Source organism: Triturus cristatus, chromosome 10 (genome assembly GCF_964204655.1).
Source record: "Triturus cristatus chromosome 10, aTriCri1.1, whole genome shotgun sequence".
Classification (NCBI taxonomy): domain Eukaryota; kingdom Metazoa; phylum Chordata; class Amphibia; order Caudata; family Salamandridae; genus Triturus; species Triturus cristatus.
The window spans coordinates 147,792,068-148,080,425 of NC_140593.1; positions in this window are offsets into that span (position 1 = coordinate 147,792,068).

Sequence of the window (288,358 nt, forward strand, 5' to 3'; positions counted from 1 at the left end):
AGAAAGAGGCACTTTCTCACAGGCAGTCAGTGCAGAGTGTCCGGTGGATCCCAAGGCCGGGATCAAGAAGGAAGGGTACCTGCAAGCAGAAGGGACAGAGTCGAGGTCACTAGCCAGTGACCACGTGGAACCAGGAAGGAACCAGGCGATGTCGTGAAGATTGCAGGTGAAGAGGTGAAGCTTGTCGCAGCAGCCACGGGTACCAGGAGACGTCGAGGACGACCAGGACCAGGAGGCGAGCTGTTCCACGAAGGCCCTTGCTGTCGGCGGCGTCGAAGTCGAACTAGGACTCACCAAGCCTTGGCAAGCGGAACCCACGAAGAATGGAGGACTTGCTTCTGGTGCAGACCAGGAAGGTCTGGGGTGCTTCTCTTTTGCAGAGGAGCGGGAGCCAGTCTGGAGGAGCCAAACCAGCAGTGAAGATTCAAAGGTGTGTCGTCGCAAAGGCCGCTAGCCAACGGGCAAGCAACCGGACAGACGCGGCAAGCAGGAAAATGCAGAAGGGCCCCACGCAGGACTCATGGAGTGTGGGGGGCTGATCTTCGGTGCAGATGGTGCTTGGGGTTGGGGCTTCCCAATCCCCGGTGCACAACTTCGAGGGTACCTCAGAAGCTGCGCTGGAAGATACTCGCCACTTTTCCCAGGTAGCCGGTCCCACGTCTCTCGCGCCTCCACGGATCTCAGCTCGGCTGTGGATGTAGATCAGGGTCAGAGAAGTCTGGAAGTCAAGGCTCTGGTCGGGCTCTGCAGTCGGTCCCTCGTAGAACTTCAGCAAAGCAAAGGGTAAGTCTCTTGATGGTGCCTGTTTACACAGGGTAGCCACTCCTTGGCCAGTTTCTGTTCAAGTTCCAGGTTCAGGATAATCTAATTTAGCAGGGCCCAACTAGCTACTAATATACTGGGCTAGTGGGCTGGGCTACCTGCAAGGTCCCTCCTATGGGTGGGACCAGGAAGGGGAGTGGCTACACCCCCTTTCCTTTGTCCAGTTTCGCGCCAGAGCTGGGGCTGGAGTGCCCCAGCACCGGTTTGAACTGGACTATGCATGGAGCACCTTGTGTGCCCCAGGCGTGTCTCATTCCTTTCAGCCCTCCCTGCCCCAATACACTAAAGTCTGTCTGGGGAGGTGCTAGCACCTCCCCAAGCAGGAAACCTATTGTCCAGGCCTCCCTGGCTGGGAGGGCTCCCAGCAGCAGGAGGTCAGACTCGTGTCTGTGGCAGCAGCATCCATTTTGTGATGCTGAGGCTTTGGTTAGAGTTAAACAGCAAAGTAGGATTTTAACATGTCTCTCCCTCTAGAAGGGAGGAATAATATCCTCATTGCCAGAAATGGTATGGGGGTATTATTCCAAAGTGTTAGGCACCTTACACGACATGTTTCGATAAAGCCAAACCATAGTTACCATAACCGTTTAAGATTATAAGGCACTTTAAGAGTATATGGTAGGCTATATCATAGAACAGCTATAAGGACATGGTTCCGAAAGCTGCAGACAGGCTCAGCTCATGCTAGAGCACCATCTCACATGTTACCAAGCACTCTGCCTCCAGGATTGTTAAGGCCTGCCATAGGAGTGGCTGATAGGTACACATGTGTCTATATATAAGGTAGGTATAGGAATACTACACCTAAGCAAGGGGTGATTACACGACCTTGCCCCAGCTGAGTGATCAGCCAGTTGCGTCATAATGGAAGGCCAGGCCAGGGGTGGCATAATACATGCTGCAGCCCCTGGTAGGCCTAGGGTACACCTATGCCCTGGGTACCTAGGGTACACTGTACAGGGTCCAATAAGGTGGTCCTTACCAATTGTGTATGTACCTAGGGTACATGGAGTCCATTTTAAAGGGAGAGCAGACAGCCTGAGACCCTCAATGGCAGGATCTCAGGCCAACTAAGTCGAAAAACCAGCTAGACACTAGGCAAAATGTTGGGGGTAACCATAGTCAGATATCCACCTTCCTACACAACCCCTCCCCCCCCCAAACAAAAGGAGATAAGGCTGTCCTTGACCAGGTAAGCCTATATTGCCTAAGTGGCCATATAAGGAAGAACCAGCACTGGCATGGTTACCCCCTGTCTCATGGTCCACTAAGCAATCCCTCATCCTAAAGGTATCATAGGGTCTCCACCATAGGGAATCTCTACCTTGGGTGTGTCTTTGCAAAGTAAAAGGCTGGTGTTGAGATGGAGTACTGAAGTGAGTGTCCTCAAAGTGAGGCCTCAGCTTCCTCCAATCATCCTCCACCATGGGTGCCTTTCTTTCTTTAACTGAGTTGCACTGTGCTCTCAGGGTCAGCCTCTGGCTACCTAAAGCTGGAGGCTGGGTCCCTTTGGTGGGCTTACTGGAGGGACAGGTCAGATCTGGGGCCCTAAGGTCCCATGTTTGCCTGTGCCCTACAGAATCCCTCTGGGGGAGGTCCCTAACTACCTGTAAAGGAGATCCCTCAGGACTGTTTTTAACCATCACCTGGCTAGGGCTACTAGCCAGGCAATCCTCATTCTTTTGATGGGGGGGTTCTTGTGGGCAGGGGCCCTCTTGGGGTCCACTGGCCTCCCTGACCTCTACAGCCCTGGGCTGACTGAGGCAGGGTAGAGAGAGGCAGGCTACCTGCACCAGACTGGGTCCCACCTTGGAAGGGGCCACTGACATCAGAGGCTCTGCCAGGCCAGGCCTGGCTACCTCTGGGGCAGTTCCTTCACAAGGGGTGAGGTCAGATCCCTGAGGAGGCTGATCTTTTCCTAATGTCTGGGGAGAGGGAGACTTTTCTTCCTCCCCACTACTCTCTGTTTGTGTGGAGTGATCCATAGTTTCAGGCTTCACTACACCTATGTCAGTCTGAGTATAGGCTGAGACCATTACAGCCTTGCCAACCTTTCCAGGGAGGCACTCAGTTTGGGTTTGAGCTGTGACTGTCACAGCTCTGCCAATCTCTACAGGGAAGTCTGTCTTTGCCTGTGCTGTGGCTACCACTGCCCTTCCAACCTTTTCAGGGAGGAAATCTACTTGGACAGGGGTTGTGGCTGGCACAACCCCACTACCCTTTTGTGAAAGGCCTACCATTTTAGAATGGGTGTCTTGTTCAACTCCAGCCCAAGCTGAGAGTTCCAAGTCATTCCCCAGTAAGCAGTCTACAGGCAAGGTTGGGGACACTGCCACCCTCTTAGGGCCAGTGACACCTCCCCAGCTGAGACATACCTCTGCCATGGGATGACTGTTCGGTCTGCCATCAATGTTAGTTACCTGGTATGAGAAACCAGGCAAAAACTGCTCAGAGGGAACTAGCCTATGGGCCACCATAGTGAAGCTAGCTCCAGTGTCTCTGTAGGCCTCAGCTTTTCTACCATTGATGTAGGGCTCCTGTCTGTACCTACCCAAAGTGTTGGGACAGGCAGTGAAGTTGGCAAACCCCATGCCACCATCACAGACAAGAGTAGCTGCTGTAGGGGAATTGGCTAAGTCAGAGTCCCCCTGTGTTCCCCAAGAAAACCCAACCAAATTTTTGGGGGCACTCCCACCACCTGGGGGATTACTGCTGACAGTAATAGGTGGTGTGACAGGAGTAGTTGGAGGAACAGTTTTGGTTTTAGCCTTTGGGCAACTGCTGTCAGTTTTCCAATGCCCAGGAGTTTTACACTCATGGCAGTAAGGCTTTTTAACTGTGGTAGGGGAGGGAGCTTGGGACCCACCACCCTGTGTGGAGTTTTGGGGCCCTGAGGAAGATTTCTCTTTGGTTTTATCCCCACCCTTCTCTTGAGGCTTGGGGGTATCTTTCTTTTGGTCACCACCCTGATTTTTAGGCCTAATCCTGGTCCTGACCCATTTATCTGCCCTCTTTCCCAATTCTTGGGGAGAGGTCAAATCTGAGTCTACCAGGTGTTGATGGAGAAGCTGGTTCTGACAATTACTAAGGATCTGCTCCCTCATAATCAAGTTGTACAATCCTGTATAGTCCTGCACCTTGCTGCCAGTTAACCAACCTTCCAAAGCCTTAGTGGCACAATCCACAAAATCAGACCAGTCCTGTGTCTGTGTCTTCTGGGTGTCTCTGAACAACAACCTATATTGCTCAGTGGTTAAGCCAAACTCATCTATCAGAGCACTCTTCAGGACTTTGTAATTGTTAGCATCCTCATCACTGACTGTGAGGAGCTTGTCTTTACCTTTGTCAGAAAAGGAGAGCCACAAGATAGCTGCCCACTGACTCTGGGGTACCTGCTGTACTTTGCAGGCCCTCTCCAAAGCAGTCATCCACTTGTGGATGTCATCCCCATTCTGATATGGGGGGGACTATCTTGCTTAGGTTTCTATGGTCATAAGACCTATCCCTATCTATAGGAATGTTGCTGCCACCAGTGGGTTCTGACCCACACAATTTTTGCTCTCTGGCCAGAGCAAGCTTCTCTTTGGCAAGGGCAAGTTCTTCCCTTTCAATCCTCAGATTGGCTTCCCTCATTCTGGCCTGATGCTCTCTCCTCTGGGGGGAAGTCATCCCCCTGTGGGATGAAGCATTGGAGCTTCTTGAGTGATAGGAGTGGAGAGAGTCCCCTGAGGGAGATCTACCCCTTCTATCTCTCTTTTTAAGATTACTTGGGGGCCTGTAAGGGAAGCTCCCATGCAAGCTCCCATGCAAGCTTAACTTAGCCTGACTAAGTCTTCTGACTGGGGTCTGGCTACCTCCCTCTTCCTCTGAGGTCTCTTCTAACTCATCTGTATCAGTTAAGTCAGGGGTCTCTTCTGTGGAGGGGAGGCCTTTATCTACAGCTATGGCACCATACTTGGCAGCTCTTTCAGCATCATAGGCCTCCAGAAGCTCAACTAGCTGTCTAAGGGTAGGGTTGGAACCCTGTTTTAATCTCCTGGAGGTAAACAGTTGTCTCATCTCCTGGAAAGTGAATGCATCATATCTAGAGGGAATCTGTCTAGGATTCTCCTCTCCTGAGGGAGTATCAGTGTGATCTCCATTCAGGGACATGATTCTAGTGAGGGTGTGGTGTGTGCACCTACCTACACTAGTTGTATCTACTAAGCCTCTCTAGTAGTTGTAGTCAGGGTGTGCTAGGCCCTTCAACCTACAACAACTAAGTCCAGTAGGACTTAAGTATTTATAATCTATGTTATATGCACCTAAACAATATCTGTGTGATCTTTCAATTTAGTATCTCAAGATTGCAATGGTATTACAACAGCAAGCTCAGATCCCAACTGCTGCTCACCAATGTGAGGGTTGTTTGGACTGATATAAGGTGTACACTAGAACTAGAGACATCATACATCAGGCCAACTTCTCACAGCGACGTCGAAGATCAACGTCTAGGTGACGGACGTCGAGGCCTCGGGTGAGGTCGACGCCGAGGACATCCCAGTCAACGTTGGCACATCATCGCCGTCGATCTGGGTCGAAGAGAAGAAGGTCGACGTTGAGAGGTTCGACGTCGAGAAGTGGACGATCGACGTCGAGGAGGTACCATTGTACCTCGACGTCAAGAGACCAGTCACCCTCTGTGGTCAGCATCTCAACGTCTGCGAGTTCTAGATCACAACGACGTCGGCGCTCGCCGTCGAGGGGCACTACATCCAGGGCTCCCTCTTCAAGGCCAACCCGCAAACGGAGAAGGGAAGTAGCTACCTCGGACTCTGAGTATTCCAGGACCTATTCTCCAACTAGGATACTGGAACCTGCTCAGTCTGTGGCTCCCCGTCTGTCGCCTATGCGGCCCAGGACTCCTACTCCTCCGCCACCACCTAAAACTCCTCCGCCGCCTCCTCCTCCTCCGCCGCCTCCTGCAGCTCCACCTGTGCCCGTGATCCCTGAAGAACCGAGAAGGCCAAGATCATGGTCCCGGCCAAGACATCGCTCTCGCAGCAGGCACCATTCCTCTACAAGGTCTCGCCGGCGCAGTCGCCACGAGAGATCACGTTCTCGATATACTAGGGACACGGCGTCCTCTAGTGGGGGGAGATACTCGCCCACATTGTCGCACTCTCCACCTCCGAGAGTTTCACCTGTCAATGACTTTGCCACATTTCAGGAGGTTCTGGTGAGGGGAGCGGCGAAACTGGGCATTGCGCTGCCTACCTGTAGGAGAGTAGGGTCTGCTTTCTATGTTCACCCCCACTTTTTGCTTTTGCTCCACTGGTTTTCGACTTAGATGTGGCTGTGGGCCTGCTAATCAGACCCACAGCCCAGCTGTTCTCTCTCTAAACTAATACTATGTACTTTAGGTGCATAACCCAATTGGATAGGATCACCTTGTTGGCCCCTGTACAGTGTACCTTAGGTACCCAGGGCATAGGTGTACCCTAGGCCTGCCAGGGGCTGCAGCATGTATTATGCCACCCCTGGCCTGGCCTTCCATTATGACACAACTGGCTGATCACTCAGCTGGGGCAAGGTCGTGTAATCACCCCTTGCTTAGGTGTAGTATTCCTATACCTACCTTATATATAGACACATGTGTACCTATCAGCCACTCCTATGGCAGGCCTTAACAATCCTGGAGGCAGAGTGCTTGGTAACATGTGAGATGGTGCTCTAGCATGAGCTGAGCCTGTCTGCAGCTTTCAGAACCATGTCCTTATAGCTGTTCTATGATATAGCCTACCATATACTCTTAAAGTACCTTATAATCTTAAACGGTTATGGTAACTATGGTTTGGCTTTATCGAAACATGTCGTGTAAGGTGTCTAACACTTTGGAATAATACCCCCATACCATTTCTGGCGATGAGGATATTATTCCTCCCTTCTAGAGGGAGAAGACATGTTGAAACCTACTTACCCGGTTAACCAGAGCCCCAGCATCACAAAATGGATGCTGCTGCCACAGACACAAGTCTGACCTCCTGCTGCTGGGAGTCCTTCCAGCAAGGGAGGCTTGGACAATGGTTTCCTGCCTCGGGAGGTGCGAGCACCACCCTAGACAGGATTTAGTGTATTGGGGCAGGGAGGGTTGAATGAAACGAGACACTGCCTGGGGCACACAAGGTGTCCCATGCATAGTCCAGTTCAAACCGGTGCTGGGGCACTCCAGCCCCAGCTCTGGCGCGAAACTGGACAAAGGAAAGGGGGTTTAGCCACTCCCCTTCCTGGTCCCACCCATAGGAGGGACCTTGCAGGTAGCCCAGCCCACTAGCCCAGTATATTAGTAGCTAGTTGGGCCCTGCTAAATTAGATTAACCTGAATCTGCAACTTGAACAAAAACTCTAGAGCTTCGACATTCGACCTCAGGAAGAAGACTGAAGAAATCTCCCTTGTGGCCAAGGAGTGACCACCCTGGGCAACCAGGCACCATCCAGCGACCGCTGCTTGCTTTGCGACTGAATCCTACGAGGGACGACTGCAGAGACTGACCAGCGCTGAGACTTCCAGACACCTCTGAACCAGAGCCACATCTCCAGCGAAGCTGAGACCCGTGGAGGCGACGAGGGACGTGGGACCGGCGACTTGGGAAAAGTGGCTAGTAACTGACTAGCGCGACTTCTGAGGCTTCCTCGAGGCTGTGCTTGGGGAATTGAGAAGCCCCACTCCCAAGCACCATCTGCAAAGAAGATCAGCTCCCCACACTTCACGTGTTCCGCGTGGGGCCCTTCTGCACCTGTGTTGCTCGACGTGTTGTCCGGTTGCTGGCCCGTTGGCTAGTAACCTCTGCGACGACGAACCTTTACTTTCAACTTGCTGGTCCGGCTCCTCCAGACTGGCACCCGCTCCTCTGTGAAAGAGAAGCACCCCAGACCTTCCTGGTCTGCACCAGAAGCAAGTTCTCCATCCTGCGTGGGTTCCGCTTGACAAGGCTTGTTGGGTCCTGACTCGACTTCGACGCCGCCGACAGCAAGAGCCTTCGTGGGACAGCTCACCTCCTGGTCCTGGTCGTCCTCGACGTCTCCTGGTACCCGTGGCTGCCGCGACAAGCTTCACCTCTTCACCTGCATCTTCACGACATCGCCTGGTTCCTTCCTGGTTCCTTCCCGGCTCCTGGCTGGTGACCTAGACTCTGTCCCTTCTGCTTGCAGGTTCCTTCCTTCTTAATCCCCACCTTGGGATCCACCGGACACTCTTCACTGACTGCCTGTCAGCAACTTTCCTTCAGGCATCCATAGAAGTCCACAACGAAACCCGACGCAAGTTCACACCTATGCACCCGCAGCCCGTGGGCTAGGTAACTTGGGTACTTCGGTGCTCACAAGGGTATTGACTACCCTAGGGTCTAGTTTCCGAGTCTCGACTTTCTAGCTATACCAGAAGTGTCCTAAAACTGCTTATTTCTAACTGCTAGTGATTCTATCGACTTTTACGCATTACGCGTGAGTGTTTCCACTCTGCACCTGAATCCCGTGGGCCTCCCACTTCCTAACTGTTGGTAGTATAGTGTAGCCCCAGCGATTCCCTAGGCCTAGGCCTATCCTGTGTTCGTGACAGTGGTCCTTATACCACTTACTTAGTATATGGTTTGCGTGGCCCCTAGGGCCTAACTGTAGTACTTACCTGTGTGACTTAATGTATGCTTAAATACGCCTGTGTTGTACTTACCTCGAATCTCATAAAGAGTGCTGAGGGTTTGCCTAGAATAAATACATTCTATTTTGTATATATATCTGTTGTGGTTCATTTGGTATTCATTTGGTATTCAAGGGATTACATATGGTATAACAGCTGGCTTCACATGCCATTCAGAGTTTAGCCTAAGACTGCTCTTGTCCATGCTACCACTAGGATAGCTGGTCTATAAGGTTGACTTTACAACCAATCACCATTAGGGTTGTTTGGACTGATACAGGGTGTACACTAGAATTAGTGACATCATATATCAGGCCAACTTCTCACACTACCTACTACTACAGCGGTGATTTTTGAAACGCTACAACAGAGGCAAACCTCGCGTCCTCTGCTTCTTTTGGTGCCCGGGTTGGAGGAACCGGCGATGGAATTGTTCCTTACGCCTGCCTTGGTGAAATCTGCGCCTTCAAGGCACCAGAAGAAATACCGTCCCCCGGACTCTGACCCTGCATTCCTTTGGGCGGACCCCCTCCCAGATTCAGTCATCGTGGTGGTGGCGAAGAAGCAGCATGCTACGGCCCCTTCGACTACAGTCCTTCCGGACAAGGAAAGCCGTAAGCTGGACTCTGCGGGAGGCTCAGCAGCGCATCGCAAACCTCCCTTTCTCAGGTACCACCCTCTTTGGTTCCCATGCGGACGAGGAAATGGCCCGCATGAAGGCTGAGGTTGAGACTCTCAAAGCCGTTGGCTTGGAAAAGCCTAAGGAGCAGCATAGGAATTTCCGCCCTTTCCAATGGCGTTATTCCTCTCAACGATTCCAGCGCGGGCAGGGCCGTCAGTCTGGACAGCAACAACAGCAACAGTTTCAACGGTCATTTCAGCTGTTTCAGAGACGCCAGTCGAGAGGGAGGGCTAACCAGCAGTCGACATCAGGCAATAAGGCCCCAGCGGGTTCCAAGCTCTGAAAGGTTACTTCCCCCTCTTCTGTTGCCCACTCCGGTGGGGGGAAGCATTCAACATTATCTGGCAGAGTGGAAAAATTTACTCAGGACAATTGGGTGCTGAATATTGTTCGCAATGGATACTGTCTACATTTCACCACCCCTCCTCCATCGATACCACCAGTTAGCTCCCGATACCGGTTGCGCGAAGTTCAGGTGGAGGCCGAGACCCTGTTAAGAAAAAGGGTGATAGAACTGGTTCCTCCTGCCCAGAGGGGACAAGGTCTATATTCCAGGTTCTTTCTCGTACGCAAGAAGGACAAAAATGAATTCAGACCCATTCTCGATTTGCGACAAGCGAACAAATGGATCCGCAGAGAAAAGTTCTGCATGTTATCCCTGCACCAGATCTACCCTCAGCTGCATCAGGGAGACTGGCTATGCGCAAAAATCTGCAAGACGCATATTTTCATGTGCCCACAGAAAGGAAACATCGCAAGTTCCTACGGTTCCTGGTCGGCACCAATCACTATCAATATGCAGTGCTTCCCTTCGGCCTGAAGTCAGCGCCCAGGACTTTTTCAAAATGCATGGTGGTAGTCGCAGCACACCTCCGGAAGAACAAGGTGTTTGTCTATCCATACCTGGACGACTGGCTGATCAAGGTGGCCACGTTTCAGGAGGCACAACTGCATTTCAACAGGACGTCCATTCTGCTGAATCGCTTGGGTCTACGCAATCTTTCAAAGTCTGTCCCGGCTCCTGTACAGTGTCTGCAGTGTCTGGGAGCCTCCATCGATATACGCAAGGCAAGTGTGTGTCCTTCGGAGGAGAGACACTTATCAATCCTTCGGAAGGCTCAGGCTCTCGTGACCATTCCCTCGCAGACGGTGAGGACGGTATCTTCTCTCCTGGGTTCCATGGCGTCTTGCATCTTCCTCACTCCACATGCACCCTCTGCAGGAATGTCTGGAGGATCAGTGGGACCAGAGACGAGGGAATTGGGAGGACAGGATTCGGCTGTCGCCGCAAGCCCCCCAGTCCATCAAGTGGTGGTGCTCACCTCACAATCTCCTCCGAGGGCTTCCGTTCCACAAGGAGATACCGACTCAGACCATTGTGACAGATGCATCTTTCCATGGCTGGGGAGCGCATTCAGACCACCTTCAGATACAGGGCACGTGGTCCCAGAAGGAGGCCACGTATCACATCAAATTCCTGGAACTTCGAGCGGTTCAACTGGCGCTGAAAGCCTTCCAGCCGTCCTTTCGAACCTGTTCGCTCCTTGTCCAGACGCACAACATAACAACGATGTACTATCTCAACAAGCAGGGGGGGGAGGGGTCAAGATCGCGCACATTGTCTCGGGAAGCGCAGACGATCTGGAACTGAAATGAAATGAAATGAAAAGACGATTTATAGAGCGCTGTAGCTACCCTGAGGCGTCCTAGCGCTACAGACGGAGCAAGTAGGTGTAGAACTGGGTACTATACTGGTCTATTGAAAAGCAGGGTTTTCAGTTGCTTACGGAACCGAAGAAGGTTGGGCTCAGAACGAAGGGAGAGGGGAATGGAGTTCCACAGGATGGCCGCGTTGTAGGAGAAAGAGCGGCCTCCACTCCTGGTTCTTTTTATCCTAGGTACCGTGGCGAGGAAGGAGGAGGCTGATCTTTGCTGTCAGGAGGGTTTATAGGGGGTGATAAGAGTGGTTGATGGCCGCCCCGGTTTTCCAAAAGGCTCGATGGGCAATACATAGGGCCTTGACGTCGATCCTCTCCCTAACTGGGAGCCAATGGAGGTTCCTTAGGCCGGGTTTAATGGAAGTCTGCCGGGGTATCAGGAGCAGGGTTCGGGCTGCGCAGTTTTGAAGAGTTTGAAGCTTGCGCAGAGTGGCTTGGGGAGCCCCTAGATAGAGAGCATTCCCGAAATCCAACCGAGACAGAATGAGACCCTGAACCATTATCTGTCGAGGTTGGGGTGGCAGTAGGGGGAGAATCTTACGTAGGAGCCGTAGTAGGCCGAAGCAGGTGGCGGACAGTTTGACTGCTTGATCATTAAAGTTAAGGGACTTGTCCAGCCAGATGCCAAGGCTCTTTATTTTGTCTTTAGGGGTGGGGGCAGGGCCGATGGAGGTCGGCCAGGATAGGGTGATGGGGAGAGGAGAGGAGTTGCCTAAGAGCATCAATTCGGTTTTGTCCCCGTTAAGTTTGAGGCATGATGAGGACATCCATTTGGTAACCTCCTCGAGGCAGTCCCTGAGGTTATTTTGTGGGGTTGAGGATTGATTGAGAGCCACCACTAGCTGAGTATCATCGGCGTAGGTGACGATTTTTATTCCAAAAGGGCGGACAATCTCAGTTAGGGGGCTCATGTATATATTGAACAGGGTAGGTCTAAAGGAGGAACCCTGAGGTACTCCACATCCGAGGGATTTGTCCGGGGAGGTAAAATCTTCCTCAAAGACCTGGAAGTAGCGGTCGGAGAGAAAGGATTTGAACCAGTCCAGCGCAATCCCTGAAACTCCTAAGTTGGTGAGGCGATGTGGAAGGATGTTATGGCTAACCGTGTCGAAGGCTGCGCTTAGGTCGAGGAGAATGATTGATTGCCGCACATCCTCCCTGGCTGCTGGCCAGGGACCTGAACATAATGGCGACTCATCTGCCAGGTGTGCAGAATGCTCAGGCGGACGCTTTCAGCAGACTCGTTCAAGAAAATCACGAATGGGTCTTAAACGACGAAGTGGTAAGAGAAATCTTCGGAAGATGGGGCACTCCAGAGATCGATCTGTTTGCCACCGCAGAAAACAGCAAATGCTGAGACTTCGCCTCCAGGTTCTACCAACCAGGGACGCTGGGGAATGCACTGTGGATCAACTGGTCGAACAGCTTTCTCTACGCTTTTCCACCCATTCCCCTGATCCCGACAGTGTTGATCAAACTTTCTCAATCACGGGCCAAGATGATCCTCATTGCTCCGGAGTGGCCTCGTCAGTGGTGGTTCACCGATCTATTACACCGGTCTCTCTTGCCGCACCTTCGACTTCCGTGTCGGCCGGACCTTCTCACGAACTTCGGAGGGCAGATGGGGCATCCCAACCTCTCGGCGTTGAATTTGGCAGCATGGCTCCTAAGCTAGTGCAGTATGGACATTTAAATCTCCCTCAGAACTGCATGGAGATACTAAAAGAAGCGAAAATACCATCTACACGGACTTCCTATTCATATAAATGGAAGAGATTTTGCATCTGGTGTGCCTCTAAAGATGCAGATCCTACCTCCTGCAATGAGGATGTCATTCTCCCTTACTTGCTGCATTTAGCGCAATCTGGCCTTAATTTTCATTCCATTAAAGTTCACCTAGCAGCTTTAACTGCGTATAGGAAATGCCCTTCACAAACTTCCTTTTTCCAAATCCCAGCAATCAAAGAATTTCTGGAAGGTTTGAAGAAGGTGTTTCCTCCCATTAGGCGTCCTTCACCCCCATGGGAGCTTAATGTGGTGCTTTCTAGACTGACGAGGGAGCCTTTTGAGCCCATTCATAAAGCTTCTCTTCAGCATCTGTCCTGGAAGCCGGCTTTCCTTGTAGCCATAACATCGTCTCGCAGGGTGAGTGAAATCGAGGCTCTCTGTTGTCAAGAGACTTACACTGTGTTTCATTCTTCTAAGGTAGTCATGAGAACTCACCCTAAATTCCTTCCTAAAGTGGTGTCAGAGTTTCATGTGAATCAACGATTTCTTTACCCACGTTTTTTCAGCATCCTTCCTCTCCTGCTGAGAGGTCCCTTCATTCTCTCGAAGTTAGAAGGGTGTTGAAATTCTACTTAGACAAGACTAAGGAGATTCGTAGATCGCATCAGTTGTTTGTTAACTATGGCTCTGTCAGGACTGGTATTGCTACCTCTAAGCAATCCATCTCTAGGTGGATTGTGTCCTGTATTCAGTTGTGTTATCAGAAAGCCAACAAGACTCTAGGTAGTAAGCCTAAGGCTCACTCTACCAGAGGTAAAGCTGCTACAACGGCTTTACTAAGTAACGTCCCTATTGCAGAAATCTGTAAGGCTGCCACTTGGAAGTCAGTCCATACCTTTGCTAAACACTACTGCCTGGACTCTGATGCCAGGACAGATGCTCAGGTTGGGCAGGCTTCGCTGAGGAATCTATTTGCACAATAGTGGGTGTGTTTGTTTCTTCCACCGCTGGGGTTGTTTTTTGGGGATGGGCTGGCCATTCTATTCACATGATTGATTATACACAGAGTTTCCCTATTACAGAAGGAGTAGTTTCTTACCTGTAACTCCAGTTCTGTAGTAGGGTTATCTCTGTGATAGTTATAAGCAACCCGCCCTCCTCCCCGGTGGATGAAACTGTGATATCCTGGATGCAACAGGCCTTGCTTTATACACCTTCAAAATGAACTGAAAGTAACTGGCCGTGCATCAAGGGATACCGAGGGTCTCTGGAAGTATTCTTAAAGGCACGGTTTCCATTTACAGACATATAATGGCAGCCTATGGGGCTTGTCTGTCTAACCCTTCATCTCTATCATGAAAAGGTGATTTTTGTGAAGGGGAGTTTCTCTATGTGTGAAACTTAGTAAAATAGTTAAATTTAACTGTTACCTGGCTATCTTTTTCACTTCAGGATAAAGTAATGGCCAGAGTAGCCTAGTTGTTTTCAGGTTGCATTATTGTCTTTTATTATCTCTTACACATTATCTATGCACGACTGCAGAAGAAGACAACTTAAGAGACTATATCTATTGAAGTGCTCCGGGGTCCACGCACATGGGCGGGGCTATTCACATGATTATGACTATCACAGAGATACCCCTACTACAGAACTGCCAGCAGTTCTGCGCGTTGGACTTTCCAAGGCGGCACTCGCTCGGAGACGCTTTTCGTCGCGAGTGGAGTGGCGGTCTGTTGTACGCCTTTCCGCCTATACCACTTCTACCCAGAGTGCTGAAGATCAGACGTGACCGGGCCCAAGTTCTTCTTGTGGCACTGGACTGGGCTCGAAGAGTTTGGTATCCCGAGCTACTCCGTATGAGTGTGGATCCTCCGATCCGACTGCCTCTTCAGGAGGATCTTCTGTTGCAGCAACAGGGGACGGTCCTCCACCCGAACCTGTCCAGCCTCCACCTCCTTGCGTGGAGATTGAGCGGCGACAGTTGATTCCGTTTGATTTGCCACCTGAAGTTTGTTATATGATACTCGCAGCCAGGTGTCCCTTACCGAAACTGTATACACCTGCCAGTTGATCAAATTTGAGGCATGGTGCACAGCCAAAGCTGTCGACCCCCCCCCTTTCTGCCCCTCTTTCTGAGGTCCTATTGTTCCTTCTCTCTTTGGCCTAGCAGGGCTCTGCTCTGGGCTCTTTCAGTCTTTTTCAGGCTGTTGTCCACAGATTCCTCCTATTCCTTTTGTGATGCCTCACTGGGACTTGCACCTGGCTCTCACATACTTAATGTGTGCTCCCTTTGAGCCTTTTCATAACTGTCCTTTACGGTTATTGACTTTGACAACTGTCTTCCTGGTGGCTATAACCTCCGCTAGGCGCGTGAGTGAACTCCAGGCTCTTTCATGCAAACCTCCTTTCCTGGCGATTCATCCGGACAAGGTTGTGCTTCGGCTACGTCCCTCCTTTCTACCAAAAGGAGTCACTGCCTTTCATCTGGGGCTAACTGTCACTCTGCCCACTTTCTTTCCGCCTCCGCACCCTTCCAGAGAGGAACAGAGGCTCCACCGTCTGGACACAAAACGCGTGCTTTCATTCTACCTCAGCCGCACACAACCGTTCCTGGTAGATGACCAGCTCTTTGTTGGCTACATGGGCGCCACAAAAGGCCGGGCTGTGCACAAACGGACTATCTCCCGCTGGGTTGTCCTGTGCATTAATGCCTGTTACTCTCTGGCTAAAAAGGAACTTCCAAAAAGCTTCTCACATATTCTACCTGGGCGACGGCAGCTACTACTGCATTGGGACGCGGTGTCCCCCCTGCAGGACATCTGTCAGGCAGCCACTTGGGCCTTGCTGCATACTTTCATTAAGCACTATTGCCTTGACAGTCAAGTCCGGAGAGACGGCTTCTTTGGCCGTTCGGTTCTCCGTGACTTTCCGGTGTATTCTCACTTTGCAGGCCCACCACGGGGTTGGTATTGCTTGGGTATGTATTCTAAGGTAAGGAATCTATCACTAACGTATCTCTTTCAGATGCACAAGTTACTTACTTGTGTAACGATATATCGGTAAGAGACATTAGTTAGTGATAGATTCCTTACCGCCCCCCACATCCTCCCCATTCTGCGAACTGATTTCTAGGGTTCCAGTCATCCCTTTCTGATGGATACTTCTGCCTGTGGATTCCTCACCTTATGAATACCCCCTGTGCCAGCATTCCGCGGAAATTCTTTCCTAGCCCTCCCACATCGACGAGGACATCACAATAGCAAGGCTCCGCTCGCGACAACGTATGACATCATCGGAGCCATAAGAGGACCTCGTCGGCGTGCTGACGTCAGTTCCCTTTTTTCCGCGCCATCGACGCTTAACGGTTTTTCTAGGGGCTCTCCATTTTCTTCCGGTGCCTAGGGAGTCATCTCCAGGCCGGGCGGCTTCATCTGTGCGGGCGCGGTCCCCGGCTCCGCAGCCTCCGGTTCGACCTCAGGAAGGTACAGATCCTTTTCCTGCTCCTGGGTCAGATTCTTCACATTTCCTTAATGCGATGTTTTGCATGTTTGCCAGGGCCTCTGCTCCATCCGTTGCACCTTTGGGCCCCGTGGGTCCTTTGGCCTTTAACTTGGGTGTTCCTCAATTTTATCCTCAAGCACCCTTTATGCCTTTCTTGCCGTCTGTGAGAAGTTGGCCTGATATATGATGTCACTAATTCTAGTGTACACCTTGTATCAGTCCAAACAACCCTTATGGTGATTGGTTGTAAAGTCAACCTTATAGACCAGCTATCCTAGTGGTAGCATGGACAAGAGCAGTCTTAGGCTAAACTCTGTATGGCATGTGAAGCCAGCTGCTATACCATTTGTAATCCCTTGAATACAAAATGAAAGGACACCACAACAGATATATATAAAAATAGAATGTATTTATTCTAGTCAAACCCTCAGCACTCTTTATGAGATTTGAGGTAAGTACAACACAGTCTTATTTAAGCATACATTAAGTCACACAGGTAAGTAATACAGTTAGGCCCTAGGGGCTACGCAAACCATATACTAAGTAAGTGGTATAAGAACCACTGTCACGAACACAGGATAGGCCTAGGCCTAGGGAATCGCTGGGGCTACACTATACTACCAAAGGTTAGGAAGTGGGAGGCCCACGGGATTCAGGTGCAGAGTGGAAACACTCACGCGTAATGCGTAAAAGTCGATAGACATAGTAGTTATTAGAAATTAACAGTTTTAGGACACTTCTGGAGTAACTAGATAGTCGAGACTTGGAAACTAGACCCTAGGATAGTCAATACCCTTGTGAGCACCGGAGTACTCCAGTTACCTAGCCCACGGGCTGCGGGTGCATAGGTGTGAACTTGCGTCGGGTTCCGTCGTTGACTCCTATGGATGCCTGAAGGAAAGTTGCTGACAGGCAGTCAGTGAAGAGTGTCCGGTGGATCCCAAGGATGGAATCAAGAAGGAAGGATACCTGCAAGCAGAAGGGACAGAGTCTAGGTCACCAGCCAGGAGCCGGGAAGGAACCAGGAAGTGCAGATGCAGATGCAGGTTAAGAGGTGAAGCTTGTCACAGCAGCCACGGGTACCAGGAGACGTCGAGGACAACCAGGACCAGGAGACGAGCTGTCCCACAAAGGCTCTTGCTGTCGGCGGCGTCGATGTCGAGCTAGGACCCAACAAGCCTTGGCAAGCGGAACCAAAGCAGAATGGAGGACTTGCTTCTGGTGCAGACCAGGAAGGTCTGGGGTGCTTCTCTTTCACAGAGGAGCGAGTACCAGTCTGGAGGAGCCGGACCAGCAAGATGAAAACAAAGGTTCGTCGTCGCAGAGGCTACTAGCCAACGGGCCTGCAACCGGACAACACGTCGAGCAACTCGGGTGCAGAAGGGCCCCACGCAGAACACGTGAAGTGTGGGGAGCTGATCTTCTTTGCAGATGGTGCTCGGGATTGGGGCTTCTCAATTCCCCAAGCACAGCCTTGAGGAAGCCTCAGAAGTCGCGCTAGTCAGTTACTAGCCACCTTTCCCAAGTCGCCGGTCCCACGTCCCTCGTCGCCTCCACGGGTCTCAGCTTTGCTGTAGATGTGGATCTGGTTCAGAGGTGTCTGGAAGTCTCAGCGCTGGTCAGTCTCTGCAGTCGTCCCTCGTAGGATCAGTCGCAAAGCAAGCAGCGGTCGCTGGATGGTGCCTGGTTGCCCAGGGTGGTCACTCCTTGGCCACAAGGGAGATTCTTCAGTCTTCTTCCTGAGGTTGAATGTCGAAGGTCCAGAGTTTCTGTTCAAGTTGCAGATTCAGGATAATCTAATTCTGCAGGGCTCAGCTACCTACTGATATACTGGGCTAGTGGGCTGGGCTACCTGCAAGGTCCCTCCTATGGGTGGGGCCAGGAAGGGGGGTAGCTACACCCCCTTTCCTTTGTCCAGTTTCGTGCCAGAGCTGGGGCTGGAGTGCCCCAGCACCGGTTTGAACTGGACTATGCATGGGACACCTTGTGTGCCCCAGGCATGTCTCATTCCTTTCAGCCCTCCCTGCCCCAATACACGAAAGTCTGTCTGGGGAGGTGCTAGCACCTCCCCAAGCAGGAAACCTACTGTCCAGGCCTCCCTGGCTGGGAGGGCTCCCAGCTGCAGGAGGTCAGACTCGTGTCTGTGGCAGCAGCATCCATTTTGTGATGCTGAGGCTTTGGTGAGAGTTAAACAGCAAAGTAGGATTTTAACATGTCTCCCCCTCTAGAAGGGAGGAATAATATCCTCATCACCAGAAATGGTATGGGGGTATTATTCCAAAGTGTTAGACACCTTACACGACATGTTTTGATAAAGCCAAACCATAGTTACCATAACCGTTTAAGATTATAAGGTACTTTAAGAGTATATGGTAGGCTATATCATAGAACAGCTATAAGGACATGGTTCCGAAAGCTGCAGACAGGCTCAGCTCATGCTAGAGCACCATCTCACATGTTACCAAGCACTCTGCCTCCAGGATTGTTAAGGCCTGCCATAGGAGTGGCTGATAGGTACACATGTGTGTATATATAAGGTAGGTATAGGAATACTACACCTAAGCAAGGGGTGATTACACAACCTTGCCCCAGCTGAGTGATCAGCCAGTTGTGTCATAATGGAAGGCCAGGCCAGGGGTGGCATAATACATGCTGCAGCCCCTGGTTGGCCTAGGGTACACCTATGCCCTGGGTACCTAGGGTACACTGTACAGGGTCCAATAAGGTGATCCTTACCAATTGGGTATGTACCTAGGGTACATGGAGTCCATTTTAAAGAGAGAGCAGACAGCCTGAGACCCTGAATGGCAGGATCTCAGGCCAACTAAGTTGAAGAACCAGCTAGACACTAGGCAAAAAGTTGGGGGTAACCATAGTCAGATATTCACCTTCCTAAACCGTCGACTCCGGCTTGGCATTTCCTGGCGCCGAGGTCCTCCACTCCGGGTTCTCGGACTACTCCGGCTGTTGACTCGGCGCCGCCTCGAGTTCGATCGACGTCTAGGTTCGAAGCTGAGGCTCCTCCGTCGACGTCGTTGATGCCTTCACCGGCGTCGCGTGTGGCGCCGCCGATGTCGATTCCTAAACAACGCTCTCGGAGAGAGGCGCAGAGGCTCCTTGAAGAGGAGGAATAAGCACAGAATCAGGAGGAGGGAGAAATAGTTGATTCTATAGATGAGTTTGAGGGCCTTCATGAGGCTAGTGGCTTGGATACTTCTCCTGAGTATAATCTCCCATCTGCGAATGCTGGTGTTGTGCAAGATATTGCTCCTTATCATGTGGTCATAAGGAAGGCGGCTGATTTGCTTGGTCTACAGCTTCCTTCAGCTGAGGTGAAATCTAATATTCTTACGGAGGTTCTTAATACATCTTCTTTAACATCTGAACCGTTGCTTCCCTTTACGGATGCTTTGACGGAACCAATAATGGAGGTGTGGCAGAAGCCTTTATCTGCTCCTGCGGTTTCTCGTTCCATCTCTAGAAGGTACAGGCCCGCTCCTGTGGATCCGGCTTTTTTATCTTCACATCCTACGCCGGAAAGTTTGGTTTTCCAGGCTGTAGGAGAGTAGGGTCTGCAATCCTATGATCACCCAGATTTTTTGCTTTTGCTTCATTGGTTTACGACTTTCCCTGGCTGTGGGCCTGCCAATCAGACCCACAGCCTAGCTGTTCTCTCTCGAAATTAACACACATGTACATTAGGTGCATCCACTAATTGGAACTGGGCCGCCGTATCAGTCCCTGTATCAGCATACCCCAGGTATCCAGGGCATCGGTGTACTCAGGGCCTACCAGGGGCTGCAGCATGTATTATGCCACCCCTGGATGGCCACCCAAATCTGACACAACTGGCTGCACAACAGGTGGGGCAAGGTGGTGTAATCACCCGTTGCTGTAGGTGTAGTATTCCTATACCTAACCTTAAAATGGACGCATGGATTCCTGTCGGTCACTCCTATGGCAGGCCTTATCAATCCTGAAGGCAGAGTGCTGGGAATCATGTGGGATGGTGCTCTGGCGCGAGCCGAGCCCGTCGACGGCTTGCGGAACCAAGCCCTAATAGCCGTTCCATGGGGACGCGGGCCAACTACCTTTAAATGCATTATAATCCTCGCGGTTAATTGCTAACTTTGGCCTCGCATCACCCACACATGTCGAGTAAGGTGTCATACGAATTGGAATACGAACCCCTCGCCAATTCTGGCGACGGGGTTAGCATTCCCCCCTTTTAGAGGGGCACGACATGGAAGTAACCTTGAACCCCGGTTAAAAGTTGACTCAAGCCTCAGCATCACAAAATGGATGCTGCCACCAGACACAAGTCTGACCTCCTGCTGCTGGGAGACCTTCCAGCGAGGGGAGCTTGGACAAAGGGTTTCCTGTCGAGGGCGGTGTTAGCACCATCCCAGACAGGGTTTGTGTATCCCAGGTAGGCAGGGCTGAAAGGAAGGTGATTGCAAGTGGCACCCCGGTGCTCACTGTGCATAGCCCGGCTCAAACCAGTTTCGGGGGCAACCCTGCCCCTGAGCTGGGGCGAAGCCGGACAAAGGATAGGGGTGCAACCACCCCCCTCCTGGCCCCACCCATAGGTAGGATCTAGTCACGGGCCAGCCCCTTTTCTTAGAATAAAGGTAGGAGCGAGTCCCCTTCCCAAATTGGATAATTCTGAATCTTGAACTACTTTCCACGAAAGGAACTCTTGACTTTTTCTGAAGACTCTCCCTTGTGGCTAAGGAGTAGCCACCCTGCACCAGCAGGCACCACCTAAGCGCTTGCGGTTTGCTGTACGTCTCTCCTACGGATCAAGACTGCCCAGCTCGACGAGACCCGGGTCCCCTGCCATCTCTGACCTCTACCTACATCGTCAGCCCAGCTGAGATTCGTAGTTGTGACGAGACCTGCGGGACCGGCCATCTTCAGAACCTGCACGACGCTTATCTAGCACGCCCACCGAGGGATCCTCGAGTGAGTGTACCTAGGGTTTGAGAAGCCCTAACCCTGAGCAGCTCCAGCACCGAAGTCTGCCTCCCCAGCATCCACGAGATCTGCGTGGGGGCCCTTCCGCTCCTTGCTGTTCACCGCGTTATCCGGCCACTCGCCGACCGGCTTGTGGCCCACCTTCACGACGCACCACGATAGTTTTTCATCACTGGTCTGGTTGCTCCAGACTGGCTCTTGCTCCCCTTCAACAGAGGAGTACCACGGACCCTCCTGGTCCACTTCAGACGCCATCTTGACTCCACCGCGTGGGCTTGCCACTGCCAAGACCTGCTGCCCCACTCCTGGGCCCAGCATCATCGACAGCAGACACCTTCGTGGGACAGCTCGCCCTCCATCCTGGTCGCCGCCGCGCCTCCTGGTCCGAGGAACAGCCGAGTCCGACGTCATCCCCTCACCTGGTCGAGGTGACTTCATCCGGTACCCTCCTGGTGCCCACACGATCGCTGGCTAGCGGTTGAGAACTGAGTCCCCTCTGCTTTCAGGTTTCCTTCGTCACCGATCCAGGCTTGGATCTCGCTAAACATCGACACTGGTCGCCTGCCAGCAACTTCTTCTTTCAGGCTCCTGAGACTACAACGAGGACTCCCGACATCTTGCCGAACCTCACGCAGCCGCAGCCTCTGGGCTAGGTAACTCGAGCATTTCGGTGCTCCATCACAGGTTCGCTCTACAAGTGTCCAGCTCCTTTTTCGTTTAGTCCCACTGATCGGATCACTCCGGAATCAGTAACTCCAGACTCTAACCATTCGCATTCCACTGTTAGTGTAGATGGTTTCTCGAGCCCCTCGGGCATTTGTGTAAATTGTGCAACTTGAAGTGTTTTCATAAGAGTTTTGTAGTGTGCTTAGCTCCCTGACTCATAAAGAGCCAGGGTAGTCTTGTTATAAATAAATATCCTTTATTTTCATAACAACTTGTGTGGTGTCCTTTCACTTGGTGTTCAAGGGGTAAAAGTGGTGGTAAAACAGCTGGCTTGACACGCCCTCTAGAGTTTAGCCTAAAGACTGCTCTTGTCCATGCTACTAGGATAGCTGGTCTATAAGGTTGACTTACAACCAATCATCAATAAGGGTCGTTTGGTATGATACACAGTGATCACTAGAATAGTGAGCACTATATATCAGGCCAACTTCTCACACAGGCTTCTTGTTCGAAGCAGTCTTCTGGTTCTTTCCCTACCATTCTTGGTGATTCCAAAAAAAGGGAGCAGGTGGCAAAGAAGGTGTTCTCTTCTGCAAGAATGGCTCTTAAATCCACTAATGCAACCAGTCTTCTTGGAAGGTATATCCATGCTTTGATGGACTCAGTCATGCAGCTAGCTCCAAAGTTGCCTTCGGAGCTAGCTGGACCAGGAGGATCAGGCTAATTTCTTGGAAGTCCTTTCTGATTCGCAGGCTGCGGAACGTCAGGTGATTCAATCGGCCCTGGACACTGCTGACTCTGTGGCTCGTGTGATGGGGTCTTCTGTGGCTGCAAGGAGACAGGCTTGGCTTCGATCGCCTGGTTTCTCACCTGATGTTCAGGCAACTTTGCTGGATTTGCCCTTTGATGGGTCAAAACTCTTTGGTTCAAAGGCGGACTCAGCCTTAGAGCGTTTTAAGGACAGCAGGGCTACTGCAAAAGCTCTAGGCCTCCAGGTGCAGTCCAGAGGATACGGCTACAAGCGGCATCGTGGATTTGGGAGATCTGCTTCCTTTCGTGGCCGCCAGCAATCTCAACAGGGCCAGCAACAGCAGAGTCCCAATTTCTACAAGAATGGAGACTGATCATGCCAGATCTTTTGGGTCTTGAATCTTGTAGAGAATGGGTACGCCCTTCCCTTTTTGGAGTTTCCTCCTCCTTACCCTCCTCACCAGGGTTGGTGCTCAGAGGACCACTTACTGCTATTACAGCAGGAGGTTCTTACCTTGCTACAGAAAGGTGCGATAGAGGTGGTTCCGGAGCAGGAAAGGGGTCGGGGTCACTACTCCCGGTATTTCCTGATCCCCAAAAAGGACGGTCGCTTAAGGCCAATCCTGGACCTCAGGATTTTGAATCTTTACCTCAGACAGGAGAAGTTCAGGTTCTTCTTGCGCTGCAACAGGAAGACTGGATGGTGTCCATCGATCTACAGGATGCGTATTTTCATCTTCCCATCCTGAGGTCGCATCGGAAGTATCTCCAGTTCACGGTAGGGTCGCAACATTATCAGTTTGCGGTTCTTCCGTTCGGTCTTACTTCCGCACCTCGAGTCTTTACAAAGGTGATGGCGGTGGTAGCGGCTCATCTCAGAAGGTCAGGGGTTCCTGTTTTCCCCTACCTGGACAACTGGCTGTTGAAAGTGGAGTCTTCAGAGTTGGTTTTGTGCCACTTGCAGGTAACAACTCATCTGTTGTTCAAATTGGGTTTCTCGATAAATGTACCCAAATCTCTCCTGGTGCCTTCTCAGCGCAGCCTGTTCATAGTGGCAATACTGGACACTTCTGTGTGTCGAGCTTACCCTCCTCCGCAGAGGATTCTCGGCATTCAGGAAATGATTCCTTTATTTCACGATGGAGCGGTTGTTCCAGTCCTGAAGGTTCTTCGCCTGCTCGGTCTGTTCGCTTCCTGCATTCTTTTGGTCAACCATGCATGCTGGCACATGAGGGCACTCCAGTGGTGCCTCCTCAGGCAGTGGTATCAGCACAAAGGAGATCTCGGGGAAAAGGTCAGGATCTCCAGAGAAGCTGCAGCGGAGCTGATATGGTGGAGTGTGCAGGGCAACCTGTCTCAAGGAAAGCCCTCTCAGCCTCCTCCACCGGTGGCCACACTGATCACGGATGCCTCCATTCTAGGGTTGCGTGCTCATCTGGGGGATCTGGAGGTCAAAGGTCTTTGGTCTCCGGAGGAAAGGTTGCTTCATATCAACCTGCTGAAAGTGCGGGCGATTCGTTTGGCACTAAAGGCCTTCCTCCCTTCCCTTCGGGGTCAGTCTGTTCAGGTCCCGACGGACAACACTACCCCGAAGTGGTATTTCAACAAACAGGGAGGTGTAGGGTTGTATCGTCTCTGTCAAGAGGCTCTGCAGCTCTGGTCCTGGGCTCAGAACCATCGGATTTGTGTGTTTGCAAATCATCTGGCCGGTGTGCTGAATGTAGGTGCGGACAGTCTCAGTCGGCGTTACTCGGCCGATCACGAGTGGCGGCTTCATCCGGAGGTGGTCCATTGCATCTTTCAGATGTGGGGGTCTCCTCGGTTGGACCTGTTTGCCACTCACGAGAACGCGCACTGCCCGTCGTTCTGCAGTCTTCAGCATCCGATGCGGGGAGCGCTGGGGGACGCGTTTCATTTGGATTGGAGCTCACAGCTCCTTTACACGTTTCCTCCTTCCATACCCTTGATTCCTCGGGTTCTGAGGAAGATTCGCCAAGACCGGGCCCAAGTTATATTGATCGCACCGGATTGGCCAAGAAGGGTGTGGTACACAGATCTACTTCACCTCTCACCGCACCCTCCGCTCCGTCTCCCTCTCGGGGCAGACCTCCTCACGCAGTGGCAGGGGCAGGTTCTACACCCCCACCTCCAGAGCCTGCACCTTCATGCCTGGAGATTAAACAGGGCAACCTGAGTTCCTTCTTTCTCTCGCCGGATATAGTGAATGTTATTTTATCATCCAGGCGACACTCCAAGTCTGTTTACTCTTCCAGGTGGTCCAGATTTGTTAGGTGGTGCGGAGAGAGAGACATTGACCCTTTGAAGGCCCGTTTGTCTAATATTCTGGAGTTTTCACTTTCTTTGGTTCAGCAAGGTTGTACTGTAGCCACTGTTAAGGGCTATTTGTCGACCTTTCTATGTTTACCGGACCAGCCGTCATTATCTGAAAGAAACACGTTAGTTAGATTCCTCACCTTAGAATATCCCCAGGCATCAGGCTGGATCCGGAAAGATTTTTGTAGCAATACCCCTTGCGCGTCGCTAGGCGTCGTCTGCGGCTCCGCATCCGTCGTTAGCGTTGTGCGCCGGAATGACGTCGTCGGAGTACTTAGACGCCGCCCTCGTGCGCTGACGTCAGTTCTTCTTTTTTCCGCATCAGACAGCCCCGATCCGGGAAGAGCTTACCCCTTAGTCAATTTTTGACTAAACTTTTTTGACTCTTTTTGGTCTTCTGTCGACTTGACTCACGTGCCGGTAGGATGCCTGGGTTTAAAGCCTGTGACTCCTGTCATCGACTGGCCGATTGTCAGGCCTTGACCTCGAAGGCTAGGCGGGAGCGGTCCCGTAAGCTTCTCGAGCTTCTGCACTCGGCTCCGTGCCACTCACGGTCCCGGTCCAGGATCATCGCTCGTCGGGCACGAAGTCTTCGGGTAAGTCGAAGCGATCGAAGAAGTCCAAGAGGCGACACCGCTCTTCGGACTCCCCTCTCCGGTCGCGCGATTCGGCCGAGGGTCTGGGTGGTCCTACCCCCGTGGCTCCGTCGGAGCCGCGTCCGTCCCCATACCCGCCGGTCCCTGGGACTGACGTGACTCCGGCGGAGGTCAGTGCTTTCCTCTCGGCCATGAGGGGCCTGGCTCCGCCGTCGACGCCTGCTGGCGCGCCTTCGGGCCCGCGTGCTCGACTGGGCGACCTCGCGTGCCAGCGGCTCCGGCGCCGTCGACGACTTCGGTCCCGACGCCGCAGGTCCCCGAGGGATCTGGGCCTGGATCTCTGCCGGCGCGGGTCGACCTCACGACACCTCCGCTGGCGCCGACACCGGTACCGCCTCCGGCACCGTCTCCGGACGACGCCGTTCCCCGGTTTAGCCCCGGTCCGGGCCCGGCGCCGATGCGGCACCGCTCGACGCCGCTTCCCGCGCCGATGGATGAGCGTTTCATCTACCGCCCGGCTCCGATCATTCCTCCTGTTTATCAGGAATCGGATGACTGGGTGACTGGGAGGGGTCTGAGGACCCTATGGCCAGACAGGGCCAACTTTCACAGGACTAGGCAGACGAACTGGGGGATGCCAGTGGTCTGGACACCTCCCCGGATGCTGGTTTCATCTCTCCTCCGACTGTGGCCTCGGAGGAAGGTGCAGCTGTCTCAGTGGTACTGCGCAAGGCGGCCGAAGCCCTGGGGCTCGAGTTGCCTGCTGTGGTCGTGAGGACTAACATCCTCACAGAGGTGCTTCAACCGTCAGCAAGCTACACAGAGCCTCTGCTGCAGTTCAATGAGGCCCTCAAAGACGTTCTGCAGGGCACTTTGTCCAAGCCCTCCACAGTTCCTCCTGTGGATCGGAACGTGGCCCGGCGCCACCGCCCTGCTCCGGGGCGACCCCAGTTTCCTGTCCCAACACCCCACCCCTGAGAGTCTGGTTCTCCAGGTCTCAACTTCCCAATCCTCCTTCCCGTCCACTCCTCCGGATCGGAAATCCAAGAGGCTGGAACAGTTCGGAAAGAAGCTGTTCTTTTCCCTGAGTTTGGGCCTGCGGTCTTTGAACACCGCTTGCCTCTTGGACCGTTTCTCCCACTCTCTGTGGGATACGGTGGAGGACGTGCTGCCCCTGTGTCCGGAGGAGGCCCGGACACGCCTCTCCCAGGCGCTTGCTGACGGGCGAGATGCAGCACGACATGCCATACGGTGTGGACTAGACACCACGGACTCGCTGGGTAGGGTGATTTCCACCACGGTGGCGCTCCGGCGCCACGCTTGGCTGCGGTCCACGTCTTTCTCGAGGGATGTCCAGAGTACCCTCATGGATATGCCCTTTGATGGCACTCGCCTTTTTGGTGAGAAGGCGGATAGTGCGCTGGCTCGTTTTAAGGACTCCCGGGCTACGGCCAAGTCCTTGGGTCTCTCGGCCCCGCGGCCGCAAACTTCCACCTTTCGTGGCCAAGGAAAGGGCGCCTCCTCACGTCCGCCTAGCCACCGGCCGCAGAACCAACCTGCACGCGGTTGCGGACGTGGATTCCGCCGTGGCGGTACTGGAGGACAACGTGACGGTCAGTCCACATCCACCCCGGCAGCATCCGCCTCAAAGCCCTCCTAGACAGAGCTTTCAGGCCCATTCCACGCCAGTGGGCGGCAGAGTTCGCCATCACCTGCTCCACTGGCGATCCATCACATCAGACAGGTGGGTGATGCAAATCGTCCGAAGGGGCTACTCCCTCCCCTTCGAGACGACCCCTCCAGCCATACCACCGCAGTGCCACCGTATGTCGGAGGATCACTTGAATCTTCTGTGGGAGGAAGTTATGGCCCTCTTGGCCAAAGAGGCCGTCAAGCGCGTTCCTGGTCCAGAAGTAGGCCGTGGTTGCCATTCCCACTACTTTCTGGTTCCCAAGAAGGGCAAAGGGGGCCTACGCCCTATCTTGGACCTTAGGAGCGTCAACGCCTTCCTCCGGAAGGAACGGTTCAAGATGCTAACTTTAGCTCAGGGTCTGGCTGCCCTCGACCCTGGAGACTGGATGGTAGCGTTGGACTTGCAGGATGCCTATTTTCACATCCCCGTCCTGCCGGCCCACCGGCGTTACCCGCGGTTCACGGTGGGTCAGGAGCACTTTCAGTTCACCGTGCTCCCCTTCGGCCTCACCAGTGCCCCTCGGGTGTTCACGAAAGTGATGGCGGTAGTTGCAGCTCATCTGCGCAGATCGGGGGTTCCAGTCTTCCCCTATCTCGACGACTGGCTGTTGAAGGCGGGCTCACCCCAGCAAGTCGTCTCCCACCTCCAGACTACGGCCAACCTTCTGCATTTGCTGGGGTTCTCCATCAATGTGCCGAAGTCACACCTGAGACCCTTCCAGAAGCTCCTCTTCATCGGAGCGGTTCTCGATTCGGCGCAGTTCCGGGCCTATCCTCCGGAACAGCGGGTCCAGTATATTCAGGCTCTGATTCCCATCTTTCGGCCTCTATCCTGGGTTTCTGTCAGGTTGGTGCTGCGGCTTCTGGGGCTGATGGCCTCCTGCATCCTGTTGGTGCATTACGCCAGGTGGCGAATGCGGGCTCTGCAGTTGGACCTGAAGTTTCAGTGGGCCCAGCATTGAGGCAACCTGTCCGACCATGTCTTGATCTCAGAGGGCACTGCGAAACAGTTGCAGTGGTGGCTCACGGACCGCGATTGGGTCAGGGGCAGATGCCTCTCCCTACCCCAACCGGAGCACGTAGTAGTGACGGACGCTTCCCTCCTGGGATGGGGGGTCCATATGGGAGAGGCGGAGATCAGAGGCCTCTGGTCTCCGGCGGAGTCTCAACTCCATACCAACTTGTTGGAGCTGAGAGCGATCCGGCTTGCACTGAAAGCCTTCCTTCCCTCTGTCCGGGGAAGTGTCGTGCAGGTGTTCACGGACAACACCACCGCCATGTGGTATTGCAACAAACAGGACGGGGTGGGGTCGTGGACCCTTTGTCAAGAGGCTCTGCGCCTCTGGACATGGCTGGAACACCAGGGCATCATCCTGGTGGTTCAACATCTGGCGGGCTCTCTGAACGCCAGAGCAGACGGTACATGATGGATCACGAATGGCGTCTGAACTCGGACGTGGCGCAAGGTCTCTTTCTGCAGTAGGGAGAGCCTTGGTTAGATCTATTCGCCACGGAAGAGAATGCGCAATGTCAGCAGTTCTGCGCGTTGGAATTTCCAAAGCGGCACTCGCTCGGAGACGCTTTTCATCGCGAGTGGAGTTGTGGTCTGTTGTACGCCTTTCCGCCTATACCACTTCTGCCCAGAGTGCTGAAGAAGATCAGGCACGACCGGGCCCAAGTCATCTTAGTGGCTCCGGATTGGGCACGAAGGTACTGGTATCCCGAGCTACTCATTATGTCAATCGATCCTCCGGTACGACTGCCTCTTCGGGAGGACCTTCTGTCGCAGCAGCAGGGGACGGTCCTCCACCCGAACCTGCCCAGTCTCCACCTCCATGCGTGGAGATTGAGCTACGACAGTTGATGCCATTTGACTTGCCTCCTGAAGTCTGTGACGTCATTCTGGCAGCCAGGCGTCCCTCCACAAAATCGGTATACGCCTGCAGGTGGAACAAATTTGTGGCATGGTGCACAGCAAAGGCTGTGGATCCCCTTTCCGCCCCTCTTTCTGAGGTTCTACTCTTTCTTCTTTCTTTGGCCCAGCAGGGCTCTGCTCTGGGCACCTTGAAAGGTTATCTTTCTGCAATCTCTGCTTTCTTACGACTTCCTGATCAGCCTTCTCTTTTCAAGTCCCCTGTTGTTTCGCGTTTTCTTAAAGGCATTACTCACATGTTTCCTCCTGTCCCCTTCGTAATGCCTCAGTGGGATTTGAATCTTGTCTTGACCTTTCTGATGTGCGCTCCCTTTGAGCCTCTTCACAATTGTCCCCTTCGTCTTCTGACTCTTAAGACTGCTTTCCTGGTAGCTATCACCTCGGCTAGACGGGTGGGTGAGCTCCAGGCTCTGTCATCTAAGCCTCCCTTTCTTTCTGTTCATCTGGACAAGGTTGTCCTCCGGACTCGTCCTTCTTTTCTTCCAAAAGTGGTGATCCCCTTTCACATCGGGCAATCGGTCACATTGCCCACCTTCTTTCCGCCTCCGCATCCGTCAAAAGAGGAAGAGAGGCTCCACCGTCTTGACCCAAAACGGGCGCTGCCTTTTATTTGGACCGCACCAGGCAGTTCCGGGTGGACGACCAACTTTTTGTTGGATACGTAAGTGCTAAGAAAGGGAGGGCTGTACACAAGCGAACCATCTCACGGTGGGTCGTCTTGTGTATAAAGGTTTGTTACTCCTTGGCGAAAAAGGACCCTCCTTTTGGGCTGAGAGCCCATTCCACCCATGCCACAGCGGCGACTACCGCCCTGGGTCGGGGAGTTCCCTTGCAGGACATCTGTCAGGCGGCGACATGGGCCTCACTGCACACGTTCGCCAAGCACTATTGCCTGGACAGCCAAGTCCAGAGAGATGGCTTCTTTGGCCGTTCTGTTCTCCAGGACTTTCTGGTGTGATCTTGGTTCGCAGACCCTCCAGCGGGGTTGGTATTGCTGGGGTATCTATTCTAAGGTGAGGAATCTAACTAACGTGTTTCTTTCAGATGAACAAGTTACTTACCTTCGGTAACGATGTATCTGTAAGAAACATTAGTTAGTTAGATTCCTCACCGACCCACCCATCCTCCCCGCTCTGCGAACCGACATCTAGGGTTAAGGTCATCCTGTTTTTGGCACCAGTGTCGGTCTCTTGCATGGCTCTGCGTTCCTGGCACGGAAAGCTATGTACAAGAACTGACGTCAGCACGCGAGGGCGGCGTCTAAGTACTCCGACGTCATTCCGGCGCACGACGCCAACGACGGACGCGGAGCCGCAGATGACGCCTAGCGACGCGCAAGGGGTATTGCTACAAAAATCTTTCCGGATCCAGCCTGACGCCTGGGGATATTCTAAGGTGAGAAATCTAACTAACTAATGTTTCTTACAGATACATCGTTACCGAAGGTAAGTAACTTGTTCGTAATGAGGTTCGTTAAGGGTCTTAAAATAAGTTTCCTCCCACACCTTTCATTATGCCTCAGTGGGATTTGAATCTCGTTCTTACTTTTTTAATCGGTTCTCCGTTTCAGCCTCTTCATACTTGCCTGTTAAGGCTTCTTTCTTTTAAGACGGTTTTCTTGATTGCCATTACCTCGGCTAGGAGGGTAAGTGAGCGTCTGAAAGAAACACGTTAGTTAGATTCCTTACCTTAGAATATCCCCAGGTGTCAGGCTGGATCCAGAAAGATTTTTCATCAGCATTGCCCTTGCACGTCGGTAGGCATCGTCTTGCACTTCGCATCCGTCGTCGGCGTCGTAATCGCCGGGATGACGTCGGAGTACTTAGACGCCGCCCTCGCGCGCTGACGTTAGTTCTTTTTTCCACGCCAGTAAGCGCAGATCTGGGAAGAGAGTACCCTTTGTCATTTTTTGACTAACTTTTTGGATAGTTTTGTCTCTCTTTTCGAGTCGACTTCGACTCCTGGTGCCGGTAGGGATGCCTGGGATCAAGCCGTGTGACGTCTGTCACCGACTGATGTCGGTTACCGACCCCCACCATCGGTGTCTCCACTGTCTTGGGGCCGACCACGATGCCAAGTCGTGCCCCGACTGCCGGGCCTTGACCTCGAAGGCTAGGCGGGGGCGGTCCCGCAAGCTCCTCGAGATCCGGCAGTCGGCTCCGCACCGCTCGAGGTCCCGGTCGAGGAGGAGGTCGAGGGACCTGTCGCGGAGCCTGTAGGAGAGTAGGGTCTGCTTTCTATGTTCACCCCCACATTTTGCTTTTGCTTCACTGGTTTTCGACTTAGATGTGGCTGTGGGCCTGCTAATCAGACCCACAGTCCAGCTGTTCTCTCTCTAAATTCATACTATGTATATATAGACACATGGGTAACCTATCAGTCACTCCTATGGCAGGCCTTGACAATCCTGAAGGCAGAGTGCTTGGTAACATGTGAGATGGTGCTCTAGCATGAGCTGAGCCTGTCTGCAGCTTTCGGAACCATGTCCTTATAGCTGTTCTATGATACCGCCTACCATATACTCTTAAAGTGCCTTATAATCCTCGCGGATATGGTAACTATGGTTTGGCTTTATCAAAACATGTCGTGTAAGGTGTCTAACACTTTGGAATACTACCCCCACACCATTTCTGGCAATGAGGATAGTATTCCCCCCTTCTAGAGGGAGAAGACATGTTGAAGACCTACTACCCGGTTAAAGTTAACCAGAGCCCCAGCATCACAAAATGGATGCTGCCGCCACAGACACAAGTCTGACCTCCTGCTGCTGGGAGTCCTTCCAGCGAGGGAGGCTTGGACAATAGATTTCCTGCCTTGGGAGGTGCTAGCACCACCCTAGACAGGACTTAGTGTATTGGGGCAGGGAGGGATGAAAGAAACGAGACACTGCCTGGGGCACACAAGGTGTCCCATGCATAGTCCGGTTCAAACCGGTGCTGGGGTGTAGGAGAGTAGGGTCTGCTTTCTATGTTCACCCCCACTTTTTGCTTTTGCTTCACTGGTTTTCGACTTAGATGTGGCTGTGGGCCTGCTAATCAGACCCACAGCCCAGCTGTTCTCCCTCTAAATTCACTATGCACTTTAGGTGCATAACCCAATTGGTAAGGATCACCTTTTTGGACCCTGTACAGTGTACCTTAGGTACCCAGGGCATAGGTGTACCCTAGGCCTACCAGGGGCTGCTGCATGTATTATGCCACCCCTGGCTGGCCTCCCATTATGACACAACTGGCTGATCACTCAGCTGGGGCAAGGTTGTGTACTCACCCCTTGCTTAGGTGTAGTATTCCTATACCTACCTTATATATAGACACATGGGTAACCTATCAGTCACTCCTATGGCAGGCCTTAACAATCCTGAAGGCAGAGTGCTTGGTAACATGTGAGATGGTGCTCTAGCATGAGCTGAGCCTGTCTGCAGCTTTCGGAACCATGTCCTTATAGCTGTTCTATGATATCGCCTACCATATACTCTTAAAGTGCCTTATGATCCTCGCGGTTATGGTAACTATGGTTTGGCTTTATCAAAACATGTCGTGTAAGGTGTCTAACACTTTGGAATACTACCCCCACACCATTTCTGGTGGTGAGGATAGTATTCCTCCCTTCTAGAGGGAGAAGACATGTTGAAGATCTACTACCCGGTTAAAGTTAACCAGAGCCCCAGCGTCACAAAATGGACGCTGCTGCCACAGACACGAGTCTGACCTGCTGCTGCTGGGAGACCTTCCAGCGAGGGAGGCTTGGACAATAGGTTTCCTGCCTTGGGAGGTGCTAGCACCAACCTAGACAGGCCTTAGTGTATTGGGGCAGGGAGGGATGAATGAAACGAGACACTGCCTGGGGCACACAAGGTGTCCCATGCATAGTCCAGTTCAAACCGGTGGTGGGGCACTCCAGCCCCAGTCCTGGCGCGAAACTGGACAAAGGGAAGGGGGTGTAACCACCCCCCTCCCTGGTCCCACCCATAGGAGGGACCTAGCAGGTAACCCAGCCCCCCAGATTAGTATAAGAGTGGGAGCTGAGTCCCTAGGACTTTAGATTATCCTGAACCTGCATCTTGAACAGAAACTCTGGACCTACGACATTCTACTACGGAAGAAGACTGAAGAATCTCCCTTGTGGCCAAGGAGTGACCACCCTGGGCAACCAGGCACCATCCAGCGACCGCTGCTTGCTTTGCAACTGATCCTACGAGGGACGACTGCAGAGACTGACCAGCGCCGTGACTTCCAGACACCTCTGAACCAGATCCACATCTACAGCAAAGCTGAGACCCGTGGAGGCAACGAGGGACGTGGGACCGGTGACTTGGGAAAAGTGGCTAGTAACTGACTAGCGCATCTTCTGAGGCTTCCTCGAGGCTGTGCTTGGGGAATTGAGAAGCCCCAATCCCGAGCACCATCTGCAAAGAAGATCAGCTCCCCACACTTCACGTGTTCTGCGTGGGGCCCTTCTGCACCTGAGTTGCTTGACGTGTTGTCCGGTTGCTGGCCCGTTGGCTAGCGACCTCTGTGACGACGAACCTTCAATTTTGCCTTGCTGGTCCGACTCCTCCAGACTGGCACCCACTCCCCTGTGAAAGGGAAGCACCCCAGACCTTCCTGGTCTGCGACAGAAGCAAGTCCTCCATCCTGCGTGGGTTGCGCTTGCCAAGGCTTGTTGCGTCCTAACTCGACATCGACGCCGTCGACAGCAAGAGCCTTCGTGGGACAGCTCGCCTCCTGGTTCTGGTCATCCTCGACGCCTCCTGGTACCCGTGGCTGCTGCGACAAGCTTCACCTCTTCACCTGCATCTTCACGACATCGCCTGGTTCCTTCCTGGTTCCTTCCCGGCTCCTGGCTGGTGACCTAGACTCTGTCCCCTCTGCTTGCAGGTATCCTCCTTCCTGATTCCATCCTTGGAATCCACCGGACACTCTTCACTGACTGCCTGTCAGCAACTTTCTTCAGGCATCCATAGGAGTCGACGACGAAACCCGACGCAAGTTCACATCTATGCACCCGCAGCCCGTGGGCTAGGTAACTTGAGTACTCCGGTGCTCACAAGGGTATTGACTATCCAAGTGTCTAGTTTCCAAGTCTCTAACTCCTAGTTCCTTCCGAAGTGTCCTAAAACTCTTAATTTCTAAATACTACTATTCTATCGACTTTAATGCATTACGCATGAGTGTTTCCACTCTGCACCCGAGTCCCGTGGGCCTCCCACTGCCTAGCAACTGATAGGATAGTGTAGCCCCAGCGATTCCCTAGGCCTAGGCCTATCCTGTGTTCGTGACAGTGGTTCTTATACCACTTACTTAGTATATGGTTTGTGTGGGCCCTAGGGCCTAACTGTATTACTTACCTGTGTGACTTATGTATGCTTAAATAAGATTGTGTTGTACTTACCTCGAATCTCATAAAGAGTGCTGAGGGTGTTTTGACTAGAATAAATACATTCTATTTTTATAATATATCTGTTGTGGTGTCCTTTCATTTGGTATTCAAGGGGTTCCAAATGGTATAACAGCTGGCTTCACATGCCATACAGAGTTTAGCCTAAGACTGCTCTTGTCCATGCTACCACTAGGATAGCTGGTCTATAAGGTTGACTTTACAACCATTCACCATAAGAGTTGTTTGGACAGATACAAGGTGTACACTAGAACTAGTGACATCATATATCAGGCCAACTTCTCACATTGGTGAGCAGCGGTTGGGATCTGAGCTTGCTGTTGTAATACCATTGCAATCTTGAGATATCAAATTGAAAGATCACAAAGATATTTGTAAGGTACATATAACATAGCTTATAAATACTTAAGTTCTACTGAACTTAGTTGTTGCAGGTTGAAGGGCCTAGCACACCCTGACTACAACTACTAGAGAGGTTTTAGTAGGTACAACTAGTGTAGGTAGGTGCACACACCACACCCTCACTAGATCATGTCTCTGAGAGGAGATCAAGTTGATTCTCTCTCAGGAGGGGGATATATGCTAGAAAGATACCCTCTAGATATGATACCCTAACTTTTCAGGAGATGAGACAATTGTGTACCTCCAGAAAGTTAAAACAGGGTTCAAACCCTACCCTCATTTATCTAGTGGAGATCTTAGAAGAGTATGATGCTCAGAGAGCCTCCCAGGATGGTGCCTTAGGTACCAATGAGGGTCTGCCCTCTGCAGAAGATTCCCCTCACAATACTGATCAAGAAGAGTCAGCAGGGACTTCAGAAGATGAGGTAGACAGCCAGGTACCAGTTAGGAGACTTAGCCAGGCTAACTTAAGCCTACATGGGAGTCTGACTGGGGTCCCCCCATTCAGACCCTTAAGTGGACTTAACCAGAGAAGCAGGAGAGGAAGATCCCCTTCAAGGGAATCTATCCACTCCAATGTCTCTAATAGCTCCAATGCCTCTTCTCACAGGGGAATGACTTCTCCACAGAGAAAAGAGCATCAGGCCAGAATGAGGATTGAAAGGGAAGAACTTGCCCTTGCCAAAGAGAGACTTGCTCTGGCCAGAGAGCAAAAGTTAAGTGGGCTAGGACCCACTGGTGGCAGCAATATCCCTAAGGATAAAGACAGGGCCTATGATAATAGAAACCTGAGCAAGATTGTCCCTCCCTACAAGTGTGGGGGTGACATCCACAAATGGATAACTGCTTTGGAGAGAGCTTGCAGAGTACAGCAGGTACCCCAAAGTCAGTGGGCAGCTATCTTGTGGCTCTCCTTCTTTGAGAAAGGTAGAGACAAGCTCCTCACAGTTAGTGATGAGGATGCTGACAATTACACTGTCCTGAAGAGTGCTCTGATTGATGGGTTTGGCCTAACCACTGAACAATACAGGTTGTTGTTCAGGGATACCCAGAAGACACAGACTCAGGACTGGACTGACTTTGTAGATTGTGCCACTAAGGCTTTGGAAGGCTGGTTATTGGGTAGTAAGGTTAAGGCCTATACAGGATTGTATAATTTGATCATGAGAGAACAAATACTTAACAACTGTCAAAACCAGCTGCTGCATCAACACTTGATTGACTCTGACCTAACTTCTCCCCAGGAATTGGGAAAGAAGGCAGATAGGTGGGTCAGGACTAGAGTTAAGCAGAAAAACCAGAACCAGGGCGGTGATCAGAAAAAGGCAGACCAGAAGGGTAATGAGCAGAAATCAAAAGACCAGAAGTCTTCACCAGGCCCCCAAAAGGCTCAGGGGGAGCGTGGTCCCAAAAAGGATAAAAAGAAAGATGGCCAAAAGAAGCCTTGGTGTAACTATTGTAAATCTTATTCACATTGGTTTAGTGAGTGCACCAAAAAGGACAAGCCCCCAACCACCATTGCCCCAAAGGCAACTGTACCCCCTAGTCCAGCTGTAAGTGGTGGTTCCCAGCAAAAGGGTGTAATAGGGTTAACCCTGGGAACTGAAGTGGATTCTGGCCTAGTCAGAATACCCACTCAGGCTGTTCTGATCTGTGATGGGGACATAGCTTTGTCCTCTACTGTGGGTCCCAGTAACCTGGGCAAGTACAGACAGACTCCTTTGATCAACCAATGAATGGCTCTAGCCTACAGGGACACAGGAGCTAGTGTCACAATGGTGACACCTGCCTTTGTGGACCCTGGACTGATCATGCTAGGTGAGAACTACCTAGTGACCAACGCTAGCAATGCCACTACCTCCCATAGTGTGGCAATTGTTAACTTCTCCTGGGGAGGGGTAACTGGCCTCAAGAAAGTTGTGGTGAGTTCAGATCTCCCTGTAGAATGTCTGTTGGGAAATGACCTTGAAACTCCAGTGTGGGCTGAAGTGGAGTATAGGACCCATGCAGAAATGCTAGGGATAGATGCACATGTCCTTGCTGTGACCAGGTCACAGGCCAAAAAGTGCAATACTGAACAAGTGCTGGATCCTGGGACAACGGACCAGACACAACCCAAGAGAAAGAGCATTAGGGTTAAGGCTGTGCCTTCCCCCCTGCCTCAGGTAGAGAGTCAGCCCTCACAGGAGGATGATTCTGAGAGCCCTGAAGGAACTGTCCTAGAAGAACTGGAACCTGACCAGGTTGAGTTTCTTGGGACAGAGGGACCTTCAAGGGCAGATCTGAGGCAGGCACAATTAGACTGTCCTTCTCTTGAACCCCTCAGACAGCAGGCTGCTGCTGAGGCTGCAGGGAATGCTCAAGGTACCCATAGAGTGTATTGGGATGAAGGGCTACTGTACTCAGAGGCTAGAGACCCCAAGCCTGGTGCATCTAGGAGGTTGGTCATACCATTGAGTTTCAGAGGCTTCCTTCTTACCTTGGCCCATGAAATTCCCCTTGCAGGACACTTAGGCCAGAATAAGACCTGAGACAGACTTGTCCCTCACTTTCACTGGCCTCACATGTCAGAAGATACCAAGGAGTTTTGTCGCTCCTGTGTCACCTGCCAAGCCAGTGGCAAATCAGGTGGCACCACAAAGGCCCCCCTCATACCACTACCTGTGGTGGGGGTCCCCTTTGAGAGAGTGGGGATAGACATTGTAGGACCAATGGACCCCCAAACAGCATCTGGGCACAGATTCATACTGGTGATAGTGGGCCATGCCACCAGGTATCCAGAAGCTATACCCCTAAGGACCACAAATGCTCCTGTTGTGGCAAGGTCCCTACTTGGTGTATTCTCCAGAGTGGGCTTTCCATAGGAGGTTATTTCTGACAGAGGTGCCAACTTCATGTCAGGATATTTGACTGCAATGTGGAAGGAGTGTGGTGTGAACTGCAAATTCACTACACCCTATCACCCACAGTGCAATGGGCTTGTGGAGAGATTCAACAAGACCCTAAAAGGGATGATAAAAGGTTTACCAGACAAGCTTAGGCGAAGATGGGACATCCTTTTACCCTGCCTTCTGTTTGCTTACAGAGAGGTCCCACAAAAGGGGGTTGGCAACAGCCCTTTTGAGCTTTTGTTTTGGCATCCTGTAAGGGGACCCCTGTGTTTAGTAAGGGAAGGATGGGAGAGACCTCTCAGACAACCCAAACTGGACATAGTGGATTATGTACTTGGCCTCCGCTCCAGGATGGCAGAGTATATGAAGAAGGCTTCTAAAAACCTTGAGGCAAGCCAAGAACTCCAAAAAGCTTGGCATGACCAAAAGGCTGTGCTGACTGTGTACCAGCCAGGACAGAAAGTGTGGGTGTTGGAGCCAGTGGCCCCAGCAGCACTCCAGGACAATTTGTCTGGACCCCACACTATTGTTGAACAGAAGGGAGAAGTCACCTACTTGGTAGACCTTGGGACTCCCAGAAGCCCCCACAGGGTGCTTCATGTCAACAGCTTAAAGGCATATGTTGACAGGGCAGACATGGGCTTACTCATGGCTACAGATGAGGGGCAGGAGGAAGAGAGTGGCCCTCTCCCAGACCTGCTGACTCAGAACCCTGATGATGGTTCAGTTGATGGTGTGGTCTTTTCTGACAGCCTCACTGACCATCAGCAACAGGACTGCAGACAAGTTCTGCAGGCCTACAGACATATGTTCTCTCTGACCCCAAGTCAGACAAACGGGTGCACCCATGAGGTGGACACTGGTGACAGTCTGCCTGTGAAGAGTAAAATCTACAGGCAACCTGACCATGTCCGGGACTGCATAAAGATTGAGGTACAAAAGATGTTGGAGCTGGGAGTCATTGAACCTTCAGAGAGCCCTTGGGCTAGTCCTGTAGTTCTTGTGCCAAAACCTCACACCCAAGATGGTAAGAGAGAGATGAGGTTTTGCGTAGATTACAGAGGTCTCAATGCTGTCACTAGGACAGATGCCCACCCAATACCTAGGGCAGATGAGCTCATTGACAGATTGGCAGATGCCAAGTTTCTGAGTACATTTGACCTGACAGCAGGCTACTGGCAAATCAGACTAGCTGAGAGTGCAAAGGCCAAAACTGCTTTCTCAACCCCAGGAGGACATTATCAATTTGTGGTAATGCCCTTTGGCTTGAAGAATGCACCTGCCACTTTCCAAAGGTTGGTGAATCAAGTCCTTACAGGCCTGGATGACTACTGTGCAGCTTATCTTGATGATATTGCTATCTTTAGCTCCACCTGGGAGGATCACCTGGTCCACCTGAGGAATGTTTTAGAGGCCCTGCAAAAGGCAAGCCTCACTATCAAGGCCACTAAGTGCCAGATAGGGCAGAGCAAGGTTGTGTACCTGGGCCACCTAGTAGGTGGGGGTCAGGTTCAACCCCTGAAGAGCAAGATCCAGACCATAAAGGACTGGACTCCTCCAATTACCCAGACACAGGTTAGAGCTTTCTTGGGCCTGTCTGGGTACTACAGAAAGTTTGTTAAGAACTATGGGTCCATTGTGACACCACTTAATGACTTGACCTCCAAGAAAATGCCAAAGAAAGTTCAGTGGACAGTAAGCTGTCAGAAGGCATTTGATGACCTGAAGCAGGCCATGTGCACTGCACCTATTCTGAAAAGTCCAGATTACTCCGAAGAATTCATTGTCCAAACAGATGCTTCTGAGTTGGGTGTGGGAGCTGTTCTTTCACAACTGAATATAGAAGGTCAAGACCAGCCCATTGCTTTTATTAGTAGAAGGCTGACCCCTAGAGAGAAACGTTGGTCAGCTATTGAGAGGGAGGCCTTTGCTGTGGTTTGGTCCCTGAAGAAGCTGAGGCCATACCTGTTTGGCACTCACTTCAAGAGTCAGACAGACCATAAACCCCTCTTGTGGCTAAATCAGATGAAGGGTGAAAATCCCAAACTTCTTAGGTGGTCCATTTCCCTACAGGGGATGGACTTCACAGTGGAACATAGACCTGGGACTGACCATGCCAATGCAGATGGACTCTCCAGATATTTCCACTTAGAACATGAAGACTCAACTGGTCAAGGTTAGTTTAATGTCCCTAAGTTTGGGGGGGGGGGGTTGTGTAGGAGAGTAGGGTCTGCTTCCTATGGTCACCCCCACTTTTTGCTTTTGCTTCACTGGTTTTCGACTTGGATGTGGCTGTGGGCCTGCTAATCAGACCCACAGCTCAGCTGTTCTCTCTCTAAATTCATACTATGTACTTTAGGTACATAACCCAATTGGTAAGGATCCCCTTATAGGGCCCTGTACAGTGTTCCTTTGGTATTCAAGGGGTTGCAAATGGTATAACAGCTGGCTTTACATGCCATACAGAGTTTAGCCTAAGACTGCTCTTGTCCATGCTACCACTAGGATAGCTGGTCTATAAGGTTGACTTTACAACCAATCACCATAAGGGTTGTTTGGACTGATACAAGGTGTACACTAGAACTAGTGACATCATATATCAGGCCAACTTCTCACACCCTCTTCGTCTTCTGACTCTCAAGACTGCTTTCCTGTTTGCCATCACCTCTGCCAGAAGTGAGCTCCAGGCTCTTTCTTCTAAGCCTCCTTTCCTCTCTGTCCATCAGGACAAGATTGCTCTGCGGACTTGCCCTTCTTTTCTTCCTAAGGTGGTTACTGCCTTTCACATCGGGCAGTCTGTTACCTTGCCCACCTTCTTTCTGCCTCCGCCTTCCTCGAAGGAGGAAGATAGGCTCCACCGTCTGGACCCAAAACATGCGCTCTCCTTCTATCTGGACCGCACAAAACAGTTCCGGGTGGACGACCAACTCTTCGTTGGCTACGTGGGCACTAAGAAGGGGCGGGCAGAGCACAAGCGGACTATCTCTCGGTGGGTCGTTTGGGCATTAAGGTCTGTTATTCCTTGGCTAAGAAGGATCCTCCTGTGGGGCTGAGGGCCCATTCCACTCGGGCCCCAGCGCCTACTACTGCCTTGGGACGGGGTGTCCCTCTGCAGGACATTTGTCAGGCAGCAACGTGGGCCTCGCTGCACACGTTTGCCAAGCATTACTGCCTGGACAGCCAAGTCCGGAGAGACGGCTTCTTTGGCCGTTCCATTCTCCAGGACTGGTGTGATCTTGGGACGCAGACCCACCATCGGGGTTGGTATTGCTGGGGTATCTATTCTAAGTTAAGGAATCTAACTAACGTTTTTCTTTCAGATGAACAAGTTACTTACCTTCGGTAACAATATATCTGTAAGAAACATTAGTTAGTTAGATTCCTTACCGCCCCACCCATCCTCCCCGTTCTGCGAACTGATATCTAGGGTTAAGGTCATCCCTTTCAGGGACCTAGTTTCATGGCACCAGTGTCGGCTTCTTGCATGGCTCTGCGTTCCTGGCCGCGGAAAGCTATGGACAGAACTGACATCAGTGCGCGAGGGCAGCATCTAGGTATTCCAATGACGTCATCCCGACGATCACGACACCGACGACGGACGCGGAGTCACAGACGACGCCTACCGACGCGCAAGGGTACTGCTGACGAAAAATCTTTCCGGATCCAGCCTGACGCCTGGGGATATTCTAAGGTAAGGAATCTAACTAACTAATGTTTCTTACAGATATATCGTTACCGAAGGTAAGTAACTTGTTCTTCTGGCTCTTAGTGCGAAATCTCCTTACTTGTCCATTCATGCGGATAAGTTGGTTTTAAGGACCAGGGCTGCTTTCCTTCCCAAGGTGGTTACCCCTTTTCATATGGGACAGTCCATAACTTTTTTTTTTGATAAACTTCTTTTTATTGTGTTTTGCGGCATAAAGAACAATATCAGGAATAATATACAGCAGTGCAGTGAACAAGGCATCAGTATCTGCAATCAGGAAAGCATCAACAGGCAAGTGCAAAAACCCTCCCGCCCCCTCCCATCCCCCGTCCCCCCCCCTGTGCACCCACCCTTCAAAACAGGCCCCCCAACCATTTCCCCCATATCTTGCGAAATTTTTTTGGGCAGCCCCGTGCAGCGTATAGCGACCGCTCCTGAGCTGCACACCAATCCACCCCTCTACTCCAGGTAGCCACTCTGGGCGGGTCTGGCTGTGACCACACCGCCGCTATGTCTCTTTTAGCCACCATTAGGGCAGTGGTGAGGAAGTACTTCTCATTGCGGGACCCGTCCATCCCGTCCATGATGCCCAGCAGGGCCATTCTAGGCTCGTGGGGGACCTCCCAACCCAGGACCTCCGCTAGATCGGCCTCGATCGCTGCCCAGTAGTCCCCCAGACGAGGGCAAGACCACACCATGTGGAAAAAATCTGCCGGAACCTCCCCGCAGCGAGTGCAAGAGGCGTCCGCGCGGAGGCCCGCACGATACAGGCGGTCCGGGGTCAAATAGGCAGTGTGGAGGTAATAAAGTTGGATAAGCCGCAGCCTAGCGGAGGTGGTAAGCGATCGAGGGCCCATAAGGGCGTCCCTCCAGTCCACCTCATCCAGGGGTCCCACCCAAGCCTCCCATCGCTGCTTTAGCCCGCTCCAATCCACCGGTGTATTGTTAATTAGGGATTTATAAATGCGGGATATGCCCCCCCTCCCAAGATACCCCAACATCACCTGGGCCTCAGGCGGACTATGGGAAGGCAGTCTGGAATCTAGAGGGACGTGAGCCCGAACCGCGTGGCGCAATTGAAGGTAGCGGTAGAATTGAGAAGGCTGCAGCGAGAAGCGGGTCCGAAGCTCCTGGAAAGAACACATGCGGCTTCCACGCCATATATCGCCCAGACAGGAGATACCGAGAAGATCCCACTGCCGAAAGCCCGTTAGTCCCACCACCTCCCGCAGCCACGTCCCGTGCCAAAGCGGAGTAAGTTGCGTGGACGTCCCCGACCATCTGGTGTGTCGCAAGGCCGCGCGCCACGCGAGAAAGGGAGCCCGCACGACGCCGGGGAGCGACAGGGGGATCGTTGTGCCGTAGAGCATGTTTTGGATGGAGGGGAACCCGAGGCAGTTCACCTCGAGTCGATAAGCCGGGTCGCCCCAGCCCCCCGAGAACCAATCGTGGACCACCAGTAGTTGGGTGGCCAGATAGTAGAGGTAGAGGTTGGTCATGCTCAGGCCGCCGTCGTAGGAGGGGACCCTGCAGCGGTCCAAGGCCAGCCGAGGTCGACCACCGCCCCAAAGGAATTTGGTCACCATCTTATCCAGGTCCCGGAACCACGGGCGCAGAAAGGGGCATGGAGTGTTCTGCAGCATGTAAAGAAACTTGGGGAGGATCATCATCTTATATAAGGCGACTCTCCCTAGCGGATTCAAAGGGAGGGCCTGCCACCGGAGCATATCGGATCTGGCTTTGTTTACTACTGGAGCCACATTGAGTGCCCAGCAGAGTTCCGGGAGGAGGGTGACCCAGATCCCCAGGTACTTAAAGGAGAGTCTCCGGAGGGGAATATCTGATTGCCAGTCGAAACATTCCCGCGACGGGTGTAGCGGGACTAGAACAGATTTTTTGGGGTTCAGATGGAGACCCGACGCCTGGCCAAACCGATGGAGGAACCGGCGGACCCGGGGCCCCGAGGTCGCTGGGTCGGAAAGATAGAGGAGGACATCGTCCGCGTATAGGGCAATCTTATCGGGGGCCACAGCTGGCCATTCCCATCCGCGAAGAACGGGATCCACGCGAATCAGCATTGCCAGGGGTTCCATGGCAAACGCAAAAAGGAGGGGCGAGAGCGGACAACCCTGGCGCGTCCCCCGACCTATGGGAAACGGGCGAGAGAGAGCCCCGTTGACCAACACCCGGGCCCGCGGGTGCGCGTACAGGACCGCTACCATGGCACGGAACCGGGGGCCGAAACCCATGCGTTCCAGGACGTCGGCCAAGTACGCCCATCCCACGGAGTCGAAGGCCTTTTCAAAGTCAACCAGAAGGAGGGCCAGGTAGGGAGAAAGGCGGCCGCGGTGCGCCATCGCAAGATGCAAGCGCCGCAGGCAGTGTCTGGTCCCCCGCTCCGGCATAAAGCCGCATTGATCCGGGTGGACCAAGGAGGCAAGCGACGGGCGCAACCGCTGTGCTAGGACCGTAGCATAGATTTTGAGTTCGGTGTTGATAAGGGATATCGGCCGATAGTCAGAGCAGGACCGCGAGGGAGGCTGAGTCTTGGGGAGGGCAACTATGGTTGCCGTGTCCGTCTCGGGCCGGAACGAGCCCGTTTCCACCACGGCTGCAAAAAGGTCCCGAAGCCTCGGGGCCAGCATCTCACGATAGTGAGCGTAGTACTCCTGGGGGAACCCGTCGGGTCCCGGGGTCTTCCCAGGTGCCAAGCGGCCAATGGCCTCCTCGATCTCTTGCAGCTCGATCGGTGAATCAAGGGTCTCGGAAACCTCGGGCTGCAACCGCGTAAGTGTCACCGTGGTCGTCCCCAGCAATTCCTCAAGGGAGAGCGTGGACGGCCTGCGGCGGTATAGCTGGGAGTAATAGTCAGCGAACGCCTGGGCTATCGCCACCGAGGCTGTGTGAGTACCACCCGCTGGGTCCGCGATGGCCGGAATGATCCGTCCCGCCCGGGGATAGGTCGCCAGCCGGTGGAGAAGAGTGCCGTTTTTGTCTCCCCACCCGTAGACCCGGGCCACCGAGGAGCGCCATAGAATCTTCGCCGCCTCCAGGGAATGGAGGCGAATCTCTTCCCGCAGGAAGGCCAATCGACGAGATAGGGCGGCATCGTCCAACTCCCCCAGACCGCGCTCTAATTCCACGGCTTGGGCTTCGCATTCCGCGAGCTTCTGGGATTGGGCCCGCCGTTGGCGCTGCAGATGCCCCTTAGCGGCGCCCCGGACAGTCGCCTTGCCGGCCTCCCACAAGACGGCAGGGGAGGCGACAGAGCCCTCGTTATGGGAGTAGTAGTCGGCGATTTCGCCCCCGACCGCCTTCCGGAAAGCCTTGTCGTGGAGGAACCAGGCGTTCAGACGCCACATCGGACGGGCAGAGAGGGGTGGGGGACCAAGAGCGAGGAGCACAGGCGAGTGGTCCGAAAGGCCCCTCGGAAGAATGCGTACATCTCGCACCCCCGCGCAGTCGGTGGATGGTACGAAGATGAGGTCGATCCGGGCATGGGAGTGATGGGCCGCCGATGTGTGGGTGTATTGGCGTGCCTTTGGGTGCCAGATCCGCCAGACATCGCAGAGGCCCTGCGCTTCAGCCCAGGATGAGAGCTGTTTTGCGCGGGCGACGCGGGACAGGGAGACCGGGCCCGTCGAGTCCAGGGGAGGCGAGTAGACGGCATTGAAATCTCCGCCGAGAATGAGGGAGCCCGCCGGAAGTGTCGGGAGGAGACCCGCCGCGTGGGAGAGGGCCGACTGCAAGAGGGATGGCGCCGCATAAAGGGACATCAGGGTAAGGGGTCGCCCCTCCAGATTGCCAGAAACCACCACTACCATACCTTGGGGGTCCAAATGCACCCGGGACAGGACAAAGGGGAAGGACTTGTGGAGCAAAATGGCCACCCCTCGGGATCCCCATACAAAACCGGAATGCCATACCCTGTCATAACCGTAGCGGCCAAGGAAGGGGCAGTTGTTACCCAACAGGTGAGTCTCCTGGAGGAGGAGTACATCGATCTCAGCGCGTTGCGCGTATTTGAGGACCGCCATACGTTTAAAACGGTCCAGAAGACCATTGACGTTCCAGGATAGTATGCGCATGGCGGCCCTAGGGACAGGCGGGTCAGCCATGGTCTAGGACAGGAGAGGGGGCCAGTAGGGGCGCGGCTGAGCAGGCCCCCAGAGAGGAAGGACAACGGGACATCGGGCAGGAGAGCAAGCCAGACAGCACATGATGCCTTAGTACAACAATTAAGAGGGAGTCATCCCCCACCAACAAAGTCTTCCCAACGGGGAAGAAACAACCCCAAACCAACCCCAAACCCACCCCCCCCACCCTACACTTCGAAAACGGAAGCATCTGTCGCCCGAACCAAATGGAAGAACCACCAAGCTAAAACGCTTGGGCTTGAGCGCTAGTGGACCCCTGAGACCGATAAATTCAGACCTGAGTTACCTGCCCTGGCCAAGAGCAACACTGATAACGGGGCATCCCATCCCCGTCCAGGCATCCCCAGCCCCCCCTCCCCCCAAAGGAAGCAAAGAGAGTCAAATGTTGGGGCTGCGAGAGAGGTCCGAAGAGTCCACCAATTCGACCGGCTGAGTTGCAGGGCCCGTGGGCCGGGGCGGCACGGTCCGCCGTCCAGCCGCCCCGGGACTGGCATGTGCGGCCGAGGAGGCAGAGGAGGCTCTCGACCCTCGGCGTGACCCTCTCCCAGAGCGCGTGGTGATCACCTCCTCCGCTGTGCGCTCCCGGGGTAACGTGCGGTGCCGCCGACGGGTCTTCGATGTCCGGGGCCTTCCTCGTCCCCTCCGCATACCCATAGGCGAGCCGCGTCCAGAGCACTGCAGGGGGTGCTCCTCCGTCAACCAGGCCCAGGCCGCCCGCGGGGTATCGAAGAACAAAGTCTTGTGCTGGAAGACGACCCGGAGGCGGGCCGGGAACTGGAGCTGATACTGGAGTCCCAGAGAGCGCATCTTTTGTTTCACTTCCGTGTAGGAGCGGCGTTGCTCTTGGACTTCGCGGGTGTAGTCCGGAAATATCATGATTTTGTGGTTCTGGTAATGGAGGGCGCCCTGGCAGCGGGCCTCGCGGAGGATGGCGTCCCGGTCGCGGAAGTTCAAAAGTTTGAGGATGAACGGCCGGGGAGGCGCACCTGGGGGCCTGGGGGCCAGGGAGCGGTGGGCTCTCTCCACCACGAACGAGGGAGATAGGCTGTCCGCCGGCATCCAGGACCGGAACCATCGCTCCATGAAGTCGTCCGCTCGGCCCGATTCAACTCCCTCCGGAAATCCCACTAAGCGCAGGTTGTTGCGCCGGGCGCGATTTTCTGCATCCTCGACCCGGCGGTGTAGTTCCTTAGAGTGGGTGGTCAACTCCCGAACCTGGTCCTGTAGGTGGCGGATGTCGTCCTCGGCGGTGGAGATCCGGGATTCGGCCTCGGAAATGCGGGCGGTGGCATTCCGCAGATCCTGTCGGAGAAGAGCAACGTCCACTTTGACCTCTCCCACCATGCCCTCGAGGGAGGCGCGGGAGGAGTTGATGGCCTGCAGGATGGCAGCAAGGTCCGTGGCAGGGGCCGGGGCCGGCGCGGCCGTGGAGCCGGGCCCCTTGTCGGTAGTAGTAAATTTGTCCATCCTGGTTTGGGTGGCCCCGGACGCTGGCTTGCTGGCCCTGTCTTTGCCCATATCTGTGGCGGCCGTCCGTGAATCAGGGCAGCGAGCGAACGTCACACCCGCAGAGCGTCAGGGGGTGCTCGAGCGGACAGGGGCCCAGCACGGGGGCGGCGGGGGGAGCCCGCGGCCGGACAGGGCCCGACACGGCCGGCCCCAGTGGTCAGCCTCCGGCGGGGTCCCCAGCGGGGCAACGAGTCCGATCCCTCGCCTCGGCCGTGGCCGCGAGCCTCTCTCAGCGAAGCAGGGTCCAGCTGCACAGCCCACAGTCCCCGGGCGGCGGGTCGTTCCTCAAGGGCACCGCCGCCGGGAATCGCCAGGGCCAGCCCTCCGGGGCATAGCCCACCTCTCCAGGGGGGACACCTCGCCCGAGCGGTCCCTCCGCCACCCCCAGGGGGGGGGCACGGTGTCGCCTGTCGACTCGCTGGATCCGGGGCCCCAAACGACGATGAGGGGGGGAGGGGAGGGGGGGGGAAACAGCAGCGACACCCCCCGACCGCCGATGTGCGGCCCGAAGCAGCGAGGACCCCTCCACCCCCGGGACCGGAGGCCAGTCTCTGAGCCGCGGGGCCGGGGCAGCGCCGCAGCCAGGAGGAGAGGTTGTAGAGAGGGAGGGGGGGGAGCGGGGGTACGGGTCTCCCCGGCCGCCGACGCACGGCCCGATGGGGGGGTCTCCTCTCCGCCCCCGACCCCCGCAGCCGCCCCGGTGAAGCGATCCTCCGCCGCCGCACTCACCGCCTATTCCTGCTCTCAGGCTCCGTTCGGGGGGGGTCCCAGCACAGCACGCCAGGGGGCCTCGGGCTGCAGCCGCGAGGTAGGACAGCACCCAGCCGGTGCACCAGCTCTCCGCCGCAGGCCTCCGGACACCAGGGCAGGTCCAGCAGCGTTGGTGGGGGAGAGTGGGGGAGACTGGGCCCCGGCCGTCGACATCCGGCCCGAAGGGGAGGGCCCCCACCACCTCCAGCCCCACAGCAGCTCAGGTCGTCCCACCAGGGAGTGCCCCACTCACCGTCCGGCCTTCCGTCTGGCACCACAGCCCGGAATGGGCCCCACAGCACCTCGCCGCCGGCCACAGGATCCCAGGTCGGGGCCCCACCGAGGGGGGGGCCGCCACTGCCGCAGCGACGATCTCACCGGGCCTCCAGGATTCCCAGGCCCAGCACCCTCGTGGGCGCCGCGGTCTCGAGTAGCCGCGCGCCCGCACCCAGCGTCAGGGAGCAAAGCCGCCTCCCGCCGGGCGCCGACAGCAGGCAGCAATCACAGCTCCGGGGGGGCGGTCGCGCCCCAAACTCGCACCAGGAACAGCCAGGCGGGCCCGGGCCCCAAAACTGCTGAAATCGGCCGGCCAGGGCAGGATCAGGCGAGGAAGAAAGGATCGGCGGGGTCTTACGGCCGGAGCCTCACGGCAGAGCAGCCATGTCGGTCAGGCGCCACCTAGCGCTCCCAGTCCATAACTTTACCTACCTTCTATCCTCCCCCCTCACCCTTCCAAGGAGGAGGAGGGACTGCATCGTTTCGACCCCAAGAGAGCTGTCAGCTTTAACTTGGATCGGACAAGAGATCTGAGGCTGGACGATCAGCTCTTTGTGGGTTATGTTGGGAAGATGAAAGGTAAGGCTGTGCACAAGAGGACTCTCTCCACTTGGATTATCTTGTGCAGTGCATCAAGATTTGCTATGCCTTGGCCAAGAAGGACCCTACTGAAGGTATCAGAGCTCATTCCACCAGAGCTAAGTATACTTCTTCTGCTTTAGGTGTTCCTGTTGTTGACATTTGTAAAGGCAGCAACTTGGGCCTCCCTCTAAGCCTTTGTGAAGCATTACTGCTTGGACTCTGAGGTTAGGAGGGATGGCCATTTTGCTCGTTCTGTTTTGCAAGATTTTTTGGTCTAGTCAGGTGGACACCCTCCTCCAGGAGAAGTACGGCTTTGGGAGTCTATTCATAAGGTGAGGAATCCACAGACAGAAGTATCCATCAGAAGAACAAGTTACTTACCTTCGGTAACGCTTTTTCTGGTGGATACAGTATCTGCCTGTGGATTCCTCACTGTCCCGCCCTACTCCTCGTTGTCCACCTGTTTCTACCAAAAAAATTTTTCTTTTAATATGTCTTAATCATGTTTATATTTTAATAATGAGAAATGCTTATTCAGTTGCTATTTCTCTCTGTCTTTATTGATTATGCATTTGTGAATTTATTTATGTGTATATATTTGGTATGCTATGTTTACATTTAAAAATGTGTCGGTCCGCCCGTTTGCCTCGGTGGCACGGAAAAAATGGGTGGAACTGACGTCAGCACAGCGACGAGGTCCTCATGGCTCACTTTCTCGTGCCCACCAGAAGATTCCACATGCCCCTATGAACTGGGAATACACGAGCTTGTTTTTTGTCCAATTCACATACTGTGGATGTTAATTTTAAACCTAACTGGAAATTAATATGTATTATCGATGCATATATGTTTGTCTTGTCTTACTTATGAGTAAGATGTTTGATTGAGTCGTCTATGTGTGTTCTCTGTGTGGGATTTTTTGTTCAGGTGTAAAAATTGGATTGTATGTCATATTGTCTATTTTTTATGCAAATACTATCATCTTGATTATTGTCACTGAAATAAATTCTGATTTGTTATATCTCTTTGTTCTTTTCTCTTTCCGAGTCTGTTTTGGCCCAGTGTTTTTTCCTATAAATTTGATCCATTTGTGGGCGTACTGTAAATCAATTTAGTGTAGACAGTGGGTTTTGCTCTCTCCGTTTGACCTCATGGCTCCGATGACATCATGGGGTGTCGCGAGCGGAGCCTTGCTATTGTGACGTCCTCTTCGACGTGGGAGGGCTAGGAAAGAATTTCCACGGAATGCTGGTACAGGGGGTATTCATAAGGTGAGGAATCCACAGGCAGTTGCTGTATCCACCAGAAAAAGTGTTACCGAAGGTAAGTAACTTGTTCTTCAGGTCTATTGCACCAATAGTCTGTCTCTGGCATGGCCCTGCGTTCCTAGCGCAGAAAAGTCGTGTATAGAACTGACATCAGCGCGCGTGGGCGCGTCTAAGTAGCTCCGATGACGTCATCACGGCGGCTACGACGCCAGCGACGTACGCGAAGTCGCACGACGACTCCTACCGACGTGCAGGGGTACTGCTGACGAAAAACTTTCCGGATCCAGTCTGATGCCTGGGGCTATTCAAAGGGAAGGAATCTATCACTAACTAATGTCTCTTACAGATATATCGTTACACTTGAGGACAGGTCCCTCAGTTGCGGTGCGATGATGCATGTGGTTTTAGAACTAAGTCCACATGTTGGACTGAGAGCGTTCTGGGAGATAATGGCCATTCAGAAGTAGAAAAAGACAGTCACCAAACCGATCCAGAGTACCAGGAAAAGTAATCCAATTGTAACCCCGATATGTATCCAGGGAGCAACAGGGTATGTCTTTTTCACCCAAAGATAGAGAGAATAAACTCATAGCTTGAAAGGGAATGTCGTGTTGGCTGTTCAGTTGTCATAATGCATGAAGTAGCCAGACGCCATCCGGTCTAATTTTGTCAGCTCAGCAGGTTTTTGTAGAACCGGGAGATGACTATCTGTGGCATGTTGACATAGATGTCGTCAATTTTTTAAATTGAAATTTCTGTACTTGTTGACTTTATAGTTGTAGTTGTTTCAATAGGGAGAAGTATCATTTCATTGTTATGTACTGCTTCTCTTTGGAAAGTGGAATCTTCATTTGATATTAGAGCTTCCATCTGAACTTCCTGTACGGTAGCAAGAGGAGATCGGCGGCTACCCAGGAGCTCATGTGGCCTACTTTTGAGAAGTGGCCACATAGTGTGGTTTGATCAGATCGGTGGAGAAACACTTTCCGTCTCGATGACTGGCAAAAGGCGGAAGATGTACAGTTCTGGTACCTTCAACAGCCAGGACAGGTAAGATGGCCCAAATTCTTTCTTGTCCACTATTTTTTCTCTGACCAGGTCCCCAATCTTCGGGACCTAGGCAAGTTTTGCCGATACTGCTTTCACTTCCCCAATGGTGGTGCGTTTCACTTGGACTTTGCTCTGTAAAGCTCTGTACCAGTGATACCAGCACTCTCCCCAGCAGCTCCGCCTCACAGCCGCAGCCACGACTCCTCCGCTGCACAGGGTTCGCGCCAGCAGCCCGCCAGTGCTCCAGGTGATTTCTTTCTTTTCTTATTTTTTTTACAGGTTACAGGCTTCCGTTTTCACAGGATTGTTGATTAAATATATATTGTGTGCATCTTGACTGAGCCCAGTTCTCTGAGCAGTTTGCTTGCTTAATTGAATTGAGCCCGGTTCCTGCCGCTGTTGACCCTGCAGCCCCTCCCACCCCGTAACAGCCCCCGCTCCCGTCCCCACCTCTGGTCCCGCCTCTCTCCCCTACTAAATGGCGACCGCTGCCGGGGAGCGCGTGTGATCCCAGCAGCTCCGCCTCACCGCCGCACTCTCGAGTCCTCCGCTGCGCAGGGTGTGCGCCTGCAGCCCGCCAGTGCTCCGGGTGATTTTTCTTTTCTTTCTTTTACAGGTTACAGGCTTCCGTTTTCACAGGATTGTTGATTAATTATATATTGTGCGCATCTAGACTGAGCCCGGTTTTCTGAGTAGTTTGCTCGCTCAATTGAATTGAGCCTGGTTTCTGCCGCTGCTGCCCCATGTGGCCCCTCCCACCCCGTCACAGCCCCCGCTCTCGCCCCCACCTCGGGTCCCGCCCCCTCCCCCTCCCCTACTAAATGGCGACCGCAGCAGGGTCGCGCAGTGGACACATGCAGCGGGTGCACCGCTGGCACGCCAAAGGCACGCCTAAGGCAAGCCCGTCTGTGCCCATCAGCGTCCCGGAAGCGGCCAACGCCAGGAACCCTGGGTCCACAACCTCTCACCGCTACAACAATGCCACCCTCCTCGCACTCAACCCCGGAAGACTCGGAGACTGTCATCTGGCATCCCCAGCCTCAACCCATGGCCAGTTCCCATGCAACCATACCGCCAGACTTTTGCCTCCACCCGACTCCCGGAACCACAGACGCAACCGCCATCGACACGCTAAGGTGCATCCTCCTCAACGTCCACTCCGTACACAAACACGCCACAAAAATCTGGAACCTACTCGACTCTCTCTCGCCCGACCTAGCCTTCTTCACGGAGACCTGGACCAACAGCACCTCCGACCCCGACATCAACACCGCCATCCCAGACGGATACAAGATCCAAAGGAAGGACCGCCCCAACCACCCAGGAGGAGGACTCGCCATCGTCCACAAGTACACCCTCTGACTCACCACCTCCAGCGACACATTCCCCGCCACAGAACACCTGCACTTCCAGATCCAGACCAGCCCCAACACCAGACTCTGAGGAACCCTCATCTACAGGCTCCGGCCCCCGGACACCCTCCAATACCACCATCACCGACTTCATCGCACCTCAAGCCATTGCGTCAATGACCTACATACTCGTCGGAGACCTCAACTTCCACCTAGACAACCCCAGTGATCCCAACTCCACCACCCTTTGCGACAACCTTGCCAACATCGCACTCAACCAACTCGTCACCACGCCACACACAGAGCAGGACACACCCTAGATCCCATCTTCGCCGCAGGCAACAGTGTCCATTTCAGCCACACAACGCAGCCTTCGTGGACTGACCACCACTATGTCCACTTCACCGTCGACACACCCAAAGCACCAAAACCTCTCCCTCCGCCTACCTCGGCTCAACCCTTGCCCGCGTAAACCCCGCCAGGGCTCCCGACGCAAACGCTGCAGCAATAGAACTCTACACCTGGATCTCCAACTGTGCGGACGAACTCGCCCCGCTACGGCACCCCGGCAAACAACGCCCCAGGAAGGCCGTCTGTTTCACCACAGACCTCCAAGAAGCAAGACGCACCTGCAGACGCCTGGAGAAGACTTGGAGGAACACCAAGACAACCAACAGCTACTCCACCTACAAGAAGGCCATGGCTGACTACCACAACCAAATCGGATCTACCAAAAGGAACTTTATCCACAGCAAAATACTCACCAATGTCACCAACTCCAAGGAACTTGTCACCGTGATCCAGGAATTCACCAACTCTTGCAGCGAAGCCACAGACATCACCCCATCCCAAGACCTTTGCGACAAGATTGGGAGTTACTTCCACCTCAAGATCCGAAAATTCTACGACAGCTTCGTTGGCCACATGCCACTGCCAGCCCCCCGCCGCCCAGAGACACTGCCCAATCCACCATCACAGACTGGACTCCATTCACAACCAAGGACATCACCACAACCATGAAAAGCATCCACTCAGGAGCCCCCATCGACCTGTGCCCCCGCACATCTACCACAGAGCCGCTGACACCATTGCGACTGTAATGCAACGGACCATCAACACCACCTTCACAACAGGCACCTTCCCAGACAGCTGGAAACGTGCGGAAGTCAGGCCCCTGCTCAAAAAGCCCACGGCTGACCCCACCAACCTCAAGAACTACCGGCCCATCTCGCTCCTCCCCTTCGCAGCCAAAGTAGCAGAGAAAGCGGTCAACAGGGAATTGGCACAATTCATCGAAGAAAACGCTATCCTCGACCCATCCCAATCCAGATTCCGGAGCAACCACAGCAACGAAACCGCCCTTCTCACCGCCACAGAAGACATACGCACCCTCCTGGACCAAGGCCACTCAGCAGCCCTCATCATCCTCGTCCTGTCTGCAGCTTTCGACACCGTCTCTCACCGCACTCTAGTAACCAGGCTACACGGAACCGGCATAAGAGGGACCGCCCTGGACTGGATCCGATCCATCCTCACCGGAAGAAGCCAAAGTATCAGACTACCACCCTTCTTCTCCGCCCCAACGGAGATCACCTGTGGAGTCCCCCAGGGGTCATCAGTGAGCCCGACCCTCTTCAACATTTACATGGCCCCCTCACAGCCATCGTCCGACAACACGGCCTCAACATCGTATCCTACGCTGACGACACCCAGCTCATCCTCTCCCTCACCACAGACCCCACCTCCTCAAAACTGAACTTCCAAAAAGGAATGCAAGACATCGCAGCCTGGATGACCAACAGCTGCCAAAAACTCAACGCCAATAAGACAGAAGTCCTCGTCCTCGGAACCACCCCCTCAGCATGGGACAACACCTGGTGGCCTGCCGCCCTCGGAGCCCACCGACCCCCTCGGACTACGCCCAAAAAGTCGGCATCATACTCTACTCATCGCTCACGATTAACAGATAAGTCAACGCTGTCACCTCCAGCTGCTTCAACACCCTCCGCATCCTCCGCAAGACCTTCAAGTGGATCCCCCCAGACTCAAGGAAGACAGTTACCCACCCACTCATTACCAGCAGACTGGACTATAGAAATGCACTCTACGACGGCATCAACAAGTCCTTTCTCCGCAAACTGCAGACCATACAGAATACCGCAGCCAGACTCGTCCTCGACATCCCCCGCAACGAACATATCAGCCAACACCTGCGGAGACTCCACTGGCTGCCCGTGGAGAAACAAATCAACCTCAAGATCCTCACCCAGGCCCACAAATGCCTGCACAACAACGGACCCAAATACCTCAACGACAGAATAAACTTCCACGTACCCCAAAAAAACCTCCAGTCTGCCAACCTCGGACTGGCTGAAACCCCTCGCATCCACAGAGCCAGAGCAGGCAGAAGATAATTTTCCCACATCGCAGCCAGAACCTGGAACGAGCTACCAGCAGATATCCGACTCACCCCCAACCTGAACACCTTCAGGAGAACCCTCAAGACCTGGCTCTTTGGCTGAACGGATCGGCACGCGGCCCCCCCCCCAGCGCCTTGAGACCCTCGCGGGTGAGTAGCACGCTTACAATTCCCTGATTGATTGGTTGGTTGAGGTCCTGTAAAACATCCAAACGATCATTGTTGTCAAATGGAGTTTCAGCCGCCACTGTGCTAACACTATTGAGGTCTGATACCCACATTCTCACCCCAAACGGGTGTTCATAAGGTGTACAACACCCCCAGGGATTTTCTTGCCACGTTAGTAAGTGCCCTCTGGACCCCGTATAGGTGATTGACTCAACACCCACCCGAGCCTAGTACCCTAGCTGTTAAGGATTGCTTTAAGTCCCGGTTTTTCCTCTCAATGACCAAATTTTCCTCGGGATGATAGGGGGAGGAGTACCGCAAGGCCACACCCAAACTTCCCATGGCTTCTTTGTAAGCCTGAGAGCTAAATGCCGGACCCTGCTCGGAAAGTAGTGTGACAATTGCGTATGTCCTGTTAAAGACGCACAATATTTCTGTTTCAATCCTGCGGCAGGTTGAGCAGATCCATTGGTATGAATGTTACATTCATACCGATCCGGAGGCACTATTTCATTCGGCAGAGGATATTCTTGTTCGTACTGCAGGAATGCTTGTGTTTGTAATGTAGCGTCAAATCTGTAATCTCCATATGTTGCAGTGAGAGAGTTAGCCCATTGAATCCATCTTAGATGTAGACCCTTAGCATTCTGAATGCTTGCTGTAGTAAAGGCCTCTAGGGTCGATATTGGGGTACCGACAAACATGTGTTTTCCCTGAGCCAGGGCGCTCTCTCTCTTATTGCATCAGTCTGTACAGCTGTGAGAATTTTCTCAGTATGTACAAAACGCATTTCAGTGTTTGCGTATAGATGTGATTTGTATGCTATAGGTACCGTATCACATTCATTGAAAGTGATATAGGTGTACCTGGTTGGTCCAGCAACTATGCGGATCACCAGTTTAGTTGTATTGACACAAGTGTTTAAATGTCTGGAAGTAAGCATGTCAGCTTTTATGGAAGTAAAATATCAGTATGTTCCTGTGACCAGTGTTGCACTGAAAAGTCACATCTTATTAAGTCGTAGAATGGTTTGACCCAAAATGTAAGTTCTGCCAAAATTCAAAAATCCTAAAATGGATTGCAGTCTTTTCAGAGTTGTTGGAGGTTGGAGCATTGCACATGTTTGTAGAAAAATGTGTCTGAGGCTTTTTCTGTCACTCGATAACTCATATCCTAGAAACAGGACACGGAGGTGGGGTATTTTTGATTTCTTAAAATTAAATTTGTAGCCCAGGTAAGCAAACCAACCACACCCTTCATGCCCAGTTGGGGTCCGCATGGCATAGGAGGGGGGGGGATATGTTGTTGTTCTTCGTGGCTCTGCAGTGTGTACACAGTGTGTATTCGACGTTCAAGAATCGAGGATCTGCCTAGAGAAGATATTGTGGAGCAGGATACATCTGGCCAACACAGTTATGACAGAGGTACAGGGCCTTGATGGAGTTTAGCGGTAGCAGAATTCGTCTTCTCACCTGGAATATCAGGGGCCTAAATGATTTAACAAAGCTGTGAAGGGTAGCTGCATATTTAGTGAGAGACTAGATCGACATAGCGCTACTGCAAGAGTCACACCTCCCGGTAGGCAGTAGTATACTCACACGCAGGCATCCGCACGGCCACTTCCACGCAGCAGGGTTCACATCCCATGACAGTGGAGTACTTACCTGGGTTAACCCTATATCAGGTATTACGCTAAAGGCACTTGAAGTTGAGACTAGCGGCAGATATGTGTTCTCCAGATGCACTGGGAAGGGCATTGATTGGTACACAGTCAACGTGTACGGGCCTAACTATGATTGCCTACAGTTTTATCAGGAGTTGCTAGAGCACATGAGACCAAAGGTTGGTTTGCTGAGCCTCTGGGGGGCGATCTAAATTGTGTCCTGGAGCCCTCGTTGGATCGTTCTGGGGGTCTGGCACGGCGCCTGTCTGCCACGCCCAGAGTTATATGCGATATTGCTGTCCAACTGGATCTGCTAGATGCTTGCAGGGAGCGCTTCCCGGGAGTAGGGGGATTTAGTCATTACTCGGCCCGCACAACTTACACACCAGAATAGATTATTGGTTTGTATCGAGACGCTTGTTTCAGCAGATACGAGACTGCAAGGCACTCCCATGGTCCCTCTCTGATCATTCCCCAATAATGCTAGATATTGGAAGCGAGAAAGAAGCCAACACCCTTCACATGGTGTTTCCCTCTATACTCTCTGAAGGATAGTATTTTTCGTTCTGAATTAGCTGAAGCCATAGAATGCTTCTTTGAAACCAATTTTGGAACCATCCAACGTTTTTCAACAGTTTGGGAAAGGTTCAAAGTGTACATCAGAGGGATAGCTGTCCAAGCACTCTGGGGTCCTACGCTCTATCCAACTGTGTCTGGTAAGCCTGGAAGGGTGGTTGGCAGAGTTAGAGAAAGAATGTCTAGAAAATGTTGACCCTATGGTAGCTGATAATCTAAAGGAGACACCAGCAGAGTTCCATGAGCTTGCAGAGAGTGAAATAAAACACTTGGGGAAGTAGGCTGTAGCTAAGACGTATGGAAATGGTGAGCGTCCAGGCGCGGTGTTGGCTGTACTTCTGCGAGACAAGAGGGAGACGGGAGGTGTGATGGAGCTACAGGCTGCGGATGGGGTGCTGCTGACTTACCCTAAGGGGATTGCAGATAGCTTTAGTCCATATTACTCAGAACTGTACCGTACAAGAGAGAGATCAGATGTGATATAATTCTCTGAATATTTAGAGCATATACAGATGCCCTGGCTGTCTAAAGAACATAGGGAACATCTAATTAAACCATTAGATCCCATGAGATCCTTGTAGCATTAAATTCGATGAGGGTGGGAGGTGCGCCTGGGCTCAACGAACTCACTGTAGCAATTTATAAAGAATTAAAGGACCTCCTGATCCCGCATTTGTGCACGCTATTTGAGGAGATGGGTGAGGCGGGGACTATGCCACCCTTAATGAGAGAAACACTTATTGTCACTATATTAAAGCCTGGCAAACCCCCAGATGAATGTTCGTCCTTTCGGCCCTTATCGTTCCTTAATGTTGACACTAAGCTCTTTGCGAAGATCTTGGCTAACTTTCTTGCCCCCTTGGTACCACAGTTGGTGGCCCAGAGCAGTCGGGCTTTGTCCCCGATCAAAATTTGTCATATAATCTGAGAACGGTCTTTGGCGCCATACAAAATATTAAGCTTGAGGTCAAAGCGGTAGCTGTCTTTTTAGATGCAGAAAAGGCCTTTGATTCAGTTGAATGGAATTTTATGCATTGAAACAAGAAACAAGCAGCTGGGTTATGGAGGACTGCACTGCCAAGACAAGTCACTGAAAAGTGGTGAAATATTGCCCACCTCAGATGGCCAGCTGCCATATGACCATAAATTATAATAACATTCACAGGGGTATGAGAGGCAATATATTGGAAGATTTCTGCAGTATGTACATGAAATATGAAAAATTAATGAGTCCACGTTGATGCTTGTATTCCTTAGTTGTTTTTATTCTTGATGTGCTCAAAGTTCAATACAGCCAACGCGTTTCGCCCAGACATGGGCTTCTTCAGGGCAAGGTAAGAAAACGTTGCAGCGCCTTTGGGCAGGATAAGTATTAACGTTAGGTCTCGTAAATTCAGTGACTGAGAAGCCTGAGATAAAGAAACCTCTCAGTGGATTTGCTGAGGTGATCCTGGAAATGCGAGGAGACTGTGAAACGCCTCCTGTGGGCTGATACTTGGTAAGGATAACAAGATTAGTTCAAGTAGTAAAGGTCCGTGTGCGGGGAGTCTTCAGCGCCGGTTCGTCCTAGTAGGTAGCTCTCCTGCCGCTCGGATAAGGATTGGTGACATAGTCACATCCCCTAATAGACTATCGAGAAGCTCTCAACAGGGGTGCCCACTGTCCCCTTTACTATATGTTTTATTAGCTAAGCCCCTCGCGTGTGCATTAAGGGAATACCACGGCCACAGGGGGATTAGATTCCCAAATTATAACCTCATTGTATCGGCATATGCGGATGATACGTTGTTGTATATATGAGGTTGTGCAATATGGGGAAATGTCCTAACTTGAAATCAACTGGCCTAAGTCAACAATTTTTCCTTTGTCCCCTGCTATGCTAACAGTGGGCCTGGACTACCCCCTACAGTGGACATCGGATCTGATCTGGTATTTAGGCATACGCATGCATACGGATTCAGCCCTGGTGCTTAGCGAAAACTACGACAGAGCGATCACCAGATTAGAGGAAGAAGTCAATAGGTGGGTCCACCTCCCCCTGTCCTTGCAGGGGCGCATATCTCTAATGAAGATGGTGGTGTTACCTAGATACTTGTTTTTATTCCTAAACATCCCGATAGTGCTGCCTGTAGACATTTTTAAGACACTGAGCTCTCTATTGACTAGACTGGCCTGGATTGGGTAGCAGCCGCGGGTTAGGTGGGTTGTTCTCACTTTGCCATACGTTATGGGACGACTGGGGGCACCAGATTTGGCGCTATACTATAGAACGGCGCAGGGATCTCATGCTTTCCATTGGATTCATGAGGAAAGGCGTCCTCCTCATATATTAATTGAAAAGGTGGCTTCAGCACCTGAATCACTGTCAATGGTGCTGTTTCGGGCCCCTCTCAGAAGGACTGGGGTTCTGGACTCTGTCATTTCGGTGGTACATGCGTCGCAAAATCTGCTGAAACGGCAGGCAGGCACAATTCTCTATTCCCCCTTAACCACGATTGCGTGGTGTAACTGGCTGCCGTTAAGCTGAGAGAAGGAGGTGGTACAGGCTCTTGAGAAGCTTGGTGTCACCAAGATAGGCGACCTGTTTTCAGAGGGCAAGGACGGGGTTGGGATGAGCTTGATATTGAAGGTAGTGATGCTATACCTCTTGCTCGCTTCCACTTTCATAGATTGAGACGCGCTGCTGGAGACGCCTGAGTTAGGGGTGCTTTCTCACTTATTGCGCTGCGCGACCGCCAGAAAGATCGTTTCTATCATTTACGATAAAATGCAGGATTATTGAAGAAATCACTATACTAAGGCTAGACTGGAATGGCAAACAGATCTATGGGTAGCACTTGAGGACACTGTTTGGCAATATTGCTGTGAGACTACACAACAAGTGTCTCTGAATGGCTGACATCGCCTGAACCTTTTTAAATTCCTTAACAGAGTCTACTATACACCAGCACCACTATTCCGGTACGGCCAACGGGACTCTGCAGATTGCGAGAGATGTAGGGTCGCCTCAGCAGGGTTTCTACATAAAGCCTGGACATGCCCGGGGATAGCGAGGTTCTGGGAGCAGATCTTCCAAATATTGAACAAAATCACTGGTTGGAGCTTACAATAGACCCACTGCTGGCGCTTACTGGGAAGCTGCCGAAAGAGGTACAAAACCTATAGGTATGAGATTGTTGCTCGCCGAACGAAGAATTGCTATGCGGTGGGCGCGGGGACCTGCACCTACCGTAATAGAATGGTCTAAAGATATGGTATATTGTAACACGCAATCTGAATGGTATAATGACTTGTTGTCACCTCAGAGCCGCCCTAGGAGCTTTTGGGGATTGTACCAGCAGTACTTGGTTGGTAAGGAAACTGGGAAGGCTGAGGGACCAGGCCTTATTTAAATAAGTCAAAAAATGGAGGATATTTGGCTAAACAATTGTGGTCCTTTTGTGTATGTTTAACTGTCACGTATGATGGTGTTAGTACAGTTTCATGTTACGACGGGAGCGGGCCTCAAACTGACTATGCGGCTATGTATTGGAGGAGATGCCATAAGATTGTGTCACAGACGATGAGACTGCTTTGTAATTGGCTATGACGTGCACACACAGTAACTGCTAATAGTCACTGTACGTATTTGCGTTATTCCTTTCAATAAAAAAAAAAGTAGGCAAACCCAAATATTATGTTGTTTACTGTGCCCAAATGTTCCATTAATTAGTCGTCCGTTAGATAAATATCATCTACATAGGTCACCCCGCCTCATCAATACTTTGAAGTAACTCTAGTCTGGCTGAAAACAGCCCAGGGCTATCCTTATACCCTTGTGGCAAATGACAAAATTGCTGCTGAGACCCTAATGCTGAAAATGGGGTCAAATATGTACTTCCAGGCTGGAACGCACTCCCCCTGGCCCTCAGATTGGAATCCAATTACCTTGCGTTCCGAAAAAAACTTAAGACCCACTTGTTTCCCAAGTAACACCCTTCGACTACCTCCCGTCTCAATAGGTTCAAGTTACATAGCGCGGGGATACCCTTGGGTCACCAGGCGCTGTAGAAATCGCTAAAATAAAAAAAATAAAAATAGTATTTTTTTTGTAATTCTTCCGCCTGATGTTATTCATCAGCACGGCACTGTGTGCATTCTGTAGTGCAAATGTGTGTGTGGATGCATTTAAATGTCTGTAATCTAAGACTAAACTAAATAAATTGTCAGGTTTCATTACGGGAAACAAATTCATGAATGAGGTGCAATTTTCTATTACACCCATGGTACTCAAGTTGATCGAAGATCTTCCTGACTTGTTTCTTTGCTTCATGTTTATTTGGGTATTGTCTCTGCAGTTGAGGGATCGTTTTTAACAGGATCTTGTGATGAGGAGACTCATCATCCCATCCAACATGATTGCGGTATAGGACAGGCACTAAAGCTGATGCCCACTCCTGCGCCTAAACATTTTTAACTGATTCTACTATGAGATTGAAGAAAGCAGGTAGAATTACTTCTGCTATTGGGCAATCTATTACGAACTCAGGTGGCCAATCCTTTTCAGCCAAAAGAATGTCTTAAACATGTGTCAGGTCCTACCAAAAGAGACCCTTTACCTGTCTTTGTATGTCCCCTTCTATCTGAAGCGTTATTTTGTGTAAACAATGTGGGACACTTACTCTTGTATCAGGTGTCCCCACCTTGATATACTCACTCAGCATTACTACTTCCAGAAAATCCATCAGGTTCTGGCAAGCTATTGTGACTTCTGTTGCACTGTTCAGTATAGTCACTGCCCATTCCCTGTTCAGAAGCAGCGTCCTCAGCAGTCTGAGCATTTTTTATCTTAATCCCTGCTACTTTTTTATTTTTAAATTGAGGTTTCGTAGATTTTTGTTTATCATCTTGTTTGAAGATGTACTCTGAAGTGCAATGTGTCTACCTTCTCGGCATGACTCGCTCTTCTGATCTTTGCTCTTACCGTCGTCCTCCTCTCTCCGAGCGTTTCTCAGATTGATCCTGAAAGGAACAAGAGGAACGTGTATCAGTATCCTTATCTGTCAGGTTTTCAAATGCTTTCACGGTTTCTGAGATTGTACCTCTTTTCAGTACGCTCCTGATGAGGAGGCCCACTCCATGCTTGTTGTTGATTTTGTTCAATATTGTTTTGTTTATTATCCCATTTCTTTTTAGAAGAATCAGGTGCTTGCTTAGACTTAGAGTTGTCCTTTTCAGAATTACCCTTAACCACTGGTTTCCCAGGTCTGGCTCCCAGATTATCTCTTCTCAGATAAGCATATGTGTCTGCAATAATGTAAGATAAATCCCTTTTCTCTTGTATAGGAGTGAATTCCATCAGGCGCTGGCGTATAGCCATCGCAGCTGCTTCCCCTTTTATGTTACTTAACATAATTGCAGAAACTTGGGCAGAATTGCCTATTAGTATTATCCCTAAGTTCAGGGCAGGTTCTGCCCCGTACTCATTCTGTATTTGTTTCAATACATTTGGTATTAACTCTATTGAAGGGTACCATGAGTTCTGGTGTAAACAACAGCGAATACTGTACCCCAAGTGGTACAATGTTCTATCGAGGGAGCCATCTCCATTGGCAAGCAAATTGTTAAAATTCTTTGTTTTTCCTGTGTGCCCGTATGGTGAAAAACAGCTTCAAACTGTGCTGTTTTTGTGCTATCAAGAACAATACTTGCTCCCGACTGGTGGGAATCTTTCCCATGATGGCATTCAGCATTTGAGGGCTGATACCCGTAGTAGCCAATTGAGGTTGTGCAGCCTGAGAAGCCCTCACAGGTTGGACTATAAGTGTTCGCATTATGAATTGTGTAAGATTTTTGTAAATGATTACTTAATCTTCGTATAGTGTGCGCATTTCTGCTTCTGGTAACCTCGAAATGTCGGGGTGTGGTGTATACGAAGCTAAAACCGGCCAGGTCGCTCCTTCTTTACTGAATGGACCGAGTCTCAAATTTTCTACGGTGTGGGGGAGGGCACCTTTAAACCAATTAATATGCTCTTGGTAAGTTAACAGGACTTCTATGTCCACGTATGGAAATTATTCATCCGGTGTCTCATCTTCAATGTAAGTGTGAACAATTTTGTGCCTGTGTCTGCAGCTAGTAATGTAACCCAAGAATAAAATACCTCTGTCTTGAATGCTTCGAGTGCCTCAACCACAAAGGTAACATCTCTACCCGTTGCCGGAAGGCCATGTTGTAATTTCATAGTAACTGCTGGTCTGCAACTTTCTGAAATATTTAGAGTAGCTGCTTGTACTTTAACGTCCTCTCTATCTTCGGACATTGTAAAAAATGAAAAAGTGTTTTTTATGAAAATGAAATTATTGAGATTCAGTTTGTACAATATGGGAATATTTCTTAATCCTTCTGTGAGAAGTTGGCCTGATATATGATGTCACTAATTCTAGTGTACACCTTGTATCAGTCCAAACAACCCTTATGGTGATTGGTTGTAAAGTCAACCTTATAGACCAGCTATCCTAGTGGTAGCATGGAAAAGAGCAGTCTTAGGCTAAACTCTGAATGGCATGTGCAGCCAGCTGTTATACCATTTGTAACCCCTTGAATACCAAATGAAAGGACACCACAACAGATATATATATAAAATAAAGTGTATTTATTCTAGTCAAAATACCCTCAGCACTCTTTATGAGATTCGAGGTAAGTACAACACAGTCTTATTCAAGCATACATTAAGTCACACAGGTAAGTAATACAGTTAGGCCCTAGGGGCCACGCAAACCATATACTAAGTAAGTGGTATAAGGACCACTGTCACGGAAATAGGATAGGCCTAGGCCTAGGGAATCGCTGGGGCTACACTATACTACCCAAGGTTAGGAAGTGGGAGGCCCACGGGATTCAGGTGCAGAGTGGAAACACTCACGCGTAATGTGTATAATCGATAGAAATAGTACAGTTCAGAATTAATAAGATTTAGGACACTTCTGGAGTAGCTAGGAAGTCGAGACTTGAGAACTAGACACTAGGATAGTCAATACCCTGATGAGCACTGGAGTACCCAAGTTACCTAGCTCACGGGCTGCGGGTGCATAGGTGTGAACTTGCGTCGGGTTTCGTCGTCGACTCCTATGGATGCCTGAAGGAAAGATGCTGACAGGCAGTCAGTGAAGAGTGTCCGGTGGATCCCAAGGCCGGGATCAAGAAGGAAGGATACCTGCAAGCAGAAGGGACAGAGTCTGGGTCACTAGCCAGTGACCACGTGGAACCAGGAAGGAACCAGGCGATGTCGGGAGATTGCAGGTGAAGAGGTGAAGCTTGTCGCAGCAGCCACGGGTACCAGGAGACATCAAGGACGACCAGGACCAGGAGGCGAGCTGTCCCACGAAGGCTCCTGCTGTCGGCGGCGTCAAAGTCGAACTAGGACTCACCAAGCCTTGGCAAGAGGAACCCACGAAGAATGGAGGACTTGCTTCTGGTGCAGACCAGGAAGGTCTGGGGTGCTTATCTTTTACAGAGGAGCAGGAGCCAGTCTGGAGGAGCCAAACCAGCAGTGGAGAATTGAAGGTGTGTCGTCGCAAAGGTTACTAGCCAACGGGCAAGCAACCGGACAGACGCGGCAAGCAGGAAAATGCAGAAGGGCCCCACGCAGGACTCGTGGAGTGGGGGGGGCTGATCTTCGGTGCAGATGGTGCTTGGGGTTGGGGCTTCTCAATCCCCGGTGCACAACCTCGAGGGTGCCTCAGAAGCTGCGCTGGAAGATACTCGCCACTTTTCCCAGGTAGCCGGTCCCACGTCTCTCGTCGCCTCCACGGATCTCAGCTCGGCTGTGGATGTGGATCAGGGTCGGAGAAGTCTGAAAGTCAAGGCTCTGGTCAGGCTCTGCAGTCGGTCCCTCGTAGAACTTCAGCAAAGCAAAGGGTAAGTCTCTTGATGGTGCCTGTTCGCACAGGGTGGCCACTCCTTGGCCACAAGGGAGATTCTTCAGTCTTCTTCTTTCGTCGAATGTCGAAGGTCCAGAGTTTCTGTTCAAGTTGCAGGTTCAGGATAATCTAATTTCCTGGGGCCCAGCTACCACACTTATACTAATCTGGGGGGCTGGGTTGCCTGCTAGGTCACGCCTTATGGGTGGGACCTGGGAGGGGGGTGGTTACACCCCCTTCCCTTTGTCCAGTTTCGCGCCAGGACTGGGGCTGGAGTGCCCCAGCACCGGTTTGAACTGGACTATGCATGGGACACCTTGTGTGCCCCAGGCAGTGTCTAGTTTCTTTCATCCCTCCCTGCCCCAATACACTAAGGCCTGTCTGGGGTGGTGCTCGCACCTCCCAAGGCAGGAAACCTATTGTCCAAGCCTCCCGTGCCGGTATCACTCCCAGCAGCAGGAGGTCAGACTTGTGTCGTGGCAGCAGCATCCATTTTGTGATGCTGGGGCTCTGGTTAACTTTAACCGGGTAAGTAGGTTTCAACATGTCTTCTCCCTCTAGAAGGGAGGGATAATATCCTCATCACCAGAAATGGGATGGGGGTATTATTCCAAAGTGTTAGACACCTTACACGACATGTTTTGATAAAGCCAAACCATAGTTACCATAACCGTTTAAGATTATAAGGCACTTTAAGAGTATATGGTAGGCTATATCATAGAACAGCTATAAGGACATGGTTCCGAAAGCTGCAGACAGGGTCAGCTCATGCTAGAGCACTATCTCACATGTTACCAAGCACTCTGCCTCCAGGATTGTTAAGGCCTGCCATAGGAGTGGCTGATAGGTACACATGTGTCTATATATAAGGTAGGTATAGGAATACTACACCTAAGCAAGGGGTGATTACACGACCTTGCCCCAGCTGAGTGATCAGCCAGTTGTGTCATAATGGAAGGCCAGGCCAGGGGTGGCATAATGCATGCTGCAGCCCCTGGTAGGCCTAGGGTACACCTATGCCCTGGGTACCTAAGGTACACTGTACAGGGGCCAATAAGGTGATCCTATCCAATTGGGTTATGCACCTAAAGTACATAGTATTAATTTAGAGAGAGAACAGCAGGGCTGTGGGTCTGATTAGCAGGCCCACAGCCACATCTAAGTCGAAAACCAGTAAAGCAAAAGCAGAAAGTGGGGGTGAACATAGAAAGCAGACCCTACTCTCCTACACAACCCCCCCCCCCCCAACTTAGGGACATTAAACTAACCTTGACCAGTTGAGTCTTCATGTTCTAAGTGGAAATATCTGGAGAGTCCATCTGCATTGGCATGGTCAGTCCCAGGTCTATGTTCCACTGTGAAGTCCATCCCCTGTAGGGAAATGGACCACCTAAGAAGTTTGGGATTTTCACCCTTCATCTGATTTAGCCACAAGAGGGGCTTATGGTCTGTCTGAATCTTGAAGTGAGTGCCAAACAAGTATGGCCTCAGCTTCTTCAGGGCCCAAACCACAGCAAAGGCCTCCCTCTCAATAGCTGACCAACGTTTCTCTCTAGGGGTCAGCCTTCTACTTATAAAAGCAATGGGCTGGTCTTGACCATCTATATTAAGTTGTGAAAGAACAGCTCCCACACCCAACTCAGAAGCATCTGTCTGGACAATAAACTCTTTGGAGTAGTCTGGACTTTTCAGAATAGGTGCACTGCACATGGCCTGCTTCAGGTCATCAAATGCTTTTTGACAGCTTACTGTCCACTGAACTTTCTTTGGCATTTTCTTGGAGGTCAAGTCATTAAGTGGTGTCACAATGGACCCATAGTTCTTAACAAACTTTCTGTAGTACCCAGTCAGGCCCAAGAAAGCTCTGACCTGAGTCTGGGTAGTTGGAGGAGTCCAGTCCTTTATGGTCTGGATCTTGCTCTCCAGTGGTTGAACCTGACCCCCACCAACTAGGTGGCCCAGGTATACAACCTTGCTCTGCCCTATCTGGCACTTAGTGGCCTTGATAGTGAGGCCTGCCTTTTGCAGGGCCTCTAAAACATTCCTCAGGTGGACCAGGTGATCCTCCCAGGTGGAGCTAAAGACAGCAATATCATCCAGATAAACTGCACAGTAGTCATCCAACCCAGTAAGGACTTGATTCACCAACCTTTGGAAAGTGGCAGGTGCATTCTTCAAGCCAAAGGGCATTACCACAAATTGATAATGTCCTCCTGGGGTCGAGAAAGCAGTTTTGGCCTTTGCATTCTCAGCTAGTCTGATCTGCCAGTAGCCTGCTATCAGGTCAAATGTGCTCAAAAACTGAGCAGCTGCCAGTCTGTCAATGAGCTCATCTGCCCTAGGTATTGGGTGGGCATCTGTCCTAGTGACAGCATTGAGACCTCTGTAGTCCACGCAAAACCTCATCTCTCTCTTACCATCTTGGGTGTGAGGTTTTGGCACAAGAACTACAGGACTAGCCCAAGGGCTCTCTGAAGGTTCAATGACTCCCAGCTCCAACATCTTTTGTACCTCAACTTTTATGCAGTCCCTGACATGGTCAGGTTGCCTGTAGATTTTACTCTTCACAGGCAGACTGTCACAAGTGTCCACCTCATGGGTGCACCAGTTTGTCTGACTTGGGGTCAGAGAGAACATATGTCTGTAGGATTGCAGAACTTGTCTGCAGTCCTGTTGCTGATGGACAGTGAGGCTGTCAGAAAAGACTACACCATCAACTGAGCCATCATCAGGGTTCTGAGTCAACAGGTCTGGGAGAGGGTCACTCTCTTCCTCCTGCCCCTCATCTGTAGCCATGAGTAAGCCCATGTCTGCCCTGTCAACATATGCCTTCAATCTGTTGACGTGAAACACCCTGTGGGGGCTTCTGGGAGTCCCAAGGTCCACCAAGTAGGTGACTTCTCCCTTTTTCTCAACAATAGTGTAGGGTCCAGACCATTTGTCTTGGAGTGCTGCTGGGGCCACTGGCTCCAACACCCACACTTTCTGCCCTGGCTGGTACACAGTCAGCACAGCCTTTTGGTCATGCCAAGCTTTTTGGAGTTCTTAGCTTGCCTCAAGGTTTTTAGAAGCCTTCTTCATATACTCTGCCATCCTGGAGTGGAGACCAAGTACACAATCCACTATATCAAGTTTGGGTTGTCTGTGAGGTCTCTCCCATCCTTCCCTTACTAAACATAGGGGTCCTCTTACAGGATGCCCAAACAAAAGCTCAAAAGGGCTGTAGCCAACCCCCTTTTGTGGGACCTCTCTGTAAGCAAACAGAAGGCAGGGTAAAAGGATGTCCCATCTTCGCCTAAGCTTGTCTGGTAAACCTTTTATCATCCCTTTTAGGGTCTTGTTGAATCTCTCCACAAGCCCATTGCACTGTGGGTGATAGGGTGTGGTGAACTTGTAGTTCACACCACACTCCTTCCACATTGCAGTCAAATATCCTGACATGAAGTTGGCACCTCTGTCAGAAATGACCTCCTTTGGAAAGCCCACTCTGGAGAATACTCCAAGTAGGGCCCTTGCCACAACAGGAGCTGTTGTGGTCCTTAGGGGAATAGCTTCTGGATACCTGGTGGCATGGTCCACTATCACCAGTATGAATCTGTGCCCAGATGCTGTTTGTGGGTCCATTGGTCCTACAATATCTATGCCCACTCTCTCAAAGGGAACCCCCACCACAGGTAGTGGTATGAGGGGGGGCCTTTGTGGTGCCACCTGATTTGCCACTGGCTTGGCAGGTGACACAGGAGCGACAAAACTCCTTGGTATCTTCTGACATATGAGGCCAGTGAAAGTGAGGGACAAGCCTGTCCCAAGTCTTGTTCTGGCCTAAGTGTCCTGCAAGGGGAATATCATGGGCTAAAGTAAGAAGGAAGCCTCTGAACTTCAGTGGTATGACCAACCTCCTGGATGCACCAGGCTTGGGGTCTCTAGCCTCTGAATACAGCAGCCCTTCATCCCAATACACTCTATGGGTACCTTGAGCATTCCCTGCAGCCTCAGCAGCAGCCTGCTGTCTGAGGGGTTCAAGAGAGGGGCAGTCTAATTGTGCCTGCCTCAGATCTGCCCTTGAAGGTCCCCCTGTCCCAAGAAACTCAACCTGATCAGGTTCAAGTTCTTCTAGGACAGTTCCTTCAGGGCTCTCAGAATCATCCTCCTGTGAGGGCTGATCCATTACCTGAGGCAGGGGGGAAGGCACAGCCTTTACCCTACTGCTCTTTCTCTTGGGTTGTGACTGGTCCATGGTTATAGGATCCAGCACTTGTTCAGTGTTTTTGGCCTGTGACCTGGTCACAGCAAGGACATGTGCATCTATCCCCAGCATTTCTGCATGGGTCCTATACTCCACTTCAGACCAAACTGAAGTTTCAAGATCATTGCCCAGTAAACACTCCACAGGAAGGTCTGAACTAACAAAAACTTTCTTGAGGCCAGTTACCCCTCCCCAGGAGAAGTTAACAATTGCCACACTATGGGAGGTAGTGGCATTGCTAGCGTTGGTCACTAAGTAGTTCTCACCTAGTATGATCTGTCCAGGGTCCCTCACCTAGTATGATCTGTCCAGGGTCCACAAAGGCAGGTGTCACCATTGTGACACTAGCCCCAGTGTCCCTGTAGGCCTGAGCCATCCTATCATTGATAAAAGGAGTCTGTCTGTACTTGCCCAGGTTACTGGGGCCTATAGTAGAGGACAAAGCTATGTCCCCATCACAGATCAGAACAGCCTGAGTAGGTATCCTGACTAGGCCAGAACCCTCCTCAGTTCCTATGTTTAACCCTACTACACCCTTTTGCTGGGAACCACCACTTACAGCTGAACTAGGGGGTACAGTTGCCTTAGGGGCAATGGTGGCTGGGGGCTTATCCTTTTTGGTGCACTCACTAAACCAATGTGAGTTGGACTTACAATAGTTGCACCATGGTTTCTTTTGGCCATCTTTCTTTTTATCCTTTTTGGGACCACCCTCCCCCTGAGCCTTTTGGGGGCCTGGTGAAGACTTCTGGTCTTTTTGTTTCTGATCATTACCCTTCTGGTCTGCCTTTTTCTGATCACCGCCCTGGTTCTGGTTTTTCTGCTTAACTCTAGTCCTGACCCATCTATCTGCCTTCTTTCCCAATTCTTGGGGAGAAGTCAGATCAGAATCAATCAGGTGTTGATGCAGTGGCTGGTTTTGACAGTTGTTAAGGATTTGTTCTCTCATGATCAAATTATACAATCCTGTATAGTCCTTAACCTTACTTCCCAATAGCCAGCCTTCCAAAGCCTTAGTGGCACAATCTACAAAGTCAGTCCAGTCCTGAGTCTGTGTCTTCTGGGTATCCCTGAACAACAACCTGTATTGTTCATTGGTTAGGCCAAACCCATCAATTAGAGCACTCTTCAGGACAGTGTAAGTGTCAGCATCCTCATCACTAACTGTGAGGAGCTTGTCTCTACCTTTCTCAGAGAAGGAGAGCCACAAGATAGCTGCCCACTGACTTTGGGGTACCTGCTGAACTTTGCAAGCCCTCTCCAAAGCAGTTATCCATTTGTGGATGTCATCCCCACACTTGTAGGGAGGGACAATCTTGCTCAGGTTTCTATTATCATAGGTCCTGTCTCTATCCTTAGGGATATTGCTGCCACCAGTGGGTTCTAACCCACTTAACTTCTGCTCTCTAGCCAGAGCAAGCTTCTCCTTGGCAAGGGCAAGTTCTTCCCTCTCAATCCTTAGATTAGCTTCCCTCATTCTGGCTTCATGCTCTTTTCTCTGCGGGGAAGTCATTCCCCTGTGAGAAGAGGCATTAGAGATGCTAGAGACATGGGAGTGGATGGATTCCCTTGAAGGGGATCTGTCTCTCCTGTTTCTCTGGTTAAGTCCACTTGGGGGTCTGAATGGGGAAGTGTATCAACAAGAGATGTGTAGTTCCTACAGGACGGGAAGTCAAAGGGGAATAAAGTATTCCAATCCAGACTTCAACCTAGTGAATGTAGGTGCACAAGGGAAGGGAATCCCTTAAGGGTGGAACTAAAACCCTCACACACCCAGCAAGCTAGGTGTCATGCTTCATCATCTGGGTTCTGCTCCTCGTCGGGTCGGCGGTGCAATACCCGACGGGCACCCATACAGGGGCTCTTTGTCGGAGATCTTTTGTTCCCTGCCGTATGGTGCATGCGTGTGAGGGCCCGGGAGTGTAGATGTAAGTGATTTAAAATAGGTTGGTTAATCTGGAATAAAAGTTTATTGGCTCAGTCAACCACCTAATTAAAAAGGGGGGTGAGTGGCGTAAAAGCTATATATGCTCACAACGGAGGAGTGGCTAGCTACGCTCGACTCTTCTGGTCAACATGTTTCGCGCCCAGTTAGTCAGAAGGATCTCGTGGCGCTTCGTCAGGACCTATAATACTAAAGTGAAGTGTGCTCGAAAAAACTATCTACAGTGTGGTGAGAAAAACAAGGGTGAGAACTGATATGTTGGTCAACCCTTAATAGGCGCCCCTACCTTATGTATTGATTAAAGGAGGAGCAGAACCCAGATGATGAAGCATGACACCTAGCTTGCTGGGTGTGTGAGGGTTTTAGTTCCACCCTTAAGGGATTCCCTTCCCTTGTGCACCTACATTCACTAGGTTGAAGTCTGGATTGGAATACTTTATTCCCCTTTGACTTCCCGTCCTGTAGGAACTACACATCTCTTGTTGATACAGTTACTTAGGGCCTATGTGTAGGACCTCTATAAAAATAGCCCACCTTTCACTCTCCTTCCCTTTGTTGAACACTGAATGGGGAAGCCCATGCAGACTCCCATGTAAGCTTAAGTTAGCCTGGCTAAGTCTTCCTACTTTGACCTGGCTGTCTACCTCCTCATCTGAAGTCCCATCTGACTCATCTGTAGCGGGTAGACCCTCCCCTGTACCTAGGGTACCAGCCTGGGAGGCCCTAAGGGCATCATACTCTTCTAGGATCTCTACTAGCTGAAGGAGGGTAGGGTTTGCACCCTGTTTTAACTTTCTGGAGGTACACAATTGTCTCACCTCCTGAAAAGTTAGGGTATCATATCTAGAGGGGATCTTTCTAAGACCTGCCCCTCGTGAGAGAGAATCTACTAGATCTCCTCCCAGAGACATGATCTAGTGAGGGTGTGGTGTGTGCACCTACCTACACTAGTTGTATCTACTAAACCTCTCTAGTAGTTGTAGTCAGGGTGTGCTAGGCCCTTCAACCTACAACAACTAAGTCCAGTAGGACGTAAGTATTTATAATCTATGTTATATGTACCTAAACAATATCTGTGTGATCTTTCAATTTAGTATCTCAAGATTACAATGGTATTACAACAGCAAGCTCAGATCCCAACCGCTGCTCACCAATGTGAGAAGTTGGCCTGATATATGATGTCACTAATTCTAGTGTACACCTTGTATCAGTCCAAACAACCCTTATGGTGATTGGTTGTAAAGTCAACCTTATAGACCAGCTATCCTAGTGGTAGCATGGACAAGATCAGTCTTAGGCTAAACTCTGAATGGCATGTGAAGCCAGCTGTTATACCATTTGTAACCCCTTAAATACCAAATGAAAGGACACCACAACAGATATATATATAAAATAAAGTGTATTTATTCTAGTCAAACCCTCAACACTCTTTATGAGATTCGAGGTTAGTACAACACAGTCTTATTCAAGCATACATTAAGTCACACAGGTAAGTAATACAGTTAGGCCCTAGGGGCCACGCAAACCATATACTAAGTAAGTGGTATAAGGACCACTGTCACGGAAATAGGATAGGCCTAGGCCTAGGGAATCGCTGGGGCTACACTATACTACCCAAGGTTAGGAAGTGGGAGGCCCACGGGATTCAGGTGTAGAGTGGAAACACTCACGCGTAATGCGTATAATCAATAGAAATAGTACAGTTCAGAATTAATAAGATTTAGGACACTTCTGGAGTAGCTAGGAAGTCGAGACTTGAGAACTAGACACTAGGATAGTCAATACCCTGATGAGCACCGGAGTACCCAAGTTACCTAGCCCACGGGCTGCGGGTGCATAGGTGTGAACTTGCGTCGGGTTTCGTCGTCGACTCCTATGGATGCCTGAAGGAAAGATGCTGACAGGCAGTCAGTGAAGAGTGTCTGGTGGATCCCAAGGCCGGGATCAAGAAGGAAGGATACCTACAAGCAGAAGGGACAGAGTCTGGGTCACTAGCCAGTGACCACGTGGAACCAGAAAGGAACCAGGCGATGTCGGGAGATTGCAGGTGAAGAGGTGAAGCTTGTCGCAGCAGCCACGGGTACCAGGAGACGTCGAGGACGACCAGGAGGCGAGCTGTCCCACGAAGGCTCGTGCTGTCGGCGGCGTCGAAGTCGAACTAGGACTCACCAAGCCTTGGCAAGCGGAACCCACGAAGAATGGAGGACTTGCTTCTGGTGCAGACCAGGAAGGTCTGGGGTGCTTCTCTTTTACAGAGGAGCAGGAGCCAGTCTGGAGGAGCCAAACCAGCAGTGGAAAATTGAAGGTTTGTCGTCGCAAAGGTTACTAGCCAACGGGCAAGCAACCGGACAGACACGGCAAGCAGGAAAATGCAGAAGGGCCCCACGCAGGACTCGTGGAGTGTGGGGGGCTGATCTTCGGTGCAGATGGTGCTTGGGGTTGGGGCTTCTCAATCCCCGGTGCACAACCTCGAGGGTGCCTCAGAAGCTGCGCTGGAAGATACTCGCCACTTTTCCCAGGTAGCCGGTCCCACGTCTCTCGTCGCCTCCACGGATCTCAGCTCGGCTGTGGATGTGGATCAGGGTCGGAGAAGTCTGGAAGTCAAGGCTCTGGTCAGGCTCTGCAGTCGGTCCCTCGTAGAACTTCAGCAAAGCAAAGGGTAAGTCTCTTGATGGTGCCTGTTTGCACAGGGTGGCCACTCCTTGGCCACAAGGTAGATTCTTCAGTCTTCTTCTTTCGTCGAATGTCGAAGGTCCAGAGTTTCTGTTAAAGTTGCAGGTTCAGGATAATCTAATTTCCTGGGGCCCAGCTACCACACTTATACTAATCTGGGGGGCTGGGTTGCCTGCTAGGTCACGCCTTATGGGTGGGACCTGGGAGGGGGGTGGTTACACCCCCTTCCCTTTGTCCAGTTTCGCGCCAGGACTGGGGCTGGAGTGCCCCAGCACCGGTTTGAACTGGACTATGCATGGGACACCTTGTGTGCCCCAGGCAGTGTCTAGTTTCTTTCATCCCTCCCTGCCCCAATACACTAAGGCCTGTCTGGGGTGGTGCTCGCACCTCCCAAGTCAGGAAACCTATTGTCCAAGCCTCCCGTGCCGGGATCACTCCCAGCAGCAGGAGGTCAGACTTGTGTCGTGGCAGCAGCATCCATTTTGTGATGCTGGGGCTCTGGTTAACTTTAACCGGGTAAGTAGGTTTCAACATGTCTTCTCCCTCTAGAAGGGAGCGATAATATCCTCATCACCAGAAATGGGATGGGGGTATTATTCCAAAGTGTTAGACACCTTACACGACATGTTTTGATAAAACCAAACCATAGTTACCATAACCGTTTAAGATTATAAGGCACTTTAAGAGTATATGGTAGGCTATATCATAGAACAGCTATAAGGACATGGTTCCGAAAGCTGCAGACAGGCTCAGCTCATGCTAGAGCACTATCTCACATGTTACCAAGCACTCTGCCTCCAGGATTGTTAAGGCCTGCCATAGGAGTGGCTGATAGGTACACATGTGTCTATATATAAGGTAGGTATAGGAATACTACACCTAAGCAAGGGGTGATTACACAACCTTGCCCCAGCTGAGTGATCAGCCAGTTGTGTCATAATGGAAGGCCAGGCCAGGGGTGGCATAATACATGCTGCAGCCCCTGGTAGGCCTAGGGTACACCTATGCCCTGGGTACCTAAGGTACACTGTACAGGGGCCAATAAGGTGATCCTATCCAATTGGGTTATGCACCTAAAGTACATAGTATTAATTTAGAGGGAGAACAGCAGGGATGTGGGTCTGATTAGCAGGCCCACAGCCATATCTAAGTCGAAAACCAGTAAAGCAAAAGCAAAAAGTGGGGGTGAACATAGAAAGCAGACTCTACTCTCCTACACCTTCAAGCTTGATAAAACCTATAGCCAATACACACCTACTCAGATGAGCCGGAGTCTCTTTTTCCACTATAGATGTCTCCAGTTTAATGTGAGTAGGGGTCTCTGAGAAAGCACGAAATAAATAAGTGCCTAACCATCGTTGGTGGCGCCATGTCGTGTAGTTCCTACTAATCTGTAGGATCTGTGCATTGTTTGGACAACATAAACTAAGGGCTTGATGTCAAGACTGATTCTGGATACCCCCGCAGGATATGTTGGCCTATAAACCAGCTAGCTCACAGTGCCACTGTAAGCTCCCCTAACCTAATGCAAGGTTTGTAATTATGGAATAAATACCTCAGAAATGGCCTTTCTCTGACTGCACCTGGAGAATAAAGAAAAGACTGTGTTGCAAGCACGAGTTTGCTATTTATGTTTTCAGATGTACCTACCCAAAGTTGTATGTAGGGAGCATGATCTTGAAAGCTCACCAGCGTATTTTACAACATGTCAGAGCCATTAAAAATAAGGACCAAACCTACCCAGTGGCCAGGCCCTTTGAGACAATGCATGAGAGTAAGGTAGAGGTCTTAGTTACTTTGTATTGGATCAAGTACCAAATAGGAAGAGAGGAGGCAAAAGTGAACGATGCCTGAGGCAACTTGAATCTAAACATACATATTCTCAGGTTCAATATCAAAGTACCGGAAGGGCTAAATACAGAAAAGGATTTATATGTGCATTTATAAAGTTGGAGAATAAATTTACAGCACTTTTTTTGTACTAATTGCCTAATGGATTGATAGATATGTTTAAAGGAAAAAAATGTTGTATATTGAGTATGAATCAAGAGCAGAGTATAATTTGATAAATATCTTCAAGTGTTTATATTTCTATAGCTTAATTTGTACACATTTCTATGAGAAATGGGGTTCCTTTTCTTCTCTTCTCTTTAAAAAAAAAAGACAGATTTATTAATTGTTGTGATTTTAGATGTTAAGTAATTTGCCGGAGTGTAGGGGCACTTGCCCACAATTTTACTTTGAATGCACACGTTAGTAGTCTGTCTAATGGAAAATGTTAGAATTTCCAGTTAATAGGGCCTTTAAAGCCTCCGATAGATGTGCAATTATCCATTTTATCTTTTAGTGGTTTGTACATTGTGTTTGCACCTAATGTTCGTAATTGTAATCTGCACTTTAGAGCATCAATGTACCTTGGCTTTGATGGTCAGAGGAAATATGTTAGACTGAGGAATTTTAAGGTTCTATGAGCAAACAGTGGTTATAGGAATCCCGGAATGTCAAAGTCGATATATATTGTTTTGTATGAATTTACACAAGATATTTGTACAGTTTTATTGTGTCCTGATATGCATCAATGCAGTTTGAACATGAGGTTTCAGGAAATATTTATTATTTACACTATATTTAAGTTTCAGTTTATTTATGCACTGTCACTTTAAAAATGCAATTCGAAACTGAGAGAGGTTGGCTTAATATATGGTGCTCACTTATGTAAGTGTAGCACCCTGCACTAATCCAGACAGCCCTTATGATGATTTTTAGTGCTCTTAGACAACCTTATAAAGCTCTTTAAGTGGTAGCTGTAGAGAGCAGCCTTCAGGCTTAGTCCAGAGGAAGTGTAAAGCACATTGTTTTACCAGTACGTAATTTTAAGGTATAGGTTAAGAGAAAAAGAATCACACAGTGTAGTTATAAAAATAGATATTTTATTACAAATACTAACACAATTGTACAATCTCCTAACTGATGATAGAAACTCAATACAAACAATACTTAAGAAATAGAGCACATAAGTAGCACAAATGCACAGTGGTCTCCAGGGGGAGACCAAACCTTATACTAAAATAGTTGTATGCGAATCACGACTTAAGTCTAGACTGGACACAGAAGACGTAGAAGTGTTGGGAAACCAAGGAATCACCCAAGGTAAATACCCAGGAACCCCACGGAGGCCGAGTGCAGAGTGTGAACAACACAAGTCAATGGGTGATTCGCGATTGCAATTTTAAAGAAAAAGGACCCTTTTCACCTGATTCTGGAGAAACCCAGTGGAAGATGAAAGGTTGGAGAGTCACCCCACCTGTGGACACCCCAGAAACCAGGATACCTACACCAGGGAAGCCGGGTGCAGAGGTGTCAAGTGACATTAGAAACTGCCTTAGACCACAAGGGAGGACTTCAGGAAAGAGGCTTCTGGAGAAGAAGACTAAGGAGTCTGGTGGAACCCAAAGGTGTATTCAGGATGAGAAGAACCTGCAAGCAGAGGTGACAGAGTCTATGCCTCGCAGGAGAAACCAGGAGGCACTGAAAACGAATGCTCACCGATGTCGATAGATGCAGGATAGTTGATGGTGCCCTTGAAGTTGAAGCTGTGCCGACCAGGTGACGCTGTGGAAGACCAGGAGCCTTTCACAAGCTGTCCCACGTCAGATGTCGAAAGCCAGGGGGTCAATGTCTGGCAGAGGCACCAATAGACCTTGGCAACGGAAACAGGCATAGAAATCGAAGAAGGTGTAGTGTTAGGACCAGCTATGTCCAAGTGACTCACCACGACTGGGTAAGTCAGAGCAAGCCCGAGCCAGCAGGGGAGCCCAAGGAAATCAAAGAATTCCCTTGGAAGGACCGGAAGATCTCTGGAGATGAGTCGCCCAGCCTTAGCAAAGGCCAGACGACGCTATGCACAGTGGCTCGGTTCGGGTGGTGCCAACGAGAAAAACTAGCCTCAGATTCGGTCTGAAGACAGTGCAGGTCTTGAGGGAGTTGTAGAGCGGCCACCTGTGTCACTGAACCTGTCGAAATCCATAGGAGCCCAGGATCAGCAAACTGGTCAGTTACGTTGCGATGCCTGCAGATGCAGGGGAGTGACTTCTTCACAACAAGGAAGATTCCTTCAGGTGTCTTGGATGTCCACAGGCCGTGTGAGGGACCTGTATGGAGCACAGACATTGACGGTGCAGCAGACTTGCAGGATGATGAGACCTGGAGCAGTCGTGGTCTTCCCGGTTGTGGTCTCGGTTCCCAAAGCGAAGTTTGAGGCGGGCAGACGGTTGAAGATGACACAGAGTTGAATCGCAATGGAATCCCAACCTCAGATAAGCCCTTATGTTATGGGATGAATTAGGGGTCCCTCCCAGAGGAGGAGCTGGACAGTGGAGTCTCATCTCCTTTGTCTGGTTTTGTACCAGAGAGGTAGCCAACTGCTCCCTAAACTTGTTGAACTGGAGTATGCAAGGAGGGCAACAAATGCGCTCTTCAAGCACTCCTAGTGGCACTGGCAATCGCCCCCACCCTGCCCCAATACACTAAACCCTGTCTGGGAGGTGGTCACATCTCCCTGTGACAGGGATACCTATTGTTCTGCCTTCCCCTGCTCAAGCTTGGCTTAACAGCAGGAGGGCAGAATCGTGTCTCTGGCCGGCAGCAGCCCTAGCTTGCTGTCTGGTTCTGGAAGACTGGTACCAGGAGCACTGAGGGCCTCTCGGAGGAGCTTTACAGTGCATGGGATCATACCTCCGACACTGTCTATAGTAAGGGGGTATGATTCGAACATGTTTGATACCAAACATGACATGGTTCGTTACAACCAGTTTAGAGACGGTCATCTCATAATGACCCATGGCCACTATATATCTCGTAATGGCTGTTGCACTTATAACCGGGGAAATGGACTCCAAAGGTTGTAGAGGTGCCCTGCTCATGCTGGGGCAACCTCACCCTTAGGACCCAGCACCCTGCCATCAGTACTGAAAGGTCTGCCTTAGGGGTGACATAGGTTTTAAGTGTAGTGATCTATATCCGTCTTGAGTGGTGCTAGCAACAGCTCATACAGGCTGCAATGGCAGGCCTGTAGTCGTAATTTGAGTGATCGCTCAAGGGTGGCATAATACAGCTGTAACCCATGGGAGACCCCTGGTGTACCTAAGCCTGGGTACCATAAACTAGGTACTTACAAGATACACTAGTTGCCATTCTGGAGTGTACCCAAGTAATCACTAGGTCCAATTTAGGGAGGAAGCACTAGTCAGGAAAATATAAGGACACCAGCAAAAAACGGGAGTGACCATGAAAGGAGATACTACTTTCCTACACAACCCCCAGCCCCCCCAAATGTAAGAAGTTGAGACTAACCTTGCCCAGTTGAGTCTTCATTTTCTAAGTGGAAGGATCTGGAGAGTCCATCTACATTGGCATAGTTACTCCCAGGCCCATGTTCCACTGAATTGTTCATCCCCAGTAGGGAAATGGACCACCTCAAAAGTTTAAGATTTTCACCCTTCATTTGTTTCAGCTGGATGTATGACTATACAACTACCACTTAAACAACGAATGCCTAAACCACTACCAAAGCCAAACCACTCTGTTCTGTACAACGACTTACTAAACCACAAAAAATGATAATTTTCCATATTACCCGAATCTACCACTACTCTTAAATGCATGTTTGAAACACGGATAACAAAAGATTAAGTAAATTAAACAAGACTTTCTAATAAAACAATTTAAAGTAAATAATCTTTAAATTATCAATCAAATAATAGTTTATTACAAATTTTGGACGAACTTACAAAAAGACACTAATGAACGCTAAAAAACAATAACATATAAGTCCATTATCGGTTTTTTCAATTTTGACTAGAATGCTAACTAAATAAATTAAAAATAACACAAAATGCACTAGTTAAAACGATAGTAAAAAATGCAAGTCACAGAAAATATTTAAAAAACGTATTGCAGAACATTTTTTCATTGGTAAAAAGAATTGACTTAATTAAAACATATAATAAACAGCCAACCACCATTTTGTAACCCTTGCAACTGTGACAACCATCGAGCACAGATCAAGATCTCATCAGTGAAAAACAAACCAACAGTGCCATCTACTGGTTTAACATGTTAAATTAAAACAAAGTCTAATGAATCGACAGCGTGATTAAAATTAATAAATACTAATTGCAATTATTTTAATATAATTACACTTGCATTTATGATTAATTATTTAAATATTGACACCTCTGGTTTAGGAAGTCGTGGTTCATGTACAGTAGTAGTTAAGGTGGTCGTTGTTTGTGTTCAGTAGTGGTTAATGAGGTCGTGGTAAAGGTTGTTGAGGATTCATTGTTTAGTACACTCGTTATGGATTCGTTGTTAAGGCCGTTTCCCGTTTAAGCCATAAGAGGGGCTTATGGTCTTTCTGAACAATGAAGTGAGTACCAAACGGGTATGGTCTCAACTTCCTCAGGGACCAGACCACAGCAAAGGCTCTCTATAGCTGACCAACGTTTCACCCTGGGGGTCAACCTTCTGTGTATAAAAGCTAATTGAACTCTTGGTAACCAGGAATAGAAACAGCTTAGGGCGCTCTACACACTGTATTGGGGGAATGTAGACAGAACAAAATCTTAACAGTGCTACTAGGAAAGGAAGGGTCAGTTACCAATACAACCCAGGTTGACCCTTCAAAGAAGGGAATGAAGCAAATAACAGAACTCCTATCCGAGCACACAAATATAAGTCAAAAGTCAGTAATGTTGTAAACACAAGTGCAATCGTAGTCCACTTTTAATCCAGAGAATTTAGTTTGGGTCACACAATATCCAATTCTTTCACAGTCTATGTTCAATCCAAATTCTTTACATAAGTATTCAGTTAATTCAATCCACGTAATCAGCGTAAATTCCTTCAGTATTTTATACTTGATACAGCCAACACGTGTTTCGTCATTCGGTAATTCATACCTCGACTTCTTCAGGGCTGTAAGTTATGAATACATAACACCAGGAAACATATCCCATCATTTGAGAAGGACCATCACCTACCAAGGTGCAACGCAGACAAAGAAGTGAAGATAGATCTGATCTCATTACAGAAAACCATGATGCCAAAACGTTAGTCTCAGGAGAAAAAGAATAGTGGGGAAAGGAAAAAATGTGTGAAGCATCAAAAAAAAAGCTGGATAAACGGTAGTCAGACTGTTGCAGGGATTCTGCTCATGAACAGAACTATGCGCAGGAAACCAGGACCTCAGTGAATTGTGGTGTACCAAAAACTCACCTCAGAACCCAGAACCCCTATCCGACCAGCATCAGTGTCCCATTCGTTATCCGTATTTATTTCGGAGGTCCCTATGAATAGACAACCCAGAACAAGCGACTTACTGTATTCTCAGGAATGTTGGGAATCAGAAATACCTGTTCGTTATTATCCTCATATCAGTCCACAACAAGAGTAAACAGAGACACGGTAAAGTTTAAAGAGTTTATTTTATAAACCTTGTGTCCTAAGATGCAGTACTTTGGGTAACATAAGCAGACAAATGATTAAAATCAAAACCATCAGCATTGTTACAATACCATAAAAAATGAAAGGAGAAATCATATTACAAATGACAGTGGAATACAGCCACCTTCCTTTCGCTAGTAAACTAATATTATTATATTAATAAAAGGTCTCTAGGCTTGAATGGGGAACGCCATACCGTAAAGATCAGCTTAGTTGAATCACATCACAGGATCAGGTGTGCTCTGCTCCTGGGAAAGCTCTTCTTCAGAATGTGTGTGTTAAGCATGCAACCTGCAATATTAAAAGCGCTCGACTCTCAGGTATTTGCAGCTGTGTGCGTGTTATGGCTAAATAGTGGGCCGATCAACCTGAACTCAAAAACATGCATTGTCTAGTGACCCAGACTGTTTCTTTACACTATGTTCAGACCAAGGTCGCAGCTCACGGCTAGGGATGTGAACAACAGACAGTTCTCATGTGAAGAAAAGGCGAGCAAGCATTTTTCAAATAATAACATGTAACTGCAGTGTCGTGTGCAAAAGCAGCAAAAGTGGCAAGATGGCTTTCTAACATCTAACGCGGTTATGCTAACTTAGCAATGTATGTATATAAATTGCAGCCCTCACTACACCCCCCCTTGATCGGACCACTAACTAATAGGGGTACAATTAAGGAACGCAGAGTTCAAGTTCGATAGAACGGAACTAAGAGCACAAATTGGAAATCCATATAAAGGCAGTAAAGGTTCGAAGAGAAAAAAAAAACATAAAAAGGGGAAAAAAATTATGGATGGATGTCGAATAAAAAATTTAAAGTTTGTGCAAAGGAATGTTGGACGACATCCAAGATAATCCATCAACGTATAAGCACAGTAAGTAGCAACAGCTTCCAAGAGGAAATCATTGGAACGTCCTGCAAAATTGTCTGCCATCCAGTTCAGTAAGGGGAATGAACACACATGTTCTTCGACAACTGGAGCCTCTAGTACCATCAGAGGACAACTGGCGTGTTCTTCAAGATAACTTCTTGCCAGGAAGTCATCTGCAGCCGTACCGATGTCCCAATTCCCTAGGATTCCATGTGCCGCTCCACAGGCCATAATCCTGACACCAGAACAGTCCAACTCATGAGCCACTAAGGGACTCATTAGTCGATCATAATCCGGGGCGGGAGACACCGAGTTTGACAAGCACAAATCCAGAGCCCATTGGAACGGACATTCTAGGCAATGAAAGACAGGATGTACGCATGTAAAGTAGGAAACCGGAAGGACAATCCATAGGCTAAGCTCAAGGTTGCCAGTGGTAATGTTCCATAGTATTCAAGCATCCGATTACGAAGATGGAGCAGCCGGGACAGGCTCTCGTGTAACACAAACTGTGCAGCCATTGCGTAGTAAGCAGACCAACAACAGCACCCCAGCCACGAGGGCGAGAATCAACGGGAGACCTCCAAAGACGCTGGAAAAAATAGAATGACAAAATGCCGGGATCACACCAAAAATAGTTTGGAAGGAGGTCACGAGGCCGGAGCCCACAATTTTGAAAAAATATGCCAGGCCACTTGTTGACGAGGCATTAAAGATAGTCTGAATCAGGGCACCAAAATGAAGTGGGTGATCAGTATTCAAAAGCGCTTGCACCTCGGTGCGCGTGTTTGCTACGTGAAGGACAAATGTTTCCCGGGAAGAAGTCAGCGCAACTTCTTTTTGAGACAATAGAGCCCTTATTCTGCTCATCTTGTTGAACTCTGCTTTCAAGGTTGGAATGGAAGGCCAGATGGATACATCCAGCCGCCCATGCGGGGGTGGGAAAAGGACGTTGTTACAGCAGACTACTCTCTGTGATACAGTCACTATGTAGGGAATTCCCACTAACATCTGTGGAAATATGGATTTTTCTGGTCAGTTATGTCCCCTATCTTGGACCCCAACGGTTCTATGTGCATGTTACAAATACATGTATGTTCCCTCCAGTTCCAGTTATGAAGACGCAAACACATGTGCGTCCACCGTCAACATGTCCTCTGTCAGATCCGCCATGAATAGGCCGGATATTCCATTCCTAAGTATGAAAGGCCACCGGCTTTATATGGTTCACTTATGCCATTTTACAGTCCAGGCAAGTAGGCCCTGATTCTGTCATCGAACTCTTCTTGCCTTCTGCCTCTGAAAGCTCCAGTCTGAGCCTGCATCTGTGACCATGAACTTTGTCTCATTCTCTGCGCGGCTCACGAAGCCTGACATCAGCCTGCTGGCTGCCAAAAACTGTATTTCACCTTCGAAGTTATCTGCTCCGTTCCCTGCCCGATGCATTCCTGTCTAGTAGTTTAAGTAAACATTCTTCCAGCTACCGAGCAAAGGCCCGGCTTCTCTGTCTTTATGCAAGTAATTCATAGCCCTATTGCTATGGAAGATTTCCGCCCTCGCATCTAGTGTAGACACTTAGACGCTTGTACACGCACTAACAGTCAGTATAGTCAGTATAGAATAAGATTCTATTCGAAGAGACCTCTCTTTTAGATAACTTAGTTCTTTCAACATAGGATGTTAGATATGATTTGGGATTAGGTTGACTTGACCCTCCAGACTTCTGTCGCCACGTGTAGAGCTAAATGTCAAGTCCCCTTCACCCCCTAGTTACACGTCAATTACACGTCATGCTGCTGCGCGCGCATTTCTGCCAAGTATTTCTGCTGACATTGCGAAATTCTTTCATGTAACCACCCTCTTATGACATCACATCTGATGACGTTCTTTCATCACTCCCAGTTACGCCTACTTCAGCTACGTATGTGAAATGTTATCTTTGCTATCAATTGTTACGCCTCTTGCATTGGCCTCACTGTAATGCCTATTGTATAAAAGTGAATAATTATCAATAATGTATGTACTTCACTTCCTGAACCTTCGTGGTGATGGAACTTGGAGCAACCGATTATAATCGACCACTGGAATAAAGCCCATTCCGAACCTCTAATACCACGGATTCTGCCTCTTATTTACTGAGCTATTTTATTATGTTTCTGTATCAAATTAAGTCCCGGTAATGAAATTATTTACCACATGAATGGCGCCCGAATAGGGACACTTTCTCATCTCACGCGCCGGCGGTGCGTTGCAGGCCCGGTCTCCTGCCACAGCTGGACGGACAATAACGCGTACCAGCAGGATTTCCTGTATCTCCCTCCGGTCAAGCGGGGGCGACTGAGGCTGCGATCAACACCCAGACGAGGCGGTGAGAAGTGCGAAGTATCCCGACCAGAGCCTAGCTGAGAGAGCAAGATCCGAGGTATACAGAGGCCCACCAGTTTCCGAAGTCCCAAGTCGAGTCCAGTGTCCGAAGTGTTCGAGTCGAGTTCAGTCCGGTTCAAGTTCAGTTCAGTTTCCGAGGCCTTCCGTTTCCGAGCTACCCGGTGAGTACCATTACTGGGGAGGCGTTCTGACGTGCACATAGGTTGTGCTGGTCAAGACGGGTTTGGGTACACAAATCCGGTCTGCACTGTTTTAGCAGTGTATCTGTACTGTTTAGCAGTATATCTAGTATATCAAGTATATAAATTCAGAATAATTCAGTTAAAGTCGAGTATTATGTTTAAGTGATTAAGTTTTCCTTAGATCGTCATCATTATTGATTGTTCAGGTAAATGTTAAATGTTAAATGTTTTAAGTACGTTCTGCATATTGTGGTGTGAATGACTGTTCATTATCGTGTTTACTGTATTAAGTTTGTTTAGAATCAAGTATCAGATCAGTTTTCAATATGCCGCTCTTTTCAAAATTAAGACAGATCACAACAAGAAAAGGGGTACTCGAAGAAGCCGTTCCTATTCCTCCTAGGGACACTCCAGGGTACTTCATGTATCATAAACATGGCTTAGACGCTATATTATTTCTTGATTTATGGGTAGACTACACCAAGGAATTACCAGAAAGTCAGAGGTGGCCCGCAGCGGGGACCTGGGATGCAGAGTGCATCGTGAAAGTAGAGGAAGAATTATGGAAAAAGAAAGCTAGACAATCACAGAAAGACGCCATTGAATTATGGCGTAAAGAATCGTATAGACGTACAGAAAAAGCACGTAGACAGGAAGAGAAGAGTAAAGAGAATTCAAATGAAGTCCGAGAAAATCTATTAATTGAAGAAGGTGCACGAGTGAAATCAGAACAAGTAGACAGACAAAGAAATGCCCTTATGAATGGTATGTATCCCCTTCTAGCCGAAGGATTACCTAAGGCTACTCCAGAGATACCAAAAGACTTGCCAACCCCATTATTTCCAATAAAGGTACATCCTAAGGGGCATCCTAGAACCGCAGAAGATGTTTTTCTTTCCTCATATTTAGATGACGCAGCTCCCGAGTATGCTAATCCCGCCCCACATAGACCGCCTGCCAGGGAGGTTCAACGCCAAGATCCAGTACCCGTATCCCTACAGCAACAAGTTCTGACACAAGTTCCGGCAAGCACATCTGTTTCTGCATCTGTTCCTACGGCTACTTCTATAGCTGTGTCCACACCTATAGTTGCTGTATCACGTTCAACGAACCCTTTCACACCCGATACCCCAGATGGGGCTACGGGAGGTGCTACCAGCATTTTTTCTACGCCACCTAGAATAAATAAACTTACTTTTCAAGAGTCAGCACATTCACGTACCCCCAAACTCATAAATGCCCGTACGCTTAAGGAACTTCTTATAGATTGTAGATATGACCCTGTGCCCGGAAAAGAGGACGAAATGACCCTGGCATCATTACGTATCAGACGAGCCGCAGTGTATTTAGGGAAGTTACCAGGAATGACTGCGCATCTAGATAATATATACCATTTTGTCCAAACAGGGCGAGATTCTGAAAGTATTAACAGAGCTATGGAATACCAGAAAGTGGAGATACAGGGGGAACTGTTACGTTTCCTTATAAATTGTGTGATCAGAAATCAAGACCGACCGGGGGTAGACCCGGAAGCAATGCAAATTCTTACCAGATGGAGCCAGAATATATCAGAAGGGAGACATGATAAGAAAAATTGTATAATAGCCATGTGCCGAAAGATCCGTAAAGAAATAGAACGCCTACACGAAGAAAGATTAGCGGTAGAACAGTTCGAACAAAGCGAGGAAGAAGGATCAGGACTGCCCACAGGACAGTCAGACACCATAGCCTATGTAGGTAGAGGAAGATCCTGTAATAGTAATAGATATCTTATTGACCCGATACGTCCGATATGTCAAGATAATAACAGGAATTTTCAAACACCTATGATAAATATAAGATCAAACGAGCATTCATTCTAAGCAGCTGACAAATTACTCCGAGAACGAAGGGGTTATCATTTTCTCGATTCTATGGATGAACAAGAATTAGCCAGGTCAGCTGTCCATTGGGTTGACAGTCCCGGAAAGTATAGTGACGATACAGTAGCACGTACATTTTTGAATCTCACCCCAGACGAACAGCGTTTAGCTGGGATTTATATGATTCAACAACTCCTTATACTATATCAGAGTCAGCATTCGGATCCTGGTCCCTTACCAGACATATTGACTGAATTACTCATGAATAGATGGAGAGGTTCAGGTACTAAATTAATTAAAGAAATTCTAGAATCAAGAAAGCAGTATATTCTTTTTGTATGTTCAGAACATGTCTCATTGCCCATCAAAGAAAGAACCACGTATTACATGGATAGACAGAATCCCTTACGAGAAGTGCACCCAATAAAAGGCGAGGACAATGAGTTTAAACGCGTATTTGTATATACACCCATATCGAAAATAGAATTGTTAGAAATGAAGAAAGTGGTACCCAGTCATGACAAAGACCCAGCGGGTTTTCACCGAGAAATCAAAGACATGTTACTCATGGGAGAGTATACCTATCCCGACATTATGACAATATTAAAGGTATTAATGCCTGCTGGCATTTATGAGAAACTCAGGGAAAAAGAGTGGGAGGTAGGAGACCAAAAGATAGAATGGTCAGTATTAGAAGCAGAAGAAAAGGCCCGAACTGCAGGAGCAGGACTTGGGGATAAAACTAAAGCACTACCAGGTTTATTAGTACAGGTACTGCCACGTTTATTAACTACGAAAAAGGAAGACTGGGGTACAATTTCAGCCTGTAAACAGAAGCAAGATGAAGACACTAGCGATTACTATGCCCGATTTGAAAAATGTTTTGGTATAAATAGTGGCATAAAAGCAAGTAGCGAATCATACCCACATCTGTTTGTAACAAAATTAGTAGAAAATGCCCTGCCTCAAGTGAAGAACAGAGTATTAAAATTCGAGAGTACCTGGCAAGGTAACACCCCATCACAAATGTTACAAATGTTACAGTACCATCACAATAGAATTAGAGAGGAACAAGAACATGAACATAGACGTATGAAAGACACGAAAATGAAAATGCTAGTTTCCCAGACAGTTCCAGCTGAAGGACATAAAAAGGGTATGACACATTCCGGTGATTTAACAGGACCTGTAAAAGGGACATGCAATTATTGTAAAAAGCCAGGTCATTACGTACACGATTGTCCAGTTTTGAAACATAATATCGCCATAGGTAATACAAAAGAAAGACCACGGCCACCTAGACAGGATCAGAATGAACAAGGAGCCCCGCAGCATGCACAGTCCATGCCAGCTCCACCACAGTCTATACAGTTTGTGCCTGCTGCACCAGCGCTGCCTGTTGCTGCCACACAAACCACGACAAGACAACTGTACCAGACCGCACAGTACGACTATCCTGATTACCAGCGATACGCATGAACCAGCCTAGAGAGGGAAGTTGACTTACCCCTTATCGAGATCCCTGTAGATCAAGAAGGACCTTATGTACATAGTGAATTATTAGGCCAAGACAGAAAATTTTTACTCGATACAGGGGCAAGTCGAACAACCATAAAACGTAGTGAAGTTCCAGGGGCACCCCTCTCAGGCTCACAGAATATTTCCCTTGGTTTTTCAGGAAAACCTATTGTTAATGAAGTGTCACAGCCTCTTCCACTTACGATAGGACCTTTGACCCGAACTACAGATTTATTACTTACTAAATCATGTCCAGAAAACTTGTTAGGAATAAAAACACTGAAAGCTCTAGGAGCTATAATATGTTGTTCTCCGGAAGGAGTAAGATTGTTTTTACGTGATTTTAAAGGTCATTATGTGTCTAGAGACATGGATCCCCGATTGCAGACTTTACCTACACATCTATGGGCACAAGGCCCTACTGATGTTGGTTGCATGAATATTACACCATATCGAGTCACACTAAAGGCAGGAGTGGTACTACCACGAATGCGACAATACAAGTTACCACCAGATGCTGTAGTGGCTTTACTACAAATCATTGACGAGCTCATTGCCCAAGGAGTGGTTGTGGAAACAGACTCCAATGTATGTAATTCACCGATAATTCCGATTCTCAAACGAACAGATCCGAAGGCCCCGCCAGTATATCGATTGGTTATTGATCTGCGCGAATTAAACAAGTGCATTGTGCCACAATTCCCTGTGGTCCCCGATATCTCATCATTACTGACAGCTATTGATTCCGAAGCAACATTCTTTACTGTAATTGATCTCAAGAATGCCTTTTTCAGCGTCCCAGTAGATCCGGAAAGCCAATATTTGTTCGGATTTAGTTTAAATGGACGTAGCTTTAAATTCTCACGCGCACCTCAAGGATTTACAGAAAGCCCCAGCATCTATAGCCAAGCACTGAAACGAGAACTCGACAGTATCCACATGCCAGTTAACACTGCTTTGCTTCAATATGTCGATGATCTGCTGATCACCGCTAGAAGCGAACCCGAATGTGAGAAAGCATCACTGACAGTTTTACAATTTCTAGCCGAGAAGGGGCACAAGGTGTCCCCTTCTAAGCTGCAATTCTGTGTCCAGCGAGTTGTTTATCTTGGACACTCGCTGTCCAAGGAGGGAAGGCAGCTTACACCCGACCGCATTCAGTTAATAGCTAACATGCCAATACCCAAGACACAAAAGGAGGTACGGGCTTTTATAGGCCTCACTTCATATTGTAGGCAGTGGATCCCTCAGTATGCATTTCTAGCAAAACCACTCATTCGGTTGACAACACAGGAGGCAGCCACATCGACTGTTCTCCCTTGGACTCAGGAACATACACAAGCTTTTGAAAGCCTAAAGAAAGCTTTATGTCAAGCACCTGTCTTAGCAACGCCATGTTACAGTAAGCATTTTACACTCTTTGTTACAGAACGCGAAGGTACTGCCTTGTCAGTACTCACACAGGAACAAGCAGGAGCACACAAACCATGTGCTTATTTTTCTAGTACATTAGATCCCGTAGCTCAGGCTTTGCCTGCGTGCCTGAAATCAGTGGCAGCGACAGCTTTAGCAATCAGACAAAGCGATGCCATAGTGTTAGGACATCCATTGACAGTTCAAGTACCACATGCAGTAGAGGTTCTTGTGAATAGAACGCAAACACAACACTTGACTATAGCAAGACTTACAGGGTACGAACTGACACTGTTTCAGCCACATATAGAAATCAGACGTTGTAACACATTGAATCCTGCCACACTTTTACCTGTAATCGGAACAGACCCGCTAGCCCATGACTGTATTGAAGTTACTACAATCACGACGAAACCCAGACAAGACTTAACCGATGTCCCATTGTCAGACCCAGACCTGACGTTGTATGTAGATGGTTCATGTATGAGAACTAGTACAGGAGAATTAGTGGCCGCTTACGCAGTCACAACAGATACTGAAATCATTGAAACAAATTGCATAAATACTTTGTCAGCTCAAGCCGCAGAGCTCATCGCTCTGACACAAGCCTGTATTCAAGCCACAAATAAAAAAGTCAACATATACACTGATTCACGTTATGCATTCGGAGTCGTACATGACTTCGGCGTGCTGTGGCGAGAGAGAGGTTATTTAACTTCCCACGGTGCCCACATTCAGCACGGACCCCTCATTCATGCCTTATTAGATGCAATACATCTACCCACTGCAATATCAATTATGAAATGTAAGGCTCATACGAAAGTTACTGATATCATTTCTCAAGGCAATGATCTAGCTGACAGAACAGCTAAACAGACTGCTCAAACTCAAACATCCGACATGACAAAGACAATAGTCCCGACGCCAACACATTGTATGACGGTTAAAGATCCTACTCTTGACGTAATTGACATACAGACACATGCTACACCAGATGAAATAAAGAAATGGACCGAATTAGGAGGGATCCAAACGGACCAAGGATGGATGATGAAGGAAAAGTCTGTGTGGTTCCTTCCTGATTCAATGGTCCAGGTTATAATTAACACTGTACATAGTCCCGCACATCTAGGAGAAAAAGCTATGCTAGACAGCATTCAACACATTTGGTTCAATAAACATTTACGAGCTGCAGCCAAACAAAAAGTTCGTACCTGTATGATCTGTTGCCAGTTCAACCCAGGAAAAAGCGTTCCCGTAGAACAGGGTGGATTTCATCCTCCTGATCATCCTTTTGAAGTACTCCAGATGGATTATATCCAGATGGAACGATGTAGAGGATTCAAATATGTTCTCGTAGTTGTATGTGCTCTTTCCCGTTGGACGGAGGCATACCCGGTTTCAGATTACACTGCCCCGACTACTGCCAAACAGTTGGTTCGAGAATTCTTCCCACGATACGGTTTACCACGTGTTGTTCACTCAGATAACGGCCAGCCGTTCTCATCCGAATTAATGAAACACGTTTCACTTCTGTTAGGCTATCAGTGGAAGTTCCACTGTGTCCGACACCCCGAGGCAGCAGGTCTCGTAGAAAGACATAATCAGACTCTGAAAATAAGATTATCCAAAATATGCAGAGAGAAAGGTGTCGACTGGGTAGTAGCATTACCAGTTGCACTCTTTTACACAAGAATGGTAGCACACTCTCGAACAGGGCTATCCCCGTATGAAGTGATCTTCGGCAGACCACCAAATATGTGGGGGACGCCTATACCACGCAAAATAACTGATATTGACTGTAACATGCTGACAGATTACTTGGCTTCCTTGATGTCTGCACTACAATCTTGTCGTTCACAGGTAGCTGCAGCTTTTCCTGACAACACTGAGGTGAAACCCCATGACATAGTTCCGGGAGACTTGGTCCTCGTGAGGAACTTTGATCGAAAGACTCAGCTGGAACCTAGGTGGAGGACGCCCCAGCTGGTGTTGCTCACCACAAGAACAGCCGTGAAGATCGAGGGCAGGAAAGGCTGGATTCATTCAAGTCATATCAAGAAATTTCATGGACTACCAGCAGATGTGAATACCCCACCTCGTGTGACTTCACCCATTGACTCAAAACTTCCTTTTGTGGAAAAAAGTGATTCCGAACATTATAAATTAAAGCTCAGGCCCAATAAGTCGAGCAATTTGATTGTTTAAGTCCTCTCCAAGGTGAAGCGGTTGAATTGTCTCTGACATGTATCCCTTGGACCTGAATAGAGAAAGCACCCGAAAAATGTTGAAACGACAGGCGTACTGTAAATCACTGCGTAGTCATTGCATAGTGACATTATTAATTTTGTTTTTCTTAAGTCTTTTAATAATTACTGCAAGTATATTGTTGCACATATATTATCCTATTTCTAGACATGTTTACAATGTTACTGCTGAACATTCTTTTAGTGAATTACCTCCGCTTGAGTTGTCTTATAGATTTGCGCTGCGCAATAACACGTTTATTAGTATGTTACATCATTCCCATCAGGTTAGCAATGCTACAAATTGTTGGATATGTGGCCGACTCCCTCCCTATCAGAATTATAAAGGAATTCTACCTCTCTTTCCATACCCGTTCACACACAACGGCTCCTGTGGAGCATGGTTTAATTTAATTAATTCTCTAGATTCGAATTCTGCAGTTTATCAAGATAACTGGGTATGGGGAAATTTGAACTTAGTTTTGCTTAAAGTCTGCCACCCTAACAAGGAGGGACTTCCCCAGAGAACAGGAACTGATCTAGAAAATGAAGTGTATGGATTAGGTAATTTTACGCTTAATCTTATGATCCTAAATGTCGAATCAGAAGCTACTCCAATTTTGCCCGCTATGTCAATATTTCCAGTAAAAGGTGAATTATGTATAAGAAAGAATGGTTCCATACACATGGGCCATAGTACATGCACCACTGTAGTAGAATTTAGTGATCAAGGCAAGTCTACATTTAGAGCTTCTCGCCATTCCTATTTCATATGTGGTCAGACGGCATATGTACGTTTACCTATAGATTGGGATGGTACTTGCTATATTGGATTCCTTTTGCCACCTGTTTTTCTAGCTCCTCCTGATTATCACAGAAATACTCATTTAGTATATAATAGAGTAAGGAGAGATCTCCCAATAGTCGATTACACTGAAACAGCATGGGAAAAATACACAGATTTCAATAAAGGTCTCTTTCCCTATATAGGTACCGTTACTAATAGTAAGCTGATACGTAGATTAACTAGAACCCTTGAAGCAGTAGTGAACGAAACTATTTCCGCCTTAGGCAATTTGACAGAAGAGCAGTCTGCTATGCGGATTGTTGTGCTTCAAAATCGTCTTGTCCTTGACGTCATCCTGGCCATTCCTAAGTATGAAAGGCCACCGGCTTTATATGGTTCACTTATGCCATTTTACAGTCCAGGCAAGTAGGCCCTGATTCTGTCATCGAACTCTTCTTGCCTTCTGCCTCTGAAAGCTCCAGTCTGAGCCTGCATCTGTGACCATGAACTTTGTCTCATTCTCTGCGCGGCTCACGAAGCCTGACATCAGCCTGCTGGCTGCCAAAAACTGTATTTCACCTTCGAAGTTATCTGCTCCGTTCCCTGCCCGATGCATTCCTGTCTAGTAGTTTAAGTAAACATTCTTCCAGCTACCGAGCAAAGGCCCGGCTTCTCTGTCTTTATGCAAGTAATTCATAGCCCTATTGCTATGGAAGATTTCCGCCCTCGCATCTAGTGTAGACACTTAGACGCTTGTACACGCACTAACAGTCAGTATAGTCAGTATAGAATAAGATTCTATTCGAAGAGACCTCTCTTTTAGATAACTTAGTTCTTTAAACATAGGATGTTAGATATGATTTGGGATTAGGTTGACTTGACCCTCCAGACTTCTGTCGCCACGTGTAGAGCTAAATGTCAAGTCCCCTTCACCCCCTAGTTACACGTCAATTACACGTCATGCTGCTGCGCGCGCATTTCTGCCAAGTATTTCTGCTGACATTGCGAAATTCTTTCATGTAACCACCCTCTTATGACATCACATCTGATGACGTTCTTTCATCACTCCCAGTTACGCCTACTTCAGCTACGTATGTGAAATGTTATCTTTGCTATCAATTGTTACGCCTCTTGCATTGGCCTCACTGTAATGCCTATTGTATAAAAGTGAATAATTATCAATAATGTATGTACTTCACTTCCTGAACCTTCGTGGTGATGGAACTTGGAGCAACCGATTATAATCGACCACTGGAATAAAGCCCATTCCGAACCTCTAATACCACGGATTCTGCCTCTTATTTACTGAGCTATTTTATTATGTTTCTGTATCAAATTAAGTCCCGGTAATGAAATTATTTACCACACATCCCACAGCAAGCTTCATTATTTAAGAGCAAATAACTACCATTTGCCAGCAGCGTGAATGATAGTGTAATAGCTGGCACTGGAATCCCTTTCAGGATGCAAGCTAAATTAGGAGCTTGCACATTGCATGCACCATGCAATTGAATGTGCCGACATACTACAGAGTGATCCGGAGTGGAAGTGCACTCTTCATTTTTTAAGTAGACCTCTTTACCGTCTCTCACGCACCTGTATGTGAATGGGAGTGACCAAACTTCATGCAGGAAGGCAGTACCTAGTTGTTCATATCTGCCTAGCGCATAATGTTTCATGCAAGAACTGAACTTAAGCAGGGGAAATGGTAATGTAATTAACCTGTGGATAAGCCACACAGCAGAGTTCAATTCGTCCACAGAGAAAGGCAAAGGTTCTAACTTTTCAATGTGCAGCAATGAGTATGTTGCATCATTCATGGACATGAACTGTTGTTTTGCAGTTAGATTAAAAGGAAGGAACAAAGATGAAGTATTCATGTAGTCCCAAGGGACTTTCCCAGCCTTTAACGTTTGCAATGTCCATACAAATTGCATTATAAAATGCAATTGATTTTGACCATGATATAAAACAGACATATCATCCTGCACAATGTCAACAACAGATGAAACAATATTATCTAACGCGTAAATTCTGGAAGAAAGGGTGTTAATGCTATTATCTATAACAGCCAATACTTTTTCCATATTGGCTTGATAAATAGCCCGTAATCTGGAACCAGCTTCAATTTATGATAACTTCCAAACTTCGTTATAAACAGCATATACCCATCTTTTGGACCTGCCACCTGCAGGACCCTTAACAAAATCATTCAAATCTATTTTGTCATGTAATTTGGATAAATGAAGTTTAACAGATGCCAATGTGGAATATTGCAGCCAAGATTGGCATAACTTCCCTACAGAGTAGGTAGTTACAGTATGAAATGATTCAAAACGGGGGTGCACACGAACCTGCGTATACCCCGGATTTAAATCCAGAAAACGATGTTGACAGGAATCTGAGCTCGTTTGCCATATTAACCATCCTTCCGGATTTTATTTGGAAATATTGAAGGATGTGTTAGAAATGTACGACTGCAATGCATCAGGGGACAGATCTGTATGATTATCCCAATTAGGATAAGCACCCAGATCCGGAGTAGAGGGAGAATTACATTTTTTAGAAGTAGCCAATCCAAAACAGGTGGTCTGAAAAATCGTTGAATTCAAAAACAACATGTGGTTCGGGATGAGGCAGGCACGATGCAAAGCTTCTGTTCCTTGTACCTGCCACGGTTTAGAACCCCAAACCTATTTAAGATCAATAGTAGCTTTCCACAGATCATAACCTCTGATTGCCAAATCATCCATAAAGGATTTGGAATATAACAATTTTGTGTGTGTCAGCCTAACTTTCGAGGCAGACTCAGCTGCCACTTTAAAATAAAAGGAGGCAGGATTTGAAACACTGAAATCAGAAAAATATGTGAATTTGTTCACTAATGTGGTGGAGCTGCCCAGCCTTGGCGCTGGACAATGTTCCCATTGTGTGTAATTTACAAAATTTCTAAACGTATTGGCTTTATGAAGAAAATGATTGCCATAATGTTGATAGCAAAACTGCTCATCATAATTAGCAGTATCTAAATACAAATCCTCAGCATCAAACGCAGCATAATATTTCAAATCAGAAAACAGTGCTTCTATGGTTTGAACATCCCAATCATCTGAGCGGATGCTTTGCTTAACTACATCACCCATAGAAACACGAAATACATTTGGTACATTGATAACTTCAGTGGGACCATGAATTTGAAATTTAACAGCATCCCACGCAATCCCATCTAACACAGGCCAGGCAGGAATATTCACAAAAGTCTGGTCCCTTTTCATGATGTGTGATGAGGAGTGGGGTGCCAAAGTTCCATCAATTAGTCTAATTGTAGATCTTTCTTTTAGGTAGTGTCCATTCACAATACGAAAAAATACCACCACAAATCCAATGGACATGAACAAAAAAATACATACGAGCACCAGCCAAATGTAAGTCCAAGGGGGAATTAAAAAATTTCTTTTAAACCAGACAGCAAAAATAGAAACTTTTGATGGGGCATTGGAAGTCATTGAGTTAGTGTCAAAGGAGACGCGTGACTGGTTAACTGCGGTGGATTGTAAAACAGGCAATGGTACATCTGCAGGATAAGCATACTCAGTATCTTCAGGTAGACCACCAGCCGGTGGTAGCAACAAAGCACCAGTAACTGTATGCATCTCGATGGCAACATCAGACAAGGTGGTAGAAGCTGGAGCCAAAACAGAGTTTCTCAGCATCGCAGGGCAAGAAACCGCTGGAGTCATACTAAGAAGAATCGGCCACTCGCTGTAGCTTGACATTGTCAATAGAGATGTACCTGTTATCCTTGCGACCAGGAAGTGGAGGTAAAATGACTGTTTGTGTACCCTGCACGCCAAGCACTGGAACCGGTGCACGAAAAGAGGCGCCGAACTCCTTCTTGTTCTCCACCTTCTCACGGACCAGATCACCAACTCGAGGTAGCCAGCCGACTACCGGAATCTGAAGCACAGCATCAGATGTGGAGGGCACGTGTTCCTTCGCAAGTCTGTCTCTGTCTTCTTGTAGATTCTGCAATACAGCACAGTGATCATCTACGTCAAAGGGTGCGGCCGACGCCGCCATGTCTAGACCATCAAGATCCGGGACAAACATTTGTATGCCAAAGAGCATCATGTATGGGGTCCGCCCACCCAGAGACCTTCTAGGGAGATTATTAAGTGCACGTTGGACGTTATACAGATGGGCTAGCCAGTTCCGGCCAGTGCCTAAAACCCTAGCTGCCAAAGATTGTTTTAAGTCACGGTTCATTCGCTCCACCACACTATTACCCTCAGGTCGGTAGGGAGACGAAAATTTGACTTGGACCCCCAAATTTCTCATGGCTTCTTTGTACGCCTTCGAGGCGAACGCAGGGCCCTGATCAGAATGAAAGGTACCACACGCAAAACTTCCCACAAAGACATGCAAATCCCTAATGACAGTACGGGCATCAGCACTCCTTTGTGGCTATACCCACAGAAAACGTGTGCACGAATCCACTGCAACCAAGATGTACTTGTACGCAGTTTCAGAGGTGAAAGGACCGCAGTGATCTAGATAAACACACCCTAGCGGTTTATTAGATATGTACAACTGAGTTTGTGGTGGGCGCGCAGCAGTTGAAGGTTTAATCTGCTGGCAAATGTCACAATCAAGAACATAAGCGCGAGCTTGTTTATATAAACCACACCACCAGTAACGTTGTTGTAACAGAGAAACAGTAGCTGCAACGCCGGCGTGGGCAGAGGCCAGACCCTCGTGAGCTGCTGTTATCAACGATGGTCTGCAGTCCGCGTTGGGAATCAATCTGTCACCAACGTCGTTAATTCTCACTAATGGGACGTTATCAGGACTTAAGTGATCATGGTAACGAGAAGGGAAACCTCTCGGGTAATTACTTCCCTTTTCTGTAGCAGCAATAGCCGCCAAAATGTCATCATCAATCTTACTTTTGGATCTTGTAACTGCTGCTACTAGATATGTTGCCACTGCTGTTTTTGCTGCCTCGTCAGCTAAGCTGTTGCCGACAGCGTGGACACCAACTCGTTGGTGACCGAGAGTGTGAATAACATTCACGAGAGGCAGATGTTCTTTAAGTTCTGCCACTCGAACCCAAAGCATTTTATGCTTAATTGTGCTACCTTTGGAATCACGATATTCATTTTGAGACCAAAAATATAGATTGTCGTTGTAAGACTGAACACAATAAAACGAGTCACTTACTATAAGAGTAGTGACCCGAGAATCAGCAAACTCTAGTGCAAGCACCAGAGCACGAAGCTCCGCCAACTGTGCGGTACAATCACCCAATGACTGCGTATGCACGACATCAGATTGGAATTCACCATTTACGAAAGTACCCACCACAATTGCGCAGGCCGCTGAATAGGCATGCTTCGATCCAGTCGCCGGTTGCGCAGAACCGTCAGTGTAAATGACACAATGGTAATCTTCGAGCGGGCGCAAAGACAGAGGAGCCGGATGAACAAATTCATACTGCAAGTACTCCTGAGTCTGTAATGAGGCATCAAAGATATAGGTGACATCGGGCGATGTCAAGGAAGTGGCCCATTGTATCCACCGAGGATGCAAAGCTTTAGAATTTGGTACACTCGCTTTGGTCACTGCCTCAAGGGCAGGATATGGTGTGACAACCAACATGCGTTTTCCTTGCGACAGCGCTCGTTTTTTGAGAATCGCCATCTGCACTGCCGTAAGAACGTTCTCGACAGAGGAAAAGCGCAGTTCAGCCGAAGTGTACAGGTGTGATTTGTAGGCAATGGGGACGGTGTCGCCCTCATTGAACGTTAAGTACGTGAAACCCACTGCGCCTGGCACAATTCTTATTACCAGGTTAGTGCGGTTATCACGTGTCAGTAAGTATTTTGAAGCAAGAAGATCAGCTTGCAGTAATTGCAAAATAGCTGAATGCTCCAGCAGCCAGCACGATTTGGAAAAAGTAGGTTGTACCAAGGCATAAAGCGGCTTGATACGCTGGGCATAATCAGTAATGTACGTATGACCGAAATTCAGAAAGCCCAGCAAAGACTGTAATTTCTTCACTGTTGTAGGAACACGCAGGCATGCGCACTTCTCCAGAAAGTGCGGAGCCAATCCTCGACCTTCATTGTTGAGCTCGTAGCCCAAGAACAACACTGTATACTCTGCAATGTGAGACTTCGCAAAATTGAATTTGTAACTGAAGTCTGCGAACATAACAATAATGCGATCAACGCGACACAGATGCGGCCACAACTCGTCTGTGAGATGGATATCATCGACATACGAGTAAGCATCTGGATCTATGCTCTCTAAAAGAGATACTACACGTGCGGCAAAGACGCCAGGGCTGTTTTTATAGCCCATGGCCAGTCTTTTAAACTGTTTTGTTTGCCGCCTGAAGTAAACGCGGTCCACTGACTGCTAATAGAGGACAGGTTATGGCTGTAAAAGCCATTGGAAATGTCAAGTGTGGTTTTGAACCTTTTTCGCACAAGACTATCGACGAGAGCCGAACTGTGAGTATTTGGTACCGCGCATGTCCGGCAATGAGAGTTTAAATGCCGGTAATCCAAAACTAGGCGGTACGACCCATCAGGCTTCGTCACAGTGAATAAAGGATTATTCATTGGTGACACGCATGTTTCAATAACACATTGATATTCCAATTGTTCAAGGATTGCCGCAACGTGAAGTCTGGCTTCGCGACGCATGGGATATTGGGGTTGTGGCTGGGGCATAGGCCGCAATGGAATCTCATGGCTGGGGGACAATTTATCCCAGCCCACCTGAGTACGATACAAAGCCGGTGCTAGCACCAGAGCCCACTCCTCAGCGAACCTTTTAGCGTGGTCCTTTGGCACTGTGTGCGCAAAGGACGGGAGGATTACCTCCTCCCCTCTAGGAGCATCTAAAATGAAAGCCGAGGCCAGTCTGCCTCCGCTAGGAGAATGTCATAAGAAGAGGTCAGATTATCAAAAAAAATCCCTTGAATTGTACGTTGTATGTCACCTTCAATTAGGAAGACTATGTCATATAGTCTGTCAGGGGGAGCCACTATAGTGTCAGTAGTTTCTACAGTAATGAACGTGTCAGTTGCTGTCGTCTCCAGATATGGAAGCAGTGCTTGCCGCACTACTGTAACCTCCGCTGCGCTGTCGAGCAGCGTTAGGGCCCATGTCAGGTTCCGAAGCTGCGTTCTCACTATCTGTGGCATACCTCGCTGTCAGTGCAGCAACTTTCTTCTTTTGAAACGGGGGACGTTGACGTGCAAACTCGTCTTGCTTGCCTTTACCGTCAGCCTGACGGGGTTGTTCACGACCTTGTTGTGCACCCCGACCTTTGCCACGGTCTCCGCCACCGGACTGTGAGGCCGATGTTTCCTGTGAAGAATGCGGAGAGCGTTGTTCAGTAACCTGAAATCTATCAGGCGATTTAATACTAGTACGATCGCGCAGATCATTAATTCCGTTCGCTAGTCTGCTGTACGGGAGACGCAGGACAAGACCCCTGTTTCTGTTGCTGCTTTCCCTGTTTCTTTGCTCTCCAATTCTGCTTTGGAAAAGCTGGACAATCGTCTTTACTAGACGAACTCACCTTAGTTTGTTGTATCAAGTCAGGAATGATTACAGTTGGTTTAACTCCCAAACTACTGCGGCCAATAGTTTTATAGGCTTCCGCAATAAGTTTAGGTAATTCTTTGGGCTTATCGAGTTCAGCGACGCGGGCTAAGCCATTTGCCACTTGGAATTGTACCGCATTTCCCTTGAGATTACCAAGGACGAGGGGGGCAACAACGTTGAATACTCCAACAAGCCTCATTCCCAACTCTACAGCCACCTCCGGTCCGTGCTGATCTTGAACACGTTTAATGACAGAGGGCAACATGGCCATAGACGGAGTGCCGAAGCACTTCGAGTAGACTGCGGCAAAGATCTTTCCCCAGTTGTCACAATCTGACACATCAGGGATGATGTCTTTCGGCAAACTAATGGTGAGTATTCTGTGTTTCTCCACCTCTGTAGAGTGTGGAAACACTGCTTCCAGCTGGACAAATTTCTCGGCAAGCCAATAAGGAAAATCATCCTTATTTTGGGGGCGCTTGCCCATCACCGAATTAACTATGACGGGACTAATAACAACCGCCGGGTGACCAGCTGGTAGTCCCGCAACAGCAGGACCTACCTGCACGTTGCGTGAAACGTATTGCACCAAAGCCCTATATACTGAAATAAGGGTTGTATGGAGCGTACGCAGCTCATCCACCGCAATAGTCAAATAGCGGGGGTGAGGCGTAAATCCGGCTAGCACCGGCCATGTGGCCCCTGGAATTGACAAAGGGCCCATTCTAGCCAGTGCAACCGCATGGGGAAGGGCGCCATTAAACCAAATGCTATGCTGTCAGGCTGAAAGGGGGATCTCTAGCGTCCGATATGGCGTATAATTGGCTGGGACCCGCGTGTGAGTATACGAGTGAAACGTTTTATCATCCGCATTCACTGCTGGCAGTGTCACCCAAGAGTAGAACAACTCATAAGGATGGGTTCTATTTGCACTCACCACAAAAATAACGGCCATCCCATCGTCCGGCACCCCATAAGTCGTCAAATGACGTCGCAGAGGTGTACGGCTATGTGCAGCAATTTCGACCGCCATAAGGACACACAGAAGATCAACAACGAGTTTAATCGGTAGCACAAGGGTTCAGTAATTGAAGAAACCTTTTTAATGATCAAGCTTGAAAGAACCTATCAGGTGAGTAATAGGTAGGTTAAAATCCGTCACTCCCATTATCCGGAAACAAGAGTGAGGGAGTCGTGGACTAATATAAGCACTACTAAGGCGTTTCAAATCAATAGACCAAACGTTAGGTGCGCCATGTTGCAGGGATTCTGCTCATGCACAGAACTATGCGCAGGAAACCAGGACCTCAGTGAATTGTGGTGTACCAAAAACTCACCTCAGAACCCAGAACCCCTATCCGACCAGCATCAGTGTCCCATTCGTTATCCGTATTTATTTCGGAGGTCCCTATGAATAGACAACCCAGAACAAGCGACTTACTGTATTCTCAGGAATGTTGGGAATCAGAAATACCTGTTCGTTATTATCCTCATATCAGTTCACAACAAGAGTAAACAGAGACACAGTAAAGTTTAAAGAGTTTATTTTATAAACCTTGTGTCCTAAGATGCAGTACTTTGGGTAACATAAGCAGACAAATGATTAAAATCAAAACCATCAGCATTGTTACAATACCATAAAAAATGAAAGGAGAGATCATATTACAAATGACAGTGGAATACAGCCACCTTCCTTTCGCTAGTAAACTAATATTATTATATTAATAAAAGGTCTCTAGGCTTGAATGGGGAACGCCATACCGTAAAGATCAGCTTAGTTGAATCACATCACAGGATCAGGTGTGCTCTGCTCCTGGGAAAGCTCTTCTTCAGAATGTGTGTGTTAAGCATGCAGCCTGCAATATTAAAAGCGCCCGACTCTCAGGTATTTGCAGCTGTGTGCGTGTTATGGTTAAATAGTGGGCCGATCAACCTGAACTCAAAAACATGCATTGTCTAGCGACCCAGACTGTTTCTTTACACAATGTTCAGACCAATGTCGCAGCTCACATCTAGGGATGTGAACAACAGACAGTTCTCATGTGAAGAAAAGGCGAGCAAGCATTTTTCAAATAATAACATGTAACTGCAAAAGTGGCAAGAGGGCTTTCTAACATCTAACGCGGTTATGCTAACTTAGCAATGTATGTATATCAATTGCAGCCCTCACTACCAGACAGACTCAACAGGTCTATCAAAAAAGGAGAACAGTAAACCAAACAAGGGATACAGGTGAGGAAATTATCCAACAGCAGAATATATAGTGTGGAAATTAACCAAACATAGTGAGTGGGACTGTTGTGAGTAAGTAAGTAAATTAGACCAGGGTCCCTCAATAACGTGCGTGCCCAACGATAGCAAAGAGGGGAAGTAAAAAAGAAAAAGTACGACCAGTAAAATAATGACCTGTTGAGGATATCAAACAGCCTTAAGGAGTATGTCCGTCCGTTCAAACGGTCTCATGTGATACGTATAGGAAGTAACAATAAGTGGTCTCTGGTAAAATGAAGAGAAAAATGTTACGATAAAAAAAGTTTATAAAGCTAAGTAGAACCGATCAAAAAATCTGGAATAAGCACCCATTCAAACATATCCTAGTTGTCTTTGAATTTCAATCAATTATATATTCAAATCCTGTTATATAGAATCACAAAGCATGCCGTAACCAGAGTGTGTAGTAAATTGCAATACCAATGTGACAGCTAAAAAATATACCATGTAAAGCATGGGTACTCACAAACTTTCTCTTGGGGGCCAAATTTACAGTGTGGTTTGTGGCTGAGGGCTGCACCGGTGGGGGCGGGGTCAGAGGGGGAGGGGCGGGGCTAAAGCAAAAAAAAATTGTGCCCATGAGGTTGAACACAGGTCCCTGCAGCAGACGCCTTCGTCCACTGAGCCACCAGACCCGGCATACACACATCTCTCTCTCTCTCCCTCTCCCCCTCCCTCCCCCTTCCTTCCCCTCTCCCTCCCCCTCTCTCTCCCTCCCCCTCCCTCCCTCTCTCCCCCTCCCTCTTCCTCCCTGTCTCTCTCCCCCTGTCTCTCTCCCCCTGTCTCTCTCCCCCGTCGCCCTCCTCCCTCTGTCGCCCTCCTCCCTCTGTCGCCCTCCTCCCTCTGTCTCCCTCCTCCCTCTGTCTCTCTCCTCCCTCTCTTTCTCCCCCTCTGTCTCCCCCTCTGTCGCCCTCCCTCTGTCGCCCTCCCTCTCTCCCTTCCTCTCTCCCTCCCTCTCTCCCTCCATCTCCCTGTCTCCGTCTCCCTCCCTCCATCTCCCTCCGTCTCCCTCCCTCCGTCTCCCTCCCTCCGTGTCTCTCCCTCCCTGTCCCTCCCTCTCACTCTGTCTCTCTCCCTCTGTCTCCCTCCCTCTGTCTCCCTCCCTCTGTCTCCCTCCCTGTCTCTCTCCCTCCCTGTCTCTCTCCCTCCCTGTCTCTCTCCCTCCCTGTCTCTCTCCCTCCCTCTGTCGCCCTCCCTCTGTCGCCCTCCCTCTTTCGCCCTTCCTCTTTCACCCTCCCTCTTTCACCCTCCCTCTTTTGCCCTCCCTTCGTCTCCCTCCCTCTGTCTCCCTCCCTCCCTCCCCCCTCCCTCATCTCCCTCCCTCCGTCTCCCTCCCTCCGTCTCCTTCCCCCTCCCTCCGTCTCCTTCCCTCCATCTCCCTCCCTCCGTCTCCTTCCCTCTCTCTCTCTCCCTCTGTCTCTCTTCCTCTGTCTCCCTCCCTGTCTCCGTCTCCCTCCCTCCGTCTCCCTCCCTCCATCTCCTTCCCTCCGTCTCCCTCCCTCTCCCTCCCTCCCTCCCTCTCCGTCTCCCTCCATCTGTCTCCCTCTATCTGTCTCCCTCCATCTGTCTCCCTCCCTCTGTCTCCCTCCCTCTGTCTCTCGCCCTCTGTCTCACCCCGTGTGTGTGTCAGCCCTCAGCCCACAGCTTCCCAGCGCGCACACACAGCCACACTGAGACAGCTTTCCAGCGCGCACACACAGCCGCACCCGAGTACTTCACAGGTCTTTAAAAGACCATTTACATGTTCATAAAGCTTTGTTGTATTGCACCTCTTAGGCCCCTGCATCTCCACTTTGACAATCACTGGAATCCCCCGGCCCCCACAGAGCAGAGTCTCAGAGTCCGGGCTGCTGCAACCAGCAGTGTTTGCAAACACTATTTAATTTTTTTTTTTAAACACAGGTAGGATGTCTCCAAGGTCCGCAGGCCGCCAAGGAAGGCTTGCCGGGCCGCTGGCGGCCCGCGGGCAGTACTATGAGTAACCGTGATGTAAAGGATTAGAGTGCCTCAAGGTGGAATACCAATATAATATACCTGGTTAAACCACCATATAATCATTCCCTCAGCCTCTAGAAATATCATCCTAATATGTCTCCATATAGATTGAAATAGGAGCACAAGCGTGCCGTGAATACAGTCATCCATACCCAACAGGACAGAATATGACAGGTAAAAAAATAACATGTAAAGGATGTCCAATGTCCCAGACATATAAGTATACGCTCAAACGGTCTCATAAATTGCGTATAGCGAAGTGTCAGTAAATGTGCTGTGGTACAAAACAGAAAAAATTGTCATTTAAAGGGGAAAATATGAGCTGAGCTGAGCTGCAACCACAAGTCCCCAACATGGGCATCCTACGTAAATATTCCCTTTACAATTGCCGTATTAAGAAAATACATATCTACATTCCGTTAGAATTGAAACACATAGCATACCGAAAAATAAGTGTTCAATAAGTTACATAACATCCTGTACAAGAGAGTACTAAGGAAAATTGGCACCAGTAAAATGCGCGCAAAAGTAACAATATCCTCACAGTAAAATCGTATATAGGCACCATAAAAAGGATAGTCTATCTTAGCAATGGCACAGTACTAAAATGGTTCACCTCCTTCCTTCAACACCGCTCGCAACAAATTAAAATCAACTCCTGTCTCTCGAAGCCAACAAAAGTCACACTTGGGGTCCCGCAAGGCTCGATCCTCTCCCCGGCCCTCTTCAATCTTTTCATGGAAGCCCTCACAATCATCTTGAAAAAAGCTGGAGTGAATTACCACCTTTACGCTGATGACACCCAAATCTATTTCAAAATCAAGTCTCCCAGCGACATCCAACACCTCAATGCCACTCTAACCGAGATCCAAACTTGGTTCAACGCTAACCACTTAAAACTCAATCCAGATAAAACAGAACTAATCCTATTCTCTCCAAAAAGCAACCATCGTCCAATCCAAGAGTGGCTCAAGAATCTGGTCGCCCTAAACTGCCCCATCGTCCTATCCGACTCAGTTAAGTCTCTAGGCATCACCCTTGACAAGAACTTATCTTTGGAGGCCCACATCAAAAACTCTGCAAAAAGTGCTCTTTTCTCTCTAAAACACCTCAAGAAATTGAAACCTTTTCTTCCCCATGATGACCTCAAGACAGTAGTCCAATCCCTAGTTCTCTCTAAAATCGACTATATGTATGCATGCATTTATATTTGTATTTATATAGATATGCAGATGTATATATATGTTTATGTATGTATGTAAATATATACACATACATATATATAAATGCATATATATACATATATAGATATGCATATGTGTGCGTAGAGAGAGGTAGAGGTGTAGAGGTAGAGAGTGGTAGAGAGTAGTAGAGAGAGGGGTGGAGAGTAGAGAGTGAGTAGTACAGAGTGAGTGGTAGAGAGTAGTAGAGTGAGTAGTAGAGTGAGTAGTAGAGAGTGGTAGAGAGTGAGTAGTAGAGTAGTAGAGTGAGTAGTAGAGAGTAGTAGTATAGAGTAGTAGAGAGTGAGTAGTAGAGAGTGAGTAGTAAAAAGTTGTAGAGAGCGAGTAGTAGAGAGTGAGTAGAGAGTGATTAGAGTAGTAGAGAGTGAGTAGTAGAGAGTAGTAGAGAGCGAGGAGTAGAGAGTGAGTAGTAGAGAGTGATTAAAGAGTGATTAGAGTAGTAGAGAGTAGTAGAGTAGTAGAGAGTGAGTAGTAGAGAGAGTATAGAGTGAGTAGAGTGAGTGGTAGAGAGTGAGTAGTAGAGAGTAGTAGAGAGTGAGTAGTAGAGAGTGGGTAGTAAAAAGTAGTTGAGAGTAGTAGAGTGAGTAGTAGAGAGTAGTAGAGAGTGAGTAGTAAAGAGTAGTAGAGTGAGTAGTAGAGAGTAGTAGAGTGGTAGAGTGAGTAGTAGAGATTGAGTAGTAGAGAGTGAGTGGTAGAGAGAGAGTGGTAAAGAGTAGTAAAGAGTAGAGGAGTAGTAGAGTGAGTAGTAGAGAGTAGAGAGTGAGTAGTAGAGAGTGGTAGAAAGTGAGTTGTAGAGAGTGGTAGAGAGTGAGTAGTAGAGAGTGAGTAGTGGAGAGGAGTAGAGTAGTAGAGAGTGAGTAGTACAGAGTAGTAGAGAGTGAGTAGTGGAGAGTAGTAGAGAGTGAGTAGTAGTGAGTGAGCAGTAGAGAGTAGTAGAGAGTGAGTAGTAGAAAGTAGAGAGTAGTAGAGAGTAAAGAGTAGTAGAGAGTGAGTAGAGAGTGAGTAGTAGTGAGTGAGCAGTAGAGACTAGTAGAGTTGAGTAGTAGAGAGTGAGTAGTACAGAGTGAGTGGTAGAGAGTAGTAGAGTGAGTAGTAAAGAGTAGAGAGTAGTAGAGTGAGTAGTAGAGAATGAGTAGAGAGTGGTAGAGAGTAAGTAGTGGAGTAGTAGTGTGAGTGGTAGAGAGTAGTAGAGAGTGAGTAGTAAAAAGTAGTAGAGTGTAGTAGAGTGAGTAGTAGAGCGCAAGTAGTAGAGAGTGAGTAGAGAGTGATTAGAGTAGTAGAGTGAGTAGTAGAGAGTAGTAGAGTGAGTACAGAGCAGTAGAGAGTGAGTAGAGAGTGAGTAGAGAGTAGAGTAGTAGAGAGTGAGTAGTAGAGAGTGAGTAGTGGAGAGTGAGTGGTAGAGAGTGAGTAGTAGAGAGTGAGTAGTAAAGAGTAGTAGAGAGTGAGTAGTAAAGAGTAGTAGAGTGAGTAGCAGAGAGTGGTAGAGAGTGAGTAGTAAAGAGTAGTAGAGTGAGTAGGAGAGAGTGGTAGAGTGAGTAGTAGAGAGTGAGTAGTAGAGTGAGTAGAGAGTGAGTGGTAGAGAGTGAGTAGTAAAGAGTAAAAGAGAGTAGTAGAGTGAGTAGTAGAGAGTGAGTAGTAGAGAGTGGTAGAGAGTGAGTAGTAGAGAGTGGTAGAGAGAGAGAGAGTAGTAGAGAGTGAGTAGTAGAGAGTAGTAGAGAGTGGGTAGTGGAGAGTAGTAGAGTGAGTAGTAGAGAGTAGAGTAGTAGAGAGTGAGTAGTACAGAGTGAGTAGTAGTGAGTGAGTAGTAGTGAGTGAACAGTAGAGAGTAGTAGAGAGTGAGTAGTAGAGAGTAGTAGAGTAGTAGAGACTAAAGAGTAGTACAGAGTAGTAGAGTGGTAGAGAGTGAGTAGTAGAGAGAGAGTAGTAGAGAGTGAGTAGTAGAGAGTAGTAGAGAGTGAGTAGTAGAGAGTAGTAGAGAGTGAGTAGTAGAGAGAGTAGAAAGTGAGTAGAGAGTGAGTAGTAGAGAGTCGTAGAAAGTGAGTAGTAGAGAGTAGAAGAGAGTCAGTGGTAAAAAGTAGTAACGAGTAGTAGAGTGATTGGTAGAGAGTGAGTAGTAAAGAGTAGTAGAGTGAGTAGTAGAGAGTAGTAGAGAGTGGTAGAGTGAGTAGTAGAGAATGATTAGAGTAGTAGAGAGTAGTAGAGAGTGAGTAGTTGAGCGAGTAGAGAGTGAGTAGAGAGTAGAGTAGTAGAGAGTGAGTAGTAGAGAGCAGTAGAGAGTGAGTGGTAGAGAGTGAGTAGTAGAGAGTGAGTAGTAAAAAGTAGTAGAGTAGTAGAGAGTGGTAGAGAGTGAGTAGTAGAGAGTAGTAGAGTGAGTAGTAAAAAGTGGTAGAGTGAGTAGTAGAGATTGAGTACTAGAGAGTGAGTAGAGAGTGAGTAGTAGAGAGTGAGTAGTAGAGAGTAGTATAGAGTTTGTAGTAAAGAGTGGTAGAGTGCATAGTAGAGAGTGAGTAGTAGAGAGTGGTACAGAGAGAGTAGTAGAGAGTGAGTAGTCGAGAGTAGTAGAGAGTGAGTAGTAGAGAGTGAGTAGTGGAGAGTAGAGTAGTAGAGAGTAGTAGTGAGTGAGCAGTAGAGTGAGTAGTAGAGAGTGAGTAGTAGAGAGTAGTAGAGACTAAAGAGTAGTACAGAGTAGTAGAGTGGTAGAGAGTGAGTAGTAGAGAGTAGTAGAGAGTGAGTAGTGGAGAGTAGTAGAGAGTAGAGTAGTAGAGAGTGAGTAGTAGAGAGTAGTAGAGAGTAGAGTAGTAGACAGTGAGTAGTAGTGAGTGAGCAGTAGAGAGTGAGTAGTTAGAGAGTAGTAGAGAGTAAAGAGTAGTAGAGAGTAGTAGAGTAGTAGAGAGTAGTAGAGAGAGAGTAGTAGAGAGTGAGTAGTAGGGAATGAGTAGTAGAGAGTAGTGACTCTCTCTCCCGCCTATCAGTGGGTCACCATCTGTCCTGTGGTTTGCTGTGGCACCAGTCGGTGCACGCACAAACAGTGACTCGCTCTCGCCTCTCAGTTGGTCACCATCTCTCCTGCGGTGTTCTGTGGCACCAGTCGGTGCAGGCACGAGTAGTGACTCTCTCTCGCCTCTCAGTGGGTTTGCCATCTGTCCTGTGGTTTGCTGCGGCACCAGTTTGTGCAGACACGAGCAGAGACTCTCTTGTGCATCTGAGTGGGTTACCATCCTCCCTGTGGTTGCTGTTGCACCAGTGGGTGCAGGCACGAGCAGTGATGTCTTTCTCGCCTCTGTGGGTCACCATCTGTCCTGTGGCCTCCTGTGGTACCAGTCGGTACATTCACGTGGGTTGGCTTGCTCTCGCCACACACCCACACCGTGTGGCTTTGATTTGCACCCGCTGCTCATTAGTGCGTCCACGTGCCCTGTGGTTTAGTCTTGTGGCCGGGAGAGGCTGTCCTTCGTGTTTCCGTGTCTGCACGTCGGTGTGGGTGGTGGACTCCATGCTGTGCGCGTGTGATGCAGACTCCGAGCTCCCTCACTAACTGGATCCAGACCCCATGCTCCTGATGTTACACAGACCAGGCTTTGGGAGGGGGGGAGCTCTGTGTTGTGATCCTGCTCGTGCGAGACCTACCTCTAGAGTGACAACTGCGAAAGTGATTTTTATTTTGAAGGCCTGCATGTGAAGGGATGTGATGTGTGTCTGGAATGCAGTTTTTATTGTCTTGTATTACTTTAATAAAATAACAGTGGCTTTGTGATATCGGGGACTTAAAACTTTCTATAACCAGATCTGAAAAGCTAGGATGGGGTGGACCTAACTGAAGTATTGCCTTGTCCGCCCCGTGCGCCTCTGAGCTCCGTGCCTGTTGTAAAGATATTTCTTATCTGCTTGTAAATTAACAAGCAGATAAGAAAAGTCTTCACGGCACACGTAAGGCAGGCGACCGTGTCCGGAAGGAGGCACCCTGGGCAACCTTATTTCCAATGGCGGCGCACTGTTTAACACAAACGGTGATGCAAGCCAATGGCAATAAGGGGCGGGGTTTGAAACCCTTTTCTAAAACTGACTTGATCACTATAAGTCTCGAGGTGAGGAGCGCATGCGCGCTCCAACGCCAGCCGAGACCTAAAAAGCAATAATCGGCGTAGCGTATCCCCAGACGTCTAGTCCCTCTTACAGGGATACCGATAACGCTAGCAGTGATATTTATAGCAAAGGACGGGAGGATATCGTCCTCACCATAAACAATAAAAAGACTGTAAATGTAACAAACACCCTTGTGCAGTACATCCGGAAGTTACCCAAACCCACAGTACCACTTACTGAAAACAGTGTGAAGAGCGCAACAAGGAAGCCGGTGTATCACTGGCGTGGACCACCCGCACCATCTTGTTTGCTCAATATAAATGATCAAGATAGTCACGTGTCAGGCGTCTGCAAGATCACGCGCCATCTTGGCACTTTAATGTGTTATCTCGGTGTTTGAATGGGGTCCCAGGGGAATCGCGGCACGAGCCGGTGTCCCCCTGGGGAATTTTGCGCGGTGGAACAGTCCACACAGCACGTGAGGTCTCTAGGCAGGTGGTGGGCAGGGCCTAGTAGCGTTAGGTTTAGCGGGTGGCCGTTGAGGGAAGCGGCGATTTGTGAGAGGAGATTGGAAGGCGGTCGTTTTTGTGACCCAAGCCTTTCCTTTTTTCACACTTATTCTCTGTCAAGTTTAGTAGCTTGCTGCATTATTTATGATGCGGGCCGTGAGGAATTATTGACGCCTAGCGTCTGCACAGTTTTAGCAGCGGCGGCCGGAAGACGCCCAAAGCTTGTGGCAGCCCAAGGAGTTTCTGAGGAGGTGGCAGCCTGTTTGCCTGCGAAGAGCCGGTCACAAGTGCTTGAAGGTCGCGCTGAGGTGGTGCCCCTGCTGCTGCAACACAGAAGTCGTGCGGCACGTCGAAGCGGAGGCAGCAGGTTGCAGGCTCCCAGATGTCACTCGCTCCCTGACAGGAATTCAGGTCAGTTGGGGGCGGCAGCTTCTCATTGTGTGGGATGCACTAGGAGGAGAGCACAGGGCAGGGGTGGTACTTCCTCTATGAGCCTTACTTCAGCAAGTTCCCTGTCAAGCAGGGGGAGGGGGTTTGGTGATGCCAATGGGGTGAATGACAATTTTGTTTTGACGGCCTCTCCTTTGGCAGCCAAGAGAGGGCACATCAGTGACAAGGTGCTCAAACATCATACTAATTTTGAAGGAATGTCTTCCATTAATATTGCGCCTCCTGTGTCTATTGAGGGACGCTCTGCTGTATTGGTGGATTACTCCAGTGACAGTGGTGAGGATAGTGATGGGGCGCAACTTTTGTCAGATGGATTTCACAATATCTCGAACGATAACGGTGCTCAAGTGCTGGGTCCGGTAGGGGAAGGAGCTGTTTCCGAGGTGTTTTTGTCTCCGGTTCCTAGGGGCCCGCCTGGGAAAAATGTCAATTTATATTTACAAGACAATATGACCACCTCATCTTTTGATTTAACAGAGTCAGCAGTGGTTGAGGAGGATCAGGATTTGGATGACGTTGATTTACTGTCTCACAACTTATACCCTCCTTCACGTTTAGAACCTGCTGGTTATTCTTCAGGCTTGGTAGCCATTTTTCCGGAATCTCATTCTCCTCCTTGTTTCTCACAGATTTCTTTTGACTCTGTATTAGGGCCACGTCGAGGGCAATGGGTTTGGGTGGATCATGCCACTCCTTCATCTTCTGCAGCGGGCAGTTCAATGCAAGTCCGGGTTGGTGGTAAGTCGGTAGCGTCTTCTGGCACGAGCGGCTGGAAGTCTTCATCACAAAAGGTCCAGCAGATGGCGGCGTGTGCTTCCAAGTTCAAGACGGCAAAGCAGGGTGCGGCTTTTGGTAAGGGGGTTGATACACAGAGTGGATCAAATGCGGATGTTGATGTGACCAATTGGGTGTTTGTTATGATGGTGGGGTGTGAGACGTGGAAATGCCGAGTGGTAGTAATAAGGATTTGGTTATACCTTTTGAAGATGCTGGTCATGGGCTGGTGGCTGATAATATAAATGGAGGTGTTCTGTTTGGTAATGTGAATTTGGATTCAAGAGCTATGGGTCAAAAACAAGTGGTGCCACAGAAGGGGTCGGGTCAACTTTTGTTGGTAGTATTTTATAAAGGTCACGAGCAGACAAGACAGCGGAGCAGGAACGACTTCATGGTCAGCAACAGCGAGATGATACAAAGGAGTTTCAGAAGCGGGCTACTCAGTTGACATCAGGTAGGCCTCAGTGGTGGTCTTTGTGGCCGCAACCTTTGGCAGGCAAAAACAGGTACGTTCAGTGGGGATGGGCGATGACTGAGTGAATGAAGTGTTGGGTTTTGGGGCGGGCGAGACGGTGGAAAAGTCTCCAGAACAGGTGAGAGTGGGTACTGGTGCTGTGGAATCGAGTAAGGTGACAATTACTGATAAACAGGTTTTGGGTGGGTCAAACTCCTCATCAGAGCAAGATTGGGGTGCCATTCCCCCCATACATAAGAAATTACCTTACATGGGTCTGTCCATGCCCCTGGAGACACATTTAGCTGAGAAAACAAAGAAGAGAATCTGGGACCACGAGTTTGTTGACGTTTTCAAGCTCCTTCAAAGGGACATTCAAGCGAAGGAGGGGTCCAAAGAGGAGGAGTGGGAGCTTTCGAGGCGTCCCAGGGTTCCTAAAAATATCGAAAATTGGACGGCGGCATTTTTAATCTATGCAAGCGTCTATTGTGAAAAACATCAGGACAGGGCTGTGGCCATGTGTAAGTACATGGATATTATACGCAAAGCACAGTTACATTTCGGGGGGTTCGCATGGCTCAGCTATGACGAAGAGTTCAGGGCTAGAGTAAGTCTTTTTCATGATAAGCCTTGGGGGGAGGTTGATCAGGAACTGTGGCTCCAGTGGATGTCCTCAACTCAACCGCCCGTGACGACTCATACTGCAAGCGGGCTCCCAATTCCTTATCGGCCATTTCTGCCTCGCCCGCCCAATTTGGGGCGGGTGGGTTGGGTAGAGGACAACTGCAAGTTACGGGAGCCTGCTGGAACTTTAATCGAGGTTCATGCATCAGAAAATTTTGCAGGTTTAAGCACGAATGTTCGCAGTGCGGTGGGAGACATGCCATCATACAGTGTTTTGCCAACCAAAGGTTCGGGGATCAAGGGAAATCACCAAGAGGTAGGGGAGCTCACGCCAATTAAGCTATCGGTCATGACACCGTTTTATTAATTATTTATTTAGGGGAAAATGATCTTGTTTCATTATCTGGTTTATCCCTTTTGAAGAAAATGAAATTGGATTTGGCGGTGATTAAGAATAACTGGGTAGGTACAACTCTGGTTTGGACTGAATTTATTTACAGACACCATTGAAGGGGAGCTCGCAACCACATGGCGATGGAAAGGGCTCGCAGGAAACTCAATCGGGAAATGAAAATCTTTTGTTCTGCAATGGGTATAAAGTTTTTAGCTCATGATAATATCACAGGTGCGGAATATCATCTTTTCAGGGAAGATGGGGTACACTTGTCACAAATGGGCCAGGTATATTATTTAATGGAGTTGAGGGATCTATTGGCAGATTTTTGGTGTGAAAATCTTTGGTGTTCGTTTAATATAAATTAATTTTCGAGGCAGCAAAAAATTTCTGTTGGGGGGGGGGCAGGAAAACTCTTTGGTTTTCCTGGGTGGTGTTTTTTCTTGGGGGGTTGGATAGTCTGGAGCGGACTTATCCTTCCCTCTGGGATGGGAGAGGGGGGTTTGGAAAGGTTGATTGGGATTGTGGATTTCATGGGGTATTTTGATGAGAAGTCTTGTGGGGAATATTTGGTTTTTTATCAAAAAAGTTTCAAAGAGTAATGACAATTGGGTATTTTTGTACCAGGAATTGTTATTGTAGCAAGATGCGAATTTCTGTTGCCTGGCCTAATAAAGTGACCTTTTCTGCTAAGTGCAAATAATGGTGTGGTTGTTCTTATTGCGCGATGTGCGTGAATATCATTAAAGTATTAAGATGGACATTCTGAAAACCAATGTACCATCTATTATTCTAATACATAGTCGGTGCAAAAAGTTACAAAGATATGGATCGGGTAGAAAGTTCCTAACAAGTAAATATCTATGATAGCTAGAATATGGTATTGACTTATGAAAAATAGTTAGAGCAGTATAGTTACGTCCAAAAGCAGTACAGCGACCATCTTAGAGTGGTGTCCATAAATTTTACAGGGAAGGGATGTGAGTGAGTATAAGGGCTAAAATGTGTGCAAAACCCCTAAAGAGCATATTACCACCAACGCTGAGAGGGATAAGAGAAAGATGGCGGGTTAGACAGAGAATCCAAAGAAAATATAAATGATAAACTGAACAGCTTGTACCAAAAGTGCATTTGTACATTCTGCATAGTGCTTCAAATTGTAATAATCCATATATACCTCTATGTTAAAACATTTGCATACCTATTAGTGTACATAATGAATAAGAGGTCCTCATGAGCAATGTGGACCAATGGTATTGACAACATTGTATATCCACATTCAAGTTGTAGTCGAGAGATTGTCAGTTCATCCATATAAAGTACAATTGGGACATGTTCACAAAAATATATTGCAGTATTAGGAGACTCAGTACAAAACTAAAGTCTATTCATAATGGTATTGAGCTCAGTGAGATATTAGTCTCCGAGAAAATATTGTAGTTCATCCTCAAAATTAATACTGAGCTCCACACCCACCAATTTCATTATCCAGATAGCCTCCCTGCATCTGAGTTGGAGTTCTCTGTCACCACCTCGTACATCGTTGCTCACATGGTCAATTACACGAAAGCTAAATTTGTGCGTTTGTGTACCAGGGGTATTCTCTTGGGTGTGTAACACTATTGGATGTTTTAAATCATTGTTCTTCAGTGCCCTAAAATGTTTGGCAATACGTTCTAAGGTCTGATGGTACTTCCAACATACATTTTTGGGCATGTGCATATGATTACATACACAACAAATCTTGTGTCACAGTTAATAAACATAGGTATAGTGTAATCACATGTATTGTTAAAACTGAAGTGTGACACTTTATCAATTGCCCACCTACATATATTGCAACGTCCACATTTGAAAAAGCCTTTAGTACGGTCACTCAACCAGCTGCTGTGTCTAGTAGGTCATGGGTAACTGGGGCTCATCAAATTGGTAGGAGTCTGGCCTCTCCTAAAGGTCAGACTTGGGGATGTAGTCAAGAAGTGATTTTTCTGAAGTCAGAATGTGCCAATGCTTTTGTAAAGCACGATAAAATTTGCTTGTGTCAGGGTGAAAATTAGTGACCAATCTGATTTTCTCTGAAAGTTTAGTTTTACTTCCTTGTGTTGGTTTCAGTAATCTGTTTATCATATTATATCCTTTCTGCACAAACTTACGTTCCGATCGGATACAGTTCTCACAAACTCCATGTTCTCGCTACAATTTCTCTGGGTCCTAACCAGTTCCCCATAGGGGATCGCGTTTATCTGACATTTTGGGTGACAACTAGATGTGTGGAGTAAAGCATTACAAGATGTACTTTTCCAATACATTTGACTGCAAATCTTGTTACCAGAAATATAAAATTCCACATCCAAAAAGACAATACGTTCTCGGCTGTGTTGGAATGTGAATGAAAGGTTATAGTCATTGGAGTTCAGATATGCAAATAAATCATCCAATTGTTGTATAGAGCCTGTCCATATTAATAGACCGTCATCTATATACCTCCCCCAACAGTGTATATGTTCAATCCAAGGGTATCCTTGAGGGGTCCAGACACGCTCCGCCTCAAACCATCCCATGAAGAGACTAGCAAAACACGGAGAGAATCTCAAACCCATAGCAGTTCCGAGCAGTTGTTTTTACCAGATGCCATTGAACAGGAACACATTGTTCTCAAGTATGAGTTTTGTCATTTTCAAGATCATTTCTGTGTGTTCAAAGTATTCAATCGGTCTACTGTGTAAAAAGGATCTTAATGCCCTCAGTCCCAAATCATGTTGTATATTGGTGTAAAGGGAGACTACATCCATAGTCACCAATGTCATCATAGGCTCCCATATGATGTAAGTCAATAAATTCAAAATATGATTGGTGTCTTGTATATATGATGGTATGTTAGTGACATACGATCTCAAGAAAATATCAACAAACTGTAACATTCTTTACGTGGGACCACATATCCCGGACACAGTGGGTCTCCCTGGTGGCTTTAGAGGATCTTTGTGTATCTTGGGGGAGAGTATATAGGAATGGAAACCGTGGACGGTCAATGAGAAGATAAAGGTATTCTTCGTTACTGATTAATCCCAAATCACACCAATGTTTGAGTTCTTTATTAGTCATCAGTGTTATTGCAGGTATGGGATTTCTGTCAAGTCATTTATAGAAGGTACAGTTGTTCAGCTGTGAAACTACTTCATTATCGTAATCGGTCTTATTCATCAAAACAATATTTCCCCCTTTGTCAGCTTCCCTTATTATTAGATCTCTATTAGTCCTTAAGGTCTTTAAGGCATAACTTTCTTGGGTTGTTAGATTGTCATTAAATGGGGTCTGGTTCTTACGTCTGTCTTTATCTATTATTTTGTCAATTCCATGTACTATTACCTTGAGAAAGATGTCAATGTTGTTCCCTGATGTTAGTTGTGGGGTCCATTTGGATTTGTTTTTAAATTCACTAACTTTACTGAGGTCTATTTTAAGTTAAAGCTCCAGTAAGAGCTTGGCCATTGTCATAGGGTCTTCTTCATTATCAGTCAATGATAGCAGTGTCTTAGTGTCATACACATCCTGTATCGTTGGATTACTCATTTCAGTAGTTACACTCAAGTGAGGGACATCTTGGGGATTTGCAGCAAAGAACTTTTTTAATTTGAGTAATCTAAATTTGTACAAATCGATTCTTGTCGTATACCAGTCACATCTAGTAACAGGACAAAACCCCAAACCACGTCTTAACAGAGAAATCATATCCGGTGTTAAAGGAAAATTGGAAACATTAACAACATTGATCTTTTGATCCACATTATCAGAGCCTTCTATATTCATTGTTTTTTCCATGAGCGCGTCTGCATGCCCTTTCTTTTGTCAGACCCCTGTCCACTTGTGCCTCTTTTAGTCTTTATATATCTATTGCCCTGCGTCTTGTGCCTCTATCTCAATTGTACATCCTTACGAGCCTCACTTCCTTTAAAAAACTATTTTCCACAGCTGGTTAGATGTACCTTCTCCTGTATCCTCTACTTGTTGGAAGATGTAGTAACCTCACTAATAACAGAGAAATCCTTTACAGGTTATTATTTTATCTGTCATATTCTGTCCTGTTGGGTATGGATGACTGTATTCATGGCACGCTTGTGCTCCTATTTCAATGTATATGGAGATGCTTTGGGATGATATTTCTAGAGGCTGAGGGAATGATTATATGGGTGCTTTAACCAGGTACATTATATTGGTATTCCACCTTGAGGCACTCTAATCCTTTACAGGGTATATTTTTTACCTGTCACATTGGTATTGCAATTTACTGCACACTCTGGTTACGGCATGCTTTGTGATTCTATATAACGGGATTTGTATATATAATTGAATGATATTCGTAGACGCCTAGGATATGTTTGGATGGGTGCTCATTCCAGATTTCTTGATTGGTTCTTCTTGGCTTTATACACTTTTTTTATCGTAACATTTTTCTCTTCATTTTACCAGAGACAACTTATTGTTACTTCCTATACGTATCACATGAGACCATTTGAACGGACAGACATACTCCTTAAGGCTTTTTGATATCCTCAACAGGTTATTATTTTACCAGTTGTACTTTTTCCATTTTACTTCCCCTCTTTGCTATCGTAGGGCACACATGTTATTGAGGTATCCCAGTCTCATGTACTTACTTACTCACAACAGTCCCACTCACTATGTTTGGTTAATTTCCACACTATATATTCTGGTGTTGGATAATTTCCTTACCTGCATCCCTTGTTTGGTTTACTGTTCTCCTTTTTTGATAGACCTGTTGAGTCTGTCTGACTACCGTTTCCAGCATATTATGAATGTGGTTATAACGTTTCTCCCTCCAGCTTTTTTTTCATGCTTCACACGATTTTTCCTTTCCCCACTATTCTCTTTTTCTCCTGAGACCTAATGTTTTAGCATCCTGGTTTTCTGTGATGGTGTCAGACCTGTCTTCACTTCCTTGTCTGTGTTGCACCTTGGTGGGTGACAGTCCTTCTCAAATGATGGGATAACATTTCTGGTGTTATGTATTCATAACTTACAGCCCTGAAAAGGTCTAGGTATGAATTACTGAACGACAGAACACATGTTGGCTGTATCGAGTATAAAATACTGAAGGAATATAAAATGATTACGTGGATTGGATTAACTGAATACTTATGTAAAGAATTTAGATTGAACATAGACTGTAAAAGAATTGGATATCGTGTGACCCAAACTAAACTCTCTGGATTAAAAGTGGACTACGATTACACTTGTGTTTACAATATTATTGACTTTGGACTTCTCTTTGTGTGCTCAGATTGGAGTTCTATTACTTGCTTATAAAAGCTACTGGTTGGTCCTGGCCCTCTACATTTAGTTGTGACAAAACAGTTCCTACCCCTATCTCTGATGCATCTGTCTGGACAATGAAGGTTTTGGAATAGTCAGGACTTTGCAGAATTGGAGCAGTGCACGTGGCCTGCTTCAGGTTTTCAAATGACTTTTGACAGCTAACTGTCCACTGAACTTTCTTTGGCATTCTCTTGGAGATGAGATCATTAATACGAGTCATAATGGACCCATATCCCTTAACAAACCTCCTGTAGTACCCAGTCAGGTCCAAGAAAGCTCTGACCTGAATCTGGGTAGTGAGAGCAACCCAGTCCATGATGGTCTGGATTTTGCTCTCCAATGGTTGAGCCTGGCCTCCACCTACCAGGTGGCCCAAGTATACAACCTTGCTCTGCTCTATCTGGCACTTGTAGGCTTTGATAGTGAGGCCACCTTTTTGCAGGGCCTCCAGAACATTTCTGAGATGGACCAGGTGATCCTCCCAGTTAGAGCTAAAGACCGCAATATCATCTAGATATGCTGCACTATAGGCTTTCAGACCTGTTAGGACTTTGTTCACCAGCCTCTGAAATGTGGCAGGTGCATTTTTCAGACCAAAAGGCATAAAAATAAATTGATAATGCCCAGTGGGGGTTGAGAATGCTGTTTTTGTCTTGGTATCCTCAGCTCATCTGATTTCCCAGTAGCTAGCAGTCAGGTCAAATGTTCTCAGAAACTTGGCTGAGGCCAAAGTATCTATGAGCTCATCTGCCCTTGGAACTGGATGGAGATTATTCCTAGTGAGTGCATTGAGGCCTCTGTAGTCCACATAAAACCTCATCTCTCTTTTTGCACCCTTGGTGTGAGGTTTTGGTACCAGGACTGCTGGACTAGCCCAGGGGCTATCTAAAGCCTCAATTCCAGCATCTTTTAGACCTCTGTCCTGATGCAGTCACTGACATGGTCAGTCTGCCTGTAAATATTGTTCTTTACTGGCAGACTGTCACGTGTGTCCACTTTATGGGTACACCAGTTGGTTTGACTGGGTGTCAGAAAAAACATATGCTTGTATTGATTGAGGACCTTCCTGCAATCAGCCTGCTGCTGGTCAGTGAGGCTGCCTGCCAAGGCTACTCCATCTACAGGGTTTGAGAGAGATCATCGGGGAGAGGGCCACTCTCCTGTCCCTCATCAGTTGCTATGAGCAGGCTCATGTCAGCCCTGCCTATAAAAGGTTTCAGGCAGTTCACATGAAGTACCCTGTGTGGACTTCTTGGATTGCCCAGGTCAACCAAGTAGGTGATTGTGTGGGGGCCACTCCATTTGTCCTAGAGAGCTGCTGGGTCCACAGACTCCAACACCCACACCTTCTGGCCTGACTGGTAAACAGTCAGGACAGCCTTCTGGTCAGAGGCTTTCTGAAGCTCTTGGCAACATAAATCCCTAGCACACGTTGATTCTCAATGTTAATTAACACAGTAGTTCCAAAAGATAAGAATTATACATGAGACAACATATAAATCAGCAGCACAAATTGTATGTCTTGAAGTCTTCACTCTTTAATTCATATGTTGGTTCCTTTGATTGATATTCTTGTGACTGTTTGTGAGCCCAAAGCCAACACCTGTTTAATCGCTTCACGTTCAATTAACATGCGACTCGAGGATTACGGCGTGAGGGGGCGATTACCACAAGACACAATCGACCATTTTGACTGGGCTCATGATTTTGGATCCTCTGAAAGAATCACACTATTCTGCCCGCCCACAATTAATCGCGCCAGAGGTCGGTGTGGGTCGGAATTAACACCCCACTGAAACGGTCCCTTACTAGAAAATTAAGCCTTGAAAAAGTCGCATGTTAATTGAACGTGAAGCGATGAAACAAGTGTTGGCTTGAATCAACGTGTGCTAGGGATTTATGGTGCCAATTGTTTGCGGCCTAGGCTGCTGATTAGGAGAGGCTGGTGGTTCTCTCCTCTTATAGCACCGTACTAAGCAGGATAACACATAAGAATGTTAGTGAATATTTCTGGTAGCGCCTGTCCTATTACTCATACCACCCATCACTTATTAAAATTTCTGAAGCTCTTGGCTGGCCTCAATGTTTTTGCTGGCCTTCTTCATGTACTCAGTCATACGAGAACGCAGGCCAAGGACATAGTCCACAATATGCTGTTAAGGAGGTTGAGAGGTTGCTCCCAGCCCGCCTTAACTAGACACAATGGACCCCTAACTGGATGTCTAAACAGAAGTTCAAATGGGCTGTAGCCAGCTGCCTTCTGAGGAACCTCTCTGTGGGCAAAGGGAAGGTAGGGTAGTAAGACATCCCATTTTCACCTAAGCTTTTCTAGGAGTTCCATGACCATACCCTTGAGGGTCTTGTTGAACCTTTCAGCAAGCCCATTAGATTGTGGATGGTGAGGTGTGGTAACTATGCCGATGACACCCAGATCATTCTATCTCTTGATGGAACCCAACCTAATGCCCTGGAGGTGTAATGGTTCGCAGGATCTTCTGCAGGAGCGTCAGGAATCAGAAGAGTAAGTCTCCGTCCTCCCCTACGGCCTTCCGTCTCTATCAAACCCTAGAGAACCGGATGGCACGCCAGGGGAAAACAGGGTAACAAAACAAGGGAAGGAGGGTGTGACTTCAGAGGTGTGGCTGGGTTGGTACCAATGACGTGGTTCTTCTCTGTGCGTGCTGCAATAGAAAGTTCTACTTAATACTACTGTCAAGAATTCCTGTCATACAAGGGAAACACGCCCTTATGTAAACAGGAGAGCTGTTACATAACTCAAGGGAAACACGCCCTTATGTAAACAGGAGAGCTGTTACATAACTCAAGGAAAACACGCCCTATAAAGGGAGGAACCGGGAGGTACAAGGCTGTCGGATATTGTGTTTACACCGACGTACCTGCTTCGTGAAGAGCAGTGTTCCGGAGTGGTGCTCCAGTAAGGCAAGAACGGAGGTAGGTCGAGTCGTTACTCCCTGGGCCGTGTCTTGCCCCATCGTCACCTGTGAAGGACCCGGAAGCTCTACCGGTCAACCATTGAGCTTCGCTTTTTGACTCGGCTGAGTCCAAGCGCAGTGGAGCTTTTGCTGGTTGGAGTCGTAACTCCCAGCCCGACCAGAGACACAGGGACTGCCAGCTGTAACGCACACCAGGAGGTGTTTGCCGCGTTACAGACTCGGAAGTCCACAGGATCGATCGAGCGGCTGCTCTCGGTTCAGTCTTCTTGCTTATGATTGGGGTATCGGTGACGCATCACCAGGAGGTGACTCCGCGTCCCGGTGCAGTCTGGGGAAGAGGTTGAGCGGCTGCTCCCTTCAGGTAGAGACCCCGGCTGGGTGTTTCCCTGACTCCTCGATTCTCCCCAACACTCTTCGTGCCCCTCACAGCCTACCGATTGGCATTGTCGGCCATTTCATTTCTGCCCTCTGTTGGCATACGCCGGGATCGGCGTATATGCAGAGGACGGTTAGGACCATCCGTGCTGTGGGCTGGTAACGTACTTAGCCTGGAGTATTCCAGTGACTATAACTTTTGTTTGTTCTTTGTATTTTATTTGCCTTCATTAAAAGAACTAACCCTTCACAAGTGGTTGCGTCCTCATTGTCGTGTCTGTTAAACGATCCTGAGACGTTCAGGGCGTTACAATATATCCGACCTTAATAACACTAACTGTCTCCCGGTCGATAACAGACATGGCAACACTTGATGATGTGCTGGCTGCTTTAGCGGCCATGCAAGTTGAAGTGGCTGCCTCTAGGCAAGAAACAGCCGATGTAAAAGCCAGACTGGATGCTATCCAATTGGACCCGCTCACGCCCAGCACCTCCCTCACGAACCAGACCCCTGCGGTAGTAGTGGAAATGCCGGTAGCCATCCCCTTGGCAACACCAGAGAGGTACAGTGGGGATCCTAACACAGTGCAGGTATTCCTCACACAAGTGGCGCTACATTTATCGTGCAAACCAAAGGCGTTCCCCACGAGTCAGGCTCGTGTGGCTTTCCTTATATCCTATTTGGCTGGAAACGCGGCACAATGGGCCGTACCTCTGGTGAGCAGGGACGACCCCCTCTTATGTGATTGGGGTGCTTTTCGCGAGGAATTCCTGAAGGTATTCGACAGAAGGGCTGACTCGTACACGGCGGACCGTGAAATGCTTGAGTTGAGACAGGGATCCAACGACCTGGTGCAGTATCTCAACGCGTTCCAAAGGCTGGTTGCGGAAACCAAGTGGCCTGTTGCTAAACAGACGGCGCTCTTCCATCAAGGGCTGTGCGATGAGCTCAAGGACGCCGTGGCTCATATTGACCCTCAACCCAAGACATGTGAGGGCCTTATCAACCTGGTATTACGGCTGGAACATAGGCTAAGTGAAAGAAAGGGGGATCATGGGAGAAAAGGAAAATCCCTTCCATCCTATGTGACGGTGGGAAGTCCTGAAACTTCCACCGCATCCAAGGGAGAACCCATGGACATCAGCGCAATACGAGCGAGCCTCACAGCCACGGAGAAAGAGTCACGCCGTAAACAAGGATTGTGCCTATATTGTGGCAAAAAAGGCCACTACGTACGTGAATGCCCTGCCAAACCGAAGACGTCACGTTATCGGGCCAACCGGTCGGTAACAGCCGTGGTGGACATACCGGCGGAAAACTAGAGGACTCCAAGACCAGAGAAGGGGCATCTCGGAGTCACTCATCCATCCCTTCACTTTCCAACTCGGTCACTAAGGGACAACGACACCTGTTTATCACGGTGCACGTGGGAGTGCATGACCAGTGGATACCCGTTGTGGCCATGGTGGATTCAGGGGCCACTGGCATGTTTATGGACCACAACGAGGCATGCAGGCTAGGGCTAGTGCTTCTTCCCAAAGCAGTACCCGAAGACGTCTATGCGGTAGACGGAAGGCGATTGGTGACGGGGCCCATCGGACAGCACACGGGGGTCCTTCCGATGAGATATGGGAGGAACCATTTGGAACAAATCGATTTTAACATCATCCGAGCGCCCCAATATGGCGTCATATTGGGATTGCCGTGGCTACAGAAACACAACCCCTTTGTGGATTGGCCAACACATCGCATCGAAATGACGTCACCGTATTGCATCCTGCATTGTGGAATAAGAACGGAATCCCTTGACGCAGATGAGAGCGGGAGTCAGACGGTGGCTACAGCGGCAGAAAAAGATGTGGCTCTCCCCCAGGCTTATCACAGTTTTGAGGATGTATTTGATGAGGTGAAGGCGGAAGTGCTACCACCACATAGACAGTTTGACTGCCAGATCGACCTGGTGCCAGGGGCCAGCGTTCCCAGCGGCAGGCTGTATGCCCTGACGGAGCCTGAAAACGTGCATCTCCGGGGGTACCTGGATAAACTCCTCAAGCTAGGATTCATCCGCCCGTACAAGTCTCCGGCCGCCTCGCCACTCTTCTTCATCCCGAAGGCTAATGGGGAGCTGAGAGCCTGTGTGGACTTTAGGGCATTGAATGCGATAACCATAAAAAATCGGTACCCCTTGCCTCTCATCAGTGTACTTCTGGAACAGGTCAAGAAAGCTCGTATCTACACCAAGTTGGATTTGAAAGGGGCATACCATCTGGTGCGCATGAGGGACGGAGACGAGTGGAAGACCGCCTTTAAGACCAGGTTCGGCCTTTTTGAGTACCTCGTCATGCCGTTCGGTCTGTGCAACGCCCCGGCAGCCTTTCAGTACTTTTTGAATGAGGTATTCAGAGAGGAGTTGGATATCTACGTGGTCGTATATATCGACGACATCCTCATCTATTCGTCCAGTGTGGAGGAGCACGTACACCACGTCAAAGCTGTGCTCCAAAAGCTGAGGGAAAACATGCTGTTTTGTAAACTCAGCAAGTGTGACTTCCACGTCACATCCGTGGAATTCCTCGGAGTGATGCTGAGTCCAGAGGGACAGGAGATGGCAGAACGAAAGATCAAGGCGGTGAAAGAATGGCCGGTGCCCCAAAGCGTGAAGGACGTCCAAAGTTTCATTGGCTTCGCCAACTTTTACAGGCGGTTTATAGATGGATTTTCAGGAGTGGTGGCCCCAATCACACAGCTACTGAGGAAGTCCAAGGAGTTTGTCTGGTCCCCTGAAGCGAACAAAGCCTTTGAGGCCCTGAAAAGCGCCTTTGGTAAGGCGCCGGTGTTGGCTCACCCCGATCCGGATCTCCCCTACGTGGTGGAAGCGGACGCGTCGGATGTGGCGCTGGGGGCTATCTTGTCCCAACGCAACCACGACACAGGGGTGCTTCATCCCGTTGCGTACATGTCCCGCAAACTCAACGACGCCGAACGCAACTACCATATTGCGGAGAAGGAGCTTCTCGCAATCAAGGACGCCTTCACCGAATGGAGGCATTGGTTGATGGGGGCAAGACATGTGGTATCGGTGTACACGGACCATCGGAACCTACAGTTCATGACGGCCACTAGACACCTTTCTCCCAGGCAGCTGCGGTGGATGATCTTCTTTGCGGGGTTCAACTTCCGCATCACATATCGGCCGGGGACGGAAAACCGGAAGGCGGACGCCCTGTCCCGTCAATCTGCAGTTAAGGAACCATTGCCTGCAACCGAGCGTTCCATCATTTCCCCGAGGATGGTATTGGGGGTTATCCAACCGGATACTTTCCTGAGGGGAATAAAGAGAGGGATCAGGTCATTCGCATGGTGGAGGTGGCTCCTCAGTCACAGAGAATGGCAGCTGAAGGACGGGATACCCCTGAAGGGCAGGTGCCTATTGATACCCACGCCTAGGCTAAGGAAACAAGCATTCATCTGGTGCCATGACTCTCCATGCGCAGGTCATTTGGGCTTTGAAAAAACGGTGGCTAGCATGGGACGGCATTTCTGGTGGCCAACCATGAGAGTGGATGTCAGGAGGTGGGGACAGGAGTGTCCTACGTGTGCTACCATGAAGGCCGACCATGGCCGAACCCAAGGGCTCTTACATCCACTTCCGACCCCGGATAGACCATGGGATAGCATATCACTGGACTTCGTGGTGGGCCTACCGGTAGACCAGGGGATGACGGCAATACTGGTGGTGGTGGATTACTTGACGAAAATGGGGCACTTCATCCCCTGCAAGAGAGTCCCTACGGCCGGGGAATTGGCGTCACTACTCCTAAAGAATGTGGTACGACTGCATGGATTACCTGGGGTGATCGTGTCGGACCGGGGGTCGCAGTTTACTGCGCAATTCTGGAAGACTTGGTGCACTGCGCTGCATGTTAAGACCGCCCTGTCCACCAGCTACCACCCTCAAACGGACGGCCAAACCGAGCGCCTGAACCAAACGCTCAAACAGTATCTGCGATGTTTTGTGGACCAGGGCAGGGAAGAATGGGTCGACTTGCTATGGGTTGCAGAGATAGCCTATAACAACGCCACTCACAGCTCCACACAGTCATCTCCGTTCTATAGCAACTATGGCCAACATCCCAGGTTCTTGCCATTTCTACATCCGTTCAGAGAGGACAGGATTCCCGCCACAGCGGACAGGGTGGCACACATAAAAGACACATTGATGCGCTCAAGGGCTGTCCTAATAGAGGCCAAGAGAAGATACAAGGCTGCGGCAGATAGGAAGAGAAGGCCCGGGCCACTGTACCGCACTGGAGACTACGTCTGGATATCCACAAGAAACATGAGGTTTCGAAAGAACAGTGTGTTCCAGCCCAAGTACATGGGCCCCTATCGAATTACCAAGTGTATGGGTCCCGTGAACGTGAAGGTGTGCTTGCCCCAGTCATTGCGGATACACCCTGTCTTTCATGTATCATTGCTCAAACCAGCACCCTCCAAGCCGTCTGGGACACCTAGGCCGGTATGCGTGGAGTCGGAGGTGGAGTATGAAGTGTCGGGCATACGGGCGTCCAAATGGCGCAGGGGGAAGCTGTGGTACCTGGTTGCGTGGAAAGGCTATGGCCCGGAGGAGCATTCATGGGAACCGGCTGAAGGGGTTCATGCTCCGCGCTTGGTCTCCTTGTTCCATCGGCGTTTTCCTGCCAGCGCTGGACCCGTGGGGAGCCGCTGAGAGGGAGGATGTACTGTCAAGAATTCCTGTCATACAAGGGAAACACGCCCTTATGTAAACAGGAGAGCTGTTACATAACTCAAGGGAAACACGCCCTTATGTAAACAGGAGAGCTGTTACATAACTCAAGGAAAACACGCCCTATAAAGGGAGGAACCGGGAGGTACAAGGCTGTCGGATATTGTGTTTACACCGACGTACCTGCTTCGTGAAGAGCAGTGTTCCGGAGTGGTGCTCCAGTAAGGCAAGAACGGAGGTAGGTCGAGTCGTTACTCCCTGGGCCGTGTCTTGCCCCATCGTCACCTGTGAAGGACCCGGAAGCTCTACCGGTCAACCATTGAGCTTCGCTTTTTGACTCGGCTGAGTCCAAGCGCAGTGGAGCTTTTGCTGGTTGGAGTCGTAACTCCCAGCCCGACCAGAGACACAGGGACTGCCAGCTGTAACGCACACCAGGAGGTGTTTGCCGCGTTACAGACTCGGAAGTCCACAGGATCGATCGAGCGGCTGCTCTCGGTTCAGTCTTCTTGCTTATGATTGGGGTATCGGTGACGCATCACCAGGAGGTGACTCCGCGTCCCGGTGCAGTCTGAGGAAGAGGTTGAGCGGCTGCTCCCTTCAGGTAGAGACCCCGGCTGGGTGTTTCCCTGACTCCTCGATTCTCCCCAACACTCTTCGTGCCCCTCACAGCCTACCGATTGGCATTGTCGGCCATTTCATTTCTGCCCTCTGTTGGCATACGCCGGGATCGGCGTATATGCAGAGGACGGTTAGGACCATCCGTGCTGTGGGCTGGTAACGTACTTAGCCTGGAGTATTCCAGTGACTATAACTTTTGTTTGTTCTTTGTATTTTATTTGCCTTCATTAAAAGAACTAACCCTTCACAAGTGGTTGCGTCCTCATTGTCGTGTCTGTTAAACGATCCTGAGACGTTCAGGGCGTTACAACTACATATCACATTACGCATTTCCCAGCCAGAAACAAGTCCCTAACCCACATACCACGGGGGTCTTGTTTTAGCATAAGAGGTGTCACCTCCACTGGATCTGTAAGGGACTAAGGACGGGGGCAGGCGTGGAGCAAATCAACTTCTAATTCGTATACCCTATAAGATAAACAATTCAGTGAATGGTCTTCCTGTAACATTAAAGATGATACACAATTCTTATCGGCCTCTTACTCACTAGAATGATATACAAATGCGTCCCTCTATTTCCACATGGAATGTAATAACGAAAGGCGTTTTGCGAATAGGATAACTCCTAGGGAGAAAGACAAAACGATAGCAATTATATTCGCCCACCCAGTGCTGAATTCCTAAGTGCAAGTAAAAAGAGTAGCGCACAGCGCTGTTACCGTGCTTCAGGAGAACTCTGGTCACTATGGCGTGGTCCACGCTAGCGTCCCCTATGGATAAGTCGATCTTCTGTCTCAGGGGAAGACCAGCACCACTGAAGAGAGGTGGGTGAAGGGCTGAACCGGTGCAAAGAGGGGAAGGAAGTGTGTGGACTCAGCTGAGGATATGATACAACTTGGGCGTAATGATCAGTAGAGGAGGACGCTACTGATCAGTGTAATAATCAAAGGGCATGTACTTGTGAGAGGAGTTTGGGAACCCGTAACCTTAGAGAGGGGATCAGAGGGCAAGGTGCGTGGGATATACTCGTGTCTACACCCAACCACCACCCAGGAGTGAGCAGCCCCACGACACAGCAGCCCTGGGGAAGGTAGATAACTGGCACTCACTCTGCAATCCGCCGCAATTGGCGGGAAACAAAAACGCTACTTTAAGCAAAAGCGAGCCTCCAGATGGTAGAGGGGCTCGCGAATCACAGCAGTATGCTTCGTAAGCAAAAGCGAGCCTCCAGATGGCAGAGGAGCTCGCGATTCACCGCGGTATGCTTCTTAAGCAAAAGCGAGCCTCCAGATGATAGAGGGGCTCGCGAATCACGGCGGTAAAGTGTCTTTAGAAAGACACAGAACACACGGGCAGAACCCGGGAAGGCTCGGCGCTGACTAGCGCGACAACGGAAACAGGAAGTTCAATCTGGAAGTCAGGCAAGCTAAGCGAGGACGGAAACCAGGCATCAAGCTAGAACGCTAAGCGCGTTCGTACGCGTCTTAGGTCCTTATATACTGGACCGTCTGTCGATCCGGATCACGGGGCATGACAGCACACTCCCCCCACAGCGGTCCCCCCCCGCTTTGGGCTTGTTGGGATGCTTCAAATGAAACTGGCGAACCAGACGAGGGGCGTGGACATTAGAAACCGGTTCCCACGTACGTTCCTCTACTCCGTATCCCTTCCAATGTATGAGATATTGGAGTGTATTCCGTACCAAACGGGAATCTACAATGGATTCCACCTCATACTCAGAATCATCTGAAAGAGAGACCGGAGCTGGACGTCGCGGGAGTCGGGTACCAGGTTCAACGGGTTTTACCAAGGAAACATGGAACACGGGGTGTATCTTCATAGAGGCAGGTAGTTCCAATTTCAAGGCCACTGGGTTTATCACACTGTGTACCGTGTACGGGCCTATGTAAGTAGGGTTGAACTTGCGTGGACCACGAAGTGCCAGATGTTTAGTGGAAAGCCACACCTTATCCCCTGGTTCATAAATGGGTTCTAACCTTCTATGTTGATCGGCCCCTTCCTTATATCTTGTTTTTGCTGCGTCTAGGTTCACTAGAGTGTTCCTCTGTATTTCCTGTAGATGAGACAGAAGCTCATTGGCCGATGGGGTAGGGCCGTCCGGGGAAACCCCTGTGGGTAACAACTTGGGATGAAACCCGTTAGCACAATAAAAGGGTGAGTAGCCTGTCGAGGAATGGGGGTTGTTGTTATAAGCAATTTCTGCCACCCACACCCATTCATCCCATTCCCCGGGTTCCTGTAGGGCCTGAATCCTTATGTATTGCTCGAAACATTGATGACCCTTTCGGTCTGCCCATCTGACTGCGGGTGATGACTCGAGGACAACCTGACGTCTATCCCAAGTAATGAGCACAAACCCCTCCAGAATCGTGCTACAAATTGGGCCCCCCTATCAGATATTAAAACAGAAGGACACCCATGTAGCCTGACGATCTCATGTAAAAACACTGACGCAAGTTCACTGGCAGTAGGTAACCCACGCAAGGGGACAAAATGAGCGGTTTTAGAAAACATATCCACCACCACTAGCAAGGTATTATGCTGAGTTTGGGTCATGGGCAGCTCCACAATAAAATCAAGGGACACGGTATGCCAGGGTCCAGGAGGAACAGGGAGAGGCAAGAGCAAACCCACGGGGTTTTGGCGGGAGATTTTAGCTTGGGCACATATATGGCACGTCTTGATGTACCTCACTATGTCTTTCAGCATGCCTGGCCACCAGAACCGCTCACGTATTGCTTGTGTGGTCTTTTTGATCCCGGGATGGCCTGCCAAGGAATGTGAATGGTACCAATCCAATACCTGGTGTTGCAGTTCCTTAGTGGGCAAGACCACACCCCCTTGTACACATACACATCCATCTTGAATGGTAGTTGCTTGAGTTCCTACGATGTCCCTCATCCCTGATGACAGCTGGTGTTGCCGAACCTGGGTGAGAAACCTTTCTTCAGTAAGTATCCCCCCTACAATAGCCGCACTGGGAACAATGGTCGGGGTGTCTATGGGCAGAGCTGGTTGATGAAAACCTAGGCGAGACAATGTATCCGCCTTCCCATTCTTCCGTCCCGGACGGTAGTGAATACAAAAATCGTATTCGCAAAAGAATTGTGACCAACGTAATTGTCGCATGGACAAGGCCTTGGCGGACTTCAAATATTGGAGGTTACGGTGATCCGTTAGGACCGTTGTTTGATGCCTGGCCCCCAATAAATACTGACGCCATTCCTCGAAGGCCTTTTTGATCGCAAGAAGCTCTTTTTCACCCACAGCGTAGTTGTATTCTGCTGGGGTGAACTTATGTGAAAAATAGGCCACAGGGTGAGTTAGGCCGCTAACGGGGTCTGTTTGACTGAGAATCCCCCCAACAGCTACTTGCGAAGCATCAACCTCCACCACAAAGGGTAAGGCAGGATCCGGATGGTGAAGAACGGGGGCTCTGGTGAAGGCTAAACGCAACCGTCGAAAGGCATCTTCAGATTCCCTAGACCAGGTATAACTGACACCCTTCTTCAAGAGAGCCGTAAGTGGTGATGCCAATTCCGAAAAATCTTTGATGAACCTTCTATAAAAATTGGCAAAACCCAAAAAACTCTGTAACTCCTTGACAGTATTGGGCGCCGGCCAAGAAAGAACTGCCTTCACCTTACCGGGATCCATAGCCAGACCCCATGGAGACACAACAAAACCGAGAAAGGGCACTTCTTGCGTGTGAAAGGTGCACTTCTCTAGTTTACAATACAACCTGTTGTCATGGAGGCGTTCTAAAACCTTCCGTACATGCAACACATGCTCAGACAAGGAAACCGAGTAAATCAATATATCGTCTATATAAGCTATTACAAACTCCTCCAGCATGTCTCTCAGCACTTCATTTATAAAAAATTGAAATGCTGCAGGAGCATTGCAAAGCCCAAAGGGCATAACCAGATACTCGTACAACCCGTATTTGGTGCAAAAGGCTGTTTTCCATTCATCTCCCTCCTTGACTCGCACAAGATGATAGGCTCCACGTAGGTCTAGTTTCGTGAAGTACTGTGCGCCTCGTACCTTGTCAAGGAGGGAGGAAATGAGGGGCAACGGGTAGCGATTCTTTATGGTAACCTGATTAAGCCGTCTATAATCAATGCAGCATCTCAAACCCCCCTCCCGCTTGGGAATGAAAAACAAGGAAGAAGAGGCTGGAGAACGCGAGGATCTGATGAACCCTTTTTCAAGCATGTCGTCCAGGTACTGTCTTAGATAGACGTTTTCCTTTTCCGTTAGCGAGTATACCCGACTGCACGGAATTCTAGCTCCCGCCTCCAAGTCTATACGGCAGTCATATGCTCTGTGAGGGGTAGGATTTCTGCCTCTCGTGGGTCGAATACGGCTTTCAGATCATTGTAGCATGTGGGTAACTCAGGCAACTGTTCCAAAGTCTCCGAGGCACTATTTCCCAGAGTACCTGCTATCACTGCCTCCTGCCCTTGAGTAGGTCGGAACGCTAGGGTGGAATTCTCCCAATCAATGATGGGATTGTGGAGCTTTAACCATGGGATCCCTAATAAAACAGGAATATGCGGGGAATGGATCAGATCGAAGGATAGGTCTTCCTGATGATGGGGTTCAATACTCATGTGTAGCTGTTCTGTTTGATGTGTCACAGGCCCTGAGCTAAGAGGTCTGCCATCAATAGCGGTAACCCTATTGATGACGTCTTTCTTTATACATGGTATGAGATTGGTCTTAGCCCAATCAACATCCATATAATTCCTTGAAGCCCCAGAATCGATCATGATTCGTACATGAAGACCCTGATGCTCATGTGCGATATAAGCTGGGACATAAAAGTGTGAGGTAGAAGCTATGTCTTGATCAACAGGGGAGACCGCATAACCTGTACTGCCCGGGAGCCTGGCCTCAAAAGACCCCGGACCCTCAAGTTTCCCTGTCGGTTTATAGTGCTTGGCTTGACCGGGCAGGCCCTTACAAAATGGCCGGCTTTACCACAATACATGCAGAGTTTCTCTGCTCGTCTTCTTTGTCTCTCTTCGGGTGTCAAAGGGCCTCGCACCATGCCTATTTGCATAGGCTCACTCTCATCCACAGACTTGGGTAAATCGCTCTTTTTCTCCTTGGAAAGGACATACCGAGGTTCACCCTTCCCTCTTTCGTGTTTTCGCTCTCTTAGCCTGTGATCAATTTGGACTACCAAATCTATAAGGTCAGAACAAGAGTCGGGTAAATCTACTATTTGGGATAACGCGTCCTTTATGTCATCCCGCAACCCTCGGTAGAAGAGCGTACCACGCTTTTCCTCTGGCCAATTGGCCTCCACCACTAATCTCTGGAATGAAGTTATGTATTGAACCAACTCATGACTGCCTTGCTTCAAGGCCAACAGCTCGGTATCCGCCGCATGAGTATACATGTGGCGATCAAATAATTTACGGAATTCCCTCCGAAAGGCTCCGTAATTATACAACAACGGGTCGTCTCTATCTACTAAGGGTATAGCCCAATCCGCTGCGGACCCGCTCAAATAGGATATGGCAAAGGCTACCCTGGACTGCTCCGTAGGAAAGCAGTTCGCCTTGCACGAAAAGTGCAACTGGCATTGGCTGAGGAAAGCGGCGCATCTCGCCGCGTCTCCTGCAAAGCGCTCAGGTGGAGCTAGAGGAATGGACTGGGGAGTAGTGACTTGGATCACGGGTTGTTGGTTGGTGCTTCTCTCTCCCGCAGAGGCCACTCTCTGTTGACCCTGTAAAGTATCTACTCTGGCCGCCAAGGCCTGAGTTTCGGCCTGCAAATTGCCTATCATGTTGGCTACATCTGCCAACGTTACTGTTCCCAGGTCCATGACGCTCGGGCAGAACACACTGTTAGGCTTAGCGTTCTGTAATGGTTTGCAGGATCTTCTGCAGGAGCGTCAGGAATCAGAAGAGTAAGTCTCCGTCCTCCCCTACGGCCTTCCGTCTCTATCAAACCCTAGAGAACCGGATGGCACGCCAGGGGAAAACAGGGTAACAAAACAAGGGAAGGAGGGTGTGACTTCAGAGGTGTGGCTGGGTTGGTACCAATGACGTGGTTCTTCTCTGTGCGTGCTGCAATAGAAAGTTCTACTTAATACTACATATCACATTACGCATTTCCCAGCCAGAAACAAGTCCCTAACCCACATACCACGGGGGTCTTGTTTTAGCATAAGAGGTGTCACCTCCACTGGATCTGTAAGGGACTAAGGACGGGGGCAGGCATGGAGCAAATCAACTTCTAATTCGTATACCCTATAAGATAAACAATTCAGTGAATGGTCTTCCTGTAACATTAAAGATGATACACAATTCTTATCGGCCTCTTACTCACTAGAATGATATACAAATGCGTCCCTCTATTTCCACATGGAATGTAATAACGAAAGGCGTTTTGCGAATAGGATAACTCCTAGGGAGAAAGACAAAACGATAGCAATTATATTCGCCCACCCAGTGCTGAATTCCTAAGTGCAAGTAAAAAGAGTAGCGCACAGCGCTGTTACCGTGCTTCAGGAGAACTCTGGTCACTATGGCGTGGTCCACGCTAGCGTCCCCTATGGATAAGTCGATCTTCTGTCTCAGGGGAAGACCAGCACCACTGAAGAGAGGTGGGTGAAGGGCTGAACCGGTGCAAAGAGGGGAAGGAAGTGTGTGGACTCAGCTGAGGATATGATACAACTTGGGCGTAATGATCAGTAGAGGAGGACGCTACTGATCAGTGTAATAATCAAAGGGCATGTACTTGTGAGAGGAGTTTGGGAACCCGTAACCTTAGAGAGGGGATCAGAGGGCAAGGTGCGTGGGATATACTCGTGTCTACACCCAACCACCACCCAGGAGTGAGCACCCCCACAACACAGCAGCCCTGGGGAAGGTAGATAACTGGCACTCACTCTGCAATCCGCCGCAATTGGCGGGAAACAAAAACGCTACTTTAAGCAAAAGCGAGCCTCCAGATGGTAGAGGGGCTCGCGAATCACAGCAGTATGCTTCGTAAGCAAAAGCGAGCCTCCAGATGGCAGAGGAGCTCGCGATTCACCGCGGTATGCTTCTTAAGCAAAAGCGAGCCTCCAGATGATAGAGGGGCTCGCGAATCACGGCGGTAAAGTGTCTTTAGAAAGACACAGAACACACGGGCAGAACCCGGGAAGGCTCGGCGCTGACTAGCGCGACAACGGAAACAGGAAGTTCAATCCGGAAGTCAGGCAAGCTAAGCGAGGACGGAAACCAGGCATCAAGCTAGAACGCTAAGCGCGTTCGTACGCGTCTTAGGTCCTTATATACTGGACCGTCTGTCGATCCGGATCACGGGGCATGACAGGAGGATTATCATGCGTGCATGCACGACACTGCGCAGTGGTTACGAAATAACTCCTTACTATTTAATTCGGATAAGACAAAAATTCTACACTGCGCAGTTGGGAAGGTTCCTCTGCCTCTTCCTTGCAACTTCTGGCCTCTTGGCACTTCTACTCCCTTGGCGCCGTCTACGGCGGTGCGAAACTTGGGAGTCATGTTCAATGCCAACTTGTCACTGGAGACGCAAGTGAATAAGACTGTGGGGTGCTGTTTCGGCCTTATGAGAGCTTTAAGAAAGATCCTTCCATTGCTTCCAGTCTCGGCCAGAGCCTTGATTGTTCAAGGCGTTATCTTAAGTAGACTTGACTATTGCAACGCCCTACTGTTGGAGTCCCCTAAATATTTAATCTAGAGACTGTAACGTGTTCAGAACACAGCAGCGAAACTAGCCCTGTCCAGACCACGAGGTTCTTTTGCCTCAATGTGTCTAGCCGAGGTACACTAGCTCCCTGTGCAGCAAAGAATATATTTTAAATCCCTTTGCATTGGGTTTAGGACGCTGCATGGACTCGGTCCTAAGCCACTACAGAGGAAACTGGTTTGGTACACTCCTACCCGAAGTCTCCGTTCCTCTTCTGCCTATCTGGCAAAGATACCCATATTCTACAGGGCCAGACTGGGAGAAAGATCCTTTAGTTTTGCTGCTGCCAAACTCTGGAATGAACTTCCACTTGAAATCAGACAATGTAGTACTTTGTCCCTGTTCAGGAAAAGGATTAAAACGTGGCTGTTCCCTAGAAACTGATTCTGTTGTCTCTGAGTAATGTTCATCTTAGGCTCTATCTTTCTTTCTCCCTGCTGGTCTGCGTTCACGTATCTTCAGTGCCAGGGTACCCGTAGGGTGTTTGTCACACTCCATAAATATTATATACTATACAATACAATACAATACAACCTTAGTTTATTCCACACTCTTTCCACATTGAAGTGATGTATCTAGACATTAAGTTGGTACCTCTGTCTGTTAAGACCTCCTTAGGGAAGTCCACCCTGGAAAAGATTAATTGGCGGGTCCTGGCCACTACAGGAGCTGTATCCCTTAAATGGAATAAGATCTTCTGCTCTAAGTCATTGACTTTACAACCATGAGACCTTCTTTGGAGACTACTTTCTTGATCCTACCGTGTGCTCCCCACTGTGCACGTTATGTAACAGTTATGGTATTTCTCTCCTCTGACCCCTCTCTCATATACTTTTATTACCTGCCTCCATCCTTTGTAAAGCGCTCTGATATCCTTCTGGATCTTGTTCGCACTATATAAAACTTTACAAATAAAAATAAAGTAGTGGTTCTAAGGGGAATTGCTTCTGGATACCTAGTGTCATGGTCCACCACCACTAGGATGTAACTGCGTCCAGAAGCAGTTGGAGTGTTCAAGGGACTAACTATGTCAATCCCTACCCTCTCAAAGGGAACCCCAACCACTGGAAATGGAACTAAGGGGGCTTTGTAGTGCCACCTGACTTATCACTGGCTTGGCAAGTGACGCAGGAGAGACAAAACTCCTTGGTGTCTTCTTACATGGGGCCAGTGAAAGTGAGGGACAAGCCTATCCCAAGTCTTACTTTGCCCAAGGTGTCCTGCAAGGGGAATGTCATGTGCCATGGAGAGAAGAAACCCCCTGAACCTCTCAGGTATTACTAACCTCCTGGTGGCTCCAGGCTTGGGGTCTCTACCTTCAGAATACAGAAGCCCATCTTCCTAATAGATCCTATGGGACCGACTGACATTTCCTCCTTCCTCAGCAGCAGCTTGCTGTCTGAATGGTTCAAGAGAGGGGCAGGATTGCTGCCCCAAAATTAAGTCTGCACTAGAAGGGCCCCTTGGCCCTAAGAATTCTGTCTGGTCAGGACCAAATTCCTCTGGGACAGTTCCTTCACAGGGACTGTGATCATCCCCCTCAGGAGACTGATCCTCACAGGGAGTTTGGGAGGAGGATAATTCCTTTTCTTCCTGCGCCTTCTCTTAGGAGCAATCTGGTCCATTATTCCAGGATCCAGTGCTCCTTTAGTGCTAAGCTGTTTGGCCTAAGCCCCGGTTACAGCAAAAGCACTGGCAGAAATGTCCATCATTTCTGCAGGAGTCCTGAACTCTACTTCAGACCAGGCTGAAGTTTCTAAGTCATTGCCCAACAGATAATCTACAGGTAGGTCTGGAGACAACACAACTCCCTTAGGTCCAGTTACCCCTCCCCAGCTGGGATTCACAACCACCAAGGAAGGATCAGTCCTGGCATTGCTAACGTTGGTTACTTGGTACATTTGTCTGCGTATAACTTGTTCAGTGGACAGAAGTTTCTCTGTCACCATGGTAACACTGGCCCCTGTGTCCCTGAAAGCTATTGCTTCCTTTCCATTGATCAAAGATTGTTCCTGTACTTGCCCAAGTTAGTGGGACTTACTAGTAAGGTGTCTAGCTCAATGCCACCATTACAGACTAGTCAACCTGAGCTGGAGTTCTGACTAGAGCAGAACCCACCTCAGAACCCAAGGTTAACCCCACTAATCCCTTGGTTGCTGTACTACCACTTGTACTGCTGCCAGGGGGTGCAGTTGCCTTAGAGGCAGTGGTTCCTTGGCCTTTGGACAATCAGCATCTCTTGTCCAATGGGTCTTTACTTTAAATAACACCAAGGTTTCTTTTTGCCTTTCTTGGAATTTTAGGACATCCCCAATGAAGGTTTTTGTGGGCCTTGAGAAGACTTCTTTATATTTTTACCCTTGTCCACACAAGCATCCTGAGATTTAGAAGAATCTTGCTTCTTCTGGTCACCTCCATTACCATGAATTTTCTGCTTGACCCCGGTGCGGACCCATTTTTCTGCCTTCATTCCCAGTTCTTGGGAAGAGGTCAGATCAGAGTCTACCAGGTACTGGTGCAAACGTTGGCTCTGACACTTATTAAGGATGTGCTCCCTCATTATCAAATTGTACAATCCTTCATAGTTCTGTACCTTGCTTCCATGAAGCCAGACTTCCAGAGCCTTAATAGCACTATCAATAAAATCTACCCATGCCTGGGTGTGTGCCTTCTGGGTGTCTCTGAACTTAATCCTGTACTGTTCAGTGGTGAAGCCAACCCCATCAATGAGTGCACTCTTCAGAACTGAATAATTGTCAGCATCCTCTTATCTAACAGTGAGGATCTGATCTCTACCATTGTCAGCAAAGTAGAACCACAGGATAGCTGCCCACTGCCCTTGAGGGACCCTCTGATCTTTACAGACCCTCTCTAAAGCAGTGATCCATTTCTGGACGGCATGCTCCTCCTGGTAAGGAGGGACTATCCTGCTCAGGTTCCTTGTATCAAAAGAGCTTTCCTTGACTCTAGGGACACTAGGGCTGCCACCATGGCAATCTAATCCCAGTTTGTCCTAACTTTTTGAACTTCCAGGGACTCCTTGTCAATGGTCAACTGATCTCACCTGAGCTTGAGTCTAACTCTCTCAAGTTTGATCAGGTGGCATTCCCTCTCCAAGGAGTCCTCTCTCTGACTAGAGATTGAGGCCCCTATGGAATGTCCTGAAGCATTTGACTCACCAGAGGGAGACCTACATCTCCTCTGTCTGCTCTGAACCCTCCCCAGGAGGAATAAAGGGGGACCTACTTCTAGGTATACCCTCTGTACCATCTGCACTATCCTCTGGATCAAAGTTCATCAAGGTGGAGTCCTCAGATGCCTCTTGATCATGCTCAGAATTAGGGTCACTGGTGGTTGCCCCTTCTGTCCCTACTTCTGGAGCATCCCCACCCACATTATCCTGTTGTCAAGGTCCTGGAGATCATCTAGGATAAGCGGCTCTAAGAGATTGTTAGAAATGGGGGTCTCTAGTTGGCAATGGCTGACCACTGTCCAAGTAGGGACCCTTCTTACTAAGTCAGAGTAAGAGGGCTACACCCTTTGATAACCCCTGCTCAACCCTGTGGTAACGTAGCATGAGCAGCTAGGCTTATCTCAGAGGCAATGTGTAAAGCATTTATGATCATACACAGTGAAGAACACTACAAAGGGACACCACACAAGTAGTTATAAAAAATAAGTATCTTTATATATAGACTTAACACAAGACCAATAACGATAAAAGCCACAATACTGAAAAATGGGATTACTCTTAGAATGCTGCAAAAATAGTTCAAAGTGTGCAAAGAGGAGTTCAGTTCAAAGCAGTGGTCTCTGCGACCCTTTTACTTACAAAGTACCTGGATTTCGTAGCAAAACCAACAAAATGTCGCAAAGAAGCTGCAGCGATGATTTTCTGCACGCCAGACCGGCGATGCGATGAATCCTTGCCGCGAAGGTGGAGACGATGCGCCGATCTGCTGATGCGTGCGAGGACAAGGTGACAAACTTCTGCATGCTAGGCCGTTGATGCGATGACTCCTTGCCGCGAGGAAGGAGACGATGCGACGATCCTGTTGCATGTGCGATCGGGTTGCAATGCGAAGAAATTGCGCTCCGCGAGGGCTCGACGATCCTGATGCGATGAAAATGGCAGACGCCCGGCATCCGTGCTGCGATGTCGTGATGCGACGATCTCGATGCGATGATCTGTGAGGTTAGCGAGCACTTGGCAGCCCGCAAACGTGCGATGCGATGATCTTTGAGTTTAGCGAGCACTTGGCAGCCCGCAAACGTGCGATGCGATGAACTTCGGTTGCAAGCACTCAGCGGCAGCAGCGAGATGATTTTCCAAGCGCTTTCAGCTGCGGCGGCTCGCAAACGTGCGTTAGCAACGATTTCAGCACTCTCTTCTCTGTCGTAGAACTAGAGGCCCTGGAACTCACAGGAGCCTCACCTGCAGATAGAAATCCACGCTGGGAGGAATCAGGAGGCTGGTGGTGAAGTCTGATGTGCCTCTTCTAGCCCTTGGGTGATTGCTTTAGCAAGATAAATAAAAGTTCTCTCAAAGTCCTTTTCCCTCTTCTTCAAGGTCCAATGGTAACCACTGCAGGCCAATCCAAGAAACAGCACACAAGCACAAGGATAGTCACCTCCTGCAGATTCCTTCAGTTACATGGACAGAGGTTCGTCTTGATGTCCAGGAGCAATACAAAATGTAGGGGTTTCAGCACAGAAGGCACTCAGCTTTGGAGTTCCCCAGGGATCAAGTCTGAGCCCTATACTTTTTAATTTGTATATGGTTCCCCTGATAAAACTGATTACCTCATTCCAGATCAGTACTATTTCGTATGCTGACGACACTCAGCTTATTTTAGTACTGGATAGGGAGCAACCCGATGCCGAGAAAAATCTCAAAGACTGTCTAACAGCAACATTTAAGTGGATGTTTGACAATCACCTTAGGTGTAATGCTGATAAGACTGAGATTTTGCCATTTGGAAAACACAAGTTGTTCTCCCCTAAGAACAGTTGGCCTGAGGATGCTGTGACTCCCCCCAATACCATCACCCCAGCTCGGAATCTAGGCATCAAATTTGACAATAAACTGTCTTTTAAGCAGCAAGCGGTCACCGTAGCTGGCACCTGTTTCCATATTATAAAAGCTTTGAGGAAATTCTTCGATCTTTTGCCTCTGTCAGCTAGGAAAACAGTTGCTGTAGCACTAATAAACTCCAGGCTTGACTATTGCAATAGCTTATATGCTGGAACTAATAAGTCGGTTCTCCACAGATTGCAAATAGTCCAGCATGCAGCAGCTCGGTTAGTTCTACGTCTGCCGCGTAAGTCGTCAGCCTCAGCAGCGCTCAATGCGCTTCACTGGCTCCCCGTTGTTAAGAGGATACTCTTTAAGATCCTCCTAATTACTTTTAGGGCTTTTCACCACCAAGGACCTAAATACCTACAAAATGGTTTTAAACGTCACCATCCAGCACGCTGCCTAAGATCTGCAGGGCAAAACCTCCTTGTAACCCCCAGATTTAAGCTGGTGACTAGAGGGGGTAAATCCCTCTTTGTACTGGGGACTAAAGCATGGAATAAGCTTCCTTTTGCCTTGCGCTCCATGTCCCATGAAACCCAATACAGGAAGGCTTTAAAAACTTGGCTTTTTTTAAGAACTGATGCTGCATGTATGGCAATGGTTTAGGAATGTGATGTTTGGCGTGAAGTGTGTCTCTCCCACCAACCCCCTTCATCTGGGTTGGGTGAGCGCCTTGATACTCTCTGAGTGATAATGGCGCTATAGAAATACATTTTACATTACATTACATTTTACATTACAGATATTTATACCCCAAAAGTCTTTGTTCTCAGAAGCTACAAGTCACTGAACTCAGCAAGAACCAGTTCTGCCCAGTCCTGGAGCACTTTGTTTACCAGGCTGCATCCTTCCTTTCAGAAAGAGGGGGTCTGCCATCAGACGCACAGTAGGAGGTGGAGCCAGCATTCACCTTGCCAGGCACAGCCCTATTCAGGTCAAGGAGCTACCCCTCCCCATACTCCAATGCAGATCTCTCTATTCAACCCAGGTCTGACTCAGCCTGCCCTGTCCCTCTAAAACCAGACAGCCAATACACATAACAGCAGAACACACTGGAAGGCTTAGGCAAGAAAATACCTACTTTCTAAAAGTGGTATTTTCAAACACAGAATATAAAAATAAACTTCACTAAAAGATGTATTTTAATATTCTGAGCTCAGGCATACTAAATTCGTTTTTCTACCATGTTCCTTGGGTCAGTTAGGACTATAGAATGTATTAGTCAAACTGCCCATTCTGGCCTATGGAGAACAGGTAGCCTTACAGAAGTGAAAAACGAAATTGGGTGTAATTCACTACCAGGACATGCTACACACACCAAGGCATGTCCTACCTTACACATACAATGCACCCTACCATAGGGGTGGCTTACATGATGCCAAGGGAAGGTTCAGGGGCTGGGAAGTGGGTGCACTTCACTGCCAAGATGGCAGTTCTGGACTGCACACAGACTCTGCAGTGGCAGGTCTGAGACATACTTTATAAGCTGCTTCTGTGGGTGGTGCAAGCCAGCGCTGCAGGCGCACCAGCAGCATTTGGTTTACCAGCCCTGGGCACACACAGGCCACGCTACTAGGGAATAACAGGTAAACCAAATAAGCCAATCATGGATATACAATTCACATGTCACATTTACACAGGGAGCATTCGCGCTGTGGCACTGAATGGCAGTGGCACAATGCCCAGAGCATCTAACACCAGTAAAAACACAGGAGACAACAGCGAAAAAAGGAAGGGAGACCCATGCCAATGGTGCCAGGTCTAACAGAGATGCTTAGTGGTTGGATTGCTGCCTGTCTTTAACTTCCTAGATGTACAGATGGTCCTTAGTTGCAGGAACTTAAGACCACTGTTTTTAGAAGACCGAGGTACCCTAGTATTCCAAACTAAAGACATGGTTACTAGGTGTAGTGTGGTGTTGCACCTACCTAACCTAGTGTAAACTAAACTTCCTAAGATTGGAGAAAGGGTTGCACAAGACCCTTAACAACTAATCTATACTGTCTAAATATTATATATGCCTATTGCTAGTGATGTTTTTTCAATGAACCCACACCTAGATTAGCTAGTAAAACAATTCAGGCTTGAATCCCAACCGCTGCACACCATTGTGAGAGGCTGGCTTAGTAGGTGCTCACTTATGTAAGTGTAGCACCCTGCACTAATCTAGAACACCATATGGTGAGTTTAGTGCTCACAACGTTAGAAAGCTCTGTAACTGGTAGCTGTGGAGAGCAGCCTTCAGGCTTAGTCCAGAAGGAGTGTAAAGCATCTTGTTTTACCAGTACGTAATCTTATGGTATAGGTTGTGTGAAAAAGAATCACACAGTGTAGTTATAAAAATAGGTATTTCATTACAAACACTCACTAACACGATTGTATTATCTCCTACCCGGAGATAGAAACCCAATAAACACAATACTTAGGAAATGGAGCACATAAGTAGCACAAATACACAGTGGTCTCCAGGGAGACCAAACCATATATTGAAATAGTGGTATGCGAACCATGACTCAAGTCGAGACTGGACCCAGAAGACTTGGAAAAGTTGGGGGCCCAAGGAACCACCCAAGGTAAGTACCCAGGAACCCCACAGAGGCCATGTGCAGAGTGTGATCAACACAAGTCAATGGGTAAGTCGCGTTGCAATTTTATAGAAAAAGGACCATTCCCTGAAGACCCTGAAGAAACCCAGTGGAGGATGGAAGGTTGGAGATTCACCCCATCAGTGGATACCCCGGGAGCCAGGATACCTAAACCAGGGAAGCCAGGTGCAGAGGTGTCAAGTGACATCACAAACTGCCGTAGACCACAAGGTAGAACTTCAGGAAAGATGCAGCTGGAGAAGAAAACAAAACCCAAAGGTGGAGTCCGGATGAGAAGAACCTGCAAGCAGAGGGGACAGAGTCTATGCCACTCAGGAGTGGCCAGGAGGCACAAAAGATTAATGCTCACCGATGTCGATAGATGCAGGATGGTTGATGGTGCCCTTGAAGTTTAAGCTGTGGTGACCAGGCGACGCTGTGGAAGACCAGAAGCCTTTCACAAGCTGCCCCACGTTGGATGTCGAAAGCCAGGGGGTCAGTGTCTGGCAGAGGCACCAATACACCTTGCCAACGGCAAAAGGTGTAGAAATTGAAGAAGGAGTAGTGTCCGGACCAGCAAGGTCCAAGTGACTCACCACGACTGGGTGAGTCAGAGCAGGCCCCAAACCAACAGGGGAGCTGACGACAATCAAAGAATTCCCTTCGAAGGACCTGAAGATCTCTGGATACGAGTCGCCCAGCCTTAGCAACGGCCAGCCGATGCGGTGCACAGGGGCTTGGTGCTTGTGGTGCCGACAAGGAAAACTGGCCTCAGACTCGTCTGAAGACAGTGTAGACCTCGAGGGAGTTGTAGAGCCACCATCTGTGTTACTGAACCTGTTGGAGTCGTAGGAGTCCAGGATCAGCAAACCTGTCAATTACGTTGCAGTGCCTGCAGATGCTGGGGAGTGACTCCTTCACTCTAAGGGAGATTCCTTTGGGTGTCTTGGATGTCCAAAGGCCCTGTGAGGAACCTGTATGGACCACAGACACTGACGGTGCAGCAGACTTGCAGGACGATGAGACCTGGAGCAGTCGGAGTCTTCCCGGTTGCGGTCTTGGTTCCCAAAGCAAAGGTCGATGCGGTCATTCCGCCGCAGTCAGTGTTTCTAGACGGTTGAAGATGACGGAGAGTTGAATCTGAATTGAATCTCACGACAAATCTAAAGACCCATCCTCAGGTAAGCCCTTAAGTACCCTTAAGAAAGGGTTGGGATGATTCAGGATTCCTCCTATAGGAGGGGCTGGACAGTGGGGAGGATACTCCCATGTTCTTTGTTCAGTTTTGCGCCAGAGCGGAAGCCAACAGCTCCCTGAACTGGTTTGAACTGGAGTATGCAAGGAGGGCACCAAATGTGCCCTTCAAGCAGTCTCAACCTGACCCAATACACTAAACCCTGTCTGGGAGGTGGTCACACCGCCCTGTGACAGGATACCTATTGTTCCGCCTCCCCCTCCTCGAGCTTGACTCCGCAGCAGAAGGGAAGAAATGTGTCTCTGGCTGGTAGTAGCCCTAGCTTGCTGTTCGGTTCTGGAAGATTGTTACCGGGAGCACTAAGGGACCTCTGAGAGGTGCTTTACAGTGCATGGAATCATACCTCCCACACCGTCTATGGTGTGGGGGTATGATTCCAACATGTTTGAAACCAAACATGACACGGTTCATTACAACCAGTTTAGAGAAGGTCATCGTGTAATGATACATGGCCACTCTATATGTCGTAATGGCTGTTGCACTTACAACCCGGGAGAATGGACTCCGAAGGTTGTAGGGGATTCCCTGTTCATGCAGGGCTACCCTCACACTTAAGACCCTGCCTTCAGGATTGAAAGGCCTCCCTTAGGGGTGACTTAAAGGTTTTAAGTGTAGTAACCGTACATATAGGGAAACATAGGGAAACATATATCTGTCATAAGTCGTGCTAGCACCAGCTCACACAGGCTGCAATGGCAGGCCCGTAGTCACAATTTGAGTGATCTCTCAAGGGTGGCATAATACATGCTGTAACCCACGGGAGACCCCTGGTGTACCTATGCCCTGGGCACCTTAGTACCAGATACTAGGAACTTACAAGGGTACACCAGTAGCCAATCTGGAGTGTACCTAAGTCCTCACCGTGTCCAATTTAGGGAGGAAACACAGAGACCGGGGTCCTGGTTACAGTACCCCAGTTGGACTAGTCAGGAAAACATAATGACACCAGCAAAAAGTGGGGGTAACCATGAAAACAGATCCTACTTTCCTACAAAACTTACACGTGTATAAAAATAACAAAATGGTGATTTACGTTTGTTGTCAGAAAGACCACAGAGACGGTCTAAACACGTCACCAGAAGCCACAATAAAGTGTGCTCTTAAAGTGAACCCGAGCATGCTGGAGCCTGTTTTTGATGCGAGAACAGGCATGTTGGAATTTATATATAATATATATATATATATATATATATATATATATATATATATATATATATATATATATATATCTATATACCACGAACCTCGCCTTGAATATCTTCTTCAGAAGAAAATGAGCGTAGACCCAGGTTTGGTGCAATTTGTATTTATTTTAACACACCACCAGCCGCCATGACTCGTTTCGGCAGATCCCTGCCTTGATCACATATGTATATAGTTTATACTTACCTATAATATACTTATATTTACTGGTGAAACCTTTAGCACGCATATGCCTTTACCATTAATGTTTTTACAATGAAATTACTTATGAAGGCATGCGTAGTACAGGCATAATCCTTGTAAAAACATGCACGGTAAAGGTTATGCATGGTAATGGCATTCACATTGTAATGGCCACGTTGTAGCGGCATGTGTTACAACAGAATGCGTGGTTCCGTCATACATCCGATTTGAACTAAGAAATTAATCCACTGAAGCTTGCACAAATTTTGGAATCGAGTCATAAGAAGTAGATGCTGCAGAATTGCAGCTAATCCCTCACTAGCAACACTGGTTGTTTCCTCGCAATTCCTTTGAGAGAACTGTATGTCCCAAACAAGGTCTGCAGTGATGTCATCGAGCACTGGGGTAGCAGCATGCTAATTAGTAAGTCCACCATAGCCAGACCGTTAAGAGTAGAGCGACTTCCTGCGGCATGAGCTAGTGGTGCTCTGACTATTGGGCCACAACCATTCCCTGCTCTAAGGCAAAAAGAACCACTTGTACCCTTGTCCTTACTATCTTCTGGGAGACTCAATTTAAAGCAAATGTTAGAACCCCCAGATGGGGTGGTGTGTTGGTCAAAGACAAACACTAATTTATTAGCAGAGCTGCATGCAATAACCCACTAGGGGACTTAATTCTTTGTGACTGTGCTTGGGGCTTGTAACCCTTTGAAAACCAGTCTAGCTTGTAAACTCCTTGCTGCACCTGCCATAGTAATTCATTCTTACCATACATTTATAGGAAATAGTTCAAATTTGATTAAGACAAATCTTGTTGCGGGCTGACCCCGGGTTCTGTAGATGTACTAACTGTCTAAATGACAGTGAAATGTTGGGGTATCACATTTTATCCTCAACTGAAATAACTGTTTGAAAGTGTTCCTTGGCTAAAACTAGACACGATGAATGTGTGCTTTGATAAGGTGCCTTTAACAACTTCTGCGGAAACATTTGACCTTCAAACAGCCCAGTCTGCATCTGAAATTCAGAAACTCTTGCAGACTCAGGTTCTGTCCCTTTTTTTGACTAATTTAACTTATTGACTTGATACACACCATTTCCCATGCCTCAAATGAAACAGGAATAGCCAATGTTTTCTCCAGATGTAGATGATTATGATGAGGAAGCCATATGCCTCTCAAAAATGAGGGCACTGAAATCACAGCTAAGTATGGTTTCAAGGGTATTGTTGTCGATGAATGAATAAATATAGGTTTTATAAAGCGCGAACTTAGCTCAGGGGCTTCAAGTCGATGACAGAGTTGAAGCATTTTGCAAATCAGCAATTGAATCTGAAAACGCAAACACGGTCAGTGGTTTCATGTTTACTTAGGTAGGCACAGTTAATGGATTTAGAACATTGACACACATAGCTTTTCAATGATGGACAACTGCATTGCAGTACAGGATGATTGATGCACTCTAGTTGTTCAAATTCATTTCCAAATGTCAAAGACATGTTTGGTAGTTATTCCAGTGGGATGCCAATGTAGACTCTTTCATGACAGTTGATACAGCAAAATGCAGGTCTCATTTGAGGAGCTTAAAATTTGTGAAATGACAAAGTCAAGGTTTTGCTTAACCTGTTCACCAGGTCTCTTCCAAAGCAGAATACCATTGCTTCACAACATTGGTATTCAGTTGCATAGAATTCATATTTATTCACTGTGGCATTCAGGCTGACTTTATTTCTTAAAAATGAAAAAGAAATAAGACATGCACAGCCAACTATAAGTGTAGCTAATATTCCACCAAACAGATAAGAAAATAAAAAACAGAAGAAGGAAGAAATTAATTCAAAAATAGTCTTAAAGCCAATTAATTCTGAGGTGGTGAATCTGTGGTTAGATAGAGTACTACTGAACTCTTTTGCCCAAACATGTTGTGATGAACAGAGCTCTTTTGCCCAAGCATTTCAGGATGAACAGGATACAGCTAGGCATATTTTAAGGTCTGACCTTGACACTACTGACTGTGTTGTCCAGTCTGTGGGCATTAGTGTTGTAATCAAATGCCATGCTTGGATGTGTGCCACTGGGTTTTCCAAGAATGTCAAGCTTTTCTTATGGACACGCCCTTTGATGGAACCAGGCTGTTTAATGAAAAGGAACTGCAGCATTAAAGGCTAGCACAGCTATACCTCGATCTTCGCAGCTGCTTTTCCCCACTTGCCAGTTTCACCAGCAATATTGAACATTTTATCGATATTCAAGGGGTTGGCATGCTCAACAGCCAGCCCAGTCCTTTCAATGCTCCAAGGGCAGAGGTGGTGGGAGGGATGAGGCTACCATCAGGTACAACCATCCTCCTCCTCTTTAACAGCTGCAACCGCCAGGCCGCTCTAATTTCCCCTACAGCTGCCATGTAAGGCCAATGGCATGCTGGATTTAACAATGTCTGGCGTGCAATTTCATAGGATCCTTCAGGTTGTACATGCCCTCCCTTGCTTTATTTCTCCTCCACATACTCATCTAGTTTTTACCCCAATGTCGGCAGTACCTGATGATGATGTCTTCAAGGATGTTCAGATGTTACTCACTATGGCTACAAGATCACCCACAGAGACCGCACCAACGGAGTCGGAGGAGGAATCGCCATTGTCCACAAGAACAGCATCAGGGTCTCGATCAGCACCGACGACACGAACCCCCGGACCCCGACCCCAGTTCAGCGACTCCATCGCCGACTTCATCAGCACGCACGCCCTGACCTCCACCGACTACATCCTCCTCGGAGACCTGAACTTTCACCTTGAGAACAACAACGGCAGCAACTCCACCACCCTGATCGATAATCTCGCCAACCTCAGACTGAGGCAACTCGTCACAACGCCTACCCACTCCGCCGGCCACACGCTCGACCCCGTCTTCTCCTCAAGCTCCCACTTCTCCTTCAGCCACACCACCGAACTCCTCTGGACCGACCACCGCTGCATCCACTTCACCTTCCAGAAACCCACCACACACCACCGCACCCAACAGATCCCCCGCCGCTGCTGGAGCAAAATCACCGAAGACCAACTACACGCAACCCTCACTCTCAGCCCACCCACCGAACCCTCCAACACCGATGACGCTGCTCACAGCCTGAGACGCTGGATCAATGACTGCGCCAACACCCTCACCCCGCTGAAGAAACCCTCCCACAGAGACACCAGCAAGAGGGTCAGCTGGTTCACCCCAGAACTCCTAGCCTCCAAGCGAGCCTGCCGGAAACTAAAGAAGAAATGGCACAGTGAATAGACTACGGACAGCCACGCAGCCCACAAGGACGCCATCCGCAACCACCATCATCTCATCAGGACTGCCAAGAGGACCTCCTTCAAAGACCGCCTCGACAACAACGCACATAATAGCAAGGAGCTCTTCAACATCGTGAAGGAACTCTCCAACCCCAGCTCCAACAGCAACGACATCCCGCCGTCGCAAGCCCTGTGCGACTCTCTTGCCACTTTTTTCCACCGCAAGATAGCAGACATGCACGACAGCTTCAACACCCAGACGGCCCCAAAAGACATCAACACAACAGACTCTCCGCACACCATCGACCACGACCCCCTGCTAGCCTGGGCCAATGTGAGCATTGATGACACCATCAAAACCATGAGCACAATCCACTCCGGCTCCCCGTTAGACCCATTCCCGCACCACATCTTCAACAAAGCCAGCAGCTCTATCGCACCCCATCTGCGCAACGTCATCAATCTCTCTCTTGAGACCGCGACCTTCCCAGAGAGCTGGACACACGCCGAGATCAACGCCCTACTAAAAAAAAACAAGGCGGACCCAAGAGACCTCAAGAACTTCTGGCCCATCTCTCTGCTTCCGTTCCCGGCCAAGGTCATTGAGAAGATCGTCAACAGACAGCTATCCCAATACCTCAAAGAAAACAGAATCCTGGACCCTTCCCAGTCGGGGTTCCGCAGCAACCACAGCACCTAGACTGCCCTCATCGCCGCCACCGACGACATCAGGACCCTGCTGGACAACGGTGAGACCACGGCCCTCATCCTCCTGGACATCTCCGCCGCCTTCGACACCGTCTGCCACCGTACACTATGCGCACGCCTCCACGCCATAGGGATCCGAGACAAGGCTCTGGAATGGACCACCTCCTTCCTCCCCGGCAGAATCCAGAGGGTCTGCCTCCCCCCATTCCGATCCGAAGCATCTGAGATCATCTGCGGCGTACCCCAGGGATCTTTCCTCAGCCGACACTGTTCAACATCTACATGGCCCCGCTCGCGCAGGTCGCCCGACAGCACGACCTCAACATAATCTCCTACGCCGACGACACTCAACTGATCCTCTCCCTCACCAAGGACCCCATCACCGCCAAATCCAACCTCCACGAAGGAATGAAGGCCGTCGCCGACTTGATGAAGATCAGCCGACTGAAGCTGAACACGGACAAGATGGAGGACCTCATCCTCGGCTCCAACCCTTCAGCCTGGGACGACTCCTGGTGGCCGACAGCACTGGGGGCAGCCCCGACACCCACCGACCACGCATGCAACCTGGGAATCATGCTCGACTCAACGCTCTCCATGACCAAGCAAGTCAACGCTGTCTCCTCCTCCTGCTTCAACACCCTCCGCATGATCTACAGGTGGATTCCAACAGATACATGAAGAACAGTCACCCAGGCCCTCGTCAGCAGCAGACTCAACTACGGAAATGCCCTCTACGCGGTAGCCCCGACCAAGCTCATCAAACGGCTGCAACGCATTCAAAACGCCTCTGCACGACTGACCCTCGACGTACCACGCCACAGCCACATCACCCCCACCTGAGAAACCTGCACTGGCTCCCCGTCGACAAGAAGATATCCTTCAAGCTCCTCATCCGCGCACACAAGGCACTCCACAAGACCGGCCCAGCCTACCTCAACAGACGACTTTCCTTCTACATCCCCAACCGCCAGCTCTGTTCTGCCGACCTCTCACTCGCCATCGTCCTTCGCATCCGAAGAACAACCACCGGCGTGAGATCCTTTTCCCACCTCGCCGCCAAGACCTGGAAACCCTCCCACTGAGCCTACGACAGACCCAAGACCTGCTGACCTTCAGGAGGCTACTCAAGACTTGGCTGTTCGACCAGTAGTACCCCCCCCCGTGCCTTGAGACCCTCGCGGGTATGTAGTGCGCTCTACAAATGACTGATTGATTGACTAAATGCATATCAGAGAAGGAGAAAGGTATGGGGTGTTATTCTAGATACTTATGTCCCTGAAAAGGATGGGAGAGCTTTGAGGCCAATCTTGGATTCAGAATCCAGACTCACCGAGGTCCTGTTGGCCCTGGACCCCGAGAGCTTGATGGTGTTCTTGGACTTACATTATGTGGGCTTCCATATGCTGAACCTGGAGTTCAACAGGCAGTTACCTCCACTGTGTGGCAGGGTCAAACCATTTTAAATTCACTGTCCTGCCTTTCGGCCTTACGTTGGGCCCTCTACTGTTCACAACACTTATGTCTGTGGTTGTGGCTCATCTTTGCATTACGCACTCCCATACTTTGATGGCAGGCTCCTGAAGGTGAATATGCTTCCCCTAGTCTCTGACTACCTGCTGAATGGAAACAGTTACCTTTCTGTCCAATATGGGATTCTCAACTAGCCAAACTTCCATCTTCAGGCTGTCCTATGAAGTCAATTCCCTTTACAGGAGCCATTCTGTATATGATGCTTTCAAATGCCTTTCCACTGTCTTGCAAAGAGTCGAACATCTAGGCTATTATCCCAATGTTTCTGACCAAGCACCGATTCGGGCATTGATGGTTCTGAGGCTCCTTGGGTTCATGTATCCTGCTGGTGCCTCATGCCCATTAGCACATGTGGGTTCTCCATTCCACAATTCACCTTCAATGGGTCAGCACTTGGGGAAGTTTCAGACAATATCTGTGAAGCTTCTGCCTCGCCGAAAGTTTTCCGGATCCAGTCTGAAGCTTGGGGATATACTAATTTAAGGAATCTGCGGCTAGACTGTGTCTCTACCAGATACATTGTTACCGAGGGTAAGTAACACGTTTATTATTGTGTACCCTGATCCTGTGTGGGCAGGATGAGTATATTGGATTGCATCCCACCCTAGCCCTTAAAATTTCATTCCTCAATCCTGGGTCTGGTAGCCATGATAGATAGGGAAAAACAGTATCCTGGCCCAATGTAGTAATCGAGAAGCTAATGGATAATCTCTTCTTTAAATTCAGCAGGTCGATAGATTCTGACGCCATAAAAGCTGATTCCCTCAGAGCTTGTTTGCCTGGAAATGGGAGCCAAGATGTAACTGTACCACTATTTATATGAAGGTTCCTTAGTGCAATTATTCTGGTTCTTACGGCCTTTGCCCACATCCTCTCACTGCTTCGGATCTCTTCCCAACATATTTTGGAAATGTTGACCACTTGTTCATCCTCCGACAATGCGTTAAAATATCTTAGTGCCCGAGTAGAGGCTGCCATGTTCCAAGAGACCAGATTGCACTCTCTCCTTATGACTTAAACCATTGTACCTTGGGGGGAGTGATAAAAGTCTTTTAAGCACCACCCCTTCCAGTCTATCCCATTCGTATGCTGGGTTGAGGGAATAGAGGATTAACAAGACCCTAATTGGGTAGAATATTAAGACTCGCACCCTAACATTCGCTTGTGCCTCCGTCCCATGTTCTCCCAAACCAGCATGTTGGTGCTTGCCTCTTAACTTAGATCCAGTTTCTTACTCTCAAACCATCTTCATCCCCTTTTCAGGTTTTCACCCTTGTTCATGTTCTCTCTTTACTTTTACAAGCGAGCTTGTTTGTGTAATTTAACTAAATCCTACTAAAGATATAGAGTAAGTGTGCTGTTCTTTACCAGACACAAAACTAACAAGAGAGAAGATGGCTAAGATAATTTCAGAACATGCCTATGAAGAGAATGGGATACACTTCTCAATCATCTTTGAGTTACATTTTTTAAGTCTGGAAGTTGATGGAAACTTTGCATGGAACGATCTTCCTTTCATCATAAAAGAAGGAAGTAATAATAGCATAATCAGGAAAGATCCTACTCCAGAATACAATTTGTTTCTGAAGCAGGATGCTACAGAGTTCCAGTTCTTCATGAACCTGTCCCAGCCAACTCTATTATGTCCTTCATCTTCTGTTCATTCTTAAGGTGAGTTCTTTTAATGCGATTGTTTGAAATTTTTCATTTGATGGCTACCCCACCTCTGGTAACTCCACTGTATACAGCATACTGAATTGAGTATCTTGTTGTGTTTGTGGTGTGAGTCTGTTCTCCTGCATTTGATGTCAGAAGAGGTACTCGGCCAATAAAAAGAAAAAGATTATTTGGAGTTGGAGAAAACTGTAAAGACACATACTGTTTGTAATATCCAATTCGAGCAGGCCACACAGAAGACGGGTTACTGGACCCCACCTGTGGTCGTTGAGGTAATTTTCCACTGGTGCCTTGGGATCTATTCTGGGTTGGCTCTAAAAAACTGGGTCAAGTAGACGCTTGACTCTCTGGGGAGTGAAGGTAAACAGTCAAAGGCTTCTCAGGGTGGTAGTGTGGGGGACAAGAGCTTAGAACTCAACAATGAACCAACAGACACAAGTATTGTTTAACTCAGTGCTTATCTTTTAAATCAAAAGAAGATACTTTAATCACACAGCATAATGTTCATAGCTCAATTAGGGCAATCAGACACAGGGCTGTAATCCTGTTAACGACCTTCCTTGAAGCACTATTCACACCCAACCCGCTGAGTTCCCCCACACTTATAATGCTTATTACGGAATTCAGACAAAGTCACTGATTAATCACAGGTGCAATATTCTCCAGTCACCCCCCTAGGAGTTCATGCACTCAGCAGTTCACTTTGCATTCACTTCTTGGTGATTACTGTCTCAAAGTCCTAAATTCCTTCTGCACATCTCGGTCTGATGCTAAGTCTCTTGGTCTCTCAGTTCTCAAGCTTAACAGTAACCTGCATACTACCTTTGCAGTCCTTGGTGGTGCAGGATGGATGTGTGCAGTAGTTATGCTCCTGAGGCTACAGCTTTTGAGCTGTCAAGGCCATGGCTGCAGCATTTCCCTGAACATGGCAATCTAAGAGGTAGATCTCATCTTCAGCAGTTGTGGCCTCAATAGGCAGGATGCAGACAGGATTGGCGCTTGTAGAATTATTCAGCAATTGCAGCTTCTAGGGCTGATCAGAGCTTCTCCACCTTGGCATAGACTGAGCTTTCTGGCATTGGCAGTACCAGTGTTGGGACAGGAAGTCTTCTGCAAGGTTAGGTACTTTCTGTATTGAACTAAGACTCCCTCTGCAACACAACCCCCTCCCTTTCTGCTGGGTAATGGTCAGGGCCTTGGGGGCTGGAGTTAATGAAAATTCCTCCCTGGGGGATAGGACAGATCCCGCCTCGCATGAACTGATCACAGATTGATCGCACAGTGAACATGCAGGAATAATGCCCAGGACTGGAGGGGTATAAAGGATGCAAAAGCAGCAGACCCTCTGATTGGATTAGCCTGTCACTCGGGGAATGATAAGTCATTGGCCAGTTGGATGTTGTAGGAAGGTTAGGCTTTACCATTCAATACTCTCACAGCACCCCAAGGATGGTCTTTGGATTCAAAATAATAAATCCTAAGCTAAGTCAGGCTTTACTAAAGGAATGCCGCGGCTAGACTTCTGTTTAACAGCTCTGGAAGATCTAGCGTAAGACAGCATCTACGAGACCTGCACTGGCTTCTTGTGGCCCAAAGAGTGAAATTTAAAGCTCTCACGTTGGCCCACAGAGCCCTGCATGGTCTGGGGCCGATGTGCATTAGGAAGCTGTTTGTCTTCTATGTCCCCAGCAGATCTTTGTGCTCAGCCGCCCAACGTTTGATGATTATCCCCCGATTTCATAGGTCACGGCTGGGAGGTCAGTCCGTTTCTGTTAAAGCGGCGATGGCTTGGAACTCTCACCCATTGGAACTGTGGCATGTTCAGGATTTTAGACTTTTCAAGAAACAACTTAAAACTTTTCTCTTCAACTAGCCGATTCATATTTTCCGCTCCATCGGGTTTTGGTAACTGTATGCGCCAGGACACTCTCGAGTATTTGAGTGCCGGGTAAAACCCCTTATAACATAATATAACATATCATGTGTTAAGCATTAAAGAATACCAATATGGAAGTAAATGACACAACTAGAAAGGAATCCAACACCACTTTATAAAAATAAAGTACATTTTTATATAAATTTAGACACCAATATGAAGTAAATCGGATAAGAATAACCAGAGTAATGGATTTTAGAACTAATATTAAATCAGTGCAAAACAGTACTGCCGAACTTTATCATTGCAGCCAATGGTAAAAAGCACTAGTGACAATCGGTCATTTGCAGGTCAAGTTCCGTGGAACCCAAGCCAAGGAGAGTAAAGGTGATGTGGGTCCCAGGACCAAGCCATGACAATCAGTTTGATTTTACCTGGCTCAAGAAGCCTGGGTGCAGAATTGTCCTGGCTGTCCATGGTGCTGAAGCGGGAGCCACATGGGAGCTGGTTTTACCTCTTACACAGTTCTGGTGGAGAACCGGGTGCAAAAAGTTGACAACGAAGCCGCTGCTGATGTCTGCTGAAGGTTTTTTGGAGTTCCCTCGAGGTGCAGCGTTGAGTCAAGGTGGTGGTTGACAGACTGGCGGGCAAAAAGCTTTGGCAGTGGTAAGGTAAGTAGAAAGTCATTTCGACGTCCGTGGGAGAACTGTAGCTGCCTGAAATTTGCTATCAAGACTATGTTTCCCACAATGCACTGGACCATCTACTTTTGGGTGATCCTTTAAAGGGCCTCAATGACCAGTGATTTTTTGGTTCTAGTATGTTGTTTTTACCTGTGGTGTGCAGGTGTCTAGTGCCACTAGTCCAGGGGAGTTTGGGGTTGCCTTTGGCTCTCAAAAAAGTCCCTCTGCCTGGGGGAACTTAGCTTTGGTCCAGGACGAGTCGCACTCATGCAGTTCCAGGCAGGTTGCCACAGGTGCAGAGTATCATGCCTTTGCTTTGTGAAGATCATAATGGCGCAGACACAGGTTTCCTCTTTGTCCTTTGTTGCAAGTCAGATCAGAACTGAGGTTCTGCTGTCGGGGGTAGCCCTTAAATCCTAGATTAGGGGGCGTCAGGGATGTGGGTGCAAGAGGCCAATGGGCTACTTGCCCCAGTGGTTAATCTGCCCCTGAGGTGACCATATCCAGCAGGGGGGGTCACCTTTTCTACCCAGACACCTCTATTCTACCACTTTTAAAAATGGCAGAAGTATTCCTCAGCTGCACAGACCAGGTAGCTCACTCTAGAGGTGTGGCTAGCCTTCTGGGGGTGTACACCTCCAGAATACTTAATTTTCCCACCTGCCCAGTTGCAAATGTGCCTGGGAGCAGTGGGAGGGCTATTTACTCCTTTGGGAGGCAGCCTGGTTGCATATCACAGGTGGCGAAGGCTTTGAAGCTCACCGCCTTCATGTGCCACTTCACTAGCCACCCTGTCAGGGAGGGTGGTGTGACATCCTTCCTGTCCAGGCCATCTTTCTGACTCCTGGGAGAGTTTACACCTCCTCAAAGGGGATCATATTCCTGTCTTGGTGTCAGCAGTGAGAGCTGGCAATGGGAGCACAGGAAAGGCTGGGGTAACCAGGTGGACAACCTCTAAGTTAGCCACATGGGCACATGCCACATCGTCCTCGACATGAGATTAATGTCAGGGGTGAAGAGGCACGTTTTTGATACCAAACATGACATATTTTTGCGGTACTATAATGGAGCTGCCAACCTCGGGTTTGCCCATGTGCCATCCCATGTAATCCTATGGACCTCCCATCACTTATAGTAGTCTTTAATGGTAAAGGCCATTATAGGGACATATAAGCTTGCACTTACATGTCCACACTTTTAATACAATGCACCCTGCCTCCTGAGCTCAGGAGACCTTCCTTAGAACTGACTAGCATATAGTAAAAATAGTGCATTGACTTTGCCGCACATGGAGAGGGCAAAGTGGAGTTTGAGCAGTTTGCACTGCTCCTGCAGTCTGTGATGACAGGCCTGCTGTCAGTAGTTTACTTAGGTCACTCAGGGTGACACAAACAGTGCTTCAGACCCTGGTGACCCCAGCACTGGTACAATAAACTAGGGACTTATAATGGGGTTAAAGTCCTTCCTAATTGGGGCTACTAATTCACACATATCAGTTTTAGGGAGAGAGCACTGGGGCCTGGGAAGCAGACTTCAGTACAGTTTCAGAGTCAAAACCATCAGCATTGGAGCAACCATATAAAAAGGGCACTTTCCTACAGTTGTTCAAGACTATTCTCTTTTCCCACAAGGGGTTGCTGATGAAATGGAGATCCAGGAGTGGAGTCCAAATATTGGATTGCCATTCTCTTTTCAGAACCTGAGATAGAGTGTAAACTTGAGAAGGTGTCTCTGTCAGAGATTACCAGTCAAAGTAATTTGCCAGTCTGATGGAAGGAGCTGGGCTGCACTTTGTCTGGCAGAGCATCGGAGCACAGAGCAGGCTGTCTGAGGCTTTTGGATATTCTGTTCTTCGGGAACACAAGGAGCTTTCAGATAGCTGCTCAAAACAAGGAAACGTGTTACACATCAACATTTAGGGAGACTGGGGAAGCTCCATGTCGTCATAGAAAGTGAGACTGATTGACCCTGACCCCTCGCCTGTGCTGCAGGAGCCTCTGGGTGCTTCCAGTTATCATCTATGGCTGGACAAAGAGTGTTGAACTTACCATTTGAACCCTTGGTTCTGCCTCAGGATTTGCATAGTCTCCAGCTCTGTCCTTGCTTGCCCTGCACTGGCAGTGAGCAGTGCCGTTCCTGTGGGTGCCTTACTATTAGAATATCTAGACTGTGACCAGTGGGCTCTGTGATACAGGCTCCAACCTCTTCTGTACCATCAGGGTGAACTGGCACTCTGGCCAGCTGCAACCCACCTACAGCTAGCCCAGTAGCTACTGGACTAGTGGAACGCCAGTAACTGTGCCAAGAGACCACACACCCCTATCCAGATCCCTGACACCACCCAAGCAGTGTCCTTGCCAAGGAAGGCAGGGCACTTTTGTTGCTTTGTGTTGTTCTAAAGGGTGGGCCAGGAACATTTGACTTCAAATCAACTGCTGTAACCCTAACACTGTATTACAAGTATTGGTATCATTGATCTAGCTTTGAGGAGTAACCCTGTGCAACGTGGTCAGTTTAATGCGATGTTAACTGTGTTTTTACAATGCTTAATGTCCAGGCTCTATATTACTGTTTGGGGTCAGAACTCAGGCCAGATGGTTGTAGAGACATCTGGTTTTCACTGTGCATCTTAGTGGTATGTGTAGTATACTTTTCGAGTGTGTGTATTAAAGTGCTTTTCTTTTATAAAGTAAAGAACTGACTAGACATTGATCTTCTTAGCTGGTCTTCGGGTGTAAACTGCATATTGAATGTCCAACCCACCTCACCTCCTTGAGTAAGTCTTGGACTGCTCTGTCACGAGAGCCTGAGAGAGTCAACTGCTGTAAGGAGTACTTGGTTATCCATTTTGGGGTCCTTAAGTATTGTGATCCCAGGACACCAGCAGTGAACAACTCCAGTTGTTGCTGCTGGAAGCCAGTAAACTCTGACTTCCATGGTGCCCCAGGAACCCGGTCGTCACAACCAATCTCTGTCATTGCGATCTGCTATTCCTACTCAATGCTCGGTATTTGCTGAAGTATTGATGCCGTTCACAACCAGAACCATTCAGGGATGACAGGAAACCCTTCCACGCCTGGAACATTCCTGGTTTCACTCCCTTGTTGAGCTCGCTCTCTCCCGATATTCCTCATTTCAGAAAAACACTGGGCTTCTCCTCCTACAAATTCTGCCCTCCTCTAGGGCCAGATACACTCCTACCCTCTCTCAGCAGGCAGTCTTCTAGGCCATGGTAAGACCCTTGCTTTTCTAGCAGAAAGTTCAGACCTCAGGTGATGTTCCCTCACCTCTGAGATATTGACTGATATACAGACCCCAGCCCTTCGCTGCATTTCCTGTTCATGAAGAACTTAGAACTGCAACAATGTAAGGTGGTTTGGATCACACACTTATACACATTTTCCAGGCAGAGGACATGGATGTACTGTATAAAGCTTCAGAACTGATTTGCGGGTTGAGTCCATTTAAGAAGACCTTTTTTTGGATATTCCTCAGATCCAGCATAAGTGCTAAGTGATTACTTTCATGTAAGGCATCAATAATGCTGGCTCCAAGCAGGAGTCCCCAAAACTGGGCACAATCAAGTGTAAGATCTCTGTACCTGTCTATGATCAGCCTTTCAGAAGAAGACCTCCAGGGCAGACAAAATGACAGGTCTGCCTAGAAACTTCCACACTATGAAAAAAAGAAAACGCAATTCCACTTCCCACCCCTACCCTATACCAAGTGGCAGTGGCCAGCACCAGTTATCAGTGAGCTTTTGCTCAAATGTTACTCAACACTTTTCCCAAGGAGAGCCCTATCTTCATCCTCTTCCACTTCAGTGTCTGGGCTTATACCCTCCAGCCACAGGAATCCAGTCAATGTTTTACTAGTAAATGCGGAAGCGGGAGTGAGAAGTGGATGGGAAATGAGAAATATGTCTGATTAAAGGGAGGGGGTTATGGAGGAGTAAGGTGGAATTTAGAAAGGGTCAAAGAGATGTTTAGGGAGTGACATGTACCCACTTACAAAAGAGTAACCCCATTTCTATTCGCTAACTGCACTCCTAAAGTTAAGAACAGCCAAAAAAGTACTTAAAACAGTAGTAAATTACTCCAGTTCAGAGCCAAAGTAAGTCACATGGCCAACCACTGCTACTGCAAATGGTACTGCAAGACCCTTGCATGGAAAATAATTTTGTGAAGACTTAAAATAAAAACCCATATGAAATAATGTTAAATTAAACTAAAAATATAAATAAATATGTCATAATAAAAAAAAAATCTAAAAGTAGACCCTGCCCCTCCAGTTGTTCACTACCAAATGGGTCAAAAGCCCACTGGCAGATTAGCTGTTCGGTCCAGGTTGTGGGGCCTCTAAGGAGTATCTAGAACATGTAATGTTCTTCTGCCCAGCCTACTTTACTAGTAGGCATTGTTCGATCCTACCACTCTGCCGGAATTGGGGATTAGAGAATATAAGTCTGCTCTAAGGATATTAAAAACTGACTGTAGTAAACCATTGGTTTTCGCACTCTCCCGCTACTTGTTGGCTATGGGGATAACAAGGGCCACATTTAGAGCCTTAAACAGCTAAATACCTGGTGTTATTCTATTACTGAGCGTATTCGTATCACAAGTGAATTTTTAATGTTGTATTTATTTTGAATCCTTATTCTCAGTTCACAAGACTGGTTTAAAATTGTTTTTAGGCACATTTACTCTTAGAACGGGTATTTATGCACTATGATTATTAATGTTTTGTCATTGCTTATTTATGTGCTTTTATGGCTTGGGCCGAAATAAAGCTTGAATGAAAGAGTTGCATTTATTAAATTCTAAATTATTTTAATACCTATTTAAATTAAAAAAATAATGAATAATTCATTTTTATTGAAATATAATTAAAGTACTTGTAATTAATTGTATACATCACTTTAATGATACCTATCGCATAAACTTTTTTTTAACTTTAGGTTGGAATTTTTTATTTAGACCTCAGAAAAAAAAGTTTATTTTAATTTATTATATTTAAATAAAAGATTTCATTAAAAAATTGTTAATAGTGCAGTAGCATTTTGTTCTTTTCTTCTACATTTTACTAATTTTTTTTCAAGTTGATTAAACTTTTTGTAGTGATCCCAATTCTTTACCATAGGGAAAGACTGCCGTTGGGGTAGAAATCTCTGCAGTACATGGGCTGGGGTAAGGGTATGGCCTTTCTCCTCCTCCTCCTCCTCCCAAGCACCACCTCTGTAGTTTTATGCCAAAGGAGCCTGTGCGCAGTGTTAAACTGGATATCCTCATTTCTACACACCTGGAGGGCCATAACTTCAGACCAACTGGTCCTTCAAATTGTAGAAAAGGGGTATCGCGGGGCATGGCATGGCAAGCCAACATGGCGGACGTGTGCTGAGCAGGCTCCGTCCAGCCCGCCAAATATCCGACATATATCCTGACATCCCGGCTACATAATCGCCCGGGGCGGTTTGGGAGCTGGTGGCCGGCTGTGGCGGCGAGATCCTGCTGGTAATGGGGAGAAGCCTAGCTGACTGAGGTGAAGCCGGGGAGTCATGCACAGCGCCACTGAAGGCGATCGAAGGTCAGGTGCAGAGCTCGGCCGGTCCTGCGGAAGCAACCGGCGACTGGGAGGGTTCCTGTTCCACAGCAGAGATCCGCTGTCTGGCCAGAGTGCAGGGAGCTGTGCCGCTGTTCTGCGACGCGGACGGCAGGGCCGCCGGATTGGGAAGGAGAGACTCGGCGGCGGGACCGGGCCGCGAATGTGAGGCAGAGCGCTTGCAAGCAGGGGCAGCGGTCCGGTGCTGGGCCCCCTAGCAGTGGAGGTGCCTGAGGGAAGAGGCGGCCTGTTACGGGGGCGGCCAGCCTGATCCTCGTGGGGCCTCTCCCTTTTTGGCATCACAGTGTGGACCGGCGGTACTGTCGGGCCACGCGGGCGGCTGCCGGGAGACCGGTGGGCTGCCTTGCCCCCTCATACCAACGCCTTGGGCCCTCTGGGGATTCCGCATTGCGGCGGCAGTACCCCCCCCCTCGGTGTCGCAGCGGGGATCGGTGGCACAGCCGGGCCGCGTGGGGGGCTGCTGGAGGACTAATCGGCTGCCCTGCCCCCCTTATAGAGACACTTCGGGCTCTCTGGGGCTCTCGCGCTGCCACCGTGGTGACCCTCCCCCCTTTATTTGACATCACAGCGGGGGATCAGCGGCGCTCTCTGGCCGTGTGGGGGGCTGCCGGGAGGCCAATCGGCTGCCCCAACCTCCAAAGTGATATCTCGGGCCCACTGGGGCTTCCGTGCAGTGGTCGGGGAAGGGCTCTGCACCCCACGGTGCCACCTCACATTTCGTCACAGACGGGGGGATCGGCGGCATAGTCAGGCTGCGGGGCTGTGCCCAAAGACCGGATCTTCCACCTACACCCTGCCACCCCCTCCTGGAGTAACTTTGGGCGGTTGCTTCCATCGGCGGTTGACAGGCCGGACCGCGTGGGAGTGAGATAGGCCGCTGAGGGTGCTTGCTGCGGCCTGCGGCTGGGACACTCGACAGGGTAGGTGAGTGGGCCGCTCCTGCTCGTCTGCGATATCATCACCCCGGCAGCCGGTTGGACCGCGTCCACGTGTCTGCGCTCCCCAGGTGGGACAGGGTCCCTGGGGCGCCCGGCGGACCTGGGTGTTTGGCCCTTTGCTGGCTGGTGCCCATTCGGTGGTTGGGTCGGACCGCGGGAGCTGGCGATATCTGTGTCTGTGCTTCACCCGGTCGGATCTGGGCCCGCCTAGGAAGATCTAGAAGCAGCCATGATAAGAGATAAAGGAGGCGGCGGTTCGACCAAACAGGGGCCTATCGACAGGTTTATGGGCCCGGGGGCGGCGGCTGAAGCCCCCGGGGGACAACCGGGAGCTGTGCCGGATAACGCGGCCCTCATGGCCGCTATCACCCAATCTAGGGACATGTTGGATGCAAAAATAGGGGCAGTTGGATCGGACGTCATGCTGCTGAGGCAGGATCTGCGTAATGCAGTGTCCCGTATCACTGAGGCTGAGACCCGCATATCGGGAGTGGAAGATGATGTCACGGTGTTGAAGCAGAAGGTGGCGGCAATGGAGACCGTCCAGAGGGGCCTCACGCTCCGAGTGGAAGACGCGGAAGGACGGGCCCGACGCAACAATCTCCGATTCGTTGGGTTTCCGGAGGGCTGCGAAGAAGGCAACATGGAATGCTTCCTCACGACCTGGCTGGAGGGCTGACTCCCCCTGAGGCTATGTCCAAATGCTTTGTAGTGGAGCGGGCCCACAGGGCGCATATGCAGAAGCCCCCGGTAGGGGCTCGCCCACGGCTGGTTATAGCCAAATTCTTGAACTATCTGGATAGGGACGCTATATTGAAACAGGCCCGAGCCAAAGAACCCTTGCTTTTCAACAATGTTCATATTCTTATATTTCCCGACTACACGAGGCAAGTCCAGCAGCAGCATCAATCATTCATGGCAGCCAACGCTCGTTTGAGAGAACTTAAGCTTCCATATGCCTTGTTGTTTCTGGCCCGCCTTCGAGTGGTCTTTCGTTCCCGTACCCATTTCTTTGACACCCCGGAGGAGGTGTTCAGGTGGATGGATGAAACTGTTCGGGTGAGGCCACACACACCACCTGGAAGGGAGTCTGACTCCTCCTCGAGCGACGCGGCTCGGGGGGCCCCCGTGGTCAACAGCAGAGGAGCAACAGACGGTCACGGTCCCGGCGGCGCTCCCAGTCCTGCGGCGCTCCGAGTCCTGCGGCGCCTCCTCTCGGGGGGGGGGTCGGCCCCAAGGAGCCAAATATTGGAACCCTAACAGAGGATACCAGGGAGGTGTTGCGGAGCCACAGTGAATGTTTTCCGGGATGTCCTGAAATGGGCTGGTCTCACCGTCCGGACTGAACTGGCGGGGGCCCTGCCAGAAGGACATGGGCTGAGATTTGGGGAGCCATTGTTTGGGGCAGTGCCCATCCCCCTGTTGGGGATTGGGGACTAGCCCAGCCGCGACAGATACTTCAGTGTTCTTGAGGTATTGGGTGGGGGGTTTGTTGGGAGGGGGTTGTTTACGTTCACAGGTCGCACTTTCACTAGAGGTCCGCTACAGGTTACACACACATCTCCACGGCTCATCATTAGTGTTGAAAGAGGATGCACCCACCCATGGCTAGAGTACCCGACAGAGGTCAGGGGACACAGAGCGGCCTCTGTATTCTAAGCTGGAATGTACGCGGGCCCTAAATAAGATAAAGCGGGGAGCCATACTCCACCATGCGAAGAGCGTGAAGGCCGATATCCTCATGCTGCAGGAGACTCACCTCATGGGCACGAAGGCCCTTTGCCTGCAACACTATGGGTTCCAACAGGTTTTTCACTCTGGATTCACGAGCTGGTCACGAGGTGTAGCAATCCTGATACATCGTAGTGTCCCTTACACACATGAGCAGCAGTGGACCGACACACAGGGGCGCTACCTGTTTATCCGGGGAAAGGTTGGGGAAGACCCCCTAGTGCTGGGCAGTGTATATGCTCCTCCCCCTCTGCAGTGGAATTTAATTGAGAAGCTGCACTCCTTGTGGGCCGATATGCCTGATGTATTGTCTGCGGTGGGTGGGGACTGGAACGACGTCATGGACACGGTCAAGGATAGGACTGGGGTTGGGGGTTGCTCTAGGAGCGGCCTCCCTACAAAACTACACGCTTTGGTGATGGGACTGGACTGGGTCGACACCTAGCGGCATGCCCACAGCGATTCCCAGGGATACACGTATCTCTCAGCGGTCCACAAATCTTTTTCCAGACTGGATTATATCTTTGTCCCCCGGGCGATGGTTGGTAGGGTGGCGGCGGCGGAGATTTTGCAAGGGGTCTCTCGGACTACTCCCCGGTGTTCATAGAACTCTGTATTGGCAGGGGGAGACAACCATTTCGGTGGCGCCTCTCGGTGTGGCACATTCAGAACGCAGAATTTGAAACTCTTATGAGCGACGCAATTGCCCAGTATCTGACGGCAAACGTGGGATTCGTTCCCAGTGCCGCCACCTTGTGGGAGGCATTGAAGCCCACTCTCCATGGGGCAGAAATCTCCTGGTGTGCGGCGGCCCGCAGGCAGCGTAGGGAGGAACTGATTCATGCTGAAGCAAACATAGAGGCACTCGATTGTCAGAACCGAGAGACAGAGAGTGACCAGGGTGTGCGGCAATTGCTTTTGGCCCAACAGGCGTGTGCCGCTCTATTGATGGAGGAGGCACGTCAAGTCTGGCTGGCGACACGTAGCAGAGTATATCAATGGGGGGACAAGTCCGGCAAGATGTTACATCGCCTTTGTCAGGGCACGTTCCATTCCCAGACCCTCCCTGGAAATTCTGGACCCGGCGGGAATCCCGATTACAGACCCACCTGCCATAGCGGAGAGCTTCGCTACATACTATGCAGATCTCTATGCCCCCCGGGAATGTCTGTCGGCTACCACTATTGATAAATTTATAACAGATTTACCACCCAAAGCACTGTCGGATGAGGTGCGGGATCAGCTGGAGGCCCCCTTGTCGGACAAGGAATTGGGAGCGGCCCTGGGAGAACTTAACCCCGGGAAAGCACCTGGACCCAATGGGTTTCTGAGTGAGTTTTTTCACCGATATAATGTGCAATTGGCCCAGCATTACCGGGCAGTGGTGGAGGAGGCCCGGGACAAGGGTCTGCTCCCCCCGGACTGGAGACACGCAGAGTTGGTGGTGTTCCATAAGCCCGGGCGTCCCCCGGAGCAGCATGCCTCTTACCGCCCCATCACCCTCTTAAATGTGGAGGCCAAAATTCTGGCGAAGGCACTGACCAATCGCCTCTTGCCCCATATTACTTCACTCGTGCACCCCGATCAGGCGGGGTTCATGCCCCAGCGGGCAACCAGGCGCAACATTTGGAGAGCACAGGTGGCGGTCGCGGCGATTCAGCAGACTGGGGAACCGGCGCCACTTCTCTTGGCGGACATGGATAGGGCGTTCGACTCCCTGAGCTGGGTCTACCTATTCGCATTGCTGCATAGACTTAATCTGGGCCCACGCTTCCTTTCCTATGTGAAACTCCTATATACAGATCTGACGGCGTCTGTGCGGGTCGCGGGTGCCACTTCCTCCACTTTCTCTATTAAAAGGGGCACGCGGCAGGGATGTCCCCTGTCTCCGTATCTATTCGCCCTGGCCATGGAGCCCTTGGCGGCCTGGGTGCGCATTGACGCACAGGTACGGGGATTTGAATGGGCTCAGGACTGTCCGATAGGATTGCGTTATATGCAGACAACGTCCTCTTCTTTCTTACGGCGGTTGATAGAACGGGGCCACGGCTTCTGCGTATTATGCAGATTTTCGGGAAAATGTCGGGTCTATACATGAATCCCCGCAAATCCACATTGTGGGCGCTGGGAGATCGGATGAGGGTGGGCTCGTGGGCATCCTCGGTCCAGTCGGCTATAGGTGGCTTGAAATATTTGGGGGTGGTTCTCTCGAACGTGCCGGCAATTGCCTGGGAGCGTAACCTGACACCTGTGTGGGAGCGGGTTCGTGCAGACCTCAAGTCCTGGTCCTGTATGCCTCTGACACTGTTTGGTAGATCGTCGATCTTCAAAATGGTAGCACTCCCCCGACTTCTCTACCAGCTACAGAATCACTCGTACCCGATCCCGCCTCGATGGTTCCGGCTGGTGAATTCGGTGCTTGGGCAGTTTCTGTGGGAAGGGGGGAAGGTGTGCATGGCTATGCATACATTCTTCTTATCCACCTACTGTTGAGATCTGGCATCCTCTGATCTCCTTTTATATTATCAGGCCTCGCATCTGCTGGTCCTCAACGAGTGGTGGTGCGGTGATAGGGGAGACCCGGTGTACGTGCTAGAACGCCACCTTATGGGACAACACACATTACATACATGTTTGTACTCGGCGCAGTTGCGGAGTGCGTTGCCATCAGCCACGCGGGTAGTGTTTATGGTTTGGAGACAGGCGCTGCGGCGCATGGGATGGTGGAATGTCCTTACTAAGGAGACCCCATTGTGAAACAATGAGCGCCTGCCCCACTTGGCGTCCCTTCCGGGTTTTCGGGCTGGGACGCCATTGGTATCTCCACCCTGGGGGACGTTCTGAGGGGCATGACACTTAAGTCATTCCGGGATCTCCAAAAGGAGTTTCATATGCCCCAGACACAATTCTATCGATACTTGCAGTTCCGCCATGCACTGTCCCCCAGCCTGCAGAGTCTTGAGTCCCTACCTGAATTTAGTCCCCTGGAAGCAAACGTTTTTATGGGTGATCTTCAGTAAAAGAAGATTTCTCGAATTTATCAGTCCTTGGTCACACACTGCTCCCCTACACTTAAAAAAAAACTCCGGGGGGGACTGGGAGGGGGACATGGGCAGGCTGGAGGAGGAGGATTGGACGGAGGCCCAGGCAGACCCGCGTGGGGCTGCCATAGCGATACGGCTCCGCCTAGTCCAATTCAAATACCTCCACAGGGTCTACTTCACTAGGACACGGCTGTGGCGGGCGGGGCTGATCGCTTCCCCAGAGTGCCTTCATTGTGGTAGGGAAGAGGGTACATTTATACACACGGTTTGGCAATGCACATCACTAGATCGCTTCTGGAGGGGGGTATTCGCATGTCTTTCCGAGGTCCTGGGCTGGGTGCTTACACAACACCGCAGCTGGCTCTCCTTCATGTCATGGAGGGGGTGGGTGGCAATGTCCACAAGCTGCATCTCTTGCTCTTAGGCCATACGCTGGCGAAACAAGACATTGCTAAGGCGTGGAAGGCGACACGGGCCCCCTCGGTGGCCGTCTGGAAAAATGGTCTGGACTTTTGCACGGGGCTGGAGCAGCCTATCTTTGTGGCCAGGGGTTGCCCGCGCAAACACTATAAAATATGGAAACGGTGGGCGGAGTATCGGGGCCTATGGCTGGAGCCGCCAGCGATGGTGGAGCCTCCGTTGCCGGATGAAGTTTCTGGGCCTGTATAGCTGGGGTGGAGGAGGAGCAGGGAGGGTGTGCGTGCCTTGATTAAGACTCTTTGAACTCTTATTAATGCTGTGGACGAGACTGTATAGACTCTTTATGAGGGGGGGAGAGGGAGGGAGGGAGTTGGGGGAGGAGTTCAACAACATTTAATGTTTTCTCATACTGTATTGCTAATTCTGCAAAAGTCGATTGCTGTCATGGTTGTATTTGGTTTGATTTGGCAGACGACACTGGCGTGCAGAGCCCTACGCAATATATGCAAATTGACAAACAAAATATGTTTTCAAAAAAAGAAAAGGGGTATCGCTTTCCAGCATCACCCCCTTTAAATGCCTCTCCAGCAGTCCCTTAACTCAGAAGACAATCTGCAGATTCTGCAGCAGGAGGTGATAGCCCTGTTGAATAAAGGAGCAGTGAAGTTGGTGCTGGAGCAGGAGTTTGAGCAGTGATGTTACTCTTGAACGTTTTTGGTCCCCAAGAAGGAAAGCACGCTTCATCATGTCCCTGGCATGGAATCTTGCAATGTCCTGCTACCGTATGCTACCGTATGCAAACTGGCACATGAGGGCTCTCCAGTGGTGCCTCCGCAGGCATTGGTTAAAACCTTCTGTCCTCCCCCCCGACCATGCCCACGGTGGTGACGAACGTGTACACTCTCAAGAGGGGAGCACATCTGGTACAGCGGGGGATCAGAAGCCTATGGTCTCCAGAGCATCAAGTTCTTCTTGAACTTAGGGCAATTCGGCTGGCGCTCAAGGCCTTCCTGTCTTCTCTTCATGGTCAGTCCATTCAGACTTTGGAGGAACAATACAGCTGCGATGTGGCATGTCAACAAGCAAGGATGACTGTGAACTCACCTCTGCTGAGAAGCACTGAGGCTGTGGACCTGGGCTGACCAGCATGAAATTTACCTAGTAGTCAACCATCTGGCTGGCAGCCTCAATCAACGTCATCTTGTTGACTGTAGGGAGCTGGGTACTTGTTGCAGTATCCACCCACATTTTGCCTGATTTTGTGATGCAACTTTGACTGAGGTGTATTGGGTCCCTGCTAACCAGGTTCCCAGTACCAGTGTTCTTTCCCTAAAACTGTACCACAATTGGCACAACATTAGCAACCCCTGTAAGTCCCTAGTAAATGGTACCCCTGGTACCTGGGGCATTGGGACTGAAGAGGCTCCACTAGGGCTGCGGCACAAATTGTGCCACTCTAGGAACACCTCACCAAGATCGTGCAAACTGCCATTGCAGACTGTGTGTCTTGGTGCAGAGAAAACTGAAGAGTCGGGATGGTACACATCCCTGTGTGCCATGCCTGAAGATACTGTATGCCGTATAGGTAAGAGATCCCTACTGTAGTCCTTACAGCCCTAAGGTAGTGTGCACTATACTAGATGTAGGGACCTAACTGTATAAGCAGATACGCCCCTGTACTGGGCAATTCGATTACTGCCAGTGCAAGTGATCAGGGAAGCCATGTTAAAACATGTGCTGGCCACTGGAGGAAAAGGAGTTCCACATCTACATGATGGCTTCACTGAAAATAGGGATGTTTGATCACAAACATCTTATATTGATGAAACCACACTGATTCCAGTGTTGGATTTATCAATACATGCACCCAGAGGGCACCTCAGCAATGCCCCCTGAAACTGAGCCTAACACCAGAGACAAATTCCAGACCCTCAAGGGTGAGGGTCTTCACTCTCTAGAGGCCAGAAACCAGGCCAGGTCTGGCAGGGGATTTCTTCCACCCCTCCCACGAGATGACCTGCAGATAAGCCTGCCAAGTCAAGGGAGTTTCAAAGCAGCCCCTCTGCCTTTGATATGAGACTCTGGTTTCTCCCATAGGGGAGGATGCCAACCCCCCTGTCTTGCTCCACTTTTGGCAGGAGGACAGGCAGGAAAATTAGTTAGGTTTGGAGGGGTGTCCACATTCAGCCGGCAACACCCCTAGGGGTGAGGCAGGTGATGTGGACCACTCTTGTCAGATTCCTCCATATTGCCTTGGAGAGAATTAACCAACCAGGGTAAGGGTTATGCCCTCTTCCCAACGGAAGTGGTCATATGAGGGTGTAGTCATCCTACATTGACTCGTTAACAACTGCGAGAGACTGCAGCTAAAAATGTACATCAGACTAGCCTATAATACCTTTATATGCCTAAGTATGTATCTCAAGATTAAAGCCATTGCCGATGTTTAACTGTATCGAACATGTTAAAAAATCAATTACAAAATGTAAACAAAAAAATGAGGGTGTAGTCACCCTAAAGGTAACTAGCCCATTGGCTACTACCTGGCACTCCCTCTAAGGCCCCTAACTTCAGTATTTAGAGGAGGCCATGGCACCAGAGATGCAGATTCCTGCCGACCTAAGAAGGAGGACTGAAGAGCCCCGGAAGCAGAGAAGAAGCAGCTGACTTGGCCCCAGCCCAGCTGGCCTGTCTGCATCCCTCATCAACAACTGCGCCGAAGTCGACTCATCCTGCAGCTGTGACTCCAAAAGCCAGGGAGGACTGCCTGCCTTCAAAAAAGAACCAAGAGTCTCCTGTGGAGTAGCGGAGCTGCTCCCCTGCATCCTGCAGGCACCTAAGAAACACTGCAAGGCTCCGGACTGCCAAAAACAAGACACCAGAAATAACCATTGCACTCGTCGCTACAAGCCAGAGTTGAAGTGGGCAAACGGTGCCAGCATGGTCCCCCAGCCCAGCAGAGACAAAGCCCACCTTGAACTTACCCACTGTGGACTTCCTGACGCCACCTGCAGCCTCTTTGTGCAGGTCCCCTCAACTGCAACTGCTCCAGGTGACGGACCGGTCCTTTATTGATGTGAAATGGGGACCTGACGCTGTAACGCACCTCTGCACCTGGACGCCATAGAACCTCCCAAAATGAACTGCTGGTGCTGCCTTGGACCTTGACCCATACTGACCTTAAGTCCAGAAGATTGGTCCTGTAACCCACTGTTAAGTACCTGTATGCTGGGTCTGGTTTTCCTGCATAGCTGAACATTACACAGAAGACTTTCAATGCCGATTTAAAGTGTCAAAAATCACTCAAAATCTCCTATGCTGAAAAACAAACATCTGCACCGGATGGGCCCAGGGCCTCCCAAGGTGACCTGTTGGTGCTGCCTTGGACCTTTCCCCCCTACTCAAGTCCTGGGGAAGGGCCACGTAAGTTGTTGTTAAGCAACGTATGCAGCGTATGTTTTCTCCATAGCTTTCTCCATAAAGTATGATGCTTTAATCACGATTGAAAGTATCAAACAGCTGTTTATTTCAAACCTGCTATTTTAAACAGTATTTACCTGAATAATTTTTCTCTGGTGCCTAAACATATATAAAGATGCTGGGTATTTTTATAAATTGATATGGATCTCCTATTTGAGTTGTGCTGTCACTTATTAATCATTATGTATATTTGCAAATGTCCTACACTCCTGTATTAAGCCTAAGGCTGCTTGACCACATTACCCCTAATAGAGCACTTTGGGATTGTATAGCAAGGCCCTTTCCACTCTCCAAGGAACCATTGGACTCTTTGCACGGTATATCAAGTTATTGAGGTATCATATAAAGAGCCAGCTTTTTACGCCGACCATGAGAGGCATCTCCATCCAGAGATGGAACTCTTTGTTACTCATGGCAATGCACATTGTCCTCCAGTATCCATTGCTGGGAGCGTCGGCGTACGAGCTGCAGTGGAAGTTTCCGCATCACTATGCGTTCCCTCCCATTCCGTTGATTTATTTTTCTGAAGAATTCCCATTGCTCAGGATTGGCCGAGAATGTTGTGGTACATATACTTCCTGCACCTCCACTGTGTGTTCCCCCTCTTTGTCTGAGGGTGGACCTCCTCTCCAAGTTGGAGGGGCAGGTTCTGCACCCCCCACACCAACCTCCACCACTTATACCTTCATGCCTGGAGGTTGAGCGGGGACACAACTTTCATCTAGTGTGACTGTCGTGATTATTTGTGACTTTGCCCCTCCCCGAATACTGTGTATACCAGGCAGTGACACAGATTAGTTGCTTGGTGTACCGAACAAAAACAAGATTCCGTGAAGGCTTGTTTGTCTGAAATCCAGCAGTTAGTGCTTTCCCTAGCCCAACCGAGTTGGTACAATGTGGCCTTGTCAGCTTTACCATGCTTCCCAGCCCAGCTGTCTCTCTTCAAGTCGCCTGTGGTTATGAGATTCCTGGAGGGACTGCTGGACACTAGCAAGAGGTGTCAGTGAGCTCTAGGGCCTGAGTGCTTGCCCATGTTCGCATGCTTCTGTAATGCAGCCTGCATGGAAAACATGCAAAGTGTGCATGGCGGGTTTAACCGGCCTGAGGCAGCCGGCCAAAGCGTCATGCACAAGTGGGCAAACCACTCTTATCACCTCTGCATTAGTGCTTGACTAAGGTGTGAAGGAAACCCATGTCGCCACTCTCACAGCAACACCTCTAGTACAAAGTTGCTGTGGAAGATTTAGCCCTGGTGGAATGTGCTTGAATCCCATCCAGCAGCTCCTGCTTCATGAGGGACTGATACACAAAACAATATGCAGCGGGGACAAACATTTACTTCTGGACCACCTTGCCTTTCTTGCTGCTCCTTTATTCTATGAAAAGCTGGTTGTCAGACCGGATACCCTCGGTACAGTTCGGATAATAACTAACCACACGTCTGAGGTCAAGCCAGTGCAAGCACTCCTGCTCTTTGGTTGGATGAGGCGGAGGGTAAAAGATGGGAGCAGTGATAGATTGACCCAGATGCAAGAGGTCACCACTTTGTGGAGGAAACACTTAAGTTCTAAAAGCAGGGTTGTCCAGATAGAAGCATGTGAACAGGGGCAAGCACTCATGCCCTAGAGCTCACTCACACACCTTGCTGGTGCAACAACAATCATAAAAACTAGTTTGAGGGCCAATACACATAACAGACAACTGTGGAGGGGCTCAAACAGAGCACCTAACAACAAAATCGTAACCAAATTCATATCCCATTGGGGCATGACAGACGTTGTTCGAGGAAGCATGTCCAGCAGTCCCTTCAGGAACCTCATAACCACAGGCGACTTGAAGAGAGACAGCTGGGCAGGGAAGCATTGTAAAGCTGACAAGGCATTTTGTACCAACCCCGCCCCTACCCGCTGAGCAAGGCCGTCATAATAAAATGATAATAACAATGAGTTATTATCCTTTCATATTTTCCTTTTTGACCTGCTCAGTGGGGCAACGCTCATCCGCCTTAGCAATGGAGCCACCCCTGTTTGCGGTTATCTCACTGGAGCCACATAGCATCTTCCTGAGCGCCAGGTCTCCTGTCTTAAACAATGCCTTCCGGGGAAGAGACTATGAAACATCAGCAGTTATAGCAGTGCAGCAATTTGGAACGTTATTAAAGGGCTATGACTTTCCTTTGAAATGGGGAGGAGGGCGAGATCAGTGAGGAAACTTCACTTACAGTAATCACTTGAAAAATTGTTACCAAAGGTAAGTAACTTTTTCTTCTGATGGACATTTCTACCTGCAGATTACTCAACTCTTAAATAGATTCCAAAGCTGTGGTCACACCCGGCGCCGGGTCTGAAGAAAGGGTCAAATGAGGAAATTCTGGAGGACTGAGCAGGCGAGATGAGCATCCCTTCAACTGAAAGAGTATCGTTGAAAGGAAGAGGGAAAGATGCTACTGAAAGTACCTACTTTTTCCAGAGAAGGAAGCACATAGGTATAAGGTGGATAGCATCTGGTCTAAGCAAATTCTGCAAAATTGGGTTATTAGTTGAGAGGGGTGGAACATTAGCATTCTCTGGGTGAACCACAAAAGTCACTAAATAAATCTGTGCTTAACCCTCTGGTAGATTGGCACAAAAGCAGTCAGGCTTAACTTAGAGGCAACATTTATGCAGCGATCAAACTGTAATAAAGTGTAAACACTACAGAAGAAAAACCTCAAACCAATTTAGAAAAATAGTTAATTTTAATAAATAAAATAACATCAAAACAGCAAAATTTCAATCGGAACAGGATTTATGAGTTTTCAAACTTTTAGGTAAAAATAGTGCCAAAAAGCACAAAGCTCTACTCGTGGAGATCTGGTTGCGCTGGACCTTGGTAAAGTCACAAGTTCAGGCCGATCACGATGGAGTGGAAGTCAGATACAAGGACCAGGTTCGTCCCGCTGAAGAGTTTACCTTCTCAAGTCCAAGTGAGGACAAGAAGGAACGGTCGTTGCTGGAGCTTTACGCTATTAATCAAACACTGACTGTTGCTGCTGACGAGTAGTGTCATGGCTGACATGAAGAGTAGGTATTGCTGGAGATTCATGTTAACGGGCCTCACAAACCGCTGCTATTCACCGGGAGGAGTTAGTTTGTGGTTGTGAAGAGCACAAATCTTCTGGATTTTGCCCTGGAGTTCAGGAAGAGTGCACTTTCATGCCAGCCAAGGGTACAGTACCTGGGGGCACCTCTTGGGGACCAAGACTCGCTCCAGCAGAGGCCAGTTGGTACAGGTCAGCCTGGCAGCTGCAAGGGGACTGCCGGAAGCTTACGGTGTCTCTGTAGCTCTAACAGGAGGTCAGCCAACTTACTCTTGTACTTTTGGGGAGACTGGGTTCAAGGCAAGCAGGTACAGTCTTCCTTCTTCAGACAGGAAAGCAGTCCTTCTGAATTTTCCATAGGTCAGGAGTGTTCTGATGAGTGGGTCAGAAGGTGCTATTTTTATACCCAGTGCCAAGTTGGGGGTGGGGGATTCCTCCTTTATGTAACCTTCCCCCTGTCCTGGGTTTCACTCCAAACTATCTAGGGCAGAGGCATTCAAACTGTGGGGTTTGCATTCTTAGAGGTCCGTGACTGTACTCCCAGGGGGCGCAAATGCATCTGCAAGGAAGATGGCATGGAAACACAACCTGGTTTATGTGGAACATTTCCAGGCTGTCGTTATTTATATGCAAAGGTTGAAGTGCATAAAAATTGTGGAACTGTAAGCCTGACTGCCCTAGCGCACAGTCAGTGAGTTGGGTGGCAGAATCAAAAATGTGGCTAAAATGAACGAAGTATTCACCGTCAGGTAACTGCTTTAAAACTCTTTTTTTTAAAAGCACACACCGTAAGTGAAAAATAAATGCAAGTTAAACTAATCAGTGGAAAATGTACTATTTTACATTATGAAACCTCAGTTAGCTAATGCAACCACTGTAGTTGTCTGTGTGTGACAAGAGAATAACATAATGGAATACTGGTTGGCGCAGTAGGAAATAGTGACTTGCATATTTATGCTGCCTATGGCAAAAAGCACAGTGCATATGTAAATCATTATTTATATGTATATATTTTAGTAATGAATAATCAGGTTATACCTAGAAGTATTTTTATAAGTATTCATTAAAAGGACGAGCTCCGGAACTCAGCTGGTAATAACACCCTTACATTACCTCTCAAGAAGAATAAATCTTTGCTATGGTAAAGCTCCAACTAGCCCCATCAATTAAAGCTTCTACGTGCTCCCAACCAGCTTTTATGTTTGGTGCTTAACCAATTGCACAGGGTTCAGCCAGATGAAGGGCCACCTAGACCCAGGGTCTCTGGAATTATGCAGCAGGAGTGGACCAAATCATGTGGAATGGATGACTAAATTATGTGGAAAGAAAAGGCCAATGTTGTTTTGTTCAAATCTACAGATTGTGCAGCAGATAAGTATGTGGTAAATATGGTGTTCATATTGAGGAAGTAGATGTCGATGTGCACAATGATACATTTGCATATAAGAACGAAATCGCATCACTATTATCAAATTAGCCCATCATGAACCCCCCCATCAACCCCAACTCAGAAAATACCAAGTCAGGCAGGCTTAGAGACCTGAGATTACTGATTGACAGGTGGGGTGGCACATAGCCGGCAAACCAACGTGTGAACAGAAAACTTAGGTTAATCACCCAGATAAGGGCAGCCACACCACAATGGTCCAGGGAGATGGGTCCCAATAAAACACGCAAGGCCGGAGGGGTGCGTGCAGTCCACAAAACACCATAAAGTCAGATGCCACATGAAGTTAGGAACACAGCCAATCAGGACACAGCACACGCAGTGATCATTCGCCCCTTATGCTGGACATCTGGACACTTACCCCGATTGTGTCCATACAAGGTCAAGACCCACCTGCATTTGTTATAAGGGGCCTTATTTATAACTCCTAAGACAAGGCCTGAATTTGTTTACCAAAAAAGGATCTATGGAAGTACTTTATGAAACCCAAAGAAATGTATAAAACCCTGTTCAAACTGATTGTACTTTGAGACAATCCTCAGACCCGCTTCTGTAACTATGCTCCGGGCCGAAGTGTTTACTTAAACCAACTGTTCCTGATTTGCCAAACGCCTCGTCTTTTGTTTTTTTCAAGGTAAATTCATATTTGAGCAGCAATGGTAAATCCATAACTACACAGAAAACACAGTGGACCCCAACATTGCATTATTCAAGCGGTCCTGACTAAATCCTTAATTATGGCTGTTTTACAGTCCTTCCTTCCTTGCTTGCAAGAGGGGCAAGAGTACACTTAATGTGCTAGTGTAGCTTTGAACCTCGGGCATGGGAAGGGAAAATTGAAGCACAGAAGTTTGTTTGGGAGCCAGACAGAGGGCAGCTAGGGGGTTGGGGTAAGATGGCAGCCCATGTTTTTAACAAAAGGAACAGGGAACAACCCACTTCGCAAGGCAGTAACTATAATTAGGGAAGCAGGTGCAGTGGCACTAGGTTCCAGAGTTCTTAGGAATGCACTAGATCACAATTCTGATTGTCTTTGGGGTTCACTTTCCTTGGTAACATTAGGGCCGAGAGCACCTTTACTCCAAAAGGGGGTCAGGAGGCAACACTTGAGAGCTATTTTTTTCCAAAAGGAAGGAGATGTGGCCTAACAGCGAGAGCTGCCAACTTTCGAAGTGGGGAACCAGGTTCTTGTCTTGGCGTCAGCCCAACATTCTGTGATTGCGGGCAAATTACATAATCTCCCTGTGCCTGAAAAAAAATGAAGCTGACTTTGTGTAATGTAAGTGAAGCTCATGTAAAGTTTTCCAATGCCCTTGGGCTAACCCTGTGCCACATAAAAAGCCAACAAAGAAGAGATACAAAGCCTGCTTCAAGATTCTGGTGATAATCAGGCATGGTGAGGAAGGGGAGGAAGAGGCAGAGAAGATAGACTGCTATACATTAGTGCAGTAGGTGCAGTTACATTGGGACCCAAAAGTGCAAGGGGCTCACAGCACCCTAATCATAGGGAACACCGTTTTGTTGTCAATTTGTGTTTTTGTTTGATGTATTTTCCCTATTATAAGTCTCACATTTCTTTTGGATTATAAACTACAGGAAAAGTGTCCATCTCATAAGCTCCGCCTCTGCTCTCATCCCGCCCCTCCCGCTTCCGCAATCCTTGCCATAGAATTTTGGAGGGGGGGCCAACTTCAAAACATTTTTCTTTGAGGGGTTCAGAGCAAAAAAGTTTGAAGACCTCTAATGTAGGGTAATAAAGGGCAAGAAGGCCTACGTGTGAGCTGCATCAGTCAGTGGCAGGGCAGGTAGCCCTTAGGAGTCAGGAAGGGGATGGGCATAGATTTGAGGCTACCCTTTGAAGCTCAGAAAGGCTGCGCACAGCCCTCCGGGACATCCTGCTCAAGAAAGGAACACCCTGTCCCACACCCAAGGTCTTTTTGCCCCATGTCTTGAAGGAATACATAACACACCACAGGAGCACCATTCACAGTAATATGATCCACACACTGGCTGAACGGCACATTTAGTTTAGGCAATAAATTCAATCTTTCTTAAAGTGGCATTTACGGAATAGTAACTTAAAATCCGACTTTACCACAAAGAGGGTTTTAAATTTAAAGTTCAAATACACATTTCTCTATCTGTTCCCAAACTGAATTTATCACATATTAAGTGTAATAAGGTATGCCATTGTTAGTCTGTGGGAGAGATAGATAACAGAGGAAGATGACTTTAGAGTTTTTCACTCCCAGGACAGGTAAAACTTAAATACACGTGTCCTAAATTTTAAATCCCATAGGCACGGTCCGTGCTTACGTATACGTATTAAAATGGAAGGTTTAGGCCTGGCAAAAGGTTTATTTTGCTAGGTCTGAAATGGCTTTTTAAAACTGAACCCCAGCCTGCAGTGGTAGGCTTGACACATGTTTTAAGGAGCTACTTTTGTGGGCAGCAGAAAGTGTGCTGCAGGCACTAACTAGCATTTAATATACAGGCATTGGGTACATGTAGTACCAGTCAAGTGTAGGCCCATTTTACCATGTTTAAGGAAGTGAGACAAGCAATTTACCACTGGTTAGCATGGGTAAAGTGCACAGAGTCCTAATGCAAACAAAAATGGGTTCAGTAAAAATAGTGGCATGAAGGCAAAAGGGTTTGGGGAGTACCATGACAAGGAAGTCTAGTCTAATGATTAGAAATTAAACGTTTAAGATGGAATTTCTTTTACAGATATTACAATGCCTGGGCGTTAAAGACAGGATAAGCCTAATGGGCCTCTAATATATATGCTTTTATATTTTGATCAGAGCCAGTTGCATTAGGTATCCATTCTTTGCAGTAGTAGTAAGGCTGCATTTTCAGTTTGCAATGCTCCGCTTTGTGCCGAGTGATGGTAGTAATAGTCGTCCAACTCTGGATAAGTGTTGCTTCACTATAGCCTTACCTGGGTAACAGATCCACTTTATGGGCAATGTAGCACACCAGAGTATAGTCACACGTTACATAGCAATGTCACAACGTTTGCACTTGAGAGACCATGTCCATCAAACCATATAGATTACGAAAGTCTACAAATGATTGTCCAGTTCTTCGTTGGGATGTTATATTCGATAATTTATTCCCAATTCAAACAGCCTGCCGACGCGCGTTTCGCCCGCAGGGCTTTTTCAAGGATCGAAAAGTTATTGTTTTTACGTGAGCAGTGAATCTCTCGTAAAGATATCAAGATTTGCTTCATGAATTCCGATAAAATTTCCATCACATGTTCATAAATCGAGTCACCATCGATACGCAATTGTAAATTCCCAAATTTTCTTTGTATATAGGGATTATTCACACCAGGACCATATTACGTCCTCTCTATTGTCTGTCAGTCCGAACATCCCTTCATCTCGTTAGGCGTAGGGGTAACAGGTTGATAAAAGACTTTGAAATGATGACGGGCCATGCCAGACAGGGAATCTTTTTGATCAAAATCTTCAATAAATCTTGAAGAGTCATGGATTCATTCATCCCATTAACAGTTCATAGGCACTGTGCTGGACACAACATAATAGCGACAGCAGAGTTCAGAAAGTTTACTTTCTTCATCTTCTGGATCTACTGGTAAAAGGTACATCTGATTGTTCACTGGCGATTGAGATTACTGCATCAGCATCCAAGTAACCACTGGATTGTTATCCACCAAAAATGAATGGGTACCCCACTCCGTCTAAACTCAACTGGACTACTGGTTCCTCTCAACCAGTGTCCACTTGTGGACCTGCGATTTCACTGTGCTCCCCCGGACACATTCGATCCACAGCCCTGTCTTGCTTAAACTACGGATCCCATACAGCTTACAGCTGCGGCCTGTAACGCAGTTAGCAATTTCACAGCGAGGCCCTCCATGATCAAGTATTTTGCAGTGATCTGCTCTACTCTATTGTCGAATACTTCCCACTAAGCACGAAGACCGTCTCCACCCAAGCCACTCTATGGGAAGCCTTGAAAGCATATATCCTTGGCGTGGGCATCTCAAAACACTCGGGCATCCTCCGTGACATTCGCACCCAGCTGCACTGGGTAGAGGGTGATCTGCAAGACCTGGAGTGCACAGCCGCAGCAGGCGGAGAAGCCGTCTGCAGCAATGCTTGGTTTCGCAGGAGGAATTCCGAGACCTTGGGCCCGCCGCTATGGAGAGTGAGAGCGCCCCGGCCGGACCCTTGTGCATCTGCTATGCCCGAATAGACTGCATAATTACGTCGCTGAAATACGAACGGACTCTGGAGCAGCTATCATAGGCTGGGAGGGGATCCTGGATAACTTCCGGAGTTATTACTGGGAAGTCTGGGGCTTATTATCAAGCACGGCGTGAAAATTATCTCTGATTTAGAGGCAGAAAACTGCTGCTAAAGCGGCGATAATGGGCTTGATAATATGCCGCAGAGAATTCCAATAGAAGCCCATGTTGACACCAGAACATGGGCTTCTATGGGAATTCTCAAGGGCATATTATCAAGCCCATTATCGCCGCTTTAGCGGCAGTTTTCTGCCGCTAAAGCAGCGATAATTTTAACGCCGTTTCTTGATAATATGCCCCTCTATACTTTCCATATCTCCGATATGTCCTCCGAGATATCTTCCTATCTCAATGAGATAGCAACGGTGTGGCTGACGGATGGGCAGTGGCAGTTCCTTGGCGAGCTGTTGACCCTGGAGGAGTTTACACAGGCCATTGACGCGCCAGATGGCTCTAAGGTGCCAGGACTGGATGGTTAACCAGTGCTTTCTGTAAAGCTTTTAAGCAACAACTCACGCCACAACTTCCCGCACTGTATAATGAATCCTTAAAGCTCGACACTCTCCCGCCCACACTCCGAATGCGGTTCGGACACTGTTATTAAAGCCCGGAAAGAACCCCAGTCACTGCTCATCCTATCGTCCTCTCTCCTTGCTTAATCTAGATAAGAAAATCCTGGCTAAAATACTCGCCACCATACTAGCCTTGTTGATGGAACAAATCATCTCCCCAGTTCAGCCCGGCTTCGTCCCCCACTGCTCAACAACGGTTAACCTCCGAAGGATCTTTACCATCCTAAACAAAGTCTCCCCCTCTACCCCAGTGGTTGTGGCCCTACTGGATGCAGAAAAGGCATTTGACTCCCTCAAATGGCCTTCCTCAAGGCTGTTTCTCCCCTGTTCATCTCTCTGATCATGCTCCTGTATACTAATCCGGTAAACAAATCCCACAGCACGCCTGCTGGTCAACGATGTGCTCACAGACCCTTTCCTATACTGCATGGCACCCAGCAGGAGTGCCCACTGTCACCTCTTCTTTTTATAATTGCGATGGTCCCACTGGTCTGCGCCCTTCAAGACCACCATTTGCACCGTGGGCTGCAGTTAAATCATGGACCCCTGTTGCTCTCTCTTTACCCGGATGACGTCCTACTATCTGTCCAGCACCCGCAGGAGAACCTCCCTCTGCTCATGCGGGAGATTGCGCGATATGGGGACCTCTCTGTGCTTCGTATAAACTAGGTGAAGTCATAATTTTTCCCACCGACGGACGCTACCCAACTGGTACCAAAGGAATCCCCATTAACGTGGGTGGCGGATGGTACCAAATACATGGGCATACATCTCCATAGAGACAGAGACCAAATTCTGCAGCGTAATTGTGGCCTGGCGGTCGCAGACCTCACTGCGCAGGTGGACCGTTGGATCCATTTGCCCCTCTTGATGGCTGGACAGGTGGCCATTATTAAAATGGTTGTACCTTCCCGCTTTCTGTATCTCTTTATCAATATCCTGATTCCTCTGCCACAATCTTTCTTCCAGATTCTACGCAGCATCCTTATATGACTGATCTGGGCTGGACTCATCCTCCTGTCCGCTGGTACACCCACATACTTCCTTAGCAGGGATGATCGATTTTTGCCTATACTAATTAGCTGCCCAGTGCCACTACACGCACCGCTGGTACCACCCGGACGCCCGTTTACCGTGTCTCCGTCCAGATCGAACTCAATTGGATGGACTTTTACACTCACTGATACTACCCAGGGGTATCCTGCAGGAGGTTAAAGACAAGCACACTGTATCCACCACATGCTTGGCTTGACGCAGGATGCAACAGATGCTAGGTGGGGGCCCACTCTACTCTGGCGCACTTCCACTTACAGGAGAAAAATTGGTCCAACGCACGCTACTCCGGCACGATCTACCCACCATGAGTGACCTGTTCCCTGATGGCCACGTGCTTCAATTTGCTGACGATCCACAAACACAGGACACCTCATACATGGATCTCTTCATTCTCCGACGACTCCAACACACTTTGCGATCACTCCTACCCTCCTATCCGCTGCCCCCAGAGGACTTCCCACCGCTGAAGATAGCGATGACGGAGTCTGGGATGACACATGTCTTACCTTGAAACCTCACACCACGCCACGGATGAAGGAGGTCTGGGCGACAGAGCTGGGAATACCACTCACGGATAAAATTTGGACGTATTGCCGCATGCAAATTCAACGTATCTCTATCAGTCATAGACACAAGCTACTATATTTTAAGTTCCTATACCACTGCTACCTCTCTCCCCGCTTGATATAGCCAGATTCGACCACACCAGATTTGACCGAGGTCTGAAATGCCACGCTCCGGGGCGGACTTTGCACACCTGGCCTGGACCTGTCCTGTGGAGGTGGACTATTGGGTAGCGGTGTTTGCGCACATATCTGCTATGATTGACACAGATCTGTTTCCTGACCCATTAGTTGCTCTCCTGGGCTAGACCCGGGATGTGCCCCGCTCTGCCGCCTCCTCACCTCTCTGGTGCAGCTGCTGCTGGGCAAGTGGCAAAGAGGGCTGCACTGGGGGAGCGTCAGATCGCCTAAACCCTCAGATTGGCTCGGGAGCATGAGTAGTTGTGAGAATATTGGAGAAGATTATGCTCGCCTCCAACCCCATACCTCGCATCCTAAAGACATCCTCATGCAGTTCCGTACATAGCTTCATGCTCCCGAGCACGACTCTGCTGACGGATGCCCCTCCTCGACCCGATCGTTTGTGGACGCCGCGCCGCGAGGTCCCCGCCTGGCTATGTTTTCTGAATTCCACGCTGTATTGTTTTGCAATTTACATGTGAGGGAAACGAACGCGTATAGATGCTTCATAAATGTGACGTGGTGATGTAATGCAAAACAACATGCAATTTTTCAATGTTCGCCGCTAATTAAAAATCCAATAAAGACAATTTAATACAAAATAAAAATATGAATGGGTAGCTGGATTCCAAAACATGTTTGATAACGTGGGATGGGCAGAAATAGGCCTGTTTGTGACCAGTATCAACAAACATCGCTGCAGGGTGTCTTCCCCCCCAGATGACGATCCATGAGAGATGCCTTTGGACTTACTGTAGTTGAGCTCCAGGATGCACTTTGCCTTCCAACTGATGCTAGTGAGACACAGAGTTATCAGAAAGATCATGAAAGACAAACAAACACACAGGAAGTCATTCTCACAGTGCCAGATTAGGCAGGAAGAATGTGGTTGACCGACCTATTGCAGCTCAATAAAGATATTTCCCCTCGTTATGGCTCTCCTCGGAAGGAGGATCTTTTTGGCACATTCCCACACAGCTCACATACAAAGAGGACGCAACAAGGAGAAATAAAGATATTTCTCCTCGTTATGCCTCTCCTGGGAATGAGTACCTTTTTGGCGCATTCCCAGGTTTGCCTGTTCTGGAAAATCTGTGAATGCATCAAAAACCGTGACAGTTGCGTGGGAACACCCATGCAATGTCCATAAAACGACTTCCCAAGGCAGAGTAAGGCAACGCAGCGATATGCGCTGCATTGCCTTACTACAGACTTTTGCAGCCGCTCAGGGACATGCCTAGCAAACCACCTCATAAATAGGCCCCACGGAATCCCCAGCTGCACATGGGATTGCTTAGGGTCAAGAATGAGCGCCTATATCTTCTTACACATTCCTGATCGTTTTCCATCTTCCACGTCATAGAATTTACCAGGTCTCTTTTACAGAGTATTATTTTAGTGAGCTCAGCCTTTTTCCTCGTTGCTCCTGTGGAACGTGGAAAATAAGACAGAACTAACATTAGAGGCACGGGTTGCACCTTCATGGACTGCTTTTCATATGGGGTCGATGCAAGAGAACCTGAGGCTAGCCACCTGGCGCCCGATGTTAGCTTCCCAATGATAAATCCACTGCAGCCTTGTATTGTGAGTGTCTGAGCTAGATCAATGAGGCTACAGTGGAGAGCTGGAGATGTTTGTGTTGAATCCGAATTGTTTTGGGTGAGTACTAGCAAGTAAGCCATTGGCCTTTGAAGAGATATACTGTAAAACAGAAGCAAACAGGAAATTCCATTTACTCATACCAATAACAAAAATCTGCTCTTTCTGGTGGATACTTCGCACTGCAGTTTCCTCACTTTTTGAATCCTCCCAGGTGCCAGACTAGATGCAGAAAATGTTCCTGTAATAGCATCCACATGCCAACAGGTGCTGGCATTGGACTCGAAGGCAGCTCTGTCCCACTTAGGTTCATAACTTGTAATTGTATTTATATAGCCCTTACTATCCCTGACGAGGCGTTAAAGCACTTTTCGTTAAGTAGCGCGCTACGCCAGAACCCTAAGGATTAGTGGTGGATTGGTACAGGGAATTATAAGTTGTTAATTTGAACGGTGAACATGAGTCTGTTAGTTTGATTGAATAGGATAGAGGAGGGAAGTCTAGATAGTGTTACTTCGGAGTTCATATTAGTTATATGAGGTTTGGGATGAGTCAAAGGAGGATAGAGGAGGTAAGAGTCTAGGGAGTGGTATTTTGAAGATCATAATAGTAAAATAAGGTTTGGGGTGAGTCAAGGAGGAAAGAGTCTAGAAACAGTTATATGGGAGATCATAGTAACAGAATGAGGTTTGGGGTGAGTCAAGGAGGGATGTAGAGGGAAAACGATAAAGAGAGATAACATTGTATTGCATAAAGTTCCATATGTGCAGGTATGGATAGATAGTTAGAAATTCAGGCTTTCAGGTGTTGACATAAATAAAAGCTAACTTATTTGTATATTTTTATAACTTTTAAAAGATTTAATTTATTTTTATGTTCTCCTCATATTTCAATAGTGAAGCACTTATAGATACAATTGTTATGATCATATCTATATATTGGGATAAATAAATTTAAAAAAAGAGACCCCTAAGCATCTAATCAAGTAACTTATATGAAAACTATGCAGTGACCTATATACATATGAAGCATAAAATAATTTACAAATATATATATATTTTAACAGTAAGTAATATATACATGTGCTAAGCCAGACCTAAAGAAAATATATTTATAAATCATGATGAGTATGCATTTTTGTATAAAGAAATGCCCATATCTAAATGCATACATATAATCAATATATGCATATTTACAGGCATATGCTGTAGATTTATGTTTGAGTGTGGTAGTCATGTAGGAAAGAGCCAACTCTTGAGTAGTCTTCTGAAGATAAGATAGTTATTAATGGCACGTATGGTTGGAGGTAATGCATTCTATAGTTTGGCTGCTTGAACAGAGAAAGATGTACCAACCATGTTTTTTGTTTCCTGTATTCTGGGGTTTTGAGGAGAGGGCAAATCTTGGGCGGGGATTCCTTTGTTGTGTATATTTGGTGATTTTATTCCGGATAGAAAGTGGTCCTGTTCCATATAGTGCTTTGTGGGTTATACAAAGCAGCTTGAATGTGGATCTTCTGGCAACCGGTAACCAATGTAGGACCCTCAAAGCAGGGGAGATGTGGGCTTGTGGCTTTACATGTGGGAGTAGTCTGGCAGCAGAGTTCTGAATTCGCTGTCATTTTTTCATAGTTGATAAAGATGATCAATGGTAGAGGCTTTTTGCATAATCACTGGACAAGGAACGTACATCAAATTCAGCAATCAAAGCTAGAACCCCTAATCAGCTCACAAATTCTTCCCCCTCCTGAACTTACCACCGCCGATTAACTCGGCTCCCATTATAACACAACAATTACTTAACTCTTTGATACCACTGCCCCCTTAAAACTCAAAAAATCAAGACGCATCCCCTCTAGTTCCTGGTTTAACACAGACCTTAACAAGGAGAGACGACAACTCAGACTGATTGAAAGAAACTAGAGAAAACAACCCTCACAACACATCTTTCTCTCTTCCGCGAGGAGTGTTTAAAATACAAAAAACACATCTACAAGGAAAAATCATCTATCTTTCGTACCCAGCTGGACCAGTCCAGAAACAGGACCAAGGACCTCTTCAATATCAAACCTCCTTGATCCCTCAACGTTCTTTTGATACCTCCTACAAGTACTGTTAAGAGCTTGCTAAATTCTTCTCAAACAAAAGGGCAAACATTGAACTCTCGCTGAACCCTCTCATCCTATTAAACCATTCATCCCCCTTGATGACCTGAAGACCATACCACAATCCTATGTCCTCTCCACACTGGACTATGGCAATGCAACAATCACCAGCACCCCAAAAATCCACCGCCTACCAATGAAGTCAATTCTCAACGCAGCAGACAGACTTCTCTCTGGAGAGAAAGGCTACGACCACATTTAAAGAACTCAGTTGGCTACCAATTGAAGTGAGAAGTATATTCAAAACCAGTTGCAAAACCCACAAAGCCCTCTACTCAGCAACACATCCTATCTTGCCAAAAGACTCTCAAAAGTGTCCCAAAAGAAACTCCTACGAAGTTCTAACACTCTTCTGATTCCACCCAAATTCAAGACTAATAAATCTCTCACCAGCTCCTTCTCCGGAAACACTCCCAGAATTTGGAACACCCTTTCGAAAGAACTACAGGACAACCAATCTTACCTACACTTCGGGAAAAACCTCAAACTATCTCTCCTTCACAAATTCCTAAACTCTCCCGAATAAATCAAAGCTACTCACCAAGCTACTCATCCTGGCCTAGGAACAAACTGTCCCCCCCGGCCTACGATGCTATGCCCCATGCCGCAACCTCCTTTAACTACCGCAGAACTGCACTGACAATCCTCTCCTTTCGCCACTGTATATTCCCCTGCTATATATTGCATTTTTCTGTATGCCCCCTACCTGCAATATCCCCTGTAAGCATCTTATTGTTTTATATCTCCTGTAATCGCTGTTTATGCATCCCTTGTAAAGCACTTTGATGCCCTTGGGCCTAGTTTGCGCTATATAAAACTCAATGTAAATAAATACAAATCAGGTTTAGACAGTACAGGAGAGATAGTAGCTTGGACCTTGTGTGCATATCCTAGGTGGGGGAAGATGCTTCGCAGAGTTTTACATTGTAATGAAGCTTGATCTTGCTAACTTTTCCACTTCTGCATTCATAGATAATTTGGAGTCCATCGTAATTCCAAGGTTTCTTATTTCCTTAGATACTTTAGGAGGTGGTCATAATCTTTCCAATCACCACATGTGAGTATTTCTGTTTTGGAAGCATTCAGTTTGAGGTGGCTCCATGTCATCCACTGATCAATGGATTTGAGACAACTGAAGATTTTCAAGTCTCCCAATGTCTTTGGGGCTTTCCAGTATAAGAAGTATTTGTGTGTCAACTGCATACTTATAGCATGTGAGCTAAAATGCATTGATCATTGCTGGTAATGACTTCAAGTAGATGTTGAAAAGCATGGGTGAGCCGTAACGACATAGTGCCACATGTAGATGCCACCACTGTGCACTGACCTCAGTTCCTCTTTTTCCACACCCTTCGACATTCAAGTCAAAAAGTTGTTTCAGTTGATTAAAACCATAACAATACGTTTACTAAAACTGAATGCTGCAATTAAAAGAAATTATTATTTTTCCCCTTTTTTTTTTGCATTCCTAAAAATCGTAATAGCCTTTTGTTTCTACTATAATTAAGTGTGAACAATGGCATTGTTTAAAAAGAAAAAAAAAGAAGACATTTTTAACGTGCATAGTTTACAATTTGGTAGGTCTGGAGCATTAATTAATCCCTGAAAAGTGTTCCTCCCAATGTTCTGATATTATTCTGCGTTGTGTTCGGGAGTACGGCCTGCTTCTGAGTTGACCGTCTTATTTGCTTTTTGCGAGCAGAGCACAGGGTTACTTTTTAGCGCTTGTGCATGAGCTGAGAGGAACTTTGCTAGTTGGCAATTCAATGGAGTGTCAGTTGGGTCCAAGGACGCCATAATTGCCGATCTGCATGTTCTTATGCCTCTGGTATTCATGGCTTTATTTAGGAAAGTGACTCGTGCTGGAGATAAATTCGGACAAATACAAACAAGGTGGACAAAGTCCTCTTTACTGCTCCCACATAATCTACAGTCTTTAGGCCCATCGTGGACCCAAATTGGCTGGTCCATGGTGGATGGGAATTTACCCTTCGACATGATTGCAGACCTCTGCTCCCAACATTCGTTGGTGTTGTTTGCAAAACTGAGTCACTTTAACAATGTATAAGCCATGTTTCACCTGACGGAAAAAAATTCCAGTTAGGGACGCAGAAAACATTTGTCTTTGGTAACTTAGCTCCAAATACAACTCGAAGACCCACAACAGATGCTCACTGAAGCAAATCAATGGCATCAGTGTGCGGGAAAACAATAGGGATATATCTTGATGTTAGCAAGCATAAGAAACAGAGCCAGTCCTCTTAGAGGTCTCAAACATGTTCCTGCTCCTGCCCCAGTCACCATTTACGGGACAGTACATGACTTAGTTAAAAGATAAGTCTCAACACAAATGTGAGAAGACCAGGCACAGCTCAAACCTTTACCCTGTTCATTATCCAAGGAGAAGGTGTACAGTCAACACTCAAAGCCCAGACTCCAGCCACGGTACTTGACTTGGACCCAATTCCCAAATCAGAGTCAATCTGCCCTGAAATTCTCAGGTCATCATAGACACTGAAGCAGATTGAGGTCTTTAAGAAGGCCATGCTCAGTTATTGTGAATGTTTCTGGGTTCCTCTAGAGCTCCTTCAGAACATATGGACCTGTTGGATCTCCAGGTGGGCTTCATCTGTCGGGCCATTGCCTGGGGCAGACTGACACTGTTGGGCCTCAGCCTCAACTGATGCCAGTCCGCATCCTGACACAGCTGCTCTAGAGCTGCAGTTGGTGTCCAGCTCAGTGCCAGTTCTAGTCTCTGCCAATTCCAATGTCTAATCCGGAATAAACTTCAGCCTGAGCTTGACCTATGTGGAGCTCTCAGATGACAAACGCATATCCTGTATCTTTGGAAAATTACCCAACTGTTGCATTTGCCTTAATGCTAGTCCTATCAAAGATTGGAAGCCATTTTCTGGTATTACTCCAGGGCAATTCAGGGCCTCGAAACAATGCCCACAATGAAGATGACGAGGAGGAGGCAGGTCATTTAATCCCTCCATCAAATTACTATGCTAGCCTCTACCTGGACGTTCCGAATGCTACCTGTTTAGACACTTTGGCTGAAACTGAACTGAATTCGCTATTGGGCCTCCTAATGCAGATATGGTGAGTGATATCTTGCCCCCCCTTCCTGAGGACTTTCAGCTTTTATTTCTCCAAACAGTACATAATAGCCAGGATGAAACTAAATACAATGTTAGTGCTAGCCTTGTCACTACAGACTATGTTGACTGTGCCGCCTTTTCATGTCTCCAGAGGGAGGGGTGGTGGCAGAATGCGGGGGCAACAGTGAATGCAGCAGTCATCATACTCTTCCTCAACCATTGCCTAGCTGCTTTTGTTGTTCTCCCCTCCTTTCTGGTCATCGCAAACCCAGACACTATCCTTCCAGGTATCTTTGTGACTGCAACCTTTTCAACGTGGTATAAATTTATGCTCTGCATTGTTCTCTATCCCTATACACCAAGAAAGCCGGTTCCTATTTGCTTTCACATCCTTTAATGTCCAGTACATCATTACAAGGCTTCCCCAGGGGTTTACTTAATCACCATCCCTGTAGTCTCAGATCCTGAAAAAGGATTTACATGAGGTCAGATTCACCAGAAGGTCTTGTCTGATAGTTTGTTTCTTAGCCTCACCAACCCTAGAAGCTTGCAAGAATTCATTGATATTGCATACAGCATTGGCTCTGAAACTGCAACTTTGCCTACTAAGGGTCATATTTACAAGCTCTCACCGCCACCAGAGTATCACTTTTTTGATGCTCCAGTGGCACAGCGCCATTTTCCATATTCACAAGGTGACGCTAAGCCACTTTGCATGGCTTAAAGCCACCTTGTAAATGGGCCCATTTCTGACGCAGTCCTCTGCGGCAAAAGGGCGTGCAATGGGTGTTGCTGTGGGTGTTCCACTGCTACACCCATTGCTTTTTGACGCTGCTCCAGATTTGCAAGGCTGAGGCAGCACCAAAAACTAACACCATGGAATACCAGGCATTAGAATGGCAATATGTTATGTTATGTTATGTTATTAGGGGTTTTATTGAGCGCTCAGCTACTCAAGCAGAGTGTCCCGGCGCTATCAGACCCAAAACCGTAGAACTCCATCCGGGGAAGGTGGAGCTTATTGGCCAAACAGCCATGTTTTCAGATTCTTTCTGAAGGCCATCAGGCTCTCACTCTTTCTTAGGGACAGTGGAAGGGCATTCCAGGCCCGGGGCGCAAGATACTTAAAAGACCGTCCACCGATCCTGGCACGCCTAATTGCCGGGATCGTGGTGAGAGACAGTGAAGCTGACCTCAAGGCTCTAGCTGGCAGATGAAAACTGATCCTCTTCCTCAAGTAGCGGGGGCCAGTGCCATGCAGGGTCTTAAATGCCATAGTCAGCGCCTTAAATTCAATACGCCTCTGAATAGGCAACCAGTGAAGAGATTGCAGCAGTCCTGTAGCGTGAGCGCGGTGGCCAAGACCAAAGATCGCCCGAGCGGCCGAATTCTGCACAATCAGCAGGCGCGAAAGAAGGAACTTCGGAAGACCCAGATACAGGACATTGGCGTAATCCAGCCTAGATCCTATGAGGGACTGCACAGTGGTTTTCCTATGAGCGATGGAAAGAAGGGGAAGAAATTTTCTAAGCGCCTTTAGAACCCCGAAGCATTGACCAACCAGGCTCATAATCTGCGGTTTAAAGGTGAGAACGGTATCCATCTTAACACCGAGATTTTTAGCCAACAAGGCCACATTGGAAGGGGGAAACATATCCACTGGCCACCAGGACTTCCAACAGGTATCCGGGGGACAGCCGAAGAAAAGAACCTCGGATTTATCCGAGTTGCATTTAAGCTGATTACATTGGAACCAGTTAAAAACCGCACCCAAACAGCCTTTAATAAGATCTCCATCAAAGTCCATATCTTTCTCGCAGGTGAAAAGAAGCTGGGTGTCATCAGCATATGAGACAATCTGGGCACCAAAAGACTCAACCAGCGCCGCCAGAGGGGACATATAGATATTAAAGAGAGTCGGGCTTAATATTGACCCCTGCGGGACTCCCACATCCAAAGGCGGCACTGCAGCGGAGTACGGAGGTGCCCAGACTGTCTGTTGGCGGTTGGTCAGAAAGGACTTGAACCAATTGAACACCGTTCCTCCAACACCAATCTCCGCAAGACGCGTCAATAGGCGGTCGTGAGGAACGGTGTCAAATGCCGCCGAGAGATCCAGCAGCACCAACAGTGCCTTCCCCCCAGAGTCCTGGACTTCCTTAATGGCCTCAGCCACCTCCAACAGAGCCGTTTCTGTGCTCTTTGCACGGAAACCAGATTGAGTATCATGCAAAACATCATGAGACTCAACAAAATGTGAGAGGACAGACTGAACATGCTTCTCTGCCACTTTTGCCAGGGCCGGGAGTAAAGAGATATGAGGAGAAATTATTTTTTACCCGTTTTTTGCTCAGTACACATGGTAAGAGCTGATGCAAATCGTCATTATTGATTGTTTATGTGCAGAGGCGGTGGCCGGCTCCACAAGAGAGACAGATGGCAATGAAACAGACACTTCCCACAGTGACAGTGTGAAGCTGCCAGTGGTGACACCCAATACTGCGGACGATATTATTTGATGTATTTGGTAAGCTAAGGCGGCTGTATCATTTAGAAGGACACTGATCGATGGTTGCCTGTTCTAGGCCCCGTGCTGCTTCTTTACCCATGGGGCTGGTGCACTCTCACTGCTAGGAGCGTCCCTTTCTAATTTTGATTGGCTAACCCCCGTTGAGCGCCGTACTAGGTTAGGGCCTCACTTAGTACTAACTGTTTCACATGATGTTTGGGCAGCCGACTGTTGTTGAACTGCCCTGGGTTCGGGGAGTTGACCACCTTAAGGATCCTTTTGTTGGTTTGTGGGTCTTTTATTCTTGCAGAGGGGCGGGATGTTACGAGATAAGGGAGGGCATTGAGGGGAGCTCCCCTTCGCGAAGTTGCTTGAAGAAATCCAACAGGAATGGCAGGGACTCATAGTGTTACACAGTTCCTAATGTGGAACATCAGGGGGATGGGGTCTATTGCAAAGCGCCATAATATCTATTCATATCTGAGGCGCAGGGACATCCATATAGTGTTCCTACAGGAAACCCACTTGAGTAGTGAGGAAGCTGGGAGGCTGAAGCAGAGATAGAGGGGCCAGGTCTTCGCGACTACCTACTCGGCCTTTGCCAGGGGGGTGCTGATCTGGGACAAACTGGGGGTCCCTTTTGCTGTTGAGCGGTCATGGCTGGATGCGGGAGGCCGATATGCACTGGTTGTAGGGAGGCTGGCGGGGCAGGAGGTCACCCTAGGTAACATTCATGCTCCTAACCAGGATCAGGTTGGCTTCCTGGATTCCTTTTCTGCTGTGCTGGCAGATAGCTTGAGGGGCAATCTGATTCTTGGGGGGGACTTTAACCGTGTGGGGGACGTTGTCGCGGAACGGTCACATCCTCCCTTCACTGGGTCTCAGCCACGCCACACAGCTCTAGGGTGCAGTGCATGCACCACACATTGGGGTCTCAAAGTCACTTGGAGGCTGCAACAGAACAGGCATAGGGAGTTCTCCTTCTTCTCACTGGTACATCAAGTGCATACTCGTCTAGATCTGTTCTTGCGTTCCCCTGCTTTTAATAGCACTATTAAACACACTGAATACTTAGGATGTACCCTGTCGGATCATAGTCCGTTGGTAAGGACTCACTAACCTTTGGGAAGGTGCCCTCCGATTCCCACCTGGAAGCTTAAGCCAGCACTACTCGAGGACAACCCTTTCTACACATCGCTGCATACACTCCTAGATACATATTTCCCCATCAATGCCAACACAACATCCTCCGTTCGGTGGGATGGGAGGCATTCAAGGTGGTAGTGCGGGGTCACTGTATGAGGCAGGCGACGGGAGCCTATAGAGAGAACCTATAACCCTGCAGGAGATTAAAGCCGCCATCCATGCGTTGGCGCCTGGCAAGACACCGGGGTCGGATGGCCTTCTGGCCAAATTTTACCAAGGTTTTGCAGATCTGCTTGCGCCGCACATGGTTCGGCTGTATGCAGACTCGTATGAGGCTGGGGAGTTGCCTAGCTCTATGCAGGCAGCCCTGGTGATCCCCCTCCCGAAATCTAAGATGACTGTGGCATTGGTTTATACTATATAGGCCCCTCTCCATGCTTAACATGGATTTTAAGATCCTAAGTAAGGTGTTGGCCAGTAGGCTGATACCGCACATTAAGAAATTAATACACTCTAATCAGAATGGGTTTATCCCTTCCTGTAACACCTCTTAAAATCTTTGCAGGCTCTACTCTGTTCTTTATCACGCCGAGAACCCGTCCAGACTCCAGGCCGCGGTACTCTCTGTCGACCTGGAAAAAGCTTTTGACACGGTGGGGTGGGACTATCTGTTCAAGGTGATGATGCGCATCGGCCTGGGAGAGGATTGGGTGCAGCTCCTGTACGTGGCGCCTACTGCAAGAGTCAGAACGGGCAGAACAATCTCCAGAGAGTATAAGGTGTCTCGGGGGACTAGGCAGGGGTGCCCTCTTTCTCCCCTCCTATTCGCCTTGGCAATCGAACCCCTTGCCGAGAGACTTCACCAGGGAGGAGACGGGATCGGGCTGGATATTGGAGGGCGGATGCACCATGTTTCCCTGTACGCAGATGATTTATTGTTATACCTGTCGGATGCAGTTTAGGGCACCTCAATGGCTATACGCATTTTAGACGACTTCGCAGGCCTATCGGGACTACGAGTAAACAAAGCAAAGATGTATCTGTTCCTGGTAGCGGGCCCTATCCCTAGGCCGGACACGTTGATCTTAGACATACTATGGGCTCAGAATACGTTTAAGAACTTAGGTATAAATATATTCCATTCGCTCGATGACTTGAAGGAAGGCAACTTGGGTAGAGCGCTGCGCTCGTTACGTGCGTGTGTACACTTTTGGTGTACACTGCAATTGCCTGTAATGTCCCGGGTCTTCCCATCTAAAATGGTCATGCTCCTGAGCTTATTGTATTTCTTTGTCAATCTTCCGGTTCTCATGCCTAGCAGCTGGTTTCGTCCCCTTAATGCCCTGTTGCGAGAGCTGGTGTGGAGTGACGGGCGCCCTAGGGTGTCTCTCACAACATTACAGTGCCCTGTTTCTGAGGGTGGACTGGGAGTACCGAACTTTAAGTATTATATGTTGGCTGGTCAGTTGCAGTGGCTGGCAAAATGGGTAGAGGTTGTGAACGAATATGGAATGTTCCTATCGCACCCGGACTCCCACCCTAGCCTAATAGTGGCAAAATTACTGATCCCAACGACGCCCACCCCGTACTGCTCCTTGCTCCAGTGCACTGCTTTTTAAGCCTGGAGGCGATGCCGGGGCAGAGAATGGCAACTTGTCAAGTACACCCCTTTGTTGCCTCTCGTGGGTTTGCCACATGGCGATCCACAGTCTTTCTTTACAAATGAGCAATTGGCCCACTGGACAGAGGCTGGGCTAGATCATGTTGGGGATTGTTTTCTGGATAAATCCCTGCTCCCATTTTACAGGCTTATGGAAGACTGTGGTCTACCTCCGGGCCAGTTCCTGTGCTACGAGTCCCTGACACGCATGTTTTCTCAGCTGTGGAGTAAAGGGAGAGATGAGCCGGAGACGCATCCGGTACTGCATGCCCTGTTCACGCTTGGGACGGCGGGGCACCTAGTGAAATGGTTTTACGTGGCCCTGCAATCGGTGTCGGTACATCCCTTAGATAGGCTACGAGCAAAATGGGATAGGATCGTGAACAGAGTCCTTTTGGATGCAAAGTGACGGGGTCCTGCACTACCCTAAGAAGATTTCTCACAAGACACGCCTAAAATACATACAGTTCAATTACACGGACATGGCTTACATGACACCCCACATCCTCAATGTGACCTATGGGGGGCAGATCCATTTCTGCCCTCGATGCTTACACCCGGATGTGGATTTCGGACACATGACTTGAGATTGTCCGGGTCTGTGGCCTTTCTGGGAGGCTGTGCTTGGTAAGCTCGCCGCAGTATTGGGCAGAGAGCTGCCCTCCACAGTGCAGATGTGTCTTTTAGGTCTCTTCCCTACGCCCCCAGAGCGTAAAGTTGGGAATAGGCTAGTGGATCTCACGCTGGGCCTGGCAAAACGCCGCATTGCGATGGAATGGAAATCCCTGAGGGGACCTACATTTGAGACCTGGAACAGGGACGTCATCATGTGGGCTGGAGCAGAAAGTAGAGCACTCAGCTGGGAGGAATCTAAGGGCATGAGAAAGCACCCAATAGCCGGTCAATGGAGGGAAGTGATGGCAACCTGGGAGAACCCTGAGGGGCCAGCGAATAGTGGGACAGGATCGGATTCTGGTCAGGGGCCCCACTCCAAAGGGACTTAAACTGCAATGTCTGCTGAGCCTTTAGACAGCGCTGGGAGCCGGCTCGAATAACATTGAATACTGTTTAGGGGTATGTACACCGAACACTTACTGTCCTGGTGGGGTGGCTTTGCATGTGGTTGGAGGCCCCTTCCCCGCCCTATGCCTCCAGTCTCCACCTGGGAAGCTTCATTATACTGTGCCTGCCCCTCACGTGAATTATGTTAGCTACGATATGCTTCACCCCTCTACATAAGGCCCTTCTGCTTCTTTATTGTTTACGTTGGTGTGAGAAGTTGGCCTGGTATATGCTGTCCACTAGTTATAGTGGGCACCTTTCACCAGTCCAAACAACCCCTTATTGATGATAGGTTAAAGACAAGCTTATTTGAAAGCTATCCTAGTGGTAGCTATGGAGAGCAGCCTTCAGGCTAAGTCTTGAAGGAATGTAAAGCAGCTTGTTTTACCAGTCTATAATCTCTTATTCCTAAACACACCCTTCTAGCCTCTTTATGAGGCTAGAGGTAAAAGCCCATTTGTTACACTTCAAATATTACAGTAAATTTGCACAATACACATGAGGCCCTAGGGGCGGACCAAGCCATATACTAAGAAAGTGGTATAAGAACCACGACTTGACAAGACACAAGGCCTAGAGCCTGTAGAATCGCTGGGACCCCAAGGAACCACCCAAGGTAGTGACACAGGGGACCCACTGGGGACGTGTGCAGTGTGAGAATACAGCCGCGAACTCCCTTTAGCTTCTATGGGGAAAGTCGCAGTTCGAATGTTAAAGTTTAAGGACACTTAGAGGTGGACTAGGAACAAACCCTTTTGGACTTAGATGGTTCTAGGGCCAACACCCACAGGGGCACCGGAGTACTCGTGTTACCTCACCCAGGGAAGCCGGGTGCATAGGTGTCAAATGGTGTCGGGTCGCGTCGTCATTTTCAATGGCAGGAGACTGAGAAGTGCTGATGTCGTGAAGAGGAGAAGTGTCCGAAGAGATCCAAGCCTGGATCGAAGCTGGGAAGAACCTAAAAGCAGAGGGGACAGAGTCTGGGTCACTTGCCAGTGACCAGGGGCACAATAGACGAATGCCCACTGATGTTGGGTGCTTAAGGTGCGAAGAGGAGAAGCTTGACTCTTCAGCCATGAGGACCAGGAGGCGTTGAGGACGACCAGGAGTTGGATTCGAGCTGTCCCACGAAGGATGTCGAGTGCTGCAGCGTCAGTGCCCGGATTGGACACAAGCCTTGGCAACAGCAACCCATGCAGGAAGAGAAGAAATGTTTTGGTGCGGACCAGCAAGGTCCTGGGGACTCCCCAAGCGATGGAGAGACAGGGCACGTCTGGAGCAACCAGAGAAGCCCAATGGAAGTCAGAGTTGCCTTCACAGACCCACCAGTCAACGGTCCAGGGATCGCGAAGGAGCCTCGAGCGAACACACAAAGGGCAGGCTCACGGAACACTCGTGGAGTGTATATGAAAAACAGTGGTTCTGTCGGGTGAGACCGCACAATTACTTTGCTTAACAAATACTTTTAACAGAAAATTACATATATAAATTGACGAAAAAATTAATTATATTTGGACAGAACACATAAAAAAACACAGACAAAAACGCATAAACTTGCGTGGAGTCAAATATGTCGGGTGGTGAGATATTCTTTATATATAAATTACATCATTTATATTCACACCCGTATATTTCTTTTTTAGCAAAAGACAGTTGCCAACGATGTAAGCATTATAGTGAATTTGTGAAAAAGTGACATAGTGACATATGTGACACAAATAGTGCGTAATATATACACAGTGATTAGAGAAAATATATGTACATAGTAAAACAGGCCAGTATAAGGATAAACAAATGACAATGTTTCCAAAGGTCAATTCAATTCGTTATGAAACAAGGTCTTGGACTGGGCCTCAACAATGTCGACGTTTCAACCCTATAAAAGCGATCCTAGATCATCATGCGGGTCTTCAGCAGGACTAATGCTACACAATGGCAACCTAACGGGCAGTTTAGGTCAGCCTTGAATTGGCACAGTGCGGAAGAAATCGCTCGTTCGATCGAATTCTTAAAGGTAAATGTCAGGGACTGGCTAAAAAGCTCAGTTGAATGCGAAGTCAGCGTCAATCTGGATTTTGAAGAGGACTCCTCCTGTAGGCGTCTTAATTTATGACAGCCATACATCAGCGTTAGACTTAATCTAAGGAATCTTGTGTAGGTCCTCTGGACACCGTCTTTTTAGAATGGAAACCGGAGTGAATAACGGTCATAACGAGAGAGCAGTAATGAATCCTGCCGTGGAGCTCCCTATCCTGAGTATATCGACGCGGCGGCGATATACTCAGGATAGGGAGCTCCACGGCAGGATTCATTACTGCTCTCTCGTTATGACCGTTATTCACTCCGGTTTCCATTCTAAAAAGACGCTGTCCAGAGGACCTACACAAGATTCCTCAGATTAAGTCTAACGCTGATGTATGGCTGTCATAAATTAAGACGCCTACAGGAGGAGTCCTCTTCAAAATCCAGATTGACGCTGACTTCGCATTCAACTGAGCTTTTTAGCCAGTCCCTGACATTTACCTTTAAGAATTCGATCGAACGAGCGATTTCTTCCGCACTGTGCCAATTCAAGGCTGACCTAAACTGCCCGTTAGGTTGCCATTGTGTAGCATTAGTCCTGATGAAGACCCGCATGATGATCTAGGATCGCTTTTATAGGGTTGAAACGTCGACATTGTTGAGGCCCAGTCCAAGACCTTGTTTCATAACGAATTGAATTGACCTTTGGAAACATTGTCATTTGTTTATCCTTATACTGGCCTGTTTTACTATGTACATATATTTTCTCTAATCACTGTGTATATATTACGCACTATTTGTGTCACATATGTCACTATGTCACTTTTTCACAAATTCACTATAATGCTTACATCGTTGGCAACTGTCTTTTGCTAAAAAAAGAAATATACGGGTGTGAATATAAATGATGTAATTTATATATAAAGAATATCTCACCACCCGACATATTTGACTCCACGCAAGTTTATGCGTTTTTGTCTGTGTTTTTTTATGTGTTCTGTCCAAATATAATTTATTTTTTCGTCAATTTATATATGTAATTTTCTGTTAAAAGTATTTGTTAAGCAAAGTAATTGTGCGGTCTCACCCGACAGAACCACTGTTTTTCATATAACTTATACCCAGGTTCTGAGGGACACAGGGTCACCCCATTGTTTATGAAACTCGTGGAGTGTAGGCCAGCAATCTTTGGTGGAAAAGGTGCTCGGATCTGGGCTACAAGTAACCCAATGCACAGCCTCAAAGGACGTCGAGAAGCTGATGCACTTGCAAATGTGCACGGTGTCCAGGGGTTCCGGTTCCACGGTACCCACGAGGGCTACGGGTCTCAGCTTTGCTGGAGACTCGGGTCAGCCTCTGGGAAGTCTGGAAACCCACCTCCTGTGTTGCAAAGTCTTCGGCGTTCGGCGGGAGCTTCATAGATGCAGACCGGACAGATGCGTCTTTGGTGCCTGCCAAGCAGGGGAGTAACTCCTTTACTCCAAGGGAGATTCTTCAGTCATCTAGTCATGTAGATCGTCGAACTTCCGGGATTTCTGTAGCAGAGTTTGGTCCAGGTGTAATCTAAAATCCTGTAGTCAGGGGTTCCTTCTTTATATCCAAGGAAGGGGTTGGACTAATTCTGGGGACCCACCTATGGGAGGGTTTGGAAAGAGGGGTGGCTACACCCATTTATTTTGTCCAGTTTCACGCCAGAGCAGGGGCTGGTAGCCCCTGAAACTGGTTTGAGCCGGACTATGCACAGGACAACCAAATGTGCCCCCAGTGCAGCCAGTGCACTGTTAGCTGGTACCGGGTATACCGGTGCTGTCATGTCTCTCCCTCTAGAAGGGTGGGATCATACTACCACACCAGTTACTGGTGTGGTGTGTATGATTCCAAGGTGTTTAACACCAAACACAACATGTTTCCGTGCAGCCAGTCCAAAGTTATCATTTACCGTTTGGTTATAGCGCACTTAAGAGTATATGGTCAGGCTGCATCACAGACAACCCGGAGAAGAGATTCCGAAGGCTGCAGAGGGGCTCTGCTCATGCCGGGGCACCCTCTCACATAAAACCAAGCACCCTACCTTTAGGATTGATAAGGCCTGAAATAGGGGTGACTGATAGGTATATATGTGCAGTGATAGGGTGAGATATAGTGAACCTATATCTCAGTAAGGGGTGCATGCACCACCTTACCCAGGGTGCAGTAGCAGACCTGTGGTGTCATTTTGGAGGGCTTCCCAGGGCTGGCATAATATATGTAGGCCTCTGGGGTACCTATGCCCTGGGTACATAGTATACCATATACTAAGGACTTATAAGGGCATCCCAGAATCCAATCGGTGGTGTACCTAAGGTACTAGGAATCAATTTAGAGAGGAAGCAGCTAGGCTGGGGTCCTGAATAGCAGGGCCCCAGCCAGACTAAAGTCGAAAAACAGTGAAACATCAGCAAAAAGTGGGGGTAACCATAAGAAGCAGATCCTACTCTCCTACAGTTGGGATAGTTGCTTTTTGTTTTTTTCTTCTTACAATTGTTCTTAAACAAATGAAGTAGCATTTTGACAATCAAGAATTCTATACTTGTACCTCGATCCGCTGGTGGAAACTCTCATATGTAAATTATTGGGAACAAACTCTGGTGAAACACGTACTAGGGATTATGGTCAGCACCTGTAGGTGGCATTTATGTGTTAGATATTGGTTGGAACGTATCCTTCTGTGTCCATGGACTGTGCAATGTAAGCTGGACTCATTCTCTGGTTTTGCTTATGGACACTAAAGGGTGTATCTTAGCGATGTACCATAACTGCTATTGAGTAACTTGGTTTTAATATTGATGTGGTTTCATAAATGATATGTATGTCGAACATTTAAAAATGCCACTAAAGAGGGGAGGAGCCAAGATGGCGGACGGACAGGACGTCTGAGCTCCCGGCTCCGCAGCCCGTCTGCTGTTTACATGACATCCTGATCTTTAATCCTGCCTACGGCGCGAGCAAATGTAACCACGAATGCGCTGATACTTTCCGCATTCCTCCGATGTTCCCGCCGGCTTTTTTGGTCGAGGATTCATAGAGTTTGCCGACTTTGGACTTTGCCCACGCATTCTGGCCCGACCACCACAGCCGGACACCGCTTATCACGTACGGTGAGACGACCTGGGGCTGGACCGGCGCCGGGGGAAATGTGACCGGACGTGGAGTGGGCGGCCTGGCGGAGCCTTCTTCGCGACGGAGAGAATTCCCGTACGATTGGGTCCGGGCTGGCGAATCTTCCTTTGTCCTCCTACCAGCGGTCAGAGCGGTATCCGTTTGAGAGCGCCCACCACCCGCATTGCAATACAGCCGAGGGCTCTCCCATCGTGTGAGCCCCGTATAGCGAGCAGCAACTCCCCTTGCCCTCACTACTGTTCCTCCGTCCTATGGAGTCGCCCTCACCCCTCCGGGGTGGGCTGGCGGCGGCAATGGTGTCGGTGCCGGTCTGCTTCGCCGGAGAGGCGGAGGCCGCCATGTCCCTGACGCAGGCTTCACTGCCTGCTGTCGAGCTGGAGGGTGTCCCGGTGGCGCCTTTACATACTGTCGGCATGCTGCAGCAGGGAGCGGACCTGACCTATGGTGATATCCTTCTAGCCCTGGGGGACTTGCGGGCGACATGGTGCCAACGCACTCGAGAACTGGAGCGGAGGATCGATGCTGCTATGCCATCCAGGGAACTACTGCGGTTGTCTGACCCCCCAATGCCTCTCATTCCCTTCGAGGCGGATACAAATTGGCGACAGGGGGATACTGTGGAACGTCCTCTCCCTGGTTACAGTGTCGAGGGTTTTTCTAATGATAAAGTTGCAGATACAAAGCTCCCTTCCACTTTACAAGCTGAGACCCTGCCTCTGCGGGTGTTGCCGTGTCTGCCACAACATCGCCGGAGTGTGTGCCGTTCGGTGGGGAAAACTGTGTTTGTCACTATCAATGTGGTGATGGTCTATGACTGGGAACTCTCGCTTCTTCTCCCTCTGCGTCTTCTTTGCCGGGAGCGGCCATCTTGCTCCTTTGTTCTGCCTGAGGTACACTCCCAGCGGCGGCCATGTTTGGTGGGGTCTCCGCGTTCAGGCCAGGGTTGATGTTGCCTCCCTTGATGATCCTGCTTGACCGCCTGGCATGACCCGGACTAGAATATTTGCTTATGTATCGGTTGTGCCGCATGTGTGTAAATTGCTACTGTTTACCGCGGGGGTGGATCTGTGGGGCCGCTCAGGATCGGGCCGGGACTGGGCGATTCCCTTTAGTTTGCTGTACGTATTGGCGGGCGGGGACTAGGATGAGACTGCTAATTATCTGCGTTGCTCGCACATTTGGAATGGAGTCTCCCCACCTGCCGCTTTGCTTGCTTCTTCAGTTGTGCTGATGATATTCAGGGTGGGGGATGCTTAAGGGGCTGTGGTGACCGGGAGTATGTAACATTTCCTCCTCCTGCCTTCTCCGGGAGTCGGAGACTGGGAGGTTATTTCCCACTCTCCAGACTCTCTTTCCTACTTGGGGTTCACTTGGGGCGACAGGCATGCCTATTGGGGGGGGGTGGGCCGTGGCCTTCCGCTGGTATGCAGGGTGGGGGGATGGGATGTGTTCTATGTCTTCTTCGTCTCTATGGCCCTCTCTCTCTTTCTTTCTCTCTTCCTCTTTGGTCTCTTTTTCTTTTATGTTTCTTCGTTCCTTCGGGGTCGGGGTTCAGTGTTAGTAAGGAGTTTATTGTGTTCTATCATTCTGTGGTATAGTGTATGCTCTTAGTTCCTGGATGGTGGCCACCTGTCTCCTTACCAATGCCTTCCTATATAACGCCTCCTTCTGGGTGCTCCGTGAACGGTGATGTCTCTCCTGATCAGTGATTAGCTTCGACTCTTTTCGAAGTACACTACGTTGTACTCGACAAAACCATAAAATTAAACCTTTTCTTATCCTGACATTATTGTTCTATGTTCTCCAATGTCATAGCGGCCGGCCCCGAGGGGTTGTAGGCAGACGCTGTGTATTGTGCATCTACCGAAATAAAGGTTTTTAAAAAAAAAAAAAAAAAAAAAAAAAAAAAAAATGCCACTAAAAATACTTCCCAAAAGAAATTGATTGTTTATGTGCAGGAAGGTGTTCTTTCGTGCGTGTAAACAATCAACCCTGCAGCGCAGGCACCCTTGCTGCATAGTGGCAGGGTGCTGGCGATAGGCTGCTTTTTTTTGAGCCGGCGCTAGGGGAAACACAAGGGTGAGCCGTATTTTTGTGAATATGGCGCATCCTTGCTTTTTGAAAATGTCTGAGAGTGGCGCGGCCAAATTTGGCACAGCTCTGCTCTCCGACATATTATTGTAAATATGCCCAAAAAGTTCATTATTTGGGACAATATATATGAGCAGGACATTAGCATGTGTGTCGCTAAGATTGAAGACATTCTTTTTTTTTTGTAATATGTTTATTGACATTTTCTTAATTGCAATACAAGAACAATAGTTATCAGTAGAACATAGAAACACATTCAAGTGGACAGCAGCATCTTATCCAAACCACAGTAAAGGAGTCAGATAACGTTATTTTGTACCAAAACATTATTGTGGGTCCCATCCTTCCCTTCATCCATGTACCCAACCATATGAAATCATTGTGAATCAGAGTGAGCCAAGGCTTCCATATTTTCTAAAACTTTTTAGGGCAGCCCCGTTATAAGTTGTCTTTTCCCCTAGCTTATACATGTCCATGCTTTTTCTCCATTCAACAAGAGATGGACTTGCCACAGCCCCCCACGCCCTAGCTATGTCACGTTTGGCAAACACTAACCCTAGCTGCAGCAAGGTCAACTTAGGTTTGGGAAGGTCAATGTCCGTGGATATTCCCAATAAAACAAACAAGGGGCTAAATGCAATTGTCCCCCAAAGGACACTCCCCATATCCTCCATCAGAGTTGTCCAGTAACTTTGGATCTTAGAACATTCCCACACCGTGTGATAAAATGTACCCTCTGACCCATGACAGCGCAAACAGTTTGACGTTTCCACCCTTCCTATGCGGTGTAGTCGCATTCTATCATAATATGTCCTTTGCAAATATTTATATTGAATCAGCCTGAGACGCGATCGGATGGCCACTTCTCGAGGGTGCATCAATGCCATTTCCCAATCTAAATCATCCAACTCCCCCAGCTCTGATTCCCATTTCATCCGCAGTTTCTGAAGTGTATCTGCCTTATTGTTGATTATTGTTCTATACGTCCAAGAGACGGCTTTTTCTGCTATTTCCCCCATCAACAGTCGTACCTCTAAAGGTGCATATTCGGGGATGTCATCAGTGTCTAAGCCTTGCGCCCGCCAAGTGTGGGTCAACCGTAGCTACTTGTAGTGTTGGGTCATGTTCATGTTATATTCCGTCTGGAGATATGTCAAGGTGACTAACTCTTTGCGGTATAGTATGTCCTTAAGGTGTGCAATGCCCAACAGGTCCCACTTTCTAAAACCTCGTAACTTCGTAATTTCCTGTAGGCAGTTACCCACCCACAGCGGGGTTTCTCTAGTGATCTAGCCGCCCCATTTCATCTGTCTTTCCACTTGTTTCCATGCTGCCAGACTGATCCGTGTTGCTATAAGGAGTTGCGTAACCCCTCTCCCCCATATACATATATATATATATATAGTGCGTGTACGGGTGTTTAATGAACTGTGTGCGTTCTAGAGCATATGCGGGGTGATCCCTCTCTATATGTTCCCATTCATTCACAACTAATAAATGGGCTGCCCAGTAATACGCCCGAAGATCTGGAAGGGAAATGCCACCATTATATTGATTGCACTGCATTGTCGCCAGTGCTACTCTCGGCGGTCGTCCATCCCAAAGGAATGTCCGCAGTGCGTCGTCGATTCTATTGAACACCTAAACTGGTATTAACTGATAAGTGTTTTGTAACACGTAAAGGAACTTAGGGAGCACTATCATTTTGTACAGGGCTGCCCTGCCCAGTAGGGTCAGTGGCAGGGTCTTCCATCTCTCCACGTCCGCGCGAAAGTCCCTGAGCATCCTGTAAAGATTGTGATCCAGCGCTAGTATCGCATTGGTCGTGACGTAAATTCCTAGGTATTTTATGCCCTCTTGAGTCAACTGGAGCTGGCTTGGGCCTATGGTGTAGCCATCGTTCTCGTCCGCTGGATATAAATAGGATTTCCCCCAATTGATCTTATAACCTGCATGCGCACCGTGTGCATTGTTCAGCCTGTCATCCGGCCCTCCTCCCCCTCTCCACTGCTGTAACCTCTGCAATCTGAGAATATCTGCTGTCCCACTGTTTTACCACGTCACTGTAACCAACCCCCGACCTCCATTCCCCCCACCCCAACATCCAACCGACTACCCCTAGGGTCAACAGGACCAACTGTGTTGTGATCAGAGTGGCGAGGTCTATTGCCCCCCCCCCCCCCCAACCCAGTGTCTCAAACTTTTCTCAGTCTCTCCAGTCCCCCCCCCCCCCCCCCCCCCGCCATGAATTCACAAACTCCAATTATGCAATGTGGTTTCCTGGTCCACTACTCCTGTCGCTCTCCAGGCCATCCTCTACTCATCAGCTTTGTGGTCCACGGGCAGTGTCCGAGTGTCTGTTTCAGTTTCAGTATTTTTCCCGTCAGTGCACTCCAGGAGGTTGATAGTATTCATCAAGGGGTGCTCTTCTTCCGAGTCCGTGGTAATGTCCTGGTCAGTGCAGCCCGCCGAGTTGCGTGTGGTAGTTCCTTTAGATTTCTCCAGCTCCCTGGAGCTGCCCAAGCGTGGGACGCCCTCTGAATCCGATGCTCGTGGTGCGGCCTCTGCCACTCTCCTGCTTCGGTAGGGCATCGGTCTAAGTGTCATATTTGGTGCAGTTTCTTTATTTCTTCTTACATGCTTTTGTGATCTGAATGTATTTTTGTGCAGTGAAGGGGCTTTCCCAGAGCGCGGTGGCATATCAGCGAGTGCTCTCGGCAAGGGGCGCTCCTTCAGCCAGTGCCATGCCTCTTCTGGAGTGTTGAAAAACAGGGTCTTGCCTTGAAAAATCACCTTAAGTTTAGCAGGAAAGAGGAGCATATACATAATTTGCAACTGTCGCAATTTGTCCTTCACAGAATCAAATGTTTTACGGGAGTAGTCCGGCAATACCATGATCCTTGCGTTATCTATTCGGATTTCTCCCTTTTGTCGGAAAGCCCTGAGGGTGACTTCCCGGTCTTGATAATTGAGGAACCTTGCAATCAGCGGTCGCGGAGGTGCTCCCGTCAGCGGTCTGACCCCTGGTATTCTGTGTGCTCTCTCAATGATGAAGCATGGTGAAAAGTGGGTATCAGGGAAAGTGTCCAACAACCATTTGCGTAGGTAAATACCAGCATCTGCCCCCTCAATGGCCTCCGGAAAGCCAAGAAAGCGCAGGTTGTTTCGTCGTGCTCGATTTTTCGCATCATCCACTCTCCAAAGGACCTCTTTCAGGGTCATCGTCAGGGCCGTGACGTCGCCCTGTAGCGTGAGAGTAACGTCTTCGACTTCTGAGATACAATGCTCCGCTTGCGTGACTTTTTCAGAAACATTACGGAGGTCTTGGCGGAGCAAGTTAACATCAATTTTTATCTCGTCAATTTTACCTTCGAGCACCTCTCTGGAGGACACTGTTGTCGGGGGTGGGGGGGGTCAACCGGGCCTGCCGCGGAGGAGTTCGGCACCTGCATTGGCTCAGCAAATTTGTCCATCTTCCCCTGCTTCTGTGGTTTGGGATATTTGTCTCGCGCCAACTATGGCCAACACTGGCGTGGGGCAGCAGCTATCAACCACAGAGAATCACCAGGACTCCGAAAGTTACAGACCGCCCACGTCTCACACCTCCTCCTCCAAGGAGCCCATTAAGTGAGGACGTAGTTTGTGAGCTGTTCTCTAGTCTCATCTTCGAACCAACTGGCGGGGGAAGTTACAGCCCAGTCGCTGCGTGATCCGCACTATATCATTGCCCCTATCGTGAACCAGATCTTGCCATACTTGTCTGCACTAGGGTCATGGCAGTTTGACCAGTTCTGGGTAAGCAGACAGTACATTCCCTTCTTCGCGGAATGCCACTTACTTTCCTCAGGCCACGTGTCCTCCACTCACACCAATGTGCCACTCACCGATTCGGCGATGTAACAGTCTGCACTGGCGTGGTCTCACTGTGTTCTTCCACCCCGTGTGGACTTTTCAGGTGCTGCCATGCACCGCCCCATGTACGTTCCCCATTGCTGGGTCCGTCCGTGAGGGCCCCTACAAAGCTGCAGTTACTTGCATTATGTACCCCCATGCACCGCACTTCAATCCCTGGATAGGCACCTTCCAGTGTCCCAGTGGGTCAGTCTATCAAACAGAGGCCCGTCAGGGATTCGCGTAACCCCCCGCAATGGCCTCGAAGGAGGCCGACACCCTCTCGATAGCCGCTGGATGTCTAGGTCCCCTTCCTGTTACATTAGGCCGCGTATCTGGGGCCCAGATGTCACCCTGCCTGTGAGGCACGATGCGTTGCCCCCGGTGTCAGGCACCACTCGCAGCGTGACCTCACTGCCATGTCTCGCTCTTAAGGGCTATGTTCGATGGTCGTTACTCCATGCCCGGAGCCCTTCCGACAAGACACGGGGCCCCGTCCGCCAGTCCACTCGGTGCTTAATACGGTGGCCCAGCAGGAAGCACGGGGAGGAGGGGGGGGGGCCCACTGCTGTTCGAGCGCCAATGTATCCCTTCGTAGGGTGCCCCCTTACCTCACGCCACACCAACTCACCCCCTCCTCTGGCCGTGGCACTCCAAGCGAGCGCTGGCTGTGCTTACAGGATGTGGGGCCAGATCTGAGGCCTTGGTACGTCATCGGCACGCCGCTCAGCACCACACAGCACTGGCAGAGCCCGCTCTGCACCTCAGCACCGGTCACCTCGTTTCCTCTGACGCCGCAGGCGGAGCAGGAGCCCCTCGTCCGCTTCTGATGTAAGGGCTCAGTCTCTTCAAAGGGGGGCCAGGCAACAGCCGACCCCGGTCTCCTCGGCGCCGCAGCCTGTCACTCTGGCAGTCGGGGACGCTCCACAGCAGTGACGGCAGTCAAACGCTCCAGCCACCAAGGGCGTCCTCTGGTCACCGCTCCCGTACTCCGTCTCTGGGAGACACCTTATCCGCCATTCACTGCTCTGTAGCTGCTCCCGAGACAGGGTCTCTTCACTCAGAGCTCAGTCCGCTGCCATTTTGTCTGCGGCCAGGTCTGCACAGCTCACGTCGATCTCTGGCACCACGGATTGAATTTCTCCTGGAATGCCCGATCGGGACACGTGGATCGACTTCTCCTACTCGGTCTGTGTCTTTGAGGTGCAGGATCGCGTAGAGAAACCAGGATTATTTCAGGATCAGTGTTTGGCTGTCGGAGCTCCGGTCAGACGTGTCTAGTCCGCCATGCTCTTGGCCACGCCCCGGATTGAAGACATTCTTAAAGTTCCCCACCCCACCACTGTCTCCCAAATGAGAACATTCCTTAAAAGACCAGGTGTTGTCACCAGTGCATTCTGGGATATGTCTGCTTCATAAACTGCATTCAGATTCTCATTCACCTTCATGCACCTGAACCTTTATGATGGACAAAAGAGGTAGAACAGGCTTTCACTGACTATTTATTTAATTTTCCCTCAACGTCGTCTGTCGAAATCCCCCTCCTCCCCCCCCCCCCCCCACCAGGCCCTACCACTCTTACCTGCACGAGTTGCGGCTACACTGGATTAAATCAAACTCTCTCTTGAACTCCAGCTTTGGGTCGCCCCAATTTCTTAAAATCATTTACGTTCTACTTTTATGAGAAAGGCGGTTTCACCTAAGGGGTTCTGACTCAAAACACGGTGACAAGCACCGCCCAGTAGTATATTACAAATGAGAACAAAACAAGGGTCAAACTGGTATTTCTGGCAACCTGGGTCATGAACTACTAATTCTAAACAATGATTCCCTCGGATTTAAAGTAGAACCACTAAAATAGATGGCAGAAAAGGGGTAGGTTGTAATATTTCTCACCAAACACTCCTGAAAACATAGTAATTATAATGTATTGTACATTTAGGCCCATATTTATCAAGGTGTTGCGTTGTCATTGCACTGCACAAGGGGACACAAAGCCTAAATGAGGTTTAACAAGCCCTGCAAGGACACCTTGCTTAGTGGCCCTGCATGGTTTGATAAATCTAGAGTAACGCAAGGTAGCGCAAATCGCTGCCTTTTTTTACTCTGCTGCAGGGAGGCGTGCCACAGAGCATGGGTGTTCCCACACATCCACCCATGCATTCTAACACATTCCCAGATTTACCAACACTGGTAGATCTGGGAATGGGTGAGAACTGTACGCTTTCCAACATGAGGTGCATCTGGGAAAAATATCTTTATTTTTCCTCATTGTTTCCTCTAGGTGTGCTGCATTTTGCAGCACACTTAGAACGAGGAAATTGCCTTTGAGGATTGTTTTTTGTGCAGGAAGGTGTCCTTCCTGCACAAAAACAATCCCGTCTATAATGCAGGCACCCTTGCACCATGGTGCAAGGGTGCTTAGGTTGGCGCCAACGTAGGCACAGAGCAGGAATGTGTTGTATAACGTTAAATATGGCACATTCCTGCCCTCTCCCTTTCACACAGGAAGGTGGCTTACTGCTTGGCATGAAATATTGATAAATATGGGCCGAAATTCATACATTTTATTTTTCTGCAAATATGCACTGGCAGAACGAAGAGAAAAACTCAGGTGCTCTATGAGTGCACGACAAAATGGTGTACTAACAAAAGACTGTTGGTTGAAAATACAAATCAATAATCCTACTCCTATGTTTATTATGGGTACTGTGTATAATACATTAAAACGTACAACCAATCTGTTCACTAGTACATAGACGTTTCAACCCCAATTAGCAAAGGTAGGGTCTTCATTAGGACGAAACAAATTGTAGCATCCTACAATGAAAATGAACATGGTAGTATATATTATCGAATGTAAGTTGGTGTTGAGTGGGATCGTGAGTAGTATGCTTTGAATCACAGTCATACCTCATACAAAATCATCAAGAGTTCCAAGGGACGGTATGAAGCATATCCATGTGCATCTAAAAACAAATATTGTGTAGATAATCAAACATGCCAATCTGTAATAAGGAATAATTAGCATGTCCTCAATATGAAATAGGGTGAGAAAGGAGAGGGGAAGGATGGTATGATGCATTTCCATCTACAGTAAATATTTAGGGGTGTGAAATAGAGCCTACATCTCGCTACAGAAAGCTGGAAGGCAGCACATTATGCTATAAAGGTATTGAGAGCTCTTGAAAGGGTTTCCACAAAAGCAAAAAACACATGTATCATGGACTATGATATGCTTAGCAGAATGTGTGCCTCTATGGAGCCTAACAGGAGCAACTAAAATGTTGAGTTTGTAAAGAAAAGAGTCCTAGGGAGATTACTCCAGTTTAACAGATTCAGACACACTGTTGTCTATTTAGAATGGAAAATCATAGGTAATACATGAACTCTTAAGGTGGGTGCTCAAAAGGAATTTCCAATGAAATATAATCTTGAACAAACATGGGGACTCACAATTGGAGGTACAAAGCATTTGTTGCTCAAATATGAATTTACCTTGAAAAAAATTTAAAGACAGAGAGTTTGGCAAAACAGGAACAAGTTGGTTTAATTAAACACAGCAACAGGGAGAGAGACAACAGAGTTGTATCTGAAGACTGTCTCCATGTAGAGAGGTCTTGGCTGGTGTTAATTACAGTTTTTGGAGTACAATAAACCGATTACACGTTCTTGTACAACACGTAAATCCGAGCCTAATCATGAACCATAAATTCAACTATCTGAAAAAAGGCACAGGTTTTTCTCAACTTTATGGAGACCCAGAGTGTATGTGTCCAAATGTCCAGCATGGGGAACGTGTGATTGCTGCGTGTCGTGTGCATGCTATGTTCTGATTGGCTGAGTGTTCCTAACTATATGTTGCATCTGACTTTGTGGTATTTTGAGAACATGCGCACCTTTCGTCCAACACTTATTTCATTGGGCTCAATCTCCTTGGACCTTTTGTGGTGTGGCTACCTACCTGGGGGATTGATCTGGGTTTTCCCTGTTTGCGGGTTTGTCTACAAGCTAAGTGTGACCCCACCTGTGACCTAACAATCGGTAGGCTTGGGTTTGAGTCACAGGGCTTGTCTGACCACGTATCTCTGAATCCGGGTTGGTCATCTTGGGTGGATTCAACAGCAATGATACAAGTTTGTTATTTTGTGTCCATATAACCTGGCGGTCATTGATATCAAATTTACCAACATTCTCATTATTACGTGTACATTTGTCATGGCGTACATCGACATTGTATCAACCGAAATTGAGATTTTTATGGGTACATATATCATGGAGACCATATTTTCCCCAACTTGTCTCGCTGGCATCAGTAGCTATGACCACTGGATCCATCTGACAGAGAAACCCCCTACTCCAGGTTCTTCTACCGCAGCCACCAACCCAGTTCTTGACGAATGACCTCGGTCAGATCCTAAGACTGCGAATTCCAATGAGCTGAGAGAAAAAGCATCAGGATGTTTAAATGCCACCTCCCCCAAAAAACCACAAATCGAAGCCGCCAAATCCCCTTGAGCCCCCATCCAGAGGGATATAGGAGGATGAAACATTGACATTAGCTCCAAGATATGGGACAGGAGAGTTAACACTTTTTTTCTTACAGTTTCAAAAAACTTTATTGAGGATTGAACACAACAAAAATACAAAATTGCACCATGACAAGATAATATGCACAGCTATACAACAAAGAATAGCAAAGGTTACCGCTTACATGCACCACTGAAAAACAATATAAATGAAATAAGTCGTGGATAAACCAAAACAATAAGGGGGAACCAACTTGAAAGTCACCATGTGTGAAAGGGGGAGACATTGAGAGACAGGGGGGAAAGGGGGAACAGTAAGGAGGAGACTCATTGACCTTCATCGGTGGTCGCCGCGGGTGGAGCGCCGGCGGGGAGTGCGGGACAGATCGCCAGGTGCTGGGGATTGTGACTCGAAAACTAAGATACAAGCAGTCCCCAAATATCAAGTGGGCGGGATCTGGCAGGCATTAGGTCCCAGAATTCGGACAGGAGAGTCTGGCAACGTGAAGCATCCTCCAGCGAAAGGGCCACCTCGGTTCAGGCCCCGATCCCAGCACATGGAGACCCTGCGCCGCGCGAGGAGAAGCACGTTGGCAGTCAGTCTACGGGAGGCATCTAGACAGAATTTGACAAAGCCTAAAAGGCAAAGCAGATGGTCAGGTTGGACCAAAGACGAGTTGATCTCAGAAATTGCAACGCAGACCTCACGCCAGTAAGCGGAGACCTGAGGGCACAACCGTATGAGGTGGGAGATGTCGGCTGCAGGCGCAGCGCAGGCATCTATCATTGGCAATGAGTCCCATCCTGTGCAGTTGCGCAGGGTTCCGATAGAGCCTGTGTAGATACTTTAAGTGGAAAAGGCGCAGATGATAGTTAGGGGAGAGATGTTCAATCTGAGTGCAGTAATACAGACAATCGGCTTGCGAGATTTCGACACCTAGGTCCTCCTCCCACGCCATGCGTGCCCTATCAGTGGAGATGGAAGATGCCGCCAGCGTGAGAGTGTAGATTTTAGTAACTAATTTCTTTGGGGAGGGGGATGTGTAAAGGAGATTGAGAGTGGCCATCGAGGAAGGAGGTTGGGGGAACGAGGTGTGGAGCTTCTTGCAGACAGCCCTGAGCTCATAGTAAAGCAAAGTGTCCATAGGGCCAGAGTCAACAGCAGGTGTAAAGAATGTGTTCCCACAGTAGAGATCGGACACAGTAGAGAGCCCAAGGCGAATGGCGTGCTTCACCTTTCCTGAAGAATGAAGAGGGGGGAAAGCCGGGTATTGGGCGATGGGCATCGCATCCGCAGAAAGCATGTCCGAACCTGAAATTTTTTGGAGCCCCTCTCATGCCCAGCGCAGGGTCTCAACCGTGTCAATCTCGGCACGTGGAGGCCTCGCCGGGACAAATAAAGCGGTAGTGAGCGGCCACGGGATGGCCAGGTCAGCCTCAACCGCGACGTGGGGCTGAAACTGAGTGGGATGAAGCCAAAAGTGAAGGAAGCTGGCCTGGGCACTGAGGGCCATATAATGTTTGAAGTCGGGGGCACCAAGTCCTCCGTGCGACACAGGGAGAGTTAGAATATTGTATGCGATCCTGGGTTGTCGGCTGGCCCAGATCAGAGTGATCACTAAAAAATGGATTTTACGAAAAAAGTGAGCTGTGAGAGGAATGGGGATATTGACGAATAAATATAAAAACTTCAGAAGCACTACCATCTTGGCAATGGCTATGCGACCGGCTAAAAAAAGTGGCAACCGGCTCCAGAGGGGGATCTTGGACTCCAACTAGTCCACCGCGCGACCAAAGTTGGCCCTCCAAAGTTCATCGACGTCTCTACTGAGCAAGATCCCAAGATACCTAGTAGGCTCAGACGCCCACACAAAGGGATAGTCCGGATCAAAGGGAATCGTGGCATCGGTGAGAGGAAATAACCCAGACTTGTTCCAGTTCACCTGGATGCCGAGGTAGCTGCCGAAGTGTATCACTTCACGCACCAGAGGGCTGAGGTTGTCTTGAGGGTTGCGGACATAGAGGGTGACATCGTCCGCTTACATAGAAACAAGTAGAGCCGCGAAGCCGATGCCTCTCTGGGTGTGATGTTGGCACAGTCGAGCCGTGAGAGGCTCCATTGCGATGGCGAAAAGCACTGGTGACAGTGGACACCCTTGACGAGTGCCGCGCTTGATGGAGATGGGGTCAGAAATTTTACCATTGAGCCGAAGACGGGCGGTGGGACGGGTATAGAGGAGCAGCACTTTACGTATAAAGACCGGACTGAAGCCCAAGCGGGGGAGGAGATAAAACAGGAAGGGCTACTCCAAGGTGTCGAAGGCTTTAGTGGCGTCAAGCAAGGCCGCCACTGCCGGGAGCGCTGGGTTTATTTGATGGAGAACGGAAAAAATGGTCCAAAGATTGTGGGAGGTAGCACAGCTAGGGATAAAACCGGACTGATCCGGGCGGGCAATGAGCGGCATGAGGGGAAGAAGGTGCGATGCGAGCAGTTTAGCAAAAATTGTATTGTCCGTATTTATGAGTGACAGGGGGCGGTAAGAGTCTCGCAACTCAGGTGATTTGTCCGGCTTTAAGAGCAAAGTGAGTGGGGCCTCGCGAAGCAATAGGAACAGCTGTCCAGTTTCAAAGGACTCCTTATATATGGCGGCTAAATGAGGAACCAAAATAGGGGCAAAGGCCTTGTAGAAGGAGGCCGGCAGGCCGGCCAAGCCAGGGGCCTTGTCACTGGGCATGCCATTAATCGCAGCTAGTATATCTTCTTTGGAGAAAGGCTCGTCAAGAAACTCCCAATGGGGATTACCAATCCATAACAGCTGGAGAGTGTCAAACTATTGGTCATGGAGCTCACGCGAAGGCACTGAGCCGGCCGTGTAAAGTTGTGTATAAAATGAAATAAAGCGCGCTTTGATTTCTTCGGGTGAAGTTGTCCAATCAGGACCGCCATCCTAGAGGGCGTTAATATAGGATGCGGCCCGAGGCGGGCGAAGGTTAGCCAGGGTTTTCTCCAGGCGATCGCCCTCACCAAAACGGCGCGCCCGAGCCTCTCTACCTAGAAATGCAAGTTCTCTGTTGGCCTCATCAGCGAAATTGGTGAGTTTTCCCCGGATCTGAGCAAGCTTATTGGGGTTGGGGTCCCGAGCATGAGAAGAGTCGAGATCCTTGATCTCCTTTTCCAATTTGTCAATAGTGCCGCGGATGGAGCGAAGGACACCGAACTGTTTAGCAATACATTCACTATGAACAACGACTTTAAAACCCTCCCAGAGCATGGACGGGGAATCTACAGAACCCTCATTAAGCTCGAAGTAGTTTGTGATTGCAGTCTGTATTTCATTGCACAATACCAAGTCACGAAGAGCATTAGGGGGAAGCCACCAGGAGAAAGCACTATATAGGAAAAACAATGGTTCCTGTGGAATAATATACTATGAGGTTATGATACATAAGCACAATCGCGATATAGAGGGTTAGATAATGGCAGAGTGCGAAGGAACCTCTAACACACCGATTACAGTGTAGTATATTTTATGGCTTTTTTAAACAAAGTTAGGAGTAAACATTATACATCAAAACAATATTTGTGCATAGTGTCCCAAGTGACAAAGGGAATCTAAACCTAAGTGACAATGTGAATATTAAATACAAGGTTTCCACAGTTTGTACAAGTCGACCATTATCATAATAATTCCATGTGAACAGCAGCTATATACAGTGATATGTGCTGGGGAAATGGTTCGCTTCTTCTGTATGTCGACGGCGTTTCAACCCTCAAAACAATGTGGGGTCTCTTCAGGACTATTGATCAAGGGACATCTAAATGGGATTGAAATAAAAAGAGAGCATAAGGCCCATATAGCGGCACAAATGCGAAAAATAGGAAAAATAAATAGAATAAGGCCGTTGGATAAAAGGTACCTGAATATATGATTGCGCAGCCTTGTGAAAATGATGTGCCACACGTGAAGAAAAGAGGAAAAAGGTTTACTCACATGAGGACCCGTACGGGTACTTTGATTGTGAGAAAAGAAGAATGTTGCAATTACTTATAGTTGGACAATGCGCTATGTATAATCAATTACAAGTTTCACCGAGGTTCTTACCTCAGTTCTTACTAGGCTGTCAATCCAATGGGGTATGTAGGTGGGCCAGAGGGGCTCAATTAATTATATGCCACAGCCGTAGCGTTGTAGAATCCCTTTGTGGATTAACAGTGACAATGCACTGAGAGCATTTCTGAAAATTTAAATAATGAAGGGGTCAGATTACTGAATTAAGGGCTGAGCGCAAGGGCTAAGCGGCCTGGATGTGCCAATTCTTACCTCGTACAATGACAGAGATCCTCATCCAGAGATATATTATATACAGGAATTCCCGCTCTTTATGCCAAGGGAAACCTAACTAGGAAACACCGCTGCACTGAGCAATCTGGTGCTCCGTTTCGGTGATCGGTAAAGAGTGAAAAAAAGACCTCAGTGGGAGGTGAAGGGATAGAATTAGTGGCACAAAGGTGGGGCTGTTGCGCTAATGACAGTGGGGAATTCTCTGTTAAGGCACAATACCGGTGTTGGGTACTAAATAGGGAAGAAAAGGTAAAATTACATATATACTTTGTATATTTACAAAATTCCGAACTACGCCGTGTTTATAATTTGCAAACACGCATCCTGGGCACTTCATGGAGTGTGGACATTGAATGTGGGCAGACATTTCACAATTATAATTCTTAGTTAGTGAACACATATTGCATAAGAGTGATTCTAATATATACAGTTCAAGTGTTACAGCACATATGAAGTAAATAAAGCTGTTGGAGCAATCATAGTCGGATATCAGATGACATACAGGTGTATTCTGGCCACAATTGTTATATCACATGCAGTTGTTTAGCGAAGGGTAGTGACATATCCTCTCCATTCCTCAGCAGAGTTAAGCCCTTCATTTATTGAATTCACCTTATCTATCCAGCGGCATTCATTCTGTTGGAGTATCTGAAGAATGTCACCTCATCTTTCTGGAAGAGTGGCGATCTCAATTACTTGCCACTTTATTTCATCAGCAGTATGACCTTTTACATTGTAATGAGACACAAGTGGTGCGTTTTCAACTGATCTGCGTATACGACTACGATGTTGGCCAATGCGAGCCTTGACCGGTTTTTGTGTTTGTCCAATATAAGGGAGGCCACACGGACACCATATGCAATAAACAACATTCTTTGTATTGAAGTTAGAGAAAGATTGTAAATCGTGTTTTACACTACCATGTTCAAATGTGTTGGTATTGAACGTGAAATTGCAGGAAACACAATTGCCACATTTGTGGTGTCCTTTCATTTTGGGAAGGTCCCATACAGTAATCAATGTGTTTGTCCTGTTGGTGATTAAGTCTGTAGATGACCTGACCCGATGATCTTTTATATTTTTTCCTAGTTTGTAGGCAAACAGAGGTGTGTCTATTGTGGGATCAATACTCTGGATAATATTCCAATTTTTCGTGATCAGGTTGCGGACTTGATTGGTGTGTGTGCCAAAGGTGGTGACACATACAATCTTGTTAAGATTGGGTTTCTCTTTTGTCTTGAGAAGTTCTTCCCTGGGGCAGTGCCAGGCGCGTTTGAGAGACTTTTTTACAAGTCTGTTGGGGTACCCTCTCGTGACTAGTTTGGTCCTTAGTATCTCCGCCTCTCGCATGTAGTCTGTTTTAAGGGTGCAATTACGGCGTATCCTAAGGAATTGGCCGAAGGGAAGTCCATCCCTTAGTGCACGTGGATGTTGGCTTTGGTATGAAAGGAGGGTGTTCTTTTCAGTGGGTTTCCTATGGAGGGAAGTGTATAGTCTCCCTTTATCATGATTGATGTTTAAATCAAGGAATGCAATGGTGGTTTTATGTACTGTGGATGTAAATGTGAGATGGGTCTGGATGGTGTTAAGGTACGTAACAAAATTGCCAAAGTCTGTCTCACTTCCTGTCCAAATCAGAAAGATGTCATCTCTGTATTGCTTCCAACATTTAATGTTTGAGCGGTACACATTGTCAATGTTGAGAGCAAATGTTTGCTCCACATAGTTCATATAGATATTTGCCAGATTTGGTGCAAAAACTGTTCCCATGCTGGTGCCAGAGCACTGCTGGTAGTTGTTGCCACCTGATAGAAAGTAATTACTCTGTAGGGCAATCCGTAATAGTGTGATGATGAATGTGGTCGGTACCTGGATGGGTCTGCTTTCTAACAGTTGTTCAATGATTGCTATGCTTTCAGTCTGGGGTATGTTGGTGTATAGTGAGCGGATGTCTAAAGTAGCCAACATGTCAGTTTCCAAATTGTATGGCATCCCATCTATCAGATTAATCATATACATGGTATCTTTGACAAATGCTTCTTGTAGGGGAACATATTCCTTAATGAAGTAATCTATATAAACCCCAATGGGTTCTAGAATGGATCCACAACCTGATAGTGTAGTGCGACCAGGGGGACTCGTCGTGCTTTTATGAACCTTGGGTAGGGTGTAAAGCACTGGTGTTCTGGGATTTTCGGCACTGAGAAATTCGAACTCTTTTTTGGAGATATACCCTGCTTCTTTGGCCATAGTAGTTATTTGTAAAATCTCATTGCGGATGTCTGTAAGGGGTTTAGAGCGTAGTATTTTGTAGTGTTTTTTCTCACTGATTTGTTTGTTGATCTCTGTTTTATAGTCATTGCGGTCTTGTACCACAATTCCGCCACCTTTTTCAGCTGGTTTCAGTATAATAGAATCATAATTTTTCAATGCTGTAAGAGCTTGTCTTTCTGACTGAGATATTGTAAGGGATAATGGTCTAGTTGTTTTCAATCTATCAATGCCTTGTATGACCAACTTCTCAAAAGTCAATAGTTCAGGTGGCATCATGCCATTTGAGGGATAGAAGGTGGAGGGTGGTCATAGTCCTGTGAATGAGTCTTGTGTGTTGGGTTCTTTATCTTTGAAAAATAATTTCAATCTCTAAAGAACTGAAAGTTTCTGCTTTGAGATTAAAAAAATTGGTTCTTTCTGTGATAACAAAGGACAACCCCTTACTTAAGAGCGATATTTCCGCTGATGACAGGACATGATGAGACAGGTTCAAAATGGGGATAACTTCCACTTGGCTTACTTCGGAGTTTAGTAGGGTTGGGGTCCCCACTGGTAGTGTTTCCTGCTTGTTTGTCTTTCTCCTGGGTATTGATGCCAGGTTTTGGCCTTCGCCTTGCCTCCACAATCTAAAAAATGCTCGCCTGGGTGGTTGTCAAATCGGCTCGGGCCTGGTTGTGCATCTGAGTTGTCTGACCCTCCTGAAGATTCTGAGAATGTGATTGGTTGATTCCTTTTGAATCTGCCCCAGGTGTTCTGTCTATTTTGGTTACCAACAGTGGTGTAGTAATCTTCTCTCAGATATGGCTATGCTCTCTCTTTTGAGAAATGTTTGATCTCTTTGGAAGCTTTATCAGCTTTCTTTTTAAGTTCAAATGAATTGAAGTCTTCAATGGTTTTGTTTAATTTATCTAGTAGAGTTTTTGCCTCTGCTACTGCGTCACCCTCAAGGAGTTTTTTCTAACTCTTCTTTTTCCTTGAGTTCGGCTTTGGCGTGTTCAATTGCTGTTTCCACACCTAACACCATCCAATGGCGGGAACAGGTAGTGGAAATATGACTAAATTTGCCTTTGAATCTGGGGTCTTCCCTGAAAATGCCAGGAACGTTCCTGACCTGTAGTCCCTGCGGTATGATACCTGCTTTCAGGTACTCTGTTAGCATCCGTGCATGAAGCTCGGTTCTGACGTGCTTCTTTTTGGCCTTTTCTAATTTCTCAAGCAGTTGTTGTCTAGGGTTGATGCTTCTGCTAGGTTGTGCGGCGAAAAGGGAGGGTCCACTAATTATTTTAGCAATGTAATCGTCTGTGTAAAGCGGAGCTTCGTCCTCTGTCATTGTAACCCTCAGGGAAAGAATAACCCTATCACTGTAGGGTGGGAAGGAAAATCCTGGTTAATGGATATCTCCCTCGCGGTGCAGCCACCGCACTAAAAGTTCAAGAAAAAACAGGGGAACCCTACTCACTAAGGAACCAGGGTAATAGTTATTTAGGAAAAACAATGGTTTCTGTGGAATAATATACTATGAGTAGGCTGTCCGGGATTCGGTTAAAACCGACTCTGCCCGACAGTACCCTACCGGATGAAAATCAGCTGACACCGTTTAAACCGAGTGTCACTGATTTTCATTGTTATTGCACTTTTTGTCCACTTGATGGAGCCAAAGCATTGCAGAGCAAACTGCAATTTAGGCCCGAGAAGCAAGCAGCAAGAAACGCAAGTCACCCCCATTAAATCACTATTTACACAACCCTTAATTTGGTGACGCATGCCCAACATTTCTTGTGTACTAGTACAGGCCTGTACTTTAACGTGCTGACACCTGCTCATGCGCACTGCAGGCTGAGTCCACTCATCATCTGGCTGTTGTGTAAGTACATTGTTTTTTCACAGACGTGACGAGTTAATTTAGTCATCTCCAAAACTATACTGCGTCTGTTTCACTACAACAGTGGTAAACCTCAGACAAAGTTGTTTTAAATACAAAACCAGGTGACCGTGTTTACATCAGTCCTGTAGAGTTGTATTTAACGTATGCAATTGAAGAGCCTTTGTCTAAGCGGTGTGAATATCTCTGTTGGGCAGTGGCTATGTGACTGTCTCATCTTTAGGAACATTAGTGGCTCTGCCAGTGCTAGTCATGTGGTTTCAACCTCACTATACAAATACTGATAACCGTATGCAATACAAAAATAGAGGAAGCCTAGTTAGCCAACCAAAAGTGTAAGATTGTTTTCATTTTTTGGGAAATTCACATAAACGCGGAGAGGGACTTGGAAATGTGCCACATTTGTATATTGTTAGGCATAAACCTGAAGCCTTTAACCCTATGTGATTTACGGACCAGGTTTACAGTTCTAAGTAATGAACTTGGTTGAACTTTAAAACGGGTGACCTTGTGTGCACTTTAAACTAGAATAAACAAAGAAATAGTGTGTACAAAAAACAGCTGAGTTGGTAGTACTTGACTCATGAAGGTATTTGCGGTGGTCTGTCATGAGTACTGAAAACTTCGGCAAGAGAATCCTGAGAGATACAAATTCACCGGGGTGGATGTCGTTGCACTATACCTTCACTATGATATCATGCCAAATATGGCCACTGACTGCAGCGACAAGACAGCAGGAACATGTTTCACACAGCTTGAATATCTGGAATCTTCTCCTAGCAGGCACGTGACGTGGGAGGAATCACTTCTTTGCACCGTGGACTGGATGGCTGATGGATGGGGGAAATAAGAGGCGCTTCACGTCGGACAGGTAAAACTGAGCCCTTTACAGACTGTCCAGGGCAGGAAGAAGTAGTGTCACACACAAGACAGAGAAACTGCATTCACTGCAGTACCCGCAGCGGGACGGGCAGCCAGTCACCACAGGTTCTGGTGCCACGCTGGAGGGTCTGGAAGGGAAAGGGGCACACATGAGATGCACGAGGGGGCCAGGCGCTGGTGATTACATACAGCCAGGCCTCTTGCTGCCAGCAGGCACAGGTCCAGCTCTGGCGGGAATCCCCCACCTGCTCCTGGTAACCTCAGGCAGACAGGGAGTAGGTACCTAGACACACGCAGTAGCTGGCATCGGGGTGATGATGAACTTGCTGTAGTGCCAATACTGGGGCACAGGCAGCTAGCTTCTGGTACCAGGGTGATGCTGCGCTTGCAGTATTGGCATAGAAAGCTACGTCAGTGGCCAGAATTGGCAAATTGTGTACTGGCTGTTTTGGCGTTGCCAGTCTCAAGTACCAATGTCGAGAGGGCCTTTTCACAAATAAAAGTGTACATGGGAAGGAAAGAGAGAGCGCAAATGACCAAAGAGTCATTGAAGAAATATTGTATGGTGTACTACAATAAATTTGACTTGTAAAAATGTATTTGGACCTCATATACACTGTACATACACAGTCTATATACCATGCATCAATGAAGAAAGGAAGCAATAAAAAAAGCGAAGCGTTCCATAAACACCGGTAAAACACGGTTTCAGTTGTTTTGTATGGCACGAAAATGAGTAACCACTGAAAAACACTGGTTTTATTGAGAGATTGAAATCACTGGAAAACACTGAAAAAACACCACCAGAATTTACCAAAAATAGAAACTGAAAACAGGAAAGCCTAACTATGAGGTTATGATACATAAGCACAATCGCGATATAGAGGGTTAGATAATGGCAGAGCGCGAAGGAACCACTAACACACCGATTACAGTGTAATATATTTTATGGATTTTTTAAACAATAACGTTAGGAGTAAACATTATACATCAAAACAACATTTGTGCATAGTGTCCCAAGTGACAAAGGGAACCTAAACCCAAGTGATAAAGTGAATATTAAATACAAGGTTTCCACAGTTTGCACAAGTCGACCATTATCATAATAATTCCATGTGAACAGCAGCTATATACAGTGATATGTGCAGGGAAAATGGTTCACTTCTTCTGTATGTCGACGGCGTTTCGACCCTCAAAACAATGTGGGGTCTCTTCAAGACTATTGATGACTACTGATGAAGGGACATCTAAATGGGACTGAAATAAAAAGAGAGCATACGGCCCATATACCAGCCAGCCAGGAGAAAGCATGACATGGAGAGTGTGGAAGGCGCAGGCATAGACGAACAGGAGCGTGGTCGGAGAGGGTACGCGCCATGTGGTCGACAGAGGTGAGCCGATCTAGGGCGCCCGGGGTAGTGATCCAGAGGTCCAAGCGGGACCAGCAGCCACGGGATCCAGCAACACAAGTTCCCTTGCGCGTGTCGGGCGAGAGTGACGCCATGCGTCGAACAAAGAGTTATCAGTAAGAATGGAGCGGAGGAGGGCAGTGGCGCGTGGGTGAGAGATGCGGGGACCGGACCGATCAAGGGTAGAAGACAGTATGATATTAAAATCCCCCCCCCCAGAGAAGCGCAGCAGGGCCGAGGGCTGAAATGTGGTGCCAGACTTGTGCAAAGAAATCAGGGTCATCGCCGTTGGGCCCGTACAGAGCAGCAAGTATCAGGGGATGGGCGTGAAGAGTGCCATGAAGGAGCACAAAGCATCCCCCAGTGTCGACAATCACCTGGGAAGTCTGCCAAGGAAGCCCCTTACGTAAGAGGATGGACACCCCCGAGAGTAGTTAGAGTAGTAAGAGGAGTGAATTTCACCCCAATGTCGAGAGAGAAGCCTAGAGGACGTGGCGGGCATGAGATGGGTCTCCTGCGGAAAACAGACGTCCACCCTATGTCGAATGAGGTGGGCGTGGACCAGTCGCGCCTTTCAGTGGTCGTTAAGCCCCCGGACGTTCCAGGTCCATAGGACAGTGTCCGTCATAATGCCATGTCAGGTAGGGCAGTGGTACACAAGGCGAAAGGGGAGAAAAACGGTTTGTGCAGATGCATGTGGTGCTGCAACGAATGGTGTGAGAATAGTGTCAGTGCAGTAAGCTTGAGGGCGCAAAGTGGTAACATGATCCAAAATTCAAACAGAGCCACGCATGGGGGCACCAGTACAATCACCGTAGTGCCCTCGGAAGAGAGTCGAACAGCTAAGATGCATTGAGAGAGCATGACAATGAGCCCAGAGTGTGCCGAAGGCAGACGTACAAAATAGAAATGGTGTGTCATGAAGGAGCCAATGCCATGAAACAGTGCAAGAATGAACAACAAAGCCCCAATAAGCGGCAACAGTCCCCAAATACCCCCAACCCAACCACCCAGCCCTCCCCCTCATGAAACAACCCCAGAAGAATCACCACACCCACACCAACCCCCCAAACAGGCTGAGATACCACCCACACCAGGAACCCGCAACTGGGAGAGGGAGAGTCAATGTCAAGCAAGGGAATTATCCCGTGGAGGCATGGCGTCACTCAGCATACACCCCTTCCATGAAGGCAGGGCGGCCAAGCCCTAAAGCATAGCAGACAACAAACCAAAAGATATCAAATGGCAAATAAACACAAGCCCCAATGTATGGACCGGGAACGGCATGCCCCGGGGGGCTGCAGCTACAGAGAGAGCCAACATGGAGTAAGCGTTGAAACCACATGGAACGCAATCAGCAATCAAACAGGAGTACACAGCAAGTCAGTCATTGTCACTGAGGTTGTCGGCCGTGGTTGCCTGAGAGTCAAAAGGTGAAGAGCGATTTGACCTGTCCAGTTTATTTGCAAAGGCCAGAGCTTCTTTAGGATCCGGGAAGATGAGTGTTTTTGCACCGACGGACACGCAGTTTCGCAGGGTATGCCAATGAATAGGAAACCTCATGCTTTTGAAGGATCCGCTTCGCCAGCAGGAGGAATTCGCGGCTCCGCCTGGTCCGCGATGGTGTAGTCAGGATAAAACGAAAGGGAGTTGCCCGAGTGGCGAATTTCGCCCTTCTCTCTGGCCGCACGGAGAATGGCATCACGGTCTCTAAAGTTCAGGATTTTGGCGATGATGGGGCAAGCCGGCAAGCCAGGGCCAGGACGAGGGCCGAGGGAGTGGTGAGCCCGCTCGACAAGGAAGACAGAGGAGAGGATGTCGCCGAAGATTTCTCTGATGAGCTGTTCTACAAAGTCCTCCATTCGGGAGATATTGGTGGATTCAGGCACTCCCGTGATTCAAAGGTTGCTCCTGCGGGAGCGCGCCTCCAAGTCTTCACTTTTATTCCAAATGAGGTCAAGTACTTTATCCATCTGCAACAATTTTTGGCGATCCTGAGTGGCGGCATCCTCGACATCAGAGACCCTGGTTTCGACATGCAGAAGACGGGCGTCATGAGAATCAACTTGGGCCTTGACGGAGTCCAGTCAGGCGGGCAACTGATCAAGTTGGGCCGCAATGCCTGTGACCATGGATTTAACGTCTAGCATGATTGCCGTTAGATCATCTTCACGTGCGGGGGCTGTCTCCGTGATGGCAGCGGGGTCGCCCCCATCAGAGCCTGCGCCATCCTGTCACGTCGGGCGGCGCTGGTCGAAGGCGATTTTGTGCTGCTTGGGATCAGTTCTCCCCTTGGCCGGCAGGAGCAGGTGGGAGGCAACAGCAAAGGAAGAAGGTGACAGGCGGTGCTCCAGGTGGGTCACAGGCCGACAATGCAGGCGGGCAGGTGTAGATATTCACTGTGTCCGCAGGTGCAGCGGGGAGTTAACAGGGCCTTGCGGAGGGTGCACTCTCTTAGGCTGGAAAAATGGCAGAGTAACATAGGCCATCAATGCAGCTGCAGCGGAGTCCCAGGGAGGCTGCAACGCTCCCAGCTCAGAGGGGTAGCAGGTGCCCAAGTTATCCAGGGGCCCGGCCGAAGGCAGCAGGAGAGGCGGCGCGATGACAGCTCGAGGCCTGCAGAGGCGGGTAGGAGGTGCAGAAGCTAGTCGGCACCAAACGTGGCAGGGGGGCCACAGGCAAAGTCGTCAGGGTGCGGCCGGCATAGCAGGATGGCACAACTGCGGTGGCGATGCAGCGGGGAATCGCGGTGGCAGGCAGCCCCCAGCGCGGGACCAGCGTCGCAGGCAGTTGACTGAGAAGTATCCGGGAGAACCCCGCAGCAGTGATGAGTAGGGAGGCCATGCAGTACGGCACGCACACCCCCAGCCTCGCCGCAAAACCCCTGCAGAGACTGCACTTGCCGTGGGAGAGCAGGGCCGGACGGCCAGAATGCACCAGGAGCAGTTGTGGCTGTGAGGAGGGCAGCAGAGCGCAGAGGCCCAAGTTAGCAGTCCAGGGGCCGAGGGACCCGTACAGTAGGGCGTAGTGGCCAGTTCATGGCAAGCAGGGAGGTCGGAGTGACCACAGGAGGCGTCGTGAGGTGTGGCTCCTCTGGCAGGTTGATGCGGTGAGTGGGGTCTGGAGCCAGACAGCCCAGTGGAGTGTAGGCCGGCGCAGCCACGTGGGGGCCAGGGCGGTGTAATGGAAATCAGGCATGAGGAGGCCGCATGGAGGGCAGATGGCACCTGGCGATCGTGGCAGCACTTCGGAGGGGAGCCAAGAGGACGCATCAGCATGGAGCCGAGCGCGGCGGGGAGCGCTCCACCGCCGTCGCCCAGCCCGGGCACAGAAAGTCGCTATAGTGGACACCAGAGATCAGGAAAATAGCGCACGTGCCGCGGGAAGACCCGGGCCGGGCGGTACAGCACACGCGCCCCCAATCCCGCCACGCAAAGCCCAGCGGCAGAGGCACTCACCGGCTCCAGCAGTCCCGGGTCCCCTGCAGTCCTCCGGCTGGCCCTCCAGGCACGAGGGGCCGCAGCAGCAACGAGGTAGGAAGGCCGGGCCTCACTGTCAGCAGGGTCCGGGCCCGGCGCGGGGATCGGGCAGCAGATCTCGGCTCCTCCACATCGGAGGCTGAAAGTTGCGCAGGATCACGCCCCAGTGTATGATGCGTCAGGATGGCAGAGTTCAGGGCAGATTAGAGGCAGTCGACTGCAGGATTATTACGGATTTTGGCTTTCCCGGCAGAGCCCACTTAAAGTGCGGCCATCTTGCGGCTGGCTAAGCCACGCCACCCCCCCGGCTTTGGCAACACTTTCCCTTCCGCAGTCCTGAAACGTGCCCCAATGAATGTCTGCTCCTGGGCAGGAATGAGAATGGACTTTTTCCAATTGATCAGAAACCCATGAACCTGTAGCAATTGCAAAACCATCTGAACAGGAGTTTCTGCTTGTAGAAAGCAAACACCTACAACAATCCAATCATCCATACAAGGCTGAGCTGCTACTCCTCGGAGATAAAGAAGGCCTACCAAGAGAGCCAGTACCTTGGTAAACACTAAAGGTGCCGATTTTAGTCTAAATGGAAGCACCTGAAACTGGAAGTGCCGGTCACCTTCTGCAAATCGGAGGTACCTCTGAAAGTCCTTGTGCACTGGGACACGTAGTTACGCAACCTGTAAGTCTATAGTTTCAATGAAATCCCCTGGAGCCACCAGCAGAATCAGTTGAAGCAACAGCATCCTGAAATGAATGGTCTTGAGCCCCCATTGAGTTTCTTCAAGTCCAGCCCTGCTCAAAAATCCTCTGAAGGTTTCTGGACCAAAAACAGGATAGAATGCACTCCTTGCCTCTGCTCTCGAGGATGAACTGAAATATTTGCCCCTTTGGAAAGTAAAGCTGTGCCTTCCCTTGCTCTAGCCTCCTAGGGACGTGTATATTAATGCAACCCAAGTCTGGAGGACAAGAACTGAATTCTATACAATAACCGTTCTGCACAATGTTCGCTACCCAGAGATCTGAAATAGAATTAATCCATACCTGGGAAACGTGGATAATCCAACCACCCACAGGATAGTCAGGACCGCTACTTAGTAGCTCCGGCCTTTCTAGCAAAAGCCTGAGCTTCCCATTTCTCGGTTGATATATCCTCTTCTTTGCTGCATGGAATTTTGACTACGTCTTACTGTCCAATGCAGTCTTATTCCAGTATCCATAAGACTTTGAAGCAGAGGATTTAAAGGACCAAGTATGCTTCTTATCTTTAGAGGCCTTTTTAATAATTTCTTCCAGTTGGTCACTAAACAGCTTCCTCCCATCAAACGCAACTTTAGGAAACCACTCGTCAGTGAAATCAGTTTTCCAATCCTGCAGCCACAAATTCCTCCGAGCCATAACCGTAGCACCAGATGCCACGATGCTGCATTAATCACATCTGCCGAAATATCGGACAACAGCTTTGCCTCCAGCTCCATGCTCACCAAGTGATTAAAAATGTCAAGCCTTCCTGCAGGGCATCAGACAACATCTCAAAATACTTTACCAAAGACTGAGAAGACAGGTCTGCAAAAGACACTGCCCTAAAGGCCAGATTAGCAGCTGCAAAAGATTTCTTCAAGCCCCCATCAATCTTCCTGTCCACTTGGTCAGATGGGGAGCAATCCTCCACACTCAAAGAACAACGCCCAATCAGCGGAGCCAGGATAGTATCCACCCTCAAAGCAAGTGGCAAATCCTCCACCTGCTCCAGGACATAAGCCTGCATCATGAATCTGGGGACCTGGAAATGATCAGGATCCTTCCACTTATGAAAAATAGGCTCCTTAATCAGAGGGTGAAGAGGCATAGCCACCCCAGCAGGATTGGTACTGGTGAAACATTGTTGTGTTTCGATTTAGATACCCGTATATAGGTTTCCCTGAATCATGTCCTTATATAGGCACAACTCGCTTTGTCCTTATTTAGGCATAGAATCCCAGTTCTCATTTAGGCATTAGCCATGCTAACCAAATACAGGCATGGTCACCTACATCCGTCCATCACACGTCACAACGAGTTCTTAGAAACCAGACCCTTAAGCCGAACAGGACTTTCCCTAGCTAGGATTATTGATTTCTCCAAGAACTCATCTATTATGCATGAACTACTATTCCTTAGGGGTTCATCCATGACGTCTTCCTCTGCCTGACTTTACGTCAAAGCTAGCATTCCTAAGCACCCTCCAGGTATAAATATACCTTCCCTTACCATGGCAAACCACTGCATGACTCAGCACGACTTGACTGCACGGTTCGCCACGGCAAGTTCGGAAGAGACCATATCCTGGCCTGATGCACTGACCAGACACCGTCATCCCTGCTCGCAGAGAATCCAGCTTCTAGTGTTCTGACTCCCTTCGCGGGGTGTTAGAGTTTGAGACCCGGAAAGAGATTCCCACCTCTCTCATTATAAAGGTATGGAGCTGACTAGAACCTGGAGGGACTCTTGGCATACTAAACTTAGTATATACCATACTATAGAAAACTGCACCTACTTCTTACCTAGTACTACACTTAGGTTAGGTACACTGGGGTAGAAGCATCAGACGAGTATTCACTTTTTAGCCTGTGTTATTTATGTATGTATATATGATTATATGTCATAGCTAAAAGAAAATGCAATTGCAGTATTATTTATTCTTACTGCTTACGCTGTGCGTATTATATCTTGCTTACTGTCTAACAATTGTAACAGCCCATATCTCTTACACGAGAAACAAGACTGTTCAATAAATCCTTTTATTGAAACGCCCGTCTATCTATTTCTTTGTAACTCTGAAGAAACTAAGCATGCACGATTGACTGAGTGAAACTGTTATCTATTGTTTCCACGATTCTGAGACACGTTCCGATTCTAAGGGAAACAAAGTTGTCATGTTTATGCGGTTGTCAGAAACAAATCCCTTCTTGTTCATTCGAGAAGTTTCTAGTGACCTCTGAGTTAGCTGGCAACACAAGTATTTAAGTTTAATGTACTCGATAGGGGCATACTGACCTTAGTCCTATGCAAAAACTATAGTGTATATTATTCCAATGCGCAGAGCCTATAAGGGAAATAGGAACTACACTACAACATCTCTCCCCGAATTAGCACTGCAGACTGTTCCAAACCAAGATTTGCACTTATCGGATCCAATATAAGAGACAATAACTCATGGGAAACATTCTTCCCACCAGCAGCCTTAGGCATAAATGAAGACTAATCAGATTCAAAGTCTCCAGGTTTGTCCAAATGCTCTGATGTAGACTTTTTCTTAGATGCCAACGCCTTGGCAATCACCTCATCGATCATAGCCTGAACCTCCTTAGCTGACAGTATGCCAGCGCCACCATGGGACTGGGTAGCAGGCCCAGCATTCTGCGCACTCTCTGAATCAAACTCAATCTGCAGTGTCTTCTCTGCATGGTTACCTTCCATGGTTACCAAAAATGTTTCCCTAAACCTAGCAGCCAGGTAGCTTAAATACTGCCCCAAGCCTTGATATGGTTCTTGAAAAACAATCAGAAACCAGAGGAAATCCAACAACCAATGAGTACAGGGCCACGCCATAGGTCAGGAAACAACAAATCACATGCATGCCAACATTTTAGGACAGGGACGTGGGAGATTTTAAATAAAATAAAAAATCGAGAGAGTGAAAATTCCTCATTGACTTCTATTGTAGAAAATGCAATTTCAGAAGGGAGACAGCTAAAATAGAGCCATGTTTGGCTTGAAAAGTCTCCCGCCTGAATCGGGCCCATTGGCATGTATACAATCACAAAAGTACAGCACAGCTATACATCTTATTACAAAGACTGTCCTAACTTTAGTGACTGTTTTGCAAAATAGTAAGGAGCACCGCTTCCCAAAAGGCTGTCACGTAGTGCAAACTCCGAGAGGAACAGCACTCCCATAATCCAAAACGAACGTGCTAGAAGAATGCAGCACCATGCCACTTCTGCCCCATTCTGTCAGAGCGACAGAGAGAGCACCGCTCTGAAGTTCCCTGACACCCCCAGAAATCTCCATCGCCTGAGAAGTCCCTCTGAGTCAGGCCTCACAGTCCAGACGTTTCCCACACCTATTTTCTGCACCAGTATCAGAGCACTGCTCTGACGTGTGCAGTCCGGCCTTCTAAGACGCTGTGCTACTTCCGTATTCTCCGCCCTGCCCAAAACACTCACGGGAAAAAAATGCATGCAGGCAGGTATGGAGCTGACTAGAACCTAGAGGGACTCTTGGCATACTAAACTTAGTATATACCATACTATAGAAAACAGCACCTACTTCTTACCTCGTACTACACTTAGGTTAGGTACACTGGGGTAGAACTATTTAGAAGCATAAAACGAGTATTCGCTTTTTAGCCTGTGTTATTTATGTATGTATATATGAGTATATGTCATAGCTAAAAGACAATGCTATTGCAGTATTATTTCTTCCTACTGCTTACGCGGTGTGTATTATATCTTGCTTACTGTCTAACGATTGTAACAGCTCATATCTATTACACGAGAAACAAGACTGTTCAATAAATCCTTTTATTGAAACGCCCGTCTATCTATTTCTGTGTAACTCTGAAGAAACTAAGCATGCACGATTGACTGAGTGAAACTTATCTATTGTTTCCACGATTCTGAGACGCATTCCGATTCTAAGGGAAACAAAGTTGTCATGTTTATGCGGTTGTCAGAAACAAATCCCTTCTTGTTCATTCAAGATGTTTCTAGTGATCTCCGAGTTAGCTGGCACACACAAGTAATTAAGTTTAATGTACCTGATAGGGGCATACTGACCTTAGTCCTATGCAAAAACTATAGTGTATATTATTCCAATGCGCAGAGCCTATAAGGGAAATAGGAACTACACTACATGGCGCCCAACGGTTTGGTAAGGCACTAATTTAACGCTAGATACTGAAGTAACTCAGTTGTGCTTCTCTCAGAGACCCCTACTCATAATACTCCACAAGACGTCCGGAGTGGGTAGGGATAATATCTGCCATAGCTGAGTAGGACGAAAATCCTATATATTATCTATTTGGTTTGTTCAACGTTGAAGGATACAGTGTTCCAAAATATTGTGCACCCTTATCTTTGTTCCCTTAAAACTTTCATTTTTCATCAAATAAAAATGTCTGATACAGAGGCTCCGGCTGACCAAGTCGCAACAGGTTTTAATACTACAGGTTTAATTGAAACCGATGAGGGTGTTATAAACATCCATCCAAATTTAAGGAGAGCCATCACTCTAAAACTTATAAAACATGGTCTGACACCAAGAGGTGGTAGAGCAGTTTTTGTGATAGAGGCACATGAATCTTTTCAGACAGAGGTATTCATGGATTACATTCCCAGAATCAAATCCAGTAACAAAAATGTTTCACTTCTTCAAAGAAGATGAACCACCTGAGGAATACATTCCCTTTGAGGATGTTGAAATTCCACTCACATACCAGGAGCATCAGCTCTGGTTTAAAGGCGCCCTAAAACATTACAATCACACTACCAGGCTCGGTCCACTAGGTAGACCAGGAGCAATATGGCCGATTTTAGCCGGTTACACACCTCTTCCTGACATTGAAGGAATGTCAGACAATGAATTACTCACTCAACTCAAAGAGTTGATAAAACTTTACAGACAGTTAGCACAATATGTCATGCGGGCTTTCACAGTCCAACCACCAATAACCATTCCAAATCAAACCTCTCATCAGGGGAATACACTAAAAATTACTCCACAGACTTCACACGCAGTCATGGGTAAAATGCCCACAAAACGTGAACACATTCCATCTGGATAGCTCAAAAAATTACTCAAATCGAAGCAGTATTTCCTAATACTAGCCCTTATGAGAAACACAGAATCCTAACAATCTGTTTACCAATGGGGATCACACCACATCTGGAAGACTGCACCACTTGGGGCACAATCTTTGCTGACATCTACACTAAAACACATGGGGCCTTATGTAGGTGGGCTGTCATTTACCACTTCATAAATACCGAATCATACCGATTCGGTATTTATGAAGTGGTAAATGCAATGTAGGTAATGAGTCGGTAAATATTACCGAATCGGAAAAATTTGGTAATTACCGAATCGGTATTTACCGATTCGGTAATGAGGCATACCTTCCCATTGATGGGAAGGTATGCCTCATTACCGAATCGGTAAATACCGATTCGGTAATGGGGGAGCACATGCAAGGGTGGCAGGGTGTCACATTGACACCCTGTTGCACCCCTGATTTGGCCATGTGTGCACATGTGGCGCACATACATGCCCTAAGGGCATGTATGTCTGCCACATTGCACACTTAAACGTGCACAAAAATGCTTTTTTTCACCTATTCGTCATTTACCACCAACCTTTAGTTGGTGGTAAATAACGAATCCCCACACCCACCACACACTCCCCCTACATCTCATTTCATGATTCGGTATTTACCGAATCGGTAATATTACCGATTCGGTAATTTTACCGATTCGGTAATTACCGAATCATGAAATTCTCCCCCTACATCTCTAAAGCCAAAATACCGGTCGGTAACGGTATAATTACCGAAAATCGGCCGTTACCGACCGGTATTTGGCTTCCTACATGAGGCCCATGGTGTTCCGTCTATTGCGGTAATACCTGATGTCCTGAAACAAATTCAAAACGAATAAGGGGCAGAGCCTGCTCTGAACTTAGGTATGAAATTACTGAAAAACTTCGACCAGGTCTCAACGATAATATTATCTAATATTAAAGGGGAGGCAGCATCAGTGGCGATCCGCCAGAAATTAAGGGAATCTGATGTAACAGAACATCAACATGAACTACCCAGAATAATAGAAAAATCCTATGAAGAATTAGGCAGAGATAGTTTAGGTGGAAAACCAGTTTAACCACAACTGTCTGAGGGTCCTGAAAAAGACTATTAAAAACAATCCTACATCTTCTAAAAAGAAGTGAGAAAACAAAAAACAACATTCAAAAGAGAAACGTTCTCAATCCCGAGGTAGGTCTCCTCAAAAGGAGCACTCTGATAGGAGGTATAACCTCATGAATAGGGATAATTTTAAAAAACATGACAGGTATCAAGATACTGATACACGTTCCTCTCGTACCTTTCAGACATCTTCACAGACATCCGAAAGAAGAGGATGGTCAGATCACAAGGAAGAACACGTGAAGTCCAGAGACGATCAACACGTTCAGAAAAACAAACCAGAACCTCAATTCAACAAGAAAAAGGTAGCAGGTCTGAAGATCAGACATGCCGAAAATCCTGAGGACAGAACGGAGAATGGGCTCAGACAATGCTGGACAGAGCAGCAGAAGTAACAATAGCTCGCCAGAACCTGAAGGAACTTCTGGGGACAGTGGACTTGAATGAGTACATAACAGTTAAAACTGTAGACACCAGGGTTAGTTCTCCACAAACGTTATATGAAATAACACTCCGGATGGAGGGAGACATACCAAGAAAAGTGAACGCACTCTTTTGGGAGAAGCTTTCAAGGTGTTATGACATACTTCTAGCAGAAAAAGACTGGCCACCAGAATTTGTCAGGGAATGCCCACATGGCTAAGACATCATTATGCCAGCCTTCTCCAACCATGTTCCTATACATTTAAAATATTCTTATGCCAGGAAGTGGGCAGTATCCCAGGCCCCAGCATTATACAAAAATCATGTAGGATGGGATGAGGACTCACCTCACCACAAAATCCAATTAATATGTCAACCTACTGCACAAAGGCAGTACCCAATTAAGTAAGAAGCTAAAAAACAGGTCAGGGAGATCTTAGATCAACTTGAATACCAAGGGCTGATTGAAAGATGCACCTCATCAATGAACAATTCTTTGTTTCCAAACCAGTCAACACATATCGTCTAGTTTTGGATTACAGACACCTGAACACTTGTTCTAAAACTTTTGCTGTGCAAAATGCACATAGTACAGCATTAATGAATAACATTGTGCGTAAAAAATATAAAACCACATTGGATATTTCAAATGGTTTCTTTTGTCAAAACATAGCACCTGAAAGTAGGTACTTGACAGCTTTCTCTATAATGGGGACACAGCATCACTTTTGTCGACTCCCACAAGGGTTCAAGAACAGCATGAGGTTCTTCTCAGCAAGAGTAACAGAGTTACTACAAATTTATGATGACGAGGCTTTGTCATATGTCGATGATGTCTATCTGACAGACGATGACTTGGATAGGCACTTGAACAGGTTGAACACCATTATACTGGACTTCGCCTCTGAGGGCTATAAATTCAACTTTAAGAAATCAAGAATTGCCCATCTCAATGTCCTTTTTCTACGATATGAACTTTCAAGTGAAGGAAAAAGCCTGGCAGCGAACTTTTTAGAAAAGTGTGCGCTGCTCCAACCTCCAAAAACGCTGAAAAACTTAGTCGATTCTAGGTTTCCTGAATTTTGGAAGAACTTACATTCTAAATTATGCAGAAAGGGTTAAACCTCTCTACGGACTAATCAAACCTGATTTCAAAATCAAAGATTGGACAAAGGAACACACAGAAATCCTGCGTTCACTACAAGCTGACTTGTTAGCAACAAATCACTTACAAGCACGTGTAAATGCACGCAATTTAGTGATCCGAATAATTTCGGGTCAATGTGGATTCACCTACTTAACTTTTAATGAAGGTGAAAAAGTACCAATTGCATACAAATCACATTTGTACACACAAGCGGAAATGCGATTCACTTCGACAGAAAAAATTCTGACAGCAGTTCAATCCGCTGTAGCAAAAGAATGAGCTCTAGCTCAGGGGAAACGCATTATTGTCGGTACTCCGGTACCAGCCTTAGAGGCGGTTACAAAAGCGAGCATTCCGAATGCAAAAGCTTTACATCCAAGATGGATACAATGGGATAATGTTCTTGCTGCAACAGACGTTGAATAGGTTTTTGATCCTTATTTGAAAACACAAGCATTCCTGCAATACGAACACGAATGTCCTCTGCCTATTGAGATTCTCCCTCTTGACCAGTATGAATTCATAATTTATACTGACGGATCAGTACAACCTGTAGGAAGGTGGATATCTGACTATGGTTACCCCCAACTTTTCGCCTAGTGTCTAGCTGGTTTTTCGACTTAGTGGGCCTGAGATCCTGCCATTCAGGGTCTCAGGCTGTCTGCTCTCTCTTTAAAATGGACTCCATGTACCCTAGGTACATACCCAATTGGTAAGGATCACCTTATTGGACCCTGTACAGTGTACCCTAGGTACCCAGGGCATAGGTGTACCCTAGGCCTCCCAGGGGCTGCAGCATGTATTATGCCACCCCTGGTTGGTCTGGCCTTCCAATCAGACACAACTGGCTGATCACTCAGCTGGGGCAAGGTCGTGTAATCACCCCTTGCTTAGATATAGTATACCTATATCTACCCTTATATATAGACACATGTGTACCGATCAGCCACTCCTATGGCAGGCCTTAACAATCCTGGAGGCAGAGTGCTTGGTAACATGTGAGATGGTGCTCTAGCATGAGCTGAGCCTGTCTGCAGCTTTCGGAACCATGTCCTTATAGCTGTTCTATGATATAGCCTACCATATACTCTTAAAGTGCCTTATAATCTTAAACGGTTATGGTAACTATGGTTTGGCTTTATCAAAACATGTCGTGTAAGGTGTCTAACACTTTGGAATAATACCCCCATACCATTTCTGGTGATGAGGATATTATTCCCCCCTTCTAGAGGGATAGACATGTTAAAATCCTACTTTGCTGTTTAACTCTGACCAAAGCCTCAGCATCACAAAATGGCTGCTGCTGCCACAGACACGAGTCTGACCTCCTGCAGCTGGGAGCCCTCCCAGCCAGGGAGGCCTGGACAATAGGTTTCCTGCTTGGGGAGGTGCTAGCACCTCCCCAGACAGACTTTAGTGTATTGGGGCAGAGAGGGCTGAAAGGAATGAGACATGCCTGGGGCACACAAGGTGTCCCATGCATAGTCCAGTTCAAACCGGCGCTGGGGCACTCCAGCCCCAGCTCTGGCTCGAAACTAATCAAAGGAAAGGGGTTGTAGCCACTCCCCTTCCTGGTCCCACCCATAGGAGGGACCTTGCAGGTAGCTGAGCCCTGCTAAATTAGATTAACCTGAATCTGCAACTTGTACAGAAACTCTGGACCTTCGACATTCGACCTCAGGAAGAAGACTGAAGAAATCTCCCTTGTGGCCAAGGAGTGACCACCGTGGGCAACCAGGCACCATCCAGCGACCGCTGCTTTGCTTTGCGACAGATCCTACGAGGGACGACTGCAGAGACTGACCAGCGCCGAGACTTCCAGACACCTCTGACCCAGATCCACATCTCCAGCGAAGCTGAGACCCGTGGATGCGACGAGGGACGTGGGACCGGCGACTTGGGAAAAGTGGCTAGTACCTGACTAGCGCGACTTCCGAGGCTCCCTCGAGTATGTGCTTGGGGAATTGAGAAGCCCCCATCCCGAGCACCATCTGCAACGAAGATCAGCTCCCCACACTTCACGTGTTCTGCGTGGGGCCCTTCTGCACCTGAGTTGCTCGACGTGTTGTCCGGTTGCTGGCCCGTTGGCTAGTGACTTCTGCGACGACGAACCTTTGTTTTCAACTTGCTGGTCCGGCTCCTCCAGACTGGCACCCGCTCCTCTGTGAAAGAGAAGCACCCCAGACCTTCCTGGTCTGCACCAGAAGCAAGTCCTCCATCCTGCGTGGGTTCCGCTTGCCAAGGCTTGTTGGGTCCTGACTCGACTTCGACGCCGCCGACAGCAAGAGCCTTCGTGGGACAGCTCACCTCCTGGTCCTGGTCATCCTCGACGCCTCCTGGTACCCGTGGCTGCTGCGACAAGCTTCACCTCTTCACCTGCATCTTCACGACATCGCCTGGTTCCTTCCTGGTTCCTTCCCGGCTCCTGGCTGGTGACCTAGACTCTGTCCCTTCTGCTTGCAGGTTCCTTCCTTCTTGATCCCCTCCTTGGGATCCACCGGACACTCTCCACTGACTGCCTGTCAGCAACTTTCCTTCAGGCATCCATCGGAGTCGACGACGAAACCCAACGCAAGTTCACACCTATGCACCCGCAGCCCGTGGGCTAGGTAACTTGAGCATTTCGGTGCTCACAAGGGTATTGACTATCCAAGGGTCTAGTTTCCGAGTCTCGACTTCCTAGCTATACCGGAAGTGTCCTAAAACTGCTAATTTCTAATAACTTGCATTTCTATCGACTTTTACGCATTACGCGTGAGTGTTTCCACTCTGCACCTGAATCCCGTGGGCCTCCCACTTCCTAACCTTTGGTAGTATAGTGTAGCCCCAGCGATTCCCTAGGCCTAAGCCTATCCTGTATTCGTGACAGTGGTTCTTATACCACTTACTTAGTATATGGTTTGCGTGGCCCCTAGGGCCTAACTGTATTACTTACCTGTGTGACTTAATGTATGCTTAAATAAGACTGTGTTGTACTTACCTCGAATCTCATAAAGAGTGCTGAGGGTATTTTGACTAGAATAAATACATTCTCTTTTTATATATATCTGTTGTGGTGTCCTTTCATTTGGTATTCAAGGGATTACATATGGTATAACAGCTGGCTTCACATGCCATTCAGAGTTTAGCCTAAGACTGCTCTTGTCCATGCTACCACTAGGATAGATGGTCTATAAGGTTGACTTTACAACCAATCACCATAAGGGTTGTTTGGACTGATACAAGGTGTACACTAGAATTAGTGACATCATATATCAGGCCAACTTCTCACACAACCCGCTACGGAAAGTAAGCAAGCTTACAGTGCAACGTGTGCGATCGTTAAAGGTCGTATGCGCAATGGTATATTCCGACTGATGGTCACTAAAATACAATCTCTAGGAGATTGTACAGCTCAGCGAGCTGAACTACAAGCATTCAAACTGGCACTTGAAAATACGGATCACGAATTCCCCACACTTATAGTGTCCGATTCTTTTTACTGTGTACAATCATGCAATGAATTGGCTTCAAAATGGTTTCAAAGATGCAAAAGGTGGCACAATCAAGCATAAAACGCTTTGAGAACAAGTAGTTCAGTTGCGAAACGGACTACAAAACACTCACGTGATACACGCGCTGAGTCATCAACGTGATGACGTTCACGTTGCAGGGAATTCATTGGCTGACGAAGCCGCGAAGGTGGCTGTACAAACGGCTTCACTCGTTCAAAAATGAAAATAGATAGTGAGATATTGTTGGCTGTCAATACTTCAAGCAAAGGCAGTGGTGCATCGTTACCTAAAAGAAATTCGCTCAAATACTTGTATATAATTGATGCGAACAACGTTCCGTTTGCTCGAATCCCTGGAGTGGGGGATAGGGTAATTCTAAACATGGAACGTAGAGCAGCTTTGATCTATGAAGCACATCTGGGAGAGGGTCTGTCACATCAGGGGATCTCTAAAACAATATTAACATTAAAAGAGATGTACTGGTGGCCTGGAATGAATACACTTATTCACATCTTCATCAATAACTGCAAAGACTGCAATAGAGATGGCAGTGCAGAACGCCACCAGACTACGAAGTAGCCTGCCAAGTACATACACCATTGTTAGACACCATTAGACTATCTACGTGCAGGCATCCTCTTGGACGAATGCAATCCCGCAAACACTAAGTCAAGGTGCCTATGGATGTGGTCTCAGCGCTCGGCTGATGCTCAAACTGTTATTAAAGATTTGCGAGTCTTTATCGGCACATACGCAATAGGCACGCTACACTCTGACCAGGGCCCTGCGTTTAGCTTTCGGGCTTACAAAGAAGCCATGGCCAGTTTGGGCATTGCATTGCGGTACTCCTCTCCATTCCATCCTGAGGGAAATTTGGTTGTGGAAAGGAAAAACCGGGACATAAAGTGGTCTATAACAGCTAGGGTATTAGGTTCGGGTGATTGGTGGGTTAAACATCTTTATGGGGTCCAAAGCTCATTGAACAATTTGCCAAGAAGTTCTCGGGGGGGGGGGGGGTCACTTCATACGAGGTCCTATTTGGGACACGAATGTGGGTTCCTGATCTCGAATGTAAAGGCACAGTGGTGGAAAATAAACTATTTGATATCAAAGATCGTTTGGCTGTTTTACAGGACCTAAGTGAACTAAGATCGAAACAAAGCAACGTGTTCCTGAAGCCAACCACCACTGGGGCTAATCCAGCCGTCCCAGCAAGGCCTGTCTAGATCCCAAAGCTCGGGGATCTAGTCAGAGAGAAGATCGCAGACAAGAAGGAATTTGGGCCTTCTTACAGACAACCAGTACCTGTACTAGCACTCCACGGATCAAGAACAGTACTTCTGCCGCCCTTGCTGGTAAAAAGGAGAAAAGATTTGTGTCCATCGACCTCATCAAACCACACTATGTGGCCGATACTAAGCAGTAGGCCATGTGGACTCCGACCAAGTAGCAGAAGCACTCCTCTAGCTACTATCCAAGAGGTTCAAACTGAAAGACTCATCACCATTGAGAATCCAACAGTAAGAAATGAAGGACTAAGCAACAATGCTATGGAACTCATTCCTCTTGAAACCCAAATAACAGTTCGTCCTGATACACCTGTCTATACAAACATAACAAGTGATCCACTGGTTCCAGCGATTTCAAAGAATCCTGATGCAATTTCAACCATTGACAGAACTGCTTCTGGCTATTTCATTAACTTTGATACGTTTTCTGAGGATCCCAGCGAGCCTGAAACGACGCCAGCGAAAAGAACTTTCAAAGAACAAGCACAAGACTTTTTTCAACACGTGAAAAAGACTTATCTGGTTTCACCAAGGATTGAACTATGGATTATTTCTGGAATATTTTTCTTTCTGCTTTGGATAGCTTTAGTAATAACTCTGAGCATGTTGATAGATGGAAGATATATTCATTTGGACACAGGAAGTAAAAATGTGAACTTACTTTTGGAACCACACAAATCATCCCATCGTGAAGCAAGAGACTTTTCAGCAGTGAACATCACAGCCGTTCCTATACAAGATGGTATAGTTTGGGACAAAACGGATTATGATATATTCGGTCCGTCGGAACTTTTGAAGATTCCACACTTATTTAAGATTTCATTAAGTGACTTTATTACCTCCAGTACCTATTCTGATGATTGGGACTTTGAGACTGTTAATAACATGATGTCTGATCTAGAAAGATCTGCTGCATTCTCTAACCACGAATACTTAAGAGGGTTCAACAGACTATGAACAGCTTGTTTCTTACAACCACTATGGTCATCATTTCTTGCATAAATCTGCAACACCTAGAAATGTATTTATGTATAACCAATGGGAACATTGTCCTACACCACCAAGGGGTAGTTCAAAAACGTTTGAAATGAAGTTTCCATATTTTTCAGGGTACAATATATCCAATCCAGAAACGTTTTACTTTAAAAATCTGAACAAGACAGGAACGAAAAATATGTTAACCAATACGAAACAGATTTATTCTGCAGCCTTTATTGCCCAACTGTCTAGACAGGGTTTCGACTTTTGGAAAGACACAATTGACACAAAATCTGTCTGGGGTACGAAAGATTGGCAAGTGCAAGGGATAGAAGCTTTGTTTAGAGCCTGTATTATCCCACAGCAGATAATGTTTTTGAATGACACTGTCCAACTGCCTTGCCTTGGGTTAGCCAAGATCAAAGACATGAACAAACCGTCCATACCTACACCTGCAAGTAATAGCACTACACAGGGGGTGGTCGACATACATACTATCTTACAAAACAGATCAGATTCCGAAAAGAAAAACTGGTTGCTCTAGCCCACAGACACAAACATCTGTCAAGAAAGATTCCTGAACAAGACACAAGGTCTAACAATCAATAGGCCAGACCCACGCTATGTTCAAAGACAGCATCCAGGGGTAGGAACAACATAAGTGTGGGAAAACTATGCCTTGATTGGCTGCAGATATCTACACTAGAGGATGTGAAACAACACTTATCTTTACGCAAACCTTAGGGAATTCTTGCTAGGTCCAAGAAAACCGCGTCAAAAACGTTTCATATATGCCGGCATCTATGCTGCTTGTAATGAAATATGGAAGGTTTCCCAAGCAGACGCTGCAGAAAGAATACGAGAAATTGATCGTATTAATTTAGAGAGAAATCTCTTGCTGTGGTCGACAATGGGTTAACGACTCTGTCATCCAGGATATATTCATTGGGCAACGTTGTATCCTCTGTTATAGACATTGTGGAACAAGATTTGGTCCTGCTGCGTCAAGGCCAGTCTCAATTACGTTCTATTCTGTCATTAGGCTGGACGCTACAAAACTTGCGTGCAGGTTATGTGCCTTGGCGTTTCATCAACACGTCTTCTCTGTTTTCTGATTACAATCTCACTGATAAACAGATCGAGCTGGAACAAAGGGGAGCAAAGTATACAGTGCTGAGCATTGAAAAAATTGAAAAATTGCCATTTACGATAGCAGAAAAACCAGCTACAGAATGGATCATACATGGCAAAATAACTCTGCCTGTTACAACTTTCCAGTTTCAGTATTTCCTTAAACACATGCTAGTAGGCAAATATGAAAGGTTGGGTAAAGAATACATCAGGACATCCTGGGATTTACCTTACACACACACAGATGTCGGAGTGGGGGGCGTGACGTGTTTATTAGCGGGACACACTGTGAAAATGCACTGAGCGGTTCACTCATATGTCGGGATATTAGTTTACAGAGGGCTTGTAGCGGTTCCACTGCAAATTTATCATGCCACCTGCAAGGTTCACCAGCCGCTGTGATTAATCCAACGTTTAGACAACTTTCAAATGGGAGTTACCTCATGTTGAATGATCAGAGCTATTGTGGCATGTTGCCAGGTATCCCATATCTAGTAACGGTTACTGCCCTTGTCACTTGCTGTATTCAAGTCTTGTGCCCCCAAATAGACAGAGTCAGGGAGTCGCCTTTATGACCTTCACTGAACATCTCTTCTATACGAATTGATACTTTAAGCAGAATAAAAGCCATTCTTTTACAACAAACCGTGCCTTTGACCTTGACCAAAGAAACCTATGATCTACAAGTCGCAAGGACTTTGGCTGAGATACAGGCTGTTAAGGACAAATTGCCCTACACATTTCACAGAAATGTTGGGATGTATCAAACGTGTGATACGAGCGGTATTGTGCATGTATTTAAGACCGTATGTTCAGGACTGTTAACACCTTTTCAATCAGTCCTCGGAATCATTCCAAACTTCATGCACTCGGTGTTTGGTGGTCTGCTGCTAATTCTAGCACTCGTTGCAGGAATCCTGTTTTTATTCCTTCTGCTACGCTATGGCAAGTCATTCCACCAGCGTCACTCCCAGTACTTTGGAGAATGCTCTCCTGGAAAGGAAGTGTTGTGAGCGCATAGTGCAACTATTGGGTTTACCTCGTCTACAAGAACTAAATACCACATGGTTTCTGTCGTTCAGACCAATCTGGCAAGATTGCATCTTACCTGTTCTACGCTGCCTGCTTTGCGGTGAAGAATGCGTGCTAGACATCTGTCTAAAACTCCCATCAGTCGTGTCAACGGATATCGATACTCTGCTGGACCCGATAATGGCCCATGCTCTGTGTTGTCCCCAGAGGCTACCGATCCTGATGACGGCATTCATTGAGATCTCACAGACGCAACATGCTACTGCTGAGGTATGAGATGGATCAACAGGCACACAGGTATCATCGAACACTGCTACTGATGATGCATCACTTCTATGTGCAGTTAGTCTTCTAAACGAGGTAATCAACCTATCACCGACAACAATAGAAGACTTTTTGTCTACAGGATTAGAGGATTTCATGTTTTCCCCACCATCTTCAAATAACTTTTGATTTGGCTCACAATGTACCATATAATCTATGAATTTGGCCTTCATTTTTTCAAAACAAAAAGACTAAATTTGGAACTTTCCTAAGATCGCACTTTTGTGAATATTGACTTTTTTCTTTTATGGCTAAAAGCTCTGCTTATAGTAGAACTATTTATAGGGAACAGACTTCTTTGAAACATTTCCAGGGACACATTGTCACTTTTTCCACATTTATGTAATCATGTCGTGAAATGGCTCTGAAACTTTTTCCTTTCTGTAAAACTAGACCATTACGTTGCGTATGTTTATATATTTTGGTTCATTCACTGTAAATATATGCTTAGATTGAAACATTGCTTTAATATGTACAGCACCTTTGCGTTTCATGTGTAGCAAACATTTTTTTTTTTTTTTTTTTCCAAAACCTTTATTTTGCAAGTCAGTGACACAGCTATTCAGCCGACAACCCGGAGGTACGGCAGCTTTAGAAACACAACAGATATGAGTGCCCACATTTCACTGACAGGATATGCAAAGGTTCCATTTTAAATAAACACAAATCCAAACCAAAACACAAGCAAGGCGGTAATCACCATAAGCACCAAAAGGGTTCCCATCAGGGGGAGCGAGCCCCGTTTCGTCCAACAGACACAGATTTATAGTAAGGGAAAGGAGGGGAATTCAGGGACTCAAGAGGACAAACACATTCAGCAAAGAGATCTAAGCCGGAAAAAGGGGGCTAAAGGGAGAGCTGCTCCTCGGGCGGGTCCGGGTCTGGGGGCAGGCATATGCCCCCTCTGTACTGGTTCCATCGCCCCCATACAGAGTGCCATTTCCGAGGGCGCCCTCGAGCACAATACACTGTCTTCTCCCTAAACATGCTCCAATCCATGTTTTCCATCCACGCTGTCAATGTAGGTGGCCTATCAGAGCCCCACAGACGTGCGATGTCGCGCTTGGCTACCATATTCCCTAGGGTCACCCATTGGGTCTGTGCCGCGTCGTGGTCAGTAGGACCCCAAACATTCAGGAGACAGCACCGCGCCTCAGGCTGCATGACGATGCCCGTCACCTCCCCCATCACCTCGTGTATTCGCCTCCAAAACTCCATGATCACACCACATTCCCAAATAATATGTAGAAAGGTGCCCACCATACCACAGCTTCTCTTACATAAGCCCTCCTCGGAGAAACCCATATGAACCAGCCTAGGCCCCGTCACGTATACCCTATGGAGTATTTTAAGCTGCACCAGCCGCAGGCGCGCGGGGATCGCGACCTCTTTGGGAGAGGAAACTGCAGACTGCCAATCCTCGTCGTCCAGTTCAAGGCCATCCCTGATCCATTGTTCGCGCAACCCTAGAAGAAGATCTGCCCGAACATTAATAAGTTTCTTATAAATGAGCGAGATCGTACTCTCTGGCATATGGCCGTCTAGGATCCGGTCCTCCAACGGAGAGGACTCAGGCACCTTCTCACCTTCTACCAGGACTGACCGCAAGGCGTGGCACACTTGGGCGTAGCGGAAGAACTCCGAGTTCCCTAGCTCATATTCCTTCTGCAGCTCCTCGAATGACTTTATCCTACCCTTAACCAAAAGGTCTCCAACCCTGGAGATACCGATCAGGTCCCACTTCGCAAACCCTTTTGTATGCCAAAGCTTTCCCAGAATATCGGAGTCAAACAGAGGGGTGGCAAGGGTAAGCTTACCCTTCCAGCCCAGTGAATCCGTCGCCACCTTCCATATACGCACGGCCACCCTGGTGGGCCCCGTAAGGGTTAAGTCGGACGACTTCGAGTACAAAGCTCTGTGGTAATTGCCCCCACGCAGCAACCAGCGGTCCATGGCGAAGCCAGGGCTCAGCGCCGGACCATACACACCATGGTTAATCGCGCTCAACTGGGTGGCCCAGTAATAACGTCGAATGTCTGGAAGCGCGATACCACCGTCGTACCACGGAAGCGTCAACTTAGCAATCGCTATGCGCGGACGCCCTTCCCACAATAGCGCGCGCTGGTGGCTTTCGACCTCACGGAAATAACTGGCCGGGACCAAGTCAAGGGTATTCTGCAGGGCATAGAGGAAACGGGGAAGAGACATCATTTTAAACAGGGCGGCACGGCCAAGGGGGGAAAGCGGCAACCGCCGCCAGCCTGCCACGTCCCGTTGCAGACGTGCCAAGGGAGGGAGCAAGTTCTTCTCGTATCGTAAAATGGGGTCGGTGGAGATATAGATCCCCAAATATAAAAAGCCCTGCCGGGCTATCTGGATCGAGCAGTTGCGCGGGACAGGCGGGACATCCCCACACAGGACATACAAGTAGGACTTCCCCAATTGATGACAAGACCAGAGTTCCTACCAAAAGAAGTCAAGACGTCACAAACCACTATCAGAGATTTCTTAGGCGAGGCGAGGTATAGCAGAATATCGTCGGCGTAGAGTGAAATACGGTCCTCGTGGTCAGGCGACCAGCGAAGCCCACGTATATCCGGGTGCCATCGTATCAACGCCGCCAACGGCTCAAGGGCAAGGGCGAACAACAACGGCGACAGGGGACAGCCCTGCCGGGTGCCTCTCCCGAGCTCGAACGGTGTCGACGCCCACCCGTTCACCACGACGCTAGCAAGAGGCCCCTCATAGAGCAACCTCACCCAGCCTACAAATCCAGGCCCAAAGCCGAACTTAGCTAGCACAGCCCATAGGTATGCCCACTCCACCGTATCGAAGGCCATCGTGGCATCGAGGGACGCCACGATAGCCGGCTCTCGTATCGTGCCCGCCCTAGCAATCACTCCATGAAGGCGTCTAAGATTCAGTGCAGTGTTACGGTGTGGGATAAAGCCCGACTGATCCGGGTGGATCAAGTCGCCAAGCACCCGGACCAAGCGGTTAGCAAGGATCTTAGCAAGGATTTTCGGCTCGGCGTTGAGAAGTGATATCGGCCGATAGGAGCCACACTTGTCCCGGGGCTTACCGTCTTTGTGTATTACCACAATCGTCGCCAGCCGTTGATCGAGCGGAAGAAACCCATTCACCCGCGCCTCCACGTACATGGCGCGCAGGTGAGGAGCCAACTTATCAGGATGGAGCTTGTACAGCTCAATCGGCAGACCATTTGGGCCCGAAGCCTTACCGGAGCGCAACGCTCGGATAGCACACGCCACTTCATCTACCGTTATATCCCCATCAAGGTCCTCCCTATAAATGGCAGAAAGGCAGGGCAGAGTGATGTCTCGCAGAAGGTCACACGAGTCCTCAGTGGGCCTGTCCGAGACCGAGGTGTATACCGTACGAAAATAGTCCGAGAAACACTGAACTATACCGTCGGGATCAGTGACAACCTCTCCCCCAGCCGTCGACAACTCCGGCACCACACGATTAACACGCTCTTTTTTATCCAACCACGCCAGCAATTTCCCGGCCTTATCACCAACATCGTACAAGCGACCCTGCTGCTCTCTATTGAGGGTCTTGGCAGCGTTAGTCACCAGGTCCCTATATTCCAATTGCTTCAAGCTCAAATTATGCAGTGTGGCCGGTGCAACATCCTCTCCCAAGGCCACTTCTAAAGCAGCTATCTCGCCCTCTATTTGTGTCACCTCAGCGTCTCTCCGCCGCTTGGCGGCCACTACCAAGGACAGGGCCTCCCCTCTCAATACCGTCTTAAACGCTTCCCATAGGGACACCGCTGATTCAACCGAACCCTGATTTTCTTGAAAATAGTGGTCAACTGTCTTCAGCAACGCACTGCGCATCTTGGGGTCACGAAAATACCAGGGGTTAATGGGAGCCACCCTGCCCCCCCCCACCCGGCCACTATCAAGACGGGCCCACACCGGTGAGTGATCAGATATGCCCCGTGCCATGTGCCTAGCCTCAGACACCAAAGAGGCGTGGGCAGCCAGAGTGAGCAAGTAATCAATCCGAGAGAGACTCCCGTGGGCCCCGGAATGGAAGGTATATTGTCTCTGAGTGGGGTGTCGTAGCCTCCAACAATCTACCAGACCAAAAGTATCTATAAAGTCGGGAAGCCACTTCTGAGCACCCCCGATGTCTCTGGGCGGGTGTCTATCGAGCGTTCCAGAGCCAACCGCATTGAAGTCACCTCCCACCACTAGCAGCCCTTCGGGGAGTTCCAACAAGGCCCTGCCCAGATCAGCAAACGTGGAGGCCTGCAGGGCTGGAGGGACATAAATTGAAACCAATACCAACGTTCTACCCTCCCACCTCCCCGCCACAGCCACAAAGCGCCCCCTGTCGTCAGCAATGGTGGAGTCAACCTCAAATGGTAGGGAAGCTCTGACGAGTATGCCCGCACCCCTGGAGCCCGTGGAGAACCCCGAGTGAGCAATGAATTTGTAACCCTTTCTGTTAAGTGCATAACACATATTCCCTATAAGGTGGGTCTCCTGCAGGAGGACCACATCTGGCGAGGTCCGTTTCAAGAATTGCAGGACGATCCCCCGTTTAATACGATCCCCTAAGCCATTAACATTCCAGCTAATTATGTTTAAGCCCCTATCCCCCATCCCTGAACACAAAGAGACCCCCACCCCCCCCAGAGAACCACGATCGGACAATACTGACAACCATTGCTACGCCTTGCAAGAAAAGAAAACAACCCCCAACAACAACCCCCACATCCCGAATCCCCCCCTCCCTGCACCCCTGCGTCAGCTTACTAAGCCCCCCCAACTTGCAGTGTGCCTGTCGCCCCATCAAAAACAAAGCTACGAAAAGTACCCCAAGGGAGGAAGGGGCTCCTATCTTCCCCCCGCCGCCCTCCCATTACTGCAGTAAGGTGCGAGTCCCTGTCCGGAGCTGAGCCAAAAACCAGCCGACACCGGAGATATCACTTCTGGCCATCTCGATCTCCTTCCGCTCCATCCACGCTGTCCCGGCCAGGCTGTCGCCGCGGGAGCGCATCCAACCAGTCCCCTGCCATGACCGGTGATTCGAAGAAGAAAGTCCGATCGTCATAAACCACACGTAGCCTGGCGGGAAAAAGCATGGCATACTTCAGGTCCATCTCCCGAAGCCGCCGCTTTACCCCCAAAAAACTTTGCCTCTGTTTCTGCACCATCTGGGTGAAGTCAGGATAGAAGCTCACGGAGGCATTCTGAAAAGGCACCGGGCCTGTCACCCTCGATGCTTGCAGGATAGCGTCTCGATCTCGGAAATTAAAGATCCGGGCTACAATCGGCCGCGGGGGGGCTCCCACCTTAGGCCGTCCGCCAGGCACTCGGTGAGCCCACTCCACCGCAAAAAACCTGCCGAGGCCCTTAGGCGCAAGATGATTCACCACCAAGTCCTCGACAAGTAAATCCACGGAGTGCTCCTCTGAGGTTTCCGGGACCCCAATAAGGCGCACATTGTTGCGCCGGGCCCGACCTTCAAAGTCTTCAAGCCGGCGGGCGGAGAGGTCATTCGCGGTTTGTAACTTACGAACCTCAGCCTGGAGTTCCGAGACATCGTCCGCAAGGCCAGTAGTCTTGAGGTCCAGGGACTTGACCCTCTCATTGGTTTTGCCCAGGTCCGCGCGAATCAAGTTGACATCCACCAAGATTGTGTCCACCTTGTGCGCCAGGGCCTCAAACTGTCGCCCGATCGATGTTTGCATCCCATCTATTGCCCCCTTGATATCCTGCAATGATAACTCCGAGGCTGGGGGCGAATCGGCCTTCTGTGCCTCCAGCGACTGTCCCGATCCACCAGGTGACCCTTTCTGCTGGGCATAACGATCCATATTATTGGATTGGGTATAGCCTCCCCGCCTGGTAGTCTTGGACTTCGACCTGTCTGCCTCCGATTTGGTCGACATCCCGAGCCGCAGGACGGGCAGTCGCAAATAGATGTCCCCCACTCAGCTAGAGGAAGCAGGGTCAACTTCGGACTTTAGCAGCCAGTCAGGATCGAGTGGAGGTCTTCCAGACAACAGCGGATCCGCATGAAGCGCTCCCAACCCAGCGCAAACAAAGAGGCGAGAAAGCGAAAGTGAAAGTGCAGCGGCATCAGTCCGTCAGTTCACACCTCCCGAGGCCGCTGTTGTTCAATTAGTGGCCGGGCATCCTGCCAACGCAAGCCCCTGGCATCCTTCGGAGGTAGGCCGCAATCTTCCGCCATGCACAACTTCGGTCCCCGGTGGGCGATCTCGGCCCGGACAACGTCAATCGCCACAGCTGTGTCTCATCTGCAGGATTCCGTGCATGAAAACCAGGATATAGGACAGGATGATTGCCGGAGGGCGCGAGGGTAGCGGGAGCTCAAGGCTCACGCGGCCATCTTGGTCAAGCGCTAGGCTCCTCCCCCCGTGTAGCAAACTTTTAACGACAACTTCTTTTAGTATGCTTTTACAAATGTTTTAGTGAACATGTGATACTCAATTTTATGTGTTTAGCATTTAGTAATATCGATCATTCGTCAATGGAGCGGGTGTTGTGTTTTGATTTAGATACCTGTATATAGGTTTCCCTGAATCATGTCCTTATATAGGTACAACTTGCTTTGCCCTTATTTAGGCATAGAATCCTAGTCCTTATTTAGGCATTAGCCATGCTAACCAAATACAGGCATGGTCACCTACATCCGTCCATCCCACGTCACAACGAGTTCTTAGAAACCAGACCCTTAAGCCGAACGGGACTTTCCCTAGCTAGGATTATTGATTTCTCCAAGAACTCATCTATTATGCATGAACTACTATTCCTTAGGGGTTCATCCATGACGTCTTTCTCTGCCCAACTTTACGTCAATGCTAGCATTCCTAAGCACCCTCCAGGTATAAATATACCTTCCCTTACCATGGCAAACCACGGTACGACTTGACTGCACGGTTCGCCATGGCAAGTTCAGAAGGGACCATATCCCGGCCTGACGCACTGACCAGACGCTGTCATCCCTGCTCGCAGAGAATCCAGCTTCCAGTGTCCTGACTCCTTTCGCGTGGTGTTAGAGTTTGAGACCCGGAAAGAGATTCCCACCTCTCTCATTCTAAAGGTATAGAGCTGACTAGAACCTAGAGGGACTCTTGGCATACTAAACTTAGTATATACCATACTATAAAAAAACAGCACCTACTTCTTACCTCTTAGGTTAGGTACACTGGTGTAGATCTATTTAGAAGCATCAGAAGAGTATTCACTTTTTAGCCTGTGTTATTTATGTATGTATATATGATTATATGTCATCATTAAAAGACAATGCTATTGCAGTATTATTTCTTCTTACTGCTTACGCTGTGCGCATTATATCGCGGGTAAGTAGTGCGCTCTACAAATTCTGTGATTGATTATCTTGCTTACTGTCTAACGATTGTAACAGCTCATATCTCTTACACGAGAAACAAGACTGTTCAATGACTCCTTTTATTGAAACGCCCGTCTATCTATTTCTGTGCAACTCTGAAGAAACTAAGCATGCACGATTGACTGAGTGAAACTGTTATCTATTGTTTCCACGATCCTGAGACGCGTTCCGATTCTAAGGGAAACAAAGTTGTCATGTTTATGCGGTTGTCAGAAACGAATCCCTTCGTGTTCATTCGAGAAGTTTCTAGTGACCTCTGAGTTAGATGGCACACATAAGGCAGGAACCCCGACCAAGCTCATCAAACGACTACAACGCATCCAAAACGCCTTGGCGCGACTGATCCTCGAAATACCACGCCAGGGCCACATCACCCCCCACCTGAAGGACCTGCACTGGCTCCCCGTCAGTCAATCAATCAATCATAGGCATTTGTATAGCGCACTGCTCACCCGGAGGGTCTCAAGGCGCTGGGGGGGGGGGAGGAGGGGGGGGGAACGCTACTGCTCGAACAGCCAGGTCTTGAGTTGCTTCCTGAAGGAGAGATGGTCTTGCGTTGTCCGGAGGTGGATGGGGAGGGAGTTCCATGTTTTGGCTGCCAGGTAGGAGAAGGATCTTCCTCCGGCGGTGGCTCTGCGGATGCGGGGGATGGTGGCGAGAGCGAGGCTGGCGGAGCGGAGCTGGCGGGTGGGCTTGTGGAAGGTCAGGCGGCTGTTGAGGAACTTGGGGCCCAGGTCGTGGAGGGCCTTGTGTGCGTGGGTGAGGAGTCGGAACGTGATTCTTTTGTTGACGGGGAGCCAGTGCAGGTCTCTCAGGTGTCCGTAGATGTGGCTGTGTCGGGGGATGTCCAGGATGAGTCGTGCTGAGGCATTCTGGATCCGTTGGAGTTTCTTCTGGAGTTTGGCGGCGGTGCCGGCGTAGAGGGCGTTCCCGTAGTCCAGCCGATTGGTGACAAGGGCCTGGGTGACCGTCGTCCTGGTCTCGGTGGGGATCCACCGGAAGATCTTTCGAAGCATGCGCAGGGTGTTGAAGCATGAAGACGAGACGGCGTTGACTTGTCTGGTCATCGAGAGGGAGGAGTCCAGGATGAAGCCTAGGTTGCGTGTGTGGTCCGTTGGCTTGGGGGTGGCTCCCAGGGCGGGGGGCCACCAGGAGTCGTCCCAGGCGGAGGGTGATGATCCCAGGATGAGGACCTCCGTCTTGTCTGAGTTCAGTTTCAGGCGGCTGTTCTTCATCCATTCGGCGACGTCTTTCATCCCTTCGTGTAGGCTGGCTCTGGCGGCGTCCGGGTCGCTGGTGAGGGAGAGGATCAGCTGGGTGTCGTCGGCGTAGGTGATGATCTTGAGGTTGTGTTGACGTGCGATGGTTGCGAGGGGGCTCATGTAGACGTTGAAGAGGGTGGGGCTGAGCGATGACCCTTGTGGAACGCCGCAGATGACTTCGGTGGCCGCTGACCGGAACGGGGCAAGAGGATGTCCTTCAAGCTCCTCATCCACGCACACAAGGCACTCCAGAAGACCGGCCCAGCCTACCTCAACAGACGCCTCTCCTTCTACATTCCCAACCGCCAGCTACGCTCCGCCGACCTCTCACTAGCCACCGTCCCGCGCATCCGAAGAACAACCACCGGCGGGAGATCGTTCTCCCACCTCGCCGCCAAGACATGGAACACCCTCCCACTGAGCCTACGACAGACCCAAGATCTGCTGACCTTCAGGAGGATGCTCAAGACCTGGCTGTTCGATCAGTAGCGGCCTCCCCCCCAGCGCCTTGAGACCCTCCCGGGTATGTAGTGCGCTTTACAAATGATATATTGATTGACGTTTAATGTACTCGATAGGGGCATAATGACCTTAGTCCTATACAAAAACTATAGTGCATATTATTCCAATGCGCAGAGCCTATAAGGGAAATAGGAACTACACTACAACATCTCTCCCCGATTTAGCACTGCAGACTGTTCCAAACCAAGATTTGCACTTATCGGATCCAAAATAAGAAAAAATAACTCATGGGAAACATACTTCCCACCAGCAGCCTTAGGCATAAATGAAGACGAATCAGATTCAGAGTCTCCACGTTTGTCCAAATGCTTTGATGTAGGCTTTTTCTTAGATGCCAACGCCTTGGCAATCGCCTCATCGATCATAGCCTGAACCTCCTTAGCTGACAGTATGCCAGCGCCACCATGGGTCTGGGTAGCAGGCCCAGCATTCTGCGCACTCTCTGAATCAGACTCATTCTGCAGTGTCTTCTCTGCATGGTTGCCTTCCATGGTTACCAAAAATGTTTCTCTAAACCTAGCAGCCAGGTAGCTTAAATACTGCCCCAAGCCTTGATATGGTTCTTGAAAACCAATCAGAAACCAGAGGAAATCCAACAACCAATGAGTACAGGGCCATGCCATAGGTCAGGAAACAACCAATCACATGCATGCCAACATTTTAGGACTGGGACGTGGGAGATTTAAAATAAAAAATCGATAGAGTGAAAATTCCCCATTGACTTCTATTGTAGAAAATGCAATTTCAGGCGGGAGACAGCTAAAATAAAGCCATGTTTGGCTTGAAAAATCGGTAGTCTCCCGCCTGAATCGGGCCCATTGGCATGTATACAATCACAGAAGTACAGCACAGCTATATATCTTATTACAAAGACTGTCCTAACTTTAGTGACTATTTTGCAAAATAGTAAGGAGCACCGATTCCCAAAAGGCTGTCACGTAGTGCAAACTCAGAGGAACAGCACTCCCATAATCCAAAACGAACGGGCTGGAAGAATGCCGCTGCCCGCGTCCCACGCAGGGGGACATCAGCAGGGCAGCCTTCTAGTGTCCGCCCGTCGGAGCCTCCCCCCCTTGCCCCGCCTCGCGTGAGGCCGCACCTCGGGGAGGGGAGGCCCCCCAATGGGATTGTCCGGGGGAGGCGTGCCACTAGGGTGGGCGAGGCTCGCCCCCCCTTTTTAGGCGCCTCACCCCCTCTGATCTTCCTCTGCTTCCTGCGCGCTCCTCCTGGCCACGCGTATTGACATCGACGGTTTCGACCATTCCACGCGGTTACGATCGGGGTCCCCTGCGTCGTCGTGCGTTCTTACCATCGAGCATCGGTGAGTCTTGCAACCCCCCCTCCCACCCCGGCCCTGTCCCTGGGCATGACCAGGTTGACGGGGCCCTGTGGCTCGGATGCCACGGGTGGGGGGGGGCGCAAGTGGGGCCCCGCGCTTCTGAGGGATAATGTGACGGAATTTTAGAAATAATCGCGGCGGGATTTGACGCTACAGGGCCGCAGGGAGGCCTAGAAGGAGGGATGGCTATTTGGAAGGAAGTGGAATCGCCCGGCGATGCCGGCCGCGTGGGGTGGCTTGACCCGCTGGGCCGTCGTGTGATATCGCGCCCGTTCTTTCCCGCCAAAAAACTGAAAGGCGTTCACCACGAAATCCCCACGACCGAACGCTCCCCTTGTACCAACCAGTCACCCGGCTTGCTAATTCGGCAGCGGCACCCGCCCAGCCGAAGAGTAGTGTGGGGTTAGCGGAATGGTCCGTAGTTATCGCAGGTTTACACGGGATACAGAGCAAACCGCGACGAGCCATGCGAGGAGTTTCGCGCCATGCAGGAACAGCTGCGTAACCCCGCGACCATGGTGTTGGCGCTAATGCTGTGGCGGTACCATTGCGGGGGACGTGGGCAGCGGCAAACTAGTGGTGTTAGCAGTGCCGTCCATCGCACACATCGGCACCACACAGAATTTATCTAGCGTGTCACACGGGTAGACTCCAGCTCGTGATGACGACAAGCCGCATTCACACTCAGAGAACGATATACCCTGCACGCAACATACAGCTGCAGTGAGACTGCAACTTAACATATAGAAACACAGTCGAATACATGCAGAGGCGTGTAGTAGCGCAGTAGGCAGCGCGTCAGTCTCATAATTAGAAGGTCTTGAGTTCGGTCCTCAGAGAGGGCATTTAATTCCAACGACCATAAACGGACTTCTCACTGACGTGCAGAAGACGTGAAGAGTTGTTAAATAATATAGTTCTTAATACAGTTTTACACCGCAGAGCACGTACGCACGACTCCACAGCGCGCTCAGGACTGTCCTTGTACAGCGCTACGTGGCACTGGTGTCGCCTCCACGCACAGTCCGGGGTGCTCTAGATACGGGCCGTTCTGCTTCCAATGCAGGGTTAGGCTCCAAACGGCGCAACACCCATTGCACTCCAAGGGCTTCTGCCCCCGCCCCCCCCCCCCCCGTCGTGTTTGGCAGCCCGGGGAGACAGCTTCCGGGCACACAACCAGCCGCACCCGAGCACTTCACAGGTCTTTAAAAGACCAATTGCATGTTAATGAGGCATCGCTGTTTTACCTCGTCTAAGAGCCCCTGCAGCACAGGGGCACAGAGTGCTTTTTAGCAGAAGCCGTAGCTCAGCGGCATTGTTGTCAGCCTTTGGTGTTGCAGGTCCCAACAAAGCAGGGGTTCAATCCCCAGCAGTGGAGGCAAGGTCATCCCTGACGGGCAAAGTCTACAGCAATTGTTTACAGCGTGTCCCCCCATCGACGGCGCAGCCGCCTTTGGGGCAACGGATCGGGGTGCTAGCGTTTGGTGCTTTGGTGCGCGCCGGGGCTGTGTTCGGCAGAGTCGCGCTTTATGTCTGGCGATCAGACCCGTGGATGGATCGGAGAGGGGATGTGGTGCCTCGGCTGGCCTGCCGACTTTGGGGCTGAGTGCCAGGGTTCGAACCTCGGGGTCGCTTCCGCTCCTGTGATTCTGGGGCGGGCCGCTCGGTCTCTCTGTGCCTGATGGTGTCTTTAGATGCGGTGCTCGTGTGAAGCGCTTCGCTGCCTTCGGGTAGAGTTCGCGCCGTATAGGAGTGCAACAATTTTCAGCCGTTGGGCGCCTATGTTCCGGTTTTCGCACCTCTCTACACCTCTGTGAGTGGGTGGCTCCTCGGTGGACTCGGCCATGCCTGGAGAGACAGGATTATGGCAGGGATCCGGAGGACATCCGTACCGGGTTTAAAAACAAACGGAATAGGTTGCCACGGGTTTTCAGGTAGACAAGTTATTGCATCTCATCAGATAAGTTATATGTCGTTTTTAGTCATATCTGGGTCACCCACAATAAAAGCCAGCCCTTTGGTTATAGCTGAAGGTATTGTTATGATTTGTCCGGGTGTCTGCGATGATCTAGTCTTTATTTATGTAAGAACCCTGGGCATTGCCAGGGTCCGCAGGGGGAGTATTTACATAGAGAGATGTGGAGAATTGCCTATGATGAACCATGACACAAGTTGTGGGTAAGGCAAATTTTCCAACATCTTTCAGATCCCTGCAGGTTTCTAAAGAACATCTCCAGGAGGACCTTGGCATTCCCATAGTATAGGAGCCAGTCTAGTTCTCCACCGTCATCCTTGATCATTTCTCTTGCCTTACAACCTCTGCAAGGGCTCTCAGTACTCAGATTAACTTTATTTAGGACAAACTGCGCTGCACATTGTGTCGTAGTGCACCCTCATCCCGGAACAAAAGCTCCAAGCCCACCAAACGTGGCGTAACCTCAGATCTATCTAGATGTAATGTGTTTAGGAGACACTAAAAGGGTGGAGCAGCTTCCTCTATTCAGGCAGTTAAACTTCGGAGCAAACCTACCTATGCAAATGAGGACACTGAATACTTAAATAATATCCTACACTCTGGAAAGCAATACAGTGCTGACTGTTCCCAATACCGGTTTGAGCCCCAAATGCAATCACTATACTCCAGTAGCTATTGAATTGTTCTCTTGCTTTGTACATCTATGCCTTAACAGAGCTTACTCTACACTGTCGTAGTATTGATCATTTATTGCATGGACTGTGCACCAAGGTCCCAAGATCTGTCTGAACTAAGACCATACACACCTGCCGTAACATACGGAAAACATACCTGAGCACCCAAGGCCTGCTAACACCAAATAAGCTTAGGCAACCACCAATAAAAGGTCTAGCTTGCACATAATCAAACAAAACAACCAAGCACAAAGGCTAGCAGCAAATTGGAAGGGTTTCAATACAATACAGTTTTGGTATGTGGTCAACCTATAACGTACCATTCTATAATTTATAGCCTTTTGAATGTCACTCACAGTTGCACTGAAATGATGGAAATGCCACACATAGAAATCTGAAACCTGAGCAGCCATGGATGGGAGCGGACAGCTCGCGGGTGGGTAGGCAACTGATCTACAACCGTGGTTACTTCACCTTATGCAAATAGAACTACTGATCAGCCAATAGTTGGGCTGGTTGTAGGTAGTACCCCCCCTTTTGTAGTAAATATAGGGATGCATGGCTTCGAGGAATATGTAATGTACCTGGCGCTCATGTGTAGCGTTTCAATGCCTTGGCATCCACAGACACGTTACATTTGTATATTAGATATGTAATTCACAATGTGCGTTAGATTAATGCTAGGAATGGCGGAGCGGTCAGGCTTTCCACGGAGCGAAAGACTTAGTAAATGCGCGGTGTGCCGGTGGCCGGTCTGAATGCCATAGTCATTGCCTGAGCAAGCTGGGTAGCCCGGCAGATTAGTTTTCTCTCTTAAACAATCCTTGAAGCTTGCTCAGGGCTCCCTCAGCTCCGTTGAATATTTAACTTGAAGGCTGTTTCATTCCTGAAAGCCGTGAACCAGATGCCACCATCACTATTCACACTATCGCACCCAAGCTTTCCTTCGTTTCCTGGGTTCATGTTGAACATGCATGGCTTGGATATTTCTATCGTACCCCCTTTGCCAGCCACTCGCGATTTTAATAAGGAATTAGGCCTGGCTGATGGTGAATAAGATAGTCACATGAGATCAAATATTGATTAAATGTTTGGATTCGGAATACTGATTTATTATTGTGAGTTCCACGCTTAGGTCAAGAGATGCTGCTGCCTTTCATCTTTAGCCTTGCTATTCGGAAACAGCTGGTGTAATGTTTTTCTTCAACTCACAGTCATAGTGGCAGCTTAGTCTATACAGGAAAGCCAGCAGCCTGAGCTGTTTTGAGACAAGCGGAAGGCCTGGGTTTGTGTGTCATACATACCATCCGTAAAGTTATTCTCACGAAGTGACGAAGTTATGTGTCCCGAGTGGGGCAACAGGATAAGGGAGGGTATGTATATATATATATATATATATGTTATCTTGGTAGCAGGAGTACAAATGACAAAGGTATAGCCTAAATCCCAGTCTCAACCATAATGCAATGGTCAGCTTGTAGAAAGGTGTAACACGGAAATTGATCTACTAATGTGATTATTGTGAGTGCCACGCTAGAGTCAAGAGATGCTGCTGTCTTTCATCTTTGCATTCGAAAACAGCTGGTGTAATGTTTCTTTCAAATCACAGTCACAGTGGCAGCTTAGTGCATACAGACAAGTCAGCAGCCTGAGCTGTTTTGAGACAAGCTGAAGGCCGGGGTCTGTGTGTCTTACATAACATCTTGAAGGTATTTATTAGTGCGAGTTCCACGCTTAAGTCAAGAGATGCTGCTGCCTTTCCTATTTGCCTTGCTAGTCGGAAACAGCTGGTGTAAGGTTTTCTGCAACTCAGTCATAGTGGCAGCTTAGTCTATACAGGACAGTCAGCAGCCTGAGCTGTTTTGTGACATGCGGAAGGCCTGGGTTTGTGTGTCAAACTAAACATCTGGGAAAGCCCAGAGTGACATGGGCTACCGACCTTTTGAAGTTAGTTTATTTATTGTATGAAGGTGACAGAGGCTGTCACAGTAGTTTGATAGGCGGAAGGCCTGGGTTCGTGTGTCAAACTAAACATCTTTAAGTTTATTCTCCCTGTTCCACAGGGAGGCAAGGGAAAGCCCAGAGTGACATGGGCTACCGACCTTTTGAAGTTCGTTTATTTATTGTATGAAGGTGACAGAGGCTGTCACAGTAGTTTGATAGGCACCAGGGCCAGATGACATTAAAGGGCATTGTGTTCTGGAAACTGAGGAGCGGGTCCATTTTAGTAAGCGCAAGGAGGTGTAAATATTTTGTGTCACTCACAGATGCCCTGTGTTGGGGGGATTATATCTGAGAGCTGTACTCCTTCGAAAAGGACATTGCCTAATAGTCAAGCCAATGGCACATCAAGTGGTTATGGTGAAAATCTCAAAAGTAATTTGGTTTTGGAATAAAAAAAAATAAATAAAAAAAAAACTGCTCTCTTCATCCATTCTACGATATGAATGTGGCGACGTGAAGGGTTCACCTTGGCCACGTCACGACCCCATGATTAAACTACATGTGGTGTTCCCCAGGGATCCTGTAAATGGAAACACTTTGGGGGAACAAGGTTTTTCACACTAGGTCCCAGATATTTGAACCTCCAGAGATTAGGTCCTGCACAAACACCATGACTTCCTGCAAACTCCTAAACATGGCTAGTCAGACAGGTAAATGAGTAACATACCACCCTAACCGGTTTCAGAGTAGCGCCAGGAAAGCATTCTGATACGTGTGCCCTACAAATTTAGTATACCATGACATAACAAATGTGGGATTGCATTTCATAATCTTTCAGGGGAGGAACATAATGTGTCTGTGCCCTACTGAGAGATTCGAAAACAGAGCTGGTGGAACCACACAGGATGTTCCACAAGGTGACATACTGTTGAAATAAACAATTACAAAAAAGAAATTAATGCTAAAATTATTTTAACTGACGTCAACAAGTTTAACGATATCTTGGACCAATAGTTATGGTAAAAGGTGAAATTGCAGTGCAAGTTGTTTCAGTCAATAACATTAACTAGCAACATCATATAACGAACATTACACAAAACGGTAAATATTTTCAGTGCCTGTTAAAAAGACATTTGCACATTTGTCCCAGATTGTTGTGGTTAGCATTAGGTTTTGAATTTTATAACTGATTTGACGGTGCAAATTACATGTCGTCTTCAGGAAAAAAGCTTCAATTTTAAGGAATTAAAGTAGGAATGAACCGAAATATTTCAATAATATTTATCTTAGTTTGATTTTATATGACCAATTAAAGAACAAGGCTAGAATAAGACTCCATCATCTAAGTTAATGTAACTTCACTTGCAAGAATATTTAATGAAACCTGTATTATTTGGTAGTTAAGATGATCCCCAGAAGGCTGGGTCATTATTGGCAGTGGGGAGGCCAATCCAGGGAGATGTTGCTGAGATTGGTCATTGAAAGTAAACAATAGGATAATAATACAACGTGAGAGAAAGAAAATGTAAGGTTAATAGCCAAAAAGGTAATACGGCAGTTAGCAGTTAACCTGTTAAATTGAAGTGTATTAGCATGCTGCAGGGAGGCGAGATTGTCTCAACGAATCCCTTGCCAATAATGCTGTCACTAGCTAAGTTTGTGGCATTAACCATTCAGGGGCAGTGACGTGAAGCAGCCAGGGACAGTCAGCGTATGTTTCCTGTGTGCTGGGTGAGAGTACAAAGACAGAGGCTGTTGCCCCCATACCGTCTGATGTTCACAGCTTTTAGTGCCCATCCCATCATTCGACACCCGTGATGTCAGCTTGTGTGGATAAATGTAGGGAAGGCAGTTAACTCACACGTTACCTCCATCCTGCTTTACTGGGGCTTAGCTGTTGGAAACACACTTCCGAGCCAGAATGACCCTAGTTGGCCCAATTGGAAATCACAATAGGATTTCATGCCATATACGCCAAAGCTAGCTCGTAGGGGCAGGGCACCTATAACAGCAAAGGGAGGAAGGGGGGGCTCTGGCAGCGACGGAAGCCTCCCCAGAGCTGTGGCGGAGTTACAGGGCGATCTGGAGGCAGAAGGGTACAGTAAGGGTACCTCTGCGACAGGCGGTACAGTAAGGGTACCCCTGTCCGGCACAGTAAGGGTGCCCGAGCCAAGGTCCGGGAGCCAAAGGAGGTTCTGCGAAGACCGCGACGGCGCCCCGTTAGTCCTTCGGGCGGTTGGGGGGCCTGAACCAACCGGGGGTGCGCCACAACACGCTCCGCCCCTGTCAAAAGGGGCGGGAGTATGCGACAGATCACGTGATCCAAAGGATGATCTGAAAATATGTGCCGCACTGCAGGGCATCGACCCACCGTGCGTGCTGGCTCGCCAGGCGGGCGGAGCAGCGAGGGGCTGCTTGCCCTGGATCGCCCGTAAGATAACCCACTTATCGTCATACTTATGTTGTATGAAATAAACCTGCAGCAGTTCTTCACCCACAATGAAAGTGTCGGTGTAATCTATGGGTGACGTCTGTGCATGTGTGTTGAGTGGAGCGGATGACGGTGTGGTCACTATGCCGCTGCCCGCGTCCCACGCAGGGGGACATCAGCAAGGCAGCCTTCTAGTGGCCGCCCGTCGGAGCCTCCCCCCCTTGCCCCGCCTCGCGTGAGGCCGCACCTCGGGGAGGGGAGGCCCCCCAATGGGATTGTCCGGGGGAGGCGTGCCACTAGGGTGGGCGAGGCTAGCCCCCCCTTTTTAGGCGCCTCACCCCCTCTGATCTTCCTCTGCTTCCTGCGCGCTCCTCCTGGCCACGCGTATTCCCACCCTTTCCGCTTACCCTGCGCAGCGGAGGTAGCGCGCTATTGGAATGTTTTAATGTTTTTTCTTGCGTTACAGGCGGAGTTACAGGGCGATATGGAGGCAGAAGGGTACAGTAAGGGTACCTCTGCGACAGGCGGTACAGTAAGGGTACCCCTGTCCGGCACAGTAAGGGTGCCCGAGCCAAGGTCCGGGAGCCAAAGGAGGTTCTGCGAAGACCGCGACGGCGCCCCGTTAGTCCTTCGGGCGGTTGGGGGGCCTGAACCAACCGGGGGTGTGCCACAACACACTCCGCCCCTGTCAAAAGGGGCGGGAGTATGCGACAGATCACGTGATCCAAAGGATGATCTGAAAATATGTGCCGCACTGCAGGGCATCGACCCACCGTGCGTGCTGGCTCGCCAGGCGGGCGGAGCAGCGAGGGGCTGCTTGCCCTGCATCGCCCGTAAGATAACCCACTTATCGTCATACTTTTGTTGTATGAAATAAACCTGCAGCAGTTCTTCACCCACAATGAAAGTGTCGGTGTAATCTATGGGTGACGTCTGTGCATGTGTGTTGAGTGGAGCGGATGACGGTGTGGTCACTATGCAGCACCATGCCACCTCTTCCCCATTCTGTCAGAGCGACAGAGAGGGCACCACTCTGAAGTTCCCTGACACCCCCAGAAAGCTCCATCGCCTAAGAAGTCCCTCTGAGTCAGGCCTCACAGTCCAGACGTTTCCCGCACCTATTTTCTGCACCAGTCACTGCTCTAACGTGTGCAGTCCGGCCTTTTAAGACGCTGTGCTACTTCCGTATTCTCCGTCCCGCCCTGGCTGCCCAAAACACTCACAGGAAAAGGAATGCATGCAGGCAGAATAATTAAAGATCCAGTCCGGGAAAAAATGTTGTTGAAGAAAAGGGGACGATAAAATTAAGAACCAACTGTAATTAAAACCAACTGGAGCGAGTCATCCATGTCTACAAACTCAAAAGAACAGATGCGAAGGGGGCAAAAACATTTTATATGGGTGTGTCTACGAGGCACAAGGGCCTCACTGCGTAAATGAAAAAAGCAAGAGGGACGAGGAGATAATGATTTAGGAAAAAGGGGGTGGTGATGGACAGAGTTTCTGAATGATGCAGAATACTCTTACCAAGTCAAGAGATCATTGTTTTAATCCATCACCGTTTTTTAGCTCACTGCACCATCCCAGCTCAGAACCTGGCTACATGCAAATTAGTCTGTATCTGTCCCAGTGCATGATGGGAACAGGGCAAACCAAACTACCAAGCCAATTCTTATACTGGGAAGGAAACAAGCTTCCGGGGACCGGTTTCTGGCATCACAGCCTTCATCGGCCCGGCTTGCCTGAATCCTGATGGTGCAATGAGCAAGGGACTCACGTCTGAGCATACCCTCCCACACTGAGTGTGGAAAAAATGGATTTGGGAAAAAGGGGGTGGTGATGGACAGAGTTTCTGAATGATGCAGAATACTCTTACCAAGTCAAGAGATCATGGTTTTAATCCATCACCGTTTTTTAGCTCACTGCACCATCCCAGCTCAGAACCTGGCTACATGCAAATTAGTCTGTACCTGTCCCAGTGCATGATGGGAACAGGGCAAACCAAACTACCAAGCCAATTCTTATACTGGGAAGGAAACAAGCTTCCGGGGACCGGTTTCTGGCATCACAGCCTTCATCGGCCCGGCTTGCCTGAATCCTGATGGTGCAATGAGCAAGGGACTCACGTCTGAGCATACCCTCCCACACTGAGTGTGGATAAAATGGATTTGGGAAAAAGGGGGTGGTGATGGACAGAGTTTCTGAATGATGCAGAATACTCTTACCAAGTCAAGAGATCATGGTTTTAATCCATCACCGTTTTTTAGCTCACTGCACCATCCCAGCTCAGAACCTGGCTACATGCAAATTAGTCTGTACCTGTCCCAGTGCATGATGGGAACAGGGCAAACCAAACTACCAAGCCAATTCTTATACCGGTTTCTGGCATCACAGCCTTCATCCGCCCGGCTTGCCTGAATCCTGATGGTGCAATGAGCAAGGGACTCACGTCTGAGCATACCCTCCCACACTGAGTGTGGATAAAATCGATTTGGGAAAAAGGTGATGGATTATAACCATGATCTCTTGACTTGGTAAGAGTATTCTGCATCATTCAGAAACTCTGTCCATCACCACCCCCTTTTTCCCAAATCGAATTTATCCACACTCTGTGTGGGAGGGTATGCTCAGACGTGAGTCCCTTGCTCATTGCACCATCAGGATTCAGGCAAGCCGGGCCGACGAAGGCTGTGATGCCAGAAACCGGTCCCCGGAAGATTGGTTCCTTCCCAGTATAAGAATTGGCTTGGTAGTTTGGTTTGCCCTGTTCCCATCATGCACTGGGACAGGTACAGAATAATTTGCATGTAGCCAGGTTCTGAGCTGGGATGGTGCAGTGAGCTAAAAAACGGTGATGGATTATAACCATGATCTCTTGACTTGGTAAGAGTATTCTGCATCATTCAGAAACTCTGTCCATCACCACCCCCTTTTTCCCAGGACGAGGAGGTAATGCCATACACTGAGATTGCACGGGCATTTGGTTTGTGCTGTCCTAACCGACACTTTCACGTTGCTAAATGTCAGAGAGGTATTAAAGGTAATAACAAAGCTGCGCCTTTCAGGCATCCGGGCTTCTGAACTAGCAACAATAGCATTCTTGGGCTTGTAGGCCACATATACATGCGTTCAGTGAAACTACAAGTCCCAGCATCCTTAGAGCTGCAGGCAGAAATACCAGGACAGGTTTAAAGTTTCTTCACAACACTTACTTGGAAAGACTTTAACATGTACGCTATATACCAACTATAGCGCTTTCGTGGAACCCGGTGGAAAGACTGGGCACCAATCTTGGAATAAAGAACTGCAGGCCATTTTTCGTCGTTAGCAAAACAGCACTCCCTGCGCACACCCCATTTTTAGATTTTCTATTTTTATCTAATATTGTCGACCTACTTCTCATTTTGGCTAAAAAAAAATTGATTGCCCGTGAATGGATTTCCAATGGCGTTTAAACCTGCAGGCAACCCGCAACTTTTCTTATGTCTTTTGTTACTGCTGATGGAGACGGATTACATGGTTTCGTCAGGCACCTCCAAAGAGTGTCCTGACGGTGGTGCTTTACATTTATTGTCCAGTCCCCCTTGTCGCAGTTCCTGAATGTGGCAGGGCATTAGGACCTCGCGCACACTTATCATTGCACGGGACACTGGACACCGCTTCCGGTCAGGGTGGACTGGGGACAAGAGAGTGTGGGTATTACACAGTAGTATACACACACGAGGCGGAGTCGGAGAACGGATCTGTGGTCTTGCGGTGAATAAGGAACCACTATCACACACCTACCAGTCTCGTCCTGTTGCCTGTCTGGGACAGGCCCAGGCACAACACATCTGGTGAGGCAAGTACGTCCCACGAGAACAACAAAAGCGCTGCCGCAAAAAAAAAAAAAAAAAAAAGCGCTACCGCAGCTGCGAGTTAAAAGCCTTTTGTCTGTCCCATTTGTAACTACACTCCAGCAGTCCGCAACTACGAACACCTTCGCAGCACCGAGCTACAGTGAAGCGGAGACAGACACAGCATGGGACATTTCAAACCCTGGAAAACGCGTCCCAGAAGCCATTTGGGCTCCAAAGCCATATAACATCTCACGAGGTTCCGTTAAAGTCAGGCAAGGCCCTATCTAATTTAATGGGAGCAACCATCTTCGAGTCAGGCCACTCGAGGACTCCATAGGAACGAACAGAATCCTTCTGTTTGAGGTCAGGCGGAAGTCCGTCCCATATAAGACAATTTTATATTGCACGAACTAGACCCGGAGCTTCCCTGTCTCGAACCCAGTTCCCCAACTCCGAGGTCGAGTCTCTATCCGTTAGACCACATCCTCCCCCCATGACTATGAGTGCCACCATTTCAAAGGCAGCCAATACTAACTAACAGGGGCCTCGGGCCACTAAAGCAACCAAACAACACACAAAAGCTCCCAAGGGCATAATAAAGCTATTGTGCACAGATTACTAGTACAATGGCGGACGACAACAACTACAACAACATCCCTAGTTCCATTTTTCAATGCGCTCTGCCTTTTGACCTCGCTGACTCCCAAACGAGGGGCGCTCGGTGGGAGAAGTGGATCCGACGCTTTGAGCGTTACCTGCGCGCCACCTTTTCAAACTACTCGGATGAGCAGGCCAGGGATCTGTTCTTAAATCTCGTCGGAGATGACGTTGAAGACTTGCTTGTAACTTTCCCACCTGAATCAATTACTACGTACAAAGGTCTGATCAAATGTCTCACAGACAGTTTTCACGCCGAGCGGAATGTTGACATTGAACGGTACACTTTCAACATGGCATGCCAAAGAGCAGATGAGTCTCTTGACGACTTTGCGACCCGACTGCAGAAATTAGTGACCTATTGTGAGTTTGACAAATTCAACAACGAAGAAGCAATTAGGCTGCGCATCATTGAAGGGTGCCACTCAACTAGATTCCGAACAAAGATCCTGAAAGAAACTAACACACTTGATAAAATACTAGCCATTGCGAGGACTGAGGTCAGGGCCACGTCGCATGCCATCAACTTGGAAAATGGGAGAAGGCGAACAATGGAACAGGTTCACAGAATGGCTGGAGGTAGCACCAGACATGACATGCAAGCACTGTCACTGACTAAGAGCGGGAAAGCATGCTATCGCTGTGGACTGGCGTACCCACATGTTGGCACCTGCCCGGCTATGGGTCAGAAATGCAAAAAATGCAATAAAGACAATCACCATGCAAGTGTCTGCAGGGACGGGCACATAAAGTCAGACAGAAGGTGGTCCACCAGGCCGTAAATTAACTTGAGTCGTCGCGCAAGACACATGGTAGCATACAAACGCAGCCCCTCTGCAGACTCTGACTCTACCTCAGTCCAGGAGCCCAATTAACGCATATACTTAATCGCATAGATAATGGCAACAGACAGGACCACAGAACATATCCAGCTGGTTGACAAAGAATAAATAACTACTACAATGGCAGATGACAACAACAACATCCTTAGTTCCATTTTTCAGAGCCCTCTGCCTTTTGACATCTCCGACTCCTAAACAAAGGGCGCTTGGTAGGAGAAGTGGAACCAACGCTTTAAGCATTACCTGCGCGCCACCTGCCGAAACTACTTGGATGATCAGACCAGGGATCTGTTCCTAAAGCTCGTCGGAGATGACGTGGAAGACTTGCTTGTAACTTTCCTGCCTGAATCAATTACTACCTTCAAAGGTCTGTTTAAATGTCTCACGGAGAGTTTTGACCCCCAGCGGAATGTTGACAATGACCTGTACACATTCCACACAGCACTGTTGCTGAATGTTGACTATGACCGGTACACGTTCAACACGGCATGCCAAAGAGCAGATGAATCCCTTGACTACTTTGCGACCCGACTGTGAAAAATATTGACTTGTTGTGAGTTTGACAAATTCAACAATGAATAAGCAATTGGGCTGCATATTCTTGAAGAGTGCCACTCAATTGGGTTCCTAACAAAGATCCTGAATGAAACGTACACACTGCATAAAATACTAGCCATGGTGAGGACTGAGGACAGGGCCACGTCACACGCCATCAAAATGGAAAATGGGAAAACGCGAACAATTAAATAGGTTCACAGTATGGCTGGAGGTAGCATCCAACATGACAGGCAAACACTGCCACTTACTAAGAGTGGGGAAGCGTACATGAAGTCAGACAGAGGGCGGCCCACCATGCCGCAACAAACGGAGTCCTCACTCAAGACACATGGAATCATGCAATCGCAGCCCCACCGCAGACTCCAACACTACCTAAGTGCGGCAGACCAATGAACACTTATACATCATGGTGGAAATAACAGCAATAGACAGGCATGCAGAACATATCCAGCTGGTTGACAAAAAAGAAATAAAGAAGACGGCCGTGGTGAACCTTAAGGTAGAAAGTCATGCAGCACGATTTGTGCTCAACAGCGAAGCCACATGCAACATTGTGGGTATCGGAGTGTGGCAAAATGAAACCCGAAACCCCTTTGCTGCCATACAAGGTTGATGTCTTCACATGTAGTGCAAATCACCAGTTAAATAACATGGACAAATTTGTGGAGACTCTCACTTACAAAGGAACGTCCGTTCTGGAAGTGGTGCATGTCCTACCAGGAGACATCCCAGCACCATGTTTGCTCAGCAACGTCACTGCACAACTCATAGGCTTCTTGGCGATGACATATCACGTGTCTGAGCACCACAGTATCTTGAAGGAATACCCAATACTGTGCAAAGGGCTTGGAAAGTTGAAAGTCACACAAGTCACCCTTCACATCAATGAAGCAATAAAACCTGTAGTTCACAATCGCAGTCGCGTTCCCGTGAACCTCCAACGACAGGTAGAGGAAAAACTTAAATGCCTACTAGCACTTGACATAATTGAACCGGGTGAAGGGACAACTCCATGGGTGTTCCCCATCATTGCTGCGCTGAAGAAAATACACAAAGAAAACCTATCTGTGCAGACGTGCATCTACTGAACACGGCCATCGAAAGAGAAAGACACCAGGTCCTCACCTGTATGACATGATCAGTTGCCTAAATGGAGCCTGTGTGTTCTCCAAGCTAGACCTTTTCAAACGTTATCACCAGCTGGAACTTGACCCTCAGTCGCGCTACATCACAATTTCCTCCACTCACTTGGGACTGTTCCGCTACAGACGTCTGAGCTTTGGGTGTCATCAGCAGCAGAAATATTTAAAGAAATGGTGCGGTGAGTGATAAGACCCATAAAGAACTGTCTGAACTACAGCGACGATATCCTGGTTTTCGGTCGCACAAACAAAGAGCACAACAAGGTGTCAAGATATGTATGCAGTCGGTTGGTAAAAGCTGGATTGACACTGAATGAAGACAAATGTGAACTAGGGAAGGAGGAACCACTCCCCCTGTCATTTGTTGTAGGCTGGGCTCACTGGGTGAGTGCTGTAGTTCTTCCTGATCCAAAGTTATTTTATTGGCTTCGCCAGAGAATAGTGCACTTTATGTGGTTCCGTTTGCTATTTCTAAGTGTCTCCTGTACCTGAAGATGCAGGGAATGAATGGCTGTCCCCGTAGAACACACACACAGACAAACAACCGAAGGTGATCACCTCATGGTTGCAGTTTATGTATTTGCAGTCCAAGTGGCTTGCAGTTCTTAGGTCAGAAATCAAGCAAGCTCAGAGCACCCAAAGACTGTTCCCCCTCCTCCTCGTGCAGATCACAGATTCAGGCTCATGTACCTAACAACCTGGGATAAATAAACCAACATTGGTAAATGCAATAGGTTTTTTGCCTATGTCATTAATATAAACTGTATTTTTTTGTAGGTTTTAGCTTGGTGAGCAGTTGCGCAATGTAAGTTAAAGATACTCAGTAAAAGTGTTATTACTTGTTTTTTGTGAAAGGCAATATATTGCGCAGTACCTGGTGATAATATAAAGCGCTCCTGTCCCTACGCGTGATGTTGGCGCTACGGAAGACCTCCCCAAAATAAATTAAATAAAAAACATGCTACATAGCAGCGCTCTAACGTTTTTTATTTAAGTAATTGTAATTAATGTTTTCTCTCTGACTAAGGAATTGCAAAGGGTGCTGGTTTTGTTGTAGGTTGCACTACAGTTTAGTACTTTATATGCATAGTACTGATTGCTTTTCCTATTGTTTATATTAATAATATCTTTTTTTGTTGTTGCCAGGAATGGTGGATGTTCTGTTGGATTTAGAATACTGAAAGTGATCTAGTGTATGCAAAGGATAAATGCAATTAATGCACTGGTTAATGTTTTCTTGAATTAAAAGAAAATATAATAAAAAGATTTAACCAAAAAAATGTGCCCACCTTGTATGTAGCTGTTTCTCTATGTATGAAGTAGTATGTCTCTCTTTGTAGGTTCGATGTCTCTGTACACATGGGGTAAAGGACCCAGCAGCCTGGCAGCTTTCTTCTGGCGGCGCTAGGTATGGCCTGGGTGGGAGTCACAGTCGAAGCACCGTAAACACTTTATAACTAGTAAGGGCCAACATTATATTTGTGTGCATTAGTTTGCATATGGTAGTTGTATTAGGGTGCGCAGCACTTTAAACTCTCAGTAAGGGCTCCACACGAGTCTTTTAGCAAATGTTATTGAGGCAGAATAATTATGTGGGAAAAATACATAAAGGAAATACTTTTAAGAGCATCTGTCGTCAAGTGTAGACCCTCACTCGTGTAAGGAATGAGACATGGAAGCCCAGTGTTGATATAATGAGCATTACTGGTAAGTCATATAGCCACATGCACCTGGTTGGCACATGTAAAAAGGTCATGCATTATAGCCTTCCAAGTCCCTAATATAGTTACACTTCACACGCTGTACTGTTTTTTTTCTCTCTCAAAGTGAAATCTTTCTAGTATAGTTAAAGATTCACAATTTTAGAAAAAGGAATATAGAGATAGCTTGGGCGAATGATGTGGTTTATATTGCTGCAAGCACTCTTTAATAGCTCCGCTACGTATTGGGATAGTTTATTACTTTATTGTAGGCATATGATCATTGGCCTATCTTTGTAACTCCGTAGTGTGGCAGGAGGCCAGCAACAAATGTAGACCACATTTAAAGTTCTCCCTCCAGCGTTGAGCGGTTTCTCTGTCTTGTTTCTATATTAGGCTCCATTAGTGCTGCTGCTCAGGCAGGAGCTGTCTGAACACCCTTAAATCATACAGACTTGCAGCCGAGTAAACAGGCGCGAGTTGTATGTCACAGGCACCGAATGTCTTTAGGAATAAACCAAGCTTACAGGGGGGATCAGGGTCACCCAGGGTTTGATGAGGCTCTTTTTTTTTTAAAAAAAACGTTATTTACCGTTTTCAGTATACAATACACAGTAATATAGCGACTCCGATATAATGACAGGAAGAAGAGTGCACATCACAAAAAAAGAAAAGATTAAACCAGGTAAATGCGCGACCAGCAGTTTATACGCAACGTTTGCCCAGACTGGTGACGTTTTCTTTGACAATCTCTGTTTTCCTTAAATGCCCCCTTTGCATACAGCAAAACACACAAGATGATGGACGGAATGTTGCACATTGGCAAAACATTCACCCCCAGTCACAGATCTGGGTTTAATCCATTGTTATTTTGCTCACCACGCCACCCCAGTTCAGACATGGCCATATGCAAATCAGTCTTGACCCTGTGCCTCATGGGAACAGTCCAGCCCGAACTGCCAAGCCATGTCTTCCCTGGACCGGAATCAAGCATCCTAGGACCGGTTTCGGGGTTTCACCCCTCTTCAGCCAGGATAGCTTGACTCCAGTGGCGTAGTGAGCACGGGATCCACGTCTGGGCATACCCTTCCCACATAGGGCGGACAGCAAAACACACACGATGATGGACGGAATGTTGCACATTGGCAAAACATTCACCCCCAGTCACAGATCTGGGCTTAATCCATTGTTATTTTGCTCACCACGCCACCCCAGTTCAGACATGGCCATATGCAAATCAGTCTTGACCGTGTGCCTCATGGGAACAGTCCAGCCCGAACTGCCAAGCCATGTCTTCCCTGGACCAGAATCAGGCATCCTAGGACCGGTTTCGGGGTTTCACCCCTCTTCAGCCAGGATAGCTTGACTCCAGTGGCGTAGGGGGCACGGGACCCACGTCTGGGCATACCCTTCCCACATAGGGCGAACAGCAAAACACACAAGATGATGGACGGAATGTTGCACATTGGCAAAACATTCACCCACAGTCACAGATCTAGGTTTAATCCATTGTTATTTTGCTCACCACGCCACCCCAGTTCAGACATGGCCATATGCAAATCAGTCTTGACCCTGTGCCTCATGGGAACAGTCCAGTCTGAAACTGCCAAGCCATGTCTTCCCTGGACCGGAATCAAGCATCCTAGGACCGGTTTCGGGGTTTGACCCCTCTTCAGCCAGGATAGCTTGACTATCCTGGCTGAAGAGGGGTGAAATCCCGAAACCGGTCCTAGGATGCTTGTTTCCAGTCCAGGGAGGACCTGGCTTGGCAGTTCGGGCTGGACTGTTCCCACAGGGTCAAGACTGATTTGCATATGGCTGGGTTCAAACTGGAATGGCATGGTGAGCAAAAAAACGATGGATTTAGGCCCAGATCTCTGTACAGGGGTGAATGTATGACATTGTTCTGCACTCTGTCCATCAACTGTTGTTTTTCCCTTTGCATACAGGCTGCTCTAACAAAAGCAACAAACAAGCATGACGCTTTTATAACTTTAGCATGTCTTGGATTTTCAGTGCCCTGAAAGAATACACTGCAACCAAATGTCAGAATAATAACAAGATATAATCTAGAGCCATACAACGCTTACTAAAATGAAGTCATCATTGCAATTGCATTTGTACAGTGCTTACTACCCCTGACGAGGCTTCAAAGCGCTTTTCGGTGAGTAGCACGCTACTCCGGAACCCAAAAAGGTTCAGTGGTAACCGTGAAGTTAAGTTGAGCTGTAAAAGGAGAGACTGACAAAGAGGAAAGCTCTATATTGGATGGGCACATGTTTGGAGAGATATATATTTGGATAGATGAATGAAAAGGAAGGAGGGACACCCAGCTGGAGCAGCAGACAGTTACAAGACAGAAAGACAAGCAAAACAACAGGTATACAAACCAACAGAATTAAACTGCACAGCTAGCTAGATCGATGGATAAAGAGTTGACAGATAGATTGATAGATTGTAAAATGAGAAGATTATGAGACAGTGGAAGAGATTGCTAGATGTTCCTCTAAACCAATAACCTCAAGCACACCTTATTTCCACGCCCCTGCTATACCTGGCAGCAGCTGCTCTCTTGTATATGTTAAACAATGCCATTCTTCAATTGCTAAAGCAGCCACTTGCAGGTGAACCCTTCCATATCAATTTCTGGAAATGTAACCACCTACACACCTAGAGCAAAACAAACAACTTTATCCTTGCAGAAATGGCGCCTTCTGTTGCCAGGACCGCTTGGACGGTGCTCCACAGTAATAACACGTGTTTCTACCAAGGTATAGTTGCTGTGTGTACGGTTATGTGCACTGGGAAGCCTTTGATGACCTAAGCATCTCATGAAGACAATGTCCTGGCAGTGTCATCGTTGCAAAAGAGCCACAGCGCAGTACGTTATTCTATTTCATGTGCGTGCATAGAAATGTTATATAACATTACCGTGATTACCTCACAGCTAGCCCCAGCCACCGTGTGGAGTGCGGCCTTCAAACAACATTGAGAATGACGTCCTTTGGAGCCGGTTCATGTTTGCTTCTGTGAGTATCAATAACAAACCAGCAAACAGCAAAGCAGCAACATGCAAACAAGCACAAAATAGATCGATGCAAGCAGCTCAGGCAAGACCAATACTTCAACAATAAATGCAGGTGAACCTTCCGATGTACGCAGAGGAATTCGAGGCTGGAGGTGATCGAGGCAGAAAGTGCTGTTTCCTGAGTTTTTGTCTGCTTTGTTCTTTTTAAACCACGTGCATAAGAAAACACAAAACAATGAAAAGCAAACTTTTTGCGTTCATGGACATAAACCATGTGTCTGAAGACATACATTTATAAAAAGGGAAGAGCACAAAAATGGTGATGGGGAGGTAGGCTCTGTAGCTACAGCGAGCAGCGCCTCAAGGGAGACTGAAGGGGAGACAGGGCAAACAGCAACAAATACAAACCGCATGAGAGGTTTGGCTAGAGAGCCTGCAAAATAATGCAAAATAAAAACAAGCAAAGCCAGGCATGCAGCTGCGAGGGGCGCTGCTCCCTTTTCTACGCGCTCGGTAGAGCAAATGCCTTTGATATGGCCGCAGAGGGTCCTCTGCAAGCACCGGCATCTGCAATAAAAGGGAGCACTGGAGTGGGTGCCTGCTTCTGCCCTGGGGGGACTGGTGAGTGTGCGTTGCCCCCGGGGACTGGTGAGTGCTGTGCCAAAACTGGGATCATGAGGTCTCCACCGAGACCAGCACAGCTCGCTGAGCACATGGCACTGAGGCAGCGCTGTAGTTTCAAAGCAAGGGTGTAGATCTTGTAGTGACAGTAGGGGTGCTGACATACTTAAAAGAAGTTCCAGCAAAGCGGATTGAAACAGCACTTGGGCCACAGGAGACTGATGAGAGCAACACACGAGAAACAGCAGGAAATAGTATGCTACAGCCAATGGAAACAGATGAAAAGTGGCAAGCATACAAACCAATAAAAAGATAGGGTGGGATGTAAGCCCCATTTAAGATTTATATCAAATACAAAAGATTTCACAAGCACAGCGCAAGTGCTGTGCAGACAAAACTTTAAAAAGCTGACCATTAAAAGCACTGCACTTTATTTTAGCTAAGACATTTTCTTTCTTCCATTCATTACTAGGCCAGGGCTTTCAAGCAGGTCTTTATTTCTGCCACTGCAAATTTATGTTATTGCTTTTGTTGTATTGTTCCTTGTTTGCTGCACATACTTGCAATATATTGCGTGCGCAATGAAGGTTACATTGTGTTTTAGGTTTGGAGATTTGCAGAATATGTAGCTGGTTTGCAGACCTTGTCAAAGGTATGTGGGGTTTACTGAGTTTGTTAGCATTGCAGTGTGTGTCAGGTGTCACCACAGAGTGGGCTGTGGTCAATCGGTTTGGAGAGTATCAGAGGTCAGCAGGGTTTACAAAGCATGGTTTGAAGCCTCTGCTAGGAATCAGTGAGTTTGCAGAGTGCCCCCTTGGTGGTCACAGGCTGCTTTGAACATATGCACACCGAGAAAACAGCAAGCCAGTCTGCAGCACCAACAGAACATAGCCACCCTTGGCCCCAGCCGGTCCTGCCCTGCTGTTGCTTGATTATTTTTAGGTTTCGCCTGCACTGCACGTGCGATGTGCTTGTGAAATCTCTTGTAATCAAATGTAAATCTTAAAAGGGACTTACAGCTCGCCCTTACTTTTCATTTGTTCGTGTGCTTGCTACTTACTTTTCTTCCGTTTCTGTTGTTTAAATCATGCTATTTCCTGTTGTCTTTCGTGTGTTTTTCCTATCAGTTGAGCTTGGACCAAGAACTCCCTTTTAACTTTTTATCTGCTTTTATTTACATTCTTTTTCATGTGAGAGCAAGCATGTTTGGCATCTGCATGTGAAATCGTGCTGCTGTGCTTCTTACAGATTGTTTTTCTTTCATCGATCGCTTTACAGACTGACACATTCACAGGCAAGGAGAATTAACAGGAACAGAGAGATTAAGTGATTTGCACAGAAACACTGGATGTTGTGCCTCCTGCCGAGACTAGAACCCTGTTCCCCAGCTTCCAGGTCAGCCGCTCTAGCTCCTACACCACATCCTCTTCCCTTAAGATCATCTTATGAGATCGCTGGCACTCATTTGTAACACACAATCATAATGCATTCCCGTTATGGGTTCCAAAGCAGCGCCGACCATCAAGTGCTAACCAGTGCTAAAGTGCATGCTCTCTCCTCTAAACATGGTAGAATTGGTTTACACCTGTTTGGCAAAAAATGATTTACAAGCCCCTTGTAAAGTGGTGTACCATATACCTAGGGCCTGTACATTTAATGCTATCAGTGGCCCTGCAGCACTGATTGTGCCACCCACAGAAGTAGCCTTTCAAACCTGTTTTAGACCTGCCACTGCAGGGCCTGGGTGTGCAGTTTACTGCCACCTCGACTTGGCATTTAAAAATACTTGCCAAGCCTTAAACTCCCCTTTTATTACACATAGGTAATCACTAAGGTAAGCTACTAGGGAGCCCTAATGGCAGGGTGTTGTGTAAGAAAAATGTAGGGCACATACTTGTATGTTTTACATGTCCTGATAGTGCAAACAGCCTATTTCGTTTTTCACTGCTGTGAGGTCTACTCCTCTCATAGGCTAGCATTAGGAATTCCCTTATGTACATTTAAGTGGTAATTCCTAATCAGAAGATAGTAGCATTTTTATGTTTGGTATGTTTAAAATGGCAATGGTAAATCCTCCTTATTGGTGACATTGGATTTCACACTACTATTATTGAAATGCCACTTTTAGAAAGTTATTGAACAAATGGGGATAAGCATATACCTCAAGTTTTTCAAAGCATATATGATTTCTACTTCATGGACAAACACTTTCTCTTTATGTTTGTACCGATATTTTTATTTGTACCTTTTACTTATATCTGCTTTTCCTCTCTCGCTAATTCCTGAGTGGGATCCTTGTTCCTTCCGTGAAGATATTTACCGTAAGGGATCAAATAGAAGCGCAGGTGTTTCTGTGCCCCATATTTACGTGGTAAACTTAATGCAATATATTTTATTAGTGCATAGCTTGAAAAGTATGTACTGTATTTCTATCCTTTTGGCCTTAATGTGTTTACAATATAGCAATCTATTTTTATAAACTAGTGCAGTGTCTCTTTTTGTGGTGTAGTGATTGTGTTACTGTGTATGTGTGTTGCACAAATGCTTTACACATTTATCTCTCTGGATAAGCTGGCTGTTCTGCTTCAAGCTACCAGAGGGTGAGCACAGGTTATCTTTGGTGTATATCTGACTTACCCTGACTAGAGTGGGGGGTTCTGCCTGTCTTTGGCGTTTACCTTAGCCAACCAGAAACTCAATTTCTAACCTTGGTGTTTAAGACAACAGCCCATATGATAAACAATAATATAAGAACCAGAATGAACGACACGGGGGGCGTGGCTTGGTGAGCCAAGATGGTGGACAAGCTTTGAGCCGGCTCCCGCCCGCCCATTACATATATCCTGCACATTTAGACTTTTCCCCGGACCTGGGGCGCCCTGCTTTGAGGCTGTGGGGTGTAACTGGCAGCGGTGGCAGCCCAAGCGATTTTGAAGGTCTGGAGTCCCCCGCGAGCCGCCAGACGTTCAAGCGGCGTTCCCGGCCTAGTGCGGCGCTGTGAGCCGCGGCCTCCAGTGAGCGGGGAGGCGGGGCTTGGACTTCACGAGAGGAGCTGCGGCGGGGACCCGCATCGAGCCCAGCAGTGCCAGGACGGGGCGTAAGTGGCGGACGGCGGAGCAGCGTCCTGGGGCAAAAAGAGTCAGCACAGCCTGGAGGGGACCTGTGGAGGCATCCTGGAGCGCCCTGGCCGGAGGGGCACGTGAGGTGCGGTGAGTGTCCCGGCCGAGCAGTGGGCCCCGCATCAGCGTCGCTCCCCGGCTCTCTGTGCGCCGCGTTCTTCCCCCCCCCCTTTCACCAGAGATCCGGGAGTTCGGCGGCCGATTCCGGACGCAGGGGGTGAGGAGACCTGTGGGGGGCTGCTTGGACGGACCGACATAAAACCGTCCCGGACAGGGCGGGCAGCAGTATCCTTGACCCCTGAGACGGCGGGACCTGACTCAGTCGGCCGGCTGGGTAGGTGCGGACGTCGCGCCCTCCCCGGGGCATTATCCAAGAGGTGGCGCCTGGATCCTTCTGGCGGTGATTGGCCCTAGTCCGGAGAAGGCCGGTGGCGCGCGGATCAGGCTGCGGCGGCCGGGCGCCTGGGGTGGGGAAGCCAGGACCCTGATCCCTACGGTCCGCACCAGATGATTGGCGCTTAGGACTCTTCCCAGGGGCACCATCCTGGAGGCGGCGTCATAGGTGGCAGAGGGGACGTACCATCGGGCCCGTCTGGCTTTGCGCAGCCGTGGCCTTGGAGCGGGGTCTGAGACGATGACCAAGGACAAACATGGTGGTGGCGCGGCGAAACAGGGGGCGATTGATAAATTCCCGGGCCTGGCGGGGACGGCCGCGGGGGGCTCCTCGGCTGCGACGCCGGACAACGCAGCCCTCCTGGCAGCGATAACGCAATCTCGAGACATGCTGGATGCGAAGATTGGGGCAGTTGGGTCGGATGTGATGCTGCTGCGCCAGGATCTGCGCAATGCGGTTACCCGCATCACTGAGACTGAAACCAGGGTGTCGGGAGTGGAGGATGAGGTGGCGACACTGTGCGGCCTTGGAGTCGACCCAGCGGGGCCTAGCGGGCAGGGTCAAAGATGCAGAAGGGCGGGTCCGCAGAAACAACTTGCGCTTTGTGGATTTTCCGGAAGGCTGCGAGGGGAGCGACATGGAGCGCTTTCTTTCCCAATGGCTGGAGGGCTGGCTCCCGCCTGAGTCGCTGTCCCGCTGCTTCGTGGTGGAGCGGGCGCATCAAGCACTTTGCCAGAAGCCGCCGGTGGGGGCCCGTCCGCGGCCAGTCATCGATAGAATCCTCAATTATCATGACAGGGATGTCATTCTCCGCCAAGCCAGAGAGAAGGAGCCTCTTCACTTTGAAAACTCCCGCATCCTCGTCTTCCCGGATTACACGCGCATGGTCCAACAGCAGCGCCAGTCTTTCCTGGCGGCCAAGGCTCGGCTGCGAGAGCTTCATCTCTCCTACGCTCTTCTCTATCCAGCTTGCCTGAGGGTTGTCTATGAGTCCCGTACGTTGTTCTTTGATTCGCCGGAGGATGTATTCAAATGGACGGATGAGACAGTAAAGCTGCGTCCTCATACACCCCCTGGTAGGGAATCGGACTCATCCCAGAATGAGGCGTCAGGAAACAATTCGCAGGGGTTATCACAGAGACAATGGCGTTCCAGATCCCGCCGTCGCAATAAGTCTGGGGGGCCCGGCGTGGGGCTGGCCCGGTGTCTGGTCGTCCGCCATCTGGGTCCTGAGGGCCCGGGCGCTCCCTGGGCTCAAGTTATGTTTGGCTTTGCCTCATGGGCTAGCCTTTGGCTGCTTCATCTTCCTTTGGGCGCGGGGCTGCCTTGTCCCCGGCGAATGGCGTGAAGGGCAGATACCACCGTAGCAGGTTGCGGGTGGGGATTCTGTGTTTTAGCTGTGGGAGGTAAGTTGGGGATCCATTGGTTGGGAACTCCGGAGGTCCACGGTTGGGGCCTTGGGATGTCTCTCACCGCGACAGGTACTTCAGTGTTTGTGAGGTATGGGGTGGGGGAGGCGGGGTTGGGGGGGGGGGTGTTGGTTAGTCGGGGTTTTAGGTTGGGTGTTGACCGCACTTGTGTACAGAGCTGGGCATGGGCAGAGACAGATGCCGGAGTCTCTTCGTTGTTACCATACTATTGTCATACCTCCCATGGCGGCAGATTCCTGTGGGACTAGTGGGCGATTAGCCACAATCAAAGTGTTGAGCTGGAATGTCCGGGGCGCCCTGGACAAAATCAAGAGGGGGGGCTATCCTGCAATACGCAAAGAGGGCCGCTGCTGATGTACTGCTCCTGCAGGAGACGCACTTATTGGGGACGAAAGTTCTATGCCTCCAGCGATATGGCTACACACAAGTGTTTCATTCGGGGTTTGTTAAGGGCTCCAGGGGCGTAGGTATATTGGTTTGGTGCAGATCAGGGCATACAAATTCTCCCTACTTCCACGGATAGAGTAATTTCACAGATACACGCACATGCACTCATCATACACTCGGGCCCATTTCACTAACATACGCTCGATTACTCTATCAGCACTGAACCTGCGGAGAGAAAACTCCTAAACACCCTGTATCTACATCAGTGAGGTCAATAGGATCAGGTTGATTCTGTCCTGAGTCATGATATAAACAACAATAATCAAAATAGAGTACTCAATAAACAACAAGAAATAACCACCAACACTGTATTTAAAATAATGGTACTTTATCTAAATTAGTTCAAGAAAAATCAATCAAAGCAAATCATTATTCTCATAGTTACCTATTCTAGCTAAATGTCATAAATGGGTCAGGACAGGTCTCTCAGTAGAAGTCTCCCGAGTCGCCGTCCTCACAGCATCGATCCTCACCAACGCAGGTTTGGGAAGAAGTGGCCTTAGACCCTCTCTAGTCTAACAATATTTATAACAAATCTTACAAATTAAAGCAACATAAAATGTTCTGAATATCCGTTGAACCGCTGAACAAAGCGAGCAGGAAAAGGATGTAGCATCGCTACATTTGGAAAATCTCCGCTCAGAAAAATCACAAAAATAAAAAGACGGAAGAAGGAAACTCGAGTTTTGCAAATGTTACTTCTGTGCACACATTTCCTCGGAACCACCACTGTAATCACAAAGTTCATTGTGGCTCTCTTGTCCTCCAAGGTTACTGGACACTTGCCCGGAGTCACTGTCATCACAGAAACTTTCCAAACTCCAGCAGAAGCCATAGTCAGGTGACTTTCAACCATGTTCAACGTGGCCCTCTCATCAAAATTCGATCACTCGAGTACAGGCTGTAAACGGCAGCCATTTTATCACAGGCCAAAACGGACCATCTTAATTAAAAGAGACAAAAAGAACGTTACCACAGCATAGTGATTGAACAATGTTAACCCCACTAATACCCTTATGTGTATGTAATTATCTAGCCTTTTGCAACACAGTAAAGCATTAATACACGTTATTTCAAAATCGTTTTGTGCTTTAAAACAAACAGCACTTAGCAACATTCATTTAATTAAACCTGCACATTATTATTAAGCAACATATATGCATCCCCACGTGTAATTCTCTTGTTAATTCGTGTTGATTAGTCAGAATTTTTCACACAAAACAAATAATTACTGATTATAATTAGTGTTTTTAATTTTCAACATATAGACAAAACTGGAGCTTCAAAACCCGATAAATTTTCAACAGAAAACTGTGCTCCAGCAATCCCCCCTTTGGTGATATTATCACCAAATAAACCCAAAAAAAAAATTTAGTAAAATTTAGTCCCATTTTAGGAGAAATCAGAAATGTCTTTTTCTCTTTCACAACACTACACACCAGACTCCCTTTCATCATCCCTCTTCGTTTCCAAGTAAACACTCTCCCTCAATTCTTCTAATTCTATTTCTTGTGGTTCTCTTTTTGACCTCTTATTCCTCTTTTCAATATTGCTTTTGATTAATTTCTTTTTCCCTCCCCTGTTTTTACAACACAAACACACCAATCTTAGTATCAATAAAGCAACAATTATACAAGTCAAAGGAAACAATATCTTACCTATAATAGTACTACCTATTTTTGCAATAAAACTCTTAACAGCAACTATTTTATTAGCTATTTCAGTCCAGATACTCTCAGCTTCCAGTGGTACTAATTCTTCATGCAAATCAGTAATATTTTTGATATAGACCTTCAGGTCTTTGCTTTCGTCAGGAATGTAAGTGCAACAATGTTGAACTTTCAGCATTCCACAGACCCCACCCTCCTTGGCCAATAAAATATCAAGGGCAAGTCGATTTTGCATAGACATGGCACGTACGGCAATCATCTCCGTATTCACCAAAAGAAACCCTCCAGCGGTATTTGTCGACAAGCGATCCACCACTGTTGACAGTTTCCGAATCCCATATGCATTCAAAGAAATTCCCACTGCTGGAATTAAAGCTCCAAAAATATCACCTACAATTTCAGACCAAGTTTCTCTCTTAAAACGTGTTAGTAAATTAATATGTTCTACATCTTCTATTCTATCTATATGAAAGATCTTTGGAAAGACCAGGCCCACATAACACGTGCCATACCAATGGTCAGGCAACCTGTAATAAGCCTTGTTCCCACAAACATAATACACTCCTGGGAAAACTGGATCCTCTCCTCCCTTGAAACCCCATCCTGTTGCAACAAAGTATGTATCATGACACTCACTAGTCCCAACAAAATATGTATCATATTGGGATCTCTTTCTTGTAATGCATAGCTTACCCTTCTGTGGTGCATCTAAAGCTAAAGTTGGACTAGCCCCATTTCTCAATTCTTTCCCCATCTCAATGTCCCAAATTGTGTCACTCACTTTATATTTCCCTGCCTTTTCATGCATGCTCACTCTCCTTTCCTCCACCATGTTTAGAAAAGCTTTCTCCTCTTCTTTCAAACTGCAAGTTAAATTGTTCTTAAAAATGTAATCTAATGTTAATTCTTCTTTTTCAATAAAAATCTCACCAAAAATATTAGCTTCTTTAGCTGGATTCAGCTCTTTGTTCATAGGCAATTGCCCAAAAATGTTATCTTTGTTAGACATCTTATAATCTATTTTCCATAACAAATAAAAAACACTACTCAACACACTACAAGAAATTCCATACGTAGCTGGTAAATGGTGATAAGTAACACCCTCTGAAACGGATGCAGGTAACTGCATACATACGTAGCAATCCCTAACTTCCATTGCCTTCACGTATTCATACAACAATTTTGAAAAAACATTACTAGAAAAATCATTAATTGACCTATCTTTATGTATGTAAGTATTACTAATTCTAGTTGGAACTACCTTTTGTGAACTCTTCCCTACATTAGTCACATTCTCAGTATGTATCTCAAATGTACCTATGGTAACTCTAAAAGTAACTAATAAAGCTAATACACCCCATAACAGCATTAATAATCCAGTACAGCAGCAGCACATTCTACACCATCTTTTTAAAAAGGCACATCTACTTTGGTTATTCTCTATGTTAGCCATTTTACTACTTTGACCGTGTCTTTTGACTTAGCCTCTACTACTCCACTACTGGAATTTCTAGAACTCTGAATTACTTCAAACAACTAATTTTCAGACTTTCTCCTTTTCACTTTTCTCCAAGTGATTTCTTCTGTTCACTCAATTTGGATACTCATCACTCTTTACTTCATCTTCTTCAACATCAAATTGTATTAGATCTCCAACGACATCCTCAGTATCCGACTTTTCTCCAATGTCAGTCAAGATTACTTTCAGGATTTCACCTGTATCTTCCTCAACCACTTCTCGTATGGTCTCCTCTGGATTTCCTTGACTTACTGCCTCTTCACCTTCAGACAGTGCCACGTACGTCCATTCCGGCGACCTATACTTCTGGTTAGGTTTTCTTATCCTTTTGATCTCCTCTGGTTCTTTCAACTCTTTTCGCTTTTCACCTTTTGCTGAATTCTGACTCGACACCTCATTCACTTGTTCAGCTTTCGAGGTATTTGCTCGTGTCAATCTGTATCTCAGCCTCTTTACTCTGTTGTTAGGCCAAAGATCTCCTCTCACAACTTTTTTTGGTCTTGTTTCTTTATTATTTCTTTCTCCAATCCAAGTTCTCTTTCTCAGAACTCGACCCTCTGATTTCTCATTCTCACTTTCATCCGATTCTGTTTCATATGCCTCTTATTCTTCAGCAGCTTTCTTTCGCTCCACAGTCTTTTCCACCACTGTTTGAGACTTCCCTATTTCTGTCCCTCCTCGGGTCTCCAACACGCAATCTTCTTGCTGTCTACTTGTCCCTTCACCTAGCTTATCAAGAATGTTCCCTACACCTCCTCGGGGGTCTTCCGCAATCTGTCCCTCTCTACCTTCTTCTGACCCTGCTTCTTCAGGTATAATCTCAAGTGGTTTTTCAGTCTCCTTTTCTGATTCAGGAGTAGTCTCTGTGGAACTGCTCTTTTCTCTTCTTTTTTCCCCACTGCTTTTTGGAACTTCAGGCTCTCTTACAGAATCAGAATTTCGATTTCTTCTCACTGGTTCTGTTTCTTCATCATCACTGGAATCTGACTCTTCAAAATACTCCTTACCAGTCCCATCTTTTGGGTTTGGAACTCTCAGAGTATGACTTGCATGTACCCAGTTTTTCACACCAGCACACTTCACTGCAGTTGTCGTAGTCAGAATGACTTGTCTTGGCCTTCCCCACCTTGGAACCAAGCAATTTCTTCTTCTGTGCACTTTAATCCTCACCCAGTCCCCTGGACTCAGATCATGAGCTTGCTTCTTCTCAAGTGTGGTAGCATCTTCTCCAACCTGGTGAAACACAGAATGAACTGCGTCAGCCAGGCCTTTACAGTAATCCAAAATCATGTCATCAGTTATTGTCATCAACTTATTGACAGGTACAAATGCATGACGCATTGCACGTCCCATCAAAATCTCATGTGGACTCAAACCAGTAGTTCTATCTGGAGTAGATCTAATAGTCATTAGCACTAGAGGCAAGACATCAGGCCATTTCATTCCAGTGGCTAAACACATCTTACCAATCCTGTTCTTGATTGTGCCGTTCATCTGCTCCACAACGCCAGAAGCCTCTGGCCTGTATGCACAATGTAGCTTCTGCTGTATGCCCAATGCTTCACAAATCAAACTCATGAGCTCATTATAGAAGTGTCCACCTCTATCAGACTCAATCGTTACTGGAAACCCACACCTAGGAATCAACTCTCTTAACAGTAACTTTGCCACTGTTATTCCATCATTTCTCCTAGTCGGATAGGCCTCCACCCATCTCGAGAACAAACAGACTACCACTAGAACATACCTTAATCTGTTCACTTGGGGCATTTCAATGAAATCAATTTGCATTCTCGTAAAAGGACCACCTTCTCTGCCTATCGTTCTCAGACTCACCACTGTCTTTTTCCCAGTGTTAAATTGCTGGCAAATCAAACATCTTTGACAGATGCTCTCTGCAATCGTCCTGAACTTTGCATTGTACCAAGTCTGCTTAAAAGAACTGATCATCGCATCCCTTCCCAAATGTCCCTGGCCATGATACATCCTTGCCATTGTTGACAACATAGAGTTAGGCATGACTGGTCTACCATCTCTATAGACCCAAACATGGTCTGTTTCTCTCGGGGCACAACCTGCCTTGATCCTGTCTTTCTTTTCTTCCTTTCCTGCCTCATCCTGCAACTGTTTCACTTCATCCCACGTCTCTAGAACATTAGTAAACATCACAGAACAAAAAGACATTTCCCCTTCTCGTTCCCTATTAATCGAGTGATTATTTTTCGCACAATATTGTGCAATGTCATTCGCAAAGCGGTTTCCAAGTGTTACAAAATCATCTCCTTGTCCATGAGCAGCACATTTCACAACTGCTAGCTCTTTAGGCAGCTGTATCGCCTCAAGTAATTTCCCAATCACTTCAGCATTCTTTATTGGAGTCCCACTCGACGTCAAGAAACCTCTTTGTAGCCAAAGCTGGCCAAAATCATGCACAACTCCAAATCCATACTGACTATCAGTCATCACAGTCACTCTCAGATTCTCTCCAATTTTGCAAGCTTTTGTCAACGCCACCAATTCAGCAACTTGTGCAGATTTCACTCCTTTCAATGGTGAAGCTTCCATCACTTCTGAAACCTTGCACACTGCATATGCTGCACTCAGCACACCATCATCATTCCTCAGACATGATCCATCCACAAACAGCACATGATCACTCTCAAGCAATGGAAGATCTCTTATGTCTGGTCTCGGTTTTGTACAGTAATCAAGCACATCCAAACAATTGTGATCATCCTCTGTCTTCACACCCACATTTTCAATATCTGGCAACAATGTTGCTGGATTCACATTCACACATCTCTCAAGAGTCACATTTGATGCTCCCAGAATGACTTTCTCATATTTAGTCAGCCGACTATGTGACATGTACTGAGTTCTGCTTCTTGTCAAGAGAATTGCCACATTATGAGGTACGAATACCCTTACAGGATATCCCATTATGATTCCCTCACTCTGTTCCAGACTTCTGCATGTTGCAGCTACAGATTTCAAACAACCTGGTAAACCTACAGCTACAGGGTCAAGTGTCGATGAGAAGTACGCAATAGGCCTCCTCAGTTGTCCATGCTTCTGGATTAACACTGAAAGTGCACATCCATTCCTCTCACTGCAGTACAACTCAAACTCTTTTTCATAGTCTGGCATACCCAAAGCAGGGGCTTCACACATTCTGCTCTTCAACTCCTCAAATGCTGCCATTTGTTCTCCATCTAGTTCCAATGGGTCTTTCACCTCACTTTTTGTCAGCTTAATCAGTGGTCTTGCTATCAGAGAGAAGTTACTAATCCACTGACGACAATAACCCACCATCCCCAGAAACATCCTCACTTCCCTCTGGGTCCTTGGGGCTTTCATTCCCCTGATAATTTTGATCCTGTCATCAGTCACCTTTCTCAGACCTTTTTCAATATTGTGTCCAAGATAATGCACCTCTTTCTTGCAAAATTGCAATTTGGCTGGAGATACTTTTAACCCTCCATCTGCCAGATGATTCAGTAAAGCTATAGTATCTACTTCACAAGCTTCACGTGTCTTTGATGCCACAAGTAGGTCATCAATATACTGCACTAGTACTGAGTTTTCAGGCATGATCAAACTCTCCAATGATTTTTTCAACAACTGATTGAATATCGAAGGACTCTCTGTGTCCCCTGTGGGATACGACACCATGCTAAAATACGCTGGCCAAACCTAAATGCAAAAATCGGCTGGCTGTCATGATGCAATGGAATTGAAAAGAAAGCATGACACAAATCAATCACTGTGTACCACTCAGCATCATGTGGAATTTGATACAAAATCACTGACGGATTTGGCACAATGGGACAACATGCCACCACAATTTTGTTAATTTTTCTCAAATCTTGTACAATCCTGAACTTCCCATTAGGCTTCTTCAGCCCCATTATCGGTGAGTTACATGGGCTACTCAGTAGTTCTCTCAAAACTCCTTGCTGAATCATTTTCTCAATAATAGGAGTTATTCCTTCAATTATTTCTGGTGTCATTTTGTACTGAGGAATGTTAGGATAAGTAATTCCCTCTTTCACTGAAATTTTCACAGGATCTACATTATTCATCAATCCCACATCCTCTCCAGTAAAATCCCAAACTGTCCTTTTCACTGTGTCTCTCAGCTCTTGAGGCAAATCCTCCGGATCAAACACAGCATATGTACCAACCATCTCACCTTCTCTATTATCTAGAGTCATTCGGTACAAAACATCTTCATCAGGTGTTTCAAAAGCTATTCCATCCGGCGTACAAAAAATTGTACAATTCATCTTGCATAGCAGGTCCCTGCCTAACAAGTTCACTGGACTAGTGTCACAGACCACAAATCTGTGCATGTCTGAAAATTTCCCTATTCTTACCCTTACTGGTTCAGTAAGACGTGTCTTGATTTGTGTATTGGCTACACCAACTACTTGGATTGCTTCATCCGAGAGAGGAAGATTTCTAACATCTGCTGACCTGACAGTTGATCTTGTCGCACCTGTGTCTACTAAAAAAGTAACACTTTCTTCATTTATTTTCCCATCTACAAATGGTCCTGCCTGGTCTATTTCTAGAGTTGCACCAAGTATGCACTCTTCCTCCTCTCCTCGGCACCGTCAATAATCACCTTCAGACTCACTCCCTTCATTCTTTAACAAATACTGTTGTACCTGGTTAGAACGCCTTGGTTTGTTTACCCGCTCATCATTGTAGAATCCTGAATCCTTATTGTACTTTTGTGACCCTCTATTCTGCGGCAAGGGCGGTTTTGGCTCTTGGCTCTGCTGTCTCACAACCTTCTGTTGTTGCTGCTGTTGATTATTCCCCTCGTTCTGCACCTGTTGATTTAAGGTTTTACTCTCATTATTCGCTAATGGTGGATTGGTACATTCAGATCTCCAATGTCCCAGTTGGCCACAGTTGTGACAAGGAAAATTTTTCTTAGCTTCCTCAAGATTCCCCTTTCCTTTCCCTGCATACCTGGGCCTATTCCCTGGATTATTTGCCTGTTCCACCAACTGTGCTTCTTGTCTTTCCGCAACCTTCACTTGTGCCCACATTGCCTTTTCTTTCAGCTTTCTCTGTTTTGCTTCAATTTCATCACTGAAGTACTTTGCATGTCTCAGAATCTCATCTATTTTCTTACTCTGCCAGTCCACTGTATGCTCACGAATTCTCTCACTAATCTCAGGTCTCAGGCCATATACAAATCTGTATACAAAATGACTCAAATCCTTGTCACCCAGGTGCTCATCCCCACTGAATTGTTTAAAAGCCAGTATCAGCCTCTCATAAAAAGCATGAACTGATTCTTTTGCTTCCTGATGTGTTCGATCTATCTTAACCCAGTCTGTCTCTTTTGGAGGTACTTTACTTTTCAGGTATACAATCACCTGATCATACTTCCTCATTACTTCTGGATCTGGTGCTCCTGTTCTCTGATCTCTTGGATATTCCTCAGTAGGCCAACTTACAACTATTTTACACTCAGCCCACAAGTCTGCTGGAACAATTATATCAAACAGACTATTCAGGTCAATCCACAGCACTTTTGACAATTTCACAAACCTGTCTACCTGCCTATACCACTCGACAGGCTTTTCTCTCAGTCGAGGGAAATCATTCGTAAATGATAAAATATCCTGTCTGGTCCATGGAACATGTACATATCCTCCTCCAGGTATTTCTCTCATAGGATAAGCATCCACTGTTTTCTCTTTTTCTCTCACAGGAAATGCTGAATAAGTCCTGTCCACTGATTCTTCCCTTTTCTTGTACCACCTATCCTTCCATTTTTCTACATCACCCCATTTCCGCAACAATGCAATCATTTCCTTAATCTGTCCTGTTCTACCAGCACTATTCAGATTTTCAATATCTTTGTCCGTGAAATCCATCCTGTAAGACTTCTGCAAGGCTTTCACCTTATCAATGTCAACTCCTTGCTCATTTGCTATTGCTCTTAACCTGTCATGTGTATTTTTAGCTCTCCAGGTAATGTTTTTGCACATGAATAATAGTTCTCCATCATGATGGTTTTTTAGAATGTCTGTAGGAATTGTCCCTGCAACAAGCTCCTCTAATTCTATGCGTAACCTGGCCACATCAATTGCCTGTGAATCTTTATCCCTCTTTTGAAGGACTCTCATCCAATCATTCAAATCTTCAGCTGTTATTTCAGTAGTTTTTCTCACTGGAACCACTTTTTCTGGCATTTTCTGTGGTTCTAAAATTGGCATCCCTGTACAACTAGTATCACTAGTATCCAATCTCGAATTAGACTGTACCTCTAATCCTCCACTACATGTGTCATGTCTGGATTGTCTCAAATCACTACTTTCTGTCCTTTTTCCTGAGTCTCCTGAGGGACCAGCCAAACTTGTTATCTTATTCCCAACATATGGAACCACCAACCAATTTTCACTCGTCCTCTGCTTATCAAAAATAGGCATAACCGGACCTATGGTTACAGGCACCGTAACAGCTTCTAGATTCTTTGTCAGCTCTCTAATCTTTTCAGTCAGCTCCGATGTAGTTCTGGCTAATTCTCTCGTATTCTCGTCACCACATCGATTCTCTCTCTCTTTTTCCCTGAAAGGATTACCACTTCTTAACTCAGGTGTCACAACTTCTGTCTCAATGATACGCAATGTATCTCTTATTGGAGAAACAACTGGTGTGCTCTCTTCTGGTTCTGGTCTATATGGAGGTGGTCTCTTGTAAATCATGTCATTCAAAACCTCATCCTCATAATCATTAACTCCATATCTTTTCACTTCTGCCTCAGGAACCCTTTCCGTACCCTTCCTTTCTTCCTTCTCATCAACTGTTCTCATAGGATATAATCCCTCTGACATACTAGCATCTCGCCATCTCCTCATCCGATCATGATGAGTTTCACGATCATGTTTCCACCCAAACATGTACCTATAGTTGCCTCCAGACCTCTGTTTTTCTCGCTCATGTACCTCCTCTTCCCATTCCACCAAAGCCTCAAACTGTGTCGGCCTTGGTCTAGGCTCTAGACTCATCATTTTCTCCCGTAAATTTCTCAACACGGCCAGATTAAATGAACCATGTTCTGGGAATGCTAGGACACCATCTTCCTTAGTATACCTAACCCAATTCTCCAACCATATACAGGTATGATACCCATATCTCGCAACCATGAAGGATGCAGGCGTTTTCGTTGGAGGTAACAATTCACCTTCTCTTGTTTTAACATCTTTATCCTTGTCAAACCATTTTTTAATTTTTCCAAACAAGGATTTCTTCTTTTTCTCTTCTTGGTAATACATTTTAGCGTTTACCAAAACTTTCTAATCCCTTCCGTAATACAACTGTACAGTACGATATTTCATCCAATAACAGCGCGACTCACACCAATGCACCAATCCTGGAGCGTCTACGTCACCCTGTACCCCTTCCAATCCTTGCGCGGCTCACACCAACGCACCAATCCCAGCGCGAACACTGTTCTGACCCAATATCCAATCAGAGCGCGGTCTGTTTGACGTCAGCAGTCGCTGCAGTCGCTCCTGTCTCCTGTCTCCTGTCACTCGTCTACCCCTCCTTTACAATACTTCTCAGTAGACTTCGTGTCAAATTCTACAAAATCTATTAGTTACAACATATAAACATCTCCATTGTCTGCTTCGCTAACCACAGAATAGTAAAGAAAACCTATTTCACAAGAATCCCGTCTTTCCCTAAAACAGCACTCACTTCTGCTCCAGTTTGAATTAATACTCTCGTTGACACAGTAGCACATCCCTCTACTCTGCCCTTCTATCATGCATTCATTAACTGTTTCCTCTAGGACTGCTCCAAAGAGTCTTACAATCAACTAAATGCTCATACATTCACGCACTTTCATACAAGAAAATGTAGTACATACACACAGAATCCTTCCCGAGAACAGCGAACAATCTGTCCCGCTACAGAATTATAACACACGTTAACCAAGCAGTGTATACCTCTGCCCAGTCCTTCAGTCAAGCTCAGAGAATACCTATTACTTCTCCCGCAATAAGCTTTAACGGTGAACCTTACGGATCCCTGGGACTTAAGACCAGAGTTTCACAGATAACCTTCGCTACCATACGCACTCATTTTATACCAGAAATATATTTCTAATAGTAACATACGACGATGTCACTGATTCCGAACCCAGACAATGTGACGCGCAACTTCAATTGTCACACGTTTTTCCCCGCATACGTACAGGGCCAACAATCCCGTCTTTCCCGAGAGCAGTATATACTTCCCTCTGCCCTACTACGGAACTGCTACCAGCTCCCAAGTTCCAGAAGCACTACATATAACTCAACATGACGACTTCAACATACAGTATTAGTACATATATCAACATCAATCAATAATCAATAAATCAAAAGCCA